Genomic DNA, 232,746 nt, shown 5'->3' with positions numbered 1-232,746 from the left:
AAAATATCAAAAGCTGGACATACTCCAAGAAGGAAGTCATAAAAGGCCCACGAGCAGGCTGCCCCCATGTGCCAAAAGACAAATCGCTGGAGAAGAAGACCAGCCTGGTTGATCAGAAAGATTTGGCTGGAGCTCAGGAAGAAAAGGAGAGTATATGGCCTCTGGAAGACAGGACAGGCCTCTCATGAAGAATACAGAGATGTAGTAAGGCAATGCAAGGAGAAAATTAGGATGGCCAAAGCCCAGCTTGAACTCAACTTGGCTACTGCTGTCAAGCCAATAAAAATCTTTCTACAAATACATTAATAACAAAAAGAGGTCTAGGGAGAATCTCCATCCTTTATTGGATGCAGAGGAAACAGTGACAAAGGATGAGGAAAAGGCTGAGGTGCTAAATGCCTTCCTTGCCTCAGTCTTTAGCAGTCAAACTGGTTGTTCCCTAGACACCTGGTCCCCTGAACTGGAAAATGGGGAGATGGGGCAGACTGAGATCTTAGTAATCCAAGAGGAAATGGTCAGTGACCTGCTACACCACTTCAACATCCATAAGTCTATGAGGCTGGATAGGTTGCACCCCAGAATACTGAAGGAGATGGTGGATGCACTCACCAAGCCTCTTTCCATCGTTCACCAGCAGTCCTGGCTAACTGGGGAGGTCCCAGTGGACTGGAGGGTAGCAAATGTGGTACCTATCCACAAGAAAAGCCAAAAGGAGGATCTAGGGAACTACAGACCTGTCAGTCTGACCTCTGTGCCAGGGAAGGTCATGGAGCAGATCATCCTGAGTGCCATTATGCACCATATACAGAACAACCAGGTGATCAGGTCCAGTCAGCACAGGTTTATGAAAGGAAGTTCCTGCTTGAGAAACCTGATCTTCTTCTATAACAAGATGATCCATCTGGTTGATGAGGGAAAGGCTGTGGATGTTGTCTATCTGGACTTCCATAAAGCCTTTGACGCTGTCTCCCACAATATTCTGATGAAAAATCTGGCTGCCCATGGCTTGGACTGGCATGTGCTCTGCTGGGTAAAACACTGGCTGGATGGCCAGGCCCAGAGAGTGGTGGTGAATGGAGTTAAATCTAAATCTTCCCTTTTCGAGTTTTAAGCCATTCGCTCTTGTCCTCTCACTACAAGCCTTGCCAAAAGCACTCCCCAGCTTTCCTGTAAGCCCTTCAGGTACTGGAAGGCCGCTATAAGGTCTCCCCAGAGCCTCCTCTTCTCCAGGCAGAAGAACCCCAACTCCCTCAGCCTGTCTTCACAGCAGAGGTGCTCCAGCCCTATGATCTTCTTTGTGGCCCTCCTCTGGACTTGCTCCAACAGCTCCATGTCCTTCTTATCTTGGGGGCTCCAGAGCTGGACACAGTATTCTAGATGCAATCTCACGAGAGCGGAGTACAGGTTGTATCTTACAATGGGGTTTAGCTATTGGATATAAGATGCAGAGCACCTAGATCTGGTCATTCTGATTTTAGAATGTTGTTGGATCTCATCCAGCTGTTGGGTCAGGGATATTGTGAAAGAGTCAGCAAAAAGAGAAGAAAGGAAGCTTGTTTTGCTTCGATTTTCTATATTTGTATGAAGGAAGAGTTCAGCAGAGTAACACAAGATTCCACGGACATTTAATACAGGGTAAACACAGACTAAAGCACAGATCTGTGTATACAAGGAACTGTAGGATTGCATACTTCTGCCAATATATATAAATGACAAGTCTTTAGGAGACCATATCTTATGAAAGCGCTAACTAGATTCATTGCCAAATCCTTCAAATTCTGCCCTTTCATTATCCCATCAGTTTGCAATCCTGTAAAGTCTAACACAAACCAGACATAAGAAAGGTTACAACTGCAGACCTTGCAATTATTCAAAATGCGTAACACAAGCAGAACGTCACTTCAGCATCATGGTGGTTACTGCCAGGTAAAGAAATGGCTGCTGAAGTAGAGAGAGAAAGGTTTAGAAAGGTAGGCTACATGGAGAAGTAGAATACACCTACCACACTGACAACTTTGCATGTGGTAGATCTGTAATGCTTTTAGCTAGTTGAAAAGAAAAACAAGGGAGTTCTTTTTTTCCAGTCATGGTTTCTGGGGCTGTCTTATTTAGGTTTAATCCAAAAAGGCACTATCCTTTTCAATTGCTTCAGTGGGCTTAAGATGAAGGTCTTAGAAATGTGTTTGGTGTTTTGCCCTGCTCCGCTTCAGTCTTTTCAGGGTCAAGGAATGGATTGATTATTCTCCAGGAAGAGCATTAATGCTTTCAGCTATGGTCAGTGCCATGGCTTTTGGAGACAATTAATTCTTTCCAAGGCCTTTGCAGGGGCTGGAAAAAAAAACATTTCTAGTTTTAGTACTTAAAAAAAGAACTGTTTGTTTTATGTAGAGACAACATTAGATGCCTTTTTCCATTCCAGCTGTATATTAACACTCCTCTGCCCTCATCAGTATATTAATGAGGAAAAGCAAACAATTAAGAAAGGACCACAAGCAATTAAAAAAGATGTCATTACTAATGTTGCAAAAGAAACAGCTTGAAAATGTGTGCTTTTCCTTTCTGAATAATTCTTCTTAAAATTGCCCCTGCTTCTTCCTGCTTCTTCATGCAGCTGTCACTTTTATCTTCTCATCTATCGAGCCTTATGGCTGACAGCAAATGAGCGACTAACATGGGATGCTGTTTTTTTCTGGGTTGCACAGAAAATGAATGTGGGCTTTGTAATTTCAGGCTCTGGAAATAGATATGTGTTAGTAGGCTAAGACATGTGGTGCTAAAATCTTCGATGGAGGTAATCCCTTCTGTTTGTTTGACAGTTCCATTTTTACCAAAAATCTCTTGGCATGAAAAAAGTTAAACTCTGCCACTGAAAGTTTGTGCCTGCACACAGGAAAACATTGGCTGAGTGATGGGAAAACCACATACACTCCTTCTTCTGGGTTGTTTGGGACACTTGGTGTCTCATCCAGCCCCTCTGGGGCTGGTGATTGCCATGTCTCCCATGCACAGCCCCTCTGTGGCAGCTGGGCTGCCAAGCTGCCCCAGCTGGTGTGCAAATGTCTCCCTCCATGCCCCATGAGTACTGGCTGATGTGCTTGCATGGGTCTGGTCTGTTGGGCTGTGCACCTGTGTCAGTTCCCCAGCAGGCTTCATGAATGTCTCTGCCCCCACTGCTGCAGTGCCAAGAGGATGGACAGCCCGCCCAGTGAGACTGCGACCATAGATGGATCTACCAGACAACAGACCCTACTCAGATAGCAGCTGACACAATACTGCTGTGGGGGGAAGTCTGGTCCTATGGAGCACAGGATAGCCTGATAGTGTTTGGGATGTCCAAGATATGGACATCCTATACAGGGAGTGTGGGAGACAGGCTCCTCAACTGGCACTCCCACCAAGTACTGCTCAGCCCATAAGGACACTTGAACTAGCCTATAGAAAATGTTAAACAGAAAGTCTAAATTTTTGCTTCTACCTCACTTAGGGTGCTAATTTGGAGTAAAATTTTGGCTTCCTCAAGCAACAGGGATTGAGAGCCTGCAGAGGTGGCTTTGCTCCCTGCTGTGGGCAGGAGGGAGGGAGCCCTCCTTCAGGGGCAGTGTCCCTCTGCACAGGGCTGGAAGGGAGGTGGGTTTGTGAGGAAAGAGAAGGAAAAGGATGAGTCACTCCCTCCTGCTTTTCTCTCTTGAAACTGGGCTGTCATGGAGCCAGACAAGCAAAGGGAACAGAAAGAGAAGCAGGACAGAGAGTAGCCACAAACCAGAGGGGTGGTTTGCAGTCTACCACATCCCGTCTGTGCATTTTATGAGACTCAAAACTCAGAAGTAAACTAGGCTGTTAACTGTTGAATGTGTGATACGCACACAGCATCATGTGATGAAAACCTTAGATTCTTTATGATATTCTGAGATGTCTTCTTCAGAATTACTGAAGTTTTTATTGCTAAGAAATGTAATAAACTCCCCTCGGAAGCTGAGTCATCCAGTGACTGTTTCTAAAAAATCACAAGCAGTCATTCCAGATCTAGCTTGTTGGGTGCAGGGTGAGTTGGCAGCCAACCCCATTTATTCAAAGTCAGGCTAAAGCAAAATACAGAACTACTTTATAAAAGAGAGGAAACGATACTTCCCACATTTAAGAGGACATTTAAGAAGGTGAATGTGGGAAATTATCCAAGCAGTGAAGGTAACAGTATCATATGGTGAAAGATGTTCTCAAAACACACTCAGGAAAATAAAATGTGATCAATGTCTAACTTTTCTACATGCTTCTGTCTGTGACCTTGTGTGTCCGAGAACAGCCTGCCTGTCAGCCCCAGAGTGATTATCACAGCCTGCCATGTGATGGAGATGTCGTCAGACTGCCACTGCAATGTCAAAATTAGTCTCTGCCAATTGCAGATAAGATGCAGTCCAAGGTACCGGGGCATCTCCGCAGTGAATGTCAAGGCCATAGCTGTCCTCTGGCTGTGGCCTCACTGGCTGAAGGAGTTGCACCCCACACTGCTCCCAGCTGCACATCACGGCTTCCTCCCAGAAGGCTCATCTGCCTGCCACGCTGCTCATGAGGTCATTTCTACCCTGCTTCAGTCCACATGGACTGGATGAGCAAAGACCTGTTTCAGGGGTTCACATGTGTGGCTGCAGGTGCTGCTGCAAGAGCAGGGGCCCCAGCGTGTTGGATGGTTAGGCCAAAGGGGCCTGGGAAAAGATAACATGGATCTTAGCCAGTCTTATCAGGATGTCGTAAATAATGTTTGTTGTGAGTGAAAAACATGGCCGGGAGACATCCGTGTGTGTGTGAATGTGCTGGCTTGGGAGACTGAGTTAGCAAGCATGAGTGTATCATGTGAAGGCTGCCTGCTCAGGTATTATGCTCCAATATCCTAGACTAGCTAGATCTATTTCTGCATGGATGTAAGAGAGGACTCATGGAACAATAAAGCAGTCGTTTTGCACAGCAAGATGGCTCGTGCCTTTTCTTTCAGCTATCTCACCCGTGTGCAACCAGATCAAGAACCCTGGTAACAAATGGGAATCAGGCACTAGTGGTCATTGGAGGAAAGGTTACAAATGCCACTATCCAAAGCACTTTAGGGCATAGACAACTATAAATATGGGCGGCCAGAAGGTTCTTTGGGAAATTCCCCACCTGCTGAGCTGTGTTAAGCAGCCGTGTGTGGACTCCTAATCTGCTGTTGATATGAAACACAACACAGCAGCCAGAAAGCTCTCGAATGTGTCTGGTCCATCTACATGTACTGACAGCACAGAAGAGGAATAACCAAGCTGTTACACCTGTAGTATGTATAGATTCTTATTTCACAACTGCAGTGTACTAGGAGCTCCCATCCTTGCAGTCAGTGTTGCTCCTCCAAGAAGTGGTGAAGTGTTAAGGGGGGAATAAGGCATTCACGGCAGCCACTTGCTCATGGCCTAACAGAGCTATCTATTCCAATTCTACCAAAATTCTAGGAAAATTTATCCCTTGGCTCTGTAAACTCAGCCTCAAACTATTAGCTGAGACTGCACGTCAATTTACAATCAATGTGATTTCTGCATGAAAAGACTGGGAGGTAAACCTGGCACATGTCCTCTCCACTGTTCCAAGACCTACATCTCTAAAATAATCCATGTGAAGCTTGTATGGGAAACTCCTCTAACATTTTGAGCAACCCTGATTATTGAAAGCACATATATAGAAGCATGAACCCAAATACAGAAACCCAAAAAGCTTCCCAACATGCCACATAGCTGCAGAGCCTCTTTCATTGGGTGAAAATGATGAAAGATTTCCATGTGACAACTAATACCACTCCTTGAACTAAGAACATTTGCCTTTTAAGAACATGTAAGATCTTTGAATCAGGATTTACTTCCCTTTCCTATCAGTCATTGCTTTTCTGTGGATTCTGTATAAATAGCACTTGAGGTTTGCTTCAAGTTTTTGTGTTCTTCCTTTCCACTAACAAAACTGAAAGCTGTGAGCAACAGCAAGCAGAAGAAGGAAATACTGCTCCCACCAGAAGATACACGAGCAGAGGTAGGACATGATTTGTCTGCTTTTTCTGATGTAGATAAAAAGGGTTGCAATAGTTAAAATACAACCTACTTTTATTTCTTTTTACTCACATTAAGCTTTTTATTTGCAAGAAGCTGTGATCATTGACTTAACTTCTCTACAACAAAACCAGTCTTGAGAAATTTATTTGGCAGAAAAAAAGGAGGATTTATATAACTGGGAATGTTTGACAGATGGAAGGTAACAATCAAGTTGTGGATCTGTTTAACTAGATTAAAACTGTAGATGTTTTGTTTATGGCGAACTTTGAAAATCAAAGGTGTTAAAAGTCAGACTCCTGTTTTTTTAATTATGATTGCACATGTGGAAAGGTTAATAAGATGCTAAGTTTAGATGAATCCAGTGTTAATTCTAAATAATACATTCTATTACATTTATGCTTGGTAATGTTGTTCCTGAAACACAAAGTGAGGGCTAGAAAGGAAACTTTTAAAAAACACAAAAACTTCTGTTTTTCTCAGAAGTGCATTGGCAAGTGCAAGTGATCTCCTGTATAGCAGCAATACCATAACTGCTTTCCTATCTGGGTAATGAACATGAGACTGTGGTGTCTGGGCTCCTCTTCAGACAGAGGTTTATTGTCATAAATAAAATGCACAGAACATCTCTTTTTCTTGCCATATGAGGATCTAACATAGCAAAGAACTATATTTTGAATGAACAGTCTGGTTTCCTTCTTTAACTTTGCATGTGCAGAGCACCTTAATAAAAACAGGTTCTTTGGTAGTTCCTCCTCATGTTACAGTGAACAGAGTGTTTCAGAGCAGCAGACCTGAGATCAGGAGTTTGGAAAGGGAGAGTTTCATGCTCACACCTTTAGCGACAGTGGAGGTTTCATATTTACACCTTTAGCAGCATCTTTCCACCACACCTTTCCAAAAGGAGCCTGTCCTTCTGTCCAGGCATGGCGTGGAGATTGACCCCACTGTCCTCTGAGATGCAGGATGACTTCATTGACTGCTCTTGAATTAGCCCTCCATGACAGCTCAAGGTAGCCCAAGGCTTCTTCCTGAGGGTGGAATCACTGTGTTAATATCCCTGCAGGCATTTGTCTCACTTTACCAGCCAGAATTAGGGTTCACACAGTGAAGTCGACTGTGATTGTTACACTGACAGGAACTAGGGTCAACCTGTGGCTGTACGAAAAGTGCTGGCAGCCCAGGGCAATGTCCTTCTAGCCCAATATTCACTCTCTAATGGTGGCAATATGTGAAGCTGGTGAGAGACACCACAGGAGCCTGATCACCTTCCAGAGTGCTTTCCTCTTGCCTTTCCCCACCATTCTGACTGCTGTCCAGGGCTGCTGGACAGTACACCCCTGCCTAGCCTTTTTTATTCCTCATTCGTTGTTCCTGCATTTGTCCAATCTCATTTTGACCCCCACTGCCTGCTGTGGCAGCAGGGCCCCAGTACTGCTTGATCCTTGCTGCACAGAGGAGCACCCACTGTTATTTCTTTGAAAGTGGACCCTCAACAACTGTACTGAGCACCCCAAGTTCCAGTACCACAGAACCCTATGAATAGCAGTGTTCATTCACACCATCTAGCACCTTCGTGACTCTGTAAACCTCAGCCACATCCTTCTTCAGCTTCCTCCTGTCTGTACTGAAGAGTCTCAGGCTTTTAGTTCTTGCTCTGTCTCCTTGATCAGTTCACTTGCCCTTCTCTGCACCTTCTCTAACTCTGTATCCACTTTATTTGGGTGTAGAGACCAGAACTGCTCACTTTGGTGAGGTTTTATACACAGTGATACCCTACTTTGTTCACTGTAGCCCTCTTGATGTGGCTTCTCATTTTGCTGACATTCTTGGTTGCTTCTGCTGCAGCAGCCAATGCAGAAATTACTTCAGTAAGTGGTCAGTGATGCTAATGCCAAATGCCCTCTCCTGAATGAAACAGCCAGTTTCAAGTTCATATAATGTAGGCATGGTTTAGGTTATTTTTCCCAACATGCATCACCTGACATCAAAATACATTAATGTTCATCTACCACCCTTTCAGCATGGCATCTTCCAAGCTGGATACCTGTCTTCTCCAGGTTATTGATAAAGATATTGAATAAATCTGGTCTGAGTTGCAAACCCTAGAGGACACCATTGCTGATTCATTAAGTCTGACACTTTGTTTCTAACCTGTCAGCCAGCTTTCAGTCCATAAAAGAATATGCCTTCCAGCTCTCTGGCAAATTAGTTCCTTAATAAACCCTTGGTGCAGAGCATTGTCAAAGACTTTGACAAATGCAACTGTATAAATGCATACATATCCATATACATATATAAAAAGACCAGCATGCCCCCTTTATCTAGCACCCTCAAAGCCCTTCAGTGGTTGACTGGAGCAGAATCTCCCTTTTCAAAAGACCTGCTGGCTCTTTCTCAGCAGTCTGGAGTTTCAAGGAGCTGAGCACATTTGTTCTTCATTACAGATTCCCCCACCAGAGTTGGAAATTGGTCTCAGGGGTGGGTAGCTCCCAGCACTGGAGTGACTGGACTGACTCATGGCCTTGAGCTGCCCTCCCAAGCCCTTCCTGTAGATGAGAGCTGCACTGGTGACACATCAGTCCCTTGATCGTACAGTGCCTGATTGTAATCATGGGTTATGTGCCTTGGCTGGCAGTCTCACAGTTGAGATCCTTTGGGATACCTGTGTGAATGCCATCTGGTCCTGACTGCTTATTGGCCTCTCACTTATCTGGTCAGTGTAATACTTCCTGCCCACATCCCTCAAGTGGGGCTGGCTCCTCTGACATGTTTGCCACATCAGGCATGAAAATAGCCCAACACCTTTGGCAGGAAGACTGAATTCATTGAGTTTCTCTGCTATAGTCTTGTTGTCAATCTTTTGCCATCAGACAACCCTGCCAATTCTCTAGCAGTCTTTTATCTTTCAGTGGATTTGCAAAACCTACTATCAGCTTGAGCATCATCTCCCTCTTGCTTTTAACTGTTTTTCTTTCTAATTCTCTTAGTTTCCTCTCCACGTTTGTCTGCCATTATACCGACTTTCTTGTTCTCCCCATTGGGACAAGCCTTCTGATTTCTAAATGGTGATCTATTCCCTGTAATTGTCCTGCTAACTCTTCTACTGATAGACATAGGGCTCAATATTTATAAAAATATCTACTTCTTCTGAAATGTAGTCTTTTAACACAGGTTTTGTTGAATTCTCTGTTTGTTTTTCTAAACAGTCTCTAAAACCTTATAGGCTTCTTCCTTTTGGTACCAATTCTCTGTCTCACACCACTGCCAAACCTAGCTCTATTGTGATTGCCAGTGCAGGGCTCCCTCCACCAAAACCTGCTTAAACTAGGGCCTGTGCAGCAATGAAGAAGAAATGCAGGATAGTGTCTTGTGTTGTGGATTTGTTTGCAGAACTTATTATTCTAGGGGTCAGGCATTTGTTACCTATAGACATTATATGATAGAATCACAGAATCATAGAATGTCTTGGGTTGGAAGGGACATCTAAATGTCATCTAGTCCAACCCCCTGGCAATAAGCAGGGACTTCTCACACTAGAACAGATTGATCAGAGCTCCATCAAGCCTGGTATTGAATGTCTCCAAGGATGGGGCTTCCACCACCTCTCTAGGCAAGTCGTCCCAGTGATTCACCATCCTCATTGTAAATAACTTTTTCCTAATGTCCAACATAAATCTACCTTTCTCTAGCTTAAAATCATTACCCCTTGTCCTATCGTTATGTGCCCTTGTGAGCAGGTCTTCCCCAGCCTTCTTATAGGCTGCTTTCAGGTATAGGAAGGTCACTATAAGGTCCTCCTGAAGCCTTTTCATCTCCAGGCTGGACAACCCCAACTCCTCAGCCTGTCTTCATAAGAGAGGTGCTTCAGCCCTCTGGTCATTTTCATGGCCCTCCTCAGGACACGTTCCAACAGTTCCATGTCCTTCTTGTGTTGGGGTTTTATATATATATATATATTTATATATATATATATACACACACACACACAAAATGTTCTCCTGCAGCATCAAGCCTTTATAAAGGCACCCAAAATCTCCTGCTATTGCTGCCTGCTTTCAGCTTCCTACTCACACTTAGCATGTTATGATGACTGTCATCATGATGATGGGGAATTTGGTAATGCATTACTAGTACTTTATTCTTATTATTAGAGAATGGGATGCCTGCCTACAAGGACTCTGTAGTGCTTCTCTTTAGCCAGAATATTGCAGTTATACAGTCCTTCATACACAGTGCCACTCCACCTGTGCATCCTACACTACCATTACCATAAAGCTGGTAGTATGGCAACACGGGTTCCAAAGGATTATCCGGTCTACCTGCAGATCTCTGAGATTCCCCTTGCAGCAGGTTGCTGTCTCATGCTAAGCCTTCCCCATCTCATTCTGGGCTTTGAGCATCAGTGCAGAATTACAGGTAAGGTTTGCTTTTGCACAGTCACTTAAGACAGCACATGGCAGGATTTGTGGGCAGTTGGATTTGCCTTCCCTAGTTATTGCAGTTGGGCTTTATTTCCCTGATAGCCTGTCAGAGGTGCATTGGATGTCACTTCACTTCCCTCACAGGTCTCATCAGTCCAGCCCACTTGTTCTCCCATGCCCGTCAGCTCCCCTGTTGCTTCTAATTGAATACTCCTCTGCAAACTTCTCATCTGCAACTCCAGCAGCCTGGCACTGCTGTGGGTAATGGTGCTGTCTCTCATTTCTGTGTCACTTGCCTTCATCCTAAAAGGTCCTTTCATTCCTTATATACCTAAATTTCCCCTCTCTACTATCTTAGCCATACACTGAAACATGGGGTTTACCTGAGCTTCTCTCTTGCCTCATAGCTGAGCCCCTAGGATCCCACCTTCAACCCTGGTGCCCACAATAACCACAGCCCTCACAAGCTCCTCTTCTGCATGCCTGAGAGATCTGCACAGACATCTCATGAGGTCTTCTCCCTGCACAGACCTGTTCCTGTCCTGCTCCTGCTGAGCCACCCTTGCCTTCAGACAACCAGCCTCATCCCTCCAGTCCCCCTCCAGCCCCTTGCCCTGCACACATATGCACAAAACCTGCCCCGGGCAAGCAGCCATATCTGCCACATGCTGGGCAGTTTATGGGGTAGGCCCTACCCTGCTGCTAGACTGCAACCTGCATCCCAAGCCTAAAAGCCTATAATTCTAGGGCACTGCTAATAGTTTACTATCTCCTCCAATTAAACAAAGCTCCTCTTCTTTTTGCTCTATCAGTTCCCCAACTGCCTTGCACACCCAACCATTTGTTAAGGATGTTAGATTCACCTTCAGGAAGGAATGTCTTTGTTGTGTCTTTTCTGTAAACCACACTCAAGCCAAGGTAAGATAAATGGCAAAGTATTGATAATAAATAGGTGTAATTTATCATGTATGTAATTTATAATAAAAAGTAAACATTTATTTATAAAATACATAGCAATGAAGCTGAAAATCTTTCTAAAAGACTTCACAGAAGTCAAGAAAAAAACTCATCCAAACTTTATATCTAATCTGCTTATACAGCAGTTGTTTCAGAAAAGCCTCCTTTGTCCTTGCTTAGCTGGTGTACCCTCTCTCTCTCCTTCCAGGGTGATGGTCAGAAATGCCATGTAGTTCTGGTTTTCAGGCTAAAATTTTCTTGCTCTATCTCTTGAATATATTGGCAGATTCAGAGAGGGAATTGCTCCCACTATTAAACAAGCAACAATACTGAAGCCTTCCTTTCGAAACACTACTACTGTCTGCAGGTCAGCTGAGAGAAGAAACCAGGAGTTCAGCAAGGAAATAGACTCTAACAAGAAAAAAAAATATTCATAGTGTTTTAGTGATAATTGGCTTTGATTTTATTGAACTATAGCCTCATAGAAGGAAAAATGTCACTCTCTGTGAACACAGCTCATTTTCTCACAGACCATTTTCTTTAGGGCTGCAAATGTGGGCTGCACTGGGATCTGCAGTAAGTGTAGATGCCTGTCTGATGCAGAACAGTCAAGCACAAAAAAAAGTTAAAAAGTAGAAAATGAGGAAAGGCCACAGAAAAAGAGGCAGAGAAAGCTATCAGAAACTTCCAGGAAAGAAGAAATACAGTGTAAGGAGGATGGAGTTTAAAAAGGAACCATGCATAACTAGCGTAGTATTTACACAGCATTTAAGGTTAAAATGTCCTTAACTCATACATTCTGATAGATAACAATATTGCTCAGGGAAGTTCAGTGACATGCTGTCAACAACGTACCAGAAAGATTTCACTAATTCCAGAAGGCAAATTCAATTCTTTTGTCTTTTACTCCTAATTTGAAACACAGATTTACCAGCGGACCGTGATTTCTTCTTTGATCTGATTTTGGTGTTTCCATGGCAGGTAACTGGGAACTCAGAACCTCCCTGCTACAAAATGCCTGACAGCAAGTTGGCTTGTTTTGCACAGAGAAGATTAGAGAATTGTCATTAAAATACACACATAGCACTCATCTTTAAAGGGCAGCACTTCCATAGGCTGAGACAACAACCAGCTGCTGTAATAATGAAACTGTTTAGAGACTAATTGAGGCTTTGCCTTGAGATGTGTATTTACTGGGACATCACAAGTGCTTACTTACCTTTACTTTCCACTGCCCTCTGCATCTTGCAATTTCTGTCAGCAGTGAAATAGTCCTGAATAGCTGAACACACTGCCTTGCCTGTAGCCCAGCACTCACACCACTTCTTTTTACTTTGGCAGAAAGACGGAGACTCTGGCTCTAGATTATGAGTATATCAGACATGGCGCTAAACAGCAGCTTCACCAGCAGCTCCTTCAACTGTACAATTGATGGCTTCAAGCAAGTAATTTATCCCATCATGTATCTCTCTATCTTCTTCCTGGGTGCTGTTGGAAATGGCCTCTCCATTTATGTTTTCTTCCAGCCTTTGAAGAGGAAGACATCAGTGAACATTTACATGCAGAACTTGGCTGTTTCGGATCTCCTGTTTGTGAGCACTCTGCCCTTTCGAGCCACATATTTCCTGTTGGGATCACACTGGATATTTGGTGATATCATCTGCAGAATCATGACTTACACCTTGTATGTGAACATGTACGGCAGCATTTATTTTCTCAGCATGCTCAGTGTGGTTCGTTTCATAGCCATTGTCTACCCATTCAAACACTGGAAAACAACCAACATGAAGTATGCCCGGATAATATGCACTGCCATATGGGTCTTTGTGCTGGCAGCCTGCAGCCCTCTGTTAGGCAAAGGAATTGCTGGTTACAGAAATCCAGCCAAGTGCTTGGACCTCCACCCCTCTAGCACGTTCAGGCTCCTCCTGATGAACAGCTTTGCCCTCGTTGTGGGCTTCATTCTGCCATTTTGCACAATTATTGTCTGCTACATCTTTGCAATCAAAACATTGCTTAAGTCCATGACTCCGCAGCGCAAGAACCCAGTCTGTCACAAGAAGGCACTGTCAACCATCATCATCACCCTCATCCTCTTCCTCATCTGCTTCCTGCCGTATCACATACTGCGAACTGTCCACCTGATGCACAGCAGCTGCAGCCAGGCCAACCTGCCCATGCACAAGGCACTGGTGGTCAGTCTCTGCCTTGCTGCCATGAACAGCTGCCTTGATCCCATCCTTTATTACTTTGCTGCTGAAAATTTCAAAGTGAAAATCAAAAGTTTGTACCATAGGTAGCTGATGCAGAGTTGCAAAATCCTATACATACAGATCTAGATTGGGTCCATACTGTCCAGTGGCAGAGGCTGTGCGGTGCTATCCAGCTTGCAGCCATGTTACTTGTTGCTGGACACAACTAGAGTAAAAGTATCTTGAGGAGAACTCATTGGGGATGGCCAAAACCAAGGTAGGATGACCAGAGTGCAGGTGACTGAGTGTGATCCCTCGTCCTATTTAGCAGTGTAGATATACTTCTAGTGTTCACCCTCTACAGGACAAGGGATTGAAAGTGACTTATCTTGCTTCTAGAATCACAGAATAGTTTGGGTTGGAAGGGACCTTTAAGATCACCTAGTTCCAACCCCCCTTCCATTGGCAAGGATACCTTCCACTAGACTAGGTTGCTCGGCACTCCATCCAACCTGGTCTTGAACACTTCCAGGCAAGGAGAAACACTTCAAGGGAGGGGTAAAGTAGAGGGGCACTAGAGTCCATTTATTTCATTTCACAATATCAAATTCTGTGATTCTGTGATTCTGTTTCACACTACTCAGCCAGTGACTTGAGGAGAAACTGCTCACCTGACTCCCTCAGTGTCTGTGCCTGAAGCTCTCTGTGGTCCATCTCCTTGTGTTGGCAGAGGTGTGTGGTTCAGGCACTATCATACCCAACAGCTTCATAGCACCCTGCCAGTTCCCTTTGCAAACGCTGGCCAAAGGTCTGCACATCACAGAAACGTTCCATCAGCATCACTGATACTTTCCGCTGAGGCTGCCTTACAAGGCAGGCAGAGAGCCAAACAGGACCACGCACCAGCTCAGGTTCTTCAGAAGACATAGAACGTTTCTTAATTTCCCCTCTGAGGAGGTCACAGAGGTATTTTGCTCAACATTTCACTGACAGTCAAGTGAGACAATGATTTCAAGCAAACAGCGTTGGCCTGGAGCACTCTAAGACGACTGCTGGCAGCGAGGGCAGAGGCAGGTGCACAAAGGCTGCACCCTGCAGCTCTTTGTGTGTGTGCTGGTTCTTTCCAGGACACTGCAACACTCTTTTATGCTCAGTGTTGCCAGTGCTTTTCTGAAAGTCAAGGTTGGGCAACTGAAGGGTCTAGAGCAGAAGTCTTAAAATGAGTGGTTGGGGGAAATGGGAGAGTTTAGTCTGGAGAAGAGGAGGCTGAGGGGACAACTTGTCACTCTCTACAGCTACCTGAAAGGAGGTTGTAGTGAGGTGGATGTTGGCCTGTTCTCCCAAGCTACAAATTATAGGACAAGAGGAAATGGCCTCGAGTTGTGCCAGGGGAGGTTTAAATTGGGTATTAGGAAAATTTCTTCACCAAGAGGGTTTTCAGTCACCAGTACAGGCTGCCCAGGGAACTGGCGGAGTCACCATACCTGGTGGTAATAAAAAGATGTGTAGGTGTAGTGCTTAGGGACATGGTTTAGTGATGGGATTGGCAGTGTGCTAGGGTAACACTTAGACTTGGTGGTCTTAAAGGTCTTTTCCAACTACAATGATCCTATGATTCTATGAACTGCAGGGATCTAGAGACAAACTTTTTAAATTAATTTTGTCCAAACAGGCAGCTAGGGAGATGTTTCCTCCACACAGCTAAGCAAGTCTGACAGCAAACTGTTGCCAAAAATATCCCAAATTCCTCACCTGAGGGAGGAATGCTCCTCACCTGCTCTGAGGAGGAAACTGGCCTCTTTTTTCATAGGATTAACTTCCAGTTGCTTTCAACTCCCTGGCATCAAACATGCACCAATGCAACGGGGAAGCACTAGGCCAGGAACAGGAGGAAAGGTGTGAGGCAGAAGAGGAGAAATAGGGCTGTTTAGAAAGCAATGGGGAGACACACCTATGTGTACTTTGGAAAATTTCACCAAATAGGTGTCTGCATTTTTAAATCTCCAAGTATTTTCTAAAGTGCATTTCTGAAAAATCAGACTTCTTTCAGTTAAGTGAAAACAGGCTCCAAACTCAGTTTGACCACATTTAGATTTTGTTTTCAATTACCTCATTTTATAACAAAAAGAAATTTTGTCATATTTTCCAGGAAAGCAGCCTGTCCCATATGAAAACTAAGAAAAATGCTGAAAGCCTTCTCTCTGGGTGAACTCCACCCAAAGGAAGGGTTCTGTCAGTGAAAATACTTTCTTAATGCCCTGGAATTTTTTTGGAGAAAGCACTCTATAAACTGAACAGTACTGCTCCTAAACAAAAATAACTGCAGCTTGCTTTTTTCAGCTTTGTCATAAATGTCACAGAATCACTGAATCACAGAATATTAGGGGTTGGAAGGGACCTTCAACCCCTACTATTCTGATCATCGAGTCCAACCCCCCTGCCGAAGCAGGACCAAAAAACAATGCACAGCTAGGGCAGATCACTCAGAAAAATTGCTGGTCAGAGGGAAAAGTACTCGGCAAATCACTGGGAAAATCACATTTTTATTGGCTATCTAAGAGTTATGGTCAATTGCAGGGTCAATATATTTTGGTCACTTTATACTGCCTTTGATATTAAGTACAGAGTTTTATCATAAGTCTTTACTAAAGTTCATGCTCCAAATCCTTATTGCATTAATTCAGTGGCATACCTGAGAGCTGACCTAATGAATGCCATGCAGACTTTCAGTGCTTGGTCCCTTGCTGTTGAAGGAAAAGTTTGCAATGGGAATGGGATCAAGATGGTGGTCTGTGCAGAGAGAAAGCAGACAATGAGAAGGAAGGGGGTAAACTCTTTTTCTGTGGTTTTCCCCTGTCAGGAGTAGATCTGAGCAGGGACAGGTGACAGTCTTGGAGCTTGTGGTGAGATATTGTGCACCTTAAATACTACAAGGGGATGGGAAATGTTAGCCACATTCTAATCTCACTGACATGTTTTTGCCTGTGTCCATCCAATGCACCCAATTATCAGATAATTTTGCATCTAGAGGATATGTGTATCTCACTTACAAGGTAACTTTTTTTGTTGTTGTGGTTATTGACCATGCTACAACTTTGTTAGCAATTGAATTAACTGTCAAACCTGTGTTCTAATAAACTAGATTTACTAGTTGCTGAAGATGTGTTTTATTGATTGCACAGCTAACAAGGAATCTCCTCAGAGTGAAGGAGGAGAAAGACCAAGAAGCAGATATTGAGTTTCTCTAAGTGGGCTATCATTTCACATGAGAGAAACATTGTTGGAGGTGGGAGAGCATCCTGCTGCCTTCTTCACTTCAGCAGCAAAATAGTTGGGTACATTGTTCAAAATCTAGTGTGCAGATAAAGTAGTAGATTTTTAAAAAATATTGTTTTACTTGCAAAAGGATTCAAGACCACACTTTTTAGGTATCCTGACATGTAGCTTCAACAACACTTGCATAACATGCCATATTGCCATTTACTGCCATTTTTCCATTTGGTATCCTTGCCTGTCTCCACTCATTGAGCTGAAGACCAGGGTTGTTCACTGTGGAAGTATCATAGTAACAGATGTAGTAAAAAGAAAGAAAGAAAGAAAGAAAGGAAAGGAAGAAAGAAAGAAAGAAAGAAAGAAAGAAAGAAAGAAAGAAAGAAAGAAAGAAAGAAAGAAAGAAAGAAAGAAAGAAAGAAAGAAAGAAAGAAAGAAAGAAAGAAAGAAAGAAAGAAAGAAAGAAAGGAAAGAAAGAAAGAAGAAGAAAGAAGAAAGAAAGAAAGAAAGGAAGAATAAGGAAGGAAGGAAGGAAGGAAGGAAGGAAGAAGGAAGGAAGAAGGAAGAAAAGAAAGAAGGAAATAAGGAAAAATGGAAGGAAGGAAGGAAGAAAGGAAGGAAGGAAGGAAGGAAGGAAGGAAGGAAGGAAGGAAGGAAGGAAGGAAGGAAGGAAGGAAGGAAGGAAGGAAGGAAGGAAGGAAGGAAGGAAGGAAGGAAGGAAGGAAGGAAGGAAGGAAGGAAGGAAGGAAGGAAGAAAGAAAGAAAGAAAGAAAGAAAGAAAGAAAGAAAGAAAGAAAGAAAGAAAGAAAGAAAGAAAGAAAGAAAGAAAGAAAGAAAGAAAGAAAGAAAGAAAGAAAGAAAGAAAGAAAGAAAGAAAGAAAGAAAGAAAGAAAGAAAGAAAGAAAAAAAAACAACCCACTACATCTTTTCTGAAAAATAAAGATCCTGACAGTTAAATTACTAGCAATGCCTCTGTGTCCCTCAAGGGAACACCTGCCTCTTAAAAAGTATTTTGATATGTTTCCTTAATTTTCCAGGAGACAAAAATCTAAGAATAGCTTTGTGTCTAGAAAGTTAAAGCAACAGTAAACTTATGAGCTTGAAGGAGACATAAGAGCAGGAAACAAAGTCTCAGGTGTCTGGTATCTCTAAGCAACAGCAAATGTTCTAGGTTCATATGCATGTCTTCCTGCCATTCGAAGAAGCCCTGCTATTTCTAGATGAAGGTAATTTTACTGTCCAAAACTACACCAGAGACACAGAGAGATTTTCTAAAGCAATCTTCCTGCAGCCTGAACAACTTGACTCTCAGCACAAGGAAATCCCACTCTTGACATTTGATTTTTAGCCTTGGTTCAGGCCTGTGTGTGGCTGTTTGCCTGATGGTGTTGCAAACACAGGAATGGTGTTGCAGCAGGCATGGGAGCAGCAAGTTTTTATTTTAAGCAATGCATTATCCCATTGATAAACTCTGCCTTCCTCAACATATATCCTGTTGCCACAGCTTGCATTTTGCTCTGGATCCTAAAAGTGTCTGGAAAAAAGGGTGCACATTTTGCTGCCCAGCATCTCCTGAGATGCATGTTCCTCTATGCTACAACAGCATGTTGTGCTGGCAGCAGAGAGGCATCAGAATTTTCCGTCCTCTCTTAGGGCTCTTGATGCCTCTGTTGGTCCTTTGGGATAGGCAAGATAGAAAAGACCTGCTGGCTTTCCAGCTGATAGGAGCAGAAATAAGATCTATTCAAAATAACCAAGAATAATCACAGTCAGGAATCATCAGATGCTGTTTCAACAGTGACACCATCCCCGGGCCAATGTTTTGATTTCCTGCATCATATTTGAGCCAATTTAAATGACAGCTTATTAAAAAGACAGTGTAAATGAAGCGCAAGAGCAGATTCCCTGGAAGATGCCAGTATTTTGAGGCTTTCTGGCCAGCATTGATGGTCACATGCCAGGCGATGTGACTGTCCCTGCATGGCTTTGCAGTTCTGCATCTCTCACTCTGTTGTGCTGTGGATATACAGGAATCCTTCTGGACATCTGCAAAGACAAGCAATATACGTAATTGCATGCAGCTGATGTTATGTAGTTATATACGCTTGTCCACCAGTCAACACCCGAAGGAGGCCAAAGAAATTAAACAGCTTCCTTTGTCCCAAATTCCCTTTTTTGTTTTTCAGAAAAAAACTGGCCTGATTTCCACCACTGCTTCCCCTCTTTTTGGTTTTACAGCTGAAAGGATAAAGCTGCCTAATGCGAGGGGCCAAAGCCCGGTCACTCAAATTGCATTCCTGCTCACAGGAGCAAAATTTGAGCCATTATTTCTGATGCTGAAAAATAAAGCTCTGGACCTTGGGCCACCACCCATATTGCCTCACATAGAGCTTGATTGCCAGAAGTGGTGGCTGACAAGTTCACTTGTCAGGTTTGCTGTCTGCATTTCCAGATGTCGAGATGTTGAGCATGTTAACTGTTGGATGATATTATGTCTTCAGCCATGGCAGATGCAACTGGGAAACATACACTCATGTTTCGTAACATCCAAAGTTCTTGGGCAGGAAATCCCTGAAGAGGGGATCTATGGTCCATGCAGATGTTTCTTACTTTATTGCCAGCTTTCAATTCTGGAGGCAGAGAGCCTGAGCATCTCTGCTAGGCCAGCTCCAGGGCACTTCTGAGATCCAGCCCAAAAAGCCCTTCATGGCTGAGAAATCCCTGCTTACACTTGGCTTCTGCTTGAAACTACTGTCCCACCAGAGTTTCAGGATGATTAAGGGTGCTTTGCTCATTACTGAGGTACTGCTTGCCTGCTGCAAGTTATTTTTGTTTTGTTTTGTTTTGTTTTGTTTTGTTTTCTTGGCAACTGCAAAGGAAACAATCCAGAAAGAATGAGAAAAATAATCCAGCTCAAGAGCCATCACATGTCTTCTGAAGGCCTTTATTACTGCAGCTGGAGCAGTCTCTTCTGGTGGTCTCTCACCACTAAAAGAGAAAATATAAACCCATGTCAGAAATGTGTGTTCCAAAAACCAGGGTCTCAGAATGGGTTTTTTTTTTCTTTTCTTAATTTTGAAGCGAACTGAACCTATCCATTTGAGACACTGAAGCATGGAGAATTCCCTTTTTAAAGTTTTGAAATAGCAGCACAGGTACACCTAGGTCCTCCAGAACAGAGGTGCTGTGTGGAGGACATAACCCAGTACTGCCTCACCAGCCTTTCACAGACACACAGTCACTTGAGCAATCTGTGGATCTGGGTAGGAACATGCACTCTGGCCATACACGTTCATGGACCTTTATATTGCCTGGCACAGCCCAGCTACACCTAACTCCATGCCAGCACAAACCCAGCCTGTCCTTCCTACAGCTTTGTGTCTTGGTTGCCATGGAAAGGAAAACTGGATGCAGACACCAGATGGGAAAGTCACGCTCCAGCAGACCACCAACCTGCATGACAAAGGCAGCACACCTAGGTGGTGTGTCTGGCCATACCACCTTCACGGAGCAGCTAGTATCAGATATAATCTAAAATTGGCCTCTTCCCAGTTCTGACAGAGAGAATCTGTCTACACATCCAGGAGGAGCAAGATGAGCTCAAGGCCTACTGACACAGTCTGTGGTGCCTCTTTCTGTTTTCTGACCATCTGATCTAAATCTTGCATGCCCTGTCTCTTTGGAGAGATCCTGCAGACCTGACTCAAAATCAGCAAAGCTCAGCAGAACATGAGGACATGACAGAAAGAATGGCAATGGGGAGAAGATGGTGCTATTTGGGGTATGCTATGGGAGTATATAAATATGGAAATGCTGGACCTTCCTCAGACATGAACTCCAGTGGTATCTTTACGCTGGCAAGAGCCAAAAGGTGTTATTGTTGTCTCCCCCTGTGATAACTTTGACTTCTCTAAAGCCACGAGCAAAAGGCAGACCCTCAGAGCCACCACCACCACAGGGCTCTACCATGGCCTTAAGCCAAGGCAGAACCACAAAGCCTCGAGTGGATGCTACTCCCACCCCACCATCAACTGTGCTCACATCAGGGCCACCAGCATGCTGAGGCAAAGACAGGCAGCATCTGTACAAGCCTCTCCAAACACCACGCCCCAAGTTAAGACCTTCTCCCCTCAATAAGCCAGCAGTAAGCACCTTTAAACACCCCAGAATATCTTAATGAAAACCCTTAGGCTATTGTGTGCTCTTAAGCAATCTTCTAAAACAAGACTACACACAAAACTACTCATTCAACCAAACCAGTAAGATCCATGCAGAGAAATCCACCTATAAAAGGGAGCTTCCTCTCCCATGTCTTCTCTTGGACCTGTACACCTCAATGTTTCCACCCCTACAGTTCATACCCCATCTAAGATCAGGGCCTGTGGGATGACACGGCTTTGGAAACAGTCCAAGACATGTTGGCAGAGGCTTTGAAACCGGTCAGAAGAGTAGGGACAAGGATGGCAGTCATTCCTGCACCTCCTGGGCTGCTTGAGCGGGGAAGGATACCCTGATGTCTACCCAACTTCCCTGCCTCCCTCACCACCCAAACAGGCTCATGACACCATTTTTACCTTGACAGCCCAATGGATGGGAACCAGAGGGAAAACTTTAAGTTAAGCAAGATTAATACTGACTTTCAGGCATATCCAGCTGCATGTTTCATAGGGATCTAGCATCACGGGGTAACAAAAGAACAACAGGCAGGGGAATAATGCCAGAAACTTTCTCAGAAAACAAAAGCAAGGAACTTATGAATGATTCCTAATTTAACTTATGATTCCTAATTTCTCATTACACATTTATTAATCTTGGATTTTGCATTTAGCATCCAGTAATTAAAGGCAGCAGCAGCAAGTTAAAACACCTTAGCCATAATAAGGAAGTTGGTTAAGTATTTTCAGTCATGTGGTGCACTAAGAAAAAGCATGTGTATGTGTAAACACACGCACACACATGCAGGCACATACACCCTCTCATTTATTGATTGATTTATTTTAAAGTAGTTATGTATATGTCCCATAGGTCCCAATTTGCAAAGTCAAAGACTAGACATTTTGTAATTGGTGCCAAACTTCTCAAAACTAATGTCTTGTATAACCCTATTGCATTACTACCCTAGTAAAGGATTCTAAAAAGGACACATTCATGACTAGCCAACCATCCCTATTCTACCACCAAATTGCAATGCAAAGATGAAGTGCAAGAAAGTGAAACTTTGGTCCCTAAGAGTTGTATCAAAGTTTATACCTACTCTAGTGAAACCTGTTCCTCACTAGAAGGACAATAAAAAACAAACCCCAAAACTTCTTCTCCTACGTCTTGCTAATTTTTGCCTACTGTCCTTAGTACAAGAGAATTTCTACTTCGTCTCACTTTGGGCTGAGCTGATGGGCAAAACCTTTGACAAACTGCTTGCTGCTTTTTTTTTATGTTGACAAGCTGTCTATTTTTCACACACATGAAAACCATGTGGAAAAGATTTCAAAAATCTCTGTTGACAGCTGTGAAATTAATAGCAGGTTTTTGGCCTGATACTAGCATGGGAAAACAATGTCTCTTCCTTTATGGTGTGCAGAAACAATGGAATGCATAGATCCCTCTAAGAGACCACAGTATGATAAAAAATAAAATAAAATCTTCTGTCAACCAGATTAAATGTGCTATTGGGAGCTTCACAGCTCCAGAGGAAAGCAGAAAGCTGTTCCAATGCATTGCTCCCAAATGTGGGCATGTTGCTTTCCAAAATGCAACTGTCTGCATGCACTACCAGTGTGAGTAAACAAGAGCGTAAGAGCAGTAAGGCTGAACATCAGATTTTGAGGAATTCTGCACAAGTTCCACTAAAGAGAGCTGCCCTTTGTCTGGGTTCCTGAGCACTTCCATTTACATAAGGAAAAAAAAGAGACCTAGTGTGGGAAATGGTTCTTGTTCCCCACAGAAGTCTAGCAAAAGTACAAAACCTTCAACACCACACTGAAGGAAGAGAAGGGATTATGTTAAAATATTTAGGACTTTCAACCTAAAACCACTCTCTCCCATCAAGAGCAATGTTCCCAATTACAACTAATTTATCACCATGGAAGGTGTCAGGAGAATTCCAGGTTTTAAAGTAGAACGAAGTGATGAAAATGTAATACCCCAAAATAAAGATGAAATAAAATTATATTGAACACTCATGAGAAATTGAAATTGATTTGAAGGCAAATAAAATCTTCCTCGAGTAGAAGACAGTATTATATTTTCTTCCCATACACAAATGTATAAGAGGCAATCAAATTTTATTGTTTCAGAAAAGATGTGCCATCAGTGGAGGTGGTAACAGAACACAGTCAGATTGTTCTGCTGCTCTGGAGACTTCTGCTCATACTCATGGGATTGCCCAGCTGCCTCTAGCAAATGTGGGGAAATATAAAATAAGATGCAAACTGCACTGGTGCTATATTTTCCAAATCCAAGTAGGGTATATAGTAAGTGCCTGAGAACAAGTAAGACAGAAAAAGATGTTAATAACTATCTTAATTTTCATGGGAGGAGACAAGAGAAAAAAGTAAGTCTGAGTAGGAGGAGAAGGAGATGAAGACCATAAATATAGGAAGGTAAAATTCATGTGCATGGAGCTGTGTCCTGGTGTGGCCAGATGCTTTCCTTGCCCAAGCCAGAATAAAATTAGTCAGATTATTTGGACCTCAATATTTCTATATTGTACTGTGGTGAACAATAAACCTGCATGGAATGAATGTGGGGACAAAATCTGAAGTACAAATCAGGACTGTGTGGCAACCAGCAATACACTACCTTAAAGAGCAGAGCTTTTTACCTCATAAGCCACGTTAGGATAGAAGCATAAAAGTGCAAGGTGCAGTGAAATATAAAGAGCCCACATAGTGAGGATGTGCATTCAAAGCATCCAAAGTACATCTGCCTACAGTGAGGTGTAAAACTCCAGTGTAGAAGATTAACCTCAGGTAGGCTCAGCTGGAGACATGACCCAAGCAGGAGGGCTGTGAAGAAAGTCCCAGGGTATTTTACGAAAACACTTCAGCAAATTAAACACCCCTAAATTTGTCCCCTAAAATACAGTACATAATAAAACAGAAATAATTTCCCCCAGATCTGAGATGCAAGAAACCAGCTCAGTTCCCCAGCGCAGTCCATTGCAAGAACTACTTCACACTGTCTCTCTCCCTCCAGGTGGGTTTTGCTCAGCCCTTGCACAGACCACTCTGCCTTCCTCCCACCCTCTGGCCCACGTGCTGCCCGCTCATGGCTGCTGCAGCCTGGCACTGCTGCCTGGGCCAGCACAGCCTCCCGGGGGCTCCCAGGCTTCCTGAGCCAGCGCCGGCTGCGACGGACAGATACGAGGTCAGTCCAGATGTCTCCAGCTGCAGGATGGAGGCTCAAGACTTATCTGCATTTTCAACACTTAGGGCTGCTGGTGGTTTCCCAATAAGCCGAAAACCAGCAGGGCTATTTCTGTTGGGCTGCAATTCAGATAATTTCTTCCAGAAACAGTGTGACACACACTCTCTTTCTGCTCTTTCTGTTAAGATCAGCCCATGGGCAGACCTTGTCTTGCCGTACCACAGAGCAGTGAGATGACAGGTGCCTAACCTTAGCCATACTTTCTTTGCAGAGCCCTAGTCTAAACCAGCCCACAAAAGACAACTCCAGGAGATGGTGGGCTTTGCTATGACTTTGCTGTCACATCTGCTGTGACAGATGGAGAAGTCTGGCCATGTCCCTTCAGGTTCCCTGCATAATCAGCAGGAAGACATGGGCATTTCCCCATGCCGGCCTGTTCCACCCTAAGGCAGGGGTTCTGAACTGCCATCAGACCTTAATGGCAGCTCAGGGTGATTAGCTCAGTCCTTTATCTCTCTTATAGGGAGCTACACTTGGGCAAAACAAATCTCATCTTAAATCTCCCAGTTCTCACTCAGGAAGACTTCAGGGACACAGCACTGAAAGAGACCTTCTGGGAAATGGTGCTGTTCTGTTGCTAGCAACAACACCACCCAATATGTCAACGTACACAACTGATCAGAGGCACCTGAAAAGCAGTTATATGACTATAGAAAAAACATTTTTTTGGCAGTGCTTTTCCAGGTGATGGTATTCTGATGGCAAGAAACAATTTGCCAGTTTCCACTCTACATCTAGTCATGGGTGCTTTGTTCATACGTTGACACTCTCCAGTTCTTTGCATAGTTGCTTTTCTGCATCTGGAGGGTATCTTCCAGATACATGTTGGTTTCGTTTTTGCAAAGTTAAACGTGTCACATACTCTTGGCACAGTGTCACAGTCATCTGATCATCCTGGTCGTTCTTCTCCACACCCATTTGAGGCTGAGTGCATCTTCCTGGACAGGCATGTTCAGGACAGTACAAGCTGTTTCAGCTCAGGTGGAATAAAAACCAATGATGGCACATTTTCCTGCCTTTACTGGGATGAAGGATAAATCACTGGACTGATACATTTCCAAACAAGGCTGGTTTTTTTCCATGGTTACACAGTGCTCCTGCAGCTCATATTTGCCCCACGGGCAGCTAGTGTACTTCTATCCCTCCCCCTTTTGTTTTTTTCCACCAGAGGAGGGTCATGCATCTGCTTTTTCCTTGTGAGTCTTTATGGCAATGCCTACGCTGCTGGATAAAGATGAGGCCAAGCAGCCTGAACCAGCTCACACCCACACTGTCATGTGAAAGTGCCCTGGAGAGAACCAGCTGGAGCCCTCCAAATTTGAGTTGGGAGCGAAATAACAGGCTTGCAGAGAAGCAGAAAATCAGCTTCTGGGCTTGTCTTGAGTATCTTTTATCTAGCAATGAGGAGATGCTCAAAGAGTATGTAGTTTCATGTTTTACACTACTGAAGTTGCTCCTGACTTCCATTTCCCACAGACTTTTTGACATGACACAGGACTTCTTTGTGTTATAGTCTCTGTCATGTGCCTACTTTTGCTGATAGAATTGTCAACAGTAAGATAAAATGGAGTGAGTTTCAAGTCTGATTCTGGAGGATACACGATACAAAGCTCCCTCCAGTTTCCAGGTCTTTCCTCCAGCACTACTTGCTGTGGCCTTTCTTTATTGGCCTCATGTACCCACTCCCAGGGAAATGGTGGAGGCACCATCCCTGGATGTGTTCAAAGAAAGGCTGGATGTGGCAATTAGTGCCATGGTCTAGCTGATGTGGTGGTGCTGGGTCATAGGCTGTATCTTGAAGGTCTTTTCCAGCCTTGATGATTCTGTGATTCTCTGGTCTCTTCTCCTTAAGTAGTAGTACCAGCCAAGAGCCAGTTGGCCAGTCAGTGCTCCCCAGCTTGAGGGAGTGTGGGGAACGCCCTATCTTCTTTACCCCACATAAGACTAAACAAAAGATGCCTTTCAAGCCAGCAAAACAGGAGTGACGCCTTCACTCAAGGACAGAATGAGCAGGCCTCTTGCCCTGCGAGATAGGTGCATAGCAAAGGAACAACATAAAGGTTATGATGACTGGCAGAAGAAAAAACAATAGATTAAAAACGTAAATATACATGGCCAATAGTGATTGGCTAATTCAGACAGTGGTATCTTTTGGAATAATGGTCTTTGGTCTATAAAAAAGAAGAAAGAGAAAAATCTGCGGGGGTTTTTAGGACTCTGCTCGCCCTCTCTGCCTGCTTTGGACAGACCCCGCTGCAGCACCTGGACCTGCTTGGACGCCACTCCCGCACTCGAAGGAACGGAGAAAGGGGGGCGCCGCCTGTGCTCGCCCCGCGGGGGTCATGCCCGCTCCCTGGAACTCTGCCTGCCTGGCCTGGACCGAATCAGACCAAAGAAGCCAGCCCAGCCTGCGTCTGCCACTTGCCACGGGACCGGAGCCTTGCCCGCCAGTAGCAGGAAGGGGTCACCCCGGTTACTGGGACGCCGGCCCCCTTGCAGATCTCCAATTGAGCCTGCCAGCACTTCGGACGATCAAATTAAGGAAGGAAGGTAAATATACAGGCACACACGCACACACACACATACTTTTACCTTCTTACAGGGCTCAACTCCTACCCTTTCACTCCATTGGTTTGCACCTCTCCTGAACCTTGATCCCTTAGTGTGTGTTATCCCTTAATAAACTGATTAATTTACAAACTAAACATTGGTCTCAGGAACAATTTCTGAGCGTGGTAGGGGGGGGTACTTTAATCTACCCTCTAAGAAACGATCCCACACTCAGGGCTCATTTATAAACCTCTCCACATTGGGGGGGAAGTCGCGAAAATATCCTGACAGCCGGTAGCTCTTGGTACCGGCCCACGACAGGGAGACACTGAAAATTTTTGTTTGCAGGTGACATCAGAGGATGTGGGTGTCATCACACCAACTTAAGGAGTCTGAAATGAATTTAAGCAGAGACTGGACTTCTCCCATAAGACAGATCTCTTTTGCTTTCTCACATTTCTGGGAAATGGATGTCAGAGGCTGAGGCTTGTGAATGGCCTGTCCCAGGACAGGAAAGTATATGAGTCAGCCAGGCAGACCCTGGATAAAATTATTACCTTGGTGACTAAAATCTTTCAGTACAAAGATGTTCCCCCATTCTAGGGGTATGGTTATAACTGTGGCTTGGTACTAAGTTCTGGCATCAGTTAAACTTGTCATTTCTCCAGCCACAGAAAACTGAAGCTGGAGCACAATCCCAAGGAAAAGAAGAGGTCAGCAAAGGAAACATATGTTGGCATGGAAATGAGAACTAGGAAAAAAAGGAGAAGCAGTGGGTGATACAGAAAAGTATGAGCAAAAGAAAAGGGAAGGGACAGAAGAGAGAGGGAAAGGGAGACAGAAAGAAAATCTTACTGCTGAAGACCAGGAAGAAAAGTCATTCAGTGGCACAGAAGATTCTGCACGCTGCAGTTAGAGAAACTGTATAGAAAAGCTTAGTATTTGTCAGTCTTACTATGACTAAACCTACATTGGGTTTTTATGGCTACATAAACCCAATACAACTCAGTACTTACACCATGGGAAAATACTGTGTGTGAGGTAGAGTGAGCAAGAGAGTGTGAAACACTAGTCTAAAAGGTTTTACTCAAATATTAGCTCTTGGGAAGATGCTTTATTTAGACCCATGGACTGTTAACAATTCAAAGAATCAGCATCTTTGGGCCTGGCTGAGTATCTTCCCAAGGCTGTGGACTACATACAACACAATAAGATAAATTAGCTGAAAGGAAAACTGAAAAGAGTGAGAAGAGCACCTTTCATGGGTGGAATTGGGCAGGTCTGAGTGCAGGTCCTACCCTTGTGGCCAGGAATCTGACAAAAACCTAACATAACCTTCCCTGATTGAGATAAAAGGAGTCGCCAACTTTGGGGGCAGGGACTCCCAGAGGCTTTTCTCTTCCTTGAGTTGAAGTCTGAAGCTTCAGGGACTGCAGAAAGAAAGGAAAATAGACTTTAAACTTTCTGGCCATGTCTGTCTGGTAATCAGAAGAGTGTAGATGACCGGCTGAGCACCAGCACATATAAATTCATACTGCCAGACTACTGCTCCCAAGCAAGTTTTGGCACTTGTCAACAATCATCCCAGATGCCTGGACTATTGAGGGTATTGCAAAAGCCAGAAGACAGTTTGGCCACTGCTACATGGATGTGGACCTAGGGAAGGAATAGCATTAAAGCAGGTGAACACAAGCCATGTTGCACCACTTGGTCTCAGAATGAAATAAGAGACCCTGGACTGTTCTCTTTACTGGTATAGGCGTATAGATGGTGACATCTGGAGAAAGTTTGTGTTGAGGTACTGATTACAATGGAGATGCCTAAAGTAAGGAGGGATAAAGCTGCCCTGGTGCACTGGCAGCCTACTTTGAGCCATAGCCAAAGCAATTCTGCACCAAGCAACCTCTCTGCCACTTCCCCATTTTGTGACCTTGACCAACTCACTTCAAGTTGCAGCATTTCAACTCCACCATAAATAAAACGCAACAAGTACTATGCAGAGAATCACAGAATCACCAAGGCTGGAAAAGACCTTTAAGATCATCAAGTCCAGCCTATAGCACAGAACTGCATTACTTTAAACAGCAACTGTAACAGTAACACTCTAAAGCTGTAGGTGTGGTAAGCAGACTTTTGTCAGTGTTTGGAGGATTTCAGCTGCAAGGTTGGCCCTGAGACTATAAATAATTTTGCCTTGTCACACCAGTGTATAAACTCCATGTAGCTTCTCAGAGGTCAATGACTGCTTCAGATTTCTACAAGTGGAACCGAATATAAAATGTGAGCAGCCTTGCTGAATTGTGAATAAAAATGAAGCAAATCCTGCTCCATCACTTAGACATTTAGATAGGCTTCATACCACTAACCACTGCATGCAGTCTAGTGTTTCTAAGTATGACTTTTCAATAAAGCAATGCAAGTTTTTAAAATGCAACCATCACATAGCAGCAGACAGAGCCAGCTCATAAAAGTAAATCCCTAGGTACAGACGACATCACTGAGCTCTTTAAATGATAAACTTTCACCTTCCTGAGCCAATACAACAGAATCCTATCTTCTTGCTAAAAATACACTACACCAGCAAATGTTGTACACTCAAATTACACATTAAAATGTAGAAAGAGCCCTTTGGGATTTGAGGACAAATATGGTCTTGTGCCAGCACCGACAGATTTAAGGCTGTTAAAGTGATGCTTTTAAAGAATTAAAATATGTGTCAGTCCTGTCGAGAGGTTCTCAGGGGCTCTTGCATCTCCCACTATTTTAGAGCAATTCCATAGTGATGGGATGATGCTGCTGCACCACAACATATGAGAGTGGAGGTCTAAGCTCTTACATTTCCAGTCCCTAGCATTCCAGAGCAAGGACAAGAGGAGAGATGGTGGCTGTCAATCAGAGTTCTTCAACAGCACAAGGCCTGGAAACATCAAAGCACCCTGAAAGATAAAGAGAATTGAAATTCACAGAAAGGACTCAAAACTCACACAACGTGTCAAGAAGGTGTGTCTTTCAGGATGGCCTCCTGGGACAGGGAATCAGCATGTGCTGGCTTGGCTTTATAAGCTCCTTTCAGAAAATTATCCTAGGTAAGTTCTCAGTGAATAGAGACTCTGTCCAGACATCCCCTATAAAAATGGTCCTGGGCAGCAGCTGGAAGGTGAGATGGTATGGTATTATGCAACAAAAACATTCAGAGCTGACCCTGGCAGTATGATCCATGGCTGCTAGGTGCTGTGGGGTTTAGACCCAAAATACCTGGGCAAGGGTGCTGCGAGGATCCTGAAGAGACCAAGCTAAAGATAAACTCACTGAAGGCTGTGGGACCAGAGACCTTGCTGATCTGTTTGGTCAAGAAGCTTTCCCGGCAACCACCAGCTGAGACATGTGGGATTTTTATGCTCAGGCTTAATTTCTGAGGAAGTCTGTCCAGTTGTGTATGGCCTTAGCCTTGCTTTACATGGAAATGGAGTAAAATTAGTTCTTTAGCAGGAGTGGCCTGCTATTTAGTGACACTAAGGACTTGCTACTTACATGACAACTCCCTAGCCTGTCCTGGCCCTCTTTTACTGTGTATATATATATATACACACACATATATACATATGAAGAAATATATATAAAGAAATTAATTCTCTGTGCACTGTCCCCAGTGCCTTTCAGGGTTTGCATCAAAAGCAAGATGTAGAGTCCACAGGACTCTGCCCTTCAAAAAGCAGCACAAGTCTGCAGAGCTCCCCACTGATGGTAGACAGGGGAACCTGACTGCCAGGTTGGAAATCCCCAAAAGGCTGGGCTGTGTCCAGGGCTGAGTTCCCTCAGCAGCCTTTTGGGAGCAGTTCATTGCTATCTCAGAGCTCCCAAAACAACAGCAGCAGAACTGGGCTGCACGTGGGGATCAGGCACAAGGGAAAGGGGCTGCACAAACAAGTGAGACCAAATTGGAAGGATCAAAGGCAATCCATGGCGTTATTGCCTGTGACTTTACCTGCAGGGATGTTAGGGTTAGCTCCATCAGCCATTACCAGGTGGAGCCGATGTGAGAGCTGCTGATGCGTTTCTGGAGGGACAAGACATATTAGTGATGGAATTTTAAATTGGCCAAAACCTGGGAAAGCACCCAGGTGAATAAAAAATTTTCATCAGGAAATTAAATTAATAGGGAGGAGAAATGGGCTGTTACTCTCCCTTTTGGGGTCATTTTGTCCTGGTGCTTTCAGCCATATCAAAGAATATCTGAAAGGATGATATACATACTGAATGTATAAGGCAAGTAATTATTGGTTATCCCAGACAAATTGCATTTGCCACAGACTACAGCCCTGGAGGAGGGAGAAGCAGGAGGAGCACATTAAGAAATGGAGGTGAATAAAAAGTCTTCAGCTGCTCATAGGTCACTCCTGTTACCTGCTTGTAGTGTCCTGGTTTAATAGCTGGGGCAAACCACAAACCAGAGGGCAGAATTGCTCCCTATTACCAACCCTCCACCTTCCTAAGGGAAAATAAAAGGGGAATAAGGAAGCGAGACTTAAGGGTGGGAAACTGAAACTGGAACAAGTTGAGTGTAACACAGGAAAGGAAGTAACACGTGGGGGAAAGAACAGATACATAAACTTACACACAGATATATACAAAACCAATTTGGCTGATGGCAGGAGTAGGAGGATGAAAGTCCCTTGCAGCAAGGCTGCTGCAGGAGAGGGGCCCACAGCTCCTCACAGCACCTGATGGAGCTGGATTCTGGAGAGCACGTGGAGAGATGAAGCAGCAGCAGCAAGGATGAAGGTGCAGGAAGAGAAAGGGGCTGAGCTTCCAGTTCTCCAGGCTTTTATAGAGGATGGCAGGACATGGGAGGGAATAGTGACCCCTCTCTGTTCTGACCCTCCCAGGTCCTTTGGGGTCCTAAAGACCCTCTCTCTTGTTTGTCTTATAGGTGTCCAATGCTGGGGCCACTTAAACCATAACATGTAGTCAGAGGATCTCGAGAATATTTGTGGGTGCTCTCAGGCTGGAACTTTTTGAGAAAAAAAAACTTAGTATTTGAACTTGCTTAACAAGGGATGGAGAGGGATGAAGGGAGCACCCGTGCACCTGCTAAAGCTGGTAAGTACATCCCATGAACTTCCAGAGCTCCCCCAGGCAGAGGAGCAGGGAGACTTATTGATGAGGTCCCCCAGCAGCCCCTTTGGGGGGGGGGTGACTACATCACCAGCACTACCGTTACTTCCCACGAGCCTCAGTCCAGAAGGTACTTGCTGTCACGTGTATTTTTACCCTGCTTCACTATATAGATTAAAAAAAAAGGTTAAATGGCCATGTCATCAGTCTGTCATTTTCATGCACTAACTTCTGAGTGTGCAAGCCTGTTTTGACCGTATTTGACAATGAGGGATGAAGATTTTAAGAAATAGATTTTTATATTAGAGGCATGTATGTTTTATTTCACTTCATATTGCACAACCATCTCCAAACTACCACATCTAGGACAGGCATGGGACAAACCTGCTGTGCCAGAGACTTTTCACTGGCAGGACAAAAGTTTCCTAGGCATGAGCTCATTCCCAAACAAGTCTGACAGAGCTCACCTGCTGGCCATGGAGCTGTCATGTGTGGTTGCCAGATCTCAGGGTGCAGGGAAACCCCTTTCTCAACAGGTTCACACATGCTCAGTGCTTTCCTACTCCCCCACACAGCTTGGGCAGGATGCAGATCATTAACACAACCAGGTGAGAGTATCTGCCTGTCTGAGAGGTTTAGCTTCCAACACTGGGGACTCAAGGCTCAATTTAGTTACATATAGGGCTCTAGTGCCACTTAGAGGTCCTTCAGTCCCCCTGCATGGGGCGAACAGACTTGACAATGAGTCCTGGAATACTCAAGACCTCAAATCACATCAGACATGATGAATGCAAAGAGAGAATACCCACACACGTCTGACTCAGTGACTTATTAGGCTTCTCTGACTGTATTGACATGGAACTAGGTTTCAGTCATCCAAACGTCTCTATGGAGTAATTTGTGGTGTTAATCTGGTGTCACTTAAAATAGTGTAGGATATCCTACCTAGCTTACCATAGTTGTTGTGTCTGTCATGAAACCACAAGGCATCTCAAATAGAACCAGGTAGCTCTTCCACATGGCTGAAGCTGGTAGTATGGACATGCAGGTAGCGACATCTAAGATGGACCTGGATCCCAACCCAAATAATCACGAAGAAATTTCCAATCAGCGACCTCTGTCCTCTAAATGAACTCTTCTATACCAATAACTTTCCACCAGGACAACAGTACATGGGTCAGTGAACAGAGCCTTGGGGACTGGGTGGCTCTGATCACAGTGCTCTGATTTTTGCTAAGAAGCTCTGTATACATAGGGGAGTTCAGGGGCACGAGTCACACAAGTGGTAACACAAATTAAAAATGAGAAACTCAATCAAACATATTATGAGCTTCTCATTTTAGGTAGCAGTCCTAAACATCACTTTTAAAAATTGTCAATGTCTTTTAATTGCATTCGTTTAACGTTACAATTTAAAAATGTGTTTGAAAGTTTTTAATTGTGATTTTTTTAACATTAATTTTAGAAAATATCTCATGTTTGATTGAGTTGCCTTTATCTCATCATTTACGTATCTTCCACCTAACTGCCTCTGTGACCATGCCTAAGAGTCCTTCAAAGTCAGAAAGGATGGGCCAAAGTGTTTATGTAGGAATGTGAAGCATTGGGGGGATTAAAATAAGTGTCTTTTCCCTTGGCTAAGTGAAAAATAACTAAAGATATAGAAAGATGTTGGAGCATAGTTTGTGTTTGGATGAGACAACTGGGAGAAGACCCTATCCTGTCATCTGAGCAAAGACCCACGTTATCCACCCAGAGGTGGGTGGCTGCAGTGACGGGATGGCCATTGCAGGTGGGATGGACGAGATGAGCACCTGCAGTTGTGTCTTGTTTTTCAAAGGCTGAGCTGCTTTAAAAAAGCAAACCAAAACATACAGCCCAAAGGAAGCAGAAATAACCCGCTGCCTTTTCTCACTGCACAGCACGAAGGATGTGGTTTTCCTTTTTGTGAGACTTGCCAGAATTGTCTGCCCTATCACCTCCCAGCTGGAGGATGCCAAGCAGCCTTGTGTAGAGAGCGCAGGTGGAGGTCGCATGGAAATCTTGGTTAGCACAGGGTGTACCTCTGGGGCTCATCAATAATGTTTCCCAACTGGTGCCTTCATTATTTGCTGTCTAAGTATGGGTCTAACTCCTACTGCACTTTGAGGTACAGTCTAGCCAGCTTTTTTTTTTTCTTGACTCTGGCCCTGTCTCCTTGGTGTCCCCTGTTTCTCACAGTTTCCCTCCATATTTAAGAAAAATCTTAGGTGAAGACATTGCCAGATCATCTGAATGGCTAAACCAGAAAAAAAAAAAAAACAGAGGGCTTCTTGCCCTCCTTCTTTGTGGCTGTATCCTTTTCACTGCATATTTACAAATTTTTCTTCCCTCTTGATTTCTTCTCTGATTTCTCTGTTTTTTTCCTCTTGTATATTCTTCAATGGCAACTGTACTATCTCCCAGAGTTTCAGATATTGTTTCTCTGGCCAAGTCTCAAATTCAGCTCAGCTTCTCCTTCTCAGTTTCACATTTAATTCCATTGACATTTGCTTTTGCATGTCCATCAACCAGCCCAACACAAGCTCTTTAAGATGAAACCCAGATCTTTTCCCTCAGCTTTTTCTGCATCATCTATCACTGTGGAAAACCCCATTTTCTTCTTTCTGTCATGTAATTTGGACCATTTTCTCTCCTTCAACAACAATAAATCTCATCTCATTAAATCTTGCCTCTTTTTTTTTTTTTTTTATTTAATCAAGATCAGTCTTTTCATTGCTATCTCCAGCCTTAACACCTGATTCATCATCTGTCCTTGTGGCAATAAATTCCTGTAATAGTTAGATAGCTGGAATGCTCCTAGAATATTTCAGTAAGGGAATAAATCCTGCTTGTCTACATTTTTGTTCAACCTGAATGATTTGTTGCTCCATCATAAACTGACTTTGCTTCATTGACAAGGCAGACCTTAGATGTAGTCCTGTTCTGGATGCTGTTAATTGTATGGCCGGCACCACTTTCAACCCAATGTTGAACAAAATTTCAGATGGTGTCTTGAATTTCCTTTGCTACTCCACTGCTGGGTCATCTGATCTGTTTTCTGCTCTACAGTAATTCTTTCATGCCACTGGTTATTAGGAAACAAATTAATTTAGTTTATAACCTCTTACTATTCCCATCTAAATACTTTCTGCAATGGACTGTTTCCAGCTTGTGTTCATCTCTGGGCCACTGACAGGACATGCCTACACTGGATGGCATGAAGAGCCATTTCTGTACTTGATAAATTATTCATATTTTGTGCATTGACAGTTTGAACCTTTGCTTATCTGAAACTGCATTGTTCACACTAAGCACATTTGCAAAGTGCTCACTGGGACTTGCCAGTCACCACAAACACCTTTGCTTTTCAGTCACATCAGTTACAAGCAAGGTCTTTAGGACACCATCCTCACCCTTCAACTCTTACAAACCCGAAGATCCCTTAACCTTGTACACGTACATATGTAAGATGTTCTATCCTATGGGAAACTGATAGTGATGCTTCTCTTTAGGAGGCCTAAGCCTTCCTTACTGCAAAGAAAATTTATTGTTGTAAGTACTGGGAGGGATTTTACTGTTTTGCACAGCTTGGCCTGGGAAATTGCAGTGATAGCAAGGATGGAAGGTACGTGCTGCTGCACATAGGTGTGCATATATGTTATATATATACACATTACAAATATTTATATATATATATACAAATACATACACACACATAGAGATGTTTGCCCCTGCCAGAAGAATCTCCATCATGTCTCAGCAGCACAGGGTCCCACGACAGAAGCTGAACGTGTCTGATTCCTCCCAGCAGAGGTCAGTGGTATCTTAGTTGCCAAAATTGCTCCCTGTGTCCAGTCCAGCTTGCACGCACAGCCCTGCTTGTAGCCCCGGCGCCCGGGGCTCAGGCAAAGCTTTACACCCAACTTTGGGAAATTTCATCTCTATTTCTGAGTGTAGGGCCATAAGCACTTTGCGTATAAAATACTGCCTTAGCTTTCTCCTGAGAGGGGGTATTGGACTTTTCACTTTAGTAAATAACACTTGGGGCTCACAGCAGCTTCCTTTTATCATTGGTTCTTTTTTATCCTCTTTAAATTGGGTTGTAAATATCACTTTGGTCATTGTGGCCAATTTAACATAAAGTTAAGAATTCTCAGAACAGGTTTATTTGTTATTGAGAGTGCACAATACATTAAGAAAACATTTCATTTCATGTTTTCTTTACTCTTTAGCTGAAAATGAGAACTATGTACAATACACTGCCTCTTTCATTGTTTTTCCCTATCCTTATGCTTTGTCCATCCCACAAAACTCAGGCTGCCAATCTAAACTGTATCTCAGATATAACAGGATAGAGACCTTGTTTAATAAACTGCATTGCAGCAGATCATTGTATATTGTATTTCCATCATATTATTTCTTTTTTTTTTTTTTTTTTTTTTCCTGAAAAGCACTGCAAGATTTATTTCACATTAGCTTTTGGTTCAGCCCAACCACCAGCTCTACAACAGAAACAACATGCTGCAGATGAATGGGAAAAAAACTTGTAATTCGAGCTCAGTTTGTTGCCCTGTTGATTTCTTTCAGATTTACCAATCTTGAACCACTTGATATGTGACACTGACACTCTTGTAATTCAGTTACTCATCATTTAAACAGCAATAAAAGAGATGCAGAGCATTTCATAGAGATTAATGATTCCCTAGAGACCTGCTGACCTAAGGCCAAGGCCCAATAACCCCAATTGATCATAAGTTCCCAAACAACTGCTTTGGACAGAGTCCATCATTGCTATTGGAAGCTGGAAGGCATGGAAGTAAATGTAAGATGTCTGTTTTCTCCCTGTTGCCAGATTCTGCAATGTGCATACACTAAATTGCCCTGGAAATATTGGGAACTGCCAGGGAATTGATGTTGCTTGTGTTAGCTCCCCATGTTCCTTTTTTGTATTCTGACTACACCATTTCTCTAGTTTAGAAAGTCAGGTGCAGCCCCCTATAAAATTATTGCATCCACAGTCTTTAGCACATCTTTCTAGTGGCGACATGAGGTTCAGGTATTGAAGTGTGCTGCAGTCATCATGTTAACAATAAAGTAGCTGAAGTCTAATCACAGACTGGTTTTTCTGCCTTTCTTGTCTATATTTGTGCCAGAGCTTCACTAGATGAGCCCTCCTCCCAGAAGTGATGAGAATACCCAAGCCAGAGCAGCCCAGAGCAGGGGACAGCCCTTGGGGACATGGAGAAGTGATCCTTACAGCTGTCACACAGCACATGAAACAACTTCTAAATTAATGATGGTATTAGAGCTGTGAGGGAATCTACACACTTCCTTGTAACAGAGGCATCAATAACTCAGTGGCTTTGGTTTATCAGGTACACAGCCACAGAGGCTTCAGAGGAGCTGATGAAGGAGAAAATTCCCACTGGCAAGCTCCTTCACTTGCTGTTTATCACACCCTTCCTCCCAGCCCTGCTGGATCCAAGGGAAAAGCAGAGGCCACCCAAAGGGAAAGAAGCTTTCAGTGCTCGGTGAAGGAGCTAGAGAGCTGCTGGAAGAGACGGGAGGTGGCTGGGCAAAAACCCATTGAGCCCAAGGAGGAGTTAAGGGGCCAAGGCCTGTTGAGGGCCAGAATGTGTAATGACATTCTTTTTTGGTCATGCTTTTGGGGTGCTAAGAAATGATGATGCATGTAGGAAGGCAGGGAGAAGGTGAAGGATGCTGAAAAAATAGACAACTGTATAGCAACAACTTTCTTTTGACATTGTTTCAGGGTTCTTGGGGTATCCCATATTTTATCACAGGCTTGTTACCAGTCAAGCAAAAGGAAATGTGGGTCAAGTGGAAAGAAAAGACATATCTTTAATATCTTCACAATTATGTCTACTGGCCCATGGTGCCAAAACCACATGAAGGAATAAATGTGCAAAGGGTTATTTAAATGTTCCTCCTCAGATATACTGATTTACTGGACTCAGACTTAATGTTTTGTAATCTCTCCTGCATCTGTTTCTGACTACTGAAGGATTATAGCAGTTGCAGCTGGAAGATTTAGCCAGATAATCCACCTGAGCATCACTGCAGAGCTCTTCCCTCCAGCATTAGCTAGCACCACATTAATATTACTGACACACATCCTGAGGAGCTCTGAGCAATATAACTTTTCATCAAGACACTCTTTTGTCTCACTTGGCCCACAGTTTCATCTTCTTCGTTGTTACAAGCTTGAGCTAAGAAGAAAATTCAATAATTATGTTTGAAAACTCAACTGATTTAAGCAATTACGGAAGACTGATGAACAGAGGCATCTCCTTTCCAAACTCTGAGCTCTCCAGGGTGGTCCAACAGTGTATTGGGGTTTTTTAAACTACTCAGACAACAACTGTGTGTTTTCTTCATACAGTTTTCCCATCATAAATATACTTGCAGTACAGCATAAATCAGAGGGATGGGCTGTCAAAAGTACCCTAAAAATAGGGCTCTCCATTACCTACAGTTTATTACAGTTGCAACTGTATCCAGTTTTGGTTGTTTTTCTACAAATATTTTTATGGCTTTTTCTTCTTATGTGGATGGGTGAGTCATTGGATGGATAGGTAGACAGATGTCTGGACAGGGAATTTTATTCAAGCAAATGAGGATTCAGCATGTGAACAAGTATATTCATGCCAGAATGGCTTTCTCACCTGTAATGGATAGAGACGTGGAAAATACATATAGGCATGCATATGATTATTGGCAGAAACATGAGATAAAAATGGAGTATCTTTCAGGCTGATAGCATTTCTGCTTTGTCAGGAGGGAAAATAGTTATTGAAAAACTGGGACCAGCATAACAGGGAAACATAACACCCTTTGTTGTGAAAACAAACAAACAAACAAACAACCCTTGTTAAATATTTTTATTTTTCCTAGGCTTATTTTTCAACAGTCTGTATCTGAAGCTTCAGGGTAAATGCAATCACCAACATAATGACTAGCCCTTTGGACACTGGGGAGAGGAGAGGCAGTGCCTGTAGTGATCCTGATGGGAAGAGCCAGTGACCCACACATACGAGGTGGCTCCAAGGCTCTGCCACACAGCACCTCTCCCTCAGTGCAGGACAGACCCAGCTGGGTCATTGCAGCAGGGTCCTCCCCACTGGCACCTCCCACTCCATTCCACCTGTGTGGCCTTGTCTTTATCTAACAGTGCAGCTACAAGCTCTCATGTGAACAGCCTGTCTGGACCGGGAAATGATAAACAGAGTTGTTTCTTTGTAAGAAAATCCTAGAATAGCTTGATTGACCAAAGTGGGGTGATCGTTTCTATGGGTGGGGTGTGCATGCCCTGCTGTGCCCTGATGGGAGGCCAGTTTGATGTTGCACAACTTGGGGGTCCCAGCATCTACAGGGATGTTAAGTTATCTCTAGTCTTCTCTCTTTATACTATTGGCTTAATAAATAGAATTTTAAGTAATACTTTGCAGAGTCTGACTGCTTTTGTTACCAGGTTCATAACAAACCAGCTACTGTGCAGGACAGAGAACTGCACAAAGAAGCCACCATACACACATCTGTACCTGCGTGAAAGGGGCGGGGGATGGGGGCAGGTGCCTCTGCTGAGAGCTAGGCTTTGCTGCATAGTTGTGGCCATGGGAAGTGGAGAAACCAGGACCTGGGTTGAGAACATTACTTTCCTGGAGCTCATCAGGTCACATCCCAGCAGCTGTCCTTGCTTCATCATCCTCCCACTGCACTTGGGAGCAAGAAATCCTCCATTTTTCTAAGCATGTGTAAAATGCATATTGGGCATTGCCCTCTGCTGGTTAGTGGTGGCCGCATTGAGGGGTTTGCTTTGATGAACATCCAGGGACCCACAAAAGTTCCCTTTGCTCCCAGCCCCCTGCCTCAGCCTACTGAAAACCTGGGCAGGTCAGGTGTAGGCAGCCACCACAGCAGGAAACCTGTGGAAAATATCACCCTCTGCATTGATTAATTTATTTATTTTCTGCATTTTCTTATTTATTATAAAGGATATCTTTTTTAATTTATTCATGGTTCACATTTGCTTAATCTGCCTGGGATGGCTCCTCAAGGAATTCCAGGAAGCACTTGGTGCCCTATGGGGAATTTGGGCTGTACCAATACATTTCGTCAAGGGTGTTGTTCGCATTCCCTGTTGTGATGAGCACAGTGTTACTCATTAGGAAAATGGCTCAAGGACTGACAGATACTTTTTTGATACTTTTACTTCATATAATTATTTAATTTATATTCATAGGGACATTATGTTTAGTATTTATATGCATGTTATTGTTATTGTCATTGTTATTGTTGTTATTGTTGTTATTATTATTATTAAATTTTCTGTCATGACTTTGAGGAAATTTTCTGAGAACCCTGTCTTGACTGTACTCAGCAAAGTCTGAGGCTGTTAACACAGCCAGAATTAATACCAGCGCATCCATTTCCACTCAGTCTCTTGAAATGCTCACGTTCACAGAACAACTAAGAACTGAAAACACATTTTGAGTGACAGGGGTGAATGAAGGGGTACACACCTGTGTTGTTCTGCCAGCTTCCACACACAACCCAAACAGAGTGACATGAACAGAACCCTCCCAACAAAGTAGCAAAGCCAAAACCTGTGTGCCGTCGACCAAACTCAGAATGCAAACGCAACAGCAGCCACGATACTTTTAGAGAAAGTTGTACCAGACTGTGTCGCTGCAAAACTGGCAAGTGCAGAAGATGGTCAGTAAAAAAAAAAAAAAAAGAGGAAGGAACAAAAGGGGACACCCCTCTTGGTCTGCATGCAAGGCTTTGCACCCGTGCAGCCAGCCAGCTCGGGGCAGGTGTCCCCTGTTCTCTTGTGCTGAGAGAACATGTATTTGTCAGGATTCAGTTAACATGGTTTTGCACCAGGATAACCACCTGCACACCCTCACATCATACCAGTTCACTTGTATCTTAAGGGAGGGGGATACTTTGAGGCCCAAATTGATACTCAGGTTCAATATTCTTAACCTGCCAAGAGTTCTTTCTCAAGCAGAGGCAGAGGTCATCAAAGTAGATCCTGGAAAGTTGAAAAAGCAGCTTTTGGTGCAATATCTGTCCAGTCTCATGTTAAATCTGTTTCTTTTGATGGCAGGATTTAAGCACAGTGGGTACTAGAGCAAGCCAAGATCTGAGAAGTGCTCGAAGTGTTCTTTTTTTGTCCAGCATTCCATGAAGCCCATCTTGGAGAGTGTTCAGGTTACAGGATCCTGTGAAAATCATGCTGTGACCCAGTGCCATGGTGCAATTATTGCTAGCAACACGGTGGGCTTTGAAGGGGTTTCTGTTAGATTTTGGGGCAGACGTGCAACACTGCCCATGCTCTGCATTGGGCAGGGGGAGAAGGAGCTGCAAGGCTCATTTCAGGTACCTCACAGGATGCCTTTTATTTAAAAACATCCAATAATAGCAAAAAAATAACACTGGGGCATAGTATTCTACAGGCTGATATTAAAATTGTTCCTAGAATATGTTCTCGTTCAGTCACTGAGGTCTTGCATTTGCCTTATAAGAACAGATTTCTGAGCTCCCAGGCTCACATACTTCACCTTGCTCTAGGAAAAAGATCTCTGTGTGGTTTGCCACATGTGTACCACAGGGAAAGCACATGGTGCAGAGGCCATGCCATTGTTTTCTGGAGTCTTTCATTAGCTTGGGGGCTAAATGTGCCCCAGTTTCAGGGCCGCTGCCCTTTGTCTGCTGGAATAGCCTAATTTACAGCCCTGGTGTCCGTAAATCCACTTTTTGGGCTCTGCCACGTTGCCTTGCCTCAGGCTAAGCCTAAGGGAGCGGGCTGGCTTGTTTGTTGTAATTTCCTTTAGCACTCTTGGAAAAAGTGAAGAGGAAGTTTCATAAAGCAAGCTGATGCCCAAAGGGCTGTGGTTTGCAAGGAGTTTTGGTGCTGAAATCCTGGAGCACTTTGTTCTGTGATACAGCAAGAGCAGGGAGCAAGTATTCTGCTTCAGGGAGAGTAAGAAAGATTCATTTCATGTGATATTTTGAGTCCATGTGCTCTTTCCATATATCTTCGTGCTTTTCAAACAGAACAAGACAATACTCAGCATTTTCCCTGCCAGGAAAAGACTTCTTTTTATTTCTGTTTTGAAAGCTGGAGATAAATAGGTGAGCATTTGAGATGCCTCAATGAATCAGACCTGCCCCTAACTGCTGCCCCATGAACCTGTGCCACCACTGCCATCCCAAGCATACATCTCAGACACTCTGGGGCACTGAAAAAAGGATCAGGGGTCTGTGCTTAGTGCAGGCAGGCTAAGTGGGGTGTCTATCTTGAGGGCTCCCTAAGAAGCACTGAGCACCCTCAGAAGCACATTTCCCCTCCCCGCTGTTCCCAAGGGGCGTAGGGGTTATGCTGGGACACCAGATAGTCCACAGCAAAGACAACCTCTTTTATCAGCTCAGGGCAGCAAACCTGCCTCTCCAGGCAGACTAATTTCATCTGCCTCCTTTGGGCAGCGAAACTCGATTTTGTGTAGACCACTGTGAAGGAAAGGGTGGGCAACCATCCCCTAAGCTGCTGTTTGCTGCTAATACCAGTATCAGCAAGAGCTCAGCCTTGAGGGTGGAGGAGGAGGAGCTGCATTACACACAGTGAGCCCCATGTGCCTTAGGTAGGGATGCTGTATGGCTGCTGGAGATTAGATATCAGGTAGGAAATGAACATGATCGATCGTTTCTAAATCAGGCCTCCTCTGGGAGCGCTGCTTGCTGGCTGTGATGTACAGGCCGTGATGCAGCACGGAGGTTTTCACCAGCCCCCGTCCAGCCCAGGGGCTGGTGAAAGCCACCAGGCTTCATGATGAGATCTGGACCTTCATCTGCTCCTTCTGTCTCCAGCCACCAGCCCATACCACCCCCTGGTAATTGAAAGCTGCCTGGAAATTACTAATTGAAGTTTCTGCAGCAGTGGAGCTGCTCTTGTGGATTTCCTCTGTGGTTTTTCAGCAGCCTCTTGTTATGAATGTGAAATCCCTGCTTTTCCCACAAAAAGAGCTAACAAAGCCTTCACACAGACTATTTGTTATTCCACTGCTTTTTACATCCTGCTCTTTGGAACAGAGTAAGAAACCATTGGACACCAGTACCTGAGGGAAAATTCAGTGGCTCAGCTTATATGCAAATTCCACATCTTTGTAATTCAAACTGTGTTGATTAGGTACAGTAAATAAGTATTGATTCGGACTAGATGGTTTATGTAACTAAGCAGCACAGCAGGAATGAAGCATTACAACTATTACGGCTGCATGTGCAAATTACAGTGCCCTCATTTATCGGAATAGTTGAAATGAACTTCTCCTGCTGTGCTGATTAGTTAAATAAGCCGTCAAATCAGGGAACATAACCATGTGCCGGAAACACCAGGCACAGACTGGAATTATGTATTGGACTGCAACATTTGTGATTCATACCAGCTAGTCATCCTCTAACCAAGTCAAGGCAAAGAGCCACTTTTCTTACCCAAACACGTAATGTGGTATTTGGTCTCCCCAAATGTTTAAATGCAGAGTTAGGCTGTGGTGACTTGGCTAGGGCTTTAGAGTGTTTGGGAGCATGAACTGTATAGATATTAAATGTTAGTAGAGAGCAGGTGGGAAGGATTTGGCAAACAGGAGCCACGTCTGAATTCCAGGCAGGACCCGCCATGACCCTCATCTCTACCAGATCTGAGTGCCATCTATCGGTGCCTTGGCAAAGCAACTCACATCTGCCAGATGTGGCTGGTCCCCTAGCCCAGCTGGCCCCCCAGGAGACAATTGCATTAGCAGCCCCCCAGTGATTTTTGCAAAGGGTTTCTTTTCAGCATTTTTGTCAGTTTTAGTTGTTAGGCTCACGTGGCATGTTGGGAAAAAAAAGGCAGCAGTGAAGTCTGCACACAGGGGTATGAAGATTTGTGATTATTCTTGCTTTTATGATCAGTAGGCTCCCTACAGCCTCTGGCTGGGCAAGTCTTCTGCCTTCAGGAAGCTGCATGAGGGGCAGGCATGCCTTGTCCCACCCCATCTATGCATCATTTCTATGCATCAACTGTCTCCTCCACCCAGACACCATCAGAAGTTCTGCTTTGATGGACCTTTGGTCTGGCTCAGTAAGGCTGACCTCATTTTCTTCTTGGACTGACCCCTCTTGAACCTGTCCTCTGCTTCTCACAAAACTTCCAAATCAGAAAATGTGTAAAAGAGATACAGGGAACTGTAGAGCTCTGCATGTTTGGATGCTGCTGGACTGAAGACTGTGGGTCACATGAAGGACCAGGAACAGATGTGAGTTGTTATTTTAGGGAAAGCCAGTGCAGAGAGCAAAAAAGAGCCTTTGTGGGCTGTGGGGCAGCCCTAAGGGATGGAATGGGAAATGTGCTGTTATGGCATACATGGCTGTACATGGGGGTTTCAAAGCAACAAGCTCCTCCTTCAACCAAATCCTCCTTGCTTATCCTTCACCCTGGTCTGTGTATTTCTCCCACCAGCAGAGGACAGCGGGGAGGGTTGGGGCATGTCTGGCCAGTACTGGACCTCCTACAGGCTCAGCACTACTGGAAGCTACTTCAGCAAAGCTGAGTAACTGATTCCTTCACCTGGGTATACTGCTTCTTTCAGACAGATAACTGCATAGCCCACATGAAGCTTGGCAGCACACTTTGGCAGGCTTTTGGGGTGATGTTTGGTGGCCCTTGCACAGCCCTTCACACATGTGAGCGAGACCTGGTGTTGGAGGGCTGGGGAACAGCACACACTAAGTCACAACAACAAAACCACGAGGTGCCCTTTAACAGGCTGGACCTGATTTTGCAAAATCTGCTCAGATCTTTGGCTTAAGCCTGGCAGAGATGTGATACAGGCTGAATACCAAGTAGAGCTGAATTATACAATGTTTTGCAGTGACTGGTAAGGTTGATGACCTGGAAAATAGGATTTGGCACCACTGCCAGGGACTGATGAGTGTGCTGCTGCCGTGTGCAGGTAACAGGGGGTCTCTCAGCCAGGCTGTGTCTACCTCAGGCCCTGGCTTGGGTTTGCTCCTTCCCTACACTGATGTACCTCCTGCTTTCAGTGACCTCCTGTCCATGCTAGGATGTTTCTCACTTTCTGTAAGCATCCTGTTGGTTATCTCTCAGTGGCCTGAAGAAGAGGGTGGACTGCACCCACATCAAGTTTGTAGGCGGCAAGGAGGTTGTTACAAGGATGTGCTTCGGAGGTCCTGCCCAGCCTGAGCACTTCTCTGGCTCTGTAAGTCAGCAATACTGCACTTGCTGCACAAAATGGGAGTTCATGTTTTGAAAGGCAAATCAGTCCTGGCCTAATTGGAAGTCCAGATCACCAGGGGATAGGTGAAGCATTACTTCTGAGATCCTCTGGAGAATTCTGGGGTATCCCTCCCAGTCCAAGCACATTCCCAGAACAAATGAAATGAGGCTTAACCATGAGTCTGCATCGTAGAGTTGACAAGAAATGTTGACTCTTGATTTACACTGCCACAAGTAGGAATAGGATCACACTTTTGGCCAATTATCCAGGCTTCATGGACTATATCTGAACCAGATGACCTCCAGAGGTCCCTTCCAACCTCAACCATTCTGTGATTCCATGACTGTATTAATTTAACACCTTCTCAGAGAAAACACTCATTATATTGTATAATACTCTGTTACAAAAGCTCAGTGCAAGTTCCAATTCCTGAATTAAAAACCAGAGGAACAAATTAAATTATGGAAGATACAGAGGTGAGCAGGAGGGTTGGTAAAGGACTTAGCGCTGCAGATACTTAAATGATAATTAATTTCTATTACTTACTCAGTTCAGATCTGACACCTGAGCAATATAAAAATGCACATCAAAAATCCTATAACTGTACCATTTTGCAATACCCTTCAGGGTGAGCTTCAACATCGTTACATCTGGATTAGGAAGTTGTTGCAGGAGCATGAAAAGCTGGAAGCAGACAGACCGTCATAATTAAACCCTAATTCTTGCCATGAAGAAATAAATATTGCAAGAAAAAAGCTAAAGAGTGATTTCTATCTAATAGCATCCTCCAAATCCTTTTGGCCATAAAAGTATATTACTATCAGGAAAATAAATATGTAAAGGCAGAAAACCTAATTGGACCCTATGGGGAGCTCCATCTCCTTGAGAGGCTCTGCCGAGGCACCACAAAGCCCTTCTGAGCTGAACCAAAGCCAACATTTCCCAGAAAGCATGCAAAAAAGTCCTGTCACATTTGCCTCTATGAAGAAAAAACATCAGTGACTTTAGGAGTGAACTCTTCAACACAGCTAAAGCTAAAGGGAACAACTTGCTAAGGAGGGTTATGTGAAGGCAGGAGTTTCAAGTAGGACTGAGAAAAGGAAAGGAAGTTCCTAACACTGTCCACTGTTTTGAAGAAAGTTGAATTAAATTGGATTTTCCTGTGGCCTATAGGGTGGAGGTGGTCCTCTGAGCTGTGCTAGGAGCCTGTGGTTCATGGTGATTGGGTGCTCCCCCTCCTTGGCAATACACAGTACCTGAAGAACAGCTGGGCATCGAGGGTCTTGATGGCCATCCCAGCTGCCCATCAGGCCAGAAGCAGATGTGGGCAGCAATCCTGCACATCTGGAGCTCTTCAGTGGGCCCCTCTCCCCACTGCCTCTCAGCAAAAATGTGGGCGGGAGACACCATCGTAAAGTCATGGCCTTGCACCCTCTTTGTTCTGGCATAAAGCAGCATGTAGTGCATGGTAAAGCATCACAGGCTTACTTCAGGTAGCTAAAAGCAAACCTTGCTTTTGCCTCTAGGTTTGGGCTGCTTCCAATTTTGGAGAGCACATTTTGGAAAGATATAACTCATCCCCTCTCATCCCACCTATTGCAGAGTCATATAATCCAATGAGGATGTCACCAGAGGAAGGCTACTTCAGAAGCAGCCCAAGCAAGCCCTGGGCAGGGGGTTAGAGGTGCAAGGGGCTTTGAGCAGTGAAGGTGTTAAGGGCATCACACCTAAATGCCTCCTACATGAGCCCTGGGGCTGCCTGGGCAGAAGTAAATGTAAAGGATATTGCCCACACCGGGCTGCTTCCCCCAGACACCTTTAACCCTCCCCCAGACACTTTTTCACTGCCTTTCCACTTTTCACTGATTTTTTCACTTCTGCATCTTGCCACTGGACCTTCCGGTGGTCCTGACCTCTGTGGTGTCTTTCAGCATCTAGGTAGAATCACAGAATCATAGAATCGTGTAAAATATGCTGAGTTGGAAGGGAGCCATCAGGACCATCAAGTCCCACTTCTGTCTCAGTGTATGGCACCCTGAGAATCACACCATGTGCCTGAGAGCATCATCCAAACAGTTCTTGAACTCAGGCAGGCTTGGTGCTGTGACCACTTCCCTGGGGAGCTTGTTCCAGTGCTTGACCACCCTCTGGGTGGAAAATCTTTTCCTGATATCCAACCTAAACCTCCTGATTCAGCCTCCTGCCATTTCCCTGTGTCCTGTCATAGGTCACAGGAGTGAAGAGGTCAGTAACTGTCCCATCTCTTCCCCTTGTGAGGAAGCCAGAGACTGCGATGAGGTCACCACTCAGCCTACCCTTCTCCAAGCTGAATAATCCAAGTGACCTTAGCTGCTCCTCATAAGTTATCTCATCCAGACCCTTCACCATCCACGTGGCTCTCCTTTGGACACTCACCAATAGCTTGATGGAGACCCACTGTGGTCAAGCTGTCATCTCGTGTACGGTGGTCCCTAAGCCCTACTGTGAAAGCGTGTATCCAGTAGTATAAATTTAGAAGTGTATGAATTCTCCAAGAGGAAGGTGATGATCCTTTTAGTTTCACTAGTGTTGCATACCCTTGCTGGCTCTATTTGGTAAGTGGTAGGGGGTTGCCTCGTCTCAGTTGTCATTCATATTACCTGAGTGTTTCCCACAGAGCAGAGGCGGTTTTGCAATTTCATTTTACTTTTCATTTTTCCTCCCTGCTCCTCTGGGAAATCATTGCAGAAAGCACACAGCCATGCACACACGTTCTCAAGCCCTAGGGCCAGGGAGCAGGGGGAATCCCAGAGCCAGGTACACACTGCATCCCACAATGAATCTGTGTGCAGGGGTGGATTTCACACCAGAGGCTTCACCTTCCCTGTAAGGAGAAGCTTCAGTGGCAAATTAAATTCTGGAGGTGGTGGATTTAGCTAAATACAGGCCCCATTTCAAATGGTCACATGAGGATCATGCAGTAGTTTTCCTCTGCTGATATAAGCCACAACATATCACCTAAGACCTCAGGCTGTATCCAGCCCTCTTGACCTCTGCCCTGTGCTTTTTGGGGAGTTTTGTAGAGTGTCTTCCCAACAGAGAAGGAGAAGCCATGTCAGCCATCATCCCCAGGAAGAGCAGTTCTCCTAGACCATGACACCACTTGCAAGATTAACCATCCTGCAGAAGCAATCTGCCAGTTTTGCCTGGTTGATGCACGGCAGCAGCTCTGGCTCCTCTCAGCAGCACACTTGGAAGACAGGTGACCAGGACTACATGGGTGAGGAGTGGGAAGAGAGGAAAGTCCACAGGATGGTGAAGGTGACATTTGTGGAGGTCAACAGTGCAGTCATTACTGTGGCATCTCTACAGACTTGGCTGGCTCTAGAAAACCACTGGTCAGCCAGGCAGTGCAGGCACCATCAGCAGGTCTTCTGCAGTCCTCTTCCAGCCTAGTCCCTCCAAAGGTATTTCTCCTCAGTGTTTTTGGACTCCACCACCTCCACTTTTTCTGGCAGGGCACACAGTGCCCATGTTTCCTAGCTTAGCAGACCTGAGGTGACTCCTTTGATGAGAATGGTCCGTATGAAGCATAGGAAGCAGGTACCTGGGCTGTAAATCCTGGGGCTGAGGGCTGTGAAGAGACTGAATGTGCTGAGAATAAGCATGCAGAAAGAGGCAGGAAACACCACCTTCACTGAGAGGAGGATCAGGTCCTGTAATTTGTGCTGGGTCCTGCCCCTTCCTTCTCCAGCTCAGCAGGTGCTGAGATTGAAGGAAAAATTCTGATGCAGAGACCTAGTCTTGGGGCACCATCCAAGTGAAAGAAATGCTGCATGGGCCCAAGTTTGTGTAGAAGGGTGGGCGGTTACTTGTGTGAATACAGCTAATAATGAGACACCACAAAGACGGAAGGAAAATGCAGAAGAAAACCCTGTGGCTGAGCTGTGGGAGGTCAAATGGGGAAAGGAAGGATCTGCAGCACCAGAACTGGCCCAGGGTCAACTGCAGAAAAATTATCTCTTGAAAACAAAGTTAACCTAAGTTAACTCTTTGGGGAACCATAGTCCTTAGTCCAATTTTGTCTTTATCATTGCGTTTAGGTACATTTAGGTCCAAGGATCTGCATCTTTGCTGCTCTGATTTCTCTTCTTTATAATTACATGTAATTATAGGTGGATGCCTGGTTAATTACTCGTGTCACATGAGTGTTTTTTCCCACAGATTGTGGGACATCTACTGTTGACAGCAAGTTGCCCCCTCCCCAATTCAGTTGGCATGGAGATTTTGCCTCTGCTCACTTTACAGCTGAAGCAGCTGGATTTTCTTGGCTTCTGGCCCTCTCGGTGTATTTCCAAGTCATTTTTAGGGCTGTCCTGCCTTTGAGTGGGCAAGTATTATGAAAACTTTAATTCTTCCCTTTGGTAGGAGCTTATTGCAACTCAGGGCACCCTGACTTTCAAATAATAAGGTAACTTGCATCATCACCTAATCAGTTGCCTTAGTAACAGATTTCCTAAATTTCCCGGTTGCATCTGCATGTTCATAAGTATGAAAATCAGACGTGGGAGAAGGAAACAAAAGAAAATCCAAGGCTTTGTAGGATGTACTTTGTGATGGGAAGGCACCAGTAAGGCTGTTTGCTGATGAGCCTGCACTTTGTTTACTCACCTTTGTCATGTCTGTGGCCCCCTCAGTGATGCAGTAGCAGCTGGTGTCAGCTGAACAGGGTGGGGGGCAAGCCTGGAAAATTACTGGCATCCTCCCTGTAAGGTTTGGTGGCACAGACAAATCTTTGTATGGGTAATTACCAAGAGAGATCTAAGGCAGGGCTGGGGACTCAGCAGATAATAAATTTACAATTTTAAGAAAGCTTGGGGTAAAAAACTTGGGGTTAAAAACCTCAGGTGTGTGGGTTCTGCTTATTCAGTGATGCTCCACTCAGCAAAGGTCACTTCCCTGGAATCCACATCAGTCTTTCCAGATCAGCTCCCTGCTCAACCCAGACTCAAATGGCCCCACTTGCACCATCAGAGGAACTCTGGAGGTGATGCTGCTTGCCATTTCAAGGACTCTTCTCTAGGCAGATCCACTGCTGCTCAGTAACTAGCAGCCTTTTGAATCTGACACTGAGCTTCAACAATCAGCTCCAGCCTTTCTTGAAGTAGCAGTAGATAAGTACAATGCATCCTGGATCTGGAAAGGCTGCTTTCTTTCTCCTTCCTGGCTAGCTTCACAGGGCAAATGTGATTTGGGACTGACCTGGAGAAAATGATGGGGGAGAACGTGAAGGCACCTGGGGCCTGCACTGGGTCTGCACAGTTACCATCATCCCAGGCCAGTTGTCATCACTTGAGAGCAGAAATCCTTGGGGGTAGGAGGGGAGTTTGTCCACGTGGGCACAAGCCCTGCTTATCCTGTTGGGAGCACAGGGACAGGGTGACAGGCTTCACCCTGCCCTGGACACCAGCAGCTCCAGCCCCTTGGTCTTGTAGAGGCTCTGCACTCGCCTCCTCTACCCTGCTTGTCCCTAGGGAACGTAACTGTGTGGAGGAACTGGGGGAAATGGGTTTCTTAGTGCTCTCCTTTCCACCATTTTTGGCCTAATCTGCCTTTGAGGAGAGAGCTAAGGTATCAGTGAAGGTGTTGGACTATTAGCCAGACTCCCTCATGAAGAGCAGGCAACCCTCAAGTAGCACAGGTATTTCTCATCATGTAAGTACTCCCTGGTTGATAAGGCTGGGAATGAGCTTCAGTCACACATTATAAAGTCCAGCTCAAAGAAGCCATCTCACTGCACCAATGTTGCAGCCACCCAGTGCTGCTCACATGTGGGATGGGAGCAAAAGCTACAGTGGGAGGCTGGTAAAAACAGCAGCTACATGGCCAGCATGATGTGGCTGTTAGATCAGGAGTCGTGGTTTTGATCCCCATGTTTAGTCTCGAACTGAGTAACATGCATGTGGAAATTAAAGCATGCCTTGCTAAAAGGTGAATGTTGAATACAATGAATTAAGAAAGCACAGTACATAGAGAGCACTGTAATTATACCATCAGGGAATATCAGGTACACTGTGATTCATGATGTTACCAGTCAATAACAGGAGATTAAAAATGTTTTTGGGTTTTCACCTGTAATGTAGCCCAGTTTAAGGTTATACTTATCAAAATTATCAGTGGAAAAACACTGTATTTCAAAGCTTCAGTGGAAAAACACTGTATTTCAGAGCTGAGTCACAAACAGTCACAACAAGTCAGAGACGAAGGGTCTGGGAGAGCTGGGTGCTGAGACCATGAGCAAGGTCCTCGGGTATCTCCAGGAACTTTCAGAGACTGAGAACACTGGGGAAAAAATTATTGGATCATGTGGGCACAGCCGTGTGAGGTGGAATTATCCCCATTTTACAGATCATCTACTTGAAAAGCAGTTCCTCAAGAGAAAAGGCAAGGAACTCCCTGGAAAGAGGCAGGGCACATACCTGCCCCTGCTCAGTCTGGGAGAGCATGCTTGCCTTTGGTGGGTACCAGTACACCCCACTCAAACATGTGTTCCCCTCTCTCCCAGGAGTGCTCCTCTTTCACATTGCACCAGACAGGAGTGAGTTCTCTTTATGTGCTGTTAAGAAAGGCTTCAACAAATGCTCAGTGGCAAGTGGCAAGAATCATCATCCCTGGGAATTGCTTTGGTAACTCAGGCATATGTATGCAGAGAAGCCACCTCGCTCAAGGGCAGGAGGTAGGAAGCAGACTCCTGAACCTACTCACCTATTTTGTCTCCCAGTATTGGAAATAATAAGAAATCATTTCAGTAATTCAGGCACAAACTCACCATATGAAAAAGATAAAATGCAAATGCAGGAAACCTTGACAGTATGGGGCAGGATTTCCTTGCATATTAAGCTGAAGGAGAAGGATGCTACACATGCAATGATTAATTTCTGAAATAAGGCTAGAAATGGATTGGATTGTAAGCAAAGGGAATATTAGTACCAGATGTTTAAAGAACTCAATGTTCATGTGAATTTTCACAGCTAATTTGAGAGATAAAATCCCCGGCACTCTGCTTTTGTCCATGACAGCAACGATACTGAGGAGGGGAGGCAGGTGGACTGCTGATCTGGGTAACACCTGCAAAAAGTCTCATGAGGAGCAGTACCAGCAGTGAGGTGAGTACTGATGAATTCTTCACAGCAACACCTGTGTGGGAGCCAGAGATCCCTGCCCATGCTGCAGCACCATCCTTGTGGTCACTGCACAGCCACAGAGAGCCCTGCTGGTGCTCAGCCTTCCCACATGGTAGGGAAGGGATGCTGAAAGAGGACCTGTCTCCACAGGTGCCAACATTCAGATTTAGGCATCTGATTAAGAGTTATCTTAATGCCAGAGATGCTTGCTATTCAGTAATGCCTGTTGGGCCTCTCAGTATCAAGCACTTTTAAAAAATCCAAGCCCATGTACAGATGGAGGGTGCTTGGTGACACTGCTGGGCCAGTGAAATGATCTCCCTTATTGGCGAAGCTGGCTGTGGATCACTGGGTCCCTGCCCTGTGACCCCTCTGGTCTACCAGAGTTGGTTGAGAAATTCAGTGGGGCTTTGACCAGATTCCATCATTGTTTTTGCAAACATGAGTGATGGATATTAAACCACTAAGATTATATACTTCTGGCCTGCTTACAGCCACAAGTGATATGTTCATACAGACAGGCCATAGCATTTGTGGACATACTAAATCCATGAGAAAAGATGCTAACGTAACTGGCCCCTTTTGAACCAAGAGCTGAGGCTGTGTCCTTCCAGCGAGCAGTTGGGTGGGAGGCCTGGAGCCAGACAAGCATGAAGGGAACAAGAGTTCTTTGGTTCCTCCTAGATCTGTAGGGGGAAGCATGCCAGTGCTGCTGGCTTCGTGAACTGATGGGGACTGGGGATGCTGCTCCACACAGTAGAGATGCTGCTGAAGGAACACAGCTGAGAGCACGTGGCCAGCAAGCTGTGTGGTGTGCTCCAAGGAAAGTCTTCCTGCCTTTCCCCTTGCTCCCCAACCGACTTACCTGTGGGATCATGCAGATATCAGAAATCAGAGCTCAGCAAGAGCCCCCAGAGATTTTCTGGGAGAAAGACAGAGCTGTCTTCTCAAAGGCAGCACCAGGCAAGGTGTGCAGGTAGATAGCCAAGGCAAGGGTGTCCCAGGTACAAAAGTCATTATCGGCTTTCAACTCCTTGCAAAAGCTGTGTTTGACTAGTCTTGACCTGAGGACAGCAAAGACAAAAAGCCAGCAATAGATTTCTTAGGGCTTGGGTAAAAGCTGTAGCAGAGGTTTACTGATAGAAACCAGGCAAGTTAGTGGTGTTACACAGAAGCCAGTAGTGCTGACTTTTATTTCAACTCCAAGTTTTGTTTTCAGACACTTCTCAAAATGTTGCCAAGGCTCTCTCTGTTGATAAGAAAGGACTCACGGCCAACCAACACTGCCAAGTGAACACTGAAGGACATAGTTATTTAGCTGCTGCTGACACAAGGCTCTGCTCCAGCTCACTATTATCTCACCACAACCTAGTGGTGACTGAGGAATATCTTGCTCACCAGTGACCTACCAAATAATGCACTGAAAATGTAAAAGTGTTGGTCCTTCATGTTGTTAAACAATTTGGGGAAAATATCTTTTTTTTTACACAAGGCAATTAATAGTTGCTACATTAAAACATAAAACAAGAGCTTGAATACCTAACTAATTTACCCAAGCCCATTGTTGTTTCATATACAATAAAGGAGATAACTAAAAACAAATGGCAATTTGGAAGAAAAGCCAGAAAGGAATGGCTCCCTCTTGGTCATCTTTTGAGGACTGGTGAGCGTGACTTGGATATCTGGAGGTGCCCTGAGGTTTCACCAATATCCAGATGCTGTTGCTTTTGGGAAGAGACACCACAAACAGCAGAGCTCTGAGGCAGAGCGCAAATGCTGTTTATTGATGAGACAGACACCCTCTGGATGTGTACCCATTATTTCCACTGATGGACCCTCATCCGGCTCAGCCAGAGACCTGAGCAGGATGAGGCCATTGGCCCTCTTTGTACTAGTGTGAGCACTGGCTGCATCTGCCTGTGCAAATCAGGGTGTCCAGCCATGTGCCTGTGCATGGGGTGTATGTGTGCTTGTGGAGGGAGTATACACTCCACCTTGCTACTAGCTGGACCTGGGGCCTTGGAGCTGTGGCAGCCTCGCCTCATCAGGCTGCTCCTTAACAGCTTATGCAGCCTCCTTCATCCCCCACCCTTTCATATAAAGGAGGGGACTTCAGTGTCCCCATGGATGTCACACGTGGTGGCTACATGTCCTCTAGCAGTGCCAGGAGGAAAACTGCTGCACATTTCCCCAGAAGAGGAGAATCCTCGGTGGTGTGGCAGGTGGGAGCCTTTCAGTGCCTCCCCTGCTTCCAACAGGGTGCCCCCAAGGCCCAGGGAGCAGCAGCATCCCAGCCACCCACTCTGGGCCCCTCTGAGCTGCTCATCTCTGGCAGCCAGCGAAGCCGGTGCTTGGGAATGGAAGCGAAGCGTTAGTGAGGTCAGGTGGTGACAAAACTGCATTTTAACTCCACTCTGTGCAAAAGCAAACTGGTACTTGGGCTGCAAAGGATCCTGCCCCTTTCTCCTGACTTTTCAGTGCTTTCTCCTTGCTTTTATCACCTAAAAGAAAAGGGGAAGTATCAGTCCTTGTAAATCAGGCCTGCGATACTGTTTGGAGCCATTCTGTTCCATGATTAAAGCTGGGCTGGATATTTTATTCATAATGAGCATGTTAGGCTTTTTCTGTGATGTTTGTCTTTCTCCCTCCTCAGTCCTTCCCCTTTCCAGGGCATTGACGTGGGTAATGATTTCCTCTCTGCAGGAGCAGAGTTCATAGCTTCAAACTAGGAATAAACATGCAATTTAGCCAAGGGTGAATTCAAGTCTGTAATTCATGTTCTGAAAAAGGGTGAGTCTTTTGCTTATAGAAAAGCAGATAAAGTGATTGCAATTGAAATTTAGGTATCAAAACACTAAACATGACATTTGCAGAGCAGGATCCTAAGAGAAGTGGAGAAAAGGGAGCAGGGCACGAGCAGGCCCCTCTGTCAGTTCCTTTCCTTTGCCATTAGTATCCTTACCAGAATGTAACCCTGCACTGCTTTCCTTGCTGAACACATGGACTTTATTTTGGTAAGTTTAAAAAATGCATGATAACTAGATGCACTCCATCTGAGAGGGGAGCTGAGGATACGCAGATGCTGTTGAGTCAGTTTGAAGAAAAGGAAGCATGAAAATTAAAAGAGAGGATCTTTCATCATCTGCCAGTCACAGGGAGACCCTGGGAGCATCTGAGTGGGGATTACATCCTTTGTACCTGCAAATAGGCAAGGCATGCATGATGCACTGTGGAAAGACCTGAGAAAGAAGGAAATGCCCTGCAGGAAAGGAAATGTATCTTTGTTTGGAATATTCATCTTATAAAAAATTAAGAGAAAGAGAGTCTGGTAGAAGGAGAAGACACAGTCTGGAAAGCTTTCAGAGCCAGGAGACTGTTGCACAGAGTGTAATCATTCCTGCAAAGACAGGTTGAGCAGCCTGAGCAGACAAACCTAAGCACACATTTATATTCCTTGCCAGACTACAGCAACTGTTTGTGTGCTTAAACACTGCCTCAGCAGTGTGGGAAAGCGGACAATGGATCAAGTCAGTGTCTCTGGAAAACCGGAGTAGGGGCTGTTCACTCTGTGCTCCTGCACGGACAGCAAAGCTCCCCAAAGAGGCCTTGCTCTCCTCTCACACTTGGGTAAGTACACAGGGTAAACACCCTGCACAGCTTCAGAAGTCAAATCAAATCCATGTCTGAAGTAGCTCACATCAGGAGGTAGTTAACAGGGAAAATCAGCCACATACTGAGAGCTGAATCGTTTGCCTGGAGAGTTACCAAGAGTTACAGATGCAGGTACTGCTCTGTGAGCTGCAAACATGTGGAAGGCTGGTTTATCTGGAGAAATGAATCCCTCATCCACCTGCTTTTGTGTGGCAATAGCCCAGCTACCCCATCTCCTTTCAGACATCCTCCCATGGGCAAAAGACAGCACATGGTGTTTCAGGATTCAAGTGTCCTGTGTCCCGATTGCCTGATTAACTGCATGTCCACCACCTGCCCAGATGCTGCCAGAGACAGGGTACCAACATCTGGATTTTCTCTGCCCTTCCCTCCACCAAGAGCTGCATTAATTCTTCCCTGAGGAGTTGCCAGTTTCCATGGCACAGGTACGATAATTCACCTGAGACCTCTATCCTGCCAACAGACTGGACTGAAACAATCCAGCAGGTTCACAGGGTTTTGGGAGAAGGGACAGATGGGACCAATAGACAGCCACGCAGATGAGCAGACTCATCACATCAGCCTTGTTTCTTTAGAAAACCAAGCTAAAAATAATGACAGTAGGAGACAGACGTTTGAGAAGCTGAGAATAAGACACAAATGTCATGTGAATCATAGGGCCTAAAAGGATGTCTGGGCTATCTCAGGCAACTGCATTGTGTTACTCCTTTCATACACCATCCTCAAGGATGGTTTGCTCTTTCACTCCACCTACTCAATGGAAAGCTTGAGTTACCCTTTATTTGCCTGGTCACTGAACACATCCTCCTAACTTCCAGCCTGAATTTGTGTTAGTTTCTTGGGTGACTTCACTGAAACAAGGACTTAGACTGTGTCCAATGAGTTTTAAGTTAAAAGTATGAAGTCAGGAAAAATTATGCCAGATATGGAAGAGCTGAGATTGATGTTTGGGAAACACAGACTCCAAAAGGCCTGTTGGTCAGAATGTGAGTGCTGCTTCTTTTGTTCGTGCCTTTGTGCCCCTCAGACAATGTGCTTAGGAAGCCAAGGCTGGGCCACCACCCACGTTTCTGAAGCCCAGTCTCATGGACACTGGGTCAGGGGTTTGCACCCTTTCGTTATCCCTGGTACTGATACTGTGTCCAGTATAACAGCTCAAAAAACCTGTGTTCTGCAGCAAGGTCCATGGTGCTGGGGTTAGAAAAAGAGGAAGACCACTTCACTGGTCACAAATCCTTGGTTGTTGAGAGATGGGCTATATGAAAAGAGGCTGAGGGAGAAATAGCAGAGAGCAGAGAACCAGAAAATGTTTTGTATCTGCTGGGAAGAACTAGCTTATGCAATGACTTTTCTCAGTCGTCACTTGGCTCCTTGAGAGAAGAGGCAGTTTTTAATGCAACTGTCACCACATCACCTGAAACCCAGAGTAACAACAAGGTTACTGATGTGTTAGTGCTGTGTAATTGTCCCGACATCACAGGAGACAGCCCCGGGATCGGACTGCAGGCTGCCAGAAAACAGCTGTTTCTGCACATCAGATGCCTGCTGTGTAGTGAATGCACAAGCTGCACCAGCCTGTATTTTGTTATGGATCAAGTAAAGCACCTTTGGGTGCAGTAGCAAGACCTTTGTTTCCTTCTCACACTCCACAGCAGTTTGTTTTGTAGCAGCCTCTGGAGGAAAAAGTCAGATTGAAGGAGCTTCTCTAGCTGGTGCTGTAAGAACACCAAGAAAGCCTGTGCTGTGAAAACCAGTTAACACGTCAGGGCACTACAGATGGATGAAAGGAAAATAAAACAGTGAAAATACAGTATGCAGAGGGATTAATTTACTCTAAAGCATTTGGACAAGGAGAAACAGATACCTTCAGAGTGCAGTCCTTATATCCTAAGGTACAACACACAACATGTCACATGAAACACTCTCCGGGCAGGTCTGTTGTTACCAGCCAGCTCTAAAAGGAGCTCGGGTTGCCAGACAGCTGCCTGAATTAGGTGTGATTAATTGCACCTGAAAAGGCAAATGTTTTAGTTGAGGGCACAGTGTGGTTGTTTCAGCCTTGTGCATTTGGGGTGGATTATTTTTTAAAAAAACAAAGTATGAACAAAGGATTTCATGGTCACATGACAACTTCCTGGTCCGGTGTTTAGGTATGACAAGCAGGTGCTGTGTTAGTTGAGGACTTTCCCAGGGTGGAGCAGAGCCTCCTAAGGAGACTGAAGAGGATGTGCCATGAAGGAGAACAGGGTGGGGGAAGCCCTGAAGCAGCCTATCAAGGCCGTCTCCACATCAGCAACACCAGTCTGGACCTGCCACCTTTATATGTGGCAGGGGATACAACCCCAGATTTGTCCGGAGTCTGAGGGTTTTGTACCATTTCTCTTCTAGTCAATAAAGTGCCCAGGACTGAAACAGAAGTCTGTTTGTAATCAGGAAGGGCACTGCATACTGCATCAGCAGTTCCCATCAGATGCACTTTTTCATCTCAATATCCTGGTTGTGTCCCCATGTGTGTGTGGGGAGCAGCAGCAGCAGTGCCAGCAACAGGAGGTGGGGTGGAGGGAGCAGCTGAGCCCAGATTCCAGAGAGAAACACAAGGAGCCTGTAAAGTTTCCCAGGCTAACTTTTGTTTGCATAACAAGACAGAGGAGACAGGGAGAGGCTGTGGTGACTTGTCAGTTTATTATCTCCTGGGTGTGAAGGGACCTCAGAGAGGCCAACAAGGTGCTTTGCCAACAGGTCGATGTCTGGGTTCACCCACATTTTGTAGACTGTTGATATTGTTGCCTCTTCCCACCACAGGTTGGCCAGGCAACATGCAGGGAAAGGCTACTTTCCCCCAAACCAGGACATGTTGTATCTGCTCCAAACACACAACCTGCTGAGCAGGACCAGACACCCAACCTAGACTCCCTGCTTGCAAACAGGGCATGGGGTGGTCACCTGCAGCTCTTTCAGGAATCAGACAGTGCTTTTGAGGACCAAGTCCAAATGCCTTGAGAAGGTTACCACAGAAGGAGAGGACCTGCAGCCTCTGATTGCATTTATGCCTAATGTGAAGGGAACTGAGAGGCAAATACAGCTTGGGGCAGGTGCAAGTAGAGAAGTGGGTCCCATCCACATCTTCTGCTAGCATTCCCCACCACCATCCACCCCTTGCAGCAACACCTCCAGCAGTGTCCTCCAGCTCTGACACATCTTCCTCCATAAGTGGGTAGATTGACACAGACCTGCATATCTTTTGCTTCACCACAGACCATTATGCCCGAGGAACAAGGAAGCCCTTCATCTGGGATTTTTTCTCTAATTAAGGCATTGTCCTGCTGAGGGGTGGGAATGTAACTAACAGAGCTGTACAGCTCAGTAAGGGTGGGGGAAGAAATGGTCTCTATTTTCGGGAGATTTTGTTCTCCTGTGGACAGAAAAATGAAAATACCCTTTGAACACCTTTCTTTGGTCAAAATGCTGTGATTCCAAAAAATAATTAGCCACTATGAGTTTCTAAGTTTCTCCTTTTTTTTTTCTTTTTTTCCTTTTTTTTCTTTTTTTGGTGGGGGGGTTGTCTGTGGGTTTTGTTTGTTGTTTGTTTAGTTTTTTACTAAGAAATACAGCTGAATCATTTAGATGAAAACTGGATTTACTGAGGTGCAAGAGAAAGCTTTTTCTTAATGGTTCCTGCTTATTTTTGTGTGTCATTGTGAAGATTTCTTCTGCTTCAGCAGTAGCTATCAAAAGACATAAAGTCAGAGACACAGCAATGTGGTGTTTTGTCAGTTCTGTAACTCCAGTTAACCTCGGATGAGAAGGACACTATTGCTGAAATACAAAAACAAACTACTGGGTAACATGATCTGTTTCTCAGGAGATCAAACAAATTATTCATCTTTCTAGGCTGAACTTAAATGGACAGCAGCCTTTACATTTAAAGCAAATTAAGGATCTCAGACTGTCTAACATGAATGGTGTTTTTTTGGTTGTTGGGTTTTTTTTTTTCATCCCTTAATTAAATGAAAGTGGGGTTTATAATTTAAACATTCCCACACACTGTTGAATTAATGCAAATTTTTTTTCCATGCAGAGCAGCAGGCTGAAACCAGCAGTGTTAATTCCTCAGTGATCCCTCCTCAACGTGTAGGGTGTACACAGAGAGTTACAGTGGCTCCTGGAGACCCACCACAGAGGCCCTTATTGTGCCAAGTCATGCACAGAGTGATAGGAAATGGCAGCGTGTGCTCCAGAGTTTCCACTCAAAAGCAGAGGTTTAATGTGATGGAGAGGCTGGAAGCAATAAGGGGGTGCTCTCCTTCCCCCATCACACAACCTCACGTGGTGCATACCTGGTGACATCTGACAAAGCCAAGCCTGGCCCCTCATACAGCTCCTTTCCCTGGTCCCCTCTGAAGTGTCCATCCCTCCTTAAGCAGTGGGATGAGGCAGGGCAGAAGCAGCAGGAGGATGGAAGGGGTGGATAAAGAATGAGATGTGCCATTATGAAGGTGGCAGCTCTGCCTGGCACAGCTGTGAGAAGCCAGGGGACATCCCACCACTGGGGTGGCTGGGGCACAAGGGCTGGTCACACTGCAGGGCACAGCTGCCCCAAGGGTCAGTTGTGAAGAGCATGCACCTTGCACCACTGCCATCAAGAGGGTTTTGTAGAAGAGGTGGGACTGGGAGGACAGTGTGGGTCCTGGCACTATGGGTCTCCTCTGTCAGACAGCTACACAGTGGGACATCACTGACTGCATCAAGGTTGATGGCTTGAGAGGATGGGGTGTAGATTGTCCTTAGATGGAGATAACTTGGTTTTCCCCAGTGCCATGCAAAGACATAGGAGCTCCCTTTAAGGGCAGTGGAGACGACGGTTGGTACGGGTGGGTGGCTGGGGTCTCCGCCCCCACCCACAAGCCTGGTTCCCTACAGAGTGCCCTAAGGAGCCTTGGCTCCTTGTGGTCCTTCCTGCAGTATGTTCCACCACCAAGGTGGTAGCAAGGCTCCCCACATATGCTCTGGTGTGTGGCTGCAGCTGTGGCAGGCATGGACACCTTCCAGGTAGCCCTGTGGTGTCACCCAGCCAGCCACAGGCTCTGCTGTGCTCCAGCACACCACCACATTACCCCAGCTTTTCATGTCCCAGAGCTCCCAGTTCTGTCCCTGGCAGAGACACCCAGCTTTGCCTTTGCTTATTGCTCTGGACCATCTACCCAATGCAGAAGAGCAAAAACACACAGAGGTCATATACATTGTGGGTTGAAAGGATTCAAAAACAATGGGCAGCAAGGATCTCAACCATGGCTCCACCTCCTTTTCTGAAGAGAAGGATGTGGGTCTCTAAGCAAATGATCCTGGTAAGACTGCCCAGAAACCATTTTCCCTTTCACTAACAAAAATTAAGGAGCAGAAACACAAGATGTCCAGAAAAAAAAGCCTAATCCTGCCTTTGTCAAAGGCAGCTCCCCCATGCATGATGGTGGGCAGTGGGGAAGATACAGGAAGACTAGAAATAGAGACATGAACAAGCGACACGTCTTGGTGACATCTGCCAAAAGGAGGGGTTGAGGGACTTCCCAAGCAGGAGATTATATTTGCAACACTATGCTTAATAATCACAGTCAGTGCAAATTTGTGCAGTCTGGTTTGAATCTCTGTATGGTTTCCACCTTCACAATTACCACAGCAATCTGTTCCATCATTTTATAGGTACTCTGTGAGTAAGTGGATTCTTTTGTTTGTGCCAAACCTCCTGATGGCTGGAGTCCCTCTAGTTCTTACTGTGTGAGAAATACTGAAGAACCTCTGCTTCTTCACCTTTTCTATGGCATCCCAAATTTGATGGACCCCAATGGGATATATGTTTCTATAGATCCTCAGCTGCCTGTATCCCAAGGTGGAGATTCCTGGTCCACTTTGCTTCTTTTAGCCAGGAAACCATTTTATACTTCTGATTGTCCTTCTCTGAACATTTTCTAGTGATGAGATGGGGGAGACAGAACTGCATCCTGCATTCACAGGTACACTACTCATTACTTAGCAACATAATGACATTTTCTGACCTATTCTTCATTAATTTCCTAACAATTACCTTACAGAATCTTCAAGCCCTTTTGCAACAACACTGCCTTACCTCTTTGCTAACAGTTTCAAACCACATTGCCTAATATTAAATATCTTAGTCCACAGGAAACTGTGACCTGACTTTTCAGTGCTTCCCGTAATTCCCACTGAAGTTGTTTTATCCAAATTTCCCCTAAAGTGCAATCAGAAAAAGATATATACATTCCTCTAGGGAATTAACCTACATATTTCTTGTGAGCAAACAACCATCTGTCTCTGTCTCTGAGACATGCACACTCCAGAACATGCTTGACTAAGCCCCAGGGATGCCCATGTCTCCCCTGTGACAGTCCTGAACATCAGATATGGCTGCACTAAGGACAGGGTGTTGTTTTATCCCAAAGACACCTGTTGGCTTCAAAAAATGTTAGGCAGGCTTTAAAAGGAGTCCAGTCCATTAGAAACCATTAATTACATTCTATTTATTTATTCAAAAACAGAGTGACATCAAAGCAAATGCATCACAAGTTGGATTTTGGCTTAATTGTAGTGTTAGCCTTGGTGGTTGACATGTGACGTATCTTAGTACACTGCAGAGCCAGATGGAGCTTGCTGTGTCCACATCCATGCTTGTATTTCCTTGTGTGCTCTGCTAGACCATCAGAAGAGATAAAACCATGTTGTACTAGGCTTCAGCAGCTGAGCAGCTCTGGTTCTTCCCCATCCAACTGCAGGAAAATGCTTTTTGCCTTCATGGGTAGAAGACAGAATGATGTGGAGGCACTGGAAAGCTCTTGGTGAAATATTTAGTCTCTCAGCACTATATCTTGGACATTCCCAATCTGAGGTCAATGTCCTGTCTCTGAGAAGGGCTATCAGGGACTTCAGAAGAAGAAGCACAAAATCACATTGAACCCCTTGGAAATACTCTAACAGAAATGTGTCCTTTGGTCCTATTTATTTGGAGCACAAACATGTCTCATACTTAAGATCCTCAACCTTTCCAGAACTCACAGAGGTGTTTTTTTTTATTTTGTAATCCTTGCCGAACTCTTGGCCACAGTGATGTATTAAAGTTCCTGGAATAATGCAGCACAAAGGTTGAAATTTGCTTTGGGGTAGAATTTTGTAGCAGGGACCTGCCTCACGCAAACATTCACAAAAAGCCCATGCAAAATGATGTCTAGCTCTTACACAACACTTTTCCATAGATCTCAAAGCTATTTGCAGAAAGGGTCTACAAAATTTCACTTTTCTTTAAAACCAAAATGACTCATTCTTCCCTGATAAATCAGGAACTTAATGTCAGATTTCTGGTCTTACTCCAGGGATCCACTGAATAGCCTACACCATCTTCCACAAAGTGAATTAAATTATAGAGAATGTGAACACATGTAGATCTCCTAACATGTCTCCTGGCCATTTTCATACTGTGCAGATGTATGAACCCAGGTCATGTCACTGCTGAGTACTCTTAAGCAGTGTGGGCCCGTGTGGCAAAGACGAAGTGAATGCTGGGCTGTGTTAGCAAGAGTGGAGCCCATAGGTCAAGGGGAGTGATCATTGTCCTTTACTCAATACTTGTGGCGCCTCATGCTGTGCCTGATTTTAGGGCTCCCACAAACTGAAAGGCATAGGCATAGTGGAACAATTCCAATGGAGGGTCACCCACCAGGCCAGGCAGCTGGACCACATGGTATATGAGGGGGAGCTGAGAGAGCTGGGCTTGTTCAGCCTGGAGAAGACTCAGTTTTTCCCTTTGATTCCATGATTTTCAGTACTGAATACCCTAGAAACTGCACCAGTCCTGCAATGAGTAATAGATCTCTGGATATGCTCTGTTTACCAGTTGGTCAAACATCTGAAAAGCCTTTGGGATGAAAGTCACAACACAGATATTAAGATAGCTGTCAAATCTTTTAAAGTAAAAATATTAATTTTGCAAATTTTCCAGCTCCTCCCTGTTAAAGATAGCAACTTCCACACTGAATTGAGGAGCATTCAAATCACTTCATAATCTAGGCAAGGTGCCTGATGCCACATTTAACACATCAGTTTTAAGGGAGCTTGAGACCAATCTGTCTTTTATATAACTAATTGTACTAAATTCCCAAAGGTGGAATAAGGCTACTAGAATCAGCTGATACTAAGTGAAAATCTGAGTAATGCTTGAATGTTTCAGAAAATGTATATTTTTTTCTCCATAGTTAGCAATGTATGAGTCACCCAGGCTCCCTAGCTACTGTACTGCATGAATGACTCAAAACTCCACCAAGAACAGAAGCACAAGCAGTTCTTTCTTTGTGCCAGATTTTATCCTTTTAAATCACCCTTGCTGTAGCTCACCCACTTCAAAAAAAGGAGAAACTCTTTTCCTATTACTTCCTTCCACCGTCCCCATGCAAGCCCAGATAAAACATCGAGCACAAGGATGGTCAGTGCTCATTGTGACTGAAAAAAAGCACAGGATGTGATGCATTAAAATGAACTCAAATATCCATTTTTAAGAAGTGAAAACAGAAATAAACCAGTTGCTTTGCTGACTTCCTCAGTTCTTGGAAGAGCAAGGACACAGCATTTTAAAACATATTGGATGCAAATGTTCTCTGTGGAATATTTCTGTGCAGTAAAGCTCAGAGTTTGGGGTCTTGGAAATTTTAGTCAATCATTTGTTTGGAAGCAAATTTTTAATTCAGTTCACTGCAGACCTTGAAACACCTCAGTCCTGGAGACCTTTATATTTTTACAGACTAGTAATCCCCACTTAGTTTAAATGGGATAATTGCTGCTGAGAGGATGCACTTTAATTTGTACCAGGTATTGCCATGAGAATAACACATGCACATCCCTGTCTTTAGGGATTGTTGGCCACAAGCCTGAAACCAGATGCCCTCAGCAGAGGTCTGAGAAACATTCCAGAGTCACAGGCAAATCTGTCTTTGGTGTCACATTCCCACTGTCTCATCCCTTGATGCATCACATGAGTCATTTTCCAGGGTCTGAGAGATGAAGAAGGAGAAATCATTCTGGTCTGGATATTAGTTGTCACTTGAAAAAAATACGCTGCATAATATGGCTGTTACCTAACCCCATTACCTCCCCCTTGACCACCAGCCTCTTGTTCTCTGGAATTGCTCTGCTGCAAAGACCATGGGGTATTTTGGACAGTGATCATCTCCTCTGCCATAAAACCAGCATAATCCTCTGGTCACGTAATGAAGTGTAGATGGAGCATGTATTGGAGAGATAGTGGCACCTCCATTTTTGGAGATACTCAAAACTCAGCCAGACAAGGCCCTGAACAACCTGCTGTAACTGGATGTGCTTTGAGTGGAGAATTGGCCAAGAGGACCTCCAGAGACTATTTCCAAAACAAATTTTCCTATGGCTCAGTAGTTATGTGGGTTTGCAGAACATCTCAGGTATTGATTAATAGTCATAGAATCATAGAATGTCAGGCTGGAAGGAACTTAAAGGACCATCTGGCCCAACCTTTCTAGGTACTGCTATAGTTTATATGAGATGGCTCAGCACTCTGTCAAGCTAAGACTTAAAACTCTGCAATGTCAAGGCCACTCTGTTAAGTTGCCTTTCACTGTGTAATTTAAGAAATTTTACATTGGAAATTTCCACACCACTAATAATGAGTTCTTCTCTCTTCTGACTAGTTCATTGAAATCTACTTTTTTTTTTTTTTTCTGGTGAAGATTTATCTGTTACATAATACAAATACTTTAACCATAATGTTACCTGAAATCTTTTGGACATCATCTAAAAATATTAATTAATTTATTTAATTTTAGCTCCACTTAGTGGGTCTCATTTTTTTCCTTGCTCATCATTTTACCAGTTGAATTATTTCTATATATAATCTCTTTCATTCATTAACTTCTTACTGCCTCTTGGCAGCAAAGATATTTGGCATTGAAAATTAACAGAATATCAGTATATGTGGCCTTTTAACATGATTAATTAGTGTTTGGAAAGAACTTTGTAATCAGTCAAGGAAAAACTGCAAGGCTGTGAGGGTTGACAGAGAGGTCTTCTCCCTTACTTTTTGCTTGATTTGTTCTCTAAACAGTGATGCAAGCAAATACATCAGGACACAAATTGGAAAGCCACTTCTTACTACATTGAATTAAAGGAACAGAAGATCAGTGAAAGGATTTTGCTTCCTTTTTGAAAGATATGACCACTTTGCCTTGCTCTATACATTTGCAGGCAGCTTAGTTCTCCATCAGCCTGTATTTTGTCAGTTAAATATTTATCTGAAACCCTTGCCCAGCAATCTTGCCAAATGATGACTTTCTCACAGCTGTTGCTTTCAAAGCAAAAACCCACACAACCTTGTTTGGTATGTTATCTCCTATCAGCTCTTATTCAACTGTGAAAAATGGCTGGAAAAACAACGGGAAGCCCAAGAAAAAGTGATAACAAACAGCAGTGTGTCAGGGTTTAGGGAAGTGTGATTACAAGCACCATGGAGACAATTGTCAGGTCAGATCTGTCTTCTTTAATTAACTGAAATAGAGGGAAAATAGCATGTTAGCAAGATTAACAAATGAAATGACCAAGTTGCAGGTGTTAGTATCATGAAGTACCATTCTCCATATTATCTCAGAAGATATCAGTCTAGGAAATAATTTTCTTTTCATTTTTAATATCTATGTTTCGTACTTTTTTTTTTTTACTTTTTTTTTCTCATTTCATCTCACAGAGGTTTGAAAATGTTCTGTGAGAGCCTCCTGAAAACTGGACAGGAATTGGCCTTCTTGTACATTAGCTCAGAGATCAAACTCTTTCTGAGGGAAGAAAAACAGTGCTTTTGGCTTTTCCCTTTTTCCTAAAGTACAAACTTAAAGATGTCCATACTGATTTGTCTAGATCCCTACAGCAAAATTCTAGGCTGTGACATGCAGCTTCTCTATTGCCTTTTAACGTTTTCAGAATCAGATCTTGGAAAATTAAATTAGGGCCAGAATTTTAAGTATGTTTTTATCCCATTTTAAAGCTTCTTAGGATCTTCCCCCAGAAAGATGGAAAAGAAACAGTCTTGTAAAGGGAGCACAGATACACATTTTTGTGAAAAGGAATGGGTTTTTTCTGCAGAATCTTTATCAGTGATTTGGAGGTATCTAAAATCACTGTTGGCAAAAATCGTGACTAAGCCAAGCACTGACTAACAGGTAAGCAGTGAGGAAGACAATTAATTAATGAGGAAGACAAAGCTTGCCATAGAGACTAATCTGGATTGATCAGCACATCAGTACCATTAAAAGATAGTTTGCCATACACTAGAGTGAAATTAAAAGATAAGTGTGTGTCATTGAGTAAGAAGACAGATGAACTTCTTTCTATATTGAAATTTTCTCCATTCACTATACATTTACTGGTAATGTTCATGCTTGTTATGAAGAAATAAAAGATGCCACTTGTAGCACTGTCAAAGACTTCAGCCCTGCCAACACTTACATGAGCCAGCGTGGAAGCATCAAAAACTACAGAGAAGGAAAGACTCCTGTCCCTTTGATGTCTGTGCAGCCTTGGCCACTTCCCTAAGCACGCATTTTAGTGGGTCTTTGTAGTCAAGAGCAGCATTTCTATTTCAGTCTCACCCATCCTTCCTATTCCTTTATCCCAGATAGAAAATAACTGGCAATTCATAACATCCTAGAAAATGCTGGCAATGCCCATACAGATGCTAGTCCCACACATGTAGACCTGCTCAACTCTCCAGTAAAAACTGACTTTTCCTGTGGTTTTTACAGTGTACCTCACAAGGGCTTATGCAAAAAAAAAAAAAAGCAAAGAGCTATGATTATAAATAATACAATTCCCTAAGCCAGAACTATTTTCTTCTAACTGGTTACCTAGAACAAAGGTATGTAGCAGGCTGTTCTCAAGATCACAGAGCCAAATGCCTTCCTCCATCATGCCATACTCCTGGGTCCCAATACAAGAGAGACACATGACAAATACAAACACAGCACGTAGCACATCTCACTGAGGAGGGACTATATATGCCCTGTCAGTGTTTCAATATTATTCAGACTGCTTGCAAATACTACAGCAACAGCAACGCCAACTCAATGCCAAAAGATTACACAAGTGTTCTCAGAGCTGGAAGAGTAATAAGGGCTGTCTCCTTCAAAGAGACTCAGTGGCTGGCAAACTCAGCACCAAGCCTTTTCCAAGCACTAAACCTGGGTGTAAACAATGAAAAATACATGTTCACGCTGTCTGCTGTGGGCTTGAAGTAGACATCCCATTCTAGCAGAAAGATTTAGACATATACATCTGCTGCCTCCCCGGGGCCTGGGTTAAGGATAACACTAGGAAATTTCCTAGCCTGGTGCAGCCCTCAGGCCATTGTCCATTATTGCTCTTCCATGAGGGTGGCAATAACACTACAACACATAGTCCAAGCATGATCAGAAGAAACTTCAGGGACTTGGGACAGCTGGTGAGACAAGCTGGGGCACAGGTTATTTTTTCCTCTCCTCTTCCAGTTGCAGGCAGCAATATTGGATGAAACACGTGCACCCAGCCACTACATGGCTTTGTGGCTAGTCACCATCACAGTTCTGGCTTTTTTGGTAATGAGAAGGCCTACATGGCACCAGGCCTGCTGGCATTGGATGGGATCCACCTTTCTCAAAGGAGGAAGAGGCTCTTTGCTCACAAGCTAACAGGGCTTATTGACAGAGCTTTAAACTAGACTTGAGGGGGGACAATATCAGGCTTGCCTGTGACAAGTTGTGGGATGACACACCAAGGTTAGGAGACCAGGGTACTAGTGAGGGCCCTCAACCTGTTGCTCAGAGACATGCTGGCTACACTAGAATACACTTCAAGTCTTATGGAGACAAGCCAGGGGCTCCTTAAGGAATAGAAGCTAACAGTTAAACACTAGTGAAATACCTCAAAGGAATTAAGGGGTGTTCCTCTAAGAAGGTAACATGGCTGACAGCCCAGGTGAAGTGCCTCTACACCAAGGCATGTGGCATGGGAAACAAACAGGAGGAGTTGGAACCACCATGCTGCTAAAAAAGCTACAACCTACTTACCCTTACTGAAGCTTGGTGGGACAAATCCCACGACCTGGAGTACAGCTGTTGATAGCTACAGGCTCTTCAGAAGGGACAGATGAGGAAGGAGGGGTTGCCCTTTACATGAAAAAATTGATAGTGTGAAGGGCTGTCTCTGAAGAATAACCAGACTGAAAGGTTATGTTTAAGAATTAGAGACTGAGGCAACAAAGGCAATCTTGTGGTTGGTGTCTAATACATGCTGCCCCATCAAGGAGCGCCTATTGACAAAGCCTTTGTACTCCAGTTACAGGAGGCATAATGTTCAGAGGCTCTTGTCCCACTGGGGGACCTCAACCACCCCAGTATCTGCTGGAAAAATTGCACAGTGAGTTGTAGGCAATCAAGGAGACTCCTGGAGTGCCTTGAGGATGACTTCTTAAGCCAGGTAATAAACAGCCCTACCAGAGGGGATGCATTACTGTACCTGCTGGTCACCAATGCAAGTGAGATGACTGGTGATGTCAAGATTGGAGGCAGCCCGGGCTGCAATGATCATGCACTGGTAGAGTTGGCAGTCCTGAGGGATCAGGTCAGGACCCCGAGTTTTAGGAAAGCAAACATCCAGCTGTTCAAGGAATTAGTCAATAGGATCCCTCAGGAAACTGCCCTCGGGGACAAGGGAGCAGAACAGAGCTGGCAGATCTTTAAGGACACTCTCCATAGAGGGCAAAAGTTCTGGATCCCCAGGGGTAAGAAATCAGGCACAAAAGGCAAAAGACAAGTGCAGCTGAGTTGAGAGCTGCTGGTCAGACTAGAGACCAAGAAGGAAATGCACAGGCAGTAGAACCAGGGACAGATATCCTGGGAAGAGTATAAGAATGATGCCCAGTTATATAGGGATGAGGTCAGAAAGGCCAAAGCACAGATGGAGCTGAACTAGGAAAGGGATGCAGAGATCAGAGGGGCTTCTACAGGCGTGTCAGCCTGAAAAGGAACATCAAAGAAAGTGTACACATGCCCCTCCCCCCACTGAGCAAGACTGGCAAACTGGTAACAACAGATGAGGAGAACTGAGGAGAACTCAATCTTCATTGGCAACTTCTCTTCCCAGATGTCGCAAGTGGATGTACCACAAGGCAGGGACTGGGGGAGCAAAGTCCCTCCCACTGTAAGAGAAGATCAGGGTCATGAACACCTGGGGAACCTGAATGTGCATAAGTCTATGGGACGTGACGAGATACATCCCTGAGTCCAGAGTGAATTGACTGATGTGGCAGTCAGGTGAAGGCCCCTCTGACTGGGAAAGGAGAAACGTTGCACCTGTTTTTACAAAGGGTAGAAAGAAGGACTCTGGAAACTACCAACCTGTCAGCCTCATCACAGTGCTTGGGAAGATCATGGAACAGAACCTCACAGAGCTATGCTGAGGCACATGGAGGACAGGGAGACGGCCACCAAGGGCATGTCCTGCCTGACAAACTCAGTGGGCTTCTGTGATGGTGTGACTACATCAGTGGACAAGGGAAGAACTACAGGTGTTGTCTATGCGGACTTCTGTAAGGCCTTTGACACAGTCCACCACAACATCCTCCTCTCTAAATTGTAGAGACATGGATTTGATGGGTAGATTGTTTGGTGGATGAGGAATTGGTTGGATAGTCACATCCACAAGGTAGTGGTCAATAGCTCTATGTCCAGATCAGAGACAGGTGGTGTCCCTCAGGGGTCTGTCTTAGGACCAGTGGTGTTTAATATCTTTATCAATGACAGACAGTGGAATTGAGTGCACCCTCAGACAACAGCAAGCTGGGTGCTGTGGTTGGCACACCTGAAGGACCGGATGCCACTCAGAGGGACCTGGACAAACTCAAGAAGTAGGCTCATGTGAACCACGTATGGTTCAACAAAGCCAAGTGCAAGTTCCTGTACCTGGGCTGGGGCAACACCAGGTCTCAATACAGTCTGGGGCATGAAGGGACTGAGTGCTACCCTGCCAAGAAGGACTTGAGAGTACTGGTGGTTGAAAAGTTGGACATGAGCTGACAATGTGTACTCACAGCCCAGAAGGCCAGCTGTATCCTGGGCTGCCTCAAAGGAAGCATGAACAGCAGGTCAAGGGAGGTGATTCTCCCCCTCTATTCTGCTTTGATGAGACCCCACCTGGAGTGCTGTGTCCAGTTCTGGAGCTTCCAACACAAGAAGGACATGGAGATGTTGGAGTGAGTCCAGGGGAGGGACACAAAGGTGCTCAGAGGGCTGGAGCACCTCTCCCATGAAGACAGGCTGAGAGAGATGGGGTTGTTCAGCTTGGAGAAGAAAAGGCTCCAGGGTGACCTTAATGCAGCATTTCAGTACCCGAAAGAGGCGTCTAAGAAAGACAGGGAGAAATTTTTTTCGCAGGGCCTGTTGCGTTAGGACAAGGGGTAACAGTTTTAAACCAAAAGAGGGTAGATTTGAACTAGACACAAGGACAATATTATTTTCAACAAGTATGGTGAAACACTGGAACAGGCTGTCCAGAGAGGTGGTAGATGCTCCATCCCTGGAAACATTCAAGGTCAGGTTGAATGTGCCTCTGAGCAATCTGATCTATTTTCATTGCAGAGGGATTGGACTAGATGATTTTTAAAGGCCCCTTCCAACCCAAACCACTCTATGATTCTATGATTCTACTGGACTGACTGACATGGAGAGGTCTCCAATAGAATCTCCTCTTTGCTCTCCATGTCACACAGCAACTTACACAAACACACGACACCTCATGCAAAGCTTCATCTCTCTTACTTCCACACATGGCTGAACTATCTCTACTTACATACCTGACAACTTCCATTTTGTGTCACTTACTGTGCTTTCTATTCTGACTCCAGCTCTGTAGCAGTGAAAGAAGAAGAGCCACTTGGGATGGAAGTCCCCCTTTCACTCTTAGTTTCCCAGAAAATATGAATTGCAGATGTTTCTCAAACTGCCTAGGGAGACCACAAGCTCCAAGGGTAATTCAGGGGACTGGGTCCCCACAGCAGTCGCTACACTATGTGAGAGTACTGTGATACAAGGGATGTGAGAGAGCAGCACATTGAGTGCTTACGGACTTCAGGAGCTGTGCATATAGATTATGTCAACTAATATGACTCCCAACAAAGTTTCCAAGCTCAAGTTCACAGTGTCCCAGGGAATGACAGAGAAGAAGGACATCTCCCAGAGCTCCAGCTACCCAAACAGCAAGTAGCTTTTCATGGGCAGAAACATTAAGAAAACAAATGAAGTCTAGCATTCTATTCTTTTTCTAGGTGAATCTTTACTGATATTTAATCTGCCTCTTTCCAGGCTCACACAGCATCTCTGCTCCAACCTGATTCATTCTTAGTTTGTCAGCAGCACGTGTTTTCTTGGTTTGAACCCATCATCCTCATCTTCTTGGTTATTGTTGCCTTGGGACTCTGTCATCGGCTTAGCTCTCCTATAGTGCTTCAGAGGTACCAACTCTAGTTATGCCTCTGTGGAAAGGAAAATGACCAACAGCTGCTTCCTTGGAGGCGTTTTTGTTTTATGCAGGCTGGGAAAATTTTTTGACACAAGCACTCATTTCTTTAGTAATAAAGTCAGCCAGTAAGTTAAGTGCTTCTGCCAGTAGCTGTCTCCTTATTTCAGAAAATAAGGTTTTATTAACTTTGAGAATGAGATTCCATGAACAAAGCACTTTTTTGGAAGACTCATCTAGACAGAGTTTTCTCAGAGTAAAGCTTCATTTTTAATTTTTATTTTTTAAATAAACAGGGCCAAATTATTCTCAGTTTAACAATTGCCAGCTGCCATTAAAATCAACAGGAATTATGCACATACAACTGAGGAAAAAATGTAACTAGTAGTTCTTCAAAATACAACAGGAATGAATAAAAAATGGATTTTGATAGAAAAATATCAGACTATGTGCTATAGAGGGGAAAAGAGCTGACTTAGCCTTAGGAATCAGGGTTATCACAGGAATTCTGCCAAGGCATTTCTCTACGGTGGAAGATACTGCTATTTTGACTTGCAGACTCTTAGAGAAATATAAACTGCTTTATTCCCTTGTCCCAGTTAGATTAGTCAAGTACTTAAGCACTTTATCTTTTAATTAATTGTATCAGCTAAGTGTGTATTTAAAAACTGAATTTCTGCACAGAAATCCCCAACATATTCATCACTTCTCATACACCCTTTTTCTCCACAGTCTGCCAAGCACTGAGTCATAGCTCCATTTTATTCTATTCTTTCCATTGCTGCACAGCAATTACACAGTCTATGAGAAAATTATATTTGTTGTTTAATCATCAGGGGATCAGCCATTCATAAGTGAAGGAGACAGCAGCCGGTGCAGAAAGGGGATGATTTAAGGGAGGGTTGCAAAACGTGACCTGGTTAAAGCCAACTGAACTTAGTAAATGGAAGATTTGGAAGCTGTGGTAGAAGGTCATTTCTTCCAGCAGTGTATTTTTAAAGAAAAATTGTAAAGAAAAAATAACAGCTGCTCATTTCATACTCATTGTGCCAACCTGCAAACTTTTTATTTTCCAAAACTTTTCTAATCTACAAGAAACAGAAACTGCATGTGACCATTGTTGTGGGTTTGCACTGTAAAACAAAACTCAAAGCAAGGTTTTCCTAACCACATATTGTCTTACTTGCTGATTGTGGATGGAGCAAGGCCAGTGAGTAAGCACAGGGATGATTGCAGTCAGATGACTTGTCAACCTCATCCACACCAGTGTGGCTTTGTAGCAGCTTTGCTTTCCCAGAAACGTAACACTGAACTTCTTCCTAATTAGCACTGCAGGGCAATTGCTCCCTCACAAATGCTCAAGCAGAAACAGAAACGAACATAAGAAAGTTTGGCTACACAATATTCATTTAAACAAATGTTAAATACGTAAAATCTGTTTTCAAAGCTCCAAGGTTGGACAGATGAAATCACAATGTTCTTCTACTTCAGAAGTGCAGATTGCCATGATGAAAACACAGAGTTTCAGGTTGTGTTTCACAGATATAAACATTAATTCATCCTGAAACTGCTCCTGACTCAAATGCTCTCAGATAATTGTCCAAAGCAACATGTCCAAATCATTCTGCAGGGCTCTACAAGCAAGCACCACATCTTGAAGTGTTGTGCTCAGGCTGTGCTTGGTCCATTACAAAGCACAGCACTATAAATGACAAATGACTGTAAATTATTGTAAATGACAAATAAATAAACTCTATCTGAAAATTTCAGTGGAGTCACATGGGGAATGTGACTGCTGTCTTCAAGCCAGCACTTGCAGTTGGGACTGAACTTGCCTGACCTGTCTGGACCCACTTCCACATGGTGCAGCCATCACCCCTTTCCCGTGCTGGGGCTGCCTGCTACATTCCTGCAGTGAGGGGCACAAGGTCACCTGCTCTCCCTGTGAGGTACTCAGGGGATGATGGAGAACAGGCTTTCAGTGCATGCTAGATGGACACCTTGCCCAGGTCAAACCCATGTGCCTGAGAAGTCAGTGGGAGACCTGCAGTTTCTTCAGCTGCTGAGATCATGCAGGTTTAAGATATTAGAGATGACAGTGCTACAGCTGGTTTCTGAAAGCACCAAGTTAGGACTGGGGTCAAGTCAAGCCAAGCCAAAAAGCAGGTATTAGGTGACAGACGAAAGCTCTGGCAGCCAGGGGCTTGCAGTTACAACTTTAAGCCAAGCTACTGACTCACGCTGGATGTGTGAACATGAGCAATGCAGTTGGCTTCTTGCTACCTAAATCAGCTAAGCTGGAAGATTGAGTCATGGCTGGACCTCCCAGAATCCAGATAGGACGTCTGAAGTGACCTTTCTAGAATAAATAAGTACAAGTTTGCCTGTTGTCTTTGAACTCAGCATATAAGTGTTAGGCTGTGCTAGAGAGTTACAGTGAAGAGGATGGAGGAGAGGATGACATAAGCTGCCCCTTCCTCAGCACACTGAGGAGCTTCTTGTAGAAATGAATGGGGCCTTTTCTCTCTTACACTGTGAGAATGCTGCTTTCCAAGGAGTTTGCACTCAGCTTCCCTAAATATACACTGGTTCATAACAAAGAGCACACAAATGTGCCCAGGACATTGGAAATGAGGAAAAAAAAACCCAACATAAAATCTTGCAAGAAGTGTCCTGTGGGAGTCACTCAGGCTGATCTCTTCCCTCCTCTCTCCCCAGGGCTATCTTCAAAGTTAGAGCAGCTGGCACAAGGCCTTGTCTAGTCAAGTTTTTAATATCTCCATAGACAAAGATTTTGTGGGCTTTTTGAGCAACTGGCTTTCATGTTTGACCACCCTCACTGGAATTTTTTTCCTTATGTCTAATTCTGATTTCCTGTTCTGCAATTCATTTTTCACATTTCTTTGCGTACCCAGAGAACAGTCAGGCTTCACCTTCTGTGCAATTCCCTTTTAGGTTAGGAAAACAGCCCTTAGCCTCCTCTTCTCCAGGCTAAACGCAGACTCCTGGCTATCTCAGTGGCCCTCAGCTTGACATTCTGCAGCTTTTCATTACCTTTCTTGCACTGGGGTCCCTAAGCTGGACACAGCAATTAATATGCAATCTCACCAGACTAATATCCTCCCTTGGTCTGCTGGCTATACTCTTGTCTTGATATGTAGTCCAGGATGCATCCATCCCTGCAAGGACACACTGCTGACCTGCTCAACTTGGAGTCCACTAGGACCTCAGTTCCCCTTCTGCAGAGCTTCCACCTAGCAAGTCACCTCCTAGGTTGAACACTAAAATGGGTTTTCTGTCCCCAAGCCAGGCAAAAACACCAGGAGTAAGTCCATACTAATTAATATACCTATGGCATTGGTCAGAGGTAGTCCGTAGTCAGAGAAAGCTTTTGGCATAGTCAAGACGAGCAATTGTCCAGGACAGCAGACTGCAGGGAGTAGCAAAGGGTCAGGATACTGCTGCCCATATTGCTTTTACTAGAAAAGCTTTGGCAACCCAGGCTCAAGGCTGCTGAAGTTTGGAAAACAGATGTATGTGTGGATGTGTGGCTATTGCTAGGCAAGCTGTGACTGCTACCTCATCTTCCATATGCCTGGTGGCATCAGGAAGAGCAACTCTCCAGGGTTCTGATGCTGGAAATCCATCCCAGCTTGGCTCTTGCCCCTGACAGCGGGTCTCATTCTCCCTTAGGCTTACACAAAGCTGGACAAGTTCTGTCCACATTTTTTAGTTAGATTACTGATCTTCCTTTCTATAAAAAAATACTCAGCAAACTATAGTGAATTAAATTGTTGTTATCAAACAGTTCAATAACAACCTATAGATTCAGTGGTAAAACATATTCCAGATTTCAAGTCAGTTCTTCTAAATCTGCATTAAATAACCATGTCAGCCATGGTGAACGCTGTAAGCCTGCTAACCTTGAAAAGGGCTGCGCATGCTCAGTGCTCTAGATAAGCTGTGATATTCACTGAATTCCATACAGAATCACACAGAATCACAGAATGACAGAGGTTGGAAGGGACCTCTGGAGATCATCGAGTCCAACCTCCCTACCAGAGCAGGATCACCAGCAGGTCACTCAGAAATGCATCCAGATGGGTCTTGAAAGTCTCCAGAGAAGGAAACTCCACAACATCTCTGGGGAGCCTGTTCCACTGCTCAAAGCAAGGCATGTCATGTGGAGCTGCACATGGGGTAGGGAAGCTCAGAGATGCACCCCTCTGCCATTACTAGGCAGAGCATAGGATGTAGAAGACCAAATTAAGGGACAGGTCCACCCAGGTAGTGATCCTGACACAGCAGACAACTTGTGGTCTCCAGAGAACCATTTGCTGAGAAGGTTGAGTGTGGCAGTGAGAGAATGTCTCAAACACTCACAGAAACTTTTCCCTGAAATGAAACCTCTTGGAAAGTGTGTGTGTGTGTGTGAGGGAGATAAAGGGAAGATTGTTGAGGAATACCACAAGCCTATATAACACCCTTGAGTTACACAAACCAAGCTGAAGAGGATCTTAGAGAGATAAGAAAGGAAACATCATGCCACAAGGCATGAAGCCAGGAAAACCTGCAGGAACTGGGGAAAAGGTTAAAATGGCAGGGGGAGATCTCAACCACTGACCCAATTCAGGACCAAAAGGACTTGCCCCACTCCCCCACCACAAGTGGGGACAACTGAACCAATAGTAAATGATGTGGTAAACAAGAAAGAAGATTCCAGAAGTGCTGGAGACAGTAAATAGGGGAATGCAATGAAGCTCGAGGAGGGCTCACTCTCTCTACACCAAACACCCCCACTGGCTCACCTAGTGCTGGATCCAGGACAAGTGATCTCTTTATCTCTCTAACTTTTCTTCACCTATTCTTTCTCTGCCTTTCTCTTTCTCTCTCTCTTTTTCCTTCCTAAAATCATTAAGTAACTTAAGACCTACCATGATTTTACCCAAGTCAGGCAGCTGGAACATGTATGTGTAAGCAATGTAAGGCATATCATACCACCTCCCATAATTTGTTTTTTATATATAGTCAATTATCGTTAATCAAATTAATACACAGTGGGAATCAAGAAATGGTTGTGTATGGACTTAGAGAGTCACAGGATTCTAAGTTACTTGTTTCCCTGTTCTGAGAGGGATAAGATACAGGGGCACTTGAATACAAGGCTCTGTCTGGCAAATGGAGACATATTTGACACATGACCCCAGGAAAGGGGACAGCAGGTCAGCTGGATCAAACATTTCCTGTTTTACTGTCCCGCTGACTCCTTGTTCTAGGTGGGCTCCTGAGAACAGCCCTGCAGCTACCCGTGGCTGAAACTGCTCCTGGAAAACAGGAGAAAAATTCTAGCCATCACTGTATATCTGCTCCCCTGGAAGCTGAAATCGTGTTTTATCCTTCCTAAAATGAAACAGCAAGTGTGTTAGAAGTGGAAGTAATCTCTGGTTACTGCTGTGACCTATTACAAACTTCTGTCTACGTGCTCTGCAATGATTCAGCTGCAGAGGTGGCACAGAGGCAGGCAGAGGTTTAACACCTATCCTGTGGGCGTCCTAAGTGGATACAGATCTCAGCATCCAGCTCTGCTGAGGGATATGCAGGAAACAAGTGGGCATTCTCTGAGAATTATAGCCAGCTTTCAGCATCCTGGTGACCTTTAAGACAGAGAGGGGAGTTGTACTTGGTTCATCTGAAGCAACATGGGAATTTATTTCTGCTGCAAAAGCTGGTGAGCACGTCCTGCCAGCACCCGGTCAGAAATGACTTGAGGAGAGGACTCTGTGCTACCCACAGAGCATGAGATAAGGTGAAGACACTGCCTTTTCCCACTGGGCACTGTGAAGGTGTCCCTTCCTTCATTCCAATTCTTTCCCCTGGAGCAGCTCATGTAAATCAATGTTATGCTCTTGCCACATCCTTTAAGTGTCATAGTGATGACACCCAAGTTAGATTATGAGTGCCTGGGGCAAATTCACATGAGTCCTGTTGTTAATGTGAAGTAAATTAAAATCAAGTAACTCAAGGAAAACATCTGGTCCTAGATGTTCATGATAATAAAGAAACCCCGTTATGCTACTCATACAATATAATTACTAAATAGACATCCTTGAGATAACCATGTCTGGAAGTAGCATGAACCACAAAATTGAGACATTTGTTTTTAGGTGGATTTCAAGACTTTAGGGTGTGTAGATAAGTAGACTCCCTTTTCTATCCAGCTTATTAAAAAGCAATGTCTTAAGCACAGCATTGAGTCTTACTGTCAGTTCTGCTCTTTGAACATCTCCCAGAAATTCTACCAGAAACCATTGCAAAAAAAAGGCACCTGTGGTTCTGTTTTGGAGGAATGACAAAATTAGGAGTGTGTGGAAAGTTTAAAGCTAGGATTCATCAATTCAGTAACAAAGAACAACACATCAACAAGCAATTCTGAAGCAGCCAACTCAGCCTGATCCTAGTGAATTTAACTTAATTTGCTTACTTTGAGCTTTTTTCTTTTTTATAACATCTATGAATCATTCCACCACCCAGAATGAATACCGACTGAATGCTTTCCTGGCTCAGAGATAAAAGACCCCCTTGCTAAGTCAGGAAAATTATTTAAGAAAAGCAGTGGCTTTGCTTTGATTACAAAATACATTTTAAAAATAACAGGGTGAGAGCTACCCTGTTGGGATGCCAGCAGAGGGATGTTTCAGTCCACTGCCCTTTCATAACAAGAGCTCACCTGACAGCAATTAGATAAACATGCTTCTCAGCAACATCAAATCTTAGGCAAACTTCTATAGTCATTATTTTATGACTAAAATATTATAACCAAACACATTAGGTATATACCTTGGGTCAGTAGGAGGGCCCCATGCACGATTGCCATAAGCACCCTAACACAGGTCTGTAGCTAAGACTGGCCTAGATCTTAAGGCCAGATGATCTTGACAAAGAGATGCCATGAACTTCCAAAATGTTTGCAGTCATCTACAGAGTTGAATGTGGGTTTTGGTAGTTTTTTAGGCTGAGACACAGTTCAGTCTTGCCCATAGACATTGACCTTGAGCAGCACACGTAGCTATTCTGGGTTTCCCAGGCCAGGGACTTCCATGGTTCTGGGAGTGTCATAGTGTGGTGGTGGCAAGGCAATAGTATTTCCTGTCCTCTTCCTTACTTTGTTTGATTTCAACTACCAATATATCACAAGAACATATCTGCAACACACCTTCCCTTCTCGACTCTGTAGCAGGACCCTTGCTAGCATACATTTTTGTTTACACTGCCAGCAACAGCAAAGCCTGGTGTGTTGTCTCTGGCTCCTGCCTTCTCTTTGGGATTAAATGGTGCTAGGAAGTTGTTCTGCTTCCTCAGTACAGATTCATTACACCGAGTATATTTGTTCACAAGAGGCTTTCTCCATTCTCTGTGAGTTACACTGTGAGATAAAACCACCTCATACTATATGAAACCTGGAGCAGAGAGGAGGTGACACAGCTTAGAACAGGAGTCCCCGTCTCACAGAATCACAGATCAGAGCATAGTCATGGTTGGAAAGGATCTCTGATATCTCCGAGTCCAGCCATCATCATAAAAAAAAAACCCAAAAAACCTACCACACAACACCCAAAAAATCCCCCCCACACACAACAAAACCCAAAACAAACACAAACACCACAAACTCCTTTGACTCTTCCTGGGACAGGTCTGCACAAGTATATGTGTGAGTACCAGAGCACTTAAACCAGAAGAAGACTAGTGTAACAGAGCAGACTCCACATGTAATGCCAGCAGCTCCAGACTTGTCACTTGCTGTGGACAGAGCCTCTGTGAAGCAACTGGAGAAGCACCCAAGACAAAGTACAATAAAGATCTCAGCTGTCCCATATGTTAAAGCACAATTATTTTTAAGTTGATTAGTTTTCCAAGTAAAGACAAACCCCAAACTTACATAGCAAAATAAATCCTTCTGTATTCTGGGTGATCTGGCATGCTGGTGGTGCAGAAGCTGAGAAAGGTTTGCATTTCCCACAGCCCCACACCTCTGATGGAAGAGTGCAAACTGCCTGCATGAGCAGCCTCTGAGAGCTCCAGTGGGGCTGAGGCAGGGCACACTCATCCCTGTGTGACCCCTGGCCTTGTGCTGCAGGGTAAGCCATTCTGAAACAGCTTCTTTCCTTATTGTTTTGTCTGAATGTAATGCGCACATAGGACACTGGGTTACTGTCATGGCTTCTTGTCTCCTGCCTGGCTCGCCAATAATGTTGTGGCTTGCAGTCACCAGTTCACTGTGGATTGAGGAGAATCTCCAGTGGGAAAAATAACTATTAAACAGATGCTACAGACTATAGCAACATGGATAGCAGTCATGCATTCTGACAAACTCCACGGCACTTTGCAAGATTAGCTGCACAAAGAGATGCTTTCACTTACCATTGAAATGCAGCCCTCTTACGAGTAGAAGCAACATTTCATCATTACTTTGGTGTCCTGGTTTGAGGACAACCACCACATTTGGAAAAGGGATAAAATGTATTTCTGTAAATCCAGCAGTAGAGCTATCAGCACCACTGAGCAGCAGGAGACCTGAGTCCGCAGCACGCTCCTAGTCCATGGCAAGTAGTGCCACTCAGCATTAGCTACAACTAGGTCACATCACCTCATAGTTGAAGAGGACAAGATCATGCATATAGCCATCCATACAGATCATGTCAGCTCAGCTGACATGTGGTAACTCATGAAGCCATCGAGGGAGCTGAGGTTCAGGATCAAAGAGATACCTGTTGATGAACTACCTTTCTGCTCTGTAGAGAAACAGTGTCCCAGTGAAAAGTCTGATGAAAAAACAGGGGATTAGATGCCTCTCTGTTCCACTTAACTGACTCTGGAACAGCCCTAAGCTTTCCTTACTGCACCAAGTGCCTTCATGAGTCATTCAGTGTTACCTTTCAAGGACTCTCATCTATTTATGCAATGAAAAGCAAACAGACATTCTCACTGTGGTTTAATGATGCCACTGCACAGCTAGTTTGTTTGCTGCAAATCCTTGCAGCCTTTAAATTTGCCCTCTAAGTTCATACCAGTTTTGTAATTTACAAATTGTTGAAAGGCAACACCAACTCATACTAGTCAGTTGCACGTGGACCAAATGGAGGACTCCAGACATGCAACAAAGAATAAATCCCAGGGAACTTCAATCACTGTGGGATTTCTTCCTTCTGGCATAAGCAGTTTCATCCTTGAGAGAGTACTTCAGCACTGAAACAAGGATCTAGAGACAAGGTGGCATCTCCAGCCTTGAAGGTTTTCAAGACTTGGCTGTACAAAACTATTTCTGATGTGACCCAGCACTGATGATATTCCCTCTTCAAGTGGAAGGACAGACTTGAGCATTTCTGTGCTCCTGTGGGCTCTTCCTGCAACTCTCATGTGAAGAATTTTCCACACTAAAAATGAGAGGGCATGCAGATTTGCATGGGATGGAAGTATACTTGATCTTTACATGAAAATGATGGGCATTTGAGAGGCATGTATTAATGGACTCATGCAATTGTGCACAATACTGAGAGCTCTTTAGGGGCAGACCCTGAGAAGACCCTGACTGCTCCCACATGCAGTGCTGCAAGCTTTCTTACTAAAGAAGGGAATGTCAGAGAGGGATAGCTGACCTTTAAGACGCCAGCACAGTTGTGTTAAATTTCCCTTCACAGTGAGAAGCCAGTCAAATGTCACCATTCATTGTAGAACTGGATGAAGCTCAGGGCAAAGCTGCTGCATTTTTCACACTAGATCTTTGAAACAAGCCATTTTTATTTTTTGTCTCTAGTTCAGGCCAGCAGTTTTAACATGAAGTCTTCCTACACAAAGCAAATTGAGCTGTAGAGCCTTTTATTCATCTTTCCCAACTTCACATTTTTTAAGATTTCCATAAAGCAGAAAACATCTGTATTAAGACTCTGTCCATGATGGAGAAAACTGCCAACAATGAGTCACATGTTATTTCACATGAGGATGGGCATTGTCATCTTAATTCAGTTTCATATGCCACAAATTGATTTTTTTGCAGGAGAGGAACAGTTGCTAAGTGTTACATACTCTTTCGTGTTTGAGCTGCCCCTTTCACCTTCTCATTGAAAAGTATCCTCTGTTAATCCAGGTAATGAATCAAGCCTCATATTAGTCTCACTACACTGCTCTGCACCAGTGTGACTAATGCTTGCCCTTTAAACATTCTGTGACACTTCTAACAAACTTGCCTGGCACTGAGGAAATTCAGTTTGGGAAAGGTAAGCTTGAATAGCCCTCACATCATAAAGTTCTTGAATACTTATTTGGTTCCCTTCTTGTTCAATTCTAGGGTTATTTAGGTCTGGCAGCTCCGAAAACCTGACAGACAGGGGACTCCTGCTATGTCATCAGGAGCAGGGAGCCAGAGGTAGCCTACCCTGAGGTCCCAGAAGCCATGGCACCGGGAGCAGGGCTGCTGTAACTGTGAATCTCTCTGGGCTGCACAGATGCACGTAGGCAGCTCTGACCAGGCTGAAATGTTATTTTGCTCAGTGTGGAGCATGCCTCTAGGGAAATACAACAGGACCTCTATTTCCAGAAGGAAACAGAACAGGACCTGGCTGCAGATAAATCCCATAGATATTCTCCAGCCTCTGAGTTTTATTTCATTAGCAAATAAACTCAATTTAAAAACAAACAAACAAAACACAAAACAAAACAAAATAACAAACCTTTTCTATTAGTTTATTTTCTAAAAAGCAAGTCTCTCTTTGCGGTGGCTTTGGAATGACCTCAAAACTTGAAATGCAGATGCCTGATGCAGAAATAGTTGGAGTTTGCAAAGCATCTGGAGCCACAGTTTCTGAGTTTCAGTTTCAGCAGGTTCCCAGTCAATTGCCTGGTTCAATTGTCGGCATTGTTAACAATTTCACAGCTCAGAAAAGGGATGAGAATGATAACACTGAATTGCTCTGCTAGTCCTCAAAATATGCATGTGCATGTGCATGCAAATGTAAGTGAAGGGAAAAAGAAAGAAAGGAAAATAAAATAGACCATGTAGGCCAGCAACAAATGTATAGTGAGTTCTGAGGGTGATCGGTTTACTTTTCTGTAAGGAATTTTCTATAAAGGGGCCCAACAATAAAGAAGCTGGCTTGTAGGCAGCTTCGCCATTCACAAAATCTGGTGTGAAGAGCTTCAGCAGAGGTTATGAGCCAAGAACTTCAGAGTGGGTGGTAAAATTAGGCAAAATCAATCTTTCCATCCCTCAGAGCAGACACAGCAGCAGGTGTGGGTGGGGACTGAAGGTGCACCACAAGGGAACATGAACAGCCTAAAAAAACCTCCTTCCAAGAAATAATGATATCATATCTAGTTGCCAACACTGACATAATGCTCATGCTGTCTGAAAAATTATGTTCCAAGCAACCACTCCTGAAATGCCTAAAGAATAGGCACTGAGAAAAAAGCCAAACCTTTCTTTTCATTTTCCTTCTGTGTGAACTGCCTTGGCTCTAAAGCAAGTACTATGGAAATAGCCTGGCCCTACTGAAAAGTTCTTAAAAGGAAAAAAAGTCACCTCCAATCATTTTGCCACGTACTGAAAATACTTTTATCTTAAAATATCTTGAGAAAGACCCTGAGATTGAACAAGTAATGCCTTTGTTCTCTCCATGTGTCAGTGGTGCTTCTTGTCCCTCACTTTGTGAACTCTAAATCCAAAGAAAAATCTGTAAGAAAAGAAAAATGATGACAAAGACCTCAATACCCAAAGAATCACTGCTCTGCTTCTCGAGGAACGTCACTGGGAAAATGGCCACACTGATTTCAACTCAGAAGAAGAAGATAACAATTGTGTCCTGTGTTTTGGTGCTAGCAGATATCACAGTGAAGAAATGTAAGCTCATTGATTTCTGCTACATTGATGGTATGAGATAATATCTTATCTTTTACATGCATTAATGAATGGGGTTAAAAAAACAACGTATCTTCAGAGCATCCTTTCTGTAAGATGGGTTATTACTCAGTTCCTACAAGGCCAAGAGCAAATAATACTAACATGACCAGATTACAAAGAGACTTAAATCTCTCCTGTGATGTAGCAGCTCATCCTTAGGTGTCTGTGTCTGCAGCACGTCTACTGATCTGCCTGTAGTAAATTTGATCTTTTTCTTTGGTTAAAAAAGATCTTTTAGGCAAAATATTGCATGCAATCTCATATCTACCTTCCTCTATATTTACCTTGCCATATCTGTATAATGAGCATTTTAGAGTGTTCAGAAATTTAATAACTGGACCTCAAGAGACATACAGAGAGACTATTTCTACAACTTTTTGAGAGGGCCTGATAAATTCATGTAACTATTTTCATAGGGAGAAACTGAAGACACCTTTTCTAATTGCTTGGTGGGTTTGTATGTGCCCAGTGATAGGGTTATCCCCAGTCAGTGAGAGCTGTGTCTGGCCTTACACAGTATATCAGCTCTTTAACCTAATCCTAAATCCTCTGCACACAGCCTCATTACCTGGGTGTGCAAGATCCTCATAAGGGTTAATTGCTTTCTGTTTGGTCAGCAAGAGCCCTGCCTCCTAATTTATGAGTTGTGAGCTGAAGCACAGAGAAACTTCGGTAGTGGTCAAAAGTCACGGGAGAAGTCATAAGGAAGTGGAACCAAACATGACTAAATGAACCCAGCATCCAGATCATGAGGCACAGCCCTAAAGAGCTTGCACAGCTCACAGCAAAACAAGTGAGGATGACAAATATTTATGTAATGGGTATTTGGAATGCAAATGGTATGCATTAGGTAATGCAGTGCAAAAGTTGCCTGGGTTTGCTTAAGGATATAAAGATACTCATTCCATAAGGTAGCATTCTACCACAACTTCATTTCACATTCCCACATCCCCTGAGGTGTCCCTCCAGGTACATCTGACTGTCACTACAGAGCTAGCAGGCAAAATAAAAGCTCAACCTCTCACTGCCACTCCATTCAAGGGAATTGTTTGGATTTGTTCCTTGGGATTGCTTGTTTTCAAAATGATGTGACTGTTATCGGAAAGATGAGTCAGTGAAATGAGTTTTGTCATTCTGAAGGCGAGGGTTATTGGCTGCTTTTTTTAAAAAAATGTAACCTCAAGGGGCCTCAGGGCAGTCTCTGATCCAAGTTTTGGCTCCACATCCTAACACTATCCTCAAAAAAGACAAATATCCTGAGCCATCTGGTGTCTGTCTGTGTTTACAGGACCTTTCTCTTGCCTTAAGTAGGAAGGTTTTGTTTGATCAAAAGTGGGTGAACCATAAATATAAGACACTAGAGTGTATTATTTTATAGTTAAAGAGTAGTTAAGCAGCAGCATACTTGAGGGCAAAGTAATGCTAAATTTGGCTGGTGTACTTTGCTATTTTCAAGCTTCACAAAATGAGCCATGTGATACAGCAAAACTTCCTTTCCTTCCAAACAGCCCCCTGGAATCTGAGAAAAATGAAGCAGTTAAATGAGAGAAATTACTTGGTAAGTGGGCACAATTTCAAAACTGCGTGCTCTTAGACCACTAGAAGAGTGTTTTTCTTGGATCAGACTTAAAACACTGAAAGCAGTCATCCTACCATGGAAAAGTCCAGATTTTGAAAGCTTAATAGCAGAGTAGATACAGAGATTTTTTAATATTCTGTCTTCATAACTTTCAGGGTTTTTTTGCTCTTACACACATAAGCCCCAAAGCCTGTGTCCCTGCTTCAAGAACTCATGTGGAGTACTGCATGTAATTGCAGGCTCTCCAGAATGAGACAGACACTGACTTGCTGACATGCAAGTCCTGCAAAGCACTACTAAGTTGTCTGGGGTTGGAGCACTGGTTGTATTTTGCAGGTGTGCAGAGGCCCCTTTCCATATAAATTCTTTTATTTGTCTATCCTTTCTCCCTTCTTCTTCCTTCTCTGCGGCCACTGCATACCCTTCTGGTAAGCATATTGACTTCATGCCAATTTTGCAAATAAGGGGGCATAGACCAGTCAGTGATTTGTCTTCACCAGGTTGCTAGGAGTGGTTTAAGACAGCGTTTTAGTACCTTCAAAACTGAAATTCGGCCCCTGTGTCAGCATAGAGAGCCTGGCAGAAGTCCCTACAGAAGTTTGCAAAGGTCAGTGAGGCTCACTTGCTGGGATTGACAATTCCGAGCTACCATCTCCCCTTCCTATTGAATAGCTTCAGCCAACAACACTGTCTTCTAGGTTCAAGCAGATGGGTTTCCCCAGTCCCCCCAAAGTTCCCTTGGCGCTGTCTTTCCAATATATATTAAATATATTTTATATCAAAATAGGTCAGTATCAAGCTCGTAGAACATAAAAATTCTCTCTCTTGACTTTGTTTTCCTTTACTCATTAGCTCTGCTTCTTAATTCTTCCTTCTGCAACTTTCTTTTTCACACTCCCTTTTTTCTTTTTAATACTTCACCAAATTCACTTTTTGTTTGATCTCTCTCCATGAACATTCCTCCAACTGTAATTTTCTTGCAAAATCCCTTTTCTTCTGTCTCCATTTCTGGTTTTAGCATCTCTCTTTACTGCTACCATTTCTGCTCTTAATCTTTTTTCTTTTCTTCTTCTTTGAAAATAAATAACCTTCTCTTAAGTCTCTTTTTCCACCTTCCCCACACTCTCACTTGTTTCTCACCTGTGTCTTCTGTCTCCTTTTGTGCTCTAAACCTTTTCTTCTCTCCTGTGATTTCTCCATCACTCCACACTCCAGGCTGTTTCTCCACTTCCACTTACCAGTTAATTTTCCCTGGCATTCACCATGTTCCTAAATAACTGGACAAGAGTCTGAAGCTTTTTCCTCTTGCCTCCTCCACAGCAAAGGGTGCAGAGAAAAACCTATCCCTTGATCCACCTGTTGGTATTGGCCATGTGACACTTCAAGAAACTCCACTGTGTCTCCACCCCAGTTTTATTTTTCTCTTTCTACCTACATTGGTGTTGCCAGATACCTTAATAATATGTTATCTCTGTCTTCTCCTTTTAGAAGCTGCTGCTCACCCTGTTACCAGTGTCCACCTTTAAATATTAATTAATATTATTTAAAGCCTTCCCGTAGACTCCTGAGAAAATAGTTCTCCCTCCCTAAAATACAGTTGAGGTGGGTTTTCCCCAGACAGAAAATTAAAACACCCATCTCTCAGTTTCCCTGCAGGACAAGCCAAGCACAGCACTATTCTGTGCATGATGCTCCAAGGGAGTGGTTCAAACTATCCTCTCCATATAACTGACATCTCAAATGTTTTTTGTAGCCCGTCACTTATGCATATTTACAGAAAATCACCTCAGAAGAGGAAAAGAAAGACATCACCAAAATAGCCATTTAAGACCTGTGCTTTGCTCCCCATCCAAGGTTAATTTTTGGATTCTCTGAAACTACAGACGGATGACAAGAAACACAGAATACTGAGTGAGTGTAATGATCTTGTGCAAACCTCTCGCACCCACACACTCTCCCTTTTCTGGGTCTGGCTGACTCACACAAGCCAACTTCAGAGAAAAAAAGTACTTCAAAAAAGCACAAGCCCCCCCAGCAACTAATCCCATGGATATAGGGAAGTTGCTTCTTTGATCTCACCTTGCTAGGACAGCCAAAGCAGCACTGGCAGGTACAAATGCAGAATTAGGGAAAGAAAGCCTTGCTCAGTAGCTGATCTCTCTGCCTCAGGTGTATTTGTTTTTACACAGTAGCCAGGGTTCAGAGGCTGCAGTGGGATTAGAGGGTGACTCAGGAGGAAAGGTTCAGAGGAGTTTGTAGACCATCTGCTATGTACCTTTTCATGCCAGCTGTCTTACTCTTTCTTTACCACTCTGACAAGATCTGTGAGCAAGTTCCCTTATGTCAAGTGTGAATGTTTAAGTTGCTGGATAGCTCCATTAAAATTTGTTTCCATCTCTTAAGGAACAAGAGATCACTTTCAGCCTGATAAGCCACTGTCTCTTAGCTCCTGTAATGGTTTTACATTAAAAACCCGGTGATAGTATTTCTGCACAATGGGAGTACTTGAACACAGGATGCTGGTGCTGGGATCTCCAAAACAACTCTGGAAACACCAGATCTGATGCCAGGAAAAGGGTAGCTGCACCTCCAAAATTGCTTCCAAAAGACAGACAAGACACTTTGGAGGAAGCACTCCAGGTGCTCTGCTTCTGGGACTCGAGCTACTGTCTCCCCTTGGAATCACACTGGTCCCTTTGCACGTGTCCAGCTACACAGACCTAAGGCAGGGATTTGTAACACCATGCACAGTCCAGATCTGCCCTTTGATGTATCCAAATCCCTTGGCAAGCTCTCTTCCTCTGAGCTGAAAATTCTGGTAAAGCCACATGTGTAACCTCTCAGTTTAAGGAAAATAGCAAGACATGTCCAGTAACAGCTAATAGTAATCAGTTACACTGAAAACCATTTAATTATACGGTGAGAGATTCAGGGGAAACTCTCAGTAAAAGCAGACTTTAATCTTCATTTAAAGTCTCCTCAAAGACTGTTTTCTCTAGCAACCACAAGGACCTCTGCAGAGTAGAAAAGACAAACTTTCTTCTTCTTTTGCAGGAAAAACACAGCTTTCACTTAAGACAGTGTCCCTGTCATACAGATTTGGACATGAAAATGGCAAATTGCTTTCAGTGTTCATTTCTTAGTAATGTTTTCCACCCACCTCCATGTTTCCCTGCAATAATGGAGATACTCTAATTCCCTCTGTGGGAGATGGATAAGCTGAAATTGTGGATAGGAATATCTTTTCCCTACATGGCACAAAATGCTAGCAGAGGGCTCCCAGTCAGGAAGGGTAGGACAGGATGGGGATATATCTTGCTGCATTTCACCCAATGAAATGAAAATGAAATACCAATTCCAGTGAATTCAGTGTCTGAGAGTTCAGTGGCACCAAGATGTCAGCTCTGATTTCCTGCTCGAAGCTTGATGATTCCTCATCAACTCCACTGCCAGTAAGTATTTACTGGCCAGTACATCTCTCAGGCAAATTCATAAGAACAAACCCATTACTGTCTCACTATTCCTGTCTTACCAATTTTTGGTACCTGTCTTAGGTTCCTAAATTAGAAAACCAACCTTCTTAGCTCTCTTGGCAGTCAATGGGATAAGGAAGGGTAAGGAAATAGTACTTAGGTGTGTTCTCCTCTGTTAATCATACAAGATGAAGCTCTTGTTCAGATGTCCACACTCAGGTTCTGTACCTCTCTTCCCTTTGTTTCTAATTTTTTATCTGGAGAAGAAGTCTCTGCAACACCAATAACCTGACTGCTGTAAACCACCAGGGCTGAAAAATAACTTTAAAAACACAAGACTATTTTAAAGCTAAAGCCAAAAGTGTTGCCAGTATTGATGCTTCCATTCACATCTTTAGCAGCTCTCCTGCAGACCAGCTAAGCACGAGGTCTGAAAAATCCCCAAACCTTTCTCTCTGTAGTGAGACAGAAGGATCACCAGGGAGCCTTGACCATGCTCTAAGCAATCAACCCCGAGCTGCTGAGCGGAGCTTGGGTTTGTTTATTCCTCCTAACTTGTCTGCATCTTCCATTTATACCCAAAATGGACTGCTTTAATTAAACATTCAGATAGAACCAAGGGAAGGCAAGTTAGAAAAAAAACAGTTTATAGTAAAATAATGTATAACTTAGCTAGTGGACAGCTGCTAAATCTTTAGAACACCATCTTGCCCGTTAATTGCTATATTTTACCCAAATAACTCTATCAAGCATATTTATCATGGAGAGAGTCTGGACAGTAAAAATAAAGGAGACAATGAGTGGATGCATTTCTTGAAAAAGTATAGAAAGGCCATAAAAATTTTGATTTATTTTTTTTTCCTTCTGGGGGAAATTTTACTCCATAAAAGCTATGTCACTGTCCCATTTTAGAAATTCTTAGGAACCAAACCCAGTATTTTACCTATGATTCTGTCAGTAAAAAAGGGGTAGAAGGACTATATAACTACATTTGCTGTAAAACAACTGTGAAGTAGCTATTTCCTCTGCCTTACGAGGAAAGGCTGAGAGGCTGTGGCTGTGGCTGTTTAGTCTTGAGAAGAGATGACTAAGAGGGGACCTTATTAATTTCTATAAATATCTGATGGGTGAGTGTCACGAATGGGCCTGTCTGTTTTCAGTGGTGCCCTGTGGTAAGACAAGGGGAAATGGCATGAAATTGCAACACAGAAGTTCCACCTTCAACAAAACTTCTTTACTGTGAGGGTGTCGGAGCACTGGAACAGGCTGCCCAGAGAGGTTGTGGAGTCTCCTTCTCTGGAGACCTTCAAGACCCACCTGGATGCATTCCTGTGTGATCTGCCTGCTGCAGCAGGGGGGTTGGTCTTGATGATCTTCAGAGGTCCCTTCTAACCCCTATGATTCTAAGATACTAAGATTGTATGATGCTATGATAACTGAAGAAAACACTGATTTACATATAAAGTAAGACGAAGAAAATGTTGCAGATTTAATTCCTGTTGGGAGTATATCATAGATTCAAAGTAAATAAAAAAAATAACCTAAGTGGAACGATTTTACCAGCCACAAGCAATGGAAATCAAGGAACTCAAAGTTAAAATGAGAAAACACATTTAAAACACTCTGTGCTGGTCTCCCAGAAAACATGATGAAGGAAACAAAACTTCAGATGGAATTTAATTGGTCACAACCAATCATATCAATACATCAGTGACCACAAGAGAAGAGAACATTTTCCTTTTAATTATATGGTCATTACAAATAACTTTGGTCTTCATTAAATCTCTAGAAGATACACTTGGCAAGTTTGCATTAAACAAATCAAATCTTATTCTTCATAAGAAGACTGTGGCTGCTCACATTTTCATAAGAATGACTAAACCCAGGATAAGAGTTTTTAAATATGCAAATCCCCAAAATCCAGGAGATCACACAATAGCACTGACAGGAAAAAGCAGAGGTAGGCAGGATGAAAAACACTGTACTCCCAACCAGTGTAATGCATGCAAGCATTTACGAATAGTCTAAGTACAAGACTACCTCTACATTTTAGTACATCTGTGGTGCAAAGCTTGGAGTGAAGGAGGAAGCCATGAAACCAGTGAATAAAGCCCTGCAACGATGCCTTGTAAAGTGAACAAATTCTGCTTCCACCAAGTAGGATGTCTGGACATTCCATCCCACTCATTTCTGGATGCTGAACACAATCTGCAGGTGGACTCCACAGCTCTGAGAAGTTTTGGGCTATGCCAGGAACCAGGCATGGATTGACTTCAGGACCGGGGAATGAAAGAAGCACCCAGGTGGAGGACTCTTGACTTCCCTCTTACAGTTAGAGTGCAACCCATCCACCTCTTTCACACTTCTGTCTTTGATGCGGATTAAGTGCACCCAAGAAGTACCCATTCAGCCTGGAGAAGAGAAGGCTCTGGGGAGACCTTAATAGCAGCCTTCCCATGCCTGAAGGGGCTACAGGAAAGCTGGGGAGGGACTTTTTTCAAGGGCATGTGGTGATAGGATGGGGGGAATGACTTTACACTGGAAGGGGGAGATTTTGGTTAGACATTAGGAAGAAATTCTTTAGTGTGAGGGTGGCGAGACACTGACAGAGGTTGCCCAAGGAAGTTGTGGATGCCCTCTTCATAGAAGTGTGCAAGGCCAGGATGGATGGGGCTTGGAGCAACCCAGTCTAGTGGGAGATGACCCTGTCCATGCAGGGGGGTTGTAACCAGATGATCTTTAGGGTCCCTTCCACACCAAACCGTTCTGTGATTACTCTCCCTTGACTAAAAGGAAACCTAGAGTGTCTGACTGGTACATAGAACATGCACAGCACTGCCAAAGGGTACCCCCATAAAAATGTCCCTGGAGACAAGACCATCATAAGCATCAACGCTTCCTAGTCATTACTCAAAGGGACTGCTCACTGCCTGCCAGGTTAAGGTGTTATGTTAGTTTTTATAGAGTTTTTTTGGGTGGAGAATCGATGAGAAACAGTACTTCTTCAGGAACAGTGGGAGGATAAGTATATGTTTAAAATAGTAACAAGTGAGGAAATGAGTCTCATATGTCATGCTAACTGCGAACTCATTCATTGAAGAAGTCTAAAAAAATGTTGCTTCCCTTCCTAACAATGAAAATAGTCCCAAAACCACTTTGAAATCCCAAATCCAGATATAACAAAGACAAAGAAATATGAAGTTTGTTTAAACAGTAAACTGAGTTGATCAGAACTTATTTAGCCCTTTCACACGAAAGGATTTAATCTAAAAACTTAAAAGACAGAACAGAGAAGATAATTTCCATTAGCTGTTATGTATCTTCTTACAGAATTCTAGCACAAGATAAAAGAAGTATTATCTTCTATATTTTTTAAACAGCAAAGTATGGAAAAAACTCACAAAGCATAGAAAAATACATAAATTCTACATACAGATGTATTACATAATCTCAGAATATTGTCTGAGACAGACTGGAGTCATAAATAATATGTTTCAAAACCTTCTGTGGCAAATCACTTCAATAAGTTGGTCGCAAAGTGAAGAAAATATTACAGTTGAGAGACAATATAGTGGAGATGGAAGTTGTCACCACATAAACAGATATTAAGCTGAAAGCCGGATTAAATAATTTATCCTATGAAATGTTTTTGTTTTGTTTTTTTTAACAAGGAATACCCAATACACAAAACCAAAAGTTTTCTTTTGGTCTCCAGCAACTTCTGTGCATGCTTACATCCTCCGAAGAACAGGAAGAAGACCACCACGTGCAGGCAGGCCTTGTGGTCCCCGTGCAGACTCTTCGAAGGGTCCAGTTGTGCAGCTGCTGCCATAGCAGCTGTAATTCATCTGACTACAAAATATCTGACTGCTGCACTACAGGTCAGCCGGTCGTTCTAAGTCCCCTTTAAGTCAATGAGAAAACAGGCATTTTTTTGGTGTATCTTGATAAACCAACAGTCAGGTGGGAAACGCTGGGATACAAGCAGGCAGCACTCCATGAGCAATGTCATGTTAACATAGAATCATAGAACTATTCAGGTTGGAAAAGACCCTCGGGATCACCGAGTCCAACCATCACCCCTACTCTACAAAGTTCTCCCCTAAATCCTAACCATATCTACCAAGATGTGGTCAAATGACCTAAAAATATTTAATAATGATATCTATGCTCTTCTCAGAAGTTACTGATCTCAAGTAGTCCTAACTAGGTATCAGAGGTAAAGGATGAAAACTCCTGCTCCAGAGAGCTGCAGATTAGAGAGATCTCTGTTCATAAGTTATGGCTGGAGCACTGGACACCCCCACTGAGAAATGAAAATTGCTGTTGCAGCTGACAACCTGGCTCAACACTTTTTGGAGATAGTGTGACTCTATGCGGAAGAGACTTTCCTAGGAAATAAGTGGGAAACAAACACACACAAACTGGGTGAGCAATTTCTTCTCTGAGCATGAAAACAAAAAAGTAACTTTATTCAGCATTTTGAGTGATAAAGTGATAGAATTATAGAATCATAGAATCATGGAATGGTTTGGGTTGGAAAGGACCTTAAAGATCATCTACAATCCCCTGTCATGGGCAGGGACACCTCCCACTAGACCAGGTTGCTCAAAGCCCCATCCAACCTGGCCTTGAACACTTCCAAGGAGGGGGCATCCACAACTTCCCTGGGCAACCTGTCCCACCGTCTCACCACCCTCACATTACAGAATTTCTTCCTAATATTTAATTTAAATCTACCCTCTTCCAGTTTAAAAACATTGGCCCTTATCGTCTTGCTACAAGCCCTTGTAAAATGTTCCTCCCAGCTTTCCTGTAGCCCCTTCAGGTGCTGGAAGGCCACTATAAGGTCTCCCTGGAGCCTTCTCTTCTCCAGGCTGAACAGCCCCAAATCTCTCAGCCTGTCTTCATAGCAGAGGTGCTCCAGCCCTCTGATAATTTCATGATCCTCCTCTGGAAGTGCTCCAACAGCTCCATGTCCTTCTTATGTTGGGGGCTCCAGAACTGGACACAGAATTCCAGGTGGGGTATCACAAGAGTCACATATGAAATCGTATTTATATATATGAAACCATGACATGGCCAGACACTGAAAGAAAGAAAAAAAGAAAAAAAGAAAAAAAGAAAAAAAGAAAAAGAAAAAAAAAAAAAAAGAGGAAAAAAGAAAGTCACATAGTACAAGGAGGTGATACAATTTTTTAAATGTAAATAAATTTCCATGGTACTTTCAGGAGAAACTAGCTGAAATATTTCATACAAAGCCCCACAGACCATGGGTGCACTCCACCCTTGCACCCTAGGCAATGGACTAGAGGCCTCTTCTGTGCCCTGACCAGAAGGGTCATACACTGTGGGAAGTCTGAGAACAGAGATGCTGTGAAAGCCTCATGCCTCAGCACTGGAGACCAGGAGGTCTGTGCAATGTCATCTGCAACCACCATAAGGCCTCTTGGCACAGTCGTGTAAATAAGAACCAGAACCTTCGATTTCAAAATTGGTATTTTTCAAATGTGACAAAGTCCCTCTGTGGAAATTACTAAACCCACGATAATTGTGCTGTGGTAAACACAAGTTATTTTGAGTTGCTGACTACATAAACTCATAGGAATATATCTATATTTTTAAATAGATGCTACTTCTCTGAGTACCACAATAGTTCAGGAGAGTTAATTTTAATGTTCCACGTGGAAAATAAATTCACTCTGAGAGTAAGAATTAAGTATGGAGAGGACTGAGCAAGAGAGTAAAAAATAAATAAGGCTCCTGTGATTTAACTGTGGGGTGATAGCTACAATCCTGTAATTAATCTACCTAATAAAATAAGAGATAAAACCCCATATACTTTTATCACCCAGAGATACATATTTATTGGTGTACCAAAGCCTTCTTCTGTATCACATACCTCACTTTTCATGACTCAAGCTTTCCCATACAACCCACTATGCATGAGCCATTGCTAACATTATGATAGCAAATAGATATCATCTGGTGTAGAGGATCAAGGAGAAGAGGACACTTTCCTCATGAACAAGACTCCTCCTTCCAAGCATTTCAGGGAGGGTGCACAACACCGCCCTCATACTTACCCTGTAAAACAGATCAGAAACTAGTATCTCTGAAAGACTACACTTAGTATTTTACTGCTTAAAAAACTGGCTGAAGCAATTTTTAGTTGATTGAGGTTATTTTGTGAAAAAATGACATCAGATTTTCTCATATTTAGAGGATTAATTGTGCTTTTCCACTTTCTGCACTGATGACTTCTCAATGCCAAGTTAGCGGGTTATCAGGAAGCGTTCATTCTGACAATGTCCCATCCACTTTCTATCTCCCCAAGTCAGGGAGGGCAGAAAGGTGAGTCAGTAATATCATTAACTAGCAGCTCGTTCACTCATAATAAGCAACACAGCAAGAACGTGGGATAATTTTATTGCTCTCAAATGTTCAAGTACACTGGCACTAAATTAGGTACCACCGCTTCAATTTGGCTTTTGTTACCTAGGGTGGACAGAATTTAGCCTACAGCATTTTAGGGAAAAGAAACTCTCGGAAGACTGTCTTCTCTACACACACAACTCTCATTAAACAAAGTAGTAGGTATGTATTGAGATCAGCAGGGAAATTATTTCCTCTTTTTTCTTATGCTTGTGTATGACAGAGAAAAAAAATAATAGTTTTAGGGCGGCAATGGTCTGAAACCTTTGAAAAGCAGGGTTAAATTCAGAACAGAGCAGACCAGCAATTAGCAAACAGTGGTTCATCTAGTGAAATACTGTGATTGATAGTATTTGGACTGAGATATAAAGGTAAAAAACCCTGTAATAGACAATCTTCAATAGTGTACCTCCAGGGCAAGTGTCTTCCTGACCCTGAATAGGAAGTGGCTGACTTTCGTCCTGGAACATGAAGTTTTATAACCTCTTCCATATTATTTTCTATTTAAGGCACTAGCAGATATTCTTCTCCTACTTCTCCTAAAACCTTTCCCTGAGTAATGAGTTCTGAAAGTCTGTATGCTTGTTGGAGAGACACATTTAATCAGCTTGAGGCACAGCGCCATTTTAACCCCAATGGGAACTCCCTTGAGCTTATGCTTTTGGAGAACCTGAGGAAAATTTGCATATACCTACTGTATCATCTCCTGTTTTTTCTTCACGGTATCTAATAGCCTGATCTTTCTGCCCCTGCCTCACACAGCAGCTTATTTTTATTGCTTTCTCTCAACCTTTTTTTCTGCTGTATTCCTACTTCAGAGAGAATTAGATTTCAACATGGTGACTCCAGCTACATCGCTTTCCAACAAGGTTTTCTAAAATGCTGCTGGACATAAGTTTCCCCTTCCACTAACATAAGACTCCTTGGCAGACTGTCTGCAGGCAACAGAAATGTGCCTGGAAAAGTGAAAAAGCTGTTCTCTGTCCAACAGCCCACAAATCTAGTCTTGCAGGTGTATGGGGGTTACTCTTGTGGTATGTGCAAATCCAGTCCCAAGAGATGCATTGATGGATTCTGCAACAATGTAGTATTATAACATGCTCCACAGTAGCCTTTGGAATTCCTGAGGTAGCCCCAGATCTTTTCGACATACACCTTGCATCAAATGCTCCTGCAGCCTGAAATGTCAAAACACCTGATACTAGAATAAAAATAATTCTGTCAGCTATTGCACACTAAAATTCTTTAATGGGAATATGGAAATTCTTCCTCCACCAAAAGAAAATGTCTCTTGTGAGGCCAGCAGCCCTGAGCACAAGACCTAACATCCCAAACAATGACTTGTAGGAGGTTGTGAACCCAGAGGAGTCTGATTGCTTCTCATAAAAATCCTTGAAGAAATATATGTCATCACTAAAAATATAAACATGCACTAAATGATTGGAACGGAACTTTAGATAGGCAAAATAATCTTATCCGCTGTGCTGAGACAGATCTGTCTAGACTGCTTTCCTTATCTTGCAGCCAAACTGTTCTCCCTGAAGCAGTCACTTAGACCTATCAGTGGGCCCTCTGTCCAGACACACAAAAATATCCAGGGGAGGAGCTTGGTAAAAGCACGTGTTCTTTTAGGCAAAAGCTCTTGGAACTGTGTCATCAGATAAACATAATTTCTTTCAAGCACCTTGGGTTAGAGTGATTAATGAACCTGCTATTGTGCCAGCAGCAGAAAGAAATTTAAGAAAATAATCTTAAATTGAAGAGTGGAACAAGTGGAAGGCCCAGAGGAGCTGAATCCCTACAGATATACAGAAGGCAACAACAATAAATTATATATTGCATCATTCCATATCCTCAGTCAGTAAGTGCCAGTGGAAAGAAAGATTGCGAGAGACTTTTATGTCTGACACTAGCCAACTTGGGCAGACTTGGTCTTTATCCATTCACATTCAAAGTTAGGGGGAAGTAAAAAAACATGGAATAGGAGAAAAAAACAAAATTAGGTGGGCTGCACTGCACTGCAAATAAACATAAGAATAGTGTCTAAACTAAAGGTACAAAAAATGATACCAAAATGGAAGGATTTGTGACTGATCTAAGACCAAAGACCCAATATTCTGAAGGAAAAGAGGGGGAGTTAACCAAGTCTTCAATGACAGGCCACACTGTAACTAGAATCTGAGATGGGGAGAAACCACACAAATTTCAAGTCTTCTACCAGGAAATGTAAAATTAGCATTTCCCCTGACACCTCAGATTTTGCATGAAACAAATTGCTCACTCCAGAATAATGTTTCTGTAGTAAGGACCATGCTTTAATATGCTCAGCAAGATGAAAACCCAAAACACTACATGAAAAGAGGTTTGAAGGAAACTATCTTTTTTTCATTTTAAGTGTGACATTGGAGCTCCACATCAGTTACTGGTATGAAGAACACAGACCTACACTTAAAACTTAAAACTTAAACTTAGAAGATGATGAAAACCATGGAAGAGAATTATTTAAAAGGCATTATAATACTGAAGTTCCTATGTTTCTGAAGTTCCTACGTCCGTATTTTAATAAATGCTCAGAACATTGAAGCACTTACTTACCATAGAAATAAAATACTCATGAAGAAAATGAGTAAAAGATAGTTACTGCTTCTTGTGGGTTTGATGCTTATTTCTCAGTCAAAAGTTCCAAATCACAGCTTTGCCCAGAGAGAGCTCTTCTACATCCTGGATTTTCAACTTTCCAAAAGCGAATCTGTTCTGCAAACATGGACAGGTATTTCTCACACAATACAGGGTGAGACAGTGGTGGAACTTTCCATCATGACACAGAATTTAAGGCCTGTCTACTGAGGCAAGAGGGTCATGGCGACTGTGTAGGTTGTGTGCCTGGACTCTCTTCTCACTTGCCAAGGCCTTTGGAGTGGTGCTCATCTACCTTGGAACAAATGGGGATTGATCCCTAGAAGAACAAAGACCATGCAGAAGAAATATAATTTTTTCTTTTCATGCCATCTGCAACATTTCAAGAGGTGTGGCCCTCTTTTCCAAAGACAGGTCCTCCCAAGAAATGCAAGGCGCCATAATTCGGAATGTCGGAATACAAGAAATTTCCTTGAGTTATGATCATTGAACATACCCATTCCATTGATTCAAAGAACACTTTAGTTTAAAAGCAATAAATAGAAGTTCAGACTATTTATTTTTATTCCTTTTTGCTTCTTATTTTTAATATTTTGTTAGGGAGCACTTGTCAGTTGTATATTTGTAAGATCAAGCAAAAATAAACAGAAGGTGCTCACTTCTACAGTCAGTGGAGTCTCCTGGGTTACAAAGAAGTATCTGCAGAAGCATCCAGAATTCAGCCATGCACAAGGTTTAAGTACCCTACTGTTTCCACTTGAAGTGCATGACAAGAGTACAGGTTACTTGGGGGAAAATTAAAGCAGAATTAAATAGGTTTCAGTGTTGAAACAGAATCAGCTAGAACCAACAAGAGTCTTCAAGGAAAACAAAAGGATGTCACTTTATTGAGCAATTTTTCCTGGCAAAAATCTAAGACCATAGCAGGTATTTAAGTTTTCTGCTCATGCCTCACATACACTAATGTTTACCACCAACTGATGGCGGTGTGTTTGTTTTTAATAGCCCTCCATGGCACAGGCTACTCCCCTTCTTCATCCCAAACATGTCTGCAACAAATTCAACTGCATAAACCAAGCGACCAGCTAAATGTTTCTGTCTGTCCAAGAGTTGTGTGTACATTAGCCAGAACTGTTCTTACCAAATGAGCAAAGACCATACAAAAGTCAAATATGTATTCTGCAAGGGCTAAAACAAATTCACTTACAACACACAATGATTAAAAAGGAGGAAACTACAATTCCAACAACAATAAGGTCAGCTTCTACTGACTGTAGCACTGAGCTAGCTCCCTTTGCTATTTCCTGCCACAGGAACCAATTGCCAGTTGCTTGACACTGTTAACATTTCTGAGACACCTCATCAACCATGACTTGAGATTTTTCCTGCACAGAACTTCAGAAAACAAGACTGTTCTTTGTGCTCATCCTGGTCTGAAGATTTTTCAATGGCTCCATTATTCTGAAGCTAGTGGAGTATACTTGATTTCCACTGTCATGGAGTTTTTAGGTGCAAACAGTATTTGTTTAAACACAGTTGATACTTTCACACCGTCTGGATACTTCATTTGGAAGAAGGAGACTTGAAATAAATATGAGAGGAACCAGCTTTTTCCAAGCCTCCATGAAGCAATTAAATTATTCCAGAAAACCACAGAGAATGTTGGCAACTTGCTAAATATTTGGTCTTGTTGGGGAGTGGGGGGTGGGAGGGGTGGAAAGAAAACAAGAAAATCTGAATGAAGAGACTAATTAGTATTCCACGAGCACACTGAGCTCAGGCTGTTATCTTGCCAGAAAAGGACTTGCACTGCAAGGCCTTTTTACTGAACAAGCTTGAAATACACCCTCATGCGAAGAGGTTGATGAAAACTTTCTTCAACTTCTTTGTTTGAAAGCACAACATGAGCCTGGTATTTCAACGGGTCGGAAAAAAAGAGTCACAGCAGAAACCCCGAACCCAGCATTTCAGGATGAGATAATGGAAATCTTGTGTGTCTCAAAACTCCTCCAGTTGAGCACAGCTGCTCAAATAGGAAATGTAACTTCCTTGCTGCTCAATTTGATCAAAAAGTTCTAAACATTGTCGGCCCATCCTAAACTCTGCCAGGTACAGATCCTTCACCTAAAGAAAGCTGATCTTCCAGAAAATTCATGCTTGACACACAAGTGATCCATCAGATGAAAGCTCCATTTATCCTGAGAGTAAATCTGGAAAAATCTAACCTCGGGTATGAAATTCCTGAATATTCAAAAAGGAAAAAGCATGTCAGTAAATACAGCCCAGTAACCTAGCCGCTTAAATTCTGCATATGAATTTGTTTCCATACAACTGATCTTTTAACATCTAACTTTTCATTACGGCTTGAAAAAGGAGGCTACCAAATTATTTCAAACCAACTCCAGGCAGAAGCACAAATTCAAAATTTGCTTTTGGTAAACATCTTGATTACAACCAGGGCTGACGGACTACACAGCTTTATCTATCTCAAGCCAATTTTAAGCTGCAAGATCACTAAAGACAGTTCAGATATACCTCAGCTCACAAAAATCAAAACAAGTATCAGTGTTTTTTAGAAATGATAAGGTCAATAAACACTGCTTTGTTGGTATCTACAACCACTGCTGTAAGTATCATTTTAAGGCAGTAGATAATATGAGATCACAGCTTTAATTCATGACAGGGAAATCACTGGGCAACTAGTAGCTGATTTACACAAATAAAGATTTACCAGGCACAAAATTATCAGTTTCCAGAATACCAATGTGAAAAGCATTGTCTGGAATTGTTCACCATTTCTATTTGGGGTTTTTATGTTGAGTTTAAAAAGTAATATTATAACAAGCAGTTCAGTGCCCTATAGGTATTATTCCATTTTAATAAAGTGGGATAAATGAATTTAGGGGCTAAACTGTGTAGTTCCACTCCTTGTGCATGTAAGCCCTGACTATATGGTTGGCAAATAAACATATCAGAAACGAAATGTCACACAATCAGACTGCCCTGTGAGCTCCAGCTAATGCTAAGTCATGAAAGCAATTTTGAAACTTTTTGAGTAATTAATTTTTTTCTTAAAGGCTTTGGTTTGATTCAGCACCTGAACATCTTAAGTAAACCATCTGCCATGCCAGCTCTTGTTAAGCAACACCCAGTTCTGTAGGAATCCCACTGAAATTGGTGGAATTTCTTCCAGAAAATGAGACAAATCAGTAAGATGGGAAATGGCAGATTATAGCTTTCCTCTGGCTTCAACAAACTGCAGTTTCCCCCAGATTCTTGATACTATGTTAAAGTGAATTCTGTAATGCAGGAGCTGAATGATTGAATTTTGTTGTCTCTGACTGGATTAGCATTTTTGCCCATTTAATCCTCCCATTCTTTTGGTACCAACATTCTAAAGTTTCAGCTGGTTTAATCCCGTCAGGGAATGATTTACTTCATCATCCATGTCCTGAAAAGCAGGTAAAGAAGCCAAAGAATTGTGGAATTTTGTCTTTTTAAGGTGTTAATCACCATTTTGAGGAAAGTATGGTAAAATGTATCATATAACATTTATTCTTTAACAAGTGTCCAAAACAAGTCATAGACAAGATAAATATTTTATTGTATGCCATTGCTGAAAGTGTTCTGAATTTTACTGGTTTGCCAAATTATGCAAAAACACACAGCTGATCCTGTCCATTAAATTTCAGGCTCCTTTTTTCCCCACAAACACTTTGTGATTATCTCAAAATGTTGTGGTAATTGCATTTTCTGCATTTTTTTCTTACATCAAAATTGAACCTCACTCACCTTATGAAGCCTCTATCATATTATAGTTTGTTTAAGATAGGGGACATATATTCATGCATTTTTAACTGTTTAACAAAAAAACGACAACAGTGGTTGTACTTCTTTGATCATTTTGTATTACACACATGCTGCTTGACTGTTAGAAGACAACAGTGCTATTGGCCTCATGGCTTTCATAGTCCATTGTCCAATCTGCTGCCCTTGTGACCCATGAGGTCATGGTGAATATTCCTACTAGAGTTTTCAATTGAAGTTTGGATGATAAATCTGTTTGTGGGTGGCACACAAGATGCACTCAAGTTTGACTGCAGGTCTGCTGATCTGCATTTGACAGCCACTACCTTTGCAGGCTCAGGGAGCTCTGTGTGACAACAGAGCTGCTACTAGCAAGAGCAGTCACAGCCCTCCCTTCTGGCACAGGTACTACAGGTGACCTACAAATTCAGCTGGAGGTGTGAAGACAGGTCACTCACTATAGTGTGGGGGAGGCTACGGACAGAAGACTTGCTGAACTCTCCAACTTAAGCCACATTATTCTAACTTCAGAAGTGGAGGATTTCTCCCTTTCCTGAAAGGATGGAGAGAACTGGAGAACTGGATCCAGTGATGCAGATTTTTAAATAAATATGGATTGCCTAATTTTGATTCCAGGTTCTACATTGCTACCTATTTTGCTGAGTAAATGCAGCTTAATTAAAATATGAAACAATGACTGTTATAACACCAATTCTTCACAGTTCTCTGGAGACAGAACCTATTTGACTGAAGAAACAAGAGCCACAGAAAAGGGTCATTTCTCTACAGTCAAGATTGTATCTTAAGAGGGTACTCTTGAAAACATTCCCTGATGAATTTTCCTTCTCTCCTGTATTGGCTTCAGCTACAACATGAATTTCATAAACGTTCATCGTTAGCACTTGGATGCATATCTGGTGTCATACAGTAAAGAAATTCTCCATGGATCCTTCTGGGAAGTTCTGCAATGGATTGCAAGCAAGAGCATTGGGTCAATCAACTAGAAGTAGCTGAGACCTATATAGACAAATTAGACCGGTAAATAATTCCAATCTAATTTAGTTTTGTTATAGAAGAATCAATTTATGCATGGGTCCCTAAAATGAGATAAGTAGGCCACTGTATTGTTCCCCCATGCCTTCCATTCACCTTTAATATTACTCGTAATGATTTTCGGGTGAGTTTAATTAGTTTTCTAGCAGAAAATCAAAGTTTATATAGGCATATCTATGTATCTATGACGTAAAAAAGAAGGAAGAAGACAATGGGCTGTGCCATGCAATTCAAACTTACACATCACCAGGACCAGTGTTTGGGTGGGGAGAAGAGTCCAACACAGTCAGCTTTTCCCTGTCCTAGCTGTACATCTGTGCCTGTCCACCCAAAATATTGCACAGATTTCTTAATTTCACCTGCAAGGGACATGAGGGAGCAGCACCCCTGGGAAGCTAGGAGAAGGCATGAGGGACACTCTTTCCCAGAGCTTTCAGGCAGAGAGGCACTTACCACCAGTGCTGTGTGTACCAACTGAAAACTGTATGGTCTGATACAAAGCCAGGATCTGTAGTTGCCTACAATGACACCCATGGCCACCACTGCTGCTGCTGTTCCTGGCCCCAGTACCACCAGTGAGTCATGTCTGACAAAAGCAACTGCAGAAACCCTTTGTTATACTCTACCCAAACTGCAGGCTAATTCTGAAAACCCATATTGAAAATGGAGTGAGGTAGGAAAATCAGTGATCTCCTGACAGCTGCAATTGGCAAAGATCTCCAGTTTTATGCCCCTGGACGGTACAACCCACAAATGCTGTGCAGTGGCATTTGTTCAGTCCTGACTCATAGACAGATGAATGCCACTGAATGAATCACCAGCAGAGCTTTCTGCAGTACCTAGTGAGGTAGCTCATCCAAATATTGATCGGGCCCGAGTCTCTCTGGTTTTTGAGGTCTGTCATACTGTAGTCTAAGACACTATTCAGCAGTGAAATTAGTGAAAGTTTTGGAAAGGGTGCCCATTGTGAGCACCCAGGATGGCAAAACATCACTCGGTGTACCTTTTATCCACAGGAGCTACTTTCTGCCTGTCATTAAGCTATAGAAAGTGATATGAAGACTGCTGAAATGGAAGAGAAATATCAACTCACTAGCTTAATAACAGAGAACTGTAAGGCAAATTAACAAAATCACTTTATAAAACATCTCATCCTATTCAGTCCACTGCCGCAGTAGGTCATTAAGTCAAACACTGTAGTAAAATCATTTTGATCTGTAACGGCTGAAAGGACAAACATTAAGCAAAGGATAATCACAAATTAGCATTCAGGGCATCAGCTGAACACTGCAGGTGTTGAGGGAAGACGGTTTCTCCCTGCGTAAGTGCCTGGAAAAGCACGCTTTCCCCCCTTTCCCCTTGAATGTTGGATGCTGTGTGCGCTTGGGCGCCGGGCGAGGAACACCGCCTCTGGTGCCCACAGACGCTGAGGCCCTGCTTGGCCTCGGAGCAGGTGCCCTGAAAGCCCTTTGACTCCCACTGCCACAGCGTACAGAGAAAGGGCTGCCCTTCCCGCCCCTCCAGCTCCCCGGGACGCGCCCAAGGCCCAGCGCGCCATTCCTGCTCGACAGGCCCCGCCCCCCTCCCCGCAGACCCCGCCCCCTCCCCACAGGCCCCGCCCCCAGCCCCGAGGCCCCGCCCCCAGCCCTGCCCCCTCCCCTCCCCGCCCGGCGCCTCCCGCGCAGGCGCGCCGCGCGCCGGAGCCCGCGCCCCCCCGCGGCCCCTCCCAGGCCGCCGCCAAGATGGTGTCCGCGCTGCGGCGGGCGCGGCGGCGGGGCGCGCTGGGGCGGCCGGGCGGGGGCGGCGGGAGGCAGTGACAGGTGCAGGGGGGAAGGAGGCGGGAAGCGCGGCGGAGCGGCGGCTGCCGGAACGCAGGTACCTCGGGTGGGCGGGCCAGGGGGTGGGGGAAGCGGGCGGCGCGGCCCCGCCCCGGCGCGAGTTGCGCCATCGGGAGCTCCCCGCCGCTCCCCGCCGCTCGCCGCCGCTCGCCGCCGTTGCCCGCCGTTGGCGGAGACCGAACCGTTAGCCGGGAGAGCCGGCGGGGCCATGGCGGTGAGTAGGGCGAGCTCCAGCCGCCCCTGTTCCTTGGCAGGGCGGGGAGGGGGGTGCGAGGGGCCGGGGCAGCGGCGGGGGCAGCCCGCCCTGGGGAAGCGCGTTCCCGGCGCCTCTCCCCGCGCCTGCCCCGGCGGCACCCGGCGCTGGGGAAACTTTGAGTCTGCCTTCTCCGCCGCTCGGAGGTGCCTCTCCCGCCGGGGCGGGAGGGGATCCCCCTCCTGTCAGCGGCGGAGCTCCCCGGGCAGGGCTGCGGAGGGAGGGCGGGTGTTGGCGGAGGAGAAGCAGATGCGAAGCGCGGCCAGAACAGCTGAGAGCCGGCTGTGACAGGCGGAGAGGAGAAGGAAGTGGTGGTTTTCGACACCTCTTTCTTTTTGTTTTTTTTTTGCGCTACGAAGCCGTAAAGGTTCCCTCGGAACTCCCAGCTGAAGGGGTTGAGCGTGTGTTGGTGTAGATAAAAACAATCTTCCCGAAAACGCTACAGCAATCACGCCGAGCGCTGGCAGGGGCGTTCTTTCAGCTAGATTCGTGCCCAGTTGCTCCTTTCCTGAGTATTACCCAAGGTTGGTTTTGACTTACAGCACGAACTTTTTGTTGCTTCCAGGCAGCTAGAAAGTGAAACCAACTAGAAGCAAAAAAGAAACTTTTCAGCTGATGTTTGTTGTGCGGAGCCAAGAGCACAAGCAGTCGGAACAAGGCAAAATAGGTTGGGTAGAAGCGAATGGTACTTCGAGTGGCATCTCCAGGCATGTTAGTAATTTGTTTAAACCTTGTCAGAGGCAATCTATTAGCTACATTGGATGTCAGGTGTTAGTCCATAACATCTCAAGACGTGAGGTAATTCCTGATAAATGTTCTTTGTTTTTAGAATTTAAGTCTGTACTTAATCAAATGCCTATCTGGTTATGAATGTCTGAAATTAATCACAAAGACTTCAAATCTGTTAGTTTTTTGCTGCTAAGTACTTGGCAGCTTCTGTCTTAGAAGCTATACGTCCCAGTCCTGCTAAGCTTTGAGCTTAAAAGAAGCTATTTTGTTGTTATGGCAATGGGTAACTTTCTGCTTTGTGCAGCATAGACATTTAACTGTAACCATTATGTGAATCTGCATCCATAGATGTGTTTATATTCTGTGTTGTGAAATAGTATGAGTCACAGCAACTCATTGGGACTTTGGAGACTGATTTTGGCAGATGAAGCTTTAGTTAAGAGAAATGCAAATCCTTGTCCTCAGAAAGGCCAGAAATCTGAAGATGAGTTGCTCAGGTCACTTGGTCAGGATGAGAGCAATCTGCTGTGAGCAGGGTCACAGGCTGACTACTGTAGATGACAATATCAAAGCAGAATTTAGATGAGTGTCTTGAGTTTTTTCAGAGGAGTTGGAGATCTTGGGAGGCTTTATGTTCCCAAGGTGTATGAGTTACATGAGGCCCATATCATTACACACAGCATTTAAATTATTTTATTTTAGTCCCATTAGTGGCATTTCTGCCTTTTTCAAGTTGGAGTTTCTACTAGTTTGTGAAAATCTTTTGATTTTTATAGGCAAGAATGTAATGGAATTGCAAAAACTTGACTTACGATTCAGACTAATAACTTATTTGCTTTGGGCTGTGACATCTGTGGATCTTGGGATGCTTTTTGGTTTTTATTCTTTGTATTTTGGCCATTTGGACCTACATCAGCTAACTCAGTGTTATGCTGATGATAATTTTGGCTCACGGTATCTCAAAAGAGCTCCTTCATAATTGTTATTGCAACTTTAACTACTTAACTGAATGTGCTTCTGCAGTGTTGTGTCTTAAGAGTTTTGCTTCCCAGTAAGTCCTGAAGTCTGACTTCAGGAGAGGTACAATTTTTCATCTTTGTTAATACTTTCTCTTAAATGGTTTTAACTTCTAAATGCTTTTAGGCAACACACTAATTTACCTTGCTGGCAGGTCACCTCTGAAATAGTGTATGCTGTTGTAAATGTGTTGATCTCTAGAAATACTGAACGCTTGGAAGGTATTAAGTGCTGGTGTTCTGATTGTCTCTTGATACCTCTGTAAAAGTGGCAAATCTTATAACCTAGCCCAGTCTCCTTTTTTGGGTGGGTGGGGGAAACTGGCAAAGATAGTCTTCTTCATTCCCTGACAGATACTAGAGAAGACAGTTTTTGAGAGGCTGCAGGCCCACTTTCCAGACACTGTTGTTGTCTGCAGCTATTGATGTTTGTTGTCTGTGCCTCCTGGAACCTGAGGAATTCTTATCTTCTTCCAGCATCCAGCAGCTCTGTACTTTGTTTTGGCCTCCCACTTCTAATTGTTATTGGATTTCTAGTTCAATCTCTGCTAAAATGCCTATAGGTACCATGTTTCATCAATGCATTTCTGTGATCTAAAATATGAATTGGATTGTCTCTGTTATGTCTGTCAATGACACTTCTATATTTTATCATCCATTTCTTTAAGGCTCTTGGCTTGGGGAAATTCCCAGGCAATTTGTAGCAAAATTCAGCTTGGCTGCAGTTTATAGTGCATGAGTTGAATTGTGAGCTGTTGCTTTTCCTGTAGGACCAGATCTAGTAAAAATAGATTTGACTTGGACTGTCAACTCTTTAGCTTAACTAAAAGATACTGTCTGTGTCTCAGGAAAGCGATAATAGTTTGGAATGAGTGCATTGCTGCTTTTTCTGTTCAGCAAACACAAACAATGTTTATTTTGCTCTTGGGGCCAATGTTTCCTGAGCTACAGAAATGACCATTTTTTTTCTCATTCTTTGCCATATGCAATAAACTTTGAGCTTCCTTAATGCTGGTGTTCACTTGATGCCAGTAGAAAAGTACCATTAGCCTTTTTCTTAAACTTGTCTATCCATTTAGTTTAGTGGTTTTGTTTATGTATACTAATATTTTGGATTGTCATTCTGGGGTCTGTATTTTGTAGGGCTGATGGGGTAGAAGAATATTTACAAAGTGTCTGCAACACTTAAAAATATCAGATGTTTCTTGTAGGTTGTAATTTTTAATTGTTCTAATTAATTTACATTTATTTTCAGATGGAACAAATATTTTTAAAGTCATTGTTGTTGTTCTGTCTGCCCCCCAGAGATCTGGTTCTTTTCCAGCTGCTCTCATACTCTTGTCCCTGTAACCAGTGAACATTTTCAGACTTTTGCTAAGCTGTCATAGATTACTTCAACAACAAGTAAACAGAAAAATAAATTTCTGTGCCCTTTTGTCAATAATTAAATAGAATTTTTAGCTATTGTTTTCATGCTGGACTTGCCTGCTAGGTCATGCAGCATTTCTTATGTGTATAAATAAACTGTTTTGGTTATAATATGTGCTGCAAGAAACGGTAGGTCTTTATTTTGATGGCACAGCTACGTAGAGGACTGTGTTACTACTCTTCTTGGATGTATTGGTTTAAAATGTTTTTCTGTTTCCAGTTGTAGTTCAGGAGTGGAATATCCTTGCACGTTTATTGATGTGTCTTCACAGCACCTCTCAAATTGAGTTAGACTGGACATACTTGGCTCTCTTTGTGTTCATGACTCCAAATAAAATTCCACCATTTATGTCCAGGCAAGCACACTTGTTGGTCTGTCTTGCCTGTGTATGAACCAATTTGCTTTATTGAATTTATGTTTTTGTCTCCATGTAAGTTTTTGCTTTTCCAGGATGCCTGGACCCTCTTCTGGTTGTACTTTTCCACAGTCAAAACATCACCAAGGTTAACATTGGCACCCTCTCTTTCAGCTCAATATCCTGAGTGCCAAACACCATCACAACAACAGTTTGCAAAATTAAATAGGAATGCTTGATGTGCCTGTAGAGTACCTTTCCCCAGTCTTTGCTTTCAGAATTGTTCTAAAAACATTTAGGACAGTTGAAAAGATATGTTGCAGAACCTCTTCATTTATAGGCTATAGAAAATATTATGTCCAAAGTAATTAAATATATAATAAGGAACAAAGAATTGTCACAAATTAAAATTTCTGTAAGTTTTCACTCCCAGTTTAACCAGCAGATGTCATTTTAACAATTCATTAGTATGAGAGAGGCACAGAACTTTCTAAGATGTGATAAGTGTCTTCTACTTTCCAGAAGCACTAAAACAAGTCCTCTACTTCCTGGCAACGTATAGGCTTCTGTAATATAGTGTCAAAAACACCCAGCCTGTTTCACAATTATGTAAACTTAAAAAATTGAACCAATGCACTCCATGATTAGAAAAAAACGATTGGACAAAGTCTGGGAAATTGTCCCCAGCAAAAAGGACTAGGGCTGAAAAGGATTTGTACTGTGACAGGTGTGGATAGATAGTGATTTGATTCAGTAAATGGGAGTGAAAAGGAATATGTGGCACACAAATGCCAACTTAACCTTCTGTGTAACAGGTCTTCTTGAATTTGCTTAGGTTTTGTTTTTGTTTTTTTTTATGTTGGTTGCATTTAAATCTGTGAAGCTTAGTTCTTAGTGTTCTTTTAATTTTTAATAACTTGTGGTGAAAATGAACTAGCAAACCTAGAATTGTACTGTTACCTGCATTATAAGTTAAAAAACTCGGGTAGTTCCCAAGTGTAAATACCTCCTTGTAAATCCTGTTGAGTTTTCCTAATGTACAAATCCAATGCCTGTGGTAAACAAAGCCCAAGCTCTACTTATACAAGATCCTACAAGCATGGGTTACTGCCAAGCTGCTGTCTCATTTACCCTTGCTCATGTAGTATACTTAATACCATATCTTACTTTTTTGATTACAAAACAAGTACTTACCTAGCTTCGAGTTTTCAGACTGCAGGGTTTTGTCCTCTGGAGTTTGTTGTTGCTTTAACTGGAAGAACTGTATCGCCTAGATGACTTCACAGAAGGAAACTGAGATTATGCAACAGAATATCAAGTGGATTCCTTTGGAGCAGAGGAACTTGTTTTAGGTGGTGGTAGCAAATCAAGTAGTAATGATCTACAGAAAGTGTTCATGTAGTTGAAAATTCATCTGTAACAAAAATAGAATGGATAAGAAGGTCCAATGCAAAAACTTTTTTGGCTTAAAGTGTTTTGGCAGTGAAAGAGAACCATGACTAACTATTCACTAGTGTTTCAATATATCCATTGATAGGCTGTTAGGGGACATTCTACAATAACAGTGAAGTTCATAAGCCCCAAGAGTTACCATTCCTCTGAGGATCCTATAGAATCTATACAAAATGTAAATGGGGAAGACTATATTTTAAGAAAACAATGTCTTTACCTATTTATTTTAGTATGAAGGTAGATTAAACATACTGAAACAAAGTACTAGAAAATGAGGACTAAAAGAAGCTGCAGAAGTGAGTAGTGACTGTTTACAATGATCAGTCTTAGATGCAACTGAAATGCAATTTTCATTTCTTCAGACTTGCTTGTAACTTGACTGCTCACATATAGCAATATTAGTATATGTGCACATTCCACTTGATGACTTTTCAATTATGAGGATAAATGACCATAATTCAAGTAATAAATCTTAAAAGTACTCCGGTACATGTGATTATGGGCATCACGGCAATACAGCTCCAAACAGATAAATTTCTGATTTTGTGGTTTTATTTTTATTAATGTGTTGGCAGATATTCAATGTTGTAAGTTCATATGTAAAACAGGAAGCTGAGGGCAGCTTTGCCCTCTTGACTTGATTGGGCAATCAAACTAGTTGGTGGTCTCAAGTTTTAGTCAGTTAAAACACCTTTTCTTGGATGATGGGATGGAACATGGGAGAAGGGAGTGCTGCTGTTTTCTGAGAAACCTGCTTTTGTTTTCCTGTCTTCCCCTTCTGTAGTTGCACAGACTTCTCCAGTGGAGAACTCTTGCACAAGAAGTACATTTAGTTTTCAAGAGTTGTATTCACCTTAAGATGCTGTTTGATTTACCGCACTTTAATTTTTTTATACGTCCTGTAAGTAACTGCTACAGTTCCATTGTGACTAAGTTTTATATTAGGGAAGTGAAGTACCTGCCAGGGTGACTGCCTTTTGTCCTTTTTCACTGCTGTGGTCTGTAGCCTGATGAATGCTATGTATGATGATGGAAGTAGCAGTTCCTCTCTGCTTAGTCCTGAGCTTGGAATTTGTTTATTATTCGCATAAATGAAACAGATCAGGCAACTGTTTTGTGTTCAAATGGACTAATTTTTGTATTATTAATTTTGAACTACATCTACCCTCCAGTTTAATTGACTGTGTTGTTAACCAGTTGCTTGTAGTGGTGCAAGTGGGATCTGCTAGTACAATTTAGCAGAACTGACAGCAGTTTAAAGTCTTGATAAAAGGGCATCTTTCAAATGTGTTTTTTACACCTCAGAACACCTTTATTTTTTATGTATTTTTACTCTTGGGAAGTATCCATATATATGTCTTGATGTGTCATGTTCTGTGCTGTTATCTTGTTCCTCATGGAAGCAGAGACCTCCAAGTTTTCCAGGTAAAATCAGTGGAGAGAAATTTCAAAATCTGTTAGACTTGTAGCCTCATCAATTCTATGTCATCTTGCATGTGGATGGAATAGCTTTCATTTTTCAGAATGAGCAGGAAAAAGCTGTTTCATAAGAGTTCTTTAAAAGCTGCTCATTCTGCTTGAATCATGTACTCTGTAGCTCTGGCACTGGCAGCTGTCTCTGTAATAAATTTATTTTGCAGACCAGTTGATTCACATTAATAAAAATATATCCATGTTTTTAGTTTGCCTTACAGGAATCATATGAAAAATTTGTCCTCGTTACTCATAGCTACTGAAAAGGGGGAGTCAATAACAAATGAGGAAGTAGCTTGATTCCTGGTGTTGGGTTTGCTTGTTTTCTCGAAAACTAAGCATGTTACTACACAGAAATGAAGGGAAGAGTAATGGTTAAATGGGAATGGCCAAGTTGTTTTCAAACCCATGTGATTTTCAGAAAATAAACTGAAGGAAATCCAGTCCTGGCAGAAGCTTAGAAGAACCTAATTTAGTTGGTATAGAAGTAAAACTAGGAGGGTTTAAGGAAGTTCTTGAGAGTTCCAAAACAAAACAGCCCCATAGTTTAGATCAATGTAGCATGAATGAAGTGGAATTGCATTGAAGCTCTTTAGGGACTTTTTACAAGGGCTTGTAGTGAGAGGACAAGGGGTAATGGATTAAAACTGGAAGAGGGGAGATTTAGGTTAGGCATTAGGAGGAAATTCTTCACTGTGAGGGTGATGAGACACTGGAACAGGTTGCCCAGAGGAGTTGTGGATGCCCCCTCCCTGGAAGTGTTCAAGGCCAGGTCGGATGGAGATTTGAGCAACCTGGTCTAGTGGGAGGTGTCCCAGCCCGTGCAGGGTGGTTGGAACTAGATGATCTTTAAGGTCCCTTCCAACCCAAGCCATTCTATGATTCTGTGATAAGTGCTGCAAAAAAAATACACTGTGCAGTTTACTCTCCTAATTTCTTCTTGAGGCTGCTTCCCAAGAGTATCTGAAAGGAAGTTGTTCCTGTAAGACAAAGGAGACCACAGTATAGCTCCTAAACAATATGTGACAGGGAATCGGATTGATGTACCTGCTAAAGATGAGGCATAAGTTTGCACCAGTTGCTGACTTTTTACTAAATGATTTTAAAATGCATTTTATCAAGTTAGTTCAGAGTAAAATGAACAGACTAATTCTGATTTGTGATGTGGTTGTATTTAGTACTTCCTAAAAGTTACAGAACCAGTTTAGGCTTATTTTCTTTGAAGGTATAAGAGGAAGAGGCAAATAGTTGGAAAGCATTGAATTCTTATGCAATAAATTCAAGTTATATGTATTTAATCCAGATAAGGACCATGGATGTTTTGGGTTGTTTTTTTTTGTTGTTTGTGGTTTTTTTAAGAATCTAGTAATAATAACAGTTAAAACCAGAATGTGGTCTTTTCAGGTAGTCTCCATTGCACTGGTCTTGTTATGTACAGTCAAGCATTTAACAGCTGTGCTGAACAAGATGAGGTGGTAAGTGTCCATGAACATATTGTGCCTTTCTAGATGACTGGTTTATCAGTGTCTAGTTCTCTCAATGTAGTTTTCACCTTCAAAAGTTGGGTTTTCTACATCAGCTACTAATAAGAGTGTTTAGCCCCTTTGGCTCAGATTCAAAATCTACTGGCTCATAAACACAGATGCATGCAACTTGAACAGCTGGTATATTTCCAATTACCTTCTCTGCATTCTTGTATAGGTTATAATACCCATGACACGAATGCATGAACTGTGTTTGAAACTGCTCCTAAATCTTTGCGTTTAAAAACATGGAGTATGATGGTAACCTGAAGTAAGTACTCATTTAATATAATTCTCTTAATTCCTGCAATGCTGAGGTTTGCCAATGTGTTGCTTATCCATTCTGGCTTTGAGGAGAACAGGCAGTAATTATTCGGAGTGAGTTAGATGCAGTAACTGTTTTGGCTGTTTGGGTGAGACTTGCCAATCGGTATTTTCTTCGTAACGGTGTTACGGTCATTCCTACACCTTGTAGTGTTCACCTTCCTGTGGTAACATAGTATGAACAGTGTAGCATGTTTCTCAGCATTCTTTGAGTATTGTGTTTACTGAGTGTCTGTGACACCACTTGAGAGCTACAGTTGTAGTATTTTCATATTTATGATAGAGGTTTTAGATCCTTTTTTTCCTATGGGGAAATGCTTATTAAAACATTTTGTGTGTCTACATTTGTAACCATTTCAATTTGCTGTTTCTAGTGAATGTCAGACTTTGTTTATTTACTTTACAAAACTATACTTTTTATAATTTTATTGTGTTGTCCATCTGCAACTCCAGTGTTAAGAACAGTGGGACTGAAGGGAATATCCATTTCAGTTTCACTTTACTTAAAAGGAGATTGTCAAATCAGTGAAATAGAAATGTTGCCCATTCTAACAAAAAAAAAAAAAACAGCCTTCCATTGGAAAATGTTTTACCAAGTTTTCCAGGAAACACTTTTCTAAAACAGGAAAAATACTTAATGAGTAAGAAGGACATATTTTAAATAAATTGCATGTTAATTTAAGTAATTCAGAACTGAAAAAAAGGCTGGTATACTGTAATTGCCACATCCAAAACGGTGTGACTAGACAATATGGTAGATGTAAGGGGGAAAAGATTAGTATAATTCTGCTCAATTCCTATTCTTAAAAACAAACATAAAACTCTTTGGCATGCTTCACAGTTTTAATAGCTCAGCTATAAGCTCATGGATTTCTGGGTAACTATATTCTAATATATTTCTAAACCAGCAATATCACTGTATCTGAGGTTTTTACAGTAGTGCATTAAGTGATATGACTAACATCTGTTGCATGTGCTTTGTTCTGTCCTTTTCACCTTAGGGATGCATTTGTGTATTTTATTTCTAAAACTTTTCTCATTTTAATGTATTTCTATGTCTTGGGCATTTGTATTTGTTCACGCTTATCTGATGACTTCACAGAATCATAGAATTGGAAAAGACTTTAAAGATCATCCTGTCCAACTATCAGCCTACACCCCGTTACCACTAAACTGTCCCCCAAAGTGTCACATCTACTAATTTTTTGAACACCTCCAGGGATGATGCCTCCACCACCTCCCTGGGAAGCCTGTTCCAATGCCTCACCACTCTTTCAGCGAAGAAATTTTTCCTAATATCCAATCTGAACCTTCCCTGGCACAACTTGACCCCATTTTGTCTTGTCCTATCACTAGTCACTAGGGTAAAGAGGCTCACCTCAACACAACCTCCTTTCAGGCAGTTGTAGAGAGCAATGACGTCTTCCCTCAGTCTCCCCTGGTAAGGCCTGTTCTCCAGACCCCTAATCAGTCTAGCTGCCTGTCTCTACCAGCTACCTACCTCTCCAGCACCTCTGTCCTTCTTATACTGCAGTGCCCAAAACTGCACACAGTGCTTGAGGTGCTGCCTTACCAAGGCTGAGTGTAGGGATAAGATCACCTCCCTGGTCCTGCTGGTCACACTTCCAAATGCAGACCAGGTTGCCATTGGCCTTCTTGGCCACCTGGGCACACTGCTGGCTTGTATTAATCCGGCTGTCAGTCAACACCCCCAGGTCTCTCTCTCCCTCTCCAGCCACTCCTTCCCAAGCCTGTAGCACTCCCAGGGGTTGTTGTGGCTAAAGTGCAGGACCCGACATTTGGCCTTATCAAGCCTCGTGCCATTGGCCTTGGCCCATAGATCAAGCCTGTCCAGATCCCTCTGCAGAGCCTCCCTACCCTCAAGCAGATCGACACTGCCACAGGAGCAGCCCCAGCACTGAGCCCTGGGGAACATCACTTGTGACTGGTCGCCCACTGGATTTAACTCCACTGAACACAGCTCTTTGGACCTGGCCATCCAACCAGTTTTTTATCCAGCAAAGCATGTGCACATCCAAGCCAGGAGCAGCCAGCTTCTCCAGGAGAATGCTGTGGGAAACCTTGTCAAAGGCCTTGCTAAAGTCAAGGTAGACAACATCCACAGCCCTTCTCTCATCCAGTAAGCAGGTCACCCTGTCATAGAAGGAGATCAGGTTAGTTGAACAGGACCTTCCTGTCATGAACCCATGCTGACTGAGCATGACCTCCTGGTTGTCCCAAAGGTACTGCAGAATGGTACTTAGAATGATCTGCTCTATCAGCTTCCCTGGTACCGAAGTCAAACTAACAAGCCTGTAATTTCCCAGATCATCCTTCTGTCCCTTCTTGTATATGGGGGTTAGGTTGGCTGATTTCCAGTCTGCTGGTAGCTCTCCAGTCACTCAGGACTGCTGATAAATGATGGAAACTGGTTTGGTGAGCACCCCTGACAGGTCTTTCAGCACTTTTGGGTGTGTTCCCTCTGGCCATGTAGATTTGTGTGCATCTTTGTGGTGGAGCAGATCACCGACTATCTCCTCTTGGATTGTGAGGGGGTCATTCTGCTCCTGGTCCCTGTCCTCTAGCTTAGGGCTTTCGTTTCCCTCTGTTTAATTGGTCCAGTTACTAAAAACTGGGGCAAAGAAGTCAATAAGCACCTCAGCCTTTTCCTCACCCATTGTCATTATGTTTCCTCCTGCATCTAATAGGAAATGGAGGGTCTCTCTGGTCTTCCTTCTGGTGTTAAGAAACTTTTATAGAAGCTTTCCTTGTTGTCCTTTACCATAGAGGGCAGATTAATTTCTAGCTGGGCTTAGGACCTTCTCAGCTGAATGTCCAATCTGACAGGTTGGAAGAAATGATGATAGTAATTTTTACAAGTCTCAAATTTGCAGGCAGGACATATCTTTTAAAGACTGTAAGAAATAATAATAAATTTATCTCACAGTAGGCACTAAAGAATGGTCTTGGTGAATACTTATAAACACCTTAATCACAGGACAAGTTTAAATAGTAGCTTGTATCTTCTTGAAAAGAAGTCAGTCAGATGTGAGGCTCTAATCTGAATACAATAGGGCTTTATTTCAGCTTTTGAAAGAGATTAATTTTTAAAGTACCCCTACTGTCTACATGTTGCAGAAGGCAAAATCAAAGCATTTCCTGCATTAGGATTGGGCAATGATTTTGTGGGGTTTTTTGGTTCTGTAAGTTCATTCCTTGGTCTTTGGCAAAACCTAGAAAGAGTTGTCTCCTGTTCAGAGAAGCTTTTCCTTCTTACCGGAAGTTGTCTGGACCTGAGGGTGAGCACTGCCTGTGGTACCTTGGGGAATGTAGCTGCAGGAGGACTTGGGAGAAGGAGGAATGCACACCTGCTCTGCTGTACTTAACCCACTAGGTTAAGGTGTGTCTTACACCTTATGGCAACATCAGATTGACAGCTGTAACGTGATACAGGCTGAAGCATGTATGAAACTGCGCTACTGACAAATAAATGGTGGAATAGCCCTGTTTTGTCATTTATTGTGTAACGGCAACAGGCAGTTTACAAACATTTAGTATTGATTTCATTGAGCCTGTTCCTTATGCTGCACCTTTCTGTGTTAGGCACTTTGTCGTGTCCCCGCTTAAACTTGTGTTCTTGTGTTGTATAGAACCAAGGCTTGTGTGAAGAGCCCTTTGTGGTAATAAATATGTTTGTATCTGTTGGTCAGCAGGTTTGACATAATTAGGATGTGAAAGAGGTGCTGAAAGTATTGTGGTAAGAAGTAGGTTGGTAGGGAAGAAGTCTGTAAATGACAAAAACTGAGCAAAAAGCAACAGTGTAAATTTCTCCTTCAGTAGGCACCAGAGACACCACTGTGGAGGGTGGCCTTAAGTCGTCCAGTTGTGGGAAAAGCAATTAATTGTATTTTGTATCAAACTCAATAGCCAGAAGCAGTGAATGTTCAGGATAGGAGTCCTCCTTAATTATTTTTGTGCGCAGCATTATTTGCTATTACTACATTTGTCATAGTAGTGCCTTCAGCCCAACCAAAATGGAAAGCCTGCTTGTGTTGTGTGTTTAATACAAAAGGCTAACTTTTAATTTGTAATTATCCTCTAATGCAGCTTTCCTCATGTTCTTAGTCCAGGGAATAAAGTAATTCTCTTATGGACAGCGTTATGGGAACGTCTTCCAAAATTCGAACCTTAAGTCTATGAGTTTCAGTTTTGGTTACCACTGTCATTGTTACTTTGAAATTCTGAACTGAGAATCTGATGGGTTTTAAGAGCTCGGGAAACAAACTACTGTCCCCTCTCTGGCTTCCGATCTGCTGAAAACTATTTAACTTTGGCATTACATGCCATAGTTTGATTGATTTATACTCTGGAATTCATAGAAGAATTCAGCTCAGAATACCTTTGGAGATTGCCTTCTTCAGCCCTTTGTCAAGACCTTCATGATCAGGTTTTGACTTTCTGTAGCAGTGGTCTCCAAACTTTTTTTATCATAACCTCCTAAATATGTATTTTTTATTATATGCATATATTACTCTACTAATATAGTATGTACAGTATAAAGTGTACACAAAAAAAATCATAAAGACAAAAACCACTATTTGAATATATATTTTATTTAGCAATGACGAAGTATTTTCTTCCCACACCCCAAGTTCTTGTGCATCCCCTGGGGTGCATGCATCCCACTTTTAAGACCACTGATCTACAGGATTGAGATTTTTGCATCCTCTCAGGGTAATCTATGCCAGTGCTACAGCACTCTAGTTGTGAAGATTTCTTTTTTTTCCCTTTACAGTCAGATGGAATGTCCAGTGGTGCAGCATGTGTCTATCACGTCTACTTCTGCTGCATGCCTTCAAGAATAATTTGATTTAAGGCTCTTGACAAGCATCCTTCACAGAGTGGGATCCAGCCAGTATGTGACCCCTTGGCTACTCCAGTGGTTTTTTTTTTTGGCTTCTCCTTGTCTTTCATGGGCCTAAGCCCAATAACAGTCTTTGTGGCATCTCTCTCATACTGGGGAGGAGGAGGTGGCTGGGAAGAGCAAAACCGAATGTGATGTTCCAAGTGGCACCTTATAAATGCTGAGTAGAAGGGAATAATCACCTTCCTCAGCCCATTAGCTGTACTTCTCTGCTAATACACCCTGATATGCTGTTAGCCTTGGTTGCTAGGAGGAGACATGCTGCTGACTCACGTTGTTTTACCTTGGTGATCCGACTGATTTAATGCTGATGTGTTTTTCAGAAGCTATCATTAAGATCAGCTCTTGAAGATGAAAACACTGATCTTTCACATGTGGAGAGGAAATGCACTGCCCAGTGATCTCAGCCTTACAGTATTCCTGAACCCTTAATGAACAATTGACTGAGGGAAAAAGCAAGTGTTAAGTATGTCTTCAGAACAATGAGAGTAATGCCACAGAAACACTACGACAAAATGTGAAGGCATGTAAGGATTGAGTTGTCTTTACAGTTCAGGAAGGCAAACTTACTTACTGAATTATTGGGTGGATCTCAGTCTTTGAGCCTTAACATCATTTAGCCTTTTGGCTTGTTAGTGTAACCCATTCTTTAATGGTTCCTCAGGCATGCGTCTGGAGTCTCTAAACAAATGATGACCAGTACATTTAGATGCCTTCCCTTTGTTTCGGCTTTGATGGCCTTCAGAAAAAATCTTTCAAAATTCCTAAAGAAAATGAAAAGTAGTTTGGCTGGGGATAGTGCAGAATTGGTAGTTTGCTACTCAAGTTTCATACAGAGCATTAACCTACCCAACATGGTTGAAATCTCAGGAGACCTTGTGCTTTCATTGCAACCTAGGACAGGTTCAGTCCAGACTCCGGAATAACAGAGTCATCTGAGCTGGCAATGCTGAAATACACTTTGATTGACTACTACTAGCTCAGTATATTCAGTAGCAAGACAAGAAATGAGATGGCTCTTCATGCAGCAGTTGTTGCTGTGCATTAGTCAATATAGATTTCTAAAAAACCATGCCTTTAATGTGCCACCAGTAGAAAATTACTTCTCTGCTGCTTCTGTGCTGAGCAATAGTGTATTACTCTAATGTGTCATCTTCCTTGTCTGGTCCCTTTCAAAGTGTCCGTAGAACAATGTAGTGAGTTGGCCATAAATACATTCTTGGATTTATCCCATGTCTTATTTTACCTGTTCTGAAGGCTGCTGCATCCCTTACAGTGGTGGAGGAAATCTGACAGTAGGGTAGTGAATTGTTTGTAATGGCTTTGGAGGTTGAGCCTTACCTGTTGTCCAAAGGAAAGCTGCTTTTCCTGTGTCCTTTTCAAGACCTCACTAAATCCTGAGTATATTGGGAAACTGGGTGGAGTTAGAAGACAGTCATATAATCCAGAATAGCGTTATGTGGAATAAGGCTGAAATTATGGTATGCACATACTTGGCTTTCAGTACTTTCAATATGGAACAGTGTTTTCAAGAAGTTCAAGTCAGTCGTACTACACGCAAGTATCAACAATTTTAAGCCAGCAAATTGGAGACAAAGCTTGTTGCATTATTCCAGTGGAGACTGTAGTTATTTGCAGCCAAAGGCAGGGAAAATACCCTCCTTGTTGCTAAGTGAGGTACACCTGTTGATATAATGGATACAGTGCTTTGAAGAGCTTGTGTTTGGCTGTCCAGTTCTATTACCTTATCCTTTTCAAGAATCAACTCTCCACAGGATTAAGTTCATTCTTTTTTATTTTAAAAAGAATGGCTTTACTCTTACGCATTGAATCTTTTGTTATGCCTAGTGTTTTAAGTTATTAGTGCCATTTTAGTGGAGTAAAATTACTGTCTCTTACCACTGTCTGGTTTGTCATTTCTAGACTTCCTTTTTTTTTTTTTTCCTGAGAGCTGGGTTAAAAAATGTGTTCTGTAATGAGGAGCCAAGAAGTGATATCTTCCCTTCCTATTGGAAAATCGCATGCCTAACAACACTCTCTTTACTGTTAATATTTAAGGGCTGTCTATCCAGTTTTAGTCCATGTGATATCTGTTCCATGTTTTTGTTGAAGAGAAATGTTATATAATGCCAAGTATGGTTTAAGATTGTTTTTCTGGTTCTATTATTAGTACTTCTATCAGCAATACCTGTCATCAGAAGATTCTTATCAAGTTAATTGGGTAAGCTTTTTTCCACCAGTCATACTTGTCTTTTAATTCTGTACAAATAACATCCAATGTCAACTACTAACTTTTATTTGGTCTCAGATCGCTGTTAACAGACCTCAGTTGTCCCATTTGCCCTTTTACAATAGCATATTTAATGCAAGACTTGTTTTCTTCTAGCTCTCTGAGACTTTCCCAGGACTCAAGTTTTTGGCAAGTTTTGGGTTGTTTTTTTTTTTTTAAAAGATCTAGGTAGATCTCTTATTCCAGAAATCTTGACCACAAGCTATCTGGGTCGGCTGATTTAAAAGCTCTGTCTGTGCCCATTTGATATCCCTGCATTGCATGTAATGTAATAGCATTTATTTCCAAGTCATATTTATTGAGCATTTCTGCTTATTTTTGTGCCAACTCTTTGTCATTTTTCTGATTTCTTCTCCTTTTGCCACATAGTACTACTCCCTTTTTAGATTCCTATCTGTCTTTATTTATCCTCACAGCTAAAAAGAAAAGGCACCTGCAACTGATGGACATACCACATCTTGTCTGGCCAGATTATGCACCCTAATTTGTACAGGTTGCTGACTCTTGACTACTGCTAGAGAAAAGGCTTTTAATGATACTTGTAGCATAGACCCACATTGGTGTGATGTTTCAGCTTTTACTTCTCAGAACTAGTTCTGTAGAGAAATCTAATATTGTATTGTCAAGAAAGCATTGATTTATTTTCTCCCTAGATTGATTACACAGTCTGACAGGTAGCACTATTATTATTGTAGAGGGTGTCAGGAGTAACGCTGTACCTAGTATCTCCTGTCAGGGTTTATTGATGAGCAAGGTGCTTCATCTCCAGAGTAAATAAAAAGTTTGGATCCAGACATGGAATTCAGTTGTGTCCGCAGTAAGGCACTGAGGGCTGTGTGCCAAACGTGAACTATCCACCTAAGCACTCAGGTGCCTGTGGGAAGCTATTTTTCATACAAACCAAATCATTAAAGTCCTGTGCAAGAGAATGAATGAACCGGAGACCAAGTGTTATGTATATCCAGAGCTGCTCCTGTCTTGAAAGGGCTGAACAAGTTACCATGACAGTCGTATTGGAGTCAGTTTGGGTTAAGTTTAATTCTCACTGGTGTCCAATTTGATAGACATGTTTTGATTTATGCCTAATAAATGGTCATAGCTCCGAGTGCATTCTAAGTTATGCATTCAGTTAAAAGTCATGTTGTGTGATAAAGGAGGTTAATGCTTTCTTATATAAGAGACTAGTCATCAGCATGACGACTTGTGAATAATGAACTGGATTCAACTTAAACTTGGGAAAATTCAATCCAGCTTAGTCTGGGAGTGTGTTGTGTTATAGCTTGAAATACTGAAATTACTTTTCTGTCTGTGACTCTATAGATAGGAGCACAAACTATTTGGAGCTGTAAAATAGAGAGATGGCACAAGAGCAAGTCTGGTTGTAGCTATCATGGGAAGAGGGAATCATGCTTTGATTCTAACCCCTGCTTCCAGGCTGTGCATTCATTTTACATTAAATGGTCATTGGATAGTATCCTGGGAATCTTACCATCAAACTTACTAGCTTGAAAGATGATCCAAGTAAATTTTATCAACCTGCTGCCATCTGCAGAAGTGGTGGGGACTGACTGTAGCCTGAGGGATTTTTTGATCAGTGGGAAAGCTTTTAAAGTAAGGTAGGAATAGAAAACTCTGTCCTCATTGCTTGGGAGACTAATTAATCTGGCTAAGCAGGTATAAATAAGCGATGATGAATTCTTAAGTAATCACAGTTAGGTTTCAAAGCCTTTTAACCTGGAGGGATATTTTTTTCTCCAACTTTAATCTTTGCAGAATAGACCAGGAAAGTTAATGAAACATCTACAATAAATTCAGAATATTTTTTTCTCCAATTTCATAGTTTTATAGTAGGATAACATCTAGCATGGGAATTGCTGAATTATACTATATATGTATAGCTGGATGAGAGGCTTATAGTGCTTTGTTAATGCATTTTCTAGAAAATGTTCTTGTTCTGTGTGAGACGTCTCATACTGACAGCACTGTGTTAGGGTTTTTAACCCTCAGCAGATAGACAGCATCTGCCTTAGCAGATGCTAAGTAAAAGCAGTTTGGGTGGGATGGAGGTAGTTCTGAGTAGTACACTGTAATAATAGCTCTTTAAATTAACCAAATATCATCTCTAGAATTTGGTACCAAAGTCAGTCTCATTAAGCTGACTTTACCACTCCTTGAATTGTATCTGGTATTTCTTAATTTAAATTAATTTTATATGCTCTAACTAGTAAGCATCTCTATGAGTAGACAATATATCTGTGTTAGAAGTGTAGAAGCCTTAGTAGAAGCTGATACCAAGGCAAAACTTAAACCTGTAACAACACTGTCAGGTTGTTTAACTTTAAAGTTGTACCTACTTATTTTCACCAGGCTACTGTAAGTACTGGCTAAAAGAGGCAGTTCTGTTTTAAAAATACTGTACAAGTTTATTCTCAGCTTAATCTCTGTCTATGTTTGATGTTAAGCACTGTTTTCACATGTGAAATGTGATTAACCTGTGGGAATTCTGAATATACCATTCATTTCTAGTGAATTCTTTCCATCTCTCTTTTTGCTTTGTTAAGAAATAGCAGTTTCTTAGTTATTGTTGATCTAATTTTTTTTTCCCCAAAAGATAGGTGTGCTGTGTAAGAAACCAGTATATCTTAGTGATTAGCAGCTTGTTAGACCTACAATACATATTTAATTGAAAGATTGTAATCTTCAGCTTTTTTGGTCTTAATTCTTCCACCCAGTCTTCATTTAGTGCTAACATGCAAAATAGTATAAAATGTTACCTATGACTTGTCAATGTCATTGAAAAGAGTGCTTGGCTGAATCTTGCTTTCTATTCTGCTGTTATCTGGCATTCATCAGAGTTGAAGAGGCTCACTGTTTCTGTGGACCACTTGCCTAGGTGGCTTTTTTCTTGCAATCAAATTTGGTGTAGCTTTAAAGTGTGTGCTAGCGAAGACTTTTCCATTGTATAGTTATGAGTATTGTAGTTTTGTGTGTGGGCATTACCTCTTTCACCCTCCCACCCCACAAATTTTATCTGCTGGTAAAGCTATTACAGGGCCAACGGTTTTCAGCATGCCACAGCTTTAATTCTGGGTTTAATACATTTTCAAAGTAAAGAAATGTCAGATTGTGCACAATATATTTTATTTAATTCTTTTGTGTCTCACTTGAACATTTCCTAGTAACTAGGCATTCCTAAAATAAGTATCTCGTTCGTTTTAACAGTAGGAAAAGTGGGTTGGTGATTTTTTAAAATATATATATTAAGTGTCCTTGTTCGTAGATCTCAGGCTTTTACCGCTTTCCTAGTAAGCCGGAACACTGGGTCTGCGTTCTTGTAAGGCTCAGCCGCTAGAGGGGGTCTAAACCTGCCCTCTGCGCGGGTAAAGCTCACACGAGCTCACTGGACACATCTTCACATTTACGTGATTGCTGGAACGTTGTGGAAGCATACTTTCTGAAGTTATCTGACTTAATTTGTATTTTTTTTTTTTTTAGGTGAAGCTGTCTTTTAAGCATAATTATTCAGAATTATTTAGATAGTTTAACCATTTCAGTAACTTTTCCTTGCAGGTGATCTTGTGAATTAGTGTACCATCAAGGATGGCAGAACATCCACCGTTACTGGATACCACTTCAATTATAAGTAGTGAAATTCCTCTTCTGACTTCCCCTATTGTCAGTGGTGATGGAGCTCAGCAGGTAAGGAAACTTCAATATCTTTTTTCTTCTTCCGACATCATCACTGACATAATGATACTGTAGAAGATAGTAAAGCCTCATCTGGAATATTTTTGTGTAGCTTTGATCATGCATGTGTTTTAGAGATTGAGGTGAAGGTAAAACTGGTGCAGAAAAGAGATTTCTAAGGAGTATAAAGCAGAAAGCCTGTCTTGTGAAAGAACATCTTCATAGAAGGATGGGACTGAACAGCTGCCAAACTGTCTGGCCATGCTTGAGTCTTAATTTGGAAGCTACATATTTACATCACCATGTGCCCTTGTTAACGTTAATAAACCTTTCCCTATGGTAGAGCTTACTAGCTCAGGCACCACATGTGCTAACAACTCTACAGCCTCTACAATGACATTTGTTAAACAACTGGGTATAGTGAAGGGTGGGACTTGCTTTTGTATGTTAGTGTCTGCCTGGACACTTTTTCAAATTTATTTTATTTTTTTTTAACAACACCAGGCACGGTGGTAGAAATACTTGTTATTATGGTTTCAGAACACTTGAGAAAAGTCAGCTCCAGTAAAGAAGTGTTGGCAAAAGCTTTTGCATTCTCCATATCATTAACCTAGGAAGAATATTTTAAACCCCAGATAAGCACAGGTCTGGAGCAGCTTCCAATAGGGGGAAAGGAGTGAATAATTAAGCAAATTATTTGAAGTATCTGAATGGATTGAGAGATCACTGCCTGTTGTAGCAACAGACTGAACTTGATGATCTATTGAAGACCCTTACAGTCTGCCATTCCCATGCTTGATCTTTATGAGAAATATTTTTTCTGCATAAGGAGGAATCAATTTTTTGGGCAAAAACAGAACAGAGCTCTGAAATTAGACTCGAGAGTGAATTGCAACAGTTGATGAGATAAGGTTTGTGCTGCAGTGAGATCTTCACAAAGTAGGGGAAGCTTAAATACAGAGAAGGAGCTGATAAATATTTTGAATTAATGTATGGATAGAACATTCCAGAAAAAGGGAAAAATATCCAAACTTGCTTTCTCTTTCAGTTCTTCTTTCAAATGCTGATGTTTAGATGTAGTAATTTACATGCAAAAGGAAAACTGTTATTGTTTCCTTACATCTTCTGCCTTGGAAAGGTGAATTTTAAAGCCTTGCAAACTCTCCTGGTTTGAGCTGGGACAGAACTAATTATTTCCAGTCATTTTACTTTTCGTTTAAGTCTCTTCTAAGTAACTGCACTTTCTGAAATTAACAGCATATTTTTCAGTCAGTGTCTGCTTCTAGGACTGATAATGCTCAGTTATTATAGCTACTACTGGAGAACAGTATGTAGAACCAAGGTCATTGCTTGGTTCTGCTAAACTTCTTATGCACTGGAAACAAAAGGAAGGAAAGGGGTCACACCTCTGACCTACTTGTGGGGAGTAGTGGACCAGGCAGGTGACCAAAATATTCCATCCTGAGGCTTTGTGCTCCACAGAGTTAAACCTTAAGACAAATAAAAGAATAATAAAACATGCTGATGCTACCTTACACTTACCACCACTGTTTCTTTTCTTTACCCAATTGTGATTTTATTTTTTTTTTACTATTGTTTAAAAATTATTATAATGATTCACAGAACCCTTGAGGTTGGAAGGGATGTCTGGAATTGATGCTGTTCAGCTTTCCCCCACTCAGTGCAAGGTCAACTAAAGCAGGTCACTCCAGTGAGTGTTTCCAGTGGAGTATCTCCAGCTGTCTTTCTGTATCTTTAGGGATAAGGGACTCGGCAGCCTCTCTGGCAGTCTGTCCCCCAGTATTTAACTCACCCTCACAGTGAAATATTTTTTTACATTTTTGTGGAATTTCTGATTGTGTCAATGGCCTTTTGTCCTTTCACTGGACACTGCTGAGAAGAGTCTGGCTCAGTTTTATTTATTCCCCCTACCTTCAGGTGTCTGTGCACACTGATAATAAGATCTGCCCTGATACATCTCTTCTCCAGGCTGAACAGTCCCGGCTCTCTGTCTCTCCTCACACATCAGGTACTCCAGTCCCTTCATCATTTTTGTGGCCCTTTGCTGGACTTTCTCAAGTATGTTCATGTCCTTCTTGTACTGGGGAGCCCAGGACTGGACCTTGAACTGTACATCACTCACCAGTGCTGGGTAGGTAAAAGGATCACCTTCCTTGACCTGTTGGCAGTGTTATTGCTAATGCAATGGAGGATGCTGTTGGCATCAAGGGTGCCTTGTTGACTCAGATTCAACTTGTTCACAATTTCTTTTCTGAAAAGCTACTTTCCAGCTAGTCAGCTCCCAGTGTATATTTCAGCATGGGATTATTCTTCCTCAGGTATAGGACTTCCCTATATTGAACTTCATGAGATTTCTGCTGGCCAGTTTCTTCTGTTTGTCAAGGTTGGTCTGGATGGCAGTGCAGCCATCTACTGTACCAGCCACTTCTCCCAGTTTCGTATCACTTGCCAACTTGGTGTACTTTGTCCTGTCAACCAGGTCTTTACAGAAGATAGTAGACTCTGTCCCAGTACCAACCAGTGAGATAGATGACCAGTGAATGGCTGCCTGCTGGACTTCGCATTGCTCATCACAACCCTTTGAGCCATCTTTCAGGCTACCTTAATGCCTATGTTCAGGCAGTACCTCATCAGTTTCTGTGTGCGGCTGTTAAGCAAGACTGTGTCAAAAGCATCACTACAGTAATTATAAACAGTATCTACTGCTCTCCTCTCATTCGCTCAGCTGATAATTTCATTGTAGAATGACATCCAGGTTCATCAGGCATGATTTCCCCTTTGTCAATCCATACTGACTACTCCTGATCACCTTTTTATCTCTAATGTGTTTGGAAATGGCTTCTAGGAAGATTTGCTCACTCATCTTCCCAGAGCTGAAGGTAATGTTGATTGGCCAATAGCTCTCTGGATTCTCCTCCTTGCCCTTTTTTTTGAAGATTGCAGTGACATTTACTTTCTTCCAGTCCTTGGGAACCTCCCCTAATCACCATGACCTTTCAAAGATAGTTGAGAGAGAGCTAATTGTTCTGCCTTACCCCCAAAAAATACTATCAAGTTGTGTTGTCAAGCTTACTCCATAATCGTGCAAAATTTTGAGCCAGATAGGAGTTTAAATGTTTTTTTGGGGGTACTTTTTCATTCAAATGTCTCTCTTTCTCCTGCCAAGCAAAATTAAAACTGGAAAATAAGCAAAAGTTTCTTCAAAGAAATGAAATTTTGGGTGTTTCTGTTAATCTTTTTAAGAGAAAAACATCGTATATGCTCTCAGTGTCCTTTTTATTTAAAAAAAATGAAACTACAAAAAACTTTCTCATTAAGAATACTGCGTAAAGGGGAACTGGTAGTGGTAGTGTTTATTTTAAAAAAGAATCTGCGGAAAGCATTGGGCAGATGCTCAGTCATCAGTAAAGTCAGTCAGTTTCTTTCTTCGTTTTATGGTAACTAGCAGTTATACTGCAATCTTGGCTACTGCTCTGTGTCCCACAATGTCTAGTGAAAGTTGACTTTTGTTTTCTGTCCTTCCTTTGCATCTGATACATGACTTGAGAAGTTTGTGAACCCAAGGATCTTTAAGGTGAGGTGTGAACGCGAGGATCTTTAAGGCATTTAGCACTTAGGACCTAGCACTTTGCATAGCTGATTACTAGATAAGGAGGTGAACAACAGCCACAACAACACCAACAATAGAAAGAGACTTGGAGATAGTATCCACTCAGGCAAAAGCAGTTACCTCTGCTGTAACAGATGCAGCAAATCACACCATGCTGCCACAGAGGCATGCGGCCATCCAGGTCTCCGGCTGCAGGGATGTCGCGATCTGTGACCTATTGTATCTCCTTTTTGGAGTGAATTTAACTGATCGGGATCTGCTGAGAGGTCCGCATGCAGCGCTCACCTCTCACAGAGGAGCAGTGAACTTCGGCACTGACTTTTCGGGCGAGACACTTGTTCAATGCTCACTAGTGTTTCCAATAACAGCAGCCAATCCCCAATCAGAATTTACGAATACACGGTTTATTGAGGGAAAAAAAATAAAACAATTTGGGGCAGGAGACTCAAAGAGGGTAATTAAAAGACACAGGATCTGTAAAATATCTTTAAAACGCCAAATACCAAGAACTTACATATGCTCTAATACTTATATACAGATAGGCCTTATTTACACACCCAGATTAATTATTATTATCACACAGAGGGGAAGAGGAAGGAGGGATATGCCTGACACTTGTCCCGTATGGGGTCGCGGTTTGTGTGCAGGTGAGACAGGAACACCTCAGGGAGAGAATTATACCCAGAATACAATCCCTTACTTTGTTCCTGAGATGGTCTAGGTACTTTTATAGTAGCTGCGGATGACTTCCCCTGCAACCCAGTCTTAGAACCACGGGTGGCAGGAAGAAGTCTCACCGCACGTGCTCAGCAGCAGGCAGGTACCGCAGGTGGGTAGCAGCAGGCAGGAACCGCAGGCAAGCCAGGAGCCGGGACTGCAGGTGAAGTGGGAGCTGGGACTACCCGGGAGCCGGGACCACAGGTGAAGCGGGAGCCGGGACTAGCTGGGAGCCAGGCTGCAGGAACTAGCTGGGAGTAGCAGGTAAAGCGGAAGCCGGGACTACCTGGGAGCCGGGCTGCAGGAACTAGCTGGGAGTAGCAGGGACGAGCTGGGAGCCGGGACTAGCAGGTAAACAGGAGCGGAAACAGGAGCAGGGACCTCTGGCTGGCAGGCACCCCCAAGGCGCAGATCACCCCCCAAGAGCAAGCAGCAGCAGCTTCAGTGTCCATCCAAAAGTGCGCCCCAAGCAGCACACATGCTGTCTCTTTTATGGGTCTCCTTTGCTCCCAATTGGCCAGTCTCTTGTTTCTGGGGCTTCTCAGCCAATCAGGCAGGGACTTTTTCCCGCCACTGCTGTTACCAGGCAGACTTGTGGTTTGCAACATTGTTGCTGTTTTCCCGCCACTTACCCTCTCTAGCTAGCAGCTAGCAGCTGGCTACCTCCCTCATGGCATCCCAGTTGTTGTTTTCTGGCAGAGGAGGCAGGCAGGTGAGGGTTTAAAGTGCCACATGGAACAGCCATCTTTAAGCCAATTATGACTGCTGACCTAAAGGGCATATTATATGAGTGTGAGGAAAGGTCTGGTCCTACACAAGGGAATGCCACAGCCTATCTCCAACACTCAGTGATTGCTCTAACAACGTATGTACCATGTGTGACCAAGTAGAGGACCTGCTCTGCATGGTGGCTGAGCTAAGAGATGAAGTTGAGAGGCTAAGAAGCATCAGAGAGCTGGTGTCTTTAAAGATGCTTTCCATAGGGCGCAAGAGGACTCAATCCCCTGGTATAGGAAATTGGGCAAGGAAGGTAAGAGACCAGCGTGGCTGAGCAGAGACCTGCTGGTCAAACTAAAAGGCAAGATGGACCTACACAGGTAGTGGAAGAGGGGACAGGTATCCTGGGTAGAGTGTAGGGACACTGCCCAGTTATGCAGGGGTGAGGTCAGGAAAGCCAAGGCACAGCTAGAACTGAACTTGGCAAGAGATGTTAAGAAAAACAAGAAGGGCTTCTGCAGGTATGTAAACCAGAAAAGGAAGGTTAAAGAAAGTGCACCCCCATGATGAGCCACAATGGTGAAATGGTAACAACAGACAAGGAGAAGGCTGAGGTTCTCAACGACTGTTTTGCCTCAGTCTTCACTGGCAACCCCTCTCCTCACAACTCTATCTATCTGGACTTCTGCAAGGCATTTGACACAGTCCCCCACAACATCCTTCTCACTAAATTGGAGAGATATGGGTTTGGTGGGTGGACTGTTCAGTGGCTAAGGAACTGGCTAGGTGGTCACATCCAGAGGGTAGTAGTCAACGGCTCTAAGTCCAGATGGAAAACAGTGACAAGTGGTGTCCCTCAGGGGTCAGTGCTGGGCTCAGTGTTGTTTATTATCTTCATTAACGATATTGATGGTGGCATTGAGAGCACCCTCAGCAAATTTGTTGATGACACCGAGCTGGGTGGTGCAGTTGATATGCCAGAGGGATGGAATGCCATCCAGAGGGAGAAGTGGGCCCAGGGGAACCTCATGAGGTTCAACAAGGCCAAGTGCAGGGTCCTGCACCTGGGCTGAGGTAACCCAATACAGGCTGGGGGAGGTCACACTTGAGAGCAGCCCTGTGGAAAAGGACCTGGGGGTACTAGTGGATCAAAAGCTGGACATGAGCCACCAATGTGCAGTTGCAGCTCTGAAGGCCAACTCCATCCTGGGCTGTATCAAAAGAACTGTGGCCAGCAGATAGAGAGAGGTGATTCTGCCCCTCTACTCTGCCCTGGTGAGACCTCACCTAGAATATTGCATCCAGCTCTGAAGCCCCCAGCACAAGAAAGATGTGGACCTGTTGGAACATGTCCAGAGAAGGGCAATGAAAATGATCTGAGGGCTGGAGCACCTCTCTTCTGAGGACAGGCTCAGGGAGTGGGGGTTGTTCAGCCTGAAAAAGAGAAGGCTCTGGGGGGACCTTATAGTGACCTTCCAGTAGCTGAAGGGGGCCTACAGGAAAGCTGGGAAGGGTCTTTTTACAGGGGCTTGCAGTGAGAGGACAAGGGGTAATGGTTTTAAGCTGAAAGAAGAGAGATTTAGGTTAGAAGTCAGGCATAAATTCTTCAGTGTAAGGGTGATGAAACACTGGAACAGGCTGCTCAGAGGTGTTGTGGGGGCTCCATCCCTGGAAGTGTTCAAGGGCAGGTTGGATGGGGCTCTGAGCAGCCTGTTCTAGTGGAAGGTGTCCCTGCCCATTGCAGGGGAGTTGTAACTCAGTGAGCTTTAAGGTCCAACTCAGAAAATTCTGTGATCTGCAAATGCATTCAGCAGCAGGAAATTTTACTGGAAACCCTTTTTGCATCTGGTGGTTTTCTACTTAGCCATCACTAAAGTAGAAAATACTTTGTATATCTAAAATAAAGGAAATTCAGAATTGCAGGTACTGCTTACTCTGTCAGGGTTGGCCAATTAAGACTTAGGTCACAGAAAGGTCAGACAGTCCATTATTAATTCGTAAGGATCTTAACTTTTTTTTGTATGTTTGTTTTAGACATTAACAAAAGGGAGTATATACTTTCAAATGAAGTGTGAGATATTCAAGTGCATCTTGTAATTCTGAGCCTATTTCATATTTTCTTAAAAATATTTTTACGAGAGTATTAGTTCATTGTATTCTTGTTTGTTTGTTTTCTTGTAACTTTGAGGCTACAAGAAATGTGAAGACTTTTGCCTTCATGATAGGATTGCTTGTTTTTATGGAAGTCCCCTATTTACTTACCTACAATACACATTCTATAGGGGTTACTTCTTTAAAATATGAAAACTACTGTTCCAGTTTCTTTCATAACATCATCCTGTTGGACTGCATAGTCTAGAATATAACCTGTAGTGCTGACAGAACTTAAATGCGTTCCCATGATCAAAATTTAGAGCTGTTTTGTCCACATAAATAAACATGTATGTTCTGTCTTCATAGTGTATAGGTTGAACTGTAGCTATTCTAATTAGTTTTAGTTGGTTCAGACTGTAAAAGGTATTGAAAACCTGGTAGAAAATTTTTTTATTTTGTTTACATGTTGGTATTTCTTATGTTAGACTACTTAACTGTATCCTAAACTTGCAAGTTTTTATTCAACAGTAAAACATCTGAGGGTTTTCTTAATTAATTTCCCCTTCCTTGCGTCTTACCAGAACTAACTATATGTGGTATGTACTGCATAACTGACTGAGCAAAAGAATACAGACCATTCCATACCTTTCTGGAACCGCTGGTATTTTCAAGATAATCTATTTCAAATACTTGAAGTTCTGCTACCAGTTTAAATGTGAAATAGCAGTACAAATATTTGAACATGGTAAGGTGAAAGGTCATATGCTTCAAATAGTGGAAGCGTCTGGTCAGGTTAAAGCTGTAACTTTCCACCATGTTTTAAAACAAAGCAATCAACAAAGTTAGAGGAATGTGTGTGTTCAGGCAGAAAACATGGGGAGCTTAAACAGTATGGATATTTGCATGCTACTTAGTGCTGCCATGGGAGACTGCCTCATTCAGTGTCCCATGGAACCAAAGGACTACTGTTGGTTTGGTAGGACAAAACGAGGGAAAAGGTAAGGCAAAGACCAAGCCTGTTAGCTCCTCCTTTTCTATTAAGCACAGGGGTACTGCTCTTATACCTTCTCATCACTGTGCTCAGCATGAGTGGGTAATGTACTCCTTGTATTTTAGTGTAAGTAGGGTCATGGATGAAGTACAGAGAAGATCCATAGGAACTGACAGAAACCAAGTGACACTGAGAAAACATGATACAAGGACAGAAGTGCTTGAGGGTTTTTAATGTAAGGGTAACTACTGCAGTGATGCTTTACTGATTATTGCTGAGGCTAGACAGGAAGGATGTATTGGATTATGTGAGTCCTGAATTGGTAGGGGGAGGTAAATTTACGATTAAGAGGAAAAGGAGGAGTCAAGAGTTCAAACTACTTTCTTTAACAGGCACTTTGTTTTTACTGATTTTGGAAAGATGTTAAATTGTTTTGGAAAGTTTCTACAGCACCCAGTGCTGTTCCAAGATAAATCAGTAAATTGCTGACACAAGTTTGCAGCAACCCTGAAGTTCTGGACCCTCTCTGCACCTTCCCACTAAAGCCAACAGTTGCGAATTGAGACAACCCTATATAACCTTGGTGTCCTTTATTACCAAAAAAGATAGTGCTCTCTAAGTAGTCCAATACCTTTTAACCATTTCCTTTTCCCTGGGGGGACATGCAGTGTTTGACCTTCAGTTAGCTTTATTTCTCAGCAAGGTATAGTGAGAAAATAATTTGTGTGTGTGTGTATATAGAAATATGTTGTGCATGTGTGTATATAATCTGTGAGTTTAAGTGCAGATTCTTTGCACTGAAATAGATACTTAGCTTAAATTTTACAAATAAGTATTTCCAAAACCAAATTTTTATTTAACTGTTCAAAGCTCTGATCTTAAAGTTGTTATTAATCTGTACCATAGGATGGAGTCTTCAGTCAGCAGAATTACAGATGACTATAAAACCAAATGAAATAATTCTGAGAATCCCCCTTTTTGGCTTTCGGATTGTTTACATTTGTGGAGGCACAGCAGAAATATAATGGTGAAGATATGAACTAGATTACTAAATGCTTTTTCTCAGTTTTAGTTCTGATGCTTCTGTTTCTAAAAGCATATGGTACATTATCAAGTTCTAGCTTGCTTTGTTTATGCCTTACTGCTGAAAACCAAGCCTAGAACTGCATATGTTTCGTGATCTTTTTCTTTACAAGAAAAAAAATCTGTGTTAAAAGTTGTTAAACAACATATATTGTTATAACTGTTCTCACTGCTTTCCACGTTGTACTGTTTTCCTTTCCTTTATCTGGGTTTTGATTTCACAGAGTACAGAGTATGTGCATGGCTGCTTTTCTTTTTTTATTGAGTTTGGGTTTTTATTGTACTTGCTCTTCAGCTCTATTGAATTAGCAATCTCCTTTTGGAGATTCATTAAAGTTTGTTTTAGTTGACAATTATTCTTCCATCCTTCAGTGACTTCATAGCATTGAAGTGCACCAGAACCATTAGAACTCTTCTGTGTGTAATGCTGCAGTGCCAGCTTACGGAAGCTGATTATCAAGCTGTATTTTTTTCCAGGATTGATTAGTACTTTTGTGTAGCAACCATCACTGGAAAATACTTAATCAAACTTATATGGGACATTCTGTATACAAAAAATCATGTCTGTAAAAGTTTTCAACTGGTTGATGGCTATGATTTTTAAAAAAAAATGGGACACACACACAAAAGCTCTGAGGACGTGAGTTTCGATTCCTCAAGGTTATTAGATCCTTTCTGTATCTGAATGAATTGGGGTTTTTTGGTCAGAAAGAGTGAAGTATTGTCTTACTTAAGTATAAATTATTCTTTTTGCCTTTGAGATCAGAATTTTTCGTAATGTTTTTAAACTGCATCCTTGATTGCAGATGCATTGAAAACTTGTTTTAAATTTCCTGGAAGCAGCCATCATCCTCAGCAGAAAGTAAGGATTAAAAAGTCTTGGGTGTGTAGTTCTGTATACTGTTCTGCTTTTAATTAGCAGAAAGTGGCATCAGATTTATTGCACAATTTAGACTACCATCCAAATGTATTTATGTTCATATTTTCTGTCTGAAAATAAATGTAGAAACAAGAGTAAAGTCCATGCCGTTCATACCCTTTCCTGCTTATCTATGCATGAAAATTCATGGAATGAAGTATCCTCATAAAACTTCTCTGAGTAATCCTCTTTCTCTCTAAAATGTCAGTTTTCATTTCTGTGACATGAATCCTGGATTAATTTTGGTCTCTGATACAGTAGATTCCTCCCAAGATACTTGTGGCCTGCATGTCCCCTGTTGAATGAATCTCTTCAGAAACTGACATTTGGGAGAATGGGATGACATGTTAAAATTGGATTTAAAGTTGGTTAGTCACTGTAGGTTGCTAATGTAGTCAATGGGGAGAAATAAGCATATCCAGAAGATGGACTCTTTCTTGTTTTAGGAAAGTGACTAAAGATCTGTATGGTTTCTTTTTTTATGAGGTGAAGAGGTATGAGTTGCCTGGAGCTGTAAGCTCTGAGATAGCCCAGTTACTCTCTGCAGTCTGTTGGACGTGGGCTAAGTTCCTGAGTCTGTGTGCTCGTCTATCAGTAAGGTTTGAAAGGATATAGTTCCTGGACTCAGTCATGTTCCTTCATTCCCTTCTCTGTGCTGTGTCACACTAATGTGCTGTAAGCCAGGACCTGAATGCCAGAGTCCAAGACCTACAAAGTCACCTTTATTACTTACACACATTTCCTCAGAAGACAGCTCTTGTAATCTCTCTGCAAGTTGTGACAAAAACTGCTTTGCAAAGTCTTATTTTTAACTACAGCAGCTTCACTTTTAAAATATGTGAGAATTACACACTTTGCAAACAAGGAATCTGAAGTACATCCCCTGCTAGCTGAAGCCTATTTTTTGTCCCCTGGTGATTGAGAGCTTTCTTTTATTTATAACTGGACAAAGTCCACCTAACACACCATGTATTACAGAATTATATGCATTACAAAGCATCCAGAATTACATTCTCCAGGAAGAGCTAGACTGAGTTTATGCACCATAGCAAAAATGTCCTCTGACTTTTTTGGAAGTAGAGGAAAAAATAGATGAGAAAGGATGAGGGTTGTAGAGATTTCTCCCACTGAGCCCTTGGTCCAGTACTGACTGGACCTTCCCAACTTGATCAAACTGAGAATGTAGTCTTTAATTTCTCTTCCAGCTCAAGTTTGTGTTGCCACACAGTGTTTTGGTATACAGTGATATCCAGATTGACACAATGCTGAGTGTATAGGGAACTTTATCAGGGGAAAAAGTCTACTTTAGAAGGTGCTATTGAAACTCCTACCATTCTATTTTTTTTAATTAAATGCTGTTTTGAATAACTAGAGAACGCAGTTCTTCCTTTGGCACTCCTTTTGTTCTCTAAGGTAGAAATATGAAAGACATAGCCATCAGTCCTAAATATTATGGGCTTTTAACTTGCTATATCACCAAACAGGAACATGAGCTGTCAGAAACAATGTTGGAAAATATAAAATCCTCTCCAGTCTTTACTTTCTAGACCAATGGCTTGTATGTTTCTAAGATCTTCTAAACTCTTCAGAAACTGAATTTCCAAATTCAGTTTCAACTTGCTTATTTATATTTTTCTCTTAATAGTTACAACTGCGTTGCAGGAAGGACAATTTAAAAAAATTGAACAGTTTTTAAAGGACTTCTATCACAAATTTTGGTTTGAGTTGTTGTTCAATGGAGTTCTTTAAAAAATGAGTAGATTATACCTTTTCCTCCCACTTATCACTTCTGCTCTTGAATCAAGTGTAAAAATTACAGAATATTGCACAGCCAGAATGAGCTCAGCTGCTGCGTGGCTGGTGAAGATCTCCACTAGCAACCTGCTGCTCCTGGAACTTACCAGTTGTAGCGGACAGAAATAGAGTGTATAACCTGTTTGCTGGGTCCTCTTTTTGTACTTTAGAAGGGTGAGGGAAGTCAGGACAAGGACCGGAAGGGCTCTGCCTCAGCCTACAGAGTCAGAATCAATTGTAGCTTTATGACCTTCCTGAAATAATATATTCGGCTGTTAGGCCAAAGGTTGGCCATGACTGCTTTATCATGTTGATATTCTTTTTTGGTAAATGCCTAACTGGTTGCACACACTTTCAGACATGTCTAGTTATTACTGACAAATAAATGCTTTTCAGTGCCATTGACTTACATCATCTTTAGCAAATCTATTAACTGTCCACCTCATTTTGTTCATCTTGGCTAGCTTCCATAATGTTTGTACAGTTCTTTTTAAATTTATTTATCACTAGGTGTTTTATGGAAGGAAAATACTAGCAGAACTCTCTTAACAATGGCACAACTGTTCAGCTTGTTTCAAATGTATGCTAACTAGCAAACAAATTCTTCCCCTCTTCTCAGTATTAAGGTCTTCACAACAGACTTGGAAGTAGGCAGTCTTTGGAAGTTGTGGGTTTTTTTGCATAGGGAAACACCAAAGAATACCTATTTGACAGGAAGTATTTTACATGGCAACTATTGGTACAGCTTGCAAAGTCAGGAATTGCAAAGTATGCACAGCTGAAGTACAATTGGGAAGTGTCTTCAGTTTTGATGCTCAATTGAAAGAATTGCAAGGGTGTTTTTATCCACAAGTGTTTTAAAGAAGACAGGATTATTACAGGAAAAGATTATTTATTTTAAGTACAGTATCTAAAAACCTATTGCAAATCAGATTAAAAAAATCTTCAACAAAGTGCCTGACTTTCTTTAAACAATGCCACATATAGCACTTTATAGCACGTTTAGACTTTATTTAGATATGAGGTTTTTTATTCTCTCAGCATTTAGTAGCATCTTAAGCATCTGGGGGTTGGGAGTTTTTTAACTGTAGTTTTCACTTCAGACAACCTTTGTTAAATTACTTAGTTTTCAAAAATTAAATTGATGGTCTTCTGCCTTTCAGTGCATCTAGTTACAACCTAAATGGATGTTTGCTCCTTGTTTCTGTTTTGGACTGTTGCAGACAAGTTGACCAGGGAAGATGCCTACTGAGCAGACTAGGCCCTGCAAATCATTAGCTGAAAGCTTAGCCCTTGCTACCACTTTGCTGTACAGTCCAAGCTCTGTCTCTCTTACAGTTTTGCTTAGCTTGGTAAAGCTGAAGCCCTGTGGACTTCAAACAACAAGTCATCATGAAACGAAAATAATCTGGATGAAGTTTTCTGGTTGATGTGTCAAATCACTGGCCAGGACTAGATGCCTCAGAAAGTTCCCAAGTTCAGTGACTGTGCTTAACACTGCTTCCTTCTAATTCCCTGTAGACAAGGATTAGCTTAAAACTTTGAAGAACAAGTGTTTGTTGCATTATCCAGATTCTTTGAAACACTTCTGCTACTGTTACTCTTACACTTTCACTGATTTAAAGACCTAATAGTAAGCAGCAATTTTTCTGTGCACTATCTGCTAACTGCAGACTGTATCAATGCTAATGAAACAGGTTGGATTTGCTGTAAATGACACAAAACTTTGCTTATCCAAGGTGTGAGAACTGAGAATGTAAAAGACACAAAGCAGAAACAAGTAAATAAAAAATATAAGTATTTCTTAATAATAAAGAATGAGATAGACACACTTATGGAACGTACACTGATTAACACTTATACATGGATGCTAACAAGTCTTGAACGTTTATCAGTGACATTAGGTGCAGATGTTAACATTTACCTTTTACTGGTTCTTCTTCAGAAAACTGTATTTTTACAGGAAGATACTCCAAACTGTTGTTTTTTTTTTCTTCTGCCCCAGTGATCAGTTTTCTGCTGATCATCTATCATATGAAGAGAAGGGGGGGAACATATGAGTACAGTAAGAATTAAAAAAACCTTTTAATAAATAAAATCAATTTATCTACTAGAATTTTACAGATCTTTCCAACCTGCCTTTATACAAAAAGCAGCAAAACCTTATTGAAGTCTATAGTTTTTTGAATGTTCAGTTCTACTGAACGGTCTAGCCATCTTTCCAGCCTTCCTGTTTAGAGTTGCTTCTAGGGATATTTTATCATCTTTGCACATTCAGTGGTGCTGGCAGTATCTTGTAGCACTGGTTAAAGATGAAATGTTTGCAGATTTTACTGTTGGTCAGCTGCCTTTTGGAAAAATGACAGAATTGCTTGCTCTCTCCCTTGAAAATATACATAGCCTGTAGGAGGATGTCGCTGAAAAGATGGCTGCTTTCTTTCACTTTCTTTGGGAAGTGCTGCAACTACCTGTCCATGCTCAAATAGTTTGGGTTGTGCTTGTTTGGGTTTTTTTAAATCCCAAATATATACATTTTTGTTGCAATGTGTTATGTGACATTTGCTTAATTCAGTATGGATTTCCTCCCTGCTTCTGAAAAAACAAGATTTAATAGCACTTACAGATCTTTTCTTCATTAGGAAAGTGTTACTGTCCAATATGGAAGGTTACTCTAGATTATCAATCCATATTAGCAGGTTCTATGGCAGAGTTGTGTAGTTGTGCTCAAATTTGGTGGAAAATAGAAGATTTTAGAACTTTAATGTCAAGAGCATTGCTTTGAGTTACTTGGACAATGTTCAGTGTCTATAGGAGACTAGTTCAGAAGGATGAGAAGCCTGTTCTCTTCTGTCATTCAGAGTAAAAACAGGATATAATTTAAGATAATAAAGAAAATTCTAACATGACTTTTCCTTATTGATACCACAAAAATATTGTGTCCTTAGCCTGTGACAATAGACTGATGTTCCATAGTAGAGAGCCCAACCTAAAATTGGGAGAGATAAAGTCTTCAGGAAGTCTAAAAGAAGCTGGGGATAGGGAAGAAGAGAAAAAAAGAAAATCTTATGAAAGATGACTTTATGAAAGAATTAGTTGTAAGTGACATTCTTCACAAGCATGAAATTCTTAAATTGTTTGAAATTGCCAGAGGCTGAAGATTGTGTTTTAATTCAGTTTTTATTACTGATGTGTCAGCTGTTCCTATTTAATAATTTTAGCTATCTGTAATACCTGTTAGAGAGAGCTCTTGCATTTTTCCATTTAATCTGTTTGCTAAATGTTAGTGTGTTTGATTGTGGAAAAGAGTAGTTCATAGCCTCATTAGCACTGTTATGATATGAACAGCAGATTTTGAACACACAATCAATGAGAAAACAACTCATGCTGCATTTGTAACTGCCATCACCTTAGCTGGACTGCAGATGTGATTCCATCTGGCAGTTCCTGCGCTGCTAATGAATAACAGCATTCAAGTCTTGCAGCGTTCTTTGATCAGTAGCTTTTAGGGACATACAAATACTGCTGTACTAGTCCTATGAGCAGGGAAACTGGCATAGGTGAGGTGACAAACCCACAAATCACAGTAAGTCTACATCAGTGCAACACAACAGTGGTAGCAACTTGAGTCTGTGTCCGGTTTTCCCTGTTCACTGCACCACACTACAAAGCCAACCCAGATGGAAATATTTTCCTTGTAACAAAAGACTATATATGTAGGTGAAAAAAACAGCTGCTTTGAAAACTAAAAATTAAATATTTTCAGTAATTATTTGAATAACTGGTGCCTTGAACCTAGAAAGCTTTTAGCTGGTAAAGAATTTCATACTGATCCAACATTAGAAATATGACTTGAAGTTTAAATAGGGGAAAGTTATAGCTCACTTATTAAGAAAAGCAGGTTTGAGTCTTTACATAAAAGTGTGTGTGTGTGTGTACACTTATTATCTTTGAAGACATTACTATCCAAGTAATTAAAAAAAAAAATAATTGTCTCAGGCAACATTTAATCAGTAATTTCATGTTGTTGCATTCCAGATACCAAGTTGTCACAAAGCAGTTTCATGTGTCTTGTCTGTTTTTGGGTTAGGACTTTAGCCAGAGTGATGCTTACGTGGTATTTGAAGTAATTGCTCACAAGAAGGGAGAGATGCTTTTTTTGCCTTACATACCCTCACCTGTGGAAAGACAGCTCTGCCAGTGGGCCCCTGCTCTTGTTGGGATTAAAGATTGGGGATGTGAGATTGCCAGAAACTGATACTGGTGGTTTTCAGGTCAGCTCTTCAGTGGAGACTAATAGAAGGAAACCATTTTTGTCAGCCATTTGAAATATGTTATATTAGGTATTAATATTTAAGATATTTCTCGATATAGTATTATTTAGGGCAGACGTGTACATTATAAAGTACAATTGGGAAACAGTTCTTTCTTTTCATGCTTCTTAATATGCCTAATAAATTCACAGCATGGAGTAACACAGTATTTAAGAAAAAGTGCAGTAGAATCCAGTTGATTATTTATTTGCTGTATCTTTTTATTCTCTTACAATGTGGTGGGTTTTTTTCCCCTCCTTCCTTTTTGGCTTATTTGCAAACTAAAGTCATGAAGCTGCAACATAGATTTAAGTATAAAGTCAGAAGTTGGTTCATTCCAAGCTAGTATAGCCTATCTGGGAATCAGGAGGCTAAATTAAAAATGCAGTTATAAAATGGAATATATTTGGAAGCTTTGTTCTCTTAAACCTGAACCTTCTGTTGACTGACGTTAGATGATCCAGAAGCAGATGCTGCAGCAGCTATTTGTTGATTTAGTTGCTATGGTGACATGATACATTCGTGTACAGCAGGAAGCTCACTGTACGTTGGCTAATTTGATAGGAAGGAAGGCTTGAGGTAGGTATTGCTGACTATATTGTTAATTGATCCTACCTTTCACATCCTGCCTCCACATGCTATGTGGATGCACAGCTATAGAGGAAGGTGAAGGGAGATACTCTGGTGTGGTGTTTAGGTTAAGGTGCCCTGTAAAAAGAAGGGGGAGGCAGTGCTCAACACATCACCGAAGATTACCTCAGTGTTAAGTGAATGGAACAGATTGGAGCAGCCGGAGTGGTGACTGTTGAATCTTCCTTCATCCTTTGTCACTGTGGTAGCACCAGTTGAATGAGAGAAATAAAAGGATGCGAGCAACAGTAAGTTAAAGTGCTAAGGCTTTTGAAATGGATTATGAGATAAAGCATGTCACTAATTAACATCTTGATTGAAGCTATTAGTGGAGAAAAGTGTAATTGTTCTGAATATGTGCCCTAATGACAGAGCATAAATGTGGCTGTACCTGGAAGTTGTGTTGTATTATAATCACCCTTTTCCAGAAATACACCGTTTTTAAATCCTGTTGCAGACAGACTGTTAAAGATACAGTGTAAATCTTACAAAGGTCTTGGGTGTACCCATCTCTTAACAGGTTTAGTTGAGTGGTTTTAAAAAAATTAAAGTCAGAATAACCAAAAGCATTAGCTACAGTGTTTTCCCTAAATTTGTAAAATGTTCAAAAATCAATTTACCTTTGTCTTTTTGGCTAAAAATACTTGTCATCATTACTGCTGGGCTAATTTCAGTTGCAGTATTTTTAGACAAACCACTGCTGTCTTTTTTATGTTGATGTAAATCACTAGTGTATTTAGAAATACAATTTTCGTAAAATCTTTCCATTATTTGTGATTTTTACTGGCCATCATTTGCTACTGACTCAGCACCTATAACAATATAATGCTAAATATAGATGTTTTCAAATTAGTAAGAAACAAAACAACAAAAAAAACCCACCAACCTCAACTCTGAAGCTTTTGTCTCTTTTCTAATAAATCATCTCAGAAAATAACATTTTTTCTGGCAGTATAGAAACAGACTGTGGTTTGATTATCTTTATACAGTTTCAGAGGTCCTGAGAAAATGTTTTGGAACACTTTACCCTCTTGGTTTCTAGGAAGTTTGTTTGGATGAAAAAAACAAAACACCTTACAGCCCCAAAAACTACACACATCCCCCCAAGACCACTCCAGGATGAGAGAAAAACTGACCTATGTGTTTCAGTAGTACTGTTTTGTTCCGATTTTTAATCTTTATTGTACAGGAAGTCTCTTTCTATGTCATTTCATTTAAGTATGCTTTAACCACAGCTGTAATATAACATACTTCTATTTATATTAATAATTATTTAAGCAGTGGATAACATCAATGTAACACATCCTAGCTTTTTTCCCCACATATTCTCCTTGCTTTCTTAATTCCACACATTTTTCAGTATTTTAATATATATGCCAAGCTATGAATTGGCTTTGCTGCTAAAGGATCGCTGCTTTTTTTTTTTTTTTTTATGATGTATGTATTGGTAGATCTTTCAGTGTTCTTGTTATGTATGTTCAGAGGCTTTTAACTCAGTTGGAAAATTTGTCCCAGATTTCACTCATTCTGGTGAACTATGGAAATTTAACAAGCGTAACTAACTTATTTTAGAGGAAGATACCAAGTAACCCCTTCAGTTCCTCTCCCCTTCAGTGAGAGGTGGGAGATGGCTGGGAAGAGAGAAGGATTCCAAATATCCTTTTACACAGAAATTCAATCAAGTTCCTTTGGTTTTCTTGCCTCAGTAGCAGTAGACAGTGCTAGCCTGAGGATAGAACTGAGTGCCAGTTCTCACATGGGTTTATCCCGCAACTACACACATGACACTAAGTATTGAATGCATTTTGGCTTCTTTAGCCTCAATTCAGATTAAAAAACTAAACCTTTTTCTTTTTCACATCAGAAGGCTAATAGTCCTTGATACTGAAGGTTGCATTTGAGAGCTAAGACACATTGGAGAGGCAGAGAGAGCTTGATATGTATAGATTTTTCTTTAATATTTCTCTTGTATCCCAATAACTTTAAGATGATCAGTCTTTCAGGTATTAGGAAAACAAAATATTTTAAAATCATGTTGTATGTTCAGTAGCTAATAACTTCTACAGTCAAGTAAGCTTTTAAGCATAAAAACGTTTATTTGGGTAATGCAGTTTACCTGCTACAAAATAATTGACAATGTGTCTGTGAATACCAAACTTGTAAACCAAATTTTACTGTATCTGAATTGAGTCTCTTGATATTTGTGCTGGCTTAGAAGAGTTGGAAACATTTCAGTCAGTCCTGTCCTTTTATAGAAAGACAGGTATTATTTGAACTGTGGCTGTAAGATGTATAATACTTACATCATCCTTATGTGATAAGGTTAAGCTAGACTGTCTTCCATAAACATTATTCAAATCTGATCTGCAAACATTTCCTCAAATTAGATAGATCTTCATACCTTTATGGGGTAGGGTGGAGGAGGAAGTTAGCAACTGTCTTAATTCTGGATTTGTTTTGTGCATACGTGAAAGATCATCTAGTATACTTCTAGGCACAATCATTTGTTGTTTAGGTGTTGGTGGTGGGTTTTTTTTACTTCAAACTAAATTTAGACTTGTAGAACCTAAAGAATAAATTAAAAATATTATTTCTCTATATATGTTACATTAGCAATAATATTTTTCATATGTAGTTTTTTTCAAATAAATCTTTTGCCTTACAGAGCCACTGCATATATGTATTTGATAGAAGTGGCAAAATATGTTTGAGGCACTTTTTTTTTGGCTGGCTGTATCGTGTGTTTGTGTATTGGGGATTGAGCCTTGGTTCTGTATTTTAGCCTCTGCATTTTATTCAGAGAGTTGCTTTTGCACGTGTAGAATGGTGAGCAAAAGAAGAAATATGTGTCAAACTTTCTATGAGGCATATTTTATTAAGTTAGTTTATAGAGCTCATTGACTTATTTCCGGTTTCTTTAAATTGTTTTTTTCCACCCCGCATGTAGGGACATAAATACTGTGGACTTTTAATTGTATTTACAGTTTCTGCTGTGGAAAGATGTTGCCTTAAAATGAAGTAACATATTGGAGGATTAGTTCTAAACTTTTTTTCCTGCTGTGTAAGTCATCTAAAACCCTCATCAGGATTAATCCAATTTTCCTATTGGTACTTCACAATAATGTCCATAGTTGTGGTTTTTTTTTTTTGTCTTGCTTACTAATCGCCTGATGGAGAAGAGTCATTAATTGTGCAAGCGTATTTATAGTTTTTCTTTTTTTTTTCTTGTGACTGAGAGAACATGGGGAAAACTTTTCCCTGCTCCTTGTAATGTAAATGCACATTTGTGAAGCCACAAGTCTGATGCTGCCTTTCTTTCCCATCAGCTAGCTGAAATTATCTGGAGTCTAGCAATCTGCTGATACATCACTACTTCTTTTTAGTAGGACAGAAGTGGAAGTAGAAGTGTGGATCTTATGAATGACGAGTCGTTTGTAATTGTTATTTCAGTGGAGTTAATGGGCTTTTTGGCCTCAATTACAGAATCATAGAATCATAGATTTGTTTAGATTAGTGTGCAAAGGAGCATATTCAAAGGATTAGTTGACTGTGTATTTTAAATTCCATTTTGTGCCTCACTGTGCTTCAATGAAGAAATATCTTAACCTGCATATTTGTCTGGCATAAGCAAATTGTTAGTCTGCTTAAAGTATTCTGTATCCATAAGTACAGGGATTTGTAAGATATAAATCAGCTATGTTTTGTATCATTGCCATTCTGCCTTTAAAAGACGTTCTGTGACCATCTTGGTGGAGCAAAATATCTCTAAGAATCTTATTTTGGCTTCTGCAGCTTCTTCTTTGTGCTGATAAAAGTTACTTCTGGACCTTTCTGAAGATACGTGTTAGACAATTGGCCTTAAGTTTTCCCTTTTTTGGAGCAGGCCTCTGAGTCAAGGTGGCTGCAACTCTCCTTTGCACAGATCTCCCTTCCACCTTTTGGGTTTTGTTTTTGTAGTCTTATAATTATTTTTTTTTCTGACTCCAGCTCAGAGAGTTTAGGCAAACTCATGCACAATAAAAGAGATTAACTGCAGAACATGAACTGGCTCACTTGCCCCCACTAAAGCAGCATCTCAATTGATAAAGTAGAGAAAAAGTACCAAGCTAGATGAATTGCTGACCTGGGCTGTTGACCCAGACCATGACGACATTTGTTGTGTTCTTACTTGGCTTGTGCAGCTGCCTGAGTTTAAACAGCAATTTCAGGAAAAACATATTGAGATTTCTAATATGTGGCATGATTCAGTTCTGCTAGGAAGCTGGTCTTTGCCAATTTGGACTATGTATCTTCAACTGATAGTAGATAAGCAGTGAAGTAAATGTTTTAAAGTCAGGAAAAAAAAGTCAAGTATTCCATGGCAATAAGAGGGTTTAATGAATACTATTCTTTTTTGCAATGCCCTTCTGTGTTTTTAGGATGGATTTTCCTTTCAATATTATGCTAAGAAGAAACCTCTATAATCCATGCCTATTTAATTAAACTACTACAAATCTTGGTAACATTGTATGTTTGATCTGGGTTTATCTTCTAAAATTTCATTTGTGGAATAAATTGAGTACCATTGAAAAGTCTGAAATTTCACCGTTAAAGCTTGGACATCTTTGGCAACTGATGTTTGGGGTATATCAAACATAAGCTATATGGGCAGGTCACTTTGTTTTATTTATGCAAGAACTTTTTTGAAGATAAGTGTAGCTGTACTCTTGTATTGTCAACTTGTATGCTAATTTCTGTAAGGAGATTCTGTACTTTTTTTCATGAGGAACTGTATTGAGGTCATGTGGATCATCATTAAATAACTGTTTAAAAGAAACAATTTATAGTCCCAGTGGTAATCACACAAAGCTAGTTGACCTAATACTCCCTTTTCTTAATAACAATGCCTTTTTATGTTTTGAATTTAATACAAAAATATGTTAAGTCAAAGTTGTGTTATCATTGAGAAATTACACTTTTAAATTTTAGTGGGTTTTTATAGTTGGTTATGCTTTAGAAGTGCTGTAGGATTCTAAAGCCTGGATCTAGGCCTCAGTGTCTTCAGTTTACGTTATTATTCTAAGGACTTTGTGTAAGTCCTTAATTAGTGTTTTGTCAATTTAGAAAGAGAAATAGCATTTGAAAAGTGGCCATGTTAAATGTGCCTCCACTGAGACTGACACATCACAAATTAGTATTTTCAGATTATCACCATTATCCTAGTGGAGCAGGCAATAGAAATCTGGATAGAATCATGCATATTAGCCTTGGGATAGCAAAGCTTTAGCTGCTGTGTGTAAAGCAACAGGTTTTATCACAGGAGGATTGAGGAGAAACTGAACCATCAGATTTTTCCAAAGCTTTTCACTAAGTTCCAGCCAATGAGAATGCCTTGCCCAGAAGAGGAAGAAGAGCAAGGTCTATAATATTCAGTATGAAAGACGAGGGCCTTGGTTTTTGTAAGCCGTTGCTCTAAACCTTGAGGACTTGAGGTCTTTTCTGCCTCATATAGTTTGTACAGTGGAGAACAAGAATATTGAGTTGAAAACTGTACAGACTGACATGTCAGCTGCAGCCAGGATGGTTCATTCCAGGAGTTAGGGCATACTCAGTTAGCCTAAAGACTTGGGCAAATGTGGTTATCCAACCCACAAAGAAGAGATGGAAAGATGTTCTCGTGTAATCCTTCAAAGCTTTTAGGTACTTTTATTCCAGTCTAAATTTTAAGCAAAAACTTTCAATTGTGACAGAGGGGAAAGTAAATAAATGAAATATGTCTTCAAAAAGTTATGTCTGCTTGGGGAGTCTGAAAAATAAATTGTAAAATTTATTTTAAAATAATTGTAAAATTGTAAGAACTCATCCACTCATATGTTGAAGCAGTGGTGGTCAGTGGCAGCCTTTGGCTGCAGTGATCACGAGATGGTGGAGTTCAGGATCCTGTGTGGAAGGAACAGAATACCCAGTAGGACCAGAACCCTGGACTTCCACAGGGCGAACTTTGGCCTCCTCAATCAACTGTTAAGGGAAATCCCATGGGACAGGGTGCTGGAAGATAAAGGGGCTCATGATAGCTGGTCAACATTCAAGGACCACTTCTTGCAAGCACAGGATCAGAGCATCCCAAGGGTTAGGAAATCTAGTAAGGGAGCTAGGAGACCAGCATGGTTAAAAAAGGAACTGCTGGGCAAACTCAAATGGAAAAGGAAAATCGACAGATCGTGGAAGGAGGGGCTGGTCACTTGGGAGGAATATAGGAATGTTGTCAGAGAATGTAGGGAGGCAATTAGGAAAGCTAAGGCCTCCTTGGAACTTAACCTTGCAAGTCAGGTTAAGGATAATAGAAAGAGCTTTTTCAAATACATAGCTAACAAAACTAACACTAGAGGCAATATTGGCCCACTGAGGAATGAGGTGGGAGCCCTGGTGACAGAGGATATAAAGAAGGCAGAGGTGCTGAACACCTTCTTTGCCTCTGTCTTTACTCCTGCAGGATTTCCCCATGAGCCCCAGATTCATATAGCCCCAGAAGTAGTCAAGATAGGTGAGGACATAGTAGATGAGAATTGGGTTAGGGATCAGTTGAGTAATCTGGACGTCCATAAATCAATGGGTCCAGATGGAATGCATCCAAGGGTGCTGAGGGAGCTGGCGGAGGTCATTGCTAGGCCACTCTCCATCATCTTCAGTAAGTCATGGGTAACAGGAGAGGTACCTGAGGACTGGAGGATAGCAAATGTCACTCCAGTCTACAAGAAGGGCAAGAAGGAGGACCCGGGTAACTATAGACCGGTCAGCCTCACCTCCATCCCTGGAAAGGTGATGGAACAACTTATTCTTGTCTCTATCTCTAGGCATATCAAGGACATGGGGCTCATCAAGAGCAGTCAGCATGGTTTTATCAAGGGTAAATCATGTTTGACTAACCTCATAGCCTTCTATGAGGAAATTACTAGGTGGATAGATGATGGTAGAGCGGTAGATGTGGTTTATCTTGATTTCAGTAAAGCATTTGACACCGTCTCCCACAGCATCCTTGTAGATAAGTTGATCAGGTATGGGTTTGGTGATCAGGTAGTGAGGTGGATTAGGAACTGGTTGATGGGAAGGAGTCAGAGAGTTGTAGTCAATGGGGCAGAATCTGGTTGGAGGTGTGTGACTAGTGGAGTCCCTCAGGGGTCGGTACTGGGACCGGTGTTGTTCAACATCTTCATCAACGACCTGGATGAGGGTATAGAATGTACCCTCAGCAAGTTTGCTGATGACACCAAGCTGGGAGGAGTGGCTGACACACCAGAAGGCTGTGCTGCCATTCAGAGAGACTTAGACAGGCTGGAGAGTTGGGCGGGGAGAAACATGATGAAATTCAACAAGGGGAAGTGTAGAGTTTTGCATTTGGGGAAGAACAACACGATGTCCCAGTATAGGTTGGGGGCTGACCTGCTGGAGAGTAGTGTAGGTGAAAGAGACCTGGGGGTCCTGGTAGACAGGAGGATGACCATGAGCCAGCAATGTGCCCTTGTGGCCAAGAAGGCCAATGGCATCCTGGGGTGTATTAGAAAGGGTGTGGTTAGTCGGTCAAGAGAGGTTCTCCTCCCCCTCTATTCTGCATTGGTGAGGCCGCATCTGGAGTATTGTGTCCAGTTCTGGGCCCCTCAGTTCAAGAAGGACAGGGAACTGCTTGAAAGAGTCCAGCGCAGAGCTACTAAGATGATTAAGGGAGTGGAACATCTCCCTTATGAGGAAAGGTTGAGGGAGCTGGGTCTCTTTAGCTTGGAGAAGAGGAGGCTGAGGGGTGACCTCATCAATGTTTACAAATACGTAAGGGGTGAGTGTCAGGGAGATGGAGTTAGGCTCTTCTCAGTGATGACCAGTGATAGGACAAGGGGTAATGGGTGTAAATTGGAGCATAGGAGGTTCAAGGTGAATATCCGAAAATTTTTTTTTACTGTAAGAGTGACAGAGCACTGGAACAGGCTGCCCAGGGAGGTTGTGGAGTCTCCTTCACTGGAGACATTCAAAACCCACCTGGATGCGTTCCTATGTGATGTACTCTAGGTGACCCTGCTCTGGCGGGGGAGTTGGACTAGATGATCTTTCGAGGTCCCTTCCAACCCCTAGGATTCTATGATTCTATGATATTTCTCTCATTCGTCACGTTCTGAAGGTGATAGCCAGTTTTTAAAATGCTATCTGCAATCACTTGACAATAAATTCTGGCAATACTGTATTTTCTAAAGACCTGTAAGTCTTATTTGACTAAATTCATGTCTAAAATTCTCTTGTTTCTAAGCTTAGGTTATATTATGAATGCTAACTCTTACTAAATTTTGTATTCAGACATACTTTAGAAGATCTGAAGAATTTATTAGCAAGATCAAGTGTTAATAGTTATATAATTCATTGTGGTTTTTTTTCTGAAGAGCCTAAAACTTCTGGAGATGTCTTTCTCCACTAACAGCCTTGTACCACATGAAATAACTTAAAGAAGTATTTTTAAAGTATGTGCTGACCTGACTTGAACCATTATGGAATCACACGGCCAAAGTTTGAAAATGTGAATCTCATCAAAGTTGCAGCTATGTTAGGGTAGAACTTGCCATCTTTTCATTATTTCTTACAGTTGCTCAACCAGAGGCAGAAGAATTTGTATGATTTCTGCCTTTTTTCTCACCCTTTCCTGGTCACTCTGGTATTCCCAAAATGAGTAACACTCAAGCTTCATGTTTTTTTTATTTTGGGGGGTGGGGGGGGGTGTTGTTATTTTTTTGTGGGTTTGTTTGTTTGTTTGCTTGTTTTTAAACAGGACCAATTTTATTTTCATTTAGCATTTAACAGAGTATCTTTTTGGCCATAATATTGAAGCATTGTGCATATAAAGATCTGTCTCTCTCTGATTCACACCAGGAGAAGGATATACACTTTTATTTAGACATGTCCAAACAAGACTGAAGAAAGATGTTTCCAAAAAAGAAATTACTAAATGCACCTGCTCTTATGTTTGTTTTTGTTTTTTTTTCCTTTTTAGCTTGGTTCCTCATGCTCACAAACTTTTTCTTGCACAGAAAGGCAGGTTTCAACTGAGAATAGAGAAGTCTAAAATAATAACAGGCTTCTGCTTTGGTACATGTCAGACTTCCTCTGTTTATTTTGGTTGATAAGTGTGCTTTGCTATCAATTCTGCATTGCTTGGGTTTACAAAATTAGGATAAACATCTTTCCACAAATAAAACCATACATATTGTTTCATTCTGTGTGTCCAGTGCACTTATTTTGTCATGATTCTAATAATGTTTTTTTCATTAATGAATGTACAAACACGCTGACATCATGTAAAGAAGGAAATGACACAGTATTTACCTTATGTTGAAAACTGTTTGCCAAGTGGTTATGATGAAAATTCAAACACTGGGAGTTCTAGGCTTCCTTCTGAAGCTTTATGTAATGGTTTGATTAATGTTAAAGTTAATGTAATTTGTTGAAATAATTTAAGCTGTACAAATAGCTTGTTAATGATACTAATGAGTCAAGAAAAAAACTGTGCAGGTACTGTTTTAATCAGTTGTTCTTCTCTCCTTGATTCTTTGAAGAACGTTTGTTTAAAAATATCTGTGCTTGTTCTTGCTCTTATCTCGTTTTCTCTGTGGGATGAAGGAAGCAAGCAGTGTGAAGAGAAAAATAATGTGTTTACTAACCAGAAAAAAAAAAAACAAAACTTGTTTTTTCCCAATAACACTTTTTTTTTTTTTTTGCACATACCAGACTTCTGTGACATATTCCTGTGTAATGGTTGTAAACACTCTTTTATTTTTAAGGTTATTCTTGTGCAAGTTAATCCAGGGGAAGCATTTACAATAAGAAGAGAAGATGGACAATTTCAGTGCATTACAGGTAAAGCTGATAAACTTATTTTAATATTTCCTGTGTCTGCATCAGGATAAATAAAAGGCTAATTGTGGTGTTGAAAGTAAAAGACTGATGGAAATTATTTTAAACACAAGAGCAGTTTAAAGACCTAAAATATTAAGTACTAAGGATCATTGGATTTAGACTTCACTACCATAAAGTACTTTTTTGTTGTATTAGATGAAGTTAAATTTCTTGAGAAGGGAACATTTTCAGTTTGCAAAGCAAATGGGGAAGTGCTGTTGTCGCAACTTTTGACTAACCTCATTTATTACACAGACTTTAAGTTAAAAGATACAGTTGCTAGTTTGATTTATGTTTTTTTATGCTTTGCTGTCATGTGCCATTGTTTGCCTATCCCAACAGTAGATGTCTGTTCCCCCACTACTAGTTTTTCATTATCTCTAGAGGCCAAATTGTGTCCTTTCTGAGTTCTAGCAAGTGCAGCTTCAAAATACAAACGCTTCATTTCAGCATAGGATCCCTGTGTGCAATGGTGAATTTGGATGTTATTTTCTATTCTGAATGAAAATAGCCACCAGTTAAGCCTATCTACAGCTGCAGGAAATAAGCAGTCAGATATTGCTGCTCTTTAGAATATCCACATATTCAGCTATGGGGTCACTTTTGTTAACTTCTGGACCAATGAATCCTACCTTCTCTTTTTCTGGATATTGGCCCAACTTCAACAGATACTGTTCTGGGAATAGCAAGTATTTTCCAGCTCCTTCACCTCTCTCTCCAGTTTGGGAAGAGACAAAGAGTTTGGTTTCCAGTCTCATATGCTTGTTCTTTGGCTGCAAAATAACTGATTAAATGGAGGCCTTGTATTGTAATTAGGTTTACATGTCCATTAGCACAATTTTTCAAAACTTTGTGCTGGTTGCATGGTATTGTCACTTCTTTTGAGTCACAGATGGATCAATGTTGCATCTCACAGTTCTACAGGGTTTATCTGAAACACAGCTGTGTAATAATTACTTAGCAATATCTGAGAGGAACATAGTGATTTTTGCCTTGCCATTTAAGTTAAAGAACAGATAAGATGTAGTTTACTTCTGCTGCAAAAAATACTGAGAGTGGCATGCATTGCATTTTTTGTTTTAATTTTGATTTATCAGGTGAGCTTCCGGGGATGGAGGGATGAATTGACACTTCCCTTGCATGACTATCTTGAAAGCAGGAAGAGTGTGATGAACTGCAAAAATATTGTGATCATATCTTTATAGATAGAGTTCTAACCTTTCATGGCATAGCTTTTATCCTTTCCTGGTCTCTCTTGCTTCCCAAGTACGCAGCTCACTATTGTGATTTGATTCAGCTGCTGATTCCTTCATGCCTTAAAAATGAAAGTGAGCATGAGCTGTTAGTAGACAATTGTTCCTGGGTCTTACTAATTGTAAGCTCATGGAGGGTTTTTACAACTTTCTTGAAAAGTGGCACTGGCATCTAGGAACCTATGTCTCAAATCAGTTCCACAGCTTTTGCAAACTTTCTGTTACATAGACATTCTCCTTGTCCTTCCCCTTTCTGGGGCCTGAAAATACAGCTTCCATTTGGTAGCAAAACAGAAGAGCATAGGGGTTTTTCATATCTGTATATTCACTAACCTTAGAATAGAGTCTGAAATGCACATGATCTTATGAATGTTTATTTTCTGGTCTATTCTTGCCAGTCCTGAGACATTTCTGTGTTTTATGAGTGCTATGCCAATGAATCTTTCTACTTTGGGGCTTGTTGGATCTGTTTGGCTTAAAGAAGAAATCCCATTAGTCATTGATGCTGTACCTTTTTCATGGTATGTATTGCAACTAATGAGGAATGTCAGTGTTCCTGTTTTCTGTGTGTAGTAAAGGGAACAATTTCAGATGGTGTACACTGTAGAAAGTAAATAGGTATTGGTGGTACTTTTTTGCTCTGCCACAACTTCTCAAACATAGTTTGGTTTTGACTTGGCCAGAAGATGGATGACAAGTTTGCAAAATGGGTTGCAGCCACAGGAGACTATTGCATTGACTCTAAAGAAAGCAAGCTTGCATCAATTCCCTCTTCTTTTCTTCACTGCAAGCAAGCACTCAGTTAATAGGTCAAATCAAAGTTAAAGATGTGGAAATACATAATGAGTATGGTTTGGAGGAAAACATATAAACATGCAGAGATTATTATTTTTTAAAAAGGCATGAAGAAGGCAAAGATGGCAAAATTCAGTGGAGATGCAATCAGTGGGAATTTAATTTAGTCATTACAATGTTTCTTAGTACTTTTTTTTCAGTCTCAGTTTTTTCCTATAAATATTTACCCAACTTTATTGTCTTTTCTGACTGGATTGACTTAAAAGCCTCTGTGAAGAATGCATATTCAACTTTTTCTGTGATGTACTGTGTAAAAAAAGGTAGTATAACGTACATTACAAAGGTGTATCTGTGTACTGTTTTGCAAACCAGAGCATGTCTTGCTCACAGAACACCTGTAATTGTATACAACAAATACATTGCATATTGCAATTATTATGTTTTTGTCTTGTATCACACTTAGTAGAAGCAAAGATTTTTAATGAAATTCATTTAATACTTTATTACAAGGATTTCATGATCCCTTTACAAACCATGGTTTGTAAAGCTTACATGTATGATTCACAACAGTTATTTGTGATAGAATGGTAAGTGATCACCAAACTGTATCTTCATGTCTGATATTTCCTTTCTAGAATGAGCTGGTTCTGAGAACTTAATTTACTTGATATTTTGTGGGATGTTCAATATTCTAAAAATAACAAGGACTTCAGTTTGACGTTGAATATAGTACCTTTTTTTTTTAAAGGAGTATATTGGGGGTTGGGCTAGATTATCTTTCGAGGTCCCTTCCAACCCCTAGGATTCTGTGATTCTGTGATATATTTTTCAAGGACCATCTTTCTAATGTCTGTAATTTAATTTACACAAGTGGTGGCTAACAAATATGTTGTCTCTTTGGAGTGAAGTCTTACTAAAAGATATCCATGGAAAAAGATAAATAATTTGAGCTTACAAAGAATCTGGAATGTTACACATTGACCAGTTTGAAGACAATAAAATGTAAATTCAGTTTCTTGCTAGGCAATTTTCATGGGCATATGTTTAAATTGAAATTATGTAAATATAATATGAAAATGAAAGAAAATAAGTTGAGAGGTAGTGAGCTGCTTCTGGATGGATCCCCAATAGAAGAGCAGATACAGTAGTTTGGGTGGTTTGGCAAGTCACTGTTCCTTGGATAATTCTAGGGCTCTCTTGTACTTTTTTGCTGGTCATTTCACCTTGAGACTGTGCTGTCTGCTGAAGTCAGTGTGGATTGTTTATAAATCTGACCACCATGGTAATTTTATTTTCTTGCATCATATCCCTGTCCATTGCAAACACTGAGATGCTCCATAAGTCTTTGTACTACTCTTACCATGGTCATCTTCACAAATCAAATATAACTATCCTTACTTTGGATGCCCTGTGCATAGGGTAGAGCTCAACCTGAAAACAAGTCAGTGTCTCTCCAGGAGAAAGGAGAGATGTGAATAAAGTGATGATTTTAGAGCTGTCCTTGAATCAATTTAAGTGAAAACTTAAAGTACCCATTTCTGAAGAACTACGCCATGCTTTTACTGTGAGCTAAGCTTCTGAAATAAATGCTGTATTTATACCCAGGTCTATGTACTGACTTACAGTCTGTTTGCTGGTAAAACTCTTGTAGGTGATCTGTAAAGCTTTGACTGATTTGAAATGAGAAGTGAAAAGTGGCTCCTTAATGTGGGCCTCTTCCAAGGCAGTTCAGACAGGTTGAAAAAGCTCTGAAGATCGTTTCCTGGTTTCAAATCTCTTAAGGATGGCAAAAGAGCACTGGTGATAAAAGGACCTTTCCTCCTTGGTGAATCCCATTCCTTTATTTTGGTGAACTTTTGACGACTTAAAATTTCTGTATTTTATTCTTGGTGTCTTACATTTGTATTTCTGTAAAACAAGAAGCATGGTTGCTTTATATTTCTGTATTTAGCAATCTTGATTCTTAGTTGCTTTTCTGTTTTATGTATTTTGACTTAAATACAGCTTCAGATGAGCACTTCTGTGTGCCAATAGCCATTTCTCTAATTTTGTAAAATATTTTCTTTGGCTGCCTACTGGTTTGTCTGATAGCAATGACTTCTGCCCCCTCTTGACGCAACTTCAATTTAAACCATTTGTCAGTCTTTTACTTTCCAAAGACCCTGTGCTTTTCTTGCTAGCTAGATAGGAAGATATCTGTCTGTGTATCCATATATCAGACCAAAATGTTTCTTTTCAGAAGAGCTCTTTTAAATGTATAAAACTGCTTTCTCATATACTTGGACTTCTGTGGAAGCTTTCCTTAAGCCGAAATTTTCTTCTGTGAAAGTGAAATAATCAGCTACATTACAGTGATTCAGAAAACCTGGTTTGTAATGTATGAATGGGCTCTCTTTGTAGAAGTGAATTACTGCCGATCACTCATTCATGAATTCTTCCTATTGCAGAATGAATGAATGAAGATGACTCATCTTGAGCACATTTTGTAACAGTCCCAAGTTACAGCTAAGGGCTATTAAATGTTACTTGACATAATAAGAGAGACCATGTTCTATATGTCTCTGCAAAGGAAAATTGCCATTTTCATAATAAAATAGGAAAAATTATGTAAATTAGAATGAGTCATAAATACTTCATGAAATGAAATGAAGTATCAGTATTAAGGTTAGTCTGTGGGATAAAAGTTAAGCAATTTTAACCATGTTTTTTTCTCTTTAAAATAAGGAATAAAATGCTTCTGAAAATAGTTTTAAAGGAAGTCAAGAGAAAAAAGATCACATGAATTCTTAGAGTATAGTAGTGAAACAAACTTCAGTTTATTCTAAGATTAACTTCAGCTTGGCAACACGAAGCCCGCCCATTACCCAGAATATTGTGTGAATAAAACTATTACAGGATCATGGAATGGGTTGGGTTGGAAGGGACCCTCAAAGATCATCTAGTTCCAACCGCTTGCCATGGGCAGGGACATCTGTCACAAGATCAGGTTGCTCAAAGCCCCATCCAACCTGACCTTAATCACTTCCAGTGATGGGGCATCCACAGTTTCCCTGGGAAGCTGTTCCAGTGCATCACCACTCTCATAATAAAATTCTTTCTTACATCCAATCTAAACCAGACAATAAAGCCTGGTAAAAAGTCTCTCTCTTCCTTTCTTACAAGCCCCCTTCAGGTACTGGAAGGCCACTATAAGGTCTCCCTGGAGCCTTCTCTTCTCCAAGCTGAACAATCCCAACTTTCTCAGCCTGTCTTCGTAGCAGAGGTGCTCCAGCCCTTTGATCATCTTCATGGTCTTTCTCTGGACTTGCTCCAACAGCTCCGTGTCTTTCCTGTTCTAAGGATCCCAGGGCTGGACACAGCACTCCAGGTGGGGTCTCACCAGAGCAGAGTAGAGGGGCAGAATCACCTCTCTGACCCTGCTGGCCACGCTACTTTTAATGCACCCCAGGGTACAGTTGGCCTTCTTGGCTGTGAGGGCACATTGCCACCTTGTGTCTAGTTTTTCATCCACCAGTATCCCCAAGTCCTCTGCAGGGCTGTTCTCAATCTAGTTACTGTTACCTGCTGCTAGGCCTCATATAGTTTTTGATAGTTCTCAGATAGTGTTAGAAGAACCAAGATAAACATTTAAAAATCCCTACATAACTGCTTTTTAAGTACGCTTGAACCAAAGAGACCCCTAGATTTATTTTGTTCTCTGTATCATCTGGTGCTTTGGTGTTACTTTATTTAAAACTAATGTATTAATATTGGAGGTGTTTAAAGATCAGACAAATTCTGTGTAGGTTGCCACAAATCCCTCAGAAGGGACTGTGCTAGTTGCTAATAGTCATTGGAAGGTGCTGCCTACACAGGAAGACCACAGCTTATTATCAAATCTTAAACCCACTCTGTTAAGTAAGTGTGTGCTCTCATTCTGTGGCAATTTGAGAATGTGCTAGGATACCTAGCACTGCAGTCATGATCCCATGTATTGACTTTAAGGATGGCATCACCTCCAGAAGTACCATATCTTGTTTGTTAAAATACTTAGTATCCACTTTAGCATTGGGCAAAGTTGAGGAGTAAAATAACATTAATTTAAATACATAGATCTGTAATAATGGAACAAAGTAGTAAAACTAATAAAACAATTGTTAGCAAGAATTCTTGTTTTGAGCATCTCTAGTCATCTAGGTAGATTAAGAGCCTGCATAATGAACCCTTACAAGTAAACCCAGATGTGTATTACAAAATTTAGTGCCCTAGTCTTCCTGCTCCCATTAAGAACAGCTCACTAGAGTCATCCAGGGAAGCCGCTCTGGGTGATCTTTTCTTTCTGCAGTCCAAAAATAAAATAATTCTTCATGCTAGCTTCCATTTACCCATTTCTCATGTCTAAATACTGAAATGTTACATGACATGTTTATTTGTTCTTTTTGTCTTCAAAGATGTTTTACAGCTTTTCTCCATGGTAGCCTTCTGAAGACACAGATGTAAGGTTTTATTACATCAGTTCATTAAAGAAAAATACCAACATCTCATATTAAATGGTAAAATATTTCAGTTGTCTTATCCATTCCTTCTCTGTGGGTGCTGTAGAAGACTAAACATGATATGCAAGGCTGAAATGGGATATGGATAATTCAATTAATATCCTTTTTACACATTAACTTTAGGATCTCCATCAGAAGTATTTAGAGGGCCTTCAGAAAAGGCACTGAGGAAAGCTAAGACAAGTAAAGTGAAAGTATGAGGTCACAGCAAGCTACAGTGACTTAAGGCCATTTAACTCTTAGGTGAGGATGTCCCTGTAGAGTTTCAGAGCTGAGTCTAGGAGTAGCTTAACTTTAAAGCACCTCTGTTTGGAAATAACCTTCAATATACACATTTTAGAAATGGTTTATATTGATCAGCTATGTAGGAGTATGACTGCAGAGGAGGCTTGATTCTCTTCTATGTTGCAACAGGATGATGAGGAGAGAGCGGCCACAAAACATGGTTTATAGCAGCTTGATTTGGAGCAATCTCATTCCAGAATAATTAGACTGATAAATAGAGTGCATGAACGTCCTTGCAAATTTTGTTCAGCAGACTTGCCCTTCTGCCTTTTAGTTAGGTTAGCAGAAAAGTTGGATGGACATATGGCAAGTACCCTTCTGATAAAATAAAGAAATAATGATGTATTTAAGCCCTCACTGTAGTGCATGTAGAATGCTCGTGCATTGACTTTGACACATAGGAGAAACCTTCTCCATAATTCAAGTACTATTGGTGGGTAAAACTTGCCTGTAAGCCCTGCTGCTGCAGCTTCTCTAGTACTACTGCTAAGTCCTGTGCTGAATTAAAGCTAGCTGGGGCACGTCAGCTTGATTCTGTAGTCCCTTCTGCAACAGGACAGAGGCAGACTTCGCTCTTTTCAGGTCCTTCTTTTAAATTTGTGTTACTAATTCAACAAAAATTGCAAAATAGTGCGAAACAAGGTCATTCCCCTGACCAGAATAAAACAGGGATCCAGAAGTTTGTTGTTTAGATCCAGCTCTTTCTGCTCTGAGAGTGGCCGTGAGAGTTAGCCTCGTAACAGAGCTCCCTCAGCCTTCTCTGGGAGCTGCCTGACCCCCTCCTCTGTCTGATAACTCACCAGGTCTTGGTGGTCCTGGTCTCCTTCAGCCCTTAAAGAGGCAGTCAGGAATGATACAAAAAGCTGTTGCTCAAAAAGTTTACTTTATCATGCTGCTTTTCTGCTGGAGCATCTCACATTACTTTTGTGCTCACTTTGTTAGGTTTATAACAAATACTAGATTTCTAATATATGCTATTCCTGGAATAAACTAAACTTGGCAAAAGTTTTAATAAAAGTAAATCGTACCTGTTTTATCACCTTCTGCAGCAGCAAGTAAAAAAACCAAACAAAACAAAACCCAAAAAACAGATCAAAAGGGAAAAGCATTGATTTAGATCTCCTTCAGAATGTTACTGTGTATTTAGGGAAAACTTAATTTTTCTGTCACTGATTCCTGTTTAAAATGTGTTAAATAGATCTGATATCTTTATATGGACAAAACATGTCTCTAACATTGGTTATTTTCTTATTCTTGTGTTAGGTATTTTTCTAACATTTATTGTAGTAACTCATTTCACATGTTTTGCTATATGAATTAATTAATAACTTACTATGGTCATTATAAGGTTCTCAGTGAGGTTCTCCTCCTATCTCAATTTCCTGCATATTCTGATAAATTTATCTTCCCTTGTCTCTTATATTCTCCTTTATTTCCTCTTTTCATTTCACTTCAAGTTCCACACTGCAAATCCAGCCTGACTGTGGGAAGGTTCTGGAGACATTTGTTTGAAATATCAGTGCTTCAGCTGCATGCTAAAGACATCTAATTTTAGGTGTCTAAATGTGTATTTCTATATGTGGCCTTGGATCTAAGCTCCCATTGTAACTAGTGAAGACTTAGTGCTTTTCAGCTGACATCAGTTTGTGCTGAATAGCTCTCCAGGCTCCACTGCCTGTACTGACTAGATCTCCACTTGCTATATGGGAAGTTTAAAGTCCTAACTTGCACACAGACATATAATTTTAGATTCTTAAATGACATGTCTCCATTCTGGAGCTAAAGCCTGGTATTATAAGCTGACATTAAAAAGGCTGCATCCTGGAAACATTCTCATTTAAGTGAGTTGTTTCACAGTTGTACACAGTAAATATCTTTGTCCTCAAGCATTCAAACGCTTTGAACTCATCCATTTCCATGAGCATCTAACATTTTACAAGGAAGTTACAAGTGCTTGGAGGGACATGTTGGGAATGGAGTTACAGCCCTAAGATGCAGCTAGAGAATGCCCCTGAAACTTGGTTTCCGTGCGTGTAGTCAGTCATGTCTGGCTCACAAGGCTGTGGAATATTAACTGAAACCACTGAGATTTGCATGCTACTGTAGGCTGAGTCTGGAATCAGTTGGTTAAGTCTTGTATGAAGCATGTTAAGTTGCACAGGTCTGCATCTGTCAATATTATTATAGTCCCCTGGTACTGCAGTCAGTTCATCTGTTTTCTTCCCTGACTAGAAATATCCCTATACTACTTGCTTCATGGAGGACAAAGGAGGAAAAAATTATGTAGGATCTCTTCTTAGTTTCTAATGTAAGTAGAAAGTTTATTTAATGAAGTAGCTAGCAGTTTGACCTGAATCAAAGATCAGGTGCAGGCAGGGGAGCCTGAAAAATATTTTACTTAGCATTTGCACTTAATATCCTAATATTTAGAATAACTTATGTTGATAGCAATTTCTCAATCTTAATTGGATGCAGTCTGCTTGATTGAAATAATAAAGTTTCATGAAGATTGCTAACTTATTAAACAGAGAAAGAAGATTCTCTATTTTGTTATCTGACTAATTCTTCAAAAACAAATGCTACTTCTGTTTTACTGAAAGTAAAACTTAATGTTTTTAAGTTGACTTTGCACTGGGTTTCATAAAAATTACTTAGTGCATCCATCTAATGGATGAATCAGCATCTCGTGGCTTGACAGATATGGCTGTGCATGCGTTATTAATGGTAAATTATTATAGTTGTCTTTTTTGGACTGTCAAACGACTGAGATTTTGTCAGCTTGCATGGCTTACATGATCATGACACTCTTCAGCTTCATTAAACTTCCCTTCCCCTTCTTCCTTTTGCAGACATGCAGCAATCTGGTTTACATCTAAAGCAGTATACTATCCAAATGAGGGAAAGGAAGAAGAGAAAGATAACAAGGTCATCACAAATATATAGCCTAGCTGTGCACAAATGTAAACAGCTACTGTATAATGTGAGTTAAAGACCAATTGCAAGCATGTAAGTTCAGCCACTTAAAGCTATTAAGAAACAGTGTAATTACATGGGGTTTCAAACAAAGTTGGAAGGGCCAAATTCACTGGTAGTAAATACAGCTGTCCACAGTGCTGTTCTTCTTTTCTTTTTGGCAAGGAGAAGGTCTGTCTCAGATTGCAAAGAGCTTTCCAGAAAATTAACTTGTCTGGAGCAAGTGCCCTAAGACACCATCCAAAGAGGCTCAGAATTTTTCAAGTGACTGCACAGCACCCAGTAACTTGTAGATGGGTATCAACTAAATGATATTAGAGCTGCTAGAGGATCTGCCTACAACTTCCTTCTCTTTTGATTAATCAGCTATCGTGTTAGCATATAGTTAATCTCTTATGCCTGTTAACAATTTGTTTTTCTAGTAGCCCATTCTCTAGCACTTTCACTGTCCTTTCCCTTTGGTCCTCTACATATGGGCCATCTTCATATTTGTGTTTCCCTTGGGTTATCTTGACAGTTGTATTCATAGGTGGAATGGATGTGCCTTGCAAGGCAACCAAAGAAAGAGTGGCAATAAGAACCATGAACTGATAGTCTGTATTATTGCTTCATTAGTAATTCTTAAAAGGAGTTAATATGGAATTGTAGTTTCAATAAAATGTAAGTTAATGTGAGTGGGATAGTGAGTATTCCTCATTGTGGCTTCTTTGTACCAAAGTATTCCAACAACCCTAGAAAAAGCTTATTAAATATAGACAGGTCATTTTAAGTAGAAGGACTGAGCTGAACAAAGACTGCAACAGGACCGTGGGCTGAGACAAAGTCCCAAAGTAGGGAAAGCCCTGCTCATAAAACACAGCTTTAGCAAGCCAGTTCCAAAAACAATCAGAAAAACCCCAAACTGCTAAAGCAGGTGGAAACAATCAAATTCACAGGAAGAGGGCCAGGAAAGAACTGTTAGGTCCAGAAGCTGTGGCTTAATCATACTGCAGCCTTCTCTTCTACAAGTGGGAATGAAAGGTGAAGATGACAGAGAGGAGGAAAAAGATGTGTCTACAGAGAATTGTTAGCCTTTCTTCTTTTTCTGTTTTTCTCACAAATTGTGTATGAGATACTGTGTCTTGAAAGACAGCACTCTAGAGAAGTGCTACTGTGTTACATCCTTAGGTGTTCTAGCCTTGAAGAGGTTGTGCTCTGAAAGGCACCACTCTTGACAGTTAGTTCTTACGGTTTACAAAGTCAAGAAACATCTCAGTAAAACTCTTAAGTAGCAGGTAGATTTAGAAAATTATATTTAAGCGCACTTAAGTTTGCATTTATTCTTTTTGTTATGCTTACCATATACTTTGTTTCTCATATTTTGATCAGGCACAGAACTGCTTTGTTCAATTTTTTTTTTTTTTTTTTTGAAGTAAGCTTAATCTTACCTAGTTTTTAAATTCAGTTAAGTCTGAAATCTCATCTGACTTTTACTCTTTATTTTTCAAAATACAGTACATACAAATAAAGCTGTCTTGCAGGCAAATTCTTGAAGTGCCTAAAGCCCAAGATGATTTGGGGAATTTGAGAAGTTAAACTATATTTTTTTCTTAAAGATATGGGGTTTTTTTCTGAATTGGATATTAAGGTATCAAAAGCAAAGTAACTACCTCTGCTTTAGCATGACAATACTGGCAGTACAATTTTGGGGGACAGGGGACATCTGATGACTAAGGAAAGCATCAATGGATAAAAATATTTAGTAAGTTACAAGGGCAGTCTGAGCAACTGGAATCAGTTAAAGTTTTTCCAGCATGAATGAGTTTTAAAAATTACCTGCTAAGAAAGGAGAAAAATAGTGAACATAAGCAAATGTTGAACTTAGATGCAAAGGACTGGCTATTGTGCTTTCCCCAACTTGTACTGCAAATGGGCACAAGAGGACTGGCAAGCATGGGGTTTTGAGATTGATTGTTGGCTGTTTGATCATTTTTTACTGTCGACTTCCAGCCCCTGTGTGTTACAACAGTGCTTTTCTACACAGGTCTGACATGACGTGTATGTAGCCTTTTCAATAGAATGTTTGTAAAAGGTGTGTTTTTATGCTTATTACACCATTCTAATTCTTTTGCAAGAAAGACTGCATAAAAAGGAGGAAAAATTTCCTTGGAAATACCCTATCTTCTCTCTTAATTGCAGCTATATACACTCTCAGGTTTCCTTGCATTCTTTTCCAGTAAAGATATGACACATACTAGACTAGTAATTTTATCCATATTCCCACACAGCTTTATCTGTAGATTGTTTTCCCAGTTCATCTTCCAACAGGTCTTTAAAATACTCCCCAGAGCATTAATTTGCCCATAATAGCTTTCCAGCTGTCCATTATGTGAGTAGAATCTCAGTGTTGTCATTTATTTTTTTCAGTTACTGAGCCTTGTCCTCTCATTTGAGAAATAGATTATATTATTATTATTTATTTATCTAGTCTCATCTTGGTGACAGTAGTTAAACAGAAGGGTGTTGGGGTTTGGCTTCTTTTCAGGGGTGTGTAAATGTATGTTGCTGGATCATCTGGTTGTATGGTGGTGTTGTGCAGCAACATCTGGACAAGTAAACACTTTTGTGCAGCCCTTGTGAGCAGAACAGGAGCTCTGAAGTGCTAGGGAACATACCATGTAGAAAAAGAGGCTGAATGTCAGGTATATATAATATAGCTTTGGGGGCTGTGAAGGCCAGTGGGAAGTAAATAGAAAGACTAGAGAATGCAGGTCTAAAGAACTGGAGGTATGCAGTGGATGGAGTCGAGGCCAGATACCTTCATGATGCCTGTCTTTGTGATGCAAAACTCAAAGGATAGTACAGAATCTTTTTTGATCTCTTATCTCTAAAGAGCTTCAGCATAGTCAGTATAACCTTAGCAGCTGTTTTGTGGAGGGTTTTTTTTAAGGTTCTAAATTGTGGATGAAATAGGAAAGAATTGAATGCTAAATCATGATGCACAGCTAGCCTAGAATGTTAATATATCCCTTTTTAATCACTCAGTAATCAGTGCGCTCAGGTATCTTTCAGCTATCAAGATATTCTATATATACTTGTTATTTTAGCAAATCTGATCACCCAAACAACTTGAATGGCATTGGAAATCTGTATTCCAGAAGTGATAAAAAGGCCAACAAGAACATGTACTGTTTAAAGGAGTGTTGTTTGTATGCTACCCTTCAACTGGGTGAAATGTTGTTATATAGAATGCAAGATCATATCTAAGATTAACAAATTATAAATCGGGGTCTCCTCACTTGAAACTTGATAAGGACAAGGAAGCAGGCAAGCTGTTTGATTCACAAGGTAAGTATTAACTCCAGTATAATTTATCTGTAAAGGTTGGAACTTGATAATGGGGAGGGAATGAAGTTGCAATTGTAGGTGAATAGAGTTGATTCATGAGGTCTTTTTCAGTCCTTGAGCCCAAATGGTCCAGCAACAGAAAATGTAGATTTCCCTCATCCAGGCAGTAGTGAAGCAATAAAAAGGTTTCTGCACAAAGGATACATTTACTTTCTAGCTATTAAGCAATTTTTTTGTCTTAGCTTCATAGTAGAGGGATATATTAATCTGTAGATAATGTATAATAAGCAGTTCCACCATATGCATGTGTTGTCTTCCCTTTCTTCTGGTTTGGAATGAGAACTTTTAAATGTCTGAGCCAAGTTAAGTTGTTTCATCCCTGGCGTTTGGCACAGGTATGTAGATTCCTTACATGGTTCATCCTGGCTCCAAGTTCATTTTGCCTGCCAAAGCAGTGGGTATGTTTCTTGCTAAAATGTATTAGGTTATAGAATAAATTGAATGTTAAGACAACACTGCAACAGCATAGGCTTATCTTTGTGTCTGGTCCCTGTTTACTGCTTTATCAGAGACTTTCTTTCTGATAATATGTATTCATTAACATTGTTGAAAACTTTTAATCAAAACCAAATTTTGTCATAGATTCTCTTAGTGTTTGAGCTCATCATTCCCTATGTGGTACCTTGCTTGAGATTTGGAGAAAATAATTCCTTGATAAAGGGTTCTGTAAAGAGTTCATTGTGAAGAGTCAAGGAGCCTTTATCACATAAAACACCATAAAGACCAAATTTTAAATTTCAAATGGTAATACAAGTTTAAAAGATTTAAATAAAATTTCTAAAACCCTTCATTAGTTACAATGTGGTGATATTTTTTAAGCTAACCCAGACCCTGAAAAGCACTTGGAAAACACTTTCAACAGTAGTGTGAGGTTTGCAGTGGGAATTGGTTGCAGGTATTTAGTGATCTTTATAATAGTAAAGACATTTCACTACAGAAGAGGCCGCATGTGTTGGTAGTAAGCATGGTGCCTTTCTATGTTACTAAGTCTGAGAGTATCAGTTCATTTTTATGTATGCCCTAATTTTGGGGTAATTAGTTTGGGTCCAAGTGTCTGCAAAGCTTTTTGAACATAAAAATTCTTGTGTGTTGACCTTAAGCTGTAAGCAGAAACAGAAATCTTAATCTGATTGGTTTAAGTATTTATCAGGTCAGGTGCAATCAGGATCAGTAGTTTTTCAAACTTTTATTTCCTGTCTTCAGAGCATCCTCTATTATTGCTGCATTCACAACCTTGTCTTGTTATTTGTGAGAGGACAGAAAAGTTTGTCTCTGCAGCAGGCTATAATCACAAGTGGTGACATTCAGCTTGTTTGGATTGCACCCTAGTTCTAACTTTAGAAGCTTTTAGCTGCATAAGGCTCAAACTCAGCCCAGGTCACCACTGAATCATGACCTATTCCTAGCAAGCACATTGAATCCATTGCCTCTCTTGTTTTGACCATGGCATTCCCTACATGTCTGTAGTTGCACAAAACATGAGGTTGCAGGGGGACAGCTAGAAGCCAGACATCAAAGACTTGCTGCAGTAGAAACAATGTAGAGACAGTATATAAATGTTGCCTTTCTTTCTCTCCAAAAAGAAGGGTAGTCTGTTTGTTTACTTGAGCTGTAATAAGTTTATGCCTCAGATCAGGAGATCTGAGGTTTTTTGTTCTGTGAAGTACCACAGAATCTGCACCTGCAGCTCCCTATTCCAGCAGTCTCCCAGCCATGAGTTATTCTGAGTTTAGGCTTTTCTTCGTGTCATCTTTTGGAGATGGTCATCTTCACCTCAAAAAAGATAAATAATATTCTAGAGGAAAACTACATAAGGCAGTCTGCCTTTTTCCATTGATGAAATGGGGATTCCTGTGTGATTCAGCTTAAGTCGTGTATTCTGGTTCCCGTTTTAAAGGCTGGCTCTGTATTTTCCATTTAGAAGCTCTTGGATTAAAGGAGTTAAGCATCTCTACCATGGACAGTAGCTTAGTGTGTTTCATTGTGGTTGCATAGTGACCCCTCTTCAGCAGAGGTGACTTGGGTTATTCCATAGGCTGGTGTTCATAGCACTCTTCTACACAGGAGCAAGCTGTGGGGTTTATCTGCTTGAGCACAGCACAGAATTCAGCCTACCAAAGAAGACCTTCTTTTCCTGACAGTAGGAATCTACTCTCAGAAAACCTGATGTACTCTACTGAAATCGGACAAAAGAGTGACTAGAGCAGGCCTGAACCAGATATCTACTTGAGGACACGCTGTGCTTAATGATTTGTGTCATTTGGTGTGAGGTGGCTCCCTGATAAATGTGCAGAAGCACAGTGTTGTCCTCCGGAGACAGCCAGTGAATCACCCTGCTGAAACCAAGGGTTTGCTTTAGATGATGCCAAATGTAAGGTGTGTAACATCAGATGTTTTCAGTTTGCTCTTATGTCTCATTTTTGTCATGTGATGACTGTGTAATTTGCTTGGGGCTTGTTCCCTACAGTTTGTGTCGTGATAGAAGGATTTTGCATTACCAAAGGTCACCTTTTGAATTGTCAGCTTCAGGGACTGTTTTCGTCACTCATTATTTGAAACAAATCTGTGCAATAAAGTCTTACTTAAAAATTTATTTCATAGTTTAGAAACCTACATCTGAACATTTGTTTGTGGAACTGCAGTGTTGGTAGAACCTTGTTGGTAGACTCAAGTGAACACCTCCAATATAGACATAACAATAATTACATGCAGTGAGTGTGAAGAGAGAAAGTTCTGTAAACTAAACTCTCTTTCATTTCTTTGTATTGTTGTAGAAGATCTTTTCATCTAAGCAGAACAGCTAAGTCACCTAACTAATCCAAGGAGTACATCTAAGAGAGTAGTAGTTCAGTGGGACAGAGCTGTTGGATGTGAGAGGTTTTTTTAAATCAGCAATTATCATTAACTTTTTATCAAGAACAAGATTTAGCCCTGGTTTTGCACCCTAAAACTCTAGTTGTGGAGCCAATGTCATTCTAGATTGACCTGGTTTTCCTCTTTCTGCTAAATCACGTAGAATCCTGTACTATGGGATTTCTGGAAAGCTGAGACACCTCATGTCCTCCTAATTTAGTTTTATGTCTTCTAGTTAGGAGTGACCTTTTAAAGAAAGACGTATGTGATATTTACTTTAGATATTAGAAGGACTTCAGCTGCTTATAATAATTTTTGTTCTGTGTTGTCTTTATTTTAAATGGCGGCCTGAATATGCATTGTGTTTGTTTATATAATTAACTTGAAGCCTAAACAGCTCAGAGGTTTTCAAATGAAAGTACATGTTATTAGTAGATTCCAGGAACTCAGAGGAGTACATCTTTAGAGGTGTTTGCCTTGGATAGAAATAAAAACTGGAGTTGGGCTCTGAATTTTCTCTTGGCAGCCTGTTCTGGTATTAATTTCTGGCTCAAATTTCTGACACTATATATGTTGTAATACTCCATCACCGTTTGAACAAACAGATTTTTATTAGATCCACAGAGTCTTCTGTGTATTTTCATCCATAGCTTTAAAATACCCTACCCTAGAATATGGTAAAATTCTTTCAGCATTTTTGTATGTGCTATTGGTTTTCTTAATCAATACATCATATCCATATAAGTAATATTCAGTAAGTGATAATCTCTGTGTAGAGATGTGTGGGTATAATAATTTGAGGGGGGATTATTAAGAAATTTGCACAAAGCAGGGAGGACTTCTCAGAGCACAGCTCTGAGACAGCAGAATGTGCCAGATAATTTTGCACTCTAGTTTCAAATCAATGTAGCCAGAGAAGTATGCACAGAAAAAAATAACTCATTAGTGTAATAAGTTGAATATAGTGATGCCTGAAGAGGCTTTTGCAAGTAATTATACTATGTAATTTCATTTTTGGCATAACCAGGCAGGAGGGGGGGAAGTTAAAGTTAATGCTTGTTCCTTCCAAGTTCTCTCTTCTCTGCATCAAAACTCACTTTTGTAGAAGCCACTGTCTACACACCAAGAGCTGCCAACTGCTAAGATTCATTTGTGCTGTTCATGTCTTAGCCACAACCATCAGTAGCAGTGTTTAACTTTTTACATTTCTTATCTGCAGTGCTACATGGCAAAAAAAAAAAAAAAATCTGATTAGAAAAACACAAATTTTAGTGGGAACAACTGTTAGATTATTGAATAGTAGTTTATCCTGAATGTTGTGAATCAAATGGAATGTGATCAAGCAGTATGCACAAATATTAAGTACTAGTCTGAAAAAGTTGAGGATCAGTACTGCTCAGCGTAAGTGCTAGGAAATTAAGCTCTCCTTGAGGAAAAAGCTAAGCAAATATGCAATGCAGTTAGATTAGAATGAGTGCAGGTTATTTTTCCTGCTAAGAATAAAAACATTTTCATAAAAGCTTCTCTGTTAAGACTGGTATATCACATTTGATTCCCTTTGAAATGCAAAGATTCATGGTTCACCTCATATTTACATTGGAAGACTACAGGGGGAGAGAACAGGTTTTTTACATAACTGTTCTCCATAGTTACTAAATAAGTACGTTAAGTCTAAACCTAAAACAGCAAATGAAACAGCAATACAACAACCTAAGCTGCACAGTACAAAGTGTGTGTTGTGTTTCCACATTAACATCTTTGATTCATTGGTACTTTTAAAAAGTAGGATAGAGTTGATCACTGTGCCAGACAGTTGCTTCAGAATGAATAAAAACTTTCTGTTGTTGGAGTATCTCAAAAGACTAAAATCATTCTTCTGCAAGCTCCCAAGTTCAACTTTATCTTGTGAAGTTGCACTGTACTACGGCATGGGCTTGTATTGCACAGTGGTCATTGATAAGAAACAGCTGAAAATACATGTAGCATTTGAACACAGAAACTACTGTCATCTTTTTCCTTTAAACATACATGAGACCATTAGAAAAGAAAACTGATAGCTCTGTTAATGATAAAATGCTATAGGAACCTGTCGTCTCTGCCCTTTGCCTATGAGAAAGGATTTCATGTCTTTTTTTTCTCTGAATATCTATGTATGGTTTCATGGGAAAGATCAGGATATCATTATGATGTCATCTTTAGAAATACTGTAGTTAGGCTTCACAGCTCTTTTATTCTAAGGTCTATGTGGTTGAATATTCTCCTACTTTTGAGAGGCACTATGTGCATGTTTTATCTTCAGTTTTTTCTTGTATTTGCCAGCCTGCAGTCTACTGATAGATTTTCTTTTTAGACAGTTAATATATTTAAATTGATGTTGCTGCTTTGTCAGCTGCTGTTCTGCAGCCTTGATAGCAAAAGTAGATGGATGAGGGAAGGGATTGTTTTGTCAGGGCACATTTAGAGCATAAGGAACATGTTAAATTGACAGCATTGCAAACTGAAGATGTCTGATTGACACACTGGAGGGAAGGGATGCCATCCAGAGGGACCCTGACAGGCTTCAGGAGTGGGCTTAGGCAAACTGCACAAAGCTCAACAAGGCCAAGTGCAAGGTCCTACAACTGAGTCAGGGCAATCCCAAGCACAAGTACAGGCTGGGTGGAGAATGCATTGAGAACAGCTCTGAGGAAAAGGACTTTGGGGTGATGGTGGACGAGAAGCTCCAACACGAGCTGGCAATCTGTGCTTGCAGCCCAGAAACCAACTGTGTCCCGCGCTGTATCAAAAGAAGTGTGGTCAACAGGTCAAAGTAGGTGATTTACTTGGTTCTTGTAAGACCCCACCTGGAGTACTGTATCCGGTTCTGTCTGGAGCCCCCAAGATAAGAAGGACATGCAGCTCATGGAGAGAGTCCAGAGAAGGGCCCTAAAGATGATCTGAGGGCTGGAGCACCTCTCCTACAAAGACAGGCTGAGGGAGTTTGGAGTTGTTCAGCCTGGAGAAGAGGAAGCTCCAGGGAGACCTCATAGCAGCCTTCTGGGATCTGAAGGGGGCCTACAGGAAAGTGGGGGAGGGACTTTTTACAAGGGCTTGTAGTGAGAGGACAAGAAGTAATGGATCAAAACTGGAAAAGGGGAGATTTAGGTTAGACATTAGGAAGAAATTCTTTAGTGTGAGGGTGGTGAGACACTGGCACAGGTTGCCCAGGAAAGCTGTGGAAGCCCCGTTCCTCAAAGTGTTCAAGGCCAGGTTGGATGGGGCTTTGAGCAACCTGGTCTAGTGGGAGGTATCCCTGCCCATGCAGAGAGGTTGGAACTAGATGATCTTAAAGGTCCCTTCCAACTCAAACCATTCTGTGATTCTTGTGCCTCTTCCCCAGCTCAGGCCTATTGCTAAGTTCGGCGTTTGCTTTTCCATTTTTTTATTTCTTACTTTGGTTCCACGGCACCTAGTAAATGTGAAGCTGATGATTCTTCCTGACAATTTTTAGAGCCTGTTAAAGTAGTAATTGGGAAATATTTTCCAGGCACAGCTTACAAATGTGGACCAGTTGTTGGTGGTGGTTGTTCCTGGTGTTTTGTAATTAATTGTAGCTGCTGGGAGCCCAAAATAAAACTTTGAAGTCTTGGCCATTATGTAAAAGACAGAGTGGTGCAACTATTTGTGGCATCTGGGACTATTGATTTACCGCAGCCCATCCGTGTTGGAGGGGTGTGCTGCTACGTCAGCCGTGCTCTCTATTGTTTCAGCTGCTGTGGCCTTTGTGTTCGATCCTGTCAGCGCTTGCGTCAGCGATGCATATCATCGCCTGCGTGATGTCAAAGTGTGGGTGTTCGGTTATAGAGCCATCGTTAACCTAATGTGCTGCAGTAAATCCTGAATGCTGTTTCCTCCTGGGGATAAGAGTGATTCATCGCCGTTCACATTAGAGTAATGCTAAGTATAGCAGCGTTCCTGAGCCGCAGGATCCACACAGATTAGTATCAAAGTCATGGCAAGTTTCTAAACGCGACGCCAGAAAGTGTTTGTTTGCAGCCACATCTGTTTGTGCACCTCCTTTTTTAGGTGTGAACTGATTAGCAGTTCAACTAAAGGGTAAACGCTATAGAAAGATTGGCCTGAAGTAATGCTTTAGTTCATTATGTTAATGAACGTAGAAGCTTTCAGCTAAGAGCTCGGATCACACCAGCCAATGTCTGTCGTTAGAATTCAGCAGACACCCGAGCAGGAGTCCTGCGGGATGGCTGGGGGAGCCTCCCTGGCCGGGGATGATGCCCCCGAGAAGCGGGCTCTCCGTGCCGCTGGCCCGCGGCCCGGGCGCGGCGGGGCAGGGCAGGGCAGGGCGGAGCGCGGCGGCGCGGCGCGGAGCGGGCCGCGGGGCGGAGCGGAAGGCAGCGGAGCGGAGCGGGCAGCCGCGCACCTGAGCGAGCCGCCCCGCCCGCCAACCCGCCTGCCGCGGAGCTGCCGCCCGCCCGGCCCGGCCCGGCCCGGCCCGAAATGAGCGGTAAGGTCTCCCGGCGCCGGCTCGGGCGCCGCGGTGAAGCAGCGAAGCCGGGCTTGGCGCCGCGGGCAGCCCCTGCGGCAGCGGCCGGTGGGGAGAGCGGTGGCGGCTGGAAAGCAAAGATGCGGGGCATCCGTGTGCTGCTCTGCCCATCCCCGGGGTGCGCGGGCTCCGGAGGGGGTGGGGGGCGGCCGCGCCGGGGGCCCGCGGTGGCCCCGACACCCTGAAGGGAGCAGGAAGCCGCTTGCCTGGGAGGCCATGACGATCCCGGGTTTTATAAGAGCAGGGCTAAGGGCGGGTACTGCCCCGGAAGAGTATCCCTCTGGCAGCGGGGAGCGAGTGCTGCGCTGGCGCTGCAAGCCGCCGTCTGCTCCTTCGCCGGGCGCTCCTCGGAGCGGCTGAAAATGGAGCGATGCTTCGTGGTGCAAATAGAAATAAATGGCACGTCTCTCAGGCGGGCGGTGGCGGATTTTTCAGGAGTTACTATGTTTAGATCAGTTTGTCACGATCCCCGTGATTATGCAGCGCTGTTAATTTTGCTGCACGTCTATGGTAGCTGTAATGAGCATACTGGGGTCTGCTCAGATAGGTACATTGGAGAACCTGCTTTTGCTGTGGGGAGGGGAGGTATTTCTCCCATTGCTGGCATTATTTACATGTATTTCCTGTTTCAAGACACGTATTCGAAGTTTTATGTGCTTTTTGATAGAGACCTTGGTTTGGTTTTGTTTTGTTTTCTTAAGCTTAGGACAGAATGCTTATGTAGAGACTTCACAAGTTTTCCCTTTCATAGTAGTGAAGTAGCAAATTTCAGAACAATAATAAACTGAAAGGGTGGTGAAACATCAGCTTCTTGGATTCAATTGAGTTAAATAAACCTTTACTGTGTTTGGTGAGTCATTTTCCAAGAATAAAGTCTAAAACACAGTTATGTGGTTTTTTTTGTCTCCCACTATGCTCCCACTTCTTAAATTAGAGAAATACCTGAAAGTATATAGAAGATTCCAGACCTCCACTTAAAATATTCAAGTCATAAGCATTCATAATATAGTGATTTGGGTGAAGTAAATTCCATTTATGTGCAATATAGAACATGAGATGTTTGCTTAACACAAATTCCTGATGCTGTTTTTTTCTGGTACTTTATAATCAGTCTTACCTCCTGGTAAAACCCTGGCTTTATCATGCACCATTCTAGCCAATACCTAAAAGGATGAAAATACCTCTTGCAGTGTATTCCACTGAAGTAGAACCAAGGTCTTTACATTAGTTGTTTTTAAAAGGGAAAAAAAAACACCACCCTGTTTTTATAATATATCAGCATTTTATCATTAGATACAGGAAAGTCTCTTTTAAATTTTGGCACATAGTTATATGCATTCTGTCAATAAATCATTAATTTCACCATGTTTCTTAAAATAGATGAAGTCTGGCAACTTTTTTCCCCCATTCTTTCAATTTTCCTGAATGTTCCTCTGCAATTTAACTTAATTCCACAGCCACTTGGAAATCTAATGAGGAGTAAATTAAGAGTTCACCCTTAAATCTTGAATATTCAAGCTATGGTATTGTTAATTTTGAAACTTTGAAGTGCTAAAGGGGCAAATAAGTTTTCAAACTACTAATTTGATTCCATTCTAAGATTGCAATAATTTTTCAGGTGCATACATTGACTTTATGTCCTTATTTTTGTGACCACCAAATTACGGGTATACTGGAAATGGTTTTGTGGATCAACCTTTGTACTGGATTGGAGATAAGCACTTTGTTTTGTTTGTTAGAGAGATTAAAACACAAAAAAAGTAATCTTCAAAAAGATTGTTAAATAATATTCTTTTTATGTTTAAAGCAAAGCAAAACAAAAAAGCCAAACAGAGAGGTATCTGCTAGTTCATGGAGTAAACAGCTGTTCATGTTAAAGTTCCCTCACCCCCCAAGAACACTGAGTTTGCTGTAAAAAGTTCAAATAACTGTCATCTTAATTTCTATTTACTTGAAACTTACAAAGTTTAAAATTGTGAGTTCAAGAAAAGCCTCAGTGTTTTGTATTCATTATGGAAAAACAGCATCAAGCAGTACAAGATGCAAGCTGTGTAAAATCCACATTCTTATGTAGCAGTTTGAACCATTATTTGGTTGACTGGCAACTTAGAATAAATACGCTTCCATTACTGTTGTCCTTTTTTAATTTATTGTAAGCTAATGCTCTAAAGCACTTTTTCAGCTTCTTTTTGGCTGCTCTTCACTATAATTTCTTTTTAGCATTTAGGTCAAACTTTACCTGAAGCATTTTTGGGTTTCAACTGAGCAAGAAGAACATTCAGTTCTCAATTTATAGTTTACTGTAGTCCTTATGTTCTTTGCTGTTCAGTTAATCTTTCAATTAAGAACTCCTTATTAAAATGTCTCTTCCCCCTTCTCCCCCACTTGTGGGTTAACACTTTGTCAAGAACAAAGCTGTGGTTCTTTTTAGGTAATACATTAAAAACCTTCTGTATCTTATTCTAAAGAGGTCCCTATAGTATGTGTAATCAAGTTGGATTACATGCTTTGCTTTTTTAAAAAATGCTTGTTGTTCCTTTGCCACTGCTCTTGGCTTTCAGACATAAGTTATTTTTCTGTCAAGTTGACACTTACCAGATCGAGGTATGCTAAACTTATGTAACACACTTCGCCTTCGCTAAGTACTTCCCATTTGTAGATCTTAACTGAGTTTATAAAACATTAATGTGGAGCTATGAATGCGCTTTCAGTATTACTGAAACTTCACTAAGAGTTGAATTGGTGCTTTTGGTAGCTTCACTACACTGAGCTGGAAATTTGGAGAATGCAGCCTGGAATGTCTAAATCCAAACCTTATGCACTTGCCACAGAACCTGGTCAGATTATATTGTGTTTCAGTTTTTCTTTAATAATTAAACTTAAGCGATTTTTGCCTTATGTATTTTAATCACAAGAATGTAAGGATGTCTGTAGGCAGTCCCACAGCAGGCCTGTGCCTGCGTGGTTGCTCACATAGAGGCCAATATGGTATTAAAGGGGAGAGCGTAAGGATAGGGCAGGTACACAGAAATAACTTTGTTTCTAGCTTCCTGAACCAAAAGTGATACTTGTATTTTTTACAGCTCTTACTGGATTAGTTCTCTCAATTTGCTTCACGTCTTCAGTTAGTTTCCACAGTGTTCTTAAAGCAAGGAGTTGCACAGTCTAGGTGTGTATTTCATGAGAAATTCCTGTCTGTTTTAAACCTTTTACCTGGTGATTTAATTTAGTATCTGTGGCTCTTGCACATGAGAAACAATAAATTATCTATCTTCCCAATTTTATGCAGTTCATGAGTGTTTTCTTTGTAGGTCTTTTACTGTTTCAGTCCTGCCAGCCCTTTTACATTTTAACTAGATGGAACAATCCTGGTCTCTTTAATCTTTCCTGATAAACAAGTGGAAAGCCACTATAAAGTCTCTTTTTTTTTTTTTTTTTTTTTTTTTTTTGTCCTTTTCTAGTCCTCTGTGTTCTTTTTGAAAGGTGTAGACAAACACTGCACGTAGAGCTCAAGGTTCTGAGGTACAGAGTGGATTTATAGCATAGCATAATGATGTTTTCTGTTTGTTCTCTGTCAGTAATTATTTTTAACGTTTTATTTCTTTCTGCAAAAGCCACTGAACAACACTTGGCTGGTATTTCCTTAGAAATATATGTAGTAACTCCATAGCCTGTTTTTTTACAGCTAATTTATGGTTTGTCACTGTCAACAAATAATTCTGTTGGTTTTGTCCAGGTGCATTACTCCGTACTTACCAGCACTAGTAAGTACATTGAGTACTGTGTGATACTTTACACCTCTCTTTAGTGGATACCAAAGACTTGTCACCTTGCTGTTAATTTCCTTTTCCAGAAATTTTGTTAATGCATTGAACTCCTTTGTCTCTCTAGGCACTTTGAAAGCTGATAATTTACTTCTCTTGTTTCCTATTTTCAAGCCAATTAGTCACTCCTGAGAAGCCCTTTACCCTTTTTAACCAAAGGCAGCATTACTTCTTGAAGAGTCTTTGAGAAAGATTGTCAAAAGCTTTTTGAAAATCCATGTCACAGCATCCCTGTGTTCTTTAGAGGTGTCAAATTTTAAAGGCAGTACTTCATCTACAAATGCCACCTTAACCCATCCTTGTTGTGTCACATTTATCTAAGTGTCTGTGAACTCTGTTCTTTCTGGTTTGCATGGTACAAGGATCATCATGTATCACAACTTTCCCATTAGTAGGAGCAGACTTACTGGTTTGTGATATATTGGCTTTCCCATGGGACCTTAAGTTAGTGTCCTGTTTGCCACCTCCCACTCCTGTGGTACTAAGACCACTTTAGGTGATAAGACCAAAATAACAAAGCAACAATTTTTGTACCTTGCTTTCCAATTCTTAATACAATCTGACTTCAGCAGTTTGTTTCAAATACATTTTTTTGTTTCTATTTTAAAGTCTCTTCTATTGTCTTTTTATCTTGGGACTCTTCTTTTGACTGTTTGGACCCTTCTTTTGACCTATTAAGAAGTTCTGACATAAGCTCTTCTGTGAGCTCAGTGACCAAAAAGGAAGAAATATCTGCTGGGTTTTTTAATTTATTTTGTTTCTGCCCCTTTTTTTTTTTTTTTTTCCCTAACTGTTTCTTAGGTTTCTCAGAGTGCCTTTTGCTATAATTTTATCTGAACAGTTCAATGCCTTTGTTTATCCTTGTTATCTTGCATATTTTTCACAGAGACTTCGCAGTTCAGTATGTTCTTTGAACTTTCTCAGATTATTAAATGGTGCTGTACTGAATATTTCTGTGACCCATTTAGGTCCTGCTCAGGTTCCAATGATGTCCCCAAATGGTTCAGTGCCTACTATTTATGTGCCTCCTGGATATGCCCCACAGGTATGTCTCTTCATTTGATTCTTTTTTAATTTCTTTTCATGCAAATTATGGGAGTAGAACCAAAATAGCTAATTCAGTAAATTAATGTCTCAAGTTTCAAAGTCACTGCAGGCAAGCAAGTAAATAAGGAAGAAGTCCTGTGGTATTTCTGTGATGGGAGACTTGTCATGCTGTATATGTGCACATTTAGTTATATATTAACTACTTACATGACAATAACAAGCACAGTTCCTTGTTGAGTTCAGGATCCTAATGTACTCTATGCCCTCTGAACATTAAATACAATCATGACCCAAATAATTCTTTCTATAGGACCTGTACTGAATTCTGGGTTAGTGGGTGTTTTCTTTTGGCACCAGTATAATTTTATATACGTACATATTTCACATCTGGGAATTTCCCTGCAGATAAGTAGTAAAACATATCAGCTACAAAAAGTGTAGCAAACAACATGGAAAAAATGTCAGTTGTCCCTTGGAGATAAATTATTGTATAATACATTTTTCCACAACATGTCTTAGAATGGGGCTCTATTTTCTGTGCTGTGCAATTTTTAATTTTGATGCCTGGAAATGTAATGAGAGCTAGATAACCTGGACATCCTTTAAAGGAGATTAAAAGGATGATTCCTTTGGCTGTTTTTGATACCTGTATTATAATAAGATGTGTAGCCTTCTAGATGGTGTCTCTTTCTTCTCCTTAACTGTAGAATGAGTCTAGGGGTTAATAGGTGGGACCTGGAAGTTAGGGAAGATGAATACCACTCTCCATCATGTAAGTCTTTCTCATGATGGTCTGTTGTTGTGACCAGTCTACATCTAACTGTATGCACCTCATGGTGTACACCAAGAAACTACAACATGTAAAATGCAACAGATTCAAGAAAACAAATTATAAACCAAGTAGCTTGGGTTTTTTTTGTGGAAGCTTCTTCCTACATAATCTGAATCTGCTCATAAAATCATGATAAATTGCTTTTTTTATGTGTGTAAGCAAAAAGGACTTAAATCAACTACATTTCAGTGTTTAGAGAATTTCACTGGAGAGCAGAAGTTCCAGTCATATTTACTGCTATTAATATATCCTGCCTTTGCATACCACACAGCTAAGGTTGAACCGATATAAAGCGTTGTCTTTAGTAAAATAACTCTTTTCCAGTAAAAGACAATTTCTATATACTGAAAATAGCCCATTTTAAAAAAAGTAATATAGTTTGTATGCAATTTAAAGCTGTGTTCACTTATGTAATTTATATTAATTTCCAGCTCTGTTTATGTAAGAAAGATACAGTCAGCTCTGTTGTGCACATACTTTTATGTCTTCTGAGTGTTATTGCTAATGTCTAAAGATCTTCTTTTTACCTTTATACAAGAACCATACAGCTACCTTTATGTAACTGTCTTTCTCAGTACAGCAGGGAAGTTTTGAAACAATTTCCTAGACCATCCTCACTTAGCTTGGGTTTGTTTGGCTAGCAGGGTCATTTTGGGGTTTGCAAATTAGATTGCAGTCAGAGAAAACAAAAGCAGAAGCTCCGTTCCAGATGTACCAGATGCACACCAGCCCCTAAGAGAGACATGGTAAAACCTGTGATAGATCCTCCAAACAGCTTTCTGTCATGGACACTGTGTAAGTGTTCACATCAGGTCATGGGACTAAATCTAGCTAAGCGTAATACCCTTAAGCTTGAACACTGGGCATGAAAGCAGCTTGGCATTAAGTGCTTTGATCTATTGATCTGCTCCTTTTGCACCAGATTACTCATTGGTGTATGTGTACACGTCCCTACCTGATTTCAAATATCAGTGAAAACTTATGGCATAGGGTTGTCTTGTCCCCTGCTTTTGAATATTGTAATGATATGCCAGATTCTGTGCTTCTCCTCCTTTTCTGGATAAATGTTTCATCTGAAAACTTATATTGCAGCCCCTGCTCTAGCATTATTTTACAGCATTTTACTAGGAAGCACAGAACAATTTATTCATTGGCATCCCAGACACTAAGGTTATTTACACCATGATACATACAAGTTAGATTATGCCAGAATCATCTCTAGGTATTATCAACAGTCATGTTTATTTGTGAATTTACCACTAGTTTTACAAAGCATCGCAATGGCAGTTCTTCCTGTCTGTTTTGTGCTTCAGGGAGGAAACCCTGGTTTTGGTCTAGTTGACGACTGACTCACCTGCTGAAGAGCATTTTGTGGTCCAGTTACTTCTGCAATATGTGCCTTTGTGCCTCCTCTCCACCAGGCCCCTTCTCACTTGCTATATGTGCCGTGCACAGCACTGCTCAGCTCCATGCATCTTGCACCACCACACTTACATCATGCGATTGCATTTGCTGCTTTCCTTTTTTGAGCTTCTAGCAACGTTGCTAAGGGCTGCACTCGAGTCCGTCAGCAAGAAGGCTGTCCTGTCACATGTCCCATTTGCCAGGGAGATTTTTGCTGGTGCAGTATTGCAAGTGCCTCTTTGGTTAATGTTGGAGGAGTGAGCCGGGCACGGAACAAAGACTGGGCACTGCTCTGCCTTTTCTCTCTCCATTTATATGGTGTGAGGTCTGTGCACCCAGCAAATCCCTTCCAGGGAGCAGTCTAGTAGTTACAGTGTAGAACAAATCCTAGGAGCAGTGTAGCATGCAAGCATTGTGAATGGGGGTGGAAACAGGACTCTGGGGAGGAGTGAGGCTGCTGCCATAAATATACCTGGTTGTTTATAAGATGTTACAGTCAGATTTTTTTAACAGTATTTTTCCCACTCACATTGAGAAATTATTTGCATTATTGCAGTTAATATACTTTAAAAGATCACAGTTAGCCCTTTAATTTACCTTTTTTAGGCTCTCATGTTTTCCTTTTGTCAAATTTAAGAGTTTTACTCTTCCTAGTTTTAATTGTTTGTAGAAACATACCTTTCAGACTGTCATTCCAAACACGTTCATTCTTCTGCTTGTTACCAAACATTTCTTTTTTTGGTGCATTGTGTCTCTCACTGTACAGGTTATTGAGGATAATGGTGTTCGAAGGGTTATGGTGGTTCCCCAGGCTCCAGAATTCCATCCTGGTGGTCATGCAGTGATACACAGGCCTCCACATCCCCAGCTGCCTGGCTTCCTGCCTCTTCCAGCCATGATGCCCCCTCCACCTCGTCATATATACTCACCCGTGACCGGAGCTGGTGACATGGCCACACAGTACATTCCACAGTATCACACCTCACAAGTATATGGTGATTTGGGTAAGTAGCTTGTCAAATATCTCAAGCTCTAGCAAAAGATAGAGTGCTTTACTAAAATCCAGCATCTGTGATGCTGATGTACAGGCTTTATCCAGCAACACTTAGAGCTTGAATAGAAGCTATACACAAAAGTTTTGTGAGGATACTAATGTAGTTTCTACTGAAGCATATTATTCCAGAATAAGTTTGTTTAATTAATTGACTTGTTTGGTGATCCACTAAACATACAGATTATTTCTTACTTGTATCAGTTTTAGATTTGTCCAGGAAAGCAGTGCAGGAAGTGTTTGTAGTGTTTCAGCTGATGTTTTCCCCTGAGATTCAGCATGTAAATCCACACCTGAGCACTGTTCCGAGATATCAGGTCTTGCAAGTATCCTGCTTGAAGCTTGAAACAGGAGTTCTTAGTATTGATTATGAAAAAAGTTTGCTATTTTTCATAAAACTGTATGCATTTAGTCCAATATCCATATAGAAATCTAACCTGCATAATCGGATGCCACCAACCTAAACTTAACACTGTAGTTGTAGCTGTCTTTGGTAGTGCTATTGACATCTGCTTTGAATACTGTTTGGTGGCAAAGTGTATGTGTGTGCTAACTCAGGAGCTGGTTTGTTAGATTAATATTTACATTTCTGGTAGTCTTGCTTTTCTGAAGATAAACTTCTGCTACAAGGCAGGTGCCGACCTTGAAAGACTTTGAAAGAGCAATGCCAGGTTGCTGTTTTTAAATATAGAAGCTAGAACCTATGGACTTACCAAAACTTTTTCATGTCACTGTAGATGCACAGATTCTCAGCGTTCTGTGCTACTACTAAAATATTTTTTAAATGTCCTCTGTGTAGTCACTGTGCTTAAATACTCGTGATGTATGAAGCTGTCAGACAGCAGCATAGCAGCGTATTGATCTTCCTGAAATTCTTAGTGTTTCTGTATTCTTAAGTTGTACTTTATTTCTTCCTTGCACTACTTTGATAACAGTACGTTATTAGATGTTCTTTTGGTGCTTATTTATAGTTTTATTAATTTCTTGGTGTCCTGTATATGACAGTTGTTTGCTTTTAGTTTTCTCAGTTAAGAGATTGGAGTATTAAATGCATAAAAGATGAAGTGTGCTTCTTAATGGAATAATATTTTTTAGATTTATGCTGCTAGGTTATATCCCTTTAGCAAATTATCTCTGAATTCATAATTAAACTGTGAATATTAAATATATATATATATATATATAAAGTGGGGTTCTTTGGTTTTGCTTTATTTTAAATATATATGTAAGATGTTCCTGGGTTTAGGCAATTAGAGGACTAGGGATGCTTTAATTTGCTACATGTTTGCTACAGATGTCATTTTTAATTCTGAACCACTAACTTTGGCTATGACTTTCCAAAGTCAAAACCCAGTCTTAGACTCCTGCATGAGGAATCTGAATTTAAGGGGCAAAAAAACCCAGAAGCACTTATAGGCATTCTCTAACAAGAGGACCTAAATCTCTAATGTTACTGAACATAAAATTTCTAAATAGTCACAGCTTCTTCAGTAGTCCTCTGTCAAATTTTCTGGAAATTAAGCTGACCTAAAAAAACAGACACTGAAAAGTTCTCTAGTTTTTTTATTTTTATCCTTCTTGCCTGAAGTTGTTATTTGAACTTGTTTTCTATGCTTCCTAGCACGTAAGGAGTAACAAATAATGAACTTCCTTCTTCATACTGAGCGACCTAACTTACCTGAAAATGGACAAATTCTATGCCAGTTTTGAAGAATGTATTTTTTGAGATCTTTCAGCATTTATCATGGATAGGGTTACACTCTGGAAAGAGTTGGTGTCATGTGGTGCACTGCTTTAAAGTCTTGCTTCAGTAAGCTGTTTCTAAGCATAAAGGTGAAATGTATTAAAAAATTAGAATTGGACAGAAAAGTTCACCAATATGCAGTTAATTTTTTTCATTGGTCGGATACTAACTTTTTTCAAAGCCACATTCTCATTTAGAGATGGGACTTTGGTGATGCTGCAGCAATGCCTTGGGGAACCATGTGCAGGTGTAATGTACTTACCAGACCTAGATAGACAGGGTCTTTCAGTTGCCCTATGCTTTTGTGGCATTTTTCCCTGTTGATTTCTCCTGAAGCACCATTAGAGTAATAGAGCTGTAGTTGCATTCTAAAATTTTTAAAACTTGTGTGTTTTTTCTTCAGCATTAAAGCAAACCTTCTTTGGTATAATAAAGTAGCACATTTTTCCTGGGTTGGCTTTATGCTGTACCTTACAGCTCAAGGAAGATAATAGAAACATTTTAAGAATAATTTGTACGTAGAAAAAAGATGTGGGAAGAAAAGTTGACAGTTTATCCCTTAACCTTGTTAATGTCCAATGTATATTATTTTACCTGCTGGAACTTCTGTTTTCCACTAGTAGTAGAGATGTAATGTTACACACAAGTGCATACTTAACAAACACAGCATTTTAAAGTAGATTTTTAATTACATTCTCTTCTCAGTAATAATTTTTTTGTCTTCTTTAATTTAGATACATTGCCTGCTCATGGAAGGTCCAACTTTAGAGATGAAAGGTCTAGTAAAACGTATGAAAGGTTACAAAAAAAATTAAAAGATCGACATGGAACTCAGAAGGATAAGTTAAACAGTCCTCCATCATCTCCTCAGAAATGTCCTTCCCCTACCAGTGAACATAATGGACTTACAAAAGGACAGGATGCAACTGGTATAAGCACAGGTTCTACCAAAAGCAAGTCTTTGGGTAAAGGAAAAAGCAATTCTCAGACAGACACAGAAATAGAAGGTAAGTGTTAATAAAAATTAGACATATATGTGTGTGTGTGTTTGTATATATATGTATATATGTTTGTGTGTGTGTATATATGCATAAAGCAAGTCCAGTATCTGACTAAGCATAGAGTTTGTAGGTAGAATACCACACATTGACAATCTTGAAGTAGAGTAGTAGCCTGTAACTGCCCTGACTCACACAGAATGGAGTTAAGGGCAGTTGACCTGCTCCTCACACTGGAACAATGGGCCTAAGAGAACAAAACTATTGACGTGCAAGTCTCCACATAGATTTGAGCAAATCTTATTAGTCATAAGACATAACACTGCTTAAAGAAAAATCTGTGCTTTGTCCAGAATTGTTGGTGCTTACATTTTAAGGAATCACTGAATATTGATGGCTTGCTTGATATTGCAGAATACATGGAAAGAACCAGGTGTCTAATACAGGAAACCTACATTCAACTTGTTAAAGAGGAGTATTTTGAAAAAGAGAGACTGTTGTATAAAATTCACATAATGCCTGTTCCTACCAACTCATTATTGAAAGGCATTTTTAGAAGAAGACTGGTCCTCACACTAGACCGTGTGAGTTCATGTTTTCTATGACAATACTGTAGGGAGTGTGTTTATTATTAATTCCTTGATTTCACTGGAAAGCTTGTCATCTCATAAATGAGCTGAATTTTCTCAGTACTGGTCATACAGTTGTTGTCAAGACTCATGGTGTGTCACTGTGCAACTTTCAGGTCACTGGCCTAGCACTTCAGATTCAGAACATGTCAGAGACTTGTCATCAGCCAAGTACAATTTTCTCAGAGTAGGGATTTGTAACTAATGATGCTGAGAGAAGGAAACTGTGATTTCTAAAGTCACTGAAGTTGAGGTGATGATGATTTTGTACCAATCTATACTAGATTGCTGTAAACCAAAAGGAAAGCAAAGAAAGTATGTTTACCTGAGACCAGAAATGTCAACCTAAAGGAGCTGTTCCTAGACATTTGCAGATGTAAAAGCTTAATACCAAGGGGCACCTTTGATATACAACTTAAATGCAGAAGTTGCGAGCTTCTTTTCCAAACTTAAATGAATACTTGTCCCTGTAGTTCCAGAGTGGCATTTGTTTTGGCTTCAGTTTACTTTCTGCTAGTTGATATTTATCTGTGGGCTACCTTTACCAAGGCACAGGTGGTAGAATAATCTGTTGCTTACATTTGTTATGAAAATTACATTAATGGTTTGTTAGAAATATTTTACATGAAAATTAAAAATTCCACTTTTCAAAAATATTTATTTCAGGAGACATTTTGCAGAATTATGTACTGTGAATTAGACTTGTAATAGCAAACAGAAGTAAAAAATGCCTTTAATTACTTACAGACTTAGAAATACAAAGTTGTAAATAGATTTGATGTTTTTAAAAGCGTTTTATCAGTCTTTGTTCTTCTTTTTCTTTTAGTGTAAAGCAGGTTAAGTGAGTTATACCTGGCCACACCTTCAAAACTGGGTAGCTTGTTCCATTACACTATTGAGATAGTAAAATTTTAATACTGTGTGAGAGAAAGCACATAAACCACTTTCTATAAACTTACTGAGTCCTCTATAAAACTTGGCTATACCTTCAGCTCAAAAAAACCCAGTTATTTCCCTGACATCTATCTGAAGGTTAAGCTGAGATTTGCCCTTGCAATTGAGGGAGGCCAACAGTGTTACCAGTAGTCCTCCACTTGGTGTGCAATAGCATATTTAAAGTACTCTAACTTGACTGCATCTATGTCTAAAGAGAAATCTAAAGGAGATATCTCAGCCAAGAGCTTAAGTTCTTCAGAGCAGTAGTTTGTTTAAAGTTATGCATTAATAAAATATAACCAGGCTTTCTGTATTCTATTAAATCAAATAACAGTTTTAGAAATAGTTCTATATTAACAACTTATTTGGGAGCTCTTTTGGTTTTAATTTTTTTATTCTAGATGAATGAACTATAGTAAGGTGTTCTATTTTATATGTACAGTTGTTGAATGTGAAGACCTGTTTCACTGTAAAGTCACTGAACAATATTAATGGGTACTTTTTGTTTGCTTTAATTATATTTTTAAGAAAAGGATGAAGAAACAAAGGCACTTGAAGCACTTCTTTCTAATGTAGCCAAGCCAGTGGTAAGTAAATAAAGCCTTCCATAAAATAAAAACGTATTTATTGCTTTAGACCCTTATTATTAGTCTTGTGAGGAAGAATATAGCTGGACCTACACTTACCTTTCAGAATCACGCTCTTCACTGGAAGCTGAATCTGAAAAGCAGTACCAAATATTTTATAAATGAGTTGAAAAGGACTTAAATTACATTCTCTGATTCTCTTTTGTCAGTGTTTCGCAGCTGCGATATTTTAATTTTTTTAGCACCTGAGAGCAGTTGAAAATACTCCTACACCTCTGAGTGAATTTACTGACAAGCTCCAGAACTTAGGCAATAACACCATATAGAGTGAAGAAAAACCTTGATGTTATTCAGTCCCAGTCCTGCTGCCTCTCCTGCCTCTCTTTTTGTCTTGATTACTGACCCCTCACATAGGAGCTGTATTTCTGGGGACCACACAGTCCCCCACCCGTTGCAGAAAAAAAGAAGGTAGCAGCATCAGAGGGATTCCCGTGTGTGAGTGACAGGGTTGGAAAGTATTTCCAGTATTTATCCCTGCCAAAGAATTAAGCGTTGTACCTCTTGTTCTGTCCTTCTGCCCTTGACCATCTTCTCTCAGGCTCTTGGGTACCTGCCTGTTTTAACACTTGTTCCATTAGTAGTTGTCTCCTCAGTGCTCCTTAGCTTATTTAGGCTTGGCTTCTTGCTATGCCTTGGAATAGCGTGAGTGTGTGTCACTGACGAGGAGCAAGTATGCCAGCCTAACTGCCTGGTTTATTGCAGACTGCTCAGTTTCACTGGGCACCATCTACTGAGCCCCATGACTTTTCTGCAGGTTGTAAATTTTCTAGTCCAGTCACAGAGTTTTGTAAAATGGATATGGATTTCTGCCTCATTGCAAATGCAGGATGGATGTAACTGTTAACTGCTTCTTTTTTTCCTCCATTACATTTTGCTGTTTGAACTTCTATGTCCACTGATAATAGAGCAGTGCCTTACTTACAGATTTCCTGACAGCTCTTTTTTCTTTTTTTTAACATCCTTCTGTCTTTAATCCTGTTACCTGCTTTTGTTCCATTGACTCCTGTAACTTCTCCTATAAGTTCTGGTCAATTGCAGCTTATTCTCTTAACATATTCTTTCCTTTTCCTCATATGGATATGCATGCATGTGTATAGAGAGTTTACCTAGTTTTTATACATTACAGCTTTTTATGTACTATAAGGATTTCCTTAATTCCCAGCTTCTGTGAGTACTCTTCCCTTTGCATTTCTGGTCATGTTCAATTTTTTCTGACTGTTGCTTTTACACTTTTGTTAAATTGGCCACAGTAAAGCTTCAGCTCTTCAGAATATTCTTTAGTCACATACCCTGTTTACACAAAGTAAATCAACCAGAATAACCCACATCTCTGTTTTAGCTTGGTACATAATATGGCTTCATTGTGTTACGGTTACTGTGTTAACAGTTGTCATCTGTTGTTTTAGAAGACTTATGGAAGGTTTATGTGAGTTGGCCAACAAATACTGCCCTGGGGGAGTAACTCAGGATAACAATTTTTCATCCTGTCAGAGACTTAAAGAATGTTTCACCCTCTTCAGTTTACACTTGTTGGTATATAATGGTTTCCACTAACACTCTAGGTTTCATGTTACGAGTCAAAGTCCTGTGAGTTGTCGATTACTCTGTAGTCTGTGATGTTGTCTTTGATCTCCCTCCTACTCTTCTGCTCTCTCTGTACTGAACAGTTGAAACCTCTAATCTTTTAATGTTCCAGTGAGATGTAATGCCACCTTTCACTCATACCAACTGCATTATTTCTCTGGGGTAAAAGAAGATAGACTATGAAGAGAAGTGTAGTTCATCAAGTGTATAAGGCAGTTTGGCATTAGTAAAGTTTCAGGTGTCATGTGCAGACAAAGCACTTAAGATAAGAAAACAGCAGGAGATCAAGAGAACAGTGAGAATGATGAGAGATTTGGGTAAGTGAGGCTAGACACATATGCTAACAGTTTTCAAGTAGGTAACAACTGCAGAAAGGAAGAATCTAACGTTCAGCTCCATGGTGGCTAGGACTACTAAGCTTAGCTGGTAGTAAGTGAGATATTGCCTGGACATTAGGTAAAAATGTCAAGTGTTAAGGTAGCTAAGCATGGGGATAGATCATCTTACAGTGGACCTACTAGTCCTGGAGCATAGTAGGTCCTTCAGGAATTTACACTTCTTTCCTTCAGTATCCACTGCCACCTTCTGCAACAAGGGAGGGAGGGATTAAAATTGTTTGGGGGGGAATTTTTACCATCCCAGATGCTTCCCACAGCTCTAAAGACTTCCAGAAATGTTAGAATTGTACTGAGGTGGTTGTGATTAGTGTAGTTTGGGACCACATCAAGATTATGGTATAATTTCTCTTACAAACTTAGCGTTGTGTTTCCAAGAACTTCAGTGGGTAGTCTTAGTAGCATTTGATCCCTTTCAGGATGAGATACACAGTCCTGTTAGCATACAAGGGCTTAATGATATTATTTCCAAGTCATTAAGGCTCATCTTGTATGATTTTTTCCTCCTTTCTGTTTGTCTGTTATCAGTAAGTCTCCTCTCTGCTTCATTCTTGAAGTTGACGCATTCAGGATTTTAGTTCAGTTCATTACAGCAATTTAAGAACACCAGTTGTGAAGACAGCATTTTGATTCTGATACTCTGGTAGTAGATTTTCAAAAGCAATTATTCCCCAAATAGGTATATATTACAGTCATATTGTAAAACTAGTAATTTCATATAACAAAATGTGCTTTCAATTCTTTTACAAAATTATTGGACATAGTAGGTGGGTGCAACATGGAAACCACAATAGCAGATGTACCATAGTAATAACACCCACAATTTTCTAGACTTCCTTCTAGAACAGATCCTAAAAATTTGTCATCACGTGCATGCACCTGTGGACTCACCTACAAAGGTGTGAGCATCCCCAGCCCCTTGCTTCAGGCAGCACCCGCTCTTTGGAGTGTGGGTGCCCCTAACTGCATGTCTCCTTTGGGGGGTGTGGGTGCTTCAGCTTTGCATGTAGCTGTGTTATTCCCCAAAATCTCTTGTTCCCTGCAATCTGCTAATCCACAGGCCATTGAGAAAGCTCCCTGCCATGCATCCAGCTGAGCTGTGGGTCCCTGCCTGCTGCACCCCAAACTGCTGTCACACCAGCTGGATGAAGCTCCTCACAGCATCCATCAGGCCTGGGTGGGGATGCAGCAATGGTGGCAGGGCAGTTTCTCATACTGTCAGGCCGTGTTTCATCATTGCTCTGTTCCACCCCAGCATCTTTTATCCCTGTTAGGAATTTTCATGCTGCTTTTATACTTCCACAGCTGCTTCCTTTTTCATTTCAGAAGTCTCTCTGTGATTCCCTGGTTACCATTTAATCCACCCAAGGGTGGCCACCTTTAGTACAATGAGTCTGTTGGCTTCTCAGACAGGTGGAGGTGTTGAATTGGCACCCACTCTTAATGCTCATATTTCTATCACACCACCTGTTATCTTGTCTTCCTGAAAAGGGTGGGCTGTGCAGGCAGGCACCAACACAGGAATTCTTTAGGGTATTGCCCATATATATAGAGAGAGAGATATATGTGTGTATATATATGTACATAGACCTTTGCAGCATGTCTTCATTCTAAAGTACGTGAGCTCAAATGTATTCGTTACAAGATATGTTCTAATATTTTGTCCACTTACAGAGTACTAGGTTAGAGCCTCAGGTAGTTCTATTCCTTTTAATATCCTGATAAATAAAATAATGCTGAGGTAGTTAGCAAAATAGGTTCTAATTTAGTGGGAGAGTCTACTTGTCACAGTCATAATTCAATGGCCAAAGCAAAGTTATTGTATGTACCTGTTGCAGTAGTGTAGGTCATTCTTGAGAAATTCCTGAGCTTCTATATATCTCGTATGCAAACCGAGTTGGCATGAGGGTATTAAAAAAAATCATAATGCTAAAGAAAAAAGGCCTGAAAGGTTGTCATTTAACGAAATCACTGATTTCACATGTCAATATGTGCTTGCTGTTTCTTCTGCTTCACAGACTGTTCAATTTGATGTAGCCCACTAGGTGGCATGCATTACTTAGAAGTTTCTTTGCAGTCAGCCCTGTGGCCTAGGATTGCCATTTTCTCGTTACATTTCTTACATTCCCAGCTTGATTTCAGCTGTAAAAACTAATTAGTAGCTATTATATAGGTATAAATACTCTGATGTGCTTATGATATTTTATTTTCTTCTCTTTTATTTGGTTCTTCGTGGCCAAACAGCATTTATATACAACAGCATTTGAATGGCAGAGGTCTCAAAAGTTGTGTTTCTGCAGGTATCAGACATTCAGGCAAGAACAGCACTACTTATGTGGTCCCCTCCATCCAGTGATGCTGGAGAAGACACTGACAAGAACGACCCACCAGAGGTTTATACTTACGAAGTGATGATTTCAAGTACTGGAAAAGATGGAAAGTACAAAACTGTATATGTGTAGGTGTTAATTATTTTTAGTTAATTGTTGCTGCATTGAATTATGTAGCTTCAAACCATATTAAAAATCTTCAAGTTTTCTGGAGATAGAAATTTTTAGCAGTTTTGTGTAACTTCTCTTTTGAAACAAACTGTCTTTTCAATAGAATCGGTTCTATTTTATTACAGAAATGTCTGCTATCAATTAGAATTTAAAGACTTTGTTCTCAGATACTGGAAGCATGTTTTAATACCACTTAGCTGTATTTCAACCAGCTACACTGAAAACAGGGGATTCTCAAGCAGCGAGATATACAAATAGTGAGAAATACAAATTGTATTTGTAGTTGTTTACTTGAGCAGATGCTTCTGCTCCCTAAGGTTGTCCCTTCCTTCCCTGAGAATGCCCTCGGGAGGTGACAGTCTTACAATATGAAATAAAGTAAGTAGATTCACACAATTCTAGCAGCAGCAAAACAAACAAAACTCTTCCATTGTTTAATTCCTAACACAATGGTTTTCAACTAGGTTTTTGCAACTTGGAGAAATAGAACAATTAAACTTACCATTAAGGTTATAGAGCTTTGTAATAACTATAAATATTTGTATTTAGCTAGTTTATCTTAAGTCACCTTCCATGGATTTCGCAGGAGCAGTTCATGAGTCACAAGTTGGATATCCCTGCCCTGGAAGCTAGAGGAGAGGAAATGAGCTTTGCTAACATAAGCTGATGTCAGTAAAAGCAGACTAATAGAAACCACTGAGGTGTCTTTTCTGTTTACTGGGCTCTCACAAGTAGATACAAACAGTCATTGGCAGTTTTAGATAGTCATTTTTCCAAGGCCAAATTCATCTTCTAAAGGCCCCAGTACCGTGATATTTTTTGTGTAACAAAATATATGTATATACATGCAGCTGATCTCACTGAGTAAAGAAAAAAATAATTCTTCAGAAAACAAGCAAACAACAAACTGACAAAAAAAAAAAACCCAAACAACAACAACAACAAAAACAAAGCATAAACACAAAACCACCAGGGCAAAACAACAGAAATGTGGTGCTAGTAGATGAGAAGCTCAGCATGAGCTGCCAGTGTGTGCTGGAGCCCAGAGAGCAACTGCATCCTGGGCTGCATCTAAAGAAGTGTAGCCAGCAGGGCCAGGGAGGTGATTCTGCCCCTCTGCTCTGCTCTGGTGAGACCCCACCTGGAGTACTGTGTACAGTTCTGGTGCCCTCAGCACAAGAAAGATATAGACCTGTTGGAGAGGGTCCAGAGAAGGGTCACCAAGATGATCCAAGGCCTGGAGCACCTCTGCTATGAAGACAGGCTGAGAGTTGGGGCTGTTCAGCCTGGAGAAGAGAAGGCTCCGGGGAGACCTTAGAGCACCTTTCAGTACTTGAAAGGGGCCTACAGGAAAGCTGGGGAGGGGCTTTTCAGCAGAGAAGATAGTGATAGGACAAGGGGTAATGGTTTTAAACTGAGAGAGGGGAGATTTATTAAATATTAGGAAGAAATTCTTCACTATAAGGGTGGTGAGGAACTGGAATGGGTTGCCCAGGGAGGTTGTTGGTGCCCCATCCCTGGAAGTTTTTAAGGCCAGGTTGGACAAGGTTTTGTGCAACCTGATCTAGTGGTAGGGTTCCCTGCTCATGGCAGAGGGATTGGAACTTAATGATCTTTGAGGACCCTTCCAACCTTAATGATTCTATGATTCTATAAGCCCCTAAAATTCAAAGATAAATGCCTTTTCAGTTTACTATATTTAGCAACAGAAGCACAGAAACAAACTTAGCAAATATATTTCTTAGGAGTGTTAGGTGAATGGGTTAGATGATCTATGTCTTTTTATAAACGTATGGGATTCTGAAGCAGTCTCTTAAATAATATCTCTTTCCAGTGGAGAAGAAAATAAAGTTACTGTAAATGATCTCAGGCCAGCAACTGATTACCATGCAAAGTGAGTATTTCCTTCTCTATTCATTGAATTCAGTGGAGATGTTTTTAAAAGTTTCATTGTATCTGTGTATTTTCATAAGTCTTAAGAGACTCTCTACCCATATCTCACCCTTCTTTGAGTCACAAATCAACATTTTTGGCTTAGCTGACTACTCAATCCATTTTGGAAAACAGAAGATTGTTCCACCCTCATCCAGCATCCATGCTCTTTACTTCTCACGTCATGCCAGAACAGTGACATTCTGTCCTTTGAGCCAGGCACAGGTGCTCCTTTCTTCCTCATGTTTCCCAGAAGCAGCAGAGGGATGTACTTGCACAGGAACATACATGCTCAGTGCTGGCCACCCAAAGGTCAAGTTGCTTTCACTTTGCTCCAGCAGACCAGTGAATCTGAGCCCTTATGCATTACTATATTTAGTAAGCCCCTAGCTCAGTGTAATTCTACCCTACTAGCTGAAATTTGCAGCTTCACGATGTCCTGCTGAGGAAATAGCATAGGATTGGGAAGATGTAGTTAGGTGTTCTTCCCTTCTTTTTTTTACATCTTGGAGCGTTTTCTTATTTCTTGGTTTAAAAAACCAAAAAAGTATGAATACAGCAGTGTATAAATACATAACATAGTGAAGGCAGAAAGGATGACCACCTTAAAATTATCCCTTTTCAAGAAGTAATTGCCAGTGGAGGGTGCAACTTTAGAAGTGGCTGAATATGCAGCATGTGAGGAATTTGCCTCTCTTGACTGTGTAGAGAACCCCAAGACTCCTGTGTACTGACCAAGGAACCAGTTTAGAGGCAGCCAGTAGGAAGCACAAGGAACAGAAGTCTGAGTATGGTTTGAGTAAGGAACAGAGTCAGAAACCTTGTGCTTCTTTCCACGTAGTGTATGTCTCTTGATTAGCATTTGCTGAAGTGGTAGAGTTACATACCTGGTCCTTGGTGTGAGGAGGTCTGTACGTCCTACTGCTGTTTTCAGGCTATTTTCCAGGTTGCCAAACAGGAAGCAAAAGGGATTTGATCTGTTCTTCATCACACACCTCATTTAATTTGGGCCACTTTATGGCCTGCAGCATGGATTCAGGAGAAGGATGATAAATTGACTCAAAGCTTTTAATATGCAAGTGTTTCCCTGTGGTTTTGTTCCTATTTCAGTCGTGTTTATGCACTTCACCCAACAATGTTTAAGTTGAAAATGCGTGGAGCATAAGGTTTAGAGCCAATGATTTTTTTCCTAAGTCCTTTTTTATCAGACTACATTCAGATTCTTGCTTAATTCTGGTTGTAGAGAATGTGTGGTAGTAGATGACTTAGCCATGTAAGCTCTCGCTGAACTAGGAGTTAAACAGAATTCTGTCAGTGTGAACACGGCCCAATATCAAGGAAGACCAAGAAGCCTGAATGATGAAGATAAGTCACAAATCACTTATTTGCAACTGGATGCAAGCACAAAGAACTGTGTGCTGCACTAGTCACTGTTCAAATGTCTCCCTCTCCCTGTTCATAAAATCTACAAATCCAAATTTTCTGTGACTTGCTGTTCATGCAACAAGAACATATGAGGACATACCAGTGATCAGAGGAAAGTGTGGAGGGATTTGGTTTGGTTTTGTTTATTTGTTTGTTTTCTTTCAAAGGAACGGGTAAGTCAAAAGAATGTTATGTGCATCTCCAAGCAAGGAGATGAGGCACAGCTACACAGTAGATATGGGGCAGGAGGGAGAACACATGGGGAAGCCAGATAATAATCCTGTATTTAATTTTGGAGAAAAGCTATTAGAAAAATAAGCCATTTCTCTTTGAGACAAAAGCAAGAATTCACTCTTCTGAAGTACAGGGAGAGTTAATTCATACCCTTCCTAAAGGAAAGGACAGAGTGATCTGACTCAGTATGGTCTTGAAGGAGTGTAGGAAGGTGCTCTGAAAATGTATGAACCATTTCATCATGCTCATTTGATGAAAGCACTTGCAGAAGAATTATTCATAGTATCAGTTAATGTCTAGATGTTACCATTATTTCCCAACCAAAGCACAGCAAGTAATGGGCATATTTCAAATGTAATTGTGAGATTATAGCTGACTGATGGTAATTATGTACAGTCAAAGTAAAGGATTCTTCTTTTGCATTACTTCTGTTAACCAAGGTGTTTCCACCAGTTACTTATTTCTAACAGTGATATTTTAATAATGAGATAGCAAGGTAGTAAACTTAGTTCTGAATACTCAATTTTCTTTGAAAATTGTATGTACAGATTTTGAAGCAAAATGTCATTGGCTGTTTTCCACTTTAGAGTCCAAGTAGAATGCAACTGTGTAAAGGGAAGCCCTTCAGAAGCAGAGAGTTTTACCACAATAAGTTGTGAACCTGATACTCCAAATCTGCCCAGGATAACTAATCGGACCAAAAATTCTCTTACTCTGCAGTGGAAGGTATGAATTGTTTTAAAAGCTTTAAAATAAATATTTTAAACTCTTCAGAATTATTTCAGGTTTCTCAGTAAATGTTCATTGAAATGGAAATTTTCTATCAAACATACTGGTTTCAATTACAGTTCCATGACTGAACAGTACAGTATGCATAAAGAGTTAAATATGAACTTCAGTAAAAAGAGAGATTACCAGAGAAGTAAGGAGCCTTTGTAGATAAAGTTACTGAGCTCTCACGGGAGAAGCTGGTTTGAGTTCCAGTCTCCTGCCATACTGTGGAACCAATTCAGCCTATTTGTGCAAAGCAAATTAAGCAGTCTGGAAAGACAAATTTAATGACACTTGCAGTCTAGCTGGTTAGAAAAATTCTGTAGCAGTTTACACTGCTGCCAGAATACTTTTTCAAGGTCTAAATTACAAAACAAAACTAAAACCATGATACAAGCATTCACTGAATGGAGACTGAACTAGGACTGTCTTGGCAAGTGAAACAGTCATATAAGGGGAGCATCATTTGCCCTTCACTGATTTGTCCCATACATGCTTTTTTTCCCTTAAGTGGTCTTGTAACCAGTTAGAGCTCTAATTTTCTTCTTTTCCTATTGCAGGCATCTTGTGATAATGGTTCTAAAATCCACAGTTACCTTTTAGAATGGGATGAAGTAAGCAAGTTATTCTATTTTACTTTTAATTTTTCTTCTTTTTTTCAAAGTAGCTTTATGTAACTGCACGTGAAGTTGGATCAAAATTATTACTTCTGTCCAAAGGCATGTGAGAAATAACATAATTTCTGAAGCAATTATGAAAACATGATTATTGCCCACATATTTTCTTGGGGAACATAAAATAATTGGAAATTCCTAATTGCATGATTCTGCCATTCTTCGTAGTGTCTTTTTTACCTGTAGTCCAATCATTGTCTCAAGTGCTGACATTGAAGGATCATTTTCCTGTAACAATCTTTCTTTTGTACAAAGAGTGTGGATCTGCTATGCCCTTACAAGCATCTTGCAGTTCCTACCTGGAGTGCTACCCTGAGATGACTGAGCTGCAGAGGCTTTGTGGCTTTTTCTTGCCATCCTATGGAGCTCAGAAATGGAAAAGAAGGAAAAATGCAAAAAATATAATTCAATATATATACAAAGTTATATACATACTACTACCTACTAAATGTATACCTTACTACCTCACTATATGGGAGATTCTTGAGTTATGTTTCATTTCAAAGAATGAGTTTACTTCACATTTGTGTGTTACTTTAATTGATGGACGCATATATAATAGGGTGAATAATGTGGTTAATTTAATTCCTTTTTAGGGAAAAGGAAATGGAGAGTTTTGCCAGTGTTATTATGGCCAACAGAAGCAGTATAGGATTACTAAACTATCACCAGCAATGGGGTACACCTTTAGACTAGCAGCCAAAAATGACATGGGAATGAGGTAAATACTATTATTATATACATAAATATGGACTGCATATATGTGCATGTGTGTGCTTGTTTAGGAAAGACATATAATGGCATTTAAAGAAACAAGTCTCTTGTCAAACTGGAATGAAATGGAATATAGAATAATTCATTTGGAAGGGACCTACAGCGATTGTCTAGTCCAACTGCATAGTTAATTCATAGTATGTGACTAGATTATTTGATTTGCAGATTATCTGTGCACTATGAACCATGGGGTGACCAGCAGAGATCCTCTCCAACCTCAGCTGTTCTGTGATTCCCAGCATAATGCATTTTGTCCAGCACCCACTACATACCTGCATATTTACCATAGAAATGATACAAGATCTCAGCCCCTTAGAAGCAGATAGTACAGGTACTTCTGCCAAACTTAGCCTCATTTCCTGAACAGCCTGCTCAGACATTTGTACATGATGCCCCTAGAATGGGAACACAAGCATGACACAGGCAGCCTGGCTGCTCTCACATGAAATTAGTTCAGGCTGTGCTTGTTTTTAGCTTCAGTCTTTGTAGACCTGTGCTGACCACTGAAGTTGCTACCGTGGATGTGTTTTCTACTGCTTGTACTTGTAATAGAATTTTTTGGAAAGCACTGCATTGTAGACAGTCACGCATTCAGCCTAATTGTGGCTTTGGTGGCTGATGTAATAAGCACTTCTTCTAAAATGCTGGGGATCATGCTAAAAGATAAGCAGCTCAGCCAGAGGCGAGAACTGAATGGTTTATATGCTGCAGTGCTTGTGCTGCTGCAGTGCTGACCAGAGGGTATCTCTTCCTGTTCTCTCTGCTGCTCTTGGTTCCAAGGAGGTTTGACATAGTGCTAGATCTAAGGTAGTTCCTGAAGCTAGTGTAGAATTTTCCAGGGGTTATCAGCCCTCTTTAAATTAAGAGTTTTAGTGATGACAGTGTAAAGACATTGTCAGTAACTCTGCTGGAGCAGAAAATAAGTGGGGCAGAACCCAGCTGCACCTGTAGGTGTACCTGTATTGTGCTCTTTGTTTTGTCCTGTTACTCCTGGGAAGTGAACAGAATAGAATATTACTATATAACTTAGTTCTTTGGAAGTCCTGGAACTTAATATGAATGTTTAGGATATGGGGTTCTTACTTTTTCAAAAGTTACAGAGCACCAGACTTTGGTTTGAATTTTGGAATTAAGTCGTTCTGACTTCAGTAGATAATATAAAAGAACTTAAAAAATCCCCAGAATTACTGGTTTCTCAAGTGATGCTTGCACTACAGGGTGAATTAGTTCTTGGGGATGTTTCTTGGTCTTTAGGCAAAGCAAATAAACCTACCTAGTAGTCACACTGCCAGGGCTTATCATCTGTAGAGCAGACTGCCAGTGTCCACAGTACCTAGTAGCACTTGAACCTTTCGGCCCTATGTGACATGAACACAGGCCTTCTCTGGCTGTTGGCCTAAAGTTGCTATTTCCTTTTTCCTTTTTTCTTTTTTTTACTTCAGTTTTTGAAATATTGCGAGCCTTGTGTTGCAGTTCACCAGAGTGGTTTTTTTATAGCATGAAATAGAGGATGTGTGTTGTGTGTCCTTCAGCTGGCACAAGAAGGTGCTTGAGGGAACAATGCCTACATGGACAGTGTTGGAGGACAGCGTAAAGAATAGTGAGCCAGATCTGAGGTTGTATTTCATGCTGGGCAGAAGAAATCTTCTGCAGACTATGGAAGTATGTGACAACTACAGCTGGCTTAGGAGACCTAAGGTGTGTGATGGGAGACTTTGGAGAGTACTTAGGGAATGTGTTGTATATAGTGCCTGTTCCTGTATCTTTCCTTAGGTACTTGCTTTGGATGACTGTCAGAGGACACTATAGTGGGCTAGAAGGGCTTCTGGACTACTCCAACAGAGTCTTTGTTATGTTACTGCCTTCTGGATGATGTTTCTGGAATGAATTATACTCTGAGTCACTTCTGGACTTAGTCTTGATGAGATTTAGTTGGAACTGTTCAAAAAACTGAAGACAGGGAGTGAGCTGGCAGTTAGGCAGGGTCCCATGCTCCGGCTCTCTTCCCCTTTTACATCTGCATGGAAATGTGCCCTCTAGGAATACCTGCACATTTTATAGGTGCCTGCAGTGTAAGCTGGTAAAAGACACTGATCAGTTAAGTACCATTCTGAAACTAATTACGCCAAATAGATTATTAAATAGATATTTCATAGCCTTGTGAAGAAGCACTTTATTGTCTTTATGGTATTATTTAATTAAGAAGTCTCTTGAAGTAATATTTATTAGGGGAGAGTGTCTGTTTATTCCCTACAAAGAATGTTGAGAACCTTAGGCATCTGGAGACAGACTTTTGTCTCAATTATTTTATCCACAAGAACAGGTATTTTATCTTTGGGTTACTCATATTTGTAAGTTTAATTCTAACCACACATGAAACAGTGGCTAAAGAAAACTGGAAAAATAAAATCTGTTTAAAAGATAGATAGGATGATTGTACTCCTAGGTGAACTGTTTAAGAATAATTCAAATGTGGGTATCACTGGAGCTCTCTTACTTAATTTCAGTGTATTTTGCAGGAGTTCAACCAAGTAAAGAGATTAAATACTTTTCAAGTGTGAGGTTTTTTCACCTGTGTAAGGTGAAAGGTGACTCCTTCAATAGTTGTGAATAGGGATAGGCTTAGTATCTGTCTAGCCTCTCCATTATTTCTCTAGCCTTCCTATATAAAGTTGATATTTTTTTAGTAGATATATTGTATGTATGTCCTGGTTCAAGCCAGGATGAAGCAAATTTTCCTTATACTGATTTTTTTTTTTTCTTCAGTGAATTCTTGTTTTAAGGAGCACACAAGTTTTCTAGCTAGTGAACTAGCTTCACTTCAGGGATTTTCTTGGCCTGTGGCTTTTTGTAAGAAAAAAAGTACCATTTCCCCCAGATTTAAGATATTTTGCACTTTTTCACTTCTTGCTTCACAATCTCTTTCACAGCCTGCATGTCCACGCAGACTATGTCTGCTTTGGGTGCTGTCAACACCCTTGATAAGGTGTTGTCTGTAAGGTCAGGGGTTTTATTTTTTTTTTTTTAATGACAAAAAGACTTTAGAGCAGAATGAAATTTACAACGTGTGTGTTATTGTAGCGTAAGGTGGGGTGAGAGAGGAAGTTGAGGTATGATACTGAGATTTTTCAGGAAAGTCAGGTTCTGACACATGAGATCTTTAACTGACACTGTTGTTTAGCCATACAGAGAATTTTGTTTTCAGGGCTCTCTGATGTTCGCTGGGGTAATGCCTAGCTTTTAGATTGAAATTACATCTTTTACATTAGTTTCATACCATTAAAAAACTGGGGTAGCTCTTAAGCCTGTAGGTGTTTCTTTAGATCTGTTGTAGAAGCAGCAAGTCTCTAAATAAATGCCAGCTGAGAAGAGGTGGATGGTTTTTAGAGTCTAGTTGGATACATGTCAGACCATTTGTGCAAGTGTAATACCCTTTTACTGACTTTTGCACCCCTCTGATTCACAGTAGGTCTTTTTATGGAGCTTGCATGTATTTTCACTTCAAGGCATATCTAGGCATCATCAGATAAGGTTAACAGTTGTGTTAGGAGATTTGCTGGTGTGCACTCTGTTTCGTTTGCTCTGCAATACAACTTCCATATTGGCAACACTTAAAGTAACTTAACATTGAATGAGGCTATTATTCTATTCTTGTCATAATCACTTGGGAAACAAGTACTTCAGAGTATACTCGAGGGACATGGTTGCTGCCTGGGTAGCAACAGTTTTTTTAGATCTTTCCATATATACTTGTATGTCTTCATGTTTTCATTTTGAATAGGAAAGACACTGTGTTATTAGTACATTCTCGCATGTAGTACATTATTGGTTTAGAATAATGACTTAATATGAAAAAGCAAAATGTTTTGGCTAGCAAAACACTGTAATTATGTATTTTTTGAATTATGAACATGTTAACCTTGTTCAGATATTTTGTTACTGACAGACTGATGGGCAAGTTCAGTTGTCTGCATGTACCAGCGTGCAGTTTCCAGTTGTGCACATGTCCAAGAAACGATCAGACCTGTGTTTAGTAAGAATTATGTGTGTGGAGATATTTATTATTGTGTCTAGTTAGTTTACATACTGTCTGTTTTAAACAGTGGTTTTAGTGAAGAAGTCCTGTATCATACCTCAGGCACTGCCCCAACCACACCAGCAAGTCCTTTGCTGATTAATGCTGGAGTTACTTGGCTATCCCTACAGTGGACAAAACCCTCAGGAACACCATCGGATGAAGGAATCTCGTATATATTAGAGATGGAGGATGAGAACTCAGTAAGTTTAGAATACTTATTCCCAATATGAAAGAATAATTTAATGTGTGTGTTTGATACATTATTGTATGAAGTACAACAATCATTGCTTTTGCTAGAGTATTCTACAAGGAACTGTATTTTCTGAAATTAAGCTAATGACTTGTCATTGCTGTGACCAAGCCACATAGCTTTCTCCTTTTTATTGTGTCATTAATTGTTAGTAGTGTTGTTAAACCTTATAAGAGCTGGATCAAAGTAATTGCATCATGCAGTGTGGCCCCCCTCGATGTCATTTCAGCCTAACAACCTTTAGTTTAAAATTAGTCATGTTCCACCCTTTGAAAGTATTAGGTATCATTTCTGTTGACACTGCGTATGTTTTTCTTTACTGTTCTTTTACCCTCTTCTGATATGAAAATAGTTAATTAATTTTCCCCTCTAAAAAATATCCTGTGTTTACACGATGAAGGTGCCCCTTCTACTTTGTAATAGGAGCATAACAGTTGTGATCAGAAACAGTTATTTGTATGAAGTATGTTACATGATCTGGTCTGCAAATATAAGGTTTCAAGTAATCCCGTTTAATTCTACAGGGATATGGTTTCAAGCCAAAATATGATGGTGACGATCTTACCCACACGGTGAAGAATTTGAGGCGTAGTACAAAATACAAATTTAGGGTAAGATTTTTTTCATATATTTGGGTGGGTTTTTTTGCACCAGAGTAGCTTGAGATTGACTCCTAAGTGGGGAGGGCCTTTTATAAGGAAAGCCAAATTTGATGTCAGTTTCTTAAAATTTCAATATCTTTAAACTATTGGCTGAACACCTACTTCATTAATCATCTCTGCAGAAGGAATAAATATCTCTGCATGACAGACTCTAAACACATCTGAAAGTGCTGGGGTAAGGAGCAACTTTGATCAAGAAAACATATTTCTTGATTCAAATTAGTAAATCATTCTTATTACTGTGGTGCTGAGTGCATTCTCCTAAGTCTTAAAGGCTGAACATGTTAGCTCAGGATGAAGTCCGTCTTAACAACGGATTAACAGTGAGCTTTTGGGTGTGGTTAAACGCAAAAAAGAAGTTGCCAAATAGCCATTGAGGACTACAAGAACCTTGCTAGGACATGCAGAGATGCAGTCAGGAAGGCTGAGGATCAGCTAGAACTGAAATTCGCCAAAGATGTCAAGAACAAGAAAGGGTTCTTCAGATATGTGAGCAGTAAGCAGAAGCACAGGGGAGTGGTACGTAGCCCATTGCTAAACAGGGCAGGGAAATAAGTTGGTAATAATGCCAGTAAGGCAGAGGGCCTCAAAACCTTCTTTGCCTCTGTCTTTACCAGCATAACTGGACCCCAGATCACAGCATCGAGTAGCTGTGACAGCACATGTGGTGTAGGAAGGGCTGGGCTGTGGCATCTTTCAAGGGCTCAACTCACATCAATCTATGGGCCAGGACAGAAGCCACTCCAGGATGTTAAGAGAAGGGGCTGATATATTTGCAAGGCTACTGTCTATAATATTTGAAAACTGATGGGAGGATATCCCTGATGACTGGCAGAGGGCAAACGTCACCCCATCTATGAGAAGGGCCCAAAAGAGAACCCAGGGAACTGCAGGCCCATTAGTCTTACTTCAGTCCCCAGGAAAGTAATGCAACAAGTCCTCTCTGCAACTATGACAAGGCAAATGAAACAGGCAATTGGAAAAAGCCAACATAGATTTACAAAGGCAAATTATGCCTGACTAATCTGATCACCTTCTTACAGTAAAGTAACAGTTTTAGTTGGCCTGGGAAGAGCAGTGGTTGTTGTTTACCTGACTTCAATAAAGCCTTCAACACTGTTTCCTACAGCCTTCTGGAGAAACTGGCAAGACACAGACTGGATGGGTGGTTCATGAGATGAGTAGACAACTGGCAATAGGTCACACGTGGAGGGTGGTGATCCATGTTTTCTAGTCAGGCTGGCAGCCTGTCATAGGTAGCATCCCCGAGGGACTGATATGAGGCCTCAACACTGTTCATCTTCACAAATGATCTAGACAATGGGATTGAAAGCACTCTCACCGAGTTTGCTGGTGACAGCAAACTGAATGATGAGGTGGACACATCAGAAGAGAGAGCAATCTTATAGAGAGACCTGGACAGGCCAGCAAGAACAGTATGAAGTTTAAACCTCAATCAGAATAACCAAAGAGCCCAGTATAGGCTAGGAGCAGCCTATCTGAAAGGGACCTGAGGGTCCTGGTGGACAAACTGACTATGAACAGTGCAGCACTGCAGCAACAAAGGCAAGTTGTATCCTGGGCTGCATCTGCAGGGGCATTACTAGCAAAGATAAGAGATGTGGTCATCCCTTTGTATTCAGTTCTTGTCAGGCCACACCTGGAGTACTGTGTACAGTTCTGATTCCCACAATTCAAAAAAAAAATAGAATGGGTAGGGTCCAAAGGAGGGCCATGAAGATGATCACAGGGGTGGAGAACCTGCCCTATAAGGAAAGACTAAAGGAACAAGGTATTTTCTCCCTGGAGAAGAAAAGGCTCAGGCATACCTCATCACAGTTTTACAGTACTTAAAGGACTGCTGCAAAGAGGAGGGCTTCTCTTCACAAGAAGCCACATGGAGAGGACATGGGACAATAGGTGCAAGTTACACTGGGAGAGGTTTCATCTTGGTGTAAGAAAGAAATCAATCACTGGAACAAGCTCCCCAGGGATGTGGTGCAGTTCCCATCACTGGATGCTTTCAAGACATAAGTGAACAGGGTGCTAGATAGTTTCGTCTAGGCTCCCTTTTCCCTGAAAAGTTGGAACAGATGATCTTGCAGGTCCCTTCCAACCTGTGCTGTTCTGTGTTCTCAGTCACCCTTGAACAGTTGCTTGGGTTTTGGAACAAAGCTAAATACGTGTCCCTCAGTATGAAGCAGAGTCAGAATAATCTAATTTCTGTCTACAAGGGAAAAAATGTCAATAAGTGTTATCTTGCATACACCTGGAGCACCTTTCATAAGGAAGAATTGGAAACTACTGAAGAACAGCATTGCTTTACAATAGGAAAGGTAGCAGTTTAGGGGTTGGTTGGCTGGTTGGAATTAACACTAAAACATGTAAGTACTTCTTTTCAAATTATAGCAGATATTTTGCACTTCTGAATATGATGACTTTCTCAAACAGAAAAGGTAATGATGGGGATTAATCCTAGAGTACTTGGGTTTTTAAAAATAATTTAGTATTTAAATTTAAAATATATTGTGTATTCCAAAGACTATACCAAGCTAGAACTGTGATGGCCACATGTGAACTTAAACTAAAGAGCACCTAATTACCTTGAAACTAGCTTTTGCAGGACTTGATCATAGTCTTCCTTTGAAAAGTAATCCTATATGTTCATCATACATGTTTCTAGTAAATACATAGGTACCTTGAACATCCTAAGTTTCCCATTAAAATAAAAAAAATAAAATCAACCTTTATACTCTATTTTTCTTAACAAAACAGTAAACAGAAGTCTGTTCACTCATTCAGAGGGCATAAAGGCAAAACAAATATTGTGTTAATCAGGTATTTAATTTTTATTATACAGGGGAAAGACTTAATTAGTACTAATATTCCTTAAGGCTTTTGAAAGAAGCTTTATAACCATTGGAAACCTCATTATAATATGTAAATGCTAACTGTGCCTGTTTAACTTCATTTGTAAGGGCACAAAGACAACCAGATGATTGTTAATCTTATAAACTGTATCGGGAGACTTAGTATCTGAGAGACATGTTAGCTCACATTTCCTTTTCTTAATCTGTACTAACATCACTGCTGTCGTTTCAATTCTGCTCATTTTTAAAACAAGTATAAAAGCCAAAAAACCTTTGTCAAGATTGTTTAGCTTTTTTGTTGGGAACAAATGGAAATATATAGTAAACTAACTGCAAACACCACTAGAAAGTAAAGAATAGTAGCAATTAGTTTTCCTAGAATCACAGAAAGTCTAGGTTGGGAAGAGACTTTTGGAGATCATCTGGATCAAACTTGTGTAGAGAGCAGGGCCATAGGTTAGGCAGTTCAACCCTGTCTTAGCCCTCTTGAGCTGAGACTTCAGTTATTTCCAGCAAGGAAGATTCAACCAGTTCTCTGGGCAGCCTGTTCTCATGGTGATTTATTTCTTTTCTTAGATCCAGCTGGAATTTTCCCTGACACACTTTGTGCCTACTGTCACTTGTCCTGTTGTCACAGATCCTTGTGAAGACAGTATCTTCACCTCTTCTGTGACTATCTTTTAGGTACTGGAAGGCTCTGATTGGATCCCCCCAAATTAAACTTCTTTTTTCTTAGATAGAATAAACCCAAGTACTTCAACCTCTCTTCCCCTGTCTTCCCTCTCCAACTCTCTAATCATCATGTTGGCCCTCTTCCAGACTCACCAGTTTGCTAGTGTCTCTCTCAAACTGGGAGGGCCAAAACTGGGCATGGTATTCCAGGCATGGCATCAAAAGTGCTGAAAAAGTGGTATAATCACGTCCTTTGATTTGCTAGCTGAATTCTTGCTAATGCAGCCCATGAAACAGTTTGCCTTTGGTGCTGCCAGGATGCTTTACTGATTCATACGGCTTGCTTCCCAACAGGATCCCAAGGTCCTTCTCAGCAGAGCTGAAAAAAAGAAAAAAAAAAGAGCTTTCTAGCTATTCAGACCCAAGAGTATACTGCTGCTAGGATTATTCCATCCCAGGTGCAAGACTTTATATGTACCTGTGTCAAAACATAGACGGTTCTTGATGACACAATCCTCCAGCCTGACAAAGTCTGTCTGTATGGTGGCTCTTCCTTCCAGCATATTTCTCTCTGCTCCTAGTTTGGTGTTACTTGCAAACCTGAGGAGGCTGCATTCATTCCTGTCATCCAGATCATTTATAGAGTTATTGAATAGTGTCTGACATTGTATTGATGGCTGAGGAAATCCACTCATGAGCAGCTGCCAATTGGCCTTTGAACCATTAACCACTACCCTTTGAGCCTGGCATTCTGTTAGGTTTTCCACACCCATTTTGTGGTCCATCTGTCCTGTCTGTATCTTACCAGCTTGTCTACATGGATTTTGTGGGAGACCATGTCAAACTAAAATCAGGGTAGATGATGTCCACAGCTCTCCCCTCATCTATTCAGCAAGTTGTTTCATCATAGAAGGCACTCAGGTTGGTCAAGCATGATTTACCCTTGATAAATATAATCAGCTTCTTGTCCTTCATGTGCCTGTAAATAACTTCCATGACAACCTCTGCCATGGTTTCCCCTGGGACTGAAGAGTTTCTATCACCATTACTGTTGTTAATAAAACTTACCCATATAAACACTTCTTTATCTCTGAATGTATTTCCTTAAAATAAGGTACTGTCTTAACAATAGAGTGTTACTTAATTCGTCCCAATTATTCAGGGTTTTTTAGTTGCTAGTAAAGCATCACTATTTGCTCTTTACTTAATTACACAAAAATGTTTTTATCTCAGTGGGAAAGGAATTGCGATTAAAACGTTAATTCTTCTCATTTCCTTCAGTGAAAGTTTCAAAGCAGCCTCTTTGCTGTATGTCTTTTTCATCATCTTTCATTTCCATGCTTTTATAAAGTTTTTCCTTATGTGTCCTATTTTGTTGTCAATGAATTGTGCACCTCAAATTAAAAAGAGTAGTTCTTAGACCTGTCTAATTTCTGAGTGTCTTAGACTATTTTAAAAACAAGTTTTCAGATCCTTAACTTGAAATAAAGTGCCTTGTGCTATATTGAGCACCCACAGATTCCATTAGTGTCACTGAGATTTACATGTCCTGATTACTTTTTATAGTCAGCCAACTCCTAATTGTCCTAAGTAGAAGCCTGACTTCGTACATCAATATTTGAAATTTGGGGGACATGGATGTTTTTGATTTGTGACTTTCTTAGAGGTTTTTTTATTTATTTTGCAGCCTCACAATTAGTAGGAGGGGTTTTAAGGTTTTTTTTCCTGGTAATTTGCAGGAATTTTTAATTTCAGTGTAGTGATTGTCTAACTATGGGACTAATGATAATGTCAAATAAAGGTTTATAATAGCTTTAGTTCTTTTGATAATTTGTTATGTAGCTATCTGTCTAAGCATATAAATGTATTTGATGTTACTTGTAACAGTGAATAGCATACCACTAGCCAGTGCATTTGTTCTGTTTATATTTTTTGTATGTTTACAGGTCATTGCCTATAACTCAGAAGGGAAAAGCAGTCCGAGTGAGACAGTAGAATACATTACATGTCCAGACAAGCCTGGAGTACCTTCAAAACCCATAGTGAAAGGAAAAATTCATGCACAGAGTTTTAAAATAACCTGGGGTAAGATTGTTGTCCAGCTCTGTTTAGAATATGTCCTATGTAATTTATATATTTATACACACACATATATATACACACACACATATATATAAATGGTTTTTTTTATATATATATTTGTGTACAGGAGGCAAGATTTTACTTCAGTAACACTTCAGTTAATTGAGCCATTAAGATCCATTTTTTTGGAACTAAGATAAAAATATTGATTCAAAATCCTTCAGGTGGCAGCATAATAGTGTAATTTTGTGGAAATAAATTAATATACAAATTGTAATAGGGAGTGTTATTGCAGGGGACTACAACAATTAGAAAACCAGTACTGTTAATTTGTGTACTAAGAAGATCTGTTTCTCTGGCACAAAAAGTAGATGCCACAAAATTCTGTTTTTTTTTTTTTCAAAAGAGAAGATCCAAGTTCAAACTGTCTCTGAAGTTTTTCATTTTGATAGATAAGTGGTTTTATTCATTAGGGGTCTTGAGAAACTTTTCCTTAGGCTCAGGTATTTTTCCCTTATGCTGTGAAATTGGAGAAGGTGACACAGTACTTAGTAGAAAACAAAACAGTTAAAGGTTTTCTTCATTGTCACAGATATTTAAACTTCTTACCTATTTCTGTTTAATAGTGTGTTAAATACTTCTGCATTAATAATAAGAAAAGTACTTGTAGAGTATAAGTAGTACTCAGCAAATTCCGTCTTCCACAGAGTGCCTTGCTACATCAGGGCCTGACACTTCATCTTTTATGGATGATAAATAATATACGAAGTTACTAGATGTACCTACTTGGTAAATCAAAAACTGTCTAAAATCTCTGTTTATTTAGAAGACCTTTAATAGTAATTTTTTTGAACAGTAATGCTTTCTTTGTTTTTTTTAATGACTGATAATTTTATTTTTTATTTGGAGTAACTTTGTTACCTTCCAACCAAAAAAGTGCTATGTCCTATATAAGTGTTATTTATAAATGTTATTTATTAGGTGTGATATGACATGTAAAGCTCTCCTAAGAGCCAACACCATTTCACCCAGCACATCCATAATGTAATGATCTGGCAGCAGTACCCTTCTGTGTTGGTGTATCATGCTGTCTCTGTATTTGTCCAAAATGTTTGTTGTCCCCATTATTTTAATTCTGCTGTTCTCTAAGTCAGCTCTGAGAGAATATTAGGATTATATGTCAAAGATAGGTCTGCAGGTACATGTCTTGTACATGAATATTGTAGCAGGGTGGATAGTGCACACAATTTCTAGTGATGTATTAAAAATTTAAGAGATTAAGTTTTCATTGTAGAACGCCTGACTTCTGTTTTCTTCTAAAATATTTAGGTTTCTGAAATGCTGTCCTTAAATCATTTTGAAATACTCTTATATACAAATCAGTATGTGATAACCTTTTCCTATCTGCAGTCCAAATTACAGGACCATTAGGGTCTATGTGCCTGAAACTATAATCAGACAGCCTTCCACAGCACTTCAGACTAACTGAAAGGTTTTCTGTGGCATCTCCCAGGTGCCTGATTCACTTGTTCCTTTCATCTGTAGACTACACAGTAGGGTTGTGAGCTGGCAGTTTCACATAGTGGAGAATTTGAGTGACTTGCAGCTGTCATGGACTAGGATGCTATGGCGTGCTAGGATGCTGTCCATCTAAAAAAGCACTCATCTCCAGTCAGCTGTTGGTTTTGCCTTTTGTAAATTCTCCCCAAAAGCTACAAAACCATTGAATTTACCTCACTTAGCTGGTATATTGCTTTTTTTTTTCTAGATCCACCAAAAGACAATGGAGGAGCAGCAATAAATAACTATGTTGTGGAAATGTCTGAAGGTACAAATGGTAGGTATTAGGAGCATATGTTGGCATTCAGCAGTGTTCTGTTTTCTGCAAGTGTGTGCCTGTGGGAAGAGTATAAATGTGTATTATGATAGGGAGAGTTATTGCAAGGGGCTGCCACTAAAAAAATAGGAGTGTTGATGCTTGTATACAAGAGGTTCTTTTTCTCTGGCTTAGAAAGAAGATGCCACAAGACTCTGTGTCAAAAGAGACGCTCCGTGTTTAACCTATTAATTAGTTCTATTCTTGTTTGGAAATGAAGTGGCACATTTCAGACATTTTAGGGCAGAGAGACAGGGCCTTGTAGCTTTGTTGGGTGCATGACAGCTGAAGAAAAAACTAGTGCTCCATTTATCACGACTCAAGTGGAACAGAGATGCAGATGAGGTAACTGTTTCTGCTGTTTTCTTTTCTGTCTTTTCATACAGAAGGGAAATGATCAATATTTCTAAACTGGGCATATAGCTATCCAGCTGCAGTTTTTAAAAATCAAGACCTCTTACATAACTTTATTCCATTCGGAAAGACAGTCACTTGGAGAACAGAAGTTTGTACTTCTCCAGTGCTGTGTCAGATCAAGACAGTGCACTGTCCCCAGATTGTAATGGCAGCCCTGTCTGGTGTCTCAGCTGTGCTTCTTTTGATACTTGGTCTATTGCTTTCCTTACTCCATTGTATGTCCACATTGAATTATTTACCTGAGCCTTCCATGCAGATTTAGTGAGCTGTGCATTACATTTCATACTCAGTCCTCTGAATTCTGTGATGTATTGAGCTGTTGGAGATTTAACTAAACTTCCCCAGATTCCCTACTTACTCTATTAAAAAGAGAGAATGCTAAAGAGTTTCTGATACAAGTATCTGGCTGAACAGCAAAGAATGAAATCAATATTTCAGATGGTGCTGGGTCATTCAGGAATAGAAGAACAACCTTTATCAACTGTAAACCATAGTTGTAGTCTGCGAAACGAATGCTGGAATTAAAACTTCTTTCCATGGAAATTTTTGCTTTTGTATCTTTGCTTTGTATTTGGTTATGATATTTGACTGAGCTTGCTGGCCCAGTAATAACTACTTCATTAGAAGTAAATTCTCTTCTAATTAATGTGAATGCCAAATAAGGCAGATATTTCACTTCAGCAAATCTACAGAAATTTATCTAGCAAACTATCTTTGTGAGATGATTGGATCTTTTTCCAGGAAACTCAAAGCAAACCTTAAATTAATTTCAATAAATCAGGCACACGCTCACTCAGTGAAGCTAGGAAACCTGCTGCAGCTGGTACTGCAGTGTGGCAAATTACACCTTGGTTCATTGCACGCTTATTCCTTCACCTCACTTCACCTTTCAGGGAACAAATGGGACACAATATACAGCGGAGCTGCTCGGGAACATGTGTGTGACCGACTGAATCCTGGCTGTTCCTATCGTGTGCGTGTCTATTGCGTTGGGGAAGGAGGACAAAGCACGGTAATATGAGCTAATGCTTTTATTATATACAGTTTCTGTTTCTTGAAGAAAATTTGGTCAAGTGGTTAATAATCAAATACTGTACAGACATAGGTAAAAAAATTGCCCTAAATTAGTACCTGAAAAAGGTTCCAGTGTCAACAGTGCTTCAAGTTTTTGACCATTTCTTAAATAAATACATATGAATATTCTTTGCAAAGACTATACTTTGTTTAAAGTGATTTTTCTTATTTACAGAAACTACTATTTCTTTTCTGCATTATAATGTTGATATAATATAATTTCTTAAGGCCTAACCCAGAAAAACAGTGTAAATTTAATGTTTTCCATGTGGTCAACAGAGTACCCTGCCTGAGCAGCAAAGTCAGCCCAGCAGGCAGGGGAGGACAGTGTTTCTTCGGGCTTTACAGGCTTGAGCTCTGTAGTCTCTTCCCATGCTGTCTCAGCCACGAAGTGTTTACATTGTCCTGGTTTTCAGTATTCCCAAACAATTTGGTATGCCCTACTATTGTCCCTTGTATTACACACACACACACACACACTTGCTCTGTCACTTCTGTGATGTAGTTCAGCCTCCAGTGCCAAAACTGTCATGCTGTATTCTTTTCCCTTCTGCCCAGCAGCAAGTGTAGCAAAGCCACCCCTGGCTCTCTGCAGGCCTCCAGCAGGGGTTCACTGTCAAGCTGATCTGAAAATCTTTAAAGGGTGCATTCTTGGTGCCATTTCTTCCCCAGCCCCCCTTTATTATTTGAAATTCAGGTGTTCTTCCTCCACATAGAAGTCTCCTGCAAAGATAACCTTGCCCACAGCCACCTGGTCTTGGTAGATCAATCTGGATTCCTTCAGTGCTAAGCTGCAGTGCTTTCCCTCTTGCCACAGCCCAGCATGTTGTTGTACAGGGAAAGGCAGGCAGAATACTTTCCAGGCACCGAACCAAAAGTGCCTTTATGTCTTTGGAGACTTTTGCTCTGCCAACCTTCTTCCCCACAGCCCAACCCTGTTAGTATAGAATAAACATTATTTGAGTACTGAAGAGAAGACAACTTTCAGAAAGTCCTGGTACTTTCTGAAGGTGTCAGAAGTCAACAACAGAATAGTAAAGAAAGATGTAATGAAACTTTGCTGTAGCTTGTTGTGAACATAGACCTGCTGAGAAACATACTGCTTTAAAAGCAGCATCTGTTGCCCAGTGCAACAATACATGTCAAAGGAACTGAAAAGCAGCAGAGCTTCCAATCTGCTCTTTCTGGAACATATGTAGAAAGCAGTAGTGAAATGAGACTCTAAGATGCCTCTCTCTTGTCAGCTAAAGGCTTACCAGCTAAAGGCAACCAGCATTTGTTCTGTATAGCACTGAAGCTAATACCCCCACATTGTCTCTGACTCATTTTTGTCTGCATCCAGAATATTCAGTGCCATCTGCTGCATGTTGTTACAGTGTGTATTTTTGCACACACTTCAAATCAGAGGCAGAAGTTTGTTGTACACTAAGTATTAGTAACCAATGAAAAAGTTGAAATAACAATTTTTTTAACCTCTTCCGATTGACATTTCTACCTGCTTTTGCTTTCTGAGAGGTTCTCGCACAGAAAGTATACAAACTTCAAGGTTTTAGAGAACATTAAACTGCAGTTTGATGGAAAAGAGAATGAGTTTACATTGAACAGGTCATATTTCATATAGTAGGTTTGTACTGATAATTAACTACTGTTTTTAATTCTACTGCTTGGGTTTACACCAAAACTCAAAAGTTAATTTTGCATATTCTGTGATTACTGCGGCGTGTTTTATGTAGGTATTTTGGGAAATACATACCAGATCACTTAAGCATCTCCATGTATTTGAGGATGCAGTTCAAAAAATGGAAGATCCTACTTCTGACTCAAGTATTTTACTTTACTTGTGGCATAACTTGTTTTGGCCTAGATGACTTAATTAATATCTCTCTCTCTCTCCTTTGTAGGCATCTGATTCCCTGCTGGTGCAGACACCAGCAGTGGTTCCTGGTCCATGCCAGCCTCCAAGGCTACAGGGTAGACCAAGAGCAAGAGAAATTCAGCTGCGCTGGGGTAATTCTCTGGTAACTGTTAGTGAGCATAAGGGATCCAAATGTGTTATGTGTTAAAATTAAATATGCTTTTATTTCTTTCTTATTTTTAGGACCACCTCAGGTAGATGGTGGTTCACCAATCACCTGTTATGGTCTAGAGATGTTTCAGACAGAAACGGATGAACACAGAGAGGTTTACCAAGGCTCTGATGTTGAATGCACAGTGGGCAGCCTTCTTCCAGGGAAGGTGTACAGCTTCAGACTGCGAGCAGCTAACAAGGCTGGGGTAAGGAAGCAGTCTGAAATGAAGTTGGTGCCAGAGACTGCAAGCACTGTTAAGGATCTTCTGTTCAACAAAAGCTTCTCATTTTTTAAAATTAGGGTTTCCTAATGATTCCTGATGTAGAGTCATTTGATTCGCATAGCTAATTGTTGTGTGGGAACAGACAGTTAAACATCAATTTATAATAAAAGGGATTTTAGATGAAGGGAAAAGAAAAGAACTAGTTATGTTTTATATCTGAATAATAGGATTGGGAAATGCTTACAAAATGCCAAATACTTTATAAAACCACTGTTGCAACTTTAATATTCTCATGCTAAGTAAATAATAAGTTATTTTCTATATGCAGCTTTGTAAATTGATTGTCCTTTATTTTTACAGTGGTTTTGTGTTCTAGAACATAATAATTAGCTTTTCATGACTCACTTTTATATTTAGTTTAACTTCTAAGTACATGTTTTATCAGATACAAGAATATTTTTTCTATTTGGAGTATTAAATGTGTTTAAATAATGGTTGCTGTAGGACAAGATTTATTTAATTATATGTTAAAAATCCTGATTTAAAGACAGAGAGGCAGGACTGCTTGCATTTGTTCAGTAACATTCTCTTCATCCAAACCGCCATGACCAGTTGACACTACTTGTGGAGACGTCTGCAGCTTAAGGCTTTAAAGCACTGGTCTAACTTTTTATCCTTCCTGCAAAGAGTGTTTTATAGCTCAAACATTTTTTTAATCCTTTATTTTGGATAGATATAAATAGGGAGTTACAAATTGTGTTCTGTTACAGTGCAACCATCACGTAACTTCAAAAGAAGGATTTGGGTAGAACTCTTGTTTTGCTTGAGAGTTTGGAGTGTCCACTTAATTCTGATAGTGTTTGCTGTAAGGAGAAGAGTCTTGCAGCTATTCTAGAGGACAATCAAATATTGACATTGTCTTGGTTTAGTGGTCAGGGTGAACCACAAACTAGAGGGCAGAATTGCTCTCTATTAGCCACCCATCCACCCTCCCAAGGGAAGATAAAAGGGGAATAAGGAAGTGAGACTTAAGGGTTGGAAACTGAAACTGGAACAAGTTGACTGTAACACAGGAAAGGAAGTAGCATGTGGGGGAAAGAACAGATACATAAATTTACACACAGTTATATACAAAACCGATCTGGCTGATGGCAGGAGTAGGAGGATGAAAGTCCCTTGCAGCAAGGCTGCTGCAGGAGAGGGGCCCACAGCTCCTCACAGCACCCGATGGAGCTGGATTCTGGAGAGCACGTGGAGGGATGAAGCAGCAGCAGGGATGAAGGTGCAGGAAGAGAAAGGGGCTGAGCTTCCAGTTCTCCTGGCTTTTATAGAGGATGGCAGGACGTGGGAGGGAATACTGACCCCTCTCTGTTCTGACCCTCGCAGGTCCTTTGGGGTCCTAAAGACCCTCTCTCTAGTTTGTCTTATAGGTGTCAAAAATTTGCCGTGTCCACTCAGACCATAACAGAAATATATCCTGAATCCACAGTCCCCAAATATATATTTTATAAACAATTAATACAAAGTTTCAGGCTGCTAATACATGTTCCCATTGCAGTATACAGGTATTTTTAAAAGTAGTAATTTTATTTTTAGAAATTAATTGTATCAACTCCCTTTTTAACAGTTTGGACCTTATTCGGAAAAATGTGAAATAACTACAGCACCTGGACCACCAGATCAGTGCAGACCCCCTCAAGTGGCATGCAGATCTGCTGCTTGTGCTCAGGTGTCATGGGAGGTAAGAATGCCATGTTACACCTGTCTTAACATGTTTGGTTTCTACATGCTGAAGTTCAACTTTAAAAGCTTAAGACTGCATTTTAATCACATTTTTAAACATACTTAACCAATTATCCAATATTAGGTATGTAAAACCTTAAAGTCATTCATCATACCATTATACTTACTGAGGTGACAAGGGCAGGCTCTTTAATGTAAACTGACTGCAAACAAAACTGCTTCTGTAATCAATATTTAAAATGCAGCCAAATCTGATCAAGAATTAAGAGGTTAAAGAGTGTAAAGATAAAAACACCCATGATTGTGCATTGCCATGAAGGACCTGGAATAATTCTTCATGCCTGCTAAGTATCATAATATGCAGAAGTCTTGGGAAGTATTTTTGGAAGTGATGCAGAGTATTAGTGAAATCTCCTCTATACTTAAAAGGCTGCACTGTTGCTTCATGTCATAAGCTGTTTGGTAGACTGGAATCTCTTCATAGCCAGAAGTTGTCATTTGGCAGCCTGCAGGTACTTGAGATCTTATTTTGTTCTTTGAAGAGTTTTGCCACAACTGCTGCACTGCATTTCTTCTTTAAATTTTTCTTTAATGTAGTTACCTTTCCTCAGAGCAAATGTATCCACATAATAGAGTAGATTATTGTGCATTTGCTGTTTTTATAAGTTGATTTAATTTTATATAATTACATCAGTAATAATGTAGCAAAAGCCTCACAGACTTCCTATAAACCCATGGTATTTAGATCTCTGATTAAAAAATGCAATAGATAAAAACTAAGCTTGTAAAAAGGACAATTCTCTCTGGGCAGACTGTTTAAAAACAGCTTTTCAGTGGCTTGAGATGGAGTGAATTATCTGAGTTAAAGACTTGTACAGAAAAAAAAGATTAAACTATTTTACATGGAAGGCAGAGTTCATGCTTCCTATTGAGAATGTCAGAAGAGCTCTCCTTAAACATCTACAAGGCAAAGCCTTTAGAAGAAATCTCTTACAATGTTCAGATAGGATTAATCTGACCAGTGTTAGATGTCTGCTGGATAGAATCATGGAGTAATTAACATAGGAGTGGACCTCTAGATGTCATTTAATTCAACCTTTCTGTTCAAAGCAGACCTAACATCAAATTTAGATTGGGTTTCTCAGGGCCTTGTCCAGCAAGTTTTACTTATCTCCAAGGATGAAACTTTTGCCTGGTAAAACTATCTCTGGGCAAATGCTCTCATGCTGTAGAATTTTTTCCTTTATGTCTCATCAAAATACCCTTTAGTTCAAGTCACAAGTCTTGCTTCTTGTCTTGCCACTGTGCCATCCCCAAAAAGAATTTGACATTATCTTCTTTGTACCCTCCCAGTAAGTAATTTAAGGCAACTGTAAGATCTTCTCTTAGCCTTATCATCTGAATAGCAAATAAGCCTTTTCTTTTTGTTCTGTGTTGCACCCACCTTTGGTGGCCCTCCACTGAACTTACTCCATTATGTCCATGTCTGTCTTGCACTGGGGAGCCCACAGTGGGACACAGTACTGGAGATGCAGCCTCAAAAGGCCTGAGTAGAGGGGAGTAGTCCACCTTCATCAGACACACACTGCTGACTCACATTCAGCTTGGTCACCAGGACACACACATTCTTTTTTTGATAAAGTTGCTCCTCAGCCTCTACTATTCTATCCCAGGTCCAGAACTTTGTGTTTGCCTTTGTCTTAATTGAACTTCCTGAGGTTTGTATCAGATCCTGCATGTTGAAACTCCTTTGGTAGCCATACCTTTCCCATATCAAACACTTCCCCCCAACCTGTTGCCCTCCCTGCACTTGTTGGCTTGGATTCCTCTATTTCTCCTGAGGTGAACTCCACTATATCTACAGCAGCAGCAGTGACAACATTGAGAAATGACTCCATCTTCACTGTCAGTTGCACAGACATCTACAGCTGTGTTAGTTCTCTGACCCAACACATCTCATTGTAAATGAGAGAAGGGAAAGGGAGTCCTTCTCAGTCACAGCTCAGGAGCCTCAAATGTTATCCTGTGAAATGCTGTTTGTATTCAGTCACTTATCCTCACATAGCCTAATGCTGAAAGTAGCAAATCCTTTTATTTCAAAAGAAGGGGAGAGAAAAAAAAATGAACATGCTTTGGAGCAATTAATACCTGTACATCAGTGTGATTGCTGTCTTGGAATATTTAATCCAAAACAACAGCAGCATTTTTCTCCTGTTTTCTTCATGATCTAAGATTTTTTGTCTTGATTTGGGAGGGTTTTTGGCTTTTGGGTTGGCTTTTTCTTTATTACTTCATTGACTGCTAATACCTTTCTGTAGTCTCATGTCTTAGTCTGGCACTAGTACATGTGATTTTATCTGTTCTTCACACTATTATTTCTAAGGAGTATTAAAACCATTCAACTCCCACAGCTGGGAGGCTAAGGTTGGCTTCCTAGGGCAGGTCGTGGGGAAAAACAGGCTACTCAAGCAGGCATTTCAGTCCAGGTCTGCATTGCTGCTGAGGTGTCTGTCCCAGTTGCTTCACAACTCTTATCTTGGGAAAAAACAGAGTGCACAATTTTCTGCTTCCTGCTATGCTCACAGCCTAGTTTCCATGCACAGGAGTCTTCATGTTCCCCAAAGGAGGAGTCCTTTAATCTATAAGATTAAGACAGTAGCACCAGTGAGCTTTTGCATATTGTCATCCTTGCACTGTAGACCCAGGCAGTGTAAACTGTAGCACCTTAAATTACCCTATCAAGAAGACCATCTCTTGCCATTGACTCTTTAAGCTTCTAAGCCAAATGCTGTATGCTAAATGAACTCTCTATTAGAGCAACTGAAATCACATTTATTTTGTATGGAGCAGTCTCTGTAACAATAGGTAGGGTTTTTAAAGTATAGGTGACACAAGGCCAGTAACATATTCTGATTTATTTGTACTGTACTAAACTAAAAATTAGCAAAGAAATGGGAAGGTAGCATTAATGTGGGGAAAAAAACAACACAATATAGATGGGGTGAGTTTGGTTGATCTTTTTTTGGTCAGTGAATTTAACTTCTACCTATTTATATCCACTGTAAAGGTTCCATTGAGTAATGGAGCTGAGGTCACGGAGTATCGACTGGAGTGGGGCGGTGTGGAAGGGTGCATGCAGATCTCCTATTGTGGGCCTGGGCTCAACTGTGAAATGAAAGGACTTTTGCCTGCCACTATATACTATTGCAGAGTTCAGGTAAAGACTTACAACTGTTGTTAGTGAAATCTGGAAATTAGAATTGCTCCTGCCGTAAAAACGTGGTCCGCTTTGCATTTGCAGGCAGTGAATGTTGCAGGTGCAGGCCCTTTCAGTGAAGTAGTGGCATGTATGACTCCAGCCTCCGTACCAGCAGTTGTGACTTCTCTTCGAGGACTAAGTGAAGATGAAGTTGAAAGTCCACACTATTCTCCTTCCACATGCCTTGCTATAAGCTGGGAAAAACCGTGTGACCATGGGTCCGAAATCCTTGGCTACAGCATAGACTTTGGAGATAAGCAGCCAGTAACTGTGGGGAAGGTTCTGAGCTATATTCTAGATGGCTTACAGCCAGATACTACCTACAGGTATGCCATGCACAGCTACTTGACAGCCTGCTGTTTCTTCCAGAAGAACAGATTCTTTATCTTCTGTTTTCTTATATTGTTTTGTTCTCTACATGACTCTTAGAGAAGTATTAGTACATAGCCATGGAGGAAAAGGAAGCTTTATAATCATGATCTTCCTGAGTAGATAAGATGTGCTGGTTTTACTTTCTTTCAAGAAAAAATATTTTAATGTGTTTATTACTGTAGATCTGTTGCATCTGTCTGATGTGTGTGTCAGCTTAACTGAATTCAGATTACAGATTCAGATTCATTAACAGTTTTTTGGACTGGTTACTTCATAGATAGGTGGTCTCTAATCTGTTTGACAAGAAAAAATGCATCCAAGGAAGGACCATGTCCCGTCTTTACTGACTGAATTGTCAAATCTAGTGACAGCTCATCACAACTTGCACTGCCTTTTCTGCAGAAACAGCAAGTATTTGAGTGGCAGTCAGCATGAAGAATTACCAGTTTGAAAATCTGTCAACCATTTTAAAATCTCTTCTGAAGAATTTTAATTAATAAATCATCGATTACACGTAGCCCTAGGTTTACTGAAAAATATAAATGTAAAGATCAACATTTCTGCGAAGGCACTCTGCATTCCTGTTACAATGCATGCCCTCAGTGTTAAAGGAGACTGTCAGTCCCACTGAAGTCAGAATTTAAGCCCACACAATCCAGCTCTTTAAAATGTAGCAAGGAAAGTGACACTCCTGCACATTCATGAGTCTATCAAAGTCTAATATTAATAAAAGTCCTCACTGTAGAAAGTACCATCTATTTGGTACCACTGTTCTCTCTTGAAAGTGAATGGTGGAAGTTACCAGTAATTTTTTAGAATCTAATTCCAAGTTAATTCACTCTCTCTTTTTCATATACTAGAGTACGAATTCAAGCCCTGAACAGTCTCGGAGCGGGTCCCTTCAGCCACACCATGAAACTGAAAACAAAGCCTCTCCCCCCAGATCCGCCTCGCCTGGAATGTGCTGCGTACAGTTCTCAGACTCTCAAGCTGAAGTGGGGAGAGGGGACTGCAAAAGCATTAACTGACTCCATTCAGTACCACCTTCAAATGGAGGATAAGAATGGAAGGTTGGTTTTGGCATTGCTTGAATCTGCCCTGCATTGCTGTGGTCTGATGCTTGGGAGGTGGCAGCAAAGGGCAAAATTCTGTCTGCTTTGCTGAATTTACAACAGGCATAGAAGGTTGTCTCGTCTAGCAAGGCAAGAAGGGCTCCAGTGGTTTGTGCTGGGAAATACAAGATTAAAAACTGCATAGTTTTTTATTTGCAGTTCAATATGAAGAGCTAAATGACATGTTTAGTACCAGCCCACTTTTCTCTGTTTCACATTTGGTTAAGTATTATGTCAAAGTCTGATCAGTTTTGTGAATTTTATCTGCTTGATATTGGAAGGGGTGTATTCTTTACTCTCTGTTGTCTTTATATGTGACTATTCATAGTGGAAAATAAACTCATATAGTAAAAATCATTTTAAGGGAACTCTTGGTCGTGCACTTGGACCACAACAACCCCAGGCAACGCTCCAGGCTTGGGGAAGTGTGGCTGGAAAGTTGCCTGGCAGAAAAGGACCTGGGGGTTCTAATTGACAAGTGGCTGAAGATGAGCCAGCAGTGTGCCCAGGTGGCCAAGAAAGCCAATGGCATCCTGGCTTGTATTAGAAAGTGTGACCAGCAGAAGTAGAGAGGTGATTGTCCCCCTGTCCTCAGCACTGGTGAGGCCACACCTGGAGTATTGTGTCCAGTTTTGGGCACCTCAATTCAAGAGAGATATCGAGGTGCTGGAACGAGTGCAGAGGAGGGCAACGAAGCTGGTGAAGGGCCTAGAGAATCAATCTTATGAAGAATGCTTGAAGGAGCTGGGAATGTTTAGTTTGAGGAAGAGGAGGCTGAGGGGAGACCTCATCAGTCTCTACAACTACCTGAAAGGACATTGTAGAGAGGTTGATGCTGGTCTCTTCTCACAGGTAATCAGTGACAGAACAAGAGGGAATGGCTTCAAGCTGCAACAGGGCAGGTTTAGACTGGACATTAGGAAAAAAACTTTCACAGAAAGAGTGGTTAGACACTGGAATAGGCTGCCCAGGGAGGTGGTTGAGTCACCATCCCTGGATGTGTGTAAGGGTCGTTTGGATGCAGTGTTGGTGGATATGGTTTAGGGGAGAACTTTGTAGAGTAGGGATGGTGGTTGGACTCGGTGATCCCAAGGGTCGTTTCCAATCTGAATAATTCTATGATTCTGTAATTCTCTCATGTTAAATCAGAATGTGAGCTGAGATGGTACAGCAAGTACCCTTGCTTTAATGGTAAAATCAACAGTACTGCTACACTGTGTACCTTCTCTGAATCTCTGAGTAGCTTTAACTTGACTGTGAGACAAAATACATCTTGTAGGTGAAATTGCTCTGCTCTAAGGAAGAAAATAAATTAAACTCTTAATGCAAAAGAAATGCCATTACCAAAGACTTGGCCATGTGCAGGTACCATCTGTTTTAAATTTAAAAGAAAAGAAGAAGTCAAAGTACATGGTAACCCCTGCAGAAAGAACTAATCTTGTGCTGTATCCTGGGGATGCCAAAATTGAAAATCAAATGAGAGCTGCCAAGGTCAGTCTGTGTAAGAATTATAACATGAAGGAGAGTGGCCAGTCTACAGAGCTCTCAGAATGGGACTTCGTGTGCTACAGTTGTGACTCTGGCCTCCTGTGCAGATCTGAATGAGCTTCATCAGTCACCCATCTCTGACAATGATGTACAAGAGCAGTTGGATCCTTGACCCTTTCTTAAGCGTTGTAAAGAAATGTTGCAAAGGAGCAAAAAGCTAAAATCTAGTTACCTAATTTTGAAAAGCTTAAGTTGTTGGGGGAGTAGAAGGAAAAAAATAATAAATAAATAAATAGATTAAAAACAACCAAACAACTATGTGCCCAGCTCATTGAGAGAGAGAACTGTTATCCTTTCCTATTGTTTCAAGTACAGAAGGATTTCTGAAAATGCTTGGGGTCATTTTTGCCAAGAGACAGTTTGTAGTACTCATTTTGTAAAAGAGATTTCACTTCAAAGACATGCAAAATAAAAACTGGGCCCTGGAAAATGAGCTTATTGTTTTATAGTGATGCCAGAACACTGTTTAACTCTAAAATTATTATTCCTGAACTTCTCATTAGATTCTGGGAAATTATGGGAATAGATTTCAAGACAATACTGTAGCTACTTCAGAAGTCCTTTCCTGTGCTTAAAATAAGCTACTTTTTCGTTTTCAGGTTTGTATCCTTATACAGAGGACCATGTCATACATACAAAGTACAAAGACTCAGTGAGTCAACATCATACAGATTTTGTATCCAGGCATGCAATGAAGCTGGTGAGGGTCCCCTCTCTCAAGAATATGTTTTCACTACTCCCAAATCTGTTCCAGCTGCCTTGAAAGGTAAAGCTGCTTCTTTTTTCATTTGGGGGGTAGAGGGATGACAAGTTATTTTTGGAATTGTCTTATACTTGGAGTATTTAGAATGCTAAGCTGTTTTCAAAGTGCAGGTAGGGATGCTCCTTTCTTGTAATTGCCTAAAGCATAAAATATTTGCTCCACAAATGAGGCACTTGGGTTTATGCATTCTTTGACATAAGAAGGTTTATACTTAGAATCCTTGCTTCTCAGGAGAGAGTGACCAGGCTGTTAGAGTAATTTGAGGTGAAAATTATTCCTAGAATGTTTAGGTTTTTGCTTTTTTTTTATGCATACAGTGCACACTTGCAGTCACTGCATTTTACTTGTTTGCCCTTGGATGATACTAGAGACCTATATGAACTGTTAGTTGTTACTCCAGAAAACACAGTAGGAAGAATTTGTTTAAATCAGAATCTTTTGTTTCTCTGAGACAAGGCCAATGGTATCCTGGGGTGCATTAAGATGAGTTTGTCCAGCAGGTCGAGGGAGGTTCTCCTCCCCCTCTACTCTGCCCTGGTGAGACCCCACCTGGAGTATTGTGTCCAATTCTGGGCTCCCCAGTTTAAGAGGGTCAGGGATTTACTTGAGAGAGTCCAACAAAGGGCTGTGAGGATGATTAAGGGACTGGAGCACCTGCCTTACGAGGAAAGGCTGAGAGACCTGGGGCTGTTTAGTCTAAAGAAGAGAGGACTGAGAGGGGATCTTATTAATATATATATAAATATCTGAAGGGTGAGTGTCAAGAAGGAAGAGCCAATCTCTTCAGTCATGCCCTGTGATAGGACAAGGGGCAGTGGATGCAAACTAGAGCACAGGAAGTTCCACCTCAACATGAGGAAGAACTTCTTTACTGTGAGAGTGACAGAGCACTGGAACAGGCTGCCCACAGAGGTTGTGGAGTCTCCTTCTCTGGAGATTTTCAAGCCCCATCAAGACCCTGCCTTTCTGAGTGACCTGCCCTAGATTCTGTGGTGGTCCTGCTCTGGCAGGGGGGTTGGACTCGATGTTCCTTTCCAACCCCTAACATTCTGTGATTCTGTAAAACAGATTTTTTCAAGGCGTTAGAATATAATGTGAAGTGATGGGGAAAGCAAAGCTAGCTGTCACTTTTGTGTTTTCTTCCTTCAGTGCCAAGGATAGAGAGAATAAATGATCACACTTGTGAAATCACCTGGGAGGCTCTGCAGCCCATGAAGGGTGATCCAGTTATCTACTGTCTTCAGGTCATGGTGGGCAAAGACTCAGAATTCAAACAGGTATGATGTGTTTAAGTTACTGTCTTTTTCTTCAAATAGTATTTGCAGTGACTAGCTTAGATTACAGATTATTGTGTACCTCCTAAAACCATTGTAATAGAGAAAAGAGATTCAAGTAATATAAATACTGCAGTAAGTTGCAGCCTCTCTGGGCTACACTGAGGTTTGCTAAATACAACTTGACACACCTCAAGTGGTGAGGTAGTTCTGTGATTCTGTGAAACTACCCATCAATGGGAAGAACGGACAGAAGGAAAATATCCACCCAGGGGTACAGAATTGAGACTTAGGAGGAAAAGAACAAAGCCTTCTCTAAGCTTTTTGACGGCAGTAAACAATATTATTAAAGCTTTGTTGTCAAAGTCATACTTCTGTACAGAGAACTGCAGATAGGAAAGACCCCCTACGTACACAGTGTAGACATTCAGGTGTAGAGAAACTTTTTTTACGTAATTCAGTGAGCAGTTTTCTACCACAGGACCATTTCAGTACTAGGGCATGCTGTAACTACGAGGGTCAAGCAGCTGAGAGTGTGTTGTAGTTTCAGGTTTGATTATCCAAAGAGGCAGTTCAAAATGCCAAGCTACAAATTAGTCTGCATTTACAAGAGGATGTGCAGTGCTAATTCTTGTTCCCGGTAAACTGCCTGATAATTGACATGAAATTGGGCTTGGAAACTCTGTTTCACACTATTAAGCAGGCAAGTTTCCTTCCAGCAAGGAAACACAATTAATTCTGGTATATTATAATTTCATTATAGGTCAATATTAAATAAGTTTTGCCTGTGGTTTGGTAGATTATAGGCCTTAATATTTTCATATTTCATAGCTTCTAGTGTAGTGCTATGCCTGCTATGACCATTTGTTAAATTTTCCAGTGAAAGATCAACCGTAATCCAAGGTGTATGTTACCTTTCCATGTGAATATTCTTGATTGTAACTTTACAGTTGTAAATGCAACTTAAAGTATGTAAGTGAGGCATGGTCAGTGTTGCCTCTAAACACAGAGTCAAATCTTGCTTTGATTAACAATGTGCATTGCCAAATGAGCTGGACAGGAAAATAAAGGTTATGCTTTGAGCCTGGAAATAACTAAGTAGACAGATGTGCATGATTCCTTTTGCCTCTCCAGAACAGTTTAGGGCAGTAAATTCAAATGAAATGAGGAGACTGGTTTGCAGAAATTAAAATTGGAACAGTCAAGAAGTAAACAGGTTGGAAACAGCCTTTAAGATACTTAGACACGATGGTGAGAATTTTCTTTGACATGGACAAAAATAAACTGCCTGGACATTGACTCCAAGCTGTTTACTACCATTTCCCTGCCAAAACTTTACTCTTCTCTCCTCCTTCTCCCTGATCTATCTGCCAAGTTGCACATGTCGTTGGTTCCCACATGCTTCAGACAAAATCAGGTAGTAATCTGCCATTGGAGCAACATACATCAGTCAAGCTCTTAAACGGGTTAAGAAGCAACCATATAAATACCCCACAAACAAATTTCAGGGTAAAGCAACTTCTGACATGTCTCAGTGTGGGAACAGCTTATTGAGAGAAAGAAAAGTTTCCAAGTTGCAGATTCCAGTAAAGCTCAGCTGCCTGGCTGTCAGAGGAATTTCTGAATCCATGAGTAGCCACAGGCACAGGAACAGCTTTTCAGACAACAAAATGGGAAGAGATTTTGTTCCTATCTTTCGTTGGATGGTTGGGAGTTTGCATTCGTCTAATACTGCCTGATAGTATGCCAGCTGTAGGGAAAGCTTCTGCATGATGTGATATTTCTGTATCCTGCTGCCAAATAAATAAAGCAAATTGTACTGTGCTGCCCACATCATAGCTCAGTATTCGTTGCTATACCTGTAAACAGAAAATTGTGCCCACGTGGGGTTTTGTTGGCTTTTACAGGACCTTTATGTAGCTGCAAATTCATTAATTTGAGAATCCAGCATTTAGATTTCACTGAACTATGTATGCACTCCATGCAAAAGAGTTTTGAACTCACATTAGCCAGCCAACTGAGACACCCATGGGGAACACCCTAGTAAGTCATTGGGGTCCAGCGAACTGATGAAATCAGGCATCACAGAGAGGACTCCTGTGGCTTTCCTGATAAAATGTTTCCTGGGATAAATTATAATGTTTTAAGCACACTATATCTTAACTGCAACAAAGTATGTTGGATTGGATTAGACTAATGAAGTAGCTTCATACAGGGTTAATTTCCTGAAATCCTGTGACACAATGTTGTATAATACATCCTGTGGTGAACTATGTACATTGTAAGTGCTCATGGAAACACCTCAGCACTGGGGCTTTTAACAGAGTTTATTTGGCCTGTGCTCTTCATGCTGTGGAAGAACTGGTCATTCTTTTCCTGTGTTTCACCAGAAGGGCTGGAGAGTTTATCTGGCAATTAAATTGCATTTGTGAGCTCTTTATCTGTTTTTCTTTGCATGGCTGAAAACACTGGTGAGGAATCATCCTTTTGACAGTTGCCTTCACCATAAACAAAACGATGCTGAGATACATCTGTGTACATAGGGTGTTTTTACTTGGCGTGTATCATTTTTTTTTCTTACCTGCCAGATTTACAAGGGCCCGGACTGGTCGTTCCGATACACCGGCCTCCAGCTGAACTGTGAATACCGTTTCCGCGTGTGTGCCATCCGACAGTGCCAAGAGACCACAGGGCACCAGGACCTGATCGGCCCCTACAGTGCACCCGTGCTTTTCATCTCTCAGAGGACTGAACCACCCACAAGCACCAACAAGGACACTGTGCAAACCACAAGGACACAATGGTCACAGAGCGACCAAGTGTGTGCTGCTGTCATCCTTGCACTTTTTGCTATCTTTTCCATTCTGATCGCTGTTATCATTCAGTACTTTGTAATAAAGTGAAGAAAAGAGATTTATTTTAGAATGCTGCCCATTAAATTTTACTTTCTCATAATCTAAAAGTAATTCTGTTCTCTTGCTTTTACAAAACCAGGCATTTAGCACCGGCATTGGGACTGATGCAAGCCTTTTCAGCCACTTTAACATGCTTACTGGTAGGTATAGGCTGACACATCTTACTAGAACGCAAGCCACAGAAATACAATCTTTTATTTAATATGCCTTCTTGCAGTACAAACTCTAGATGGGGCAGGCAAGAAAGGGTTTGACCTGTAAACACAACTGTAAAAAATGGTTTCCTGGCCCACACTCTTAAGGGTTGCTACCATAACAGGGAAGAATGTGTAGATCACATTTAAAACTTACACTAACAAACTTGTGCTGTATACAATATTAATCTGATGCTGTGAAAGCAATTTAGCGCTGTATTTCTACCTCCTCATTTGTCTTAATTATTTGGGAAGCAGGATTTATGCTGAAAAACAGGAGGGGCTTTTCTCAGGCAGCAAATAATAAACTGGATGGAAGAGTACGCATGAAGGAAGCTTCTTATTTGATAAATGTGGAGTTCTTCACTGCAAGTAGATGTTTTCAAAAGACTACAAGGGGATGGCACAAGTGGTTTATCTTGCCCCAGGGATTTGATGTTTACTTAACAAAAATGCCTTTCACCTCTTAACAGATATAGAAGAGAGAGTGTGAGAGAACCTCTTAAAATTATTTAAATTGAAAAACGTATTTCTGCAGTTTACCTTTGATTGGATGCAGTTTATACAGATATCTGTGCCCTCTGATTTTGGCTAGCTATATTTTTGAGATTAAATTATGTATTGAATTTTTGCTGTTTCCCCAACATCCACTTGCCATATCCACCAGAATCAAGCACTGCCTTGTTTTTTTTTTTGTTTTCTTTCTTTCTTTCTTTGGGGCACCAAATCAGAAGACGAAGTGTAGTAATTTGCACCAGAAAACTTAAAGCTGCTTTTTTCTTGAGATCCTGATGTTTAATGTAATGTCTCTTTGGATACTGTACCAAATTGTTGATTGCATGTAGTTAATGTTGCATTAGAGCACTTTGCAATTGCATAACTCATCAATGTTTTGTGAGCTTGCATTTGTGAGTTCTTGAATGACCAGACTGAATTTTATCAAGTATCCCATTGAACATCTTGCTAGATGTCAATGATTGCCAGTGACACAAAAGCTTGTAGTGAAACTATCTTTAAAAAAAACAAATCCTTGTCTCATCACACTTACGTTATTTGTTATACACTTTGTAATTAGCTATTTTTAATTTATTTGAGTTACAAGATAGTGGATCATTAATGACTTCTAGTTGTATTCAGTTTAGCATTTTTAATGGTATTAAACACTTCTGTCAGTCTTAATAATAATAAAAAAAAGGAACCTCTGTCTTGTGCTTTGAAGATCACTGAAGAATTTCTCTTATATTAGAACGGGCATGTATTGTAATTGTTTATACGTCCAATGACCTGTGCTGTAGAATAATGTCGCTGAGTTTCGTTTTTGGTTTGTTTGGGGTTGTTTTTTTTTTTAAAAAAAAAAAAATGGCAAAGAACTTGGCCTCCACGTGGCAAGAACGGTCTGTCTTTAAAATGTACTGTATGTTTACATTTTATTTCAGATTTGTCATTTGTACGTATCGGTCGATACCTTCCCGCAGGATACCACGATAACTGATGTTTTCTAGAACCTTCTTAAAAGTGCCATGTTTGGCAGTGCAAATGTGGTGGCGTGTTAACAGCCCAGAGATTTCTTATACGGTTGAATGTCTAAAACGGTAAGATTTGTTACTACAGTCAATCTGCAGTGACTTATGTTTTTCATAGTAAAATTCAAATGAGCTCCTATTTTTGATAGTCATTTAATAGTGTATTTGCCATTTGAGCCTCAGTGCGTATTTACTGCATTGAAGACAGTTTTTAATGTAATCTTAATTTTACCTCATATATTGTACATTCCAAAAAAAAAAAAAATTTTAAAAAAAAGAAAAAACAAGAAAAACTCTATAAACTTTTTAAAACGTTATAGACACACTACCAAACATATCACTTTACAATTGTACAACGTCGGACTCCATGAAGACGAACCTGTATAGTCTGATAGAAAAATACATAAACTATGTAGCAAAGTATCTTTAAAAATCCGTGGAAAAAAAAAAATAAAAGTATCATTCTTTTTATTGTGTGTGTGTGTGTGTGTGTGTGGTTGTCGCTCCGTCCTGCGGGCAGCAGCCGGCGGGGCGGGGAGCGCGGGGCGGGCGGGGCGGGGGTCCGGGCGGGCCCGGGGCGGGGCCGGGGCCGGGGCCGGGCGGAGCAGCGGCGGAGCCCCCGGCCGGCGCGTCCCGGGCGGGATGGGGGGCGGCGGGAACGGCAGCGGGGAGCAGCCGTGGCCGTGGGCGCCCTGCGAGCCGCGGGTGTGCGCCGCGCTGCCCCTGCGGGCGCTCGCCCCCGTCACCGCCGCCTGCCTGGGGCTCTTCGTGGTCGGCGTGGTGGGCAACGTCCTGACGGTGCTGGTCATCCGCAGCTGCCGCGAGATGAGGACCACCACCAACCTCTACCTGGGCAGCATGGCCGTCTCGGACCTGCTGATCCTCCTGGGGCTGCCCTTCGACCTGTACCGGCTGTGGCGCTCCCGGCCCTGGATCTTCGGGCAGCTGCTGTGCCGCCTCTCGCACTACCTGAGCGAGGGCTGCACCTACTGCACCGTCCTCCACATCACCGCCCTCACCGTGGAGCGCTACCTGGCCATCTGCTTCCCCCTCAAGGCCAAGGTGGTTGTCACCAAGCGCCGGGTCAAGGCTGTCATTGGCATCCTCTGGGCCTTTGCCTTCCTCTCCGCCGGCCCCTTCTTCTTCCTGGTGGATGTGGAGCAGCCCGACAACCACACCGACTTCAGCCGCGAGTGCAAGCCCACCCCGCAGGCCATGGAGTCCGGCCTGCTGGCCACCATGTTCTGGGTCACCACCTCCTACTTCATCCTGCCTGTCCTCTGCCTCAATGTTCTCTACGGCTTCATCGGCCGGGAGCTGTGGCGGAGCGATGCCCGCCTGCAGGGCCCCAGCGCGGCCCTCCGGGAGAAGGAGCATCGCCAGACAGTCAGGATCTTGGGTGAGTCCCTTCCTCGTCCCCCCATGGGCCATGACAGGGGCTAGGACCAGGGCTGGGACCAAGGCTGGAGCTGGGACCAGGGCTGGGACCAAGGCTGTGGCTGGCACAGGGGGCAAAGCCCCCCAGCTCCCACACAAGGTGTGGATAGCACAGGGGGACATCCCAGCCGTGCTGCCCAGCCCTCCGGTGCTCTGTGGCAGGGGTTTGGTCCCTCACGGCAGGGGCTTCACCTGGTGCAGCACTGCACATCCAGCAGCATGCCTGCCTTCTGCAGAGATAACCCTTTTTCTGAACTTTATCAGGCAGAACCAAGTACAAGGGAATCTGCAACTTGGGCAGCAGCATCTCTGGGTGGTAAATTTCTGCTTCTGGCAAATGAGCTGGATTTTCTTAGTGATCTTTTTTGTAGCTCGCCTGGGTGTAAATCCACCGGTTGCCCAAACAGGCTGAAAAGCAGCAGCTTAACCCTTACCAGGGTTGCAGACAACTCACATAATAGCAAAGCGCTTCCTGCTGATGTAGGATGCTGTTAATTCTTAGTTAATTTCCTTAGCCATACTTTCATTAACCTAGTGTCAGGCTCTGGAAAGTTTAGAGATCTGCAGAAAAGTTTAGAGTCTGCGCTTGGGGCTTTGAAATTTGTAAATGGTGACTGACCTGAGGAGGGGAAATAAAAGGGAAAGAAAAAATGGGAAAAAAAAAAGGAAAAAATAAAGCTGTATTGTTTAATGAGCATTAAAAAAAAAAATGCCCTGCACATAGTGTAGCACAAAGGCAAGAAAGCACATTTTGTTAACTTATTAGAGGAAGATATTTACATTGGAGTAGGCACAAGGTTTCCCAACAGAAACACCCATGCCCACAATCTCCTCAGAACCCACTGAACCCGAGATGTTCCCCCTTATCTCAAAGAGCCAGCAGCGTGATACGTGTCGTGCATTTCAGGCATAAACTTGCTTTGGCTTTATGCTTTTTTTTTAAGCTCTGAGAAACACAAAGGGTGCTTCATAAATTATTATTTGTTTACTTATGTGCATGTGTAAACAAAAATAATTTAAAATGCGGATACAGTAATATACTTATTTAATTGCTCCCCATCTGCTCCTGCTATGTTGCCATTTCAAGACTGTGTTCATATTTGTTAGTATTGTGCTAAAATGCAACACAAGACCAGGAGATCCACCTAGTCAAGTATCTGTCTCCAGCAGTAATTGTCTGGGGACATGTGTACGAGCTTCAGTGGAAAAAAAATCAAGAAACCAACTAAACCATAGATGTTCAGGTCAGCAACCATCCCATGACAATAGTGGGAATTCAGCAGGAGCTTGTGTGGCTGAGGTTCAGCACTTACCCTACGGCCTGTTTCAGCAATGTAGACGTGTTGAAGAACAGCTCTGTGGTGAATGGAGCTGCTGCCACAAAAGCACCTCTTCTTAGGCTGGCTTTCATCTTCATATCACACACACACAGAGCATTACAGACATTGCCAAGGGGACTTGTCCTTGTGCCTGACATTATTATAGGGGTGTAACACCACAGTTAGGTGTTTACAATTTCCTCAGCAAAAATAGCTGAAGATTTCACCAGTTACCTTTTAATCCAAAGACTAACAATCACAATGTTATTCCTGTTTTCATGGGCTTCCAACAGTTTCATGCCATTATTTCTGTATATCATTTGTACCAGTTGAAAGAACATGCAAAATCAGCCATATGTGATTTAGTTTACTGGATGGTTGAAATGTTAACTCACTATTTAACTACCATGTGTGTTATTTTGTCTTATAGCTGTGGTGGTTCTGGCCTTTGTAATTTGCTGGTTGCCCTTCCACATTGGCAGGATCATATTTATAAACACCCAGGACACCAAGATGATGCTGTTCTCCCAGTACTTTAATATATTCGCTCTGCTGCTGTTCTACCTGAGCGCATCCATCAACCCTATCCTCTATAACCTCATCTCGAAGAAGTACAGGGCAGCAGCCTACAAGCTGCTGGTGCCACACCGAGCTGCGGAAAGGGCTTGCACGGTAATGAAAGATGCTGGTGGCCTCACGGAGACCAGCGCTAGCACAAGACACGAGTACGCCACCAGCTGCTGAAAGTGCAGCCTGCACTTTTCCAGGCCTTCTCTTCCAAAGGAAAGGAACTTCTTTGTCACTGGAGAGGCAAGGGGTGTGTGTAGCCGTTTGTATTTTGGAATACTTGTATTTCTGTTAAGGGAGCAAGCAGGGACTGTAAAGTAGTGAGAACGATGTGCAGCTCATGAAAGGTAACTCAATAGGAAAAGCTGGAGTAAACTGCCAGTAAAACTGTAGTTTCAATTTATTACCTGGTGTTCCTTGCATATGTGTTCTGTGCACTTTCTGGTGTTTCCTAAAAACGACATCAAGGGCTGCAAAGGAGGGGGAAGTTTGAGGCAGCAGCTCTGCTTGGGTGCAGTAATGGGTAAAACTTGTAGACAGCAAGTTTTGCCCTTTGAAAACGGTTTTCTTACAAACCAGATTTTACCAAAAAGAGTCTTGCAAGGAGGTGGACACAAAAGTAATCACCCACCCCCCTGAACATCCCTTGAAGAAAGGCACATGTATTTTTAGTACCTGGCCTTGTAATCATGAAGGAGAGTTTCCCAGACAGTTTCCTGGCCTCTTCCCTTGGGAAAGCATCTCCTCTGCCCAGCCTCTGGGCTTCACCCTTTTGGTTTGACCCATGTGATCAAACAAGGTCACTTAATGATCTACTAGTAACCAATGCCCTGTACCTGTAAGAATTTAGATATTCCTGATCACTTCTTCATGATAGACCCATAATGTGTGGTCATTGTTAGAGGTGTGTCTCCACTTTGTCATGTTATGTGTGCTATGTGCAAATAATACACCCAGCTAACCAATCTTGCCACAAATGACACCTGTCACTGAATGTGCTGGACTGCACCCAGGACTCACTGCTATTTAAGGCCACACTGGAAGTCAAAAGTAAACTCAATAATTTTGCTCCATAGATTTTAAATACAAACTTAACAGTTTAGGAAGGAGTGCTTATTGTGAGGAAGAGCTAGAAGGAGCTGCAGTACCTGTTTCTCTGGAGGACTGTTGCACTTATGTGTCTTACTTGTTACCTTCCTGGCTATAGTGATACAAATCTGGACCAGAACCAGTGAAGTGGGACTGAGCTTACAAGAGCATCACTGGTGGTGTCTCTGTGCTTGCCCTTGGTTATCTGTTCACCTTTGTTAATTAACATGTCAGTGGATCAAAAAGTAACAGTGGTGTTTACTGAATTCAACATCCAGCTCAGAGATCTCAAGATAGTGGAGTTAAACCTTAGCCTTCTCTGGGTTTTAAAAATATGACCAATTAGTCCATTAAAATTCCATAGCTCTGAGTCACTGAATTAAACAAAAATTAAAATCTAAAGACAGAAAAAAAGCCCCAGCTCCCTGCACACACGTTAAGCTTTCTTCTTCTGTCAGCTTTGTACTAGAGAAGAACAGTTGTCTGCAGGGCTTGGGTTGGGTTGCATTTGCTGGAGCGGAGGGCAGTCATTGAAGTATTATAATAAAAGAACAGCTGGCATTTTGTGTTTGTGTGGACAAGTTCTTTTTAACAGCAAACTTTGTAAATGTCTGCAGACCAAGGGGATAAAAAGGTGCCTCTCCTGCATGTCTGTGGTCTGCTGGATACTGCTTTTCCTCCATCACTAGCTACTAAATTGCTCTGGGAGGTGAACACTCCCCCCACAGAGATTTCCACAAAAGTGATTGTGTAGGTACCATGGGGATGAGGTGTGAGCAGGAGAAGAGAGGGAAATGCCCTAGTGGGATGCTGCACCAAACCCCCTGTTTTCCAGGGTGTGCTCTCTCCCACAGAGCCCTGGCACTCCTCTGCTGTCTAAGCACAGTGGGTATCCAGGGCAGGGCCCTACGGTGGGTCACTTGTGGTTGGTACCCCATCTCACCACTCACAAGCTGCTTGGGAAGTGACACCACAGCACAAGACTTCTGCTCCTGGTAGCAGACTCCACAGAAATGGTCTGGTTTACTAGGAAAGTCATTTGTATCCCTGTGATCACAGACTCATAGAATGCCAGGTTGGAAGGGACCTCAAGGATCATCTGGTCCAACCTTTCTAGGTACTACTATAGTTAGCTTAAATGAGATGGCTCAGCACTCTGTCAAACTGAGCCTTAAGACTGTCTCCCTTGGGAGACTATTCCAATGTTTGACTGTCCTCATGATGAAAAATTTACCTCTTGTGACCAATCGGAATCTCCCCAGGAGCGACTTGTGCCCATTACCCCTTGTCTTTTCCATGTGACTCCTTGTAAATAGGCAGTCTTCATCTTCTTGGTAGCCACCCTTTAACTACTGGAACATAGCAAGAAGGTCTCCCCTAAGCCTTCTCTTCTCAAGGCTAGGATAAAACAAACCCAGGTTTCTCAGCCTCTCCTCATATGGCAGGTTCTCCAGTCCTCTGACCATCCTTCTCTGGACCCTCTCCAGCCCATTTGCATCTTTTTGTAGAGCAGGGACCAAAACTGAATGCAATACTCCAGGTGTGGTCTGACAAATGCTGAGTAGAGGGGGATGATGACTTCTTTATCTCATGATCAAGGG

General features: G+C 41.4%; 3 protein-coding genes across 6 annotated transcripts; all 3 read left to right on the top strand.

Moving 5' to 3' along the window:
• The first annotated feature begins 12,807 nt into the window (after positions 1 to 12,807).
• CYSLTR2 (cysteinyl leukotriene receptor 2) lies at positions 12,808 to 13,740 on the top strand. The gene has a single exon (XM_051635179.1). It carries the CDS (start codon positions 12,808 to 12,810, stop codon positions 13,738 to 13,740), a length of 933 nt encoding a protein of 310 aa, XP_051491139.1.
• Positions 13,741 to 105,437: 91,697 nt separating this feature from the next.
• Positions 105,438 to 227,204, top strand: FNDC3A (fibronectin type III domain containing 3A). 4 transcript variants are annotated; one of them, XM_051634781.1, is made up of 26 exons: positions 105,438 to 105,518; positions 124,820 to 124,948; positions 151,617 to 151,692; positions 177,148 to 177,224; positions 180,229 to 180,466; positions 182,992 to 183,264; positions 185,349 to 185,407; positions 189,747 to 189,904; positions 191,782 to 191,841; positions 194,126 to 194,264; positions 194,870 to 194,923; positions 195,580 to 195,704; positions 199,861 to 200,035; positions 200,610 to 200,696; positions 206,236 to 206,374; positions 208,140 to 208,208; positions 209,558 to 209,676; positions 211,640 to 211,745; positions 211,837 to 212,012; positions 213,658 to 213,771; positions 216,841 to 216,990; positions 217,075 to 217,358; positions 218,265 to 218,474; positions 220,664 to 220,830; positions 221,977 to 222,104; positions 224,690 to 227,204. In XM_051634781.1, exons 2-26 carry the CDS (start codon positions 124,850 to 124,852, stop codon positions 225,002 to 225,004), a joined length of 3,597 nt encoding a protein of 1,198 aa, XP_051490741.1. In that variant the 5' UTR covers positions 105,438 to 105,518; positions 124,820 to 124,849; the 3' UTR covers positions 225,005 to 227,204. The 4 variants fall into 4 exon arrangements, with proteins under 4 accessions (XP_051490741.1, XP_051490749.1, XP_051490765.1 ...); XM_051634789.1 differs by lacking the exon at positions 105,438 to 105,518 and adding an exon at positions 105,622 to 105,695; XM_051634805.1 differs by lacking the exons at positions 105,438 to 105,518; positions 151,617 to 151,692 and having other exon boundaries at positions 124,913 to 124,948.
• Positions 227,205 to 227,375: 171 nt separating this feature from the next.
• Positions 227,376 to 230,443, top strand: MLNR (motilin receptor). Its single transcript, XM_051608592.1, has 2 exons — positions 227,376 to 228,132; positions 229,920 to 230,443. Exons 1-2 carry the CDS (start codon positions 227,376 to 227,378, stop codon positions 230,231 to 230,233), a joined length of 1,071 nt encoding a protein of 356 aa, XP_051464552.1. The 3' UTR covers positions 230,234 to 230,443.
• Positions 230,444 to 232,746: the final 2,303 nt, after the last annotated feature.

This window comes from Apus apus, chromosome 1 (assembly GCF_020740795.1).
Source record: "Apus apus isolate bApuApu2 chromosome 1, bApuApu2.pri.cur, whole genome shotgun sequence".
NCBI lineage: Eukaryota > Metazoa > Chordata > Aves > Apodiformes > Apodidae > Apus > Apus apus.
The sequence above is the reverse complement of the archived record's forward strand: the minus strand, read 5'-3'. Positions and strand labels throughout refer to the sequence as shown.

What these genes read in the sequence shown, in the direction of transcription:
- CYSLTR2 (XM_051635179.1), top strand. Translation starts at nt 12,808, where the DNA reads ATGAGTATATCAGACATGGCGCTAAACAGCAGCTTCACCAGCAGCTCC.
- FNDC3A (XM_051634781.1), top strand. Translation starts at nt 124,850, where the DNA reads ATGGCAGAACATCCACCGTTACTGGATACCACTTCAATTATAAGTAGT. An exon ending in GACAGACACAGAAATAGAAG is followed by an intron (nt 183,265 to 185,348) that starts GTAAGTGTTAAT and finishes TATATTTTTAAG; the next exon opens with AAAAGGATGAAGAAACAAAG. An exon ending in TATACTATTGCAGAGTTCAG is followed by an intron (nt 216,991 to 217,074) that starts GTAAAGACTTAC and finishes TTGCATTTGCAG; the next exon opens with GCAGTGAATGTTGCAGGTGC.
- MLNR (XM_051608592.1), top strand. Translation starts at nt 227,376, where the DNA reads ATGGGGGGCGGCGGGAACGGCAGCGGGGAGCAGCCGTGGCCGTGGGCG. An exon ending in CCAGACAGTCAGGATCTTGG is followed by an intron (nt 228,133 to 229,919) that starts GTGAGTCCCTTC and finishes TTTGTCTTATAG; the next exon opens with CTGTGGTGGTTCTGGCCTTT.